The sequence below is a fragment of the Lissotriton helveticus genome, chromosome 2_2 (assembly GCF_964261635.1).
Source record: "Lissotriton helveticus chromosome 2_2, aLisHel1.1, whole genome shotgun sequence".
NCBI classification, from domain to species: Eukaryota; Metazoa; Chordata; class Amphibia; order Caudata; family Salamandridae; genus Lissotriton; species Lissotriton helveticus.
In genome coordinates, this window is record NC_136060.1 from 463,371,781 (window position 1) to 463,660,138 (window position 288,358).

The 288,358-nt window shown below is 44.9% G+C and overlaps 1 protein-coding gene across 1 annotated transcript; it reads right to left on the minus strand.

Moving 5' to 3' along the window:
- Window positions 1-102,287: 102,287 nt before the first annotated feature.
- On the minus strand, window positions 102,288-242,457 carry DDRGK1 (DDRGK domain containing 1). Its single transcript, XM_078678711.1, has 9 exons — window positions 242,298-242,457; window positions 216,969-217,118; window positions 185,857-185,963; window positions 184,500-184,601; window positions 126,676-126,798; window positions 120,523-120,561; window positions 106,453-106,509; window positions 104,718-104,766; window positions 102,288-102,644 (listed from the first exon to the last, which is right to left on the minus strand). Exons 1-9 carry the CDS (start codon window positions 242,383-242,385, stop codon window positions 102,472-102,474), a joined length of 888 nt encoding a protein of 295 aa, XP_078534837.1. The 5' UTR covers window positions 242,386-242,457; the 3' UTR covers window positions 102,288-102,471.
- Window positions 242,458-288,358: the final 45,901 nt, after the last annotated feature.

Below are 288,358 nucleotides of genomic sequence, written 5' to 3' on the forward strand. Positions count from 1 at the left end.
TAGGGCTTCCCAAAACGTATGACCGTTTTTTATTAACAAGATTTTGTTTTGATTTATTCCACCTTCTCCTCACCAACCCACGAGGGAGTAGAAAAGGTGAGATCCTGTTGCCATGTGGGTGTGATGGCAAATCCCCTCAGGATAAGACTCATTTTTTAATGTTTTGTAGTAACTATAAGGTGCAGAGGAAAATGTTTGTAATCCCTGTCTTAAAACAAGCAAACTTTACACGAGTGCGCCCTGCTGTTATCTTTTTAGCCATGCTTTCAGGGTCCACTTTATGGCATGTTCTTAGTTTTTTAAGGGTTGCAGTTAGGCTCAGATCTAGCTGCGACTAAATTTCATTTATAATGTAGCCCTGTAAGTGTGATCATTCAAGCTTTATATATATTCTGTGGATTTGTTTTAGGGCTTTTGGTTTTTGTACCTTATAATGAATTGTATCCATTGATTATTGATAATTATGGATAAGATTCTTCCGCTAATATGTAACCTGGACTTATATGGTGTTTATATAAAAGCACAATAAAGTATTTTGAAATGAATGAATGACTAATATTGGTGAACATTCTGTTCCTTATTTTTTAGAGAAGACGCTTTACTTACAATTGTAGGTCAAAGTATGTTTAATATTTATTATTTGTAGCAACACATGGTGTTTTTAAAGCAATCCAAATATGGTGCTTGCGATCGTGACCAAGGCTACGTATTAGCCGAAACGAGCTGAGCTCTATCATGGTGTGCAGTGAATAAATAATATTTTGCACTAAACGGGAGAGTGCCGACGACTCTTTTTCACACACATAAAAGAGGCTAGGAGAGAATACTCTTTACCTTGTACCCATCCTGGAGTCAAGTAAAGTATACAGTATTTTACAAGGTAGATGCATTCAGAAGAAACACAGAGGTAGAAGCAATCCATGTGATGGACACTGATCTTTGGAACTGATTCTGTCTAGATCTAAATATACTTTTCATTCTAGCTATGTGAAAACAAGTATATTCAAAGAGGTTTTCCAACTTTCCATGACACTCCTAGACCCAAATTACACGCCCGATAAGTAAATAATGACTACCAAAACAGGTCTTAAGTGAGTAACCAACCTCTGCTGCGGAATGGATAGGGTTTAGGAAGAATTTCTTTCCTTGAGTTAATAATTGTTTTCCTTCAAAAAGCCAGTGCTGAACAAAACAGTTTAAAAAGGGGAAACAACCGTTACAACGCAGTCATTATAACACACTACCTTTACAACATGGCTGTTACAACGTGACTGCATTTACACTGCATGCCATTACAACACAGACATTACAACTCATGTCACTACAATGCATGCCACTACAACGCATGCCATTACAATGCATTATAAGGTAAGTAATGAAGTTTTCTATTAGTTTTAGGGAGGGTATGGGTTTGGGGGTACATGGGAATAGTCATTTTTCCCCCTACACTATCCAACACTTACCCCACTGTTACCCTAAAAGTATTATGCGTTGTAATGGTATGCGTTGTAATGGTATGTGTTGGGATGAAATGTGTTGTAAAGGTAGTTTCTAAAAATTTCTTGTAATTGCATGCGTTGTAAAATCATGCATTGTAAAGGTAGCTGTGATGTAAAGTTATTGTTGGGATACAGAACCCATCAAAGTGTATGATGTCCAGCACACAACTCTCTCCCTGGAGTCCTCAGATGCAACCCCTCCTTCTCCTGTTTCAAAAGGGACCTGAAACTCCATCTCCTAAACAAATACTATCAGGACCAACGCCAACTTGCCTAGACTACTATATCCGAGTTGTCTCCTCTCCCCCTGGACATTCAAGGATAGTGGGGGAACAGACTCTGTCATTCTCACCTGTTTCTTTTTATTGCTCTCTCCCCCTCCGCTGCACTGCATATTTATTTCCCATGCTGTATTTTTTCTTTTTCTTTGGTTTGCTTCCTTACTGCCGGCCTACGATGTAATGTAATGTCCTTCTGCTGTTTACTGTGTGTTTGTAAAGTGCTCTGATAGCTAGCGCTATATAAAACTAAAAAAATAAAAATGTTGGCGCATTCATTCATCTTGTGGGATGAAAGATAGCACTCATCCGAAAGTAGGCAACTACACAGTAGGGTGGTAACATGAATGGACACAAGGCAAGGCATTGCATGCATCTACCATAATGTCCTTCCACACAGCAGAATTGAAAATGCATTTGAGTTATTAACCCCTTGGCCACGGCGGTAATTCCGCCGCGGCGCTGGGGGGAGGGGGGTCCGCGCGGCGCCGCCATGCTCATGACGGAACCACTCCATCACGAGCCACGGCCGCGCTGTGCTTGTGACGGAGTGGTTCAGTCACTGCCCCGCCCGCTCAATAGAACGCTCAGCACAGGTGCGGAATTTATGCCGCGCAGGCGCAGCGGCCGGGCCGTGACGGAACCACTCTGTCATTAGCACAGCACGTCCGTGGCTGGTGATGGAGTGGTTCCCTCACCAGCACGCAAAGGGTTAAAATCTAGATCCTGTTGCCTTGACGTAGTGCACCCATGTGCTCCCCAGAGAGGGCGCTGCAAATGGTGTTGGTTTCGTGGCTTTTGTACAACCTGGCCACAAGGTGACGTACATCCTTTCCCAATCAATAACAGGAATGCCCATACAGCTACCATAACGATAAGCCCGCTTAGCCACCTGACTGCCACAACAATGTTAAAAAACACAGGTGACTATAGGAACATTGCTTTTCTACCTTCATTTTTAACTATATTGTATTTATCAGTTTTAATAAATAAATGCATTCAGATGTCACCTTGTCTGTAACATCAATATCACATTTAAATTAACGAAAATACCTCCTAAATAATCAGGATAATGACTAACAATCTCTAATTAACTGTCAGACGGCCATTTTCTGCCAAAAAGCGGTGACAATTTTATCGCCCTATTAGCAAGTTGTCACTAACAGCAGTTGTGGCCCGCTTTGCATGTCAGCGATATTTATCGCTAATGACATGCCAAGTGGGTGTACCCAACCTGTTAGCGAGTGAAAGCAGTCGCTAATATCACTATCGCCTATTATCAACGCAGGCGAAGCGATAAAAAAATGTGCGCTAAGAGCGAATATCGCCAAAACCTAACGCCTGCTCAGACCACTTCTTAGCCTGTATATCCAATAGGAGGTGGATATTCAGGTTAAGACCCTATTAGCAATAATGCCTGAATATCGCTGGATTTCCAGCTATATTCACGCATTTCGCCGCTATTGCCGGATATTTTATCGCTTTGGAGATAAACGTTGCTAATAGCATGTTATCTCTGCGATAAAATCCGGCGATGCGTGGCGATAAAAAAAATATCGCTAAGCTCATTTAGAGATAAATATCGCTACTTGTTGATAATATGCCCCAGTGTTCTAGTGTGTGCCAGTGGTTCAGGCTGGTCAACTCGGACAGTGCTGCCAATACACCCGCTCAATAGGCGAATGGGGGGGGACATGCATTTAACATACGTGTAAGGTCTGCTCCTACATCGAGGGCACGCTGAGGAAGCCATGTGGAACATTTTGTTAATTCTATGTGGTGTGAGATATGCTCTATGTAGTATGTAGAATTGGGTATATTTAAATGTCGAGTTGCGCAAGTTCTTCTTGGGATACTCCCGTAAAAAGTTATATACCCTTTCCAATATCTCTCGGGTGAGTTCAGCCTCCCATTTAGTTTTTAAGGAAGTGAGGGGGATCATGAGTTGTGCAAGGATTCCCCAATAGAGCCAGTGGATTAGGTGTCCATTGCCTAGCCTTCACGCTCTCAGTATGCCTGAAGATGTAGGACCACCACATAAGGGGATATTCGGTGCATATGGTGCCGGGGAAGTTGTGTAGAGTACATTCTAAGCTCATATCTCAATAGTTCTCACTATCTAGCCTTCATCCTAGGGTGAGCTTTTGGTCTCCAACCCCGCAATATACTTTTTTTTAGCCACCATCAGAGCCCTCCAAATCCAAATCTGGTGACCACATCCTAGTTCCATATATGAAGGTAAAAGGCAGAATAACTAACTGCTAACTTTTAACTTCTTTAATTGTGCAGCAATCACTTTTTTTCAATACATACACCTGCCCTCAGTCCTTCCACACCCATGAAGCAATCACCTTTATCATATCCCCTCACAAACAGCACCACATGCTTCAAACAACATCCTGCAGGCTAATCCATCGATACATCAACACACCCATGAAACAATTATCTTCTTCCTACCGGCTCCTATCCTCTCACTATCACAACACACAGGTGAAGCAATCTGCTGCCTCTATCAGATCCTCCTAACCCCATGAAACAATCACAGCACAGTAAACACATATGTGTGCATGTAATGTGGTTTTGTTACATGGGGATAATTGGGGGTGGGAGGGTCACCAAAAGATCTAGGGGCATATGTATGAAACAGATTTTTAGTCGCAAATGCTGAGAATCGCAAAAAAGCAGCGTTTGCGACTAAAAGTTTGCAAAACGCGATTTATAAGGAAAATCGCATCACAATATTAAGGAATCGCAAAATTTGCAATTCCTTAATTTTGCTTACGCTTTTAAGGAATCGCAAATTGCGATTCCTTAAATGCTATGCAACAAGCACCCAAGTTGTGCCATTTCCCCTTAAAAAATCGCAACTTCATGTTGGTGATAATTTGCGATTTCTCTCAAAAAATGCACTTTTTGGCATTTTTCAAGGTGCAATGTGGCGCACATACATGCCCTTATGACACCCTTGCCCTCTTTGATGCAAGGTAGAGCAGCAACTTTGGCTGCTGCACTGTGTTGCGTCACATATTAGTAAATCTGGCCCGCAGAGTGTAAGTTGCAGAAACTGACCTCATAAGCTGGCCACCATGCCATGATTTGTGACCGCAAGAGTGGTTGCAAAGCATTTGTGCCTTGCACCGCGAAAACCAATGAGAGCGATAGAATCCATTGCAACCCCATTTCCCCTTCAGATTCGAAATGATTCACAGGGTGTGCACTTTAATTCACAATGGCACCCAGTAGCGGTCGGCAGTAGGAGTTACTGCGGGCGTGGAGTGGGAATAGTAATGTTTACCCCTACGCTATCCAACGCTTTCCCTACTGTTGCACTCACTCACATTTAATTAAATAAAACAAATTTTATTGCGCGCACTGCATCACCAAATGTGATGCAGTGCGCGCAACGAAATTCATTTTATTTATTTAAATGTTTACTTACCTGTAAAACTTTGTAATCAATACATTACTACCCCCATCCCTGCCCCTCCCCCTGCCCACATCACCGCCCTGCAGTAACTCCTACTGCCAACCGCTACTGATGGCACCTGTGATTTGCTAAGCACTTATGCGCATTTGGAAGGCTTTGCAAATTGTAAGGAACCTTTGTGAATCCTTCTTGCCTTTCACAGGATATGGGAAATTCAGGTGATTAGCTGTATTCCTGTGTGGGAACTGCTAGACAGACAGAAGCAGGCACACGCACCCACACACGCACACGACTTCTCTCTTATTCCTATCTATAGTGCAGCAGGTGCAATGACACCGAGTCCTGGGGGCAGAGGGCCCAATTTGCTCCAATGAGTATCTGTTTTTTTCTGCCACATTCAGGGGCCGGGGCCCATCTTATCTTCTTTGTTTGCACTAAGGCCCGTGGTAAACTTTGTTACGCACTTCTCTGTTTCATTTATTCCAGTTTTGTTTCCGGAAGTGTGGCGCGAGACCAGGTGCAGTCATATTTGGAATGGGAAGGCCGCAGCTGTTACGGGTTTTACGGCCCGCGCGGTGCTTTACTACCGGCTCCATTCAGCAGGAAGCTGCCACGGAGACCGAGGCGGCTGAGGAGGTTTCCATGGAGACGGCCCTCGCTGCTCCATCACCGTGAGATACACCACGTTTTATGAGCAATTGGCGCGAAGAAATAAAAAGTGGATTTTTAAGAATTATAGCTTTCTAGAATGCACGCAATCCTGCTTGTGATGAGAAAATGTCTGCTGTGAGAGAGTCTCCCGCGTGCACGACCAGCACTTCAGAGTGAGGGGCACAGGGCTTGTGGTAGGCTGATCCGCTGCTTTATTATCCATGGTGAACTCAGGGTCAAAGGTCTCGCTGCTAGTTAACCGTTTTGAGATAAATGATTGGAATGGTAATAATAACATGGATCAGGGTGCTCCAAAGTCGGTCCTGGAGGTCCGGATCCATGCCAGATTTTTAAGATAGCTACATTGATCTAAATGGGGATATGATAAAAATCTGGCGTGGATCCGGCCCTCCAGGATCGACTTTAAAGAACCCTGACATAGAGCACGGCAAGTATCCTCACCATCATCCCTCTCTGTCATCGATAATGCTGATTTAGGTAGACACTCTTTGGGGCAGATTTACAAGCCCCCTGCGCCTCGTTTACACCGCTGTTGCATCACTTTTGTGACACAGCGGCGGTGCAAAAGATGCGCCATGGTGCGGGGTATTTACAATGCAACGCATCTCCCAGATGCGTCACGTTGTAAAGCCCTGCGTCAGAAGGAGGCGTTCTAGCACCGGGGGTGGGGGGGGGGGGGGGGGGGGGGGGGGGGGGGGGGGGAGTTGTTCTGGCGCAGGAACGCCTCCCAAAAGTGGCTGAGTGAAATCTACAAGATTTCACTCAGTCACTTTTGGGCCCATGCTGCGTCAAAACCCTGCGCCTGCTTGAAGCAGGCGTAAGGATTGACGCAGCATTGTGGAGATAGAGCCCCCCAGAGCATTGCTGGAGCTGCGTTGCGCTTGTGACACAACTCCAGCAATGCGCCGCTTTTACGGCACAGATGCTCAACAATCTAAAGTCCGATGGCACACATATTATATTGAAAATATTGAAAATATCTAGTTTACGCTCTCCCTTATTCCAGATGCTGTAAGGTGTTCGCGTAAACTATCACACCAGATACTAACAGCTGGAACTGACATGAGGGGTTATAGCTCTTAATGATTTGGCTCACCTCATGGAAACAGCGGCTCACTGAGAAATATACAATGAGCTTGGTGGTTGACAATTAATATGTTATAATCAAGGGACATTATGTTTACACCCACACTGTGTACAGCCATAACCTACTAATGTTAAGCAGTACCGTTCCAAGATGGCGCCCGCTTTATTCAATGGAATGCCCGTCACGTGTTGTACATGCCCCTTGTCGTTAGGAGCACGTTTGATTTTAATCATGCCCCTTCCGACATAGAAAACGCAACCATTGATGGCCTGTAAATTAAATGTAAATAGAATACGAAGTGTAAATATGAGTAGAAGTCCGCACTCGATGGCTAGAATAGCCATGTGATTTTTGGGACCAATCAGAAGTGAGCTGCACACATGACAGTCCGGCCCAATCAGAGCCAACCAGGATTGACGCCGGTAAAGGTAAATAGACCGCGCGTCATTCACTCGGCGCTCCGGTGCTGAGAAGACGCAGAATGAAGTCCCTCCACTGGTAAACGCGCTGTTCCCGGACAATAGAACTTTGATACGGTGAGATTAGAATGGCTGACTCTAACGTGCGCCCGTATGGCGCCCTCCCCTCTCTTCATTTCATTCATTTTTTTCCGTTAGATGAAAATAGAAGGGAGGCAAGACCATACTTACCGTTTGGAAGTGGGTCCAGGATTTTATATAGCCATATTGGTAACGGTATGAAAGCTAAAGGTCCCTCCCAGGTAATCAGCATTATTGTCTATTACTAGGTGCAATGCATGGATACAATGTAGTGTTAACTTCGCAGTAAAGCTACCGGCAGTCTTTTACATATATATATATATATATGTTTATTTTTGATTTACAGCATTTAAAGCACAGTATCGCTGGCAGTGGCACCCTAATTTTCGTTTGCCCTGAAGAGATTGCCTGATAAAATACCTAAGGCAATGAAACACGTGGGCTGTGAGCTGAGTACGAATCGATAGGTAGTATTCGTACCCCTCCTTTTAATATTACATGTTTACTGTAAGCAACAAGAAAATATGAGTAAAAAGGTTGTTGTATCTTGTTGTGCAGTATTTTGTGTGTTATATGTTGAACGTTGTTAGTCCTTGTCACATATAAGTTTTGCGTACACTGCAGCATTCACTGTCTTCCTCTTTCATTTGGGTTTTTGGACACGTTTACGTTAAGCTATTTGACACCGATGATGAGAACAGGGCCATCCTGGTGAGTAACAACCAGGGGTCCCATTGGTGGTGCGCCCGTGAGGTGTCATCTAGCTATTCACACTTTTTTCAAATGTTGTCCTTCTAGTGGATGTCTGTACTGTGTTGTCTGGTTATTTGTTTATCAGAGACGGGCTACCTTTTATTTATGGCAATAGACTGAAACAGAGTAATAATCTCTATAATTAGAGGTATGATTAGAACGATCATTTGACAATCTATAGCTGTTTACAGTTCTATATTAATTATTTGCCTTTAGGACTGGGCCAATTTGTGATTAGTACAGATGCGTGACGCATCTGTGCCGTTTTTGCCCCATGGTGCGCCGCATTATAAATGCGGCGCATCCAGGGTGGCGGAGCCGTTGCGCACAATAACTGGCCCATCCCTGCTGATATGCAGGGATGCGCCCGTTATTGTAAATCTGCCCCTTAGTTCGCTCAAATCAATATTAAGAGGCCACGAATATGATTGGCTGAGAGCTTTAAATGAGCGGTCTGGGCTATGGTGGACCAGGTGGAAGCACAAACATATGATGGGGAAGCTGCCACAGGCAGATGAAGACCCTTTGGAGCAGTCTGGTGTCTGGGCCTGACAGAGAGATCACATGAGTTCTGCTGAAGAACTCTACTTTGCAGAATGTTGAGAAGCCACTGTGGGTCACTAAACTGCTTGCAGGGGCCTTACTTGAAGGGGGGGTGGAGGGTGTTTAGAGTGTTACAACCCGTTAATAATTGTGGGGAATATTATCAAGGCGGGTGATATCAATCAATCAATCAATCAATCATAACACTTGTATAGCGCACTACTCACCCGGAAGGGTCTCAAGGCGCTTGGGGGAAGGGGTTTGCTACTGCTCGAACAGCCAGGTCTTGAGTTGTCTCCTGAAGGCGAGATGGTCCTGGGTCAGCTGAAGGTGGATGGGGAGGGAGTTCCATGTCTTGGCCGCCAGGTAGGAGAAGGATCTTCCTCCGGCGGTGGCTCTTCGGATGCGTGGTACGGCGGCGAGGGCGAGGCTGGTGGACCGTAGCTGGCGGGTGGGTGTGTAGAAGGTCAGGCGGTCGTTGAGGTACTTGGGGCCCAGGTCGTGGAGAGACTTGTGTGCGTGGGTGAGGAGCCGGAACGTGATTCTCTTGTTGACGGGGAGCCAGAGCAGGTCTTTCAGGTGGCCGGAGATGTGGCTGCGTCGGGGGATGTCCAGGATGAGTCGGGCGGAGGCGTTCTGGATGCGTTGGAGTTTTTTCTGTAGCTTGGCTGTGGTTCCGGCGTAGAGGGTGTTTCCGTAGTCCAGTCGGCTGGTGACGAGTGCTTGGGTGACCGTCTTCCTGGTTTCGGTCGGGATCCATCGGAAGATCTTTCGGAGCATACGCAGGGTGTTGAAGCACGAAGAGGAGACGGCGTTGACTTGTCGGGTCATCGAGAGGGAAGAGTCCAGGATGAAGCCCAGGTTGTGTGCGTGGTCGGTTGGCTTGGGTGCGGTGCCCAGGGCGGGGGGCCACCAGGAGTCGTCCCAGGCGGAGGGCGATGGTCCCAGGATGAGGACTTCCGTCTTGTCTGAGTTCAGTTTCAGGCGGCTGTTCTTCATCCACTCGGTGACGTCTTTCATCCCTTCGTGTAGGCAGGTTCTGGCGGTGTCGGGGTCTCTGGTGAGGGAGAGGATCAGCTGGGTGTCGTCGGCATAGGAGATGATGTTGAGGTTGTGTTGGCGTGCGATGGCTGCAAGATGTCTCATGTAGATGATGAAGAGGGTGGGGCTGAGTGAAGATCCTTGCGGAACGCCGCAGATGACTTTGGTGGCCTCGGATCGAAACGGGGGGGAGGCGGACTCTCTGTGTTCTTCCGGCGAGGAACGAGGTGATCCACTCCAGTGCCTTCTCTTGGATGCCGATTTTGCTGAGGCGTTGAACTAGGGTGCGGTGGCAGGCCCTGTCGAACGCTGCAGAGAGGTCCAGGAGGATGAGTGCCGCTGTTTCCCCGTTGTCGAGCAGGGCTCGGATGTCGTCGGTGGCTGCGATGAGGGCGGTCTCGGTGCTGTGGTTGGCTCTGAAACCGGACTGCGAGGGGTCGAGGGATCCGTTCGTCTCGAGGAAGGCGGCAAGCTGTCTTTTGACGATCTTCTCGATGACTTTAGCAGGAAAAGGGAGGAGCGAGATGGGGCGGAAGTTTTTGAGGTCGGTGGGGTCCGCTGTTGGTTTCTTCAGTAGGGCGCTGAGCTCAGCGTGCTTCCAGCTCTCCGGGAAGGTGGCGGTGTTGAAGGAGGTGTTGATGATGTTCCGGAGTTGGGGTGCGATGGTGGAGTCAGCCTTGTTGAAGACGTGGTGTGGGCAGGGGTCGGTCGGTGATCCGGAGTGGATGGTGTTCATTGTGCGGGCTGTGTCCTCGGTGGTCACCGTGGTCCACGTGCGGAGGGTGGTGGTGGGGGGCGTTGGTTTGACGGTGGGGTGCGTGGATGGTGCGCTGAAGCTGTTGTGGATGTCGGCGATCTTGCGGTGGAAGAACGAGGCGAGGGAGTCGCAGAGGTCTTGTGACGAAGGGACGTCGTTGTTGCCGGTGCTGGGGTTGGAGAACTCCTTGACGATGCTGAAGAGCTCCTTGCTGTCGTGGGCATTGTTGTCTAGTCGTTCCTTCAGAGATTTCTTCTTGGTGGTGCGGATAAGCTGGTGGTGCTTGCGGGTGGCGTGTTTGAGGGCGGTCATGTTGTCGGTGGTCTGGTCGAGGAGCCAGGCTTTCTCGAGGGTGCGGCAGGTCTTCTTGGAGTCCTTGAGTTCGTCGGTGAACCAGGATGCCTTCTTGCTTCTGGGTCTGCTGGGAGGGTTCTTCAGTGGTGCGAGGTCGTCGGCGCAGGCGGTCAGCCACTGCGTGAAGTTGCGGGCTGCTTCGTTGGGGTCCGTTGCGCTGGCGGGTGGGTTCTGGCTGAGGGAGGTGGTGAGCTGGTCGGTGGTGATCTTACTCCAGCTTCTGTGGGGAGCCTGAAGCGGGTGGTGGTGGGTCGTGGTTCTTCTGAAGCTGAAGTGGACGCAGCTGTGGTTGGTCCAGTGGAGTCCGGTGGAGTGGCTGAAGGTGATGTGCTTGCTGGATGAGAAGACGGGGTCAAGCGTGTGGCCGGTGTAGTGGGTGGGGGTGTTGACCGGTTGCTTGAGTCCGAGGCTGGCGAGGTAGTCCAGCAGGGCGGCGGTGTTGCGGTCCTTGTTGTTCTCCACGTGGAAGTTGAGGTCTCCAAGGAGGATGTGCGGACTGATGAAGTCTGTGAAGTCTTCGCTGAATTGTGTGCGTGGTCCCGGGGGTCTGTAGACGAGGGTGCCTCTGAGGGTCGTCTTTGGGTCGGTGTGAATCTGGAAGTGGAGGTGCTCGGCAGCGGCGAAGGTGTCGTTGGAGTCGGTCGTGATGCGGATGGTGTTCCTGTGGACGATGGCGATGCCTCCTCCGGTCTGGTTGACGCGGTCCCTCCTGATGATCTTGTACCCGTCCGGGATGGCGATGGCGATGTCGGGGGCTGAGGAGACGTTCATCCAGGTTTCCGTGAGGAAGGCGACGTCTGGTGATGTTGCGTCGAGGAGGTTCCAGAGTTCCACGGCGTGTCTGTGGATGGAGCGGGTGTTGAGCAGGATGCACTTGAGGTGGTTGTTGCTGGTGCCTGGTCTTTTGGGTGTGGTGCATGTTCGGAGACAGGTGAACTTGCAGGCTTTGCAGGTGAAGGGTCCGTGGATGCGTCTCGGGGTGGCTCTGCAGCAGGCGGGGTTCCGGCCGGCATTGAGTGCATTGAGGGCAGCGGCGTCTTAGGTCTGTCGGGTCGTCTTGCATCGGAGGGGGCCAGGGGTCCTGGCGCTAGGCGCGGGCCGGGCACGGGCCAGGCGCGGACGGGCGCAGACGGGCTTGCCTTTGGCGCGCCTTCGGCGCACAATCGGCGCGCCCGCTGCGCGTGACTGCTATGAGATTATCGCCCCTTTAGCGGCCGTAAAGCTGCGATAATTTTGTCGCTCTATTTGCAAGCTGTCGCTAACAGCAGTTAGCGACAGCTTGTAGGTGATAGCGAGCGGTTTGGGGCCCGCTTTGCATGTCAGCGATATTTATCGCTAATGACATGCAAAGTCGGCGCATCAAACATGTTAGCGACTGAAAGCAGTTGATATTCAGGCTAAGTCCCTATTAGCGATAATGCCCAAATATCGCTGGATTTCCAGCGATATTCACGCATTTCGCCGCTATCGCCGGATATTTTATCGCTTTGGAGATAAACGTTGCTAATAGCACGTTATCTCTGCGATTAAATCCGCCGATGCGTGGCAATGAAAAATATGTTGCTAAGCTTATTTAGCGATAAATATTGCTAGTTGTTGATAATATGCCCCCGTATTATTTATTAGATAGTTGGGTACAAGAGCTTTTAGCCAGGTATGATAAGGTGTCTATTAGATTTACCCTGGAATTTTTTAATACTTTGTCAAATAAAAACTGACACACATACACTCTCGTCTCTGTCTGGAAAGCCTTAAAACAAGGTTATGTTACAAAATACTGTGTTTTAGGCAGTGGCGGCTCCTCCGCTAAGGCAGAGAAGCGTTGCCCCACTGCTCTTGGAGCATTGTAAAAGAAAAAAGAAAATGATAATAACAGAAGTTATCATTTTATTTTTCATATCATCAGGGGCAGGGCGGGCTGGGCTTGACTCCCCTGACCTCAGAGAGGAAGAGTGGTTGCTGCACTCAAAAGTGCTCATGCCGCTTTGGTCAGCTGTCGTGGGACGGCGAAAGCATGCTGCGCACTTTGCATGTTCTCCTCCCAGGCTGCGTTACAGCCTAGGAGGAGAACATGCCCAGGCGCTCAGCCCATGTCTGAGCGCCAAACCACGGGACTCAGAACAATCTTAGCGCTGCATTGCAGCGATGTGATTGGCTAAGGGGAGCCTGGGTGCTTACCAATAAAAACGCTACATTTTAGCATTGTGATTGGATGTGGGGAGCACAGAGTTTACCCACCGCAGGCGATGCAAGCTCTACACCCTAGGGAAAAGGTAGGTTTTACGTTTTTTTCCTAAACTGTAATATGATAATGAACTTTGGTTAAAAGAGGAGACACTGTGGAGGAGATGATTGGAACTGTGAGAAGAGTTGAACACATGTTGAAGTGAGTGGATGAGTTAAGTAAGAAAAGGGATGTGAAGGATTTGTGTGGGGGATGTTTCAAAATTCAATTTGTTTTGTAAAGAAGAGGAAAATGTCACAGGTGGGTAATCACGTTATTGATGTGGGAATCAAAGGTATAAGGCAAATGCAAAGGCATGTCCAGCGATGATTATGACATGTAAATTGTATTTCAAATAGTAGGAGTGGAGAATAACCATTAGAAGCATTATGAATTGATTGAGAGGAAATTTGCATGATGGTTGACTCCCATGATTATTTCAAAAGCATGTTTGATGAGAAATATAATTCTCATTGGAGGTTGTGTAAGATGAAGGTCAACTCATTGGAGTGCTTGGCTATTTCATGCTTGTGTTGGGATGAGGTGGGGAAGATGCGTCTGGCAAATTACATGTTGCGATAAATTGTGGTATCTCTTGGCATAATTCTTCTTTTTATATGCATTGTTTTGCTGGATGTTTCTGATCCTTGGTATAATCATTTTGCCACATTTTTTTTTTAAATCACAAAATCATTACTCCAACTATCATATGCGTGAAGTGGTAAAGTACCCCAGCACTTGGTACTTACTTCTAGTTTGAAACCTTTGTGTTGGACTGCCCTACAGCAATACCAACTGTCTCCACACACTGAAATGCTCAAATTATGTTTATTTTCAACTTCATGCTAAAATAGTGGTTTGTGCTGCGCACACCTACTTAATCTATATTGATACTGTATCTAATATAATCTAATGCTTAGTTTGGGCGTGCCGGGAGGGAAGGAGGTAGCTGACCTCCACACAAAGACAAACTAATACCTCAAGTGTCAACGATCACTTGACCCTACCCGCACAGCGTACTGCAAACAGTGGTTTGCTCAAAATTAACACACAACCTGCTGTTGACTTTTGTGCATTCTACGTTTTGAAGCATGATTGTGGTCGATGGATGGCAGCTGTGGTTATTTGAACTGTTTCATTCGATCTTCCCACATTTCAATTTTCATTTTGTCAATCTAACGGACGGGTCCAGTACGGCTAGGTTGTTATTGGAAGACAGTGTCGGTAAGTGGCAGCCTTTTTGGAATATGGTTGTGTACACACCAAACACAGGGTGCACTTTTTTTCCTTTCTTTTTTTTGTTTTGGTGCAGGGTCCATGACATATTACCAGTCAACAGTGTTGACAACCCCCTTTTCATGTGTCTTTTGATTGATCAACAGATGTGATCTCATTCACCATTGTTGTGCTTAAAAACAGTTTTTGTTTATACAGTGTTTTTCCTCTTATTTACAGTTCCCCTGAAGAAGGGATCTAGAATCCCAAAATGCATTGGGATCTAGAATCCCAAAATGCATTGAGATTAATGACAACATGAACTTCAAGAATAAATGTGGTCATTTATTGTTTGTATAGGTTTTTTTTGCTCATGTAAACTATTGTATCAATAATTTGAACACTGTTTTAAGTTCATAAATTTTGTGTGGGAAGTTTTTCCTTACATGTCTTTTCATGAATTGGTGGATGCATAAAAAAGTTGTAAAATGCACAAAAGTCAACAGAAGGTTGTGGGTTAATTTTGAGCAAACGACAGTTTGGAGTAGGCTGAGCGGGTAAGGTCAAGTGATTATTGACACTTGAGGTATTAGTTTATTTTCAACTTCATGCCATTACTAAATCAACTTTATCATGTTTAGTTTCACTTGTGGTAATCACTTTTTACTAATTTGGTGATTTATTTTATATTCATGATCTATATATATATAAAAACGAATGTATGTCTATCTGTCTGTCTGTCTGTCTGTTTGTCCTTTATGCATTACTACACCATTCATCGGATCGCCATGAAACTTTGGGAAGTTGTTGAGTACACTCCCGCAAAGGTTTCTGGCATAAAAAATGTTTAAATATCGAAGCAAGATTAGAATCTGTTCGAATACAAACTGATCAAGCTCGTTCTTCTCAAACGAACGACCATCGAGAATCGCTCCGAAGGTGAATTCCTTAATGTAACCCGGCCCTCCTCGAGCGCAGCTACGCGCGTTGAGGGGGCAGAAGAAGCTGCCCAAACATGTCGAATCAGTCTTCGTTGTGCCGAGACGAAGTGTTGGCGAGATGGTGCTGTATCGGGAATTAACCCGAGTCGTGATGGGGGCGCAAGGTATGAGCGTGTAAGCGCTGTGCTCTCGCGCTCGCATTCAAAAGTATACCAAATGTGATGAGGCCTAATCTGGTTCGAAATAGAACCGGAGGGTAAGTACTCTAGGGTGAAAGACACAGGGGCCAATATCGAGTGCGAGACACAAGTATCATTAGAAAGCGTGCACAAACCAGAGAAAAAAGTTACAATTTCACCTTAAAAGGCCATTCTGAGGTATTCAGAAGATATAGGACAATCCCAGAAAACCTAGGAAACTGAGATAATTATCTGTCTGAGCAGCAGCAACATTCCTTTCTTCTGAGATCTCAGCAACGCGCGACGGGTAAGCTATAATAATATAACTCATTTTGAAGAAATTGAAAACTCTCATTCTCAGTGAATACTTACTAATAAAAAAAAAACTTGCCACAGAAGCTGAAATATGAAAAGACATCTTTATTAATTTTAATAAGTGAGGCCACGTCACACAGAAGCCGTAGCAACTGAATGAGGTAGTATGAGGAATACAGAGGACAGAGGCCTTTTATATGTTTTAGGGTTATATGACTCAGCACAAAAGTAAGGGGCAGTCCTAGCTTTTGCAAGCATGCAAAAAAACCAATATGCATTTTTACACAAGCTGAACAAACCCATAATAAAAACGGGCACATCCCCATCGTAAACAGGCCATAAAGAAAGGAGCAGAGACAGGTGTGAGTAAAATAAGACATAGTTGTATGCAATAAAGGTTTATGATGTCCTGTGCCTTGATGCTTAATCTTGATCAGCTACTGGGAAAAGAACTGGCCTAACAGGTTTTGGCTTCAGGCAGGAGGGTCCCTTCGCTCGGGTCATTCAGAAGTCAGCTAAAGTGTACGTGTGCTAAAAGACTTGTTCGGCCGTGGTCACCGGCCTATGTGAGGGCAACCACAAAATGGCTGCCATACACAAAATGGAACCCGAGGGTTCAGAACGAATCCCTAAATACTTAGTGAATCCATCGATTTAATGTGACGAAAACACTCATACTTGTCGTACTAGCTGGTTACGGTTCGCTAATATCAAATTCGTAACGAAACCATGACCTTTATGAACGGGTTCAGGATTCACGGAACCTCAGACCCTCCTTTTGCCCTTACATAGGCAATAACCTACACTCACGTCAATCTGAGTCCAGGTCTATATTCATCAAATCATCAAGATGTTGCTGAAGCATAATCCTATTACTTAGCAACTCTCTCGGGACAGGTCTCCTTACACATGTAGTAGCACAAAGGCCATATATGGCAGGACCAAATAGGGAATACCTCTATCTGTAGTATGTGGTATAAGACCACACACCCAACAATTAGTGATGTTCACTACTAACCGGTGTTGATGCAGAAACTGTACAAAAGGAATTATCAGTAAACTCTGACCTCCTAACTAGTCCATGTTCAGGTAAAATATGGAAAGAATGCAAAGAAGTAGTAGTAGGAAGAGACATAGGTTGGGAGGTGGGTACAGATGTCAATTGAGTAGAAAAAAACAATCCCACCCATAAAAAAGACAACGGCATGTTTAAAAAAACACTAGAAAACACGTTATTAAGAACATATAGACAACAGGAGAAAGTAGTGACCACTATTACAAACGAAATTATAATTTTTCACAACCCTAAGCAAAAAAAAAGCAAACCCTAAAGTTATCTAGTAACATTTTTAGGACTTCCTATGCATTTCAGTAATTTATTGTATGTTCAAGTGAAACAGTGGTGACCCTCATTAATGCTCTGAGCTGAAAAGGGGATACTCTTCCACAGAGAATGGACTTTATTCTGCTTTTACTAAACAGAATAGTACTTTAAAACAATGCCAGGAAACAATCAGCCTCCTAACACCTATTATATGCAATCGCACGAAAACCACTTGTGAAACCAACTATGCCCAGAGTCCGTTCAAAAAGCCTCTCTGGCAAGCTTCTATTGTCCATCAAATCTTCTTTTGTTGTTGCATAGGCCTCTTCATTCAGGTCTTTAATGTAAATGGTGCTTCTCAGTATCCGTTGGAGTGCCCTCCTGGCAAACACTCAATGCTCATTCAAAAGTCTCAATGTCTCAAGGCAGTGCACCAGTATCTCTCCTCTGCGTCAGACACTACAGATATTGTGCTCTTCATTGGTCATGGGCACAGATCATCTCGTGCAGACCCGGGACCATTCTCAGGCTCCAACACTCATTATTCAGTGTCAGAGGACGCTCAGGCTGCTCTTTCATGGGCACCAGAATGTAGTGCCTTTTGCCAATCTTGGATCCTCCGGTGCACTGCACTTCCGTTGGAGCAAAGGAAAAAGGGGGGTGCGTGGCCAAAACTGAGGCCAAGGGGCTCAAGGGACTGCACGCTGTCAGAGGTTAACCAGCACTTGACAGGCGCTCTTTTGCACTGAAATTCTGGTTCTGTGGCAAAACCAGCTCCTCCTTTTTTTTTGATGTTGAACGCCTTCTGATGAAGCAAGTGCGATGCTTTAAACAGTTCATTGTATAACAAAAGGACTGAAAACAGGTGGCCTCCAATCTTCAAAGGAGTGGCCATACGCCATGGGATAATTCTGCGTTGAAATACACTGTCATTCTCAAAGGCAATATAAAAAAAAAGGCAGTAGGCAAAACAGTGCCTCTAGGCTCTTCAATTGGGTTTCCTTGTGAGAGCATATCCTTCACCATATAAGGGTAGATAGCGACATGGGAATTCTATCTGAATGGATGTCCTCACACATAGTGGCATCGTCTAATGGGGTAAACACATTTTATCTCAATGATTACATATAGGTGTTCCTAAATTCCTCATCTAGAACATCTCAAAAGAGAGATCACATAATACATATTATCAGGGACATGTAGATACCTTCCTTTAATAATTGTGCATCTGGTGGACTATGCAATACAAAAGCTAATGATCAAGATGAGGAAACAAAAGACAAGAACTAGAAAGTCCTGGTATTTCTATTATTTAAAATACATCTGGTCCATCAAAAATTAAAGCAGCAGAAAAAGGAACTAAAAACCAAATTAGAATAGGCATTGAATTTGTCATATAAAAAAAAACGTAAGGTGTCCCCTATTGAGGTGGAAAGCTTATCTTACTATAGTATTGAGTCAGTTAATCAGTCCATCACTACCCTAACAGTCAGACTGGAAAAACATCAGAATAGGCCTAAAGAAAATTCTTAGAAACCAGTCTAGTTATGCAAAAGGGGATTATACATAAGATGGGGGTCCATGGTACATTACTGCAATCTGAAAGTGTGAACCTGAACAATACACTAATAATAAAAAAAGCTGACTGGTGATAGGAATATGGAAAAGAGAAATGGGACTAGGACACAGCCAAAATCCCCAATAATTAGGCACGATGCGCTTGGGTGATAGTCAGGCATGTGACACAATACCAAGAGTATGGGTGATACACAAAAAAAAATCACAATAGTTTACAAATTTAACTCTACCGCTGGCCGCTACACCATATACGGTAATCTCAGCTAATGTTCCAGTTCCTTCTTCAGGGAAAAATGAAACCTGGTTTATTTTATGGTACAAAGCCATATACTACTTAGGAAGCAGAATAAAACTGACTAATGTAATATAGAAATTAGGTAACCATGTACAAGAGTCACAGATCTATAATTTATCCTTACGTCCAATCAGGATATATACATTTAGGGCTGCCTGTCCCTTACAGTAAAGGGGGCAGTAATGTGACTGTAGGTGAAACCTTGTTTCCTGTATATCTTTTTTATTTTCCTTCAAATACCATTAAAGCCAAATTTGACATACACTGATGAAGTGTTGTCTGTCTTTCTGTGAAATTTAGTGTCAAAGCAAATCTACCCAGCTGTTTGCAGGATACACATCGTCATGTATATCCCTTTACTTTACAACACAGGTAAACTTGTAATAGTATCATAAGCATCAACATGAAACATAAAACATGCAAAAAACGTACAGAACGCACATGTCAAGCCATCAGATATACTTACTGTATATCAAGAACGTCCTGTACTTTATGCACTGTGAACCTGCAGCCCAAAACAGAATATTCAGGCCTGCTTAATTTGTCAGGCTTAAAATCCTCACCCTCCTTTTGACAGTAGATCACCAGTTAGTGGATATCTGCTGTCAAATACAACTTTCTAACATACAGGACCAGCAAGAACAATTCATGATAGGACCAAATACACAAACATTAAAAAAAACATGAACATTTCTTTCCGAAGTAGTTACGCAAAAACACATCTCTTTTTAATCAACCAAACTCATGTGTCTTGTCTGCTTTAAATCACCCAGAACAATCCATGAATGGTCTGTAGGCAGAAGCAAAAAAAAACACACACAACACACAAGAGAGAGACATTTCTGATAACAAACGAATATCAATTATAACTTTTAATCAGAAGACAAAACATGATACACATTAAGAAACACAAAAATAAATTTCCATTACTTAACTGTTACCATCTTGTCAGTCACCTTGCAACATAAAGCCCTTTTAACTTTCCAAAAGTAAAATCCTTTCCCTGACACTCTATGTTAGCCTTGTGCCACAGTCTCCACGATAAAAAATAATTCTTAATTGGCAAATCGTTCTTACTTATTCATGTAGGCTTCAAAATTTTAGTAAACGGCTGCATCTTATTTTTTTGTCTAAGACTTAATGCAACACTTAGTTTTCTGTGAAATAAAAGCGACTAGCAGACATTAGTTTTTTAGAGCAGAAATACAAATGTCATGATGTTGGGACTTTTAAAGAAACCTTTTTTATATTTCCCTTTGGAATTAAGTTCTTTAATTTTATTGATGTTCTTATGGAGAAACCAGAAATTCCACCTTTCAGAGGCCTGTTTAGCAAGGTTATTCTGCATTTCACAGAGACAAGGCTCGAATTTAAAAGGTCACAAATGTCAACATGACAGCCTCCTCCATTGTTTACAGGAAAACTAAAGATAGCATCTTAGCGCAACTTGAGCAGCCTGTTCTCCTAGCCCACAGTTTCTGCTCATTCTGAGGCTGACAAAGACAGAAGGCCTACTACATTTACTGTGAATGATTCACAGAACCTAATAACACGCATACCAGTTTTTAGAACAAATGCTTGTTGCAATGGTACTCATTTCAGCAACTTTGATTGGATCTCACTGGGCCATTTAAAAGTAAACACAAATGGGGACAACCTGCAAATTTGTATTATACCTAAATGTATGCATTTACTGAAGCCTAAAGCACTTTAAAGCTATTGTAAATGGCAAGAATGCTGTTTTAAATGGTCTATTTTACCCAAATTCGACTATAATATTAGGGGCACTTAAAAATAAATATCCTATAATTGTTTTACATATTAATCATCCTCAGAATGTTCTTTACACATTACAGATATTAGACATTAGTCATATCTCATGTAAATCCTTGGAAAAATGAGTTTTTTTTAAGCCTGCGCTAAGTGAAATTTCATATGCTAATGTACTCATTATGCGGTATAGCACAACTTAAATTAAATTTCTTTTTTTTCAGAACAAAATTTTATTTGTGCTGGTGAAGAGTTACATAAGACATACAGCGTCCCGATCCCGGAGAGGCTGTGAGCATGAAAGCAATAACCACATAGAAAACAATTCAAGCAGTCATTTTAAATGTATCCTAAGTTCCCCTTCCCATCACCCTCCTAATATACCCACCCGGAACCACCCTTTCCCCCCACTCCCTGTACAGCGTCGAAACAGTCTATATGTATAAACATCGCAAGGTATATAAAGTGTGTAGTCCTCCTCACACGGACTCAGTGTCCAAATGTCTTTCATCCGGTTCATCACGTGCCAGCGGCTCTAGCCATAGCCCCCTGTACTCCGCCCACCTCTTCCAAATTTTGAAATGTTTCCGGGGCAACCCCTGGCCTCAAAAATCGGGCGTTCCAGGCCCATATAAAAGTCAAGTCCCCTTTTTCACACACCCAACAGGGGGCTCTGGGGTCTTTCCAGGCACGGGCCACGTCCCTCTTGGCCACCACAAGACCCAACAATAATAAATGGCGTTTATAGACATTACCTCCCACCTGTTCCAAGACATGAAGGAGGCCTAACTGTGGCGTACGGGGGAGGTCCCAGCGCAGCACCTCCGGCAAGCAGTTCCACACTCCCGTCCAGAACCTCTGTAGACCATCACACGCCCAAACTGTATGCAAGAATGTGCCCGTCGCACTGCCGCACCTCAGACACTCAGGGGACGCAATCAAGCCTGCCTTCCATACCCGTTCCCTTGTATAGTAGGCCCTGTGCAAGTATTTGAACTGAATAAAGCGCAGTCGTACTGCAATGGCCACCCCTCTGGGAGCTTCAAGTGCCTCTCTCCAGTCTTCTTCCTCAAATGCACCCAGGTCATGTTCCCACTTGGCCTGCAGCGTGTCTAGGGAAGTTGAGCAGTGTGTAACTAGTGTTTGATAAATGGATGATATCTGTTTGCTCTCTAAATTCCCCCATGAATACCTTCACCTCCAGGGGGCTAAACTCGGGCAGCGAGTCAAGGCCCTCCAGGGCAGGGGATTTAGCGTGGCGGAACTGCAGGTATTTAAAGAATTGGGTCTGGGGCATGTCATATTCTTCTTGTAGCTCCTGGAACGACTTGAGGGTCGTGCCCCTGACCACATGACCCACGGCCGAGATGCCGATCGCGTCCCAGCCACGGAAGCCCTGCAGGGACAGCAACTCCGGCAGCTGCCCATTCTGCCACAACGGGGTCTCCCTCGTCATCCTATTCCACCATCCCATTCTACGGAGTGCGCCGCGCCATATTCGGAATACGGTTTGAGTGACCTCTGGAAGCCTCTTCTTCTTAACAGGCGAATATAGTATATTGTGGAGCGTGTCGGGATCCATCAGGAATCGCTCTAGGGCGTAGGCAGGGTCGCCTCGATACCCATACCACCATTCATTCAGTATTAACAGGTGGGAAGCCTTGTAATAAGACAGGATATCCGCCGTTACCAGGCCGCCACAGAATGTGGACAGAAAGCACGTGCGGAGCGCCACTCTCGCCACTCCCCCAGCCCTAAGGAACCTACTAAGTGCCGAGTTCACCAGCTTGAACCACCGCGGTGGGATAGGGTATGGGTGATTTTTTAGTTGGTATATGAGGCGCGGGAGGGCCACCATCTTAAAAATGGCCGAGCGGCCATAGACGTTCAGGGGCATGCGGGACCACGTAGTCATATCTGAGCGGATACGCTCCCATACAGGCACCACATTGCGCTTCCAGGAGACTCCACGAATGTCTGTCAGAAATATCCCCAAGTATTTAAGTCCTCCTATCGCTTCCTGCAGCGCCTCGGCCCAGGACCCTAAGTCCCGACGCTCCCCTAGCACCCACAGTATTGACTTGCGCAGGTTTAGGTGAAGGCCCGATGCCTCTCCAAAAATGTGCATAATATCAAGGACCCGAGGCCCGGATCTATGCAAGTCCGTGAGGAAGAAGAGGACATCATCCGCATATAGTGCAATTCTGTCGGAGGGTCCCGCAGTCCACTCAATGCCCCGCATCTGTGCATCTATTCGGACCCACGCCGCCAGTGGTTCCATGGCCAGGGCGAATAAATATGGTGAGAGGGGGCATCCCTGTCTGGTGCCTCTACCTATAGGAAAGGGAGCAGACACCGCCCCAGCCACTCTCACTGATGCCGTGAGATCCGTGTACAGTAGTTGTAAATAGGATAAGAAGCGGGCCCCAGGTTTAATCGGGAAAGAAGCGCACGAAGGTAGACCCAGCTTACCGAGTCGAAGGCCCTGTCTATGTCGGCCAATAGAAGGGCCGCAGGAATCCCTGCTGCTCGGGCTGCCTCTATCGCCACCTGCGCACGCCGAATATTATGCCTCGTTGCCCTGTGGGGCATAAACCCGGCCTGGTCTGGATGTACGAGATCTGTGATGTACGGGAGAAGGCGATTGGCTAGTGCCTTTGCCAAGATTTTAGCTTCAGTATTTAATAACGATATCGGCCTATATGACTCAAGTTGGTCTGGAGGTCTCCCTGGTTTGCAGAAGACCACAATCTCGGCGTGTCGCCAGTCCCTCGGAAGTCCGCCACATTCTCTGGCTGCCTCTAACGCTCTGCCATAGTATGGACCCAATTGGAGGTGAAACTTCTTAAAGAATTCACAAGGCAATCCGTTGGGCCCAGGGGCTTTGCCTGTATTTAGTTCCCCGAGGGCCGTACCCAGTTCCTCTGCTGACAAGGGAAGATCAAGTTTAGCCCACGCTTTGTCCGAAACCGGTCGTGGCGGAAGATCAGCCAGAAACGTATCCACATCGCGTGGCGAGAGGAGCTCCCGAGGGGCATACAGAGCCTCATAATATCGTGCAAATGTGGCCGCTAGGTCTGTCGGGGCCGTCATGGGCTCTCCTGACTCGTCTCGAAGGCATGGTAGGGACTGCGCATGGAAAGTGCTCTGACATAGTCTATATAGCATCGAGCTGGACTTATCGCCCCATTGGTAGATCCTACTCTGAGTCTGTAACCACAACTGTCAAGCCTCGTCTAGCTGCAAGGAAGCATATGACTGTTGCATCAGCAGAAGACGTCTCACCTCCTCCTCATCCCCGTCAGCACTGCATCTATTTTCCTGATCTCTAACCTGGTCTGCCGCCTGAATCAGGTCTTCCCTACGCCTCCTGCGGGCGGCCGTGCACCAAGCAATGTCTACCCCGCAAAGCGTGGGCTTCAGAGCCTCCCAAAGGGTTGTGGCATCCACGTCAGGGTGATCGTTATCGTTCCAGTAGTGAGCAATAGCCTCCCTCATGTGGGACTGATAGGGTTCTTGCTGTAAGTGCCATGTGGAAAGGCGCCACCTGAACGGCTGCCTTCTCCTGTCTAGAAGGAGGTCTAGCACAACCGGGGAGTGATCTGACAGGCCCCGGGGTAGTATCTCTGTGGCATCCACCCTCCTGACCCAGGCGTGGGGAACAAAGAGGTAATCAATTCTAGAAAAGGACTTGTACACTGGTGAGACGTATGTGTATTCGCGGTGTTGGGTATGTTGGTGTCGCCATGCATCTACCCACCCCATGCCTCTCGCCATGCCATTCAGTTTAGTAGGCGTGTCCGACAGCGCCTCACCCCCCAGCCTGTGCCGGTCCATCCGTGCATTCATCACATCATTCCAGTCCCCGCCGATGACTGCCATAACATTGGGGATCTCAGCCCATACGCCAAACAACTTTTCTATAAGGGCACCCTGCAGTGGGGGCGGAGCATAAACACTCACAAAGACAATCTGCTCCGTTCCTATTTTGCCCTGGATGAACACGTATCTGCCCTGTGTATCAACCCACTGAGTTTCATGTGTGTAGGACAGCCTGCGATGTACCAGGATGGCTACCCCCCTGGAACCTCTCACAAACCCCGCATGAAACACTTGCTGATAGCCATATCGCTGTAGGCTAAGGGTCTTGGAACCCATGAGGTGGGTCTCCTGCAATAGCAGCACGTCAGCCCGGTCTCTCTTTCCTTGTCGCAGGACTGCTCCTCGTTTGATCCTATCTAGCATCCCCCGCACATTCCAGCTCATAACGCGCATCGACGCCCTTTGCAGGCCCGATTCAGAATGCTCAACCGCCATCTATGGATAGGAAATCGAACAGGCAGTGCGGTAGAGGCCACACACACTCATCTTGCATTAATAAGACCCAAAAAGACACTGTGCTGTAAAACGCAATCCCCCTCCCTACACCCCCTGGTAACACCCACCCAACTACCCCTTCGTCCCACGCCCCACCCACAACACTCCCACCCCACCCGCATCTCCCACACTGCCCACAGCTCTTCCCCCACACCCCCTCCCTATACCTCAGTAACATTGAAGTACCTGTTGCGGTATAGATGGTCACCAGCCCCCAACGGGAGGCCAATGACCCACTATGCCAATGGATCCCAACCAACAGTCCACCCAATCCCAACTATCCCTTAACCCAACTAACTACTCTGCTTTTCGGGGTGATGTCCGCCCTCTCACGGGCATCCCCCAACCTGCGTCCTGCCCCCGTGTTGTGGGCATAAGTCATACAGCTTGACGGTAAGCCACAAGGCCGTGTGGCGCGCCTGGCAGGGTCCGGAGTCGTTCGTATCCATCCAGGAATACACACATAAAGGATCCAGGGCGGCGTATATCTTCATGGCTTCGGCGCCGGAGCCTCATCTGCAACACCGTCTCCCGATGCCCCATCCTTAGGTGGTCGGTTTCTCTGCGAGCGTGCCCTCCAATTACTTCTGCTTCGTGATCTCCTGGGGGTCCGCGGGGGACCGGTCGCCGAGGAGGAATCAGAGTCTCTGCCCGGGGGGGTATGTACCTTGACCCTCACTGTCTCATCTGTCCATTCAAAGACCTCGTCCGGGGTGTTGAAGAACTGTGTCTTAGATTGGAACACCAACCGCAGGCGGGCCGGATAGAGCAGGGCATATTGGATTTTAAGGTCTCTCAAACGTGCCTTCGCCGCGGTGAAGGACTGGCGCTGTTGCTGTACCAGTTTAGTGTAATCTGGGAAGATCAGTATTTTGTGATTGTCATACATTATGGGTTCCTTGGCCCTCGCCTGTCGCAGAATAGTGTCACAGTCGTGATAGTTAAGGAGTTTGGCTATGACCGGACGGGGGCGAGCTCCAACCGGCGGCTTTGGAAGAAGTGCACGATGTGCCTGTTCAATTATAAAGCATCGTGACAGAGAGTCCGGGGGAAGCCACCCCTCCAGCCACTGTGTTAGGAATGCCTCCATGTTGCCCTCCTCACAGTCCTCCGGTAAGCCCACAAATCGCAGGTTGTTTCTCCGGGCCCGTCCTTCAGCGTTCTCGGCTCGGCGTGCCAGGCCCTTCTGTATTCCCTCCTTTCCTCTTTAGGATCACCATATCGTCCTCCACCTCCGTGATTCTAGCTTCAGTTTCCGGTATGCGGGCCACTGCATTGCGTAGATCTTGACGGAGCAGCGTGACATCTGCCCCAACTGCCCCAATTTTTGCGTCCAGGGCGCCTCTTAACTGCGTTATAGCCGCCAATAAGGCCGCGTTGTCCGGGTTCATCCCCGGTCCCGACTGGCTTCTAGATGCCCCTGCCCCACCACTCGGCCCTGTAAATTTATCTATGGGTCCTTGTTTGGTCGCGCCTCCACTGTTGCCACCCCGCGTCATCTCGAATGAGGGTCTGTGACACAAGGGCACCACGACCGCCGATAGGCGCCCGTATTCTTCCGGTGTGGGACCCCCGGGAGGATCTGTCGGGCACAGGGGGGATGCAGAAGGGACTCCCAGGACAGCGGTAGGGCCAAGCAGTGCGCTGTACTCCCTCAGGTCACCAAGCACAACAACAAGTCCCCAGTGCGCACCACTGGTCGGAGGTTCCGATTAGCGAAAAGGGCCCCCACCACGAAGTCACCAAGGCCCACTCACTCCCCCGGGATGCTGACGTAGCTGCACTCCGGTCTCCGTTAAGAACTGCAGCACAATTCAGGTCCGGGCGCCGGGAATATCACCCTCCAGCCCCAATGGGCTCGCCTTCAGGTGCTCCCTTCAAGGAGCAGTCACGTAATGGCCGGAGATGGGGGGGTGGGGGTTCGGCTTGAACGGCGCCTTCAGCAGGGGGGGGGGCGTCGTCTGTGCCCCTCAGGTCCCCCAGGGCTCTGGGCTCCCGCGGTCCGATCCGGCCGCCGAGCAGGTGCACCTCGCCGTCGATGGTATCCCCCCCCCTTTAATGCCGTCCGGCTCCCATCAGTCACTCACCCCTCCGACTCCGGTCATCTAGCTCTGGGCCACTCCAGGATATCTCCGCAGCCCCCGGTTTCTCCCTCAGTCTAGGATCAGCAGTCGACCCAGGCACCGTCGCACTTCCGGCCGGACCCCACGAAACTCGGGGTCCTGGCTCCGGCGCGCAGCGTAGGCCTCACTGTGTCAGGGCCCGCTCTGTTGAAGTGCACGTCCTGCGTGCTCACAAGTCTGCTGCCGGAGAACTCCCTCCGCCGTCAATGACAAGGTATGCGGTCGGGGAGCCCGCGCCTCAGGAGGCCCCAGACCCCGGCCTGATCGAGTATCCGTCTGCCACCTCCGGCGTCACTCCCGGTCCCGGAGAGCCGGCTCAGGTCTTGCAGCTGCTCCCAGTGCCGTCGCACTTCTGGCCGGACCTCACGCAACTCGAGGTCCCGGCTCCGGTGCGCGGCGTAGGCCTCACCGCTTCAGGATAAGTACTGCCGGAATATCCGCTCGGAGTGCGATCAAGATGTCACCGGAGCACACTCCCCACTGCAGGCGAAGCAGGGCTCGGTCAGGGAGTCCGCAGGTCGGGGCGATGCAGGAGATTATGCCAGGATATTGTGCCGGCGGGACAGAGCTCACTTAAGCCGCGTCCGCCATGCTTGCCGCCTTGGCCACGCCCCCAACTTAAATTAAATTTTAATGCTAGGATGTCATAGTATGAGCATTAAGCTTCATGAATAGTAAAAAACGAATTTTGTAGCACTTATTTTTAATAATTATTTTTCATAATTAATTACAAAAATTAATAAACCCAATTATTTTTGATCATTCCACATATAAGAGCAAGCTGCATCCCTTGCCTATCATTTTAGACGCACTCATTTACAAGCCTAAGCACAGACGCCTAACTTGAAACATGACAAAATGTTTGCGCCACTTTTTATCTTTTTTTTTATTTTTAAAAAGGACAATTTTATTTAGCAACAGACCCCAGAATATGCTTACAAAAATGCTTAAAGAGAGAAAACCCTTAATTGGAATGCCTTAACCTTAGTTTTGGAACCTTTTGATTCTGAAATGCAAGTATTCACCTGTGTCTAAATAAATACTCCTGTTTATTTAGCTTGTCTCTCAGCATTGTAACATGAGCACAAATGGCAGTCTTTTTCAAACGAAAACACATAAATGCATGTTCTATAATATACTTCTGAGTTCAGCAAGACTTTACTTCAGCTGAAGAGTGTTTGCCTGTTAATATCTGATGCAATATTTGTAAGCAAAAAAAAAAATACTGTAAGCTTGTTTTCCTACAAAACACACCATTTTCGTTTTTGAGGCTTCTTTATTCCTAGTGTATGTGAATTTTTAATTTTATTACTTTAAACATTTAGACATTTTGCGCGCCATGCATTTCGTGAATAGCGCCATCGCTATTCACTTAAAAAAGTTGCACTAATGAGAAAACCACATAGACATTTAAACACACATTTAACCCACATATCAATACTCAGGACAGAAATAAAGGACAGCCCACAGACTGTACTTAAACCAAACCATTTGCAAATACTAGTTGTAAGTCATATTTACAAGAAACGCTTCTCAATTGTGTTTGAAAAGACTGCAAAAACAGCCCAACAGACTGATGTATGTCCAAGAAGCGAAAATACACTAAATTCACTAGCTTTGGCTAGCAGAACACCAAACAAAATCGTTCTGCATATCTTCATTCATAAAACTGCGCAGAACAAAGGATCCTTGTTTTGTATTTATGTCATATTTTAATTCCCTGGGGATACAAAATCACCAAGGAAGAAATATGTTTTTAAATCTAAACCTATTTAGATATTCCCTTTAGGGGAAGCCGGCTAATCCAAACGTATACAAAGTTGGCCAACACAAAGCTCCAGATTTGCTAAGATCAGGCATCTTATAGCTCACTAATCTAGCTTCAAACTTCAAGGGGGCTATCTCTATCGATACACTCGTAAATATACAAGACCCTCGGTTTTTGAAAATTGCAATCTTCAAATAAAAACTAAGGACAAAACAAACTAAGAACCAACCTAAGGACCAAGGAACAAAGGACTGGGAGCGACCCACTTATACTTAACTCTTACTTTTACTAATCAAAAGGTTATCCAAATTCTAACTGTTAAGTTCTACATGACCTAACGGTCTTTTTAAGAATACTCACGCCAAAAAGGTTCTCAGTCAGGAGTGACATCATGTGGAGGATAAAAATCAGGAAGATCAGAAATATACTGGGCTGCAGAATCAAAGAATCTCCAGAATCCCTGTGCACAGAGTACCTTCTTAGTAGAATCCTGTTCTGTCCTCCTCAGTAGATTTCAGTCTCCTGACAAGATCACTCCCACAGAAAGCCACTTCTCTGATGAGCCCCGCCATATGAAGAAATTGAAAATTCTCATTCTCAGGGAATACTTACTAATAAAAAAAAAAACTTGGCACAGAAGCTGAAATATGAAAAGATATCTTTATTCATTTTAATAAGTGAGGCCACGTCACACAGAAGCCGTAGCAACTGAATGAGGTAGTCTGAGGAATACAGAGGACAGAGGCCTTTTATATGTTTTAGGGTTACATGACTCAGCACAAAAGTAAGGGGCAGTCCTAGCTTTTGCAAGCATGCAAAAAACCCAACATTCCTTCTTACACAAGCTGAACAAACCCATAATAAAAACGGGCACATCCCCATCATAAACAGGCCATAAAGAAAGGAGCAGAGACAGGTGTGAGTAAGATAAGACATAGTTGTATGCAATAAAGGTTTATGATGTCCTGTGCCTTGATGCTTAATCTTGATCAGCTACTGGGAAAAGAACTGGCCTAACAGGATTTGTCTTCAGGCAGGAGGGTCCTTTCGCTCGGGTCATTCAGAAGTCAGCTAAAGTGTACGTGTGTTAAAAGACTTGTTCGGCCGTTGTCATCGGCCTATGTGAGGGCAACCACAAAATGGCTGCCATACACAAAATGGAACCCGAGGGTTCAGAACGAATCCCTAAATACGTAGTGAATCCATCGGTGTAATGTGACGAAAACACTCATACTTGTCGTACTAGCTGGTTACGGTTCGCTAATATCAAATTCGTAACGAAACCATGACCTTTATGAAACGGGTTCAGGATTCACGGAACCTCAATTTGTGCAAACTCTAATGTAATGTATCATTTTCTTCTTAATATTCAACAACATTCTGATAACAATTAGTTGTTGACTTCATTGTGTTCTACAACTATTTTAATTATTGTCTTCACTGCCTCGAATCTAAGAGCATCTCATGAGCCTGTATTGCTCGACGGTAAAGCCCCCATTTGAGCTGAGTACAGGAGCAACTCCATGTATAAAGGTACGTCCAGGCTGGATGTTTTGGAACAAATGGGTGCGTGGTTATGGTGTGACACACCAGAGAAGAACCCTTACAGGCAAAGTAATAAGATAAGCTTGGTCAGTAGAAATGTGTGAGAGTTACAGAGATCAAGTTGGGTGATATGGTCAAGATCAAAGCTACTGTAGGTTGTTCTGAGAGGTCAAAATGTCCTGGCGTATGAAAAAGTTGTAAAACCATATAAAGAATTTAGTCAAAATGGATGAGACAGGGTTTACACTCTTAGTAGAGTGGCTGTAGTTTGCATATGGATAAAAGGTGTTGGGACAAGATCTTGGAGAGCACGTTACGTGTTCCTTTCAGAATGTTCTGGTCCACTGGGAGCTGATGGTTGCAGGAGCATTAGGAGGGTGGTTCAGAAACTGTCGTATCTTAATGACTTCATAATAGTTTGCTGGAATTACTATTAGAAATGGGGTTTCTAGTTGGCCAGGGTATGCACCTAAGCCAGGGGGAACCCACCACACTAGTCAGGGTAAGGGAGTTGCACACCCAAGATAACCCTTGCTCACCCCTGTGGTAGCTTGGCAGAGCAGCCAGGCTTAACCCAGAAGCAATGTGTAAAGCGTTTGCTAAACATACACACACCAGTGACACACTGCACACACCACAAAAAAGACTCCACACAAGGTTATATAAAAATACCTCAGATATTGTATATAAAACCTATAGACCACAATCACATAAATCACTTTGCAAACTAGGCATTTGTCATAACTCCTTCAGTGCAATATGGTAAATACTCATACGTTTGCAAATGTCAGAACAAAACATCATAAAAACAACATTATCACACATAATATGCAGTTCCCTGAAAAAGATACTTGTTATCCTATCATTGCCAGGTGTAAAACGACACAACTCATAGCATCAGCACATATGAGGTAGCAGTTAATTTCAGATAAATCACCAGATATTATAGTGCACAAATCACCAAATCCATATCACCCCGATCAAATGGGGTAAATCCCCTACAGTCACAAAGAACCCATAGGGACAGCACCCTTGTGCTTCTACTGGGATTGTTATGCTTATCTGTCTCCCACATGTCGGTTACTGGGCCACCTACTCACCTTCCATGGGTAATATGGTAATTTCATGGTTCTCCGTTCCAACAACAACAATGACCTCAACAGGCAGTGGCAGCTGCCGTAACTGTACTCAGGCGAAGTGAGCATCCGGGAAATTTCCCAGGAACCTCATTCACTGCATCTATCACTCGAATGAGTGTAAACCATAAATATACATACAATGAATTAATGTTTTTACGAAAACATAAACATAGTTATACAACAGTAAACAGTCTATTAAACATTCAATAGGATATCACAGGCGTCGACATCATAGGTTGGTTGCTCAATAGTAATTTATTGAGTATCTTCTCTGAGATCGTTGAACATTCACAAAATCAAAAATTGAAGAAACATGTTCAATTATACATCCCAATGCATTTCGGGCTGAACAAACTGCCCTTCGTCAGGGGTATTGCAATAACGGGGAGACGCACAAATGCCCATTGGTAGATATGCGAGGCTCGAATCACACTCTAAATGAATGGTCATGCGAACGGGAACCACTTCCTCAACTCGGGTTAGAGTACTCGGTAATGGATAGATTTGACGTCCCTAAGGGAAAAGCACATCGGTAACCGGGTAGCCGACAGTGTTTTGCAAGTGAGTCGCTTGCAAAACACTGTCGGCTACCCGGTTACCGATGTGCTTTTCCCTTAGGGACGTCAACCTTTCACTTGCCAGGGCTGCGTTGGGAGATGCCGATGCGACTTCTCTCCACGGCTTCTCTGCCCTGAGCAGGCACATGCGCTGGATGCTAGGGAGGGGGGAGAGCACTTCCACGCTTAAGCTCTCCCCTACATCAGCTGAAAAACCTGTGGGGCAACTTGCAGCACATACCACGCTTCTCGTGCTGCAACCCGGTGGCAATAAATTGCTCCACACACCCTTATTGTTGTTAAGGGGATTGTCCAATAAGGCATTCACCACATGCTTTCTGGCACACTGGGCAGCTTCCTTCTACTCCAGATGAGGACTACTGTGCTCACCATGTGCTGTTTTGCAATTTTGAACAGTCCGGTTCTTTCTCCTGCTCCAGGCAGGAGCAGCAACTGCAGGCTGGCTCACCCCACACACAGCAGGGGCAGCGCTCCTCACACAGCTCTTCAGCTCTCCTGCAAGGATCTTTTCCAATGTAGTCTTTAATTTCCCTGAGACTGAGCACACACTCCCTTGGAGATTTTCTTCACAAGCAGGTTACCCACGAAGGGCAAAAAAGAGTCAGTCCTTTTCCTCCACCACCCCTCACTCAGAAAGACAGCACTCCTCTTCAGCTGTTCTTCTTGGCAGGGTCCTTTTGTTTCCTGAAACAATCTACAGTCCTGGGCTTTAAGGTCCAATACTTATACCACATTTGGTCATTGTTCCTTTTGCTTCAGAGTCTGAGCTCAGTGTAAACCAGTTCTATCCTCCCTGGTCCAGCATGTCCACAGGGGGTGGAGACAACATTGTGTAAAGGAGACACAGCCTATTCAAGTGCTAGTGAAACTCCTACCTCTACTCTAAATACAGACCAGGCCGATTCAGCCCGGGATGAGTCACCCAGGCAAGGCAGGACACACCTCAACCCCCCCTTGTGATTGTCTAGAGTGAATGCACATCCCCAGCGCCTGTCACTCCAAAACCAGACTCTGAATACACAAACAGTCAAAGGTACACAGAATGGTAAAGCAAGAAAATGCCCACTTTCTAAATGTGGCTTTTCAAACACACATTTAAAAAAAACGCCTTTACTAAAAAGTGTGTTATTTAATTCTGAGTTTAGAGATACTAAACTCTGTTACTCCATCTTTTTCCAATTGAAAGTTACACATGTAAAATGTTACAGTGCTGTCCCAATGATAGCATATGGGACAGACACCTTTCAACAGTGAAAAACGAAATTCACCACATTTCACTATCAGGAGGACATGTCACACACACCAGTACATGTTTTACCTTTAACATACACTGCACCGGCCCATGGGGATACCTTGGGTCTACCTTAGGGGTGCCTTACATATAAAACAAGCATTTGCAATGCAATAGGTCTCGCATTAGGAAAGTTTGAGCCATTGGTATTGTAAATTACATTTTTTTTATTTATGTGTTGGTTGTGAAAATAGCTAAAGTAATAGCTTTGTCATTTACAATGCCAATAGTTTTAACTTTCACAAATGTGACACCTATAGCATTTGTAATGCAATATGTGTTGTATTTTCACGAAACTCCAAGAACAGAAGTGAAATATTAACATTTTTTTGTGACATTTATAAGACAGACGTCATTGTTGTTCGAGTACTTTACGCTGGCACACCTCTTAAAATTATGCAGAGTACGCATGATCTGTATTAGCCGCAGTAAGATTGTTTTTAATGAAAAGTGAAATCGAACTATTGTAAATAGCAGCTTTTGAAACTGAATAAAATTGTTAAATACATAATGGTTGGACAAGACCCTCTGCAGCGTTTCAAATCATATTTACTAACATAGAACTGGAAGATGCTGCCAGAAAGAGCATTTGAAACCAACACCTACAAATTATAATGTAACCTGAATGTATTGCCTTAAATCATTCAAGTAATGTGACTTGGAAGAGTAAGTGCAGATTCTGTTGTTCACAATAGAAGTTGTGAGGGCAATCTGCAGCAGCAAGGATGCATGTGAAAGCAGCAAGGCTATAAAATAGTGCTTAAGGCGCAATCCCCAAAAAGTTCTCAGAGAATGTGATATCATTAAAGCTGTGTTTTTGAGCCGTGATAAGTATTATAATGGGATGGGGAAATGAGCTACTGTGAATAAAATACTTCCGGGCTGTGTATGTGTGTGAGCGTGCATGTGTGCGTGTGTCTTGGAGTCTGTGTTTATGCGTGTGTAACTGTGGGGGAGGAGGAGGAGGGGGTTGCCTGTCTGGGTGCCTGCGTGTCTGTGTAAGTGTAAGTGCGAGTGCGCGCGCGTGTGTGTGTGTGTGTGTGGGTGTGTCTGTCTGTGTGCATGCATGCATGCGCGTTAGGCTGGGAGTATGGGAGGGCGGCGCAGGACGGAACGTGCGTGTTCGCGCACACGAATCCAGCCTGAAAAAGCTCGTGCACCCTCTTGTCCTCCTTCCCCCGTAACAGATAACTATTGGTCTTCAGCTGGACAAATGCATCCTTGCGGATGCATTGCCAGCGAGACCTAATAAAGGGCTGATTGGGTGTGTCCAACGAGGGGCTAGAATTATGGGAGAAGTTGAGTCAGAGGAAGAGTGACGATGTTGAGCAGTTGGGATGGGTCTGTGATGGAATGGGCTGCCGGTTAGGAGTCGAGGTACACCCGTGATTGGACCATGAGTAGCTGCTGCAAGGATGCATGGTATAGATCTGCCCACATCATCTTCTGGTATGACGTAGAGAACAAGCTGAATACACGCTAATGTGAAAATAAAGCGAGTGGTGAGATGTAAGTTACTGGTGCAATGCACAGGGCGTATGTGAGTGCATGTAAACTATCGGGACAATGCATGGGACAGACATGATCACGGAAGCTGCTTTAAAAACTGGGTGCGTCCTTCCCTCGAGACAGCTAACTATACGTCTCCAACCCTGGACGCATCCTTTGGATGCTAATTCCAGGGCGAGACCTAAAAATCACCATTCCGTAACGTGTGAGCAGGTGCTCGCAAGTATGATAACTACAGATTTGAACCCTTATTTCGATATTTGCAAATGGTAGAGCACTGCTCCAATTTAGATTATTTGAACATAAGTATTTAACAGTAAGAAACATGAACTTGCATGTAAATAGCTTGACAACTTACCATTCACGGCAGACTCATGTATGTATTTTATAAATTTTGGGGTTGGACCCATGTAGTCAGTGGGACCTGGGTAATTGCTCGGTATATAAGAAGAGGGGGTCCCAGACAGAACACAACAAATTACTAAATTCACAGTATTTAGGTTGGATTAATTCAAAAAAATCGAATCAAGGTGCAGGGTGTTTTTATTTTCAGCGCACCTGTCCTAAACATTCATTAGATCATTAATCAGAACATAAATATATACACAATACACACAAATTCAATACGCCCACAGGGGAGAGGGGAAGGTGCAGGGAAAATGATATACATTTCTTGATAGTTCAACATCACTAGTCAAAAAATTCTTCAATTGTATATGTCCGCATTTTAAGATCACAGAAAAAATTAAATAGATCCCCATACGTGGGGTCAAATACAGTGTACAAACATTAGAAGGAATTTTAACAGTAGGAAACATGAACTTGCATGTAAATAGCTTGACAACTTACCGTTCACGGCAGACTCATGTATGTAGGCAGTGGACCCGTCTGTGAGAGTTACGGCATGCAGCCCCACGGTCTCCATGGCCAAACGCCCCTTTTGACATCAGCCCGGAACACACAGTCAGCACAGCAGGTAGTCCAAGCCAGCAATACAATTGTTAGGATGCCACGGTTTGACAGTTTTTGAGTTTCGGCATAAAAACGAACACTCTGCTCTCAGTATTTGACGAGGGATTTAAAGTCTAGTGTGCCGGTCCCTACTTTTCTTAGGAGGTTCACCCCGAACTACGTAGGCATCTAAACTCCATGTGTCCTAGGTTCTCTATGGGGTCATGTTACTACATCTAGGACGCCTGTATAGCCCAGACTATGTACGTGTCCCTGGGCTTCGGGAGTTTTTTTTTAAAAGTAGGAATTGTGTCCCCCGATGCCCGTGTCCACGATCACCGGGGTAAGGGTGGGGGGATGATCCTGGGCCCCTTGGAATCTATGTGGCAGAGCAAGTGACGCTGCTTACGGAGAGGGGGCACTGGGTGACAGAGACACCAAGTGAGAACTATGGCCCTGGATCATTTGGGGAAAGGGAACTTTCTCTATGTACACCCTGGGGGAAGAGATATTGGTCTTTGGATCTAAGGAGTGGCCGTGCACCTGTGAAACGAACGGACCTTTAATTCTACGGGGTCAGTGTCCTTTGAAGCATGGGAGTGGGAGTGTTATCCGTTGACTCCAAGGAAGGGGTCAAGACATCATGATCACGTGCTGTCATACACAAAGAGGTCTGTGTCCCCGTGTGCAGGGATCCTAGAACGCCCGCAGTTCTAGTTCGCCAGTATATGATGTGTATCCCTGCTGTCTGGGTCCACCTGAGGTGGTCTCTACTCACTGAATGCCATCTGAGTTTATCTGATCTTCAGTTACGGTTTCTGGATTTCCTGTGGGCGTAACTGTCACCTACGGTGGGTGTTTCGAGATATCGGGAGACCTTAAAATCCCCACGCGGGACTTCCCTTGCTCCTATCTGTCCACTGGAGCTGCAACTAATACCGGGTATGCTGAACTCCCAGCTTCCGGGGCACTGAGGGTGACGGAATCTGTAGCTAATCAGAAGAGCGGACATATTTGTTGTCCACGTTAGCAATATGTAAACAGGCTTTTGATTGAACATAAAAAATCATGTGAAAGTCTATTCTCTTCTCTCATTGGTCTATTTTCCTATGGGCGGGATATACAGCGTTAATTTACAGGTATCGTTGAGGGACAAATGTTTCTGACGTACAATGAAATGAGGATTGACAGTTCAATTTTACACCTCTAATCTGAAGAGTGCGCTTTGTATAAAGATGGGAATTAAACAGGAATAGCACGGTGTTACTGATTGCAGATTTAACTAGCTTTCACTGTGAAGGAAAGTCTGTGTGCATGCAAGGACGTAGAGACGAGCAATGCGTGTATCTCCTCTGTTGCACGCGAGACCTAAAAATCACCATTCCGTAACGTGTGAGCAGGTGCTCGCAAGTATGATAAATACAGATTTGAACCCCGTAACTGTCGTAAAAGTCCGCCCTATATAAAAATGCTTAAATACATAAATAAATAAATAGCGCCTTCGGGTAAAGTCCGCGCTATATAAAAATGCATAACTAACTAAAAATATAAATAACGCAAATCACCGCCGTCACTTTGCCGGCCTGCGACCAGGAAGTCAGGCAGGCCGGCGCGACAACCGGAAACAGGAAGTAGGAGGGCGGGAGCCTACCCCGCCTCCCACGGAAGAGCCGGAAGAGCCGCGATTGGTTGCAGCACCGGAGCAGGCAGGAGCCTACCCTGCGCCCCGGTGCCGAAGAATGGAGGAAGAGTCCTGCTGCCGGTGAGTGGGGCTTCGCTTTGTGGCTGGCCTGCGAGGGCGGGAGGGGGGCATGTGTGGGCGCGCGCGCGGCGGCGGCCTGTGTATGTGTGTGAGCGTGCGTGTGTCTTGGAGTCTGTGTGTATGCGTGTGTGACTGTGGGGGAGGAGGAGGAGGGGGTTGCCTGTCTGGGTGCCTGCGTGTCTGTGTAAGTGTAAGTGCGAGTGCGCGCGCGTGTGTGTGTCTGTGTCTGTCTGTGTGCATGCATGCATGCGCGGTAGGCTGGGAGTATGGGAGGGCGGCGCAGGACGGAACGTGCACGTTCGCGCACACCAATCCAGCCTGGACAAACTCGTGCACCTTCTCGTCCGTCCTTCCCTCGAGACAGCTAACTATACGTCTCCAACCCTGGAAGCATCCTTTGGATGCTAATTCCAGGGCGAGACCTAAAAAGGGAAAGTTAGGGCCTGTCAAGTGGGTGCACTTGCGTGGTCAACATGGCAGTTTAAAACTGCATGCACTGACACTACAGTGGCAGGTCTGAGTCTCATTTACAGGGTTACGCAAATGGGTGGCACAACCAGTGCTGCAGGCCCACTAGTAAAATATCTAGCATCCGTATTTCTCAATATTTTCAAAAGTAAAAGAACCAATGCCCATAATGCATTAGCCCTTGTGATTTATTTCACTTTTCTTTATCTTTTTTCAGAAAAAGGTTTGTTGTATTTAGAACATGTCAACACAAAGGGCAACTCTTATTCTGTACAAACATACATAGACCACCTTTGCATTTACATAAATAACATGCACAAACTTACTGACATATTTTTAATATGCCCCTGGGAAAAGACCTTCACAGCATTAGGGGCTGGGAGAGATTTAGAATTGTAACAACTCCCCATTTGACAAAAACTCAAGATAGCGTCCCCAGGGCGATACACAATGGCAGGATATATTATATGCTTTGAAAATGATTCTTCCGCCAAGTGTTTTATGTATCAGTAAAGGACTGGTCAAATATGTCTTGTTAAAAATATGTCAGTAAGTTTGTATATGTTATTTATGTAAACACAACGGTGGTCTATATATGTTTGTACTAAGTGTTTCCACAGATTAAGTGTTGCCCTTCATGTTGACATGTTCTAAATGCAACAAACATTTTTTCTGAAAAAGCTAAAGAAAAGTGAAATAAATCACAAGGGCTAATGAATTATGGGCATTGGATTTTTTACTTTTGAAAATATTGAGAAATATGGAAGCTAGATATTGTGTTAGTATATACTTTAGAAGTGGTCTAATCTAGCTCACACAAGGACCCAAGCCTCCCTCTAGTAACAAGCAGGCCCACTGGCAGCATTTGATTTACAGGCCCTGGCACACACAGTGCAATTTACTAGAAATGTATCAGTAAATCAAATACGCAAATCATGGATAACCAATCATATTCATAATTTACACAGAGATCATATGCACTTTAGCACTGATCAGCAGTGATAAAGTGCCCAGAATCATATAGCCAACAAACACAGGGTCAGAAAAACAGGAGGCAAAAGGTTTGAGGATAAACCTGCAAAAAGGGCCAGGTCTAATAATTATATTTCTGTGGATTGTGAGTCTGTCATTCAGTACCACATTATAAAAAAACTACCTTTATGCATTTTGTAAGTCACCTCACAGGGCTAGCATAGAAACATTATTCTAAATTGTTTTTAGCTTTTGTCAAAAATCGAATTCACCAGTCAAAGTAGAGTTGTGTTGTGGAAATATAGGGGCATATTACCAAGCAATAGCGATAATTATCGCTATTGCTTGGTTAGAGACAAAAATGTACCGCTGAGCTGCGGCGATTTTTATCGCAGATAAACCTTGGTATTACCAAGGTTTATCGCAAATGCGATAAAAAACGGCCGCAATGCATGAATATCGCTGAAAAGTCAGCGATATTCATGCATTACCGAGCTAATGCTCTTAGCCATGTTATCCACCTCCCATTGGATAACATGGCTAAGAACTGCTCAGGGCAGGTATTAGCTTTTGGAGATATTCGCGCTTAGCGCGAATATCTCCTAAAGTTGGTAATAGGAGATAGCGATGTTAGCGACTGTTTCCAGTCGCTAACATCTTGGCACGCCCACTTTGCATGTCATTAGTGATAAATATCACTGACATGCAAAGTGGGGCCCAAGATGGTCGCTATCTCCTACTAGCTGTCGCTAACTGGTGTTAGCGACAGCTAGGTAATAGGGAGATAATTTTATCTCCGCTTTCTTGGCTTTTAAAGCCAAAAAAGCGGAGATAAACCCCCTTGATAATATGCCCGATAGCTTTTAAAATATTTATTTGTGTGACCCGAAAGCAAACTAGAAATAGAATTGAAACCAATTTGCCTGGCCACCTCTACTGTAGTGGCTACCCATGCTCCAGTAGCTGGCGTAAACTATTGGCCTTGTAGAGGACAATGCAGCTACTCCTGGAAGCAAAAGGGCTGAAGCGGTTCAAATACTGATCACTTAGCAGGGATGAGTCAACGGGTGGGTAGCTAAACAGGTGGCAACAGAAGTACTGCCATAGGAGTTTCCTTTTTTACATGGTAAATCCACATGGTGGATCCAGGTGATAGAGGTAATTCAACCTCAGAGCACTTTAAGTAGACATGTAAGTGTTTACTAGTTTCCTTCAAGTCGAAGAAGGTTAGGGTCATCTTGAACGATGCACTCAGACAAGGTTTATAGTAATTTAAAAGGGAAGTGCTGAATAAGAGGGTCAGTTTTCCATGGAAAATGACCCAAAAATGGGTGTAGGAAATTGTAGAATTCCTGGCTTGTAAACAGAATAAGAATGGCACCTCACCACCACTTCCTCTGAACATTCCTAGACAGACCCAGGAAAACATCTGAAAGAGAAAGAATATTCTGCCTGACTGCTGCACATGACTCATGGACTCCTGAACTTCAATGGCACCTAAGGATTCCAACTTCCCTCAAAGGGTCATCCGGCTGGTCTCCTGTTGCTTCTACATGGACATAAAAGGCAGACTTCCTGCTCCTATGAAGATCCCGCTGCCAGTTAAGTGTGAGCTGCAGTAGACCTTGAGGGAGAGCCCTAGCCTGCGCTGAGGACCATGGGGTTGTGGAGAGACCAAAAGTGATTTTCCCAGCACCAAGACACTTTTGGGATTTTCTTTTTTTTTTTAACCTCCAAAGGATAATAACAAGGTGTTGAGGGAGAGTGTTCTCTTGATGGACATAATTTACCAGTTAAGCCTGCTAGGATATTTCTGCTGTTAGGAAAATGGTTTCACCAGATCCTTGCACCTTTTGGTGAAGATATCCCCATGGAACCCAGATGGAGGATTTGGAGATCTAAAAAAGGGACAAAGGGCCTTATTTAGAGCTTGAAAGACTGTACAAACATGAGAAGATGTCCTTTCCTCTCTATTACAAATGCATGATGGTGTGTGGCACCTGTAATAAGGCAGACAGGTATAGTCCGCACATTTTGACATAATGTCCTACCCTCCAAACTCTAAAGAAGGCCCTAAGTCTGAAGGTAAAATTTAGGACTGGGGTTAGGGGACAAAGTTACCCTAGCAGTGATGCACCTTATGCGGCTGCAAAAGTCAATTTTACCCTGCTCAGTGAATTTGGGACCAAACCTAAAGGCTTCAGCATGCTCACAATGATAACATAGCTTTGACCCACTGAAGGATTATAAGAACCAGAAAAGTTCCATTGTAAAAATTTGAAATGGTGTGTCTCAATAAACATACGTGCACCTGGGACCACCACTGTCAGCCTGAAATCGTGCGTAAGTCCCTGTTTATTCAGAACTTTAAAAAACATATCTTGGGTTCCTCTTATCTGATTTTAACCCTTTTGCGTCTTTTTTTCTCATTCAATATCTCTTGATTTTTCTTAATTGTTTCAGGAATTTTATTGTTTTGAGTGTTTATCTTTAATCTTGTTCGGTATTGCTTAAACCATGAACACATATCTTTGGGTAATAGCCTGCTGTTTCTGTCATTCTTACTAGGAGTTATGTAGAGATTCACTTACAGCTGCATTTTAACAAAACAAGATTGTGTTTATTAAATTGATTCGGGTAACCCCTCAAAAAATTGTAACCAAGTTACTGACAAGCTACATTTTAAAAGTCACTTTGTGTTTTGCATTGCAGTGGGCATGTTCCCGCACCAGTGGCTGCCAACGTTCTCAGCATTTTCAATGGGCAAGGATGGATGGTGGACAAATGTATTCTGCATATAGATACAATTCTAATCGGATTATTAAAATTGTGTCTAAAGGAAGCATTCCAGGAATTGGGGCCATCAGTAAGAAATTCTCCGGCTCTTCCACCCAATGACCCTCCCAGTTACCTTGCTAGTGCACAAGTTCAATACTATCACTCCACACGATACACCACCAGCCTTAGTTTTGAGACGGGATTCGAGCCAGGACCGTGTACTACTGTTTCAGCCAACAAAAATAATAATTCGCTCAAGAAATGTTTGAAACCTGACCTGAAGAGACCCGTTTGAAAATATGTATCATTCTTCATGATGCACATCTATATCATACTTGGAGCCTTGAAAAAGCCCAGGTCGAATTAACCAAAAGGGCGAAACACGTGTCGGCTGACATCTTTTGCTTCTATTACAGTTTTTTAATCATTTGGATTCTCCAAAGAAGATGCATAGAAAATAAACACAATAAACTGTCTCAAAAAAGGATTTGAATTTTCTTCCTATTTCTTGCCCTTTTTGAATAAATATGGAGGAGTACTTACTTAAAGAACTGTTTATACAAGCTACACCACCACTACCTGCAGCCTACCTCTTACTGTTACCTAGTTTCCTGATCTCGGGTGAGATCCCTAATATTAGACGTGTGTGCTGTAACATAGTTCCCCTGTGGGCCTGTTCTTGCATTTTTCCTTGAGCGCGCATTTATCTTTCCTTCTTTGCTTTCTCTTGTCATTCCTGGACACAAAAACCCAGAATTCAGAAACCTGATGCAAAAAACAAAAAAACGACAATTGTGTACTCATGCAGCGCAGGCCAGCACAAAAAATGTCTTTGTAAAGTCAATAGATCTGGGTTTAATGTGCTAGCACATGCAACATTCGCACATTAGAGCAGGGCATATAGAAGTGAGCCAGCAGGAGTGATGGAGCAAGGATTCAAATAAAAACGAAACTTGTTTGGAGGAATCCTTCATTAACTTTTACTAACTGTTAAAACTGTAGATAAAACTAAACTAATATGCATCAAACACCGACACATGGGAAGAAGGCTTTACGCATACTTAATTAATGTGGAATAATGTGCAACGCGACTAATATTGCTTTAAAATTGTAACAATGCTTTTGCGCATGGGAAAACTAGAATTACGTGGATATAACGTGACTAACTCGCTTTTGGGGGGGACACTTTATGCATGCGCAAGCGGGGCTAACATGTGGGCTTGCGGAACCCCATGCCCAACATCTGCTTGCCTGAATAGAAAGAAAAGCTGCTGAATGACGATGAGTTGCGCATGCTCAATATTTTCGTAACATGACCTAATAACCGAAAGAGTGGACTGCTGCCAAATATCAAGGACAGAAGACATGGGAAAATGAAGACGTGTATGCCTTGTCTATGGAGCCTGCATAGAAATTGTTATTAAAAGTTTTTACAATATATGTATGTGGAAGGAAATGAATAATCTAAAGGGGAAGGGTTAGCAAAACAATGGTACCGTAATAAAAATAAATATGTCAGCATAGCGTGATGAAGACACCCCTAGCCCTGTCCAATCATTCTGTATTTTACTAATATTTGCAACTGTTGAGGGTTGGACATGTAGAAATAAATACTATAATTAGAGTGACTTTAGAATTTTGAAGAGAGCTCAGTGTCAAGATTCGAGAGAGAGAGAGAGAGAGACAAGAAGGGTCAAGATTTGAGGAGATCAAGAAGATTCGCGAAAACGAGGTTGGAGAGAGAAGAAATATTATTCTGACTCATAAGTTGCATATACTTTGTAAATGTATTTTGCCTTGAACATCTTGTCTCTTCATCTATCCACTCCTTTTGCACTGATTTATTGAATGAGTTTGTGTCATTTGTTGTTTCTGCTAAATTATATTTCTCTCTCATGTGAAAGTGATGGTGTTTGCATTGTGAATTTGTATTGAAGAGCGTTCACCCTTATGATTGAAATTTTAGATAAAACTTAGGAATCTGACCCAGAGCCTGTGGTTGTTTCACTAAGATCTATGAATTAGTTAGATAACTGTTAATATTACCATCAACTAACTTAACTAATTGTCCATCGACCAGAGGAAAGAGTGTTGATCCGTGAAAGATTTGTTAGGTAACAAATATTGTTCCAAATCTTTGAGAATAACTAATCAGCATCTAAGTGAATCATAAAACTTGACCCCCAGCGGTTACCAAGGAAATTTGGGTGAATGTGTATGGCCTAACAGTAGTTTTAAATCAATACTGCTGATTTGCATTGCTTTTTAACCTTGTCAGGTAGAGCACGAGAATAAATCCAAGGTTGTGCATCTATCCTAGATAGTTTTAAACTTCTTCACATTTTTGGTATATATTTTTCTTTCTTCTTTTTGCGCTGCACCCTTACTATCACCTATAACTCACATATGGGATTTAGTATCCATCCTTCAAAATTAAAACATCTCTTAGCTCTTTCATCACAGCAAAGAAGTCGTAGCTCCCAGTAGTGACTAGGTTTTCACTACTGGTAAGGAGGAACCCATATGATGAAGCATGTCACCCTTGGCTGAGTGAGGGTTCTAATCCTTAAGGGATGAATTCCCCTTAATGTTCTCTTTAATTTTTTGTTGATTAGTATTTATTTGATCTTTGATGAGAGAGTCAGAAAATAGGCTGGACTAATAAGCCTACCGGCTAATAGTGCATTGATAAGACCCGAGCTGATATTGTGTGTTTCATGATATTTCAAAGGGGAGATTTTGCCTCTGAGGTCTATAAACTTTTTCCCTAGGACCCTAAACCCACCGTTGTTGTTATATTAAATGTGTATGGGCCTTATTGTATATTTTGGAGTGTTTATCCCTGTCCTCTCGCTGGATCAGGAGCAGAGAGAAGGCTATCCTAGTATAATAGTCCCTCATACAGTTCAAAGCAAGCAGTCAAATGGAGTTGGATGGATACGGCTCAGCTGCCAATGGCAGTAGGTGATGGAAAAATACTTCACTGGGCTGACCAAGACATGACTGATTACGTTTCAAGCCAATATTTCAAAGAGGATAGTCAGAGAAAGTATTTGAAGGGATGAACCTAAATCTCACTCTATGTATATTGTTCGCATTAGGTCGGATTGATTGCCTATCTGTTAAAACCATGAATACAACAGGAGTGCCCTCTGAAAACCAGGGGACACAGAAACCTGACTAGGAAAGAATAAGGACATATCAAATCTGTGTCTTTTTCAGCCAGTGCTTGTAGCAGGTGTAAGGAGTGACGCAGCACAGCAAGTATCGGCCGCCCCTGAGCAGTGCTGGAGTTGGGACGCGCTTGCAACACGACTCCAACACTGCGTCACCTTTACGCCGACAGATGCGTCATGCATCTGTCTATCCGTGCGCCACGGTGCAATTGTAAATGCGTCGCAACCATGGTGTCACCAGGGTTTTTTTTACGTCACACAAAATAACTGGTGCATCCCTGCTAATATATAGGGTTGCACTAGTTATTGTAAATATGCCCCAAAGTTCTGACCAATAGCTCTGTGCACCGGTGTGGCCTCTGCCCAAAGTATGAAAGCATTGACGCTATTGAACACTGGAACCACATGTAACTATACATAGCTGCTGTTGTTTGAATGCGTGGATGGGGCATCTGCAGAGAATACTGACTCATGTCAATAGGACAATGTAGAAAACATGCACCAAAATGACCCTAAAAGAGACTAATAATGACAGCTTGTTGTGCACTTTATTGACATTTTTTCCAGTACTACAATATTTTTGACATTGTACAAAGCTCAGATATTAAAACCATGTTCCCGATAATTACAACTTTTTTTTTTACATACTCACAAATCTTGCTATTAAAGGTTATAAATGAAGAGGCAAAAAGGACTAGGGGCCATATGTATCATCATACCGTTTAGCGATTCCTAAATAGCGATTTTTAAGGAATCGCTATTTAGAAATCGCAAAACGGTATGTATGTAGGAAATCGCTTCTTTTTAGCGATTCCTTATCATTCCTAAATTGCGATTAGCAAATTGCTAATCGCAATTTTCCCATTCATTTCTATGGTCCAGGAGGCCCATAGGAATGAAGGGGTTATTTGCGATTAGCAATTTGCTAATCGCAAATTGCGATCATTTTCAAGGCTGCAGGGGTGTCACAAGAACACCCTGCTGCACCCCTGAAAAAGACATGTGTGGGCATATGGCACACATACATGCCCTAAGGGCATGTATGAGCGTCATATGGCACCTTTGGAATTTAAATAAATTGCTTTTTTAAAAGAATTCGCAATTTACCACCAACTAGAAGTTGGTGGTAATCTGCGAATCCTTATTGGCATTTTTGCATAAATATTTCTTTGATACATTGCATTTAAGGAATCGCAAATTTTGCGATTCCTTAAGTGCAATCGCAAAATAAGGAATCGCAAAATGTGCGATTCCTTATTTTGCTGCGAAAATGTTACATATATACAATTTAGCTAATTAGCATTCGCAAAGGCCTTTGCGAATGCTAATTAGCTTGATACATATGGCCCTAGTTGCATAATGCATCACAAATATCTAAAACTGTTCTGTATATGGCGTGTCAATGCACAGAGGGCCATATGTATCATCAACCTGATTTGCGATTCTCAAATAGCGATTTTTAAGAAATCGCTATTTGAGAATCGCAAATAGGTATATCAGAATCGCATATTTTTTGCGATTTCTTAAAATTCCTTAATTGCGATTAGCAAATTGCAAATCGCAATTAAGGAATACTTTCCCATTCATTTCTATGGCCAGGAGGCCCATAGGAATGAATGAGAAGTTATTCTCAATTTGCGATTCGCAATTTGCTAATCGTAAATTGAGAATAATTTCAAGGGTGCAGGGGTGTCCAAGGGACACCCTGTTGCACCCGTGAAATATGCATGGGTGCACATGTGGCGCACATACATGCCCTAAGGGCATGTATGTTCGTCACATGGCACTTTGAAAAATGCAAAAATTTGCATTTTTCAAGGAATTCGCAACTTACCACCAATTTGCGATTCTTTAAGGGCATTTTGCTAATTCTTTTTGCTACATACATTGCATTTAAGGAATCGCAAAATTTGTGATTCCTTAAATGCAATTGCAAAATAAGGAATTGCAAATTTTGTGATTCCTTATTTTCCACCAGATTTTGCTTTATACATACCATTTAGCAAATTTGCATTCGCAAAGGCCGAAATTCTGCGCATTTCGGCCTTTGCGAATTTGCTTGATACATATGGCCCAGAATTCCATAAAGGGCGCTGCACAGGTGGGTATGCCAAAAGTTTCATATCCACACGACAAGCCTGCGATCAGCCATGCTCGTGTTCTGCAGGGCTTGGTGGGAGCATGTGAAACCAGCAGAGGACAGAAAGCGAAAGCAGTGACAATTGATTGGTCACCCTCTATTAAAACCATTTATTAATTGCCTTGTCACGTAATCGTGGCTAGTCGCAACAAGACTAAAGCCTGTTTAGCCAGCATTAATAAATTCCCCACTAAATAATGCATGTTTATTGCTCAGGAACGTGTCTCGCTTGCATGTTTGGGTGCACTTATCTGGGGGGGATGGTGGGGAGAGGCTCTGTTGCATCTGTGAGCTACATCTGCCCTCACCTCTCCCGCGGATCTTGTGGTTCCCACATGGATTTAAAGAACTCTGGGGCTTATTTACAATCCCTTTGCGCCGCCGGTGGGTCACTTTTAACCCCTTCGGTGCTGATGACGGCTCCCGGCCGTCATGAGTCACGGTGGGCGTGTGCTGATGACAGCACCAGCGCGGAATTCCAGCGGCGGCCAAGGTGTCAATATGGGAAGAAGAGACGTACCGGTAGCGCACGGGGCTTTTAAATAAGCCCCTCAGTACTTGCATCCAGCTAACCTCCTGGTCATCTGGCGCAATGTTGTTTAACCAGTAGTTTTTAACCTTTTGACTTTTGTGTATCCCCACTGAATCATTAATGGAATCCGCTAACATGTCTCTCCCCTCCAAACGCCTGTCTAAACAATTTCTCTGATTTTAACCTCAAAACAATACACAAAAATACAGAAACATATACATATCACACAAATACAGGAATTATGATTTTTTTTTTAATTCACAATTATAGAATTTTTTTATTTTTTTATTTTAATGCGAAGATTGGAACCTGTCTAAATTTGGTTTCTAATTCTAAAAGCCAAAGCAAAATGCCAAATTGTAGCATATCTCTTTGTCTTTTTTTCTCCAAATCCATGCTCTCTTTTTATTGGTGCTTCAATTGAGGCCAGCATTCATACATGCTAGTCTCTTCGCTGTCCTTGCGCTGCTCCACCAGATAGAGCTTTGGATACCAACGTAACTTTTTGACCTCCGATTTGAAATTCCTTCACAATTACAAAAGGTTTTAAAATTTCCAGTTTTACAGTTTGCTTCTTTATACATACTTTATTAATCTGCTAATATTACCTGGGGCCATATTATCAAGAAAGGGCGATATATTATCGCCGCTTTTATCGTCAGTAAACTGCCGCTAAAGCGGCGATAATGGGCTTGATAGTATGCCCTTGTGAATTCCCATAGAAGCCCAGGTTAACACCAGAACCTGGGCTTCTATGGGAATTCACAAGGGCATATTATCAAGCCCATTATCGCCGCTTTAGCGGCAGTTTCCTGCCGATAAAAGCGGTGATAATGTATCGCCCTTTCTTGATAATATGGCCCTTAGTTTTTCAATTGGTCAGGGAACCCCCAAGGAGGTGACACAAACCCCTGGCGGTTCACGACCCACCAAAAGTACTGGTTTAGAGACTGATGACATAAACCAATCTTTGTATCTCTCCCTTGATGTTGCCCCATTCCCCAAATTCGAATAAAGCAGGGAGGAGTCACGTGCTTAATTTGTCAAAGGAAGAGTGCCGGTGCCGAAGCTCTGCCCAGAAGCCCTCGGCCGATGCTATTACTTGTCAGCACGCCGAATACCAAGGCTGCATAGGTTAGAATTCTCCTCACGCCTCTATAATTCCCTGCAAGGCACTCCCTGCCCCTGCATCTCACTCCTGCAAGTTCCTGCTTTCCTCCTTTCTGACGGTTTTTCCGTCTTTTCCTACTTTCCTCCTGGTACATTTTTCCCTCTTTCTCAGGAAATGTCAGATGAGAAAAAAATAAGTGCTGGTCCCCAAAAATAAGTGCCGGTGAGCCCCAAAGCGCAAATTAAGCACTGGAGTTACCCACAGGTCAGACCACACACCTGTGTGGATCTCATCTCATCATAGATGATGGGATTCAGTCACCTTCCTTGTTAGCTCTCTGGCCAGGTAACAATAGGATCTAAACCTAGTCAAGAAGAAGCCCCTATCCATAGTAAGTCACACAAGGAACCCCATTGACCACCTATCTGAGTCACAGTGAGACTTCCACTGGTTACCTATAGAAAAGCAAATGCATTTTAAAACTTCATATTACTTTTTCATAAAAAGTCCCCATGATTTGTCAGACTCTATTTGACAGATATCCCAGCAGGGGACCCCTCACTCAGATCCACCTATTGCTCATTCCGAGAGCTTCTAAGAGCAGGACAGGAGGGAGTGTCCTGTGTTTTCCAGGTCCACCTGTGTGGAATTTTCTTCCAGTTTCTATCCCATTACAAAAATATTTTATAAAGATTTGGAAATAATATTTCTCTCCTTTTTCTAAGGATATGCCAATTTTTAATCTGCTAGCGCAGTGGAGCTCCAGGACTTGCATCTGCGCTTTATAAATATTTATTCTTTTTTGCCCCGACAGGGAAAGGACACAGATAAGTCGTGGCCTCCATGTTGGTGGGATGGAGGTGTGCGGCCCTGCTGCTCTTCTGTAGCTCTGAAGACCTTACCTGGTTCTGCTGTATTTGAAGTTCAAAGGCTGCTGGCCCGTGCCTACGTTGAGACATCCCCTCACTGTGTGCAATCACGTTCATTACATTTTTTATGATAATATGAAAAGTGCAAAAAGCTACTAGAAAGCAGCAAACCGCGCACTTTAGCCCCTTCGTTCATGTTGTCATCTTGAGTATGTTATGTTATGTTATAAAATGCTTATAAAGCGCTCGAATGCCGAGGTGTCTTGTCGCTGAAGTTTGTAAGTGAGGCAGGGCAGGAAGATAGGCAAACAGCTACCCGGCATTAAACAGCCGGGATTTTAAGTTTTTCCTGAACGATAAAAAGTTCGGCTGAAGTCTCAGGGCCACCGCCGCACAGCAAGAAAATAGACAGGCCCCCCACCTGGCTCGTCTATACCTAGTATAATTTGACAAGATCCAACTTGGGGTCTATAAATAACCTATTGCTTTTAGCTCTCAAGGGTCATATAGACATGGGGCCTCATTTATGAGGCTGTGCGTCACTTTTTGTGACGCACCAGTGGCGTAAAAAATGTGCCTTGTTGCGCCATATTTACAAAGTGACGCATCTAGGTAGATGCGTCACTTTGTAAACCCTTGTGTCACATTATATCTGCGCCAGTGAAAACTCATAGATTTCACTGCGCCACTTCTAGGACTCAAATGCGTCAAAATCTTACGCCTGCCTCACAGCAGGCGTAAGACTGACGCAGGCCCTTTCACATGGGGCTTGCCCCATGTGAAAGGACACATTGCTGGTGTTGCGTCACTTTTGTGACACACTCCAGCAATGCGTCACTTTGGTGCCTACAGATACGTCAGAAATACTGACGTACCTGTAACTCCTTGCGACATGATGTGTCATACTGTAAATATGACGCATCATTGGTGTCGCAAGGAGGCCGCAATAAAAAGTGACGCATCGCTGTTTTCACGTCACTTTTCATAAATGAGGCCCATGCTTTTTATTCATAATTGTGCCTCTATGTATGATTCAATTTTTACTACTGTCTTTTTTGTACGTATAATTGTAAAGAATAGGACTCCTTAGAATATGTGAATAAAAAGTCACACCAATTTGATATTGAAAGCCGATCCTCACCTTCATTCAGACTCCGCTTGGCATGCGACTCAGACGATAACAGCGCAATCGACTACAGGCACCTTCCGCAGTTTGTGAGTTTCAGCAGGCACTGTCAGCAGTCTGTGACTTTCAGTAACCAGTGAGTTTCTTTCCTTTTTCACTCATCGCCATTGTAAAGAATAGGACTCCTTAGAATATGTGATTAGATAGTATTTATTGGAGTTGAGCTACCTCTTTACAGCTGTATCTAACTCCAACCATAAAACTGATTATTGTCCCTTGAAAACCCTCCTCATTCCAATCCAGAACCCCGCACCCTTACAATTCCAGATGACATCATATCATAACTAATCATCACATTATCACAGTAATGATTTGGGTAATTTTTGTATATGTACCCTTGGAATATAAGCTCTAAGGGATCATATAAATATGGAGGTATATGTACAAAAAACTGGTGGAACGCAGTGTTATGCCAAAATTGTAATGCCGCGGTCCAACGGTTTTAAAACACAGGGATGCACCGTATTTACAAGAATGAGGCACATCCCTGCATTACACCTAGAGCTGGTGCTAAAAAAGCTGCCTAGCGCCACAGCAGGTATCCCATCGTCATTTTGCTAGGGGTACTGCAATGCAGGAGCAATTGTTTATGTGCAGGAAGGGACACCCACTGCAACACCCATTGCACGTCCCTTTCACGCTAAGTGCTGCATGAATAGGGGGATTTTGTACAAGGCAGCACTAAGCCACGTAATGTGGCTTAAAGCCGCCTTGTAAATAAGGTGAAGGAGTTAACGCCACAAGAACGTCGGAAAAAGTGAAATTTTGGTGGCGTTAACTCCTTGTAAATATGCCTCATGGTTTTTATCAATAGGTCTACCTATATGTATGCTCACTTTTTAGTGCATTTTGTAGTATGTAAGACGGTATCTGGATAACTTTATGCATATGTGCCTAGGGAACTTACTACCGGAAGTTGTAGAGGTTGTCCAATTAGTCAAATTTGGATTTTTCTTCCATGCTTACATACCTGGTTGTACGCAGACGGAAATCCTGGACCTTTCCCTACTCCTATGGAAAACTGGGTTCATTTGTTTAAGTCTACAATTTCTATCTGCACAAGAACTTTGGTTACTTCAGGATATAAGCTATAGCTGCTACCTTATCCTCATGGAGTGGTTATGCTTTTTATAGTCCTATATTTCTTCTTTGCATGTTCTTGTAATTAATTGATTAATTCAGCGTACATACTTTCAAATTTCTTTCAGGAAGACAAATATTACTCTTTATTAGACACTTTTGATGACTGAACTTATAATGTTTCAATTATATATGAGTCTTATGTTATTATTGCTTATTACTCAATTTATAAGATGCTTACATGAGTTTTTAAATATTTGTGTATATTGGAAGATTTCTATGAACTAAACAATAAAAATGTTATTCATTCATTCAATCGGTGCAACAGAGAGCACCCTCCCCAAAGGCAGCATGTGCAGTGGTGTGGACTAAAAAAGGCTGCATCACCTCTCGATTATCAGAAACTTTTCTTATTTTCCTGTTCCTGTTCTCAGCAGGAGGACCCAGAACATTCTCTGAAAGGCCATCTACACTGGGTGGGATCCGTAAACCTTTGCGACTGCACCCACAACATTCTTCCTTTCCACCTTTTCTTCGGCAGCCTTCCCATTTTTTCCATCTCTGGCTCCTTACCTTCCTAATCCCTGCTGCCACCATTCATCAGGACATGTTGTTTCACCATTAACAGTAACTGTGAAGCCATGTCCCATCTGACTCCTGACACAGGTAGGACAGGCAACTCCCCAGCCTTGATTCAGGCTTCCAGGCACCCTCATCCTTGGCCAAGGGCTCCAAGTGTGCAGCAAAAGGCTACACCTTGAAGTATTGTTTATGTAATAATTTCAATTCCTCAATAAACTTTTATTTGAACTTAAAAAAGGCTACACCTTGGACTGAGAGTGCACTGAGTACTGCTTGGGTTTCTTACATTTTCTTTCTTCCCTTAGAAGTAGGGCATAAAAAGTGCCTATTTTTGCCCCTGGTTTCTAATGTGCAAACCAAAGCATCTTAAGTGCTGTTTACGTTATGTAGTGTTGCATACATTGCTGTCAGCTCTCTCTCTTGCAGATGGTCTGGCTGTCAGGTGGGTGACTGGTGCATACAGAAGTCATATGTATTCATGTATGTATGTGTGTATGTATGCATGTATGTATGCTTGTATGTATGCTTGTATGCATGTACACATAAGTATGTGTGAACCTAGCCAGAACATAATCAAATGCTGATCCTTGGCAGGAGTACTGAGTTAACAATCAGGATTATTAAGAATGAAGGAGATGTTCATGGGTACCAAGGGGCATATTTACAAGAACGGAATTAAAATTATCTCCGCTTTAGCGGCAGGAAACTGACGCTAAAGCGGCGATAATGGGCTTGATAATAGGCTCTTGAGAATTCCAGAGAATTCCAATAGAAGCCCATGTTCTGGTGTAAACTTGGGCTTTTATGGGAGCCTATAAACAACGTTGATCACTTGTTGTTTTAGACTCTCAGGAATATATATTTGTGTATCTCGCAGAATGAAGTCTTCTTGAGTCACTGAAACGTCACCTCTAACATTTTTGAACTTCAAGTACTCACCGTCGTTAATGAAAAACCTAGCATGCTGGTTCCACGATTGATGAGCAATAATGTCTTTTAACTTTAAATTGTCACTATCTTGGCTTGTGGCACCGACAATTGTTCTAAACACTTGGGAGCTGGTGTGCTTGATTTCACAATAAAATTGATACAACCCTCCACTTTCTTAGATGGGGTATCAGGGCACTGTAATGGCAGTCTTGAAAAATAAGCAGCAGGATTCTGATCTTTCCCTGGACAATGAAGAATTGTAGAGTTGTATTTTTTTAACCTCAAACTCCAAACTTCAATTTGAGTAGGCTTTTTGGCTTTGGGATTGCCAAATATTGTCAACAGTGCTTGATGATAAGTCACTACTGTGAAAGGCTTTCCCTACAAGAATACATGGAAATATTCACAAGCCCAAACCACTGCTAAAAAAGAGCACAAGACGTGGCAACAGACTAATTTGCATATAGCCAGGTTCTGAGCTGGGATGGTGCAATGAGCTAAAAAACAGGTGATGGATTAAAACCATGATCTCTTGACTTGGTAAGAGTATTCTGCATCATTCAGAAACTCTGTCCAGCACCACCCCCTTTTCCAAAATCGATTTTATCCACACTATGTGTGGGGGGGTATACTCAGACGTGAGTCCCTTGCTCATTGCACCATCAGGATTCAAGCAAGCCGGGCCGACGAAGGCTGTGATGCCAGAAACCGGTCCCCGGAAGCTTGTTTCCTTCCCAGTATAAGAATTGGCTTGGTAGTTTGGTTTGCCCTGTTCCCATCATGCACTGGGACAGGAACAGACTAATTTGCATATAGCCAGGTTCTGAGCTGGAATGGTGCAATGAGCTAAAAAACAGGTGATGGATTAAAACAATGATCTCTTGACTTGGTAAGAGTATTCTGCATCATTCAGAAACTCTGTCCATCACCACCCCCTTTTCCAAAATCGATTTTATCCACACCATGTGTGGGAGGGTATACTCAGACGTGAGTCCCTTGCTCATTGCACCATCAGGATTCAAGCAAGCCGGGCCGACGAAGGCTGTGATGCCAGAAACCGGTCCCTGGAAGCTTGTTTCCTTCCCAGTATAAGAATTGGCTTGGTAGTTTGGTTTGCCCTGTTTCCATCATGCACTGGGACAGGAACAGACTAATTTGCATATAGCCAGGTTCTGAGCTGGGATGGTGCAATGAGCTAAAAAACAGGTGATGGATTAAAACCATGATCTCTTGACTTGGTAAGAGTATTCTGCATCATTCAGAAACTCTGTCCATCACCACCCCCTTTTCCAAAATCGATTTTATCCACACTATGTGTGGGAGGGTATACTCAGACGTGAGTCCCTTGCTCATTGCACCATCAGGATTCAAGCAAGCCGGGCCGACGAAGGCTGTGATGCCAGAAACTGGTCCCCGGAAGCTTGTTTCCTTCCCAGTATAAGAATTGGCTTGGTAGTTTGGTTTGCCCTGTTTCCATCATGCACTGGGACAGGAACAGACTAATTTGCATATAGCCAGGTTCTGAGCTGGGATGGTGCAATGAGCTAAAAAACAGGTGATGGATTAAAACCATGATCTCTTGACTTGGTAAGAGTATTCTGCATCATTCAGAAACTCTGTCCATCACCACCCCCTTTTCCAAAATCTACAGTAAATTGCTCCAGGGAACAGGGGTAGACGGCCACTGATGTCCCCTATCCTCCTCTGTGAAAACACAAAGAATACCAGAAAAAAGACTTATTGTCCCCGAGCATAGTGTAACAAATTAAATCATTAGAGAAAAGAGAGACCAAATCATGTTCTTTTCCATATCAATTATATCTGTTCCTTTTATTTTATTTTCTTTTCTCTTCACAAACTTGAAATTTCCATAAAGCGGTCAATCTTCATACAATGTTCGTACCACTGCTAAACTTTCTTTTTCAGGTTGCAAATAAGCGTGTTCCATTTGTGACAGGCTTTTACTGGCGTATGCCATAAAATGGTTTGGGCATTTGTCTGTCCGTTGTGCTGTGCAAGGGTTGCGCTTAATCTGACATGGCTAGCTTCAACTACAACCTCTGTATGAAGTTTGGGACCAAAGTAGGCCATTTGAGCAGCACTCTCAATAGCTTGCTTGATTTTTTTGGAAGCTCTTACATTCATGTGACTAATTAAAAGACACATTCTTTTTCATTAGTTCTTGTAACGGTGAACCAACAGTAGCTAAGTGTTGCATGTATCTAGACAAGTAACTGGCCATTTAAAAAAACGATCGTAACATAGAAAGGTCTTGTGGTGAATTTGCATTAGACAATGCTTGCACTTTAGCTGGATCAGGTTTCATGCTCCCTTCAGAAAAAACATGGCCAAAGAAATTCAAGTTTTTCTTGTGGAATCCACATTTTTCAGCAGTTAAGCCTGCAATATTCAGCAACCGACATACTTGCATGAGAGCTTTATCATGCTCTTTCTGTGTGGCTCCAAAAACCAGTGTGTCATCACAATAGTTAAATGCATTTACTACAGGCTGTATAATACTTTGAATGATGGCTTGGAAATGTTCTGCAGCAGAGGATACAGCAAAACGTATTCTCTTATAGCGAAACAGACCAATATGCGTGGAAAAGGTTGTAATGTACCTGGATTTTTCTTTAACCCCTACCATGCTTATGATGAGCCCAGCTCATCAAGAGGCACAGTGGAGCTGTGCTCATGACGAGCTGGGCTCGTCATAACGGTCGCGGTCCACCCACGCTCAATTGACTCCCCGCCTGTGCGGGAGAATCAATCAGTAAGCAGAGTCGTGATGAGCCCAGCTCGTCATGAGCACAGCTCCACTGTGCCTCATGACGAGCTGGGCTCGTCACGAGCAACGCGGCGCCACGGCCCTCCCACATCCCCCCCGCGCCTTGGGGGAATTACATCCGCAGTGAAAGGGTTAAGTTCCTATTGGTGGTATCCTTTATTTAAATTGAGTCGAGAGAAAAACTGCACAATCCAATTGAGTTATCATATCATCAATGTGTGGACCTGGATCTCTCTCTCGCTCAGTTACCTTGTTTACTTGACGCATATACGTACAGCTCCTTCACTGTCTCTTTTAGGCAATACTACAGTGGGAGAAACCCATAGCAGTAGACCAGTGGAGCGTTCAATGATGTCATGTTTAAGCAATTAATTAAGTTCCTTTTAAGCAGCTTCTTACAAGTGAAACGCAGTTTGTCTGTATCTATGAGCAACAGGATGAACAATCATTTATATTTTAACTTTATTTTCATTGTTTTGAGTTTTCATAACCCATGAAATAATGAAGGAAGTTGACCTTCAGTTTCATGATGAGCATTCATATTGTAGTTCACCGATATCAGTCCCATATCAGCAACAGTGTTGAAAATCAGCAGACAGGCCCTTGAAGCTGTTCCTGGTAGTACATGAATAGGTGCTGGTACCACAGTTTTCTTACGTTTCATCATGGCTACAAAGGAACCTTGACTCTTTACGCGCATTGAAGCAGCCCATTTGTATACTTTAGTTTTTGACTTTGTAAGTTGTGGTAACTGAGAAAGTTCTTGATACGTCTCCTGAGGCATGATATTTATCGCCACACCACTGTCAATTATGATTTTTGGTGTTTGGGCCCTTACATCAGGTGAGGGCCATTAACCCGAGTTATTGAGTGATTTTGCAATCAGTAATGCTACAGGAGCATAGCATTTCACGAGGATGGAATATAGCCATATGAGGAAGAGAGACTGATCATTCTCTTTACTTTTTTAAAGTTAGATTTTCCAGTACATCTATTGCGATGAATATTTGTTTAGAAATTATTTTTCAAATCACACATTAAAATATGTTTGATCTTCGTGTGACATCACACGGAACTAAGAGAAAATACAGTTGCCTGCAAAATATTGACATCCCTTTGTAAATAGCAGAGCAAGACCCTGATAGCTATATGTAGGATTGAGGAGGTTCAAAGGAGCAGATGCTGCTTACATGCCATTAATTGTGGGGTTTCTAAGAGTAAAAGGTATGACAACAAACTACCAACATTTCACATATCTAGCTTTCTTTTCTATAACCTTGTCTTTGTCCTTCGCATTTTTCTCCAAGTTATTCATTCAATGTTGCTATAGAAACAAGTTTTGTGTGGGAAATCGTATTGAACGACTTTGCTGCCATCCAGTGGACAGAAAGTATGATAGCTAAATGTTTAGTTCTGAGGTTTGGTAAGCATAAAGTCCCTCGATTTAAATCAAGACAGCTGTTTCCTGTCCCACACAATAACAAGCATTTGAGTTAGAGCTATTGGAATTGTAAATGACAATGCCTTTTATTTATGTGTTTTAAAAACCTGCAAGCGGACAGAGGGGATTACTCTGGAGTACCTGAATGCAAATCTGTGTCCAATAGGTACATAAAGAACTGCAGCAGGTGCTCTAACCTGCGGATCTGTTCTGCAGTGAATGGCTTGTATAATTTGCAAGTTACTCGTATTCCTGAAACATGCTCTTTACGCCACTGATCCAACCATGATTTACAGCGGTGGTATGCAATTTGCACACCAGATTTTAGTGTTTGTATATTTATAAAGCACCCAAAGACCTCTAGGCGTTGGAGCTCTTTATAGTAAGAACTTTATTTACCTACATCTTCTTAGTTGGTTTGAAAAATGTAGACTCATAGTTTCACAGTAATTGCTGCAAAATAAGCCTTTAAGTATCACTGGGATTTGAAGCTATAATCTGTAAATTATTTTCAACTTTCTAAAGAGAGTACTTTATTCCACTGATCGTAATTGGCATTAGAACCTGTATCACACTCTTTAGTAGATGTTTGCAATTTGAAATATTGAGTAGGGAATAGCTCTCTACCTTAATAGTGTAGCCAACATGTAGAAAACGAAAACATCGAATAGTTATTGCATATAGGGAGATAAAGATTTTCTTCAAAGATATATATGTGTGTGTATATATATATATACGTGTATATATATATATATATATATATATATATATATATATATATATATATATATCCATAAAACTGCACTCCTTCTGAACAGATAGCACCCATGGGTGGTGGCACACATGGCAGCGGAGCAAGCTGGCAAAGTCCATAAGAAAAAGTCACCAAGTACGTGTGCTCTCAGATAAAAGTAAACACCATCAAAGTCGATTTGCAATTAGGTTTATTCCACCACAACACGTTTCAACTGCATCCGCAGCCTTGGTCACGTGAATCAAGTGCACAAACATAAGACGCCATCTTATAACATCAGGAAATGAATCACCAGTATCAAACATAGAAGTAGGACAATACCAGCAAATGCGGCCGCCATGTTGAAGTGTGAAAAGTAAATGCATATTACATGTTACATAGATGTTCCCTTGACTCAAGTGAGTGTCTCTTAGTGACAAAATGAACATAAATGTGAGTTGAAACAAAAGTTATCATTGAGACAAAAGGAAACATAAGGTAATGGCAGGGACTGTAAATTCCGTATCCAATCGATTGAATCTAAGTGCTCTCTTTCGTACGCTCTTAAATGGCCATGACAAATGTATCAATCGGCCTGTGACAGGGTTGTCTTGGAAAAAGCAGCATTCCCCATGGGTATTGTCCAGTGAAATGAGCTGTCACTGCTCATAAAGTGCTTCTAAGTTTGCCTACTATGTAAACCACGCAGTGGTGTGCAAGTGATAGAAGGCTAGGAGTCGCGTTACTAAGTGATTAGCATAGTGCCCCATCGTGATCGAAGGTATGCAGAGGACTGTAAGACTGCACATCCCCTATCAATAAATCGCAAGGTGCTTAATCCGGGGGGTGCCCTCTGCACATAGAACACTACAGCACTGACTTGTTAAAGTGCAAATGGATGCGTAATTGGCATGGTGCCCAAATCCTAGATCACAATGAACCAAAGGCATACCCGGTTGTCCATGGGAACACTGATTTCCAACCTGGCTAGGCCCAATGTCTCTGTCCAAGATAAAAGTTATCAAGATCCGATGTGAAAATTACATAAGAAGTGACTCCCAAAAGTGATAATCGAAGAAAAGGTTGGGCCACCCATGTAAGTGGATGGGTGCCTTCCTGCCCTCCTGCAAAAGAAACAGAAATGCAGACTTAAAACAAAAATAGAAATTTAAAAAATTCAATTAAAAATTGAAAATTAAAAAAGGTACCAAATGTACCTCCACAAATGTATAGTTTCTTATGCACACATATCTAGAGGAGGAAGCTCTACTAGATCTCAGTGTAATCTAGTAACCAGAATCCTCAAACAGAAAACAGCAGTACTCCCTTGACTACTCTTTTTTCAGATGGATTGAACGCTCCTCGTCCTGATTCAGGCCAAAAGGTGCTCTCGTTTGGAAGCCTACAATATACCTAGATTCCCTCTGTCTTAGTTTCAGAACCCTAATTGCCACTCCTATGATCCAGCCGGATCCGTTCCAGAATAAAGTATTTAAGCAGAGAGAACTCTGAAAAGTGTTTTTCTAGATAGTGTCGTACTACCGGGTATTTAGGATCTTTGTTCGTGATAGCTCGTTTGTGTTCTAGAATTCTTTTCTTGACCATGTGGGTGGTGCTTCCTATGTAGTTTAACTGGCAGGGACATTCAATCACATATACCACAGAAGTGGTGCTACAAGTTAAAAAGTGAGTGATTTTCTTAGTACTCGAGCCATGTGAGAATTCCTTACGGAAACTGCTGTTGGAACATGTTTTACAGTGCCCGTAAGGAAAAAATCCTTTGAGGTTATGGTCACTACTTTCCCCCTCTTGAGTGATGTCACTATGCATCAGCATGTCCCTGAAGCTCCTCCCTCGTCTGTAGGTGATGCTAGGCCGTTCCTTAATGGTGTGGCCTTCTTCAGTGTCACCCAATTACGAGACAGGATGTGTCTGATGTTATCTGACGCAGTACTGAAAGTCATGATCATCCTCGTGTCTTGGTCTTCTTCACTACCTGCACTCTGTGTTCTTTCCTTGAGTGTGTCGCTTCGCAATTTGGGTAACCTCTGAGCTTTAATCTTTCAATCATGAGATCACTTTCTCTGTCATATGCCTCAGTACTGCTGCAATTCCTTTTTGCCCTCAGCAGTTCTCCATAAAGAATGCTCCATTTGAGTCTCTCAGGGTGACTGCTGAGGGCATGAAGGATGCTGTTGCCAGCAGTGATCATACAGAACAGGGAGGTGTGTATCTGGTTCTGTTTGATTTCCACCTTGACATCAATGTACTCCACGTTGCTACTGCTGATGTTGCCAGTGAGCTGTATGTTGCGATCATTCTCGTCGAGTTCCTCAATTAACTTATGGGCCTCTGTGTCACTGCCTTTCCAGATAATAAATAAATCATCAATATACCCGAGCCACAGTTGGACCTTGCCCAGGTTATTGATGATCGTTTTGCCAGAGAAGATTTCCTCTTCCCATAGGCCCATAAACAAATTCACAAAAGAAGGAGCAAAACAGGAACCCATCGTGGGTCCAACCTCTTGCCTGTACAAAATGCCATCAAAGACAAAGATGTTATTAGTAAGACAATATTCCGTCATTTCGATAATCATGATGTTATGAGATGGCGGCTTATGTTTGTGCACTTGATTCACATGACCAAGGCTGCGGATGCAGTTGAAACACGTTGTGGTGGAGTAAACCTAATTGCAAATCGATTTGGATGGTGTTTACTTTTATCTGAGAAGTTATCGTCCTAGGACCCACTGCATCAGCCGGGAAGACTCATGGTGGCCAGCTGCTCTGTGCATCCCCCACCCCGACGCACCACCCACGCAACCTTGGTATCTACTGGTCTCTTTGCTCACAATGGACCCCCAAATCAACGCAGTTTCCTCAGCCAGCTTCCACACACACTGCCTGCTCTGAAAAACTTTCCGATGGATCCCCACAAACGCCAGGGTCACCCATGCACACATCACCAGCTGACTCGGCAAAGCAGTCTATGCCGGTGTCACCCAGAAACAGCTCAGGAAACTACAGTACGTCCAAAACGCCGCCGCAAGACTGGTCTTCGATATCCCCTACCGCAGCCACATCATGCACTATTTTGTGTTGCTATTGCCACTGATTTTAATAGTGTCCTTTGGTAACCCTGCCAGACCCCGGTCCGCCGCGGCATATGCCGTTTGATGCGGAGGGTCACTCGGCAGTATACTCACTTCCGGTTTCGCTGATGGAAGCAGAGGTTAGCGCACTAGTGCACCCGGCCCCCTTCCCTACTTAACAGCAAGGGAGGCGCGCGCGCCGGAGGCAAGCCCGTCTGCGCCCGTCCGCGCCAGAACGCTGCCAGCTGCCCGGACGCTGCCCTCTGCTTACACCGGATTTTATATTTTCCCCTGTTTTTGAAAAATGGCTACAAGCACTTCAACCCTCAGCAGGTACGCACGACATGATTTGTTGGCTTTTAATTGCTCCCCTTCTGTAATATCAGAAAAATTAAAAACAGATCTTCTAAGCGCTCCCAGTGACTGCATTAAGACGGTTGATGTCCAAACCAAACCTAGTTCCCCACTGGGAAAATACACTGCTATATATTTTAATGCCAGATCTATTCCAAGACATGCCCTGGAGATATGGAGTCTCCTTAATTTTGAAGAACCAGAACTGTGCTTTATAACGGAAACATGAACATGCGACTCCTGATCTCCAGATAGCCTTCCCTCCGCAATACTCCATAATCAGACACGATCGGATAGGAGGAAAAGGTGGTGGAGTACTTAAAGCAGCTAAAGAGAATATTAATGTTCAAATTATAGATAGCCTTGCGGTAAAGGATTTAGAAATTCTAATTTTTAAAGTAAATGAGCCAGAAAAAGAAGATATATGGAAAGGGGCTCTATTATATCGCCCTCCAGGAAACAAAGGAGATTTTGCCAACACTCTATTAGAAATGATTGCTCCGTATGTACTGACGTCAGACTATTTTTTTATTATTAGGTGATTTTAACTATCACGTGGACGATCAGTTCAACATTGACACGGGAAAATTGATCTCTGCAATGAACACCCTGAACCTGATACAAAAGGTCACCGGCCCCACCCATCAAGCAGGCCACACGCTTGATCTTTTATTTACAAATTCGCCGAATGTCAAACTAATGACTCCCATTCCATTACTATGGACCAACCATTTTCTTGTGAAATTCTCTATAAACAGCCACAGATCTAAAATTATAATAAATAAAAAACAAAAAACATGTAGAAACATGAAAAAAATTACTTTGGCCGCCTTTTCTGAGAACTTCATGACAGAGCATATAAACTTTAAGGAAAATTAACATCTTGGAGCTATTCATCTGGAGTCCGCTGTCCATAAGACACTGGACAAGTTAGCTCCTATTCGAAAGGTGTATTGTAGGGCAAAAACCTCATCGTGGTTCATAGACCAACTAAAACACCTTAAAACTCAAACAAGAAATGCTGAAAAAACTTGGCGCAAAAATAAAGACCCTAAAAATCGTCAAATCTACCAAACCCTACACACCAAATATATGAGGGAAATTAAAGTAGCAAAAAGAACTCATATAGCTGAACGAATAAACAAAGCTGAAAACTCGCCCAAAGAGCTCCATCACATTCTAAAAGAATTTACTTCCTTAAAAAGTTCGCAAGAAATTCCAAAAGCAAATGAATGGACGGACCTTTCTATGTTCTTAGACGAAAAAATTATAAAAATATGTCAACCTTTTAAAACAGAAAATATATCTCTCCAACACTTGGAACAGGAATTACACATGAATCAAGACATACATATAAATGTCTCTTCCTCGAACTGGTCTACCTTTGAGTTGTTGGACAACGAAAATATCATGCGTCTAGGATGGAAAATTAAATCAGGTTCTCCTTGCGATCAGCTAACCTCTAAATTATTTTCCACTCTCGCTCCAGTGTTGGTTTATCCCCTCTCCTGCCTTCTAAACACATCTCTGATAGAAGCGGAATTCCCTAAAATCTGGAAAGCGGCAAGAGTAAAACCTCTATTAAAAAAGCCCGGTGCGGACGTAAACACTCTCTCAAACTACCGCCCCATTTCCTTGTTACCCTTCTCAGGGAAAGTATTGGAGGCATTTGTCAATGAACAGCTGATAGGCTATCTCGAGAGGAACAATCTACTTGACTCGTCTCAGTCAGGTTTCCGTGCTGCTCACAGCACGGAGACAGCCTTGATCGAGGTCACTGACAATATCAGATTTGCCCTTGACAAACGTCAATCGTGCATTCTGGTACTTTTAGACCTATCGGCTGCCTTTGACACCATCTCCCATCACATCTTGGTCAGAAGGTTGTGGGAGTGTGGTGTCAAAGGGCAGGTTTTAAGATGGTTTATCAGCTATCTGTCAAATCGAACAACCACACTGCAAGCAGATGAAACCTTAGCCAGCACACGGCCAGTTACAAGGGGTGTGCCTCAGGGCTCTATCCTCAGCCCTTCGCTTTTTAATGTTTATATGTCCCCTTTAGCCAACCTCATCAGGGCATATGGATTTGACGTGTTATCATATGCTGATGACACGCAAATATTAGTCACCCTTGGCCATGACATAAATGATACCAAAAAGCGTTTCAAGAAATGCCTGGTGGAGGTAAAAAATTGAATGAGTCTGAATCATCTACAATTGAATGGTGCTAAATCTGAAATAATGACATTTGGCCAAGCCAGTGTACATTGGACCCAGGATTGGTGGCCCTCGGAAATGGGGGAATGCCCTGTCCCAAAAGAATCCGTCCGCAACCTTGGAATCCACATGGATAATAAATTATCCATGAAGGACCATGTAAACCACACCGTTGGGACCTGCTTTGGAATCATGTGAAGTTTACGCAGAGTTTTCAAATGGATACCAAAGGAAGCACGCAGAATCCTAGTTCAGGGCCTTATAATAAATAGATTAGACTATGGCAACTCTCTTTTGCTTGCCATAAATGAGTGCCACATCAAGAAATTACAAGTTGTTCAAACACTGCTGCTCGTCTGATTCTGGGACTACCAAAACGATCCCCTTCCCTGCCATGCCTAAAAAGTCTACACTGGCTCCCTGTAAAAAAAAGAGCCATCTTTAAAACCATGTGCTTGGTTCATAAACATATGTACGGCACAGGACCAAAATACTGGAACCGAAAATTGACATGGTACCAGCCTGGTCGAGAACTGAGATCTAGCTCTAAGTTCCAACTCACGCCATTTAGAGTTCAAACAGCTAGAAATGGTGGACGTGCTTTCTCCCATATGGCACCACTTCTATGGAATAAACTTCCTTTAAACATCCGTACAACTATCAAACACATGAGTTTCCGAAAGTTGCTGAAAACATGGCTCTTTCATTAGGGCTTCACTTTTAGGATCACTCACTATTCTTTTCGGGGATTGTCCGCATGCGCCATGAGACTCCCTTCGGGATGTGATATGTTTGCGCAATACAAATATCCAGACTAGACGACTATAGACTATGCAACACCTCTGACAACTCGACTGGCTCCCAGTCAACAAGAGAGTCACTTTCACGCTCCTCACTCATGCATGCAAGCACTGCACAACAAAGGACCAGCATACCTGAACTACTGCCTCACATTCCACGTACCAACCAGACAACTCAGATCCTCTCAACTCGCCCCCGCCTCCATCTCCAGGATTCACCAGACCAGAATCGGAGGAAGATTGTTCTCTTACCTCGCCGCCAAGACATGGAACTAACTGTCCCTGCAACTCAGGCAATCAGCATCACTGACCCAATTCAGGAAGGACCTCAAGACCTAGCTCTTCGAATGATCCTCCACCCAGTCCAACCAGCAGTCCTTCCTCTCCCCCACTTCCAGCGCCTTGTGACCCTCTCTTATGAGTAGCCATGCTTTACAATTTAACATATATTAATATGTTTCTATTCATTCTTTTATGTAAATTGTTGATTGTGGTGTACTTTTGTGGCTTTGGTTAGCTGAATAAAGTGGTTTGAACAGAGTAGCCATGCTTTACAAGCCCCGGATTGATTGAAAGGCCTAGGGCCGTATTACAGAAAGTGCCCTAGGGGTGACATGGGCCTGTGTGCCCGCTTTGTGCACATCCTGGACACACGGATATTACAGAAGAGGCCGCAGGCGATTGTGCGGCCCCTTCTGTAATACAGATCAAGCTGGCTAACATGTAGCGCTAGCGTGATCTCAGGGGGGGTTCCCTCATTTGCATGGGGTCGTGGAAGGAATCTCTTTGCCTCTGTGCCTGCACCATCTTATGAACGCGGGCGCAAAGGCAAAGAAGCTGTTAGGAGGCGCACTAAAAGAGCACCACAAAAAGGTGGTGCACTGTCAGTGCAACCCTGAAGGCAGTTCTCTGGAGGGGGGAAGGGAGTCCCATGGACCCCCCCCAGAATTCCCGCTGCAGGTGGGTGCAGTCACTGCACCCGCTTACAAACGATCTTTGATCCCACATTAAAGTGAAAACAGGTTCTTACCTGCACAGTGATACACGGAGTGGCTTTGAAGCAGCAGCTCTGTATTTCACTTGAATGCGCTGTCCCCAGGGCAGCAGGAGTTCACGGCTGCCCTGGGGGCAGTAAATTCTCTGTAATAGGGTGCACCTTTCCTGTTTGCGCATGGCACACCTATTGAAAGGAGCACTGTGGTGCAAACAGGGAATAGGCGCCATCTATGTAATAAGGCCTCAGATGTACAAGGCAATTTTGTGGTTGCAAGTGCTCACAGTTTGTGACTGGAAAATGTTTTTTTGCAATTTACTAAACCCATTTTGCTAATCAGTAACAGGCTACTAAATCGCAAAATGGGTTTAGAAAGGCATAACGAATCCATATTTGGAAGGGGGATGTTTAGGGCATCCATTCCAAATAGTGATTCGTTATGGGATTGTATCAATGCTTTGCAATAGAAATCCAGTCGCAAAAAAATTGACATTTCACCAACTTTCAACATGGAGTGGTAAATCATTCACAAACTGTGAAAATACTTTGTGGGGCAGTAAGCAGAGGTCCAGGGTTCCACTTCCTACTCTCAAACGACATACCCAGTAAAGGTTATGCCCATTCCAGTACTTGTCTTTATAAAAAAGAAAGTACTTAATCAAATGGTTGTGTGGACATCTACACTCTCCAATAGTCATAAACTCAGTTATTATATATGGGGTGTAATTCCCAAGGGAACTACACCCACCTGCTCCTCCCTTCTCTCTCCCAGGGTTCGCACCAGGTATTGGGTCCGCTTTGCTTTAAGTGTGATCAGGGGTAGAGTAAATTCAGCTCGGGTGTGTAGGAGAGTAGGGTCTGCAATCCTATGATCACCCAGATTTTTGCTTTTTGCTTCACTGGTTTACGACTTTCCCTGGCTGTGGGCCTGCTAATCAGACCCACAGCCTAGCTGTTCTCTCTATTCCAAATTGTACCCAGGTACTGAATTGGCACTGGGCCCTCTCCAAGTCCCTGTACCCAGGGCTGAGGTGCACCCAGAAGTCTCCCAGGGGCTGCAGCATGTATTATGCCACCCCTGGACTGACTAACTAAATCTGACACAACTGGCTGCACGACAGCTGGGGCAAGGTGGTGTAATCACCCTTTGCTTTAGATATAGTATTCCTATATCTAAACCTAAACTGGACACCTATATTCCTATCAGTCACTCCTATGGCAGGCCTTAACAATCCTGAAGGCAGAGTGCGTGGAATAAGGTGAAATGGTGCTCTGGCATGAGCTGAGCCTGTTTGCAGCTTGCGGAACCAAGTCCTAATAGCTGTTCCATGATAACGCATACCATATACTCTTAAGTGCATTATAATCCTCACGGTTATATGCCAACTCTGGTATCGCTTTATCAAAACATGTTGAGTAAGGTGTCATACGAATTGGAATACTAACCCCTCGCCAATTCTGGCGACGGGGTTAGAGGCCTTCTAGAGGGACACGACATGTATGTAACCTATAACCCCGGTTAAAGTCAGACATAGCCTCAGCTCCACAAAATGGATGCTGCCACCGAGACACAAGTCTGCCCTCCTGCTGCTGGGAGTCCTCCCAGCCCAGGAGGCAAGGACAAAGGGTTTCCTGCCAGGGGCGGAGCCAACACCGTCCCAGACAGGATTTTGTGTATCCTAGGTAGGCAGGGCTTTAGAGGAAGGTGACTGCAAGTGGCACCCCGGTGCTCACTGTGCATAGGCCGGCTGGAACCAGTTCCAGGGGCACTCCAGCCCTTGATCTGGGGAAAGCCCGCCAAAGGAGAGGGGTGTAACCACCCCCTCCTAGTCCCACCCATAGGGCAGGACTTAGTCGCGTGCCAGCCCCTTTTCGCAGGATAAAGGTAGGAACTGGCCCCCTTCCAAATCAGATCATCTTTGAATCCTGAAACTACTTTCCACGAAAGGAACTCAAGACTTCTTCCCAAGATTCTCCCTTGTGACTAAGGAGTAGTCACCCTGCAGCAGCAGGCACCAACCAAGCATTGCGGTTTGTTGCCAGTCTCTCCTCCGGATCAAGACTGCTCCAGCACGACGAGAACCGGCTTCCCTGGCACCTCTGACCTCAACCTACGTCATCAGCCCAGCTGTGATCCGTGGGTGCGACGAGACCTCGAGGGACCGGCCATCTTCAGAACTGCACGACGCTTGTCCAGCACGACCACCGAGTGACCCTCGACCGAGTGCTTTGGGGTAAGAGAAGCCCCGACCCTGAGCAGCTCCAGCACCGAAGCTCAGCCCCCCTGCATCCACGAGATCTGCGTGGGGCCCTTCTGCTCTTTGCTGCTAACCGCGTTGTCCAGGTCGCTTGCCCGTTGGCTAGTGGCCCTCTCACGACGCTCCACGACGACAACCACTGCTGGTCTGGTTGCTCCAGACTAGCCCTTGCTCCCCTACAAAAGAGGAGCACCCTGGGCCCTCCTGGTCCACTCAAGACGCCATTTTAGGTCCACCGCGTGGGCCTTGCATTTGCCAAGACTTGTTGCCCAATCCTGGGTCCAGCGACGTCGACAGCAAGAACCTTCGTGGGACAGCTCGCACCTCCATCCTGGTCGCCGACAACGCTTCCTGGTCCGAGAGACTGCAGAGCCCAGCAGCGCCCACTCACCTGGCTGAGGTGACTTCGTCCGGTGCCATCCTGGTGCCCACTCAAATCACTGGCTAGTGATTCAGAACTTGGTCCCCTCTGCTTACAGGTTTCTTCTTCCCTGATCCAGGCTTGGATCACCACGAACTTCCTCACTGGTCGCCTGCCAGCAACTTCTTTCTTCAGGCTCCTGGATCTTCAACGAGGGTTTCCGACGCAACTTGAACCCTATGCAGCCGCAGCCCATGGGCTAGGTAAACCAAGTACTCCGGTGCTTCAGCATAGTCCAACACTCTAAGTGTTCGGATCCACTCTTGTTTTCGACCCACCTAGTCGGGTTCGCCCGAGAACAGTAACTTTGTCTTTGCTAGCCTCTATAGACTTTTTCCCGCCTTACGCGTGAGAGTTCCCACTCTGCACACGACGTCCACAGGCCTCCTGCTACTAATCTAAGGGTTTAGTATTGTAGGCCTAGCGTTTCTAAAGTCTATGAGAATAGTTACTTACCTGCTAGTAATTTGCATTCCACTTCTTGTGTATATGGTTTTTCGTGCCCCTCGGGCATTTGTGTAAATTGTGCGACTTTCAGTAATTCTTTAAGAGTTTTGTTGTGTGCTTAGCTCCCTGTCTCATAAAGAGCCAGGGTAGTCTTGTTATAAATAAATACACTTTATTTTTGATAACAACTTGTGTGGTGTCCTTTCACTTGGTGTTCAAGGGGTAATGTGATGGTAAAACAGCTGGCTTAACACGCCCTCTCGAGTATTAGCCTTAGACTGCTCGTATCCATGCTACTAGGATAGCTGGTCTAGAAGGTTGACTTACAACCAATCATCAATAAGGGTTGTTTGGACTGATACAGAGTGCTCACTAGAATAGTGAACATTATATATCAGGCCAACTTCTCACAGGGTGCTGTCTCAATAACATACAGTTCACAAGATAGACTCAAGTCTGTTTCTCTAACCTCTCCACTGCCACGGTGGCCTGAATCGTTGGGATCCCAGTCGCAGCAGGTGTAGTCCAGAGCTCAGCGATCAGCAGTCCTTAAGCGGTACAGTCCCGACCAGACCATAGTCCCAGGGATACACCTTAATCTGCAGTTGTGGCACCTGTCCAGGCCACATTGCTCCTCAGACTGTGCCATCAGTAATGCTCTGGTATTCAATAACTCAGATAAGGGCCGAGGCTATGGATACACTCTCAGGTCAGTTACTGGGCTGTGGGATCCTCAAATCAGCCCTCAGACTAGGCTCCAACATTACCTGTCGCGTCATAGAGAAACGGACAAATTGGGCCTGGAGATGCAAGGGATGTAGACAACTAAATTGACAAACTTTTGTACACCATCATGCTCCTCTGAGAGGCTAGGGCAAATTGCACCCAACACTGAGCTACTTAGCCTCCTCTGCAAAGGAAAAAATTTAATGATAACGAACGTTATTGTCATTTTATTTTTGGGATTACAGTTGCCGCCAGATTAGGGCGGGGCTGGGCTTCCCCCTTCACAGGGAGGAAGACTGGCTGCTGCTGTACCAAAAGTGTGCATGACTATCTGGCCAGCCGACTCAGGCCGGCCAAACAGTCATGCGCACTTTGCATGTTCTCCACCCAGGCTGTATTACAACCTGGGTGGAGAACATGCCCAGGCTTCCAGTCCCTCTCTGCGCGCCGAGCCACGGCGCTCAGATCAAACGCAGCGTTGATATCAGAAGCGTTGTGATTGACTAGGGGAGTCTGTAAGCACGGGTGCTTCCTGTTCCTGCGGAGGAAAGGCGGGGGCTGGCGACAGCAACCAGCAGATATGTTTAACCCCTTGGAACTTTTTCAAAGAAAACTTGGGTAAGTGTCCATAAGGCCGGTTAGAAGTACTTGGGGCAAGCAACTCCAGCAGGGAGCTAGTCAGGGGGATCAGCACAGTCCTCCAGAACAGTTACCTTCGAAGGGAAGAAGTCTTTCAACAGCTCCAGGCACTTTATCCAAAATCCCAATGGAATCATATAGAGTACTCCTGATGTAAGGGGTGAAGGATACTTTAGATGTTCTAAGGATGCTGTAGATGCGATGCAGATGGTTTGATCCACAAAGGAGGTGAGGGGGTCCTGGTTGCAGTGTCAATGTCCCACAAAGTCCTCCCCGGTCTGGCTGAAGTCCAGTCACCAACAAACTACCAGCTGCCCACTTTTGTCACGGTCACAGGCCAATCCTTCCTGGGTTGATAACTCGCCTTCTGAGGGCTCCAGCAACTCTCCAACAGCACTCCCAGGTTCAGTCAACTCGGATGCAATTCTGTGCATCTGTTCTTGGTACTAAGTGCTGCATGGCGGGTGGGGGGGGTGGCCCTGGTAGCGGCTTGAAGATGTTGGGCAACCAACTTGCCCCAACAGGCTTCTTCAGCTGTTGTGTTCCTGTGCTGCGAACGTGCAATCAGTTAGCTAGCCATTAGAATACTTTTAGCTTGACTGGACTTTGGAGACTGCGTCTTCTTGAGCAGGACACGGCAGACACAGTCCCTCTCTTCGCTAGCCACCAAGTGCAGCAGGTGGAGCCTCTCTTTGCTGGTCCCTCGGTGCAGCAGGGCAGTCCTTTTTTGGTCCTCCTTCCAAGTCGGTCGAGATCTGAAATTGGGGTGCCAGGTGAGCCCCCTTCATGCTTGGAAAGTGCCTTCAGTGCAGGATGTGGTTGGTAGCCAGTGGGCTACCAGGTTCCCTCTACGTGGTGACCACTTCCTGTGGAGTGTGTCATCTGGCTTTCCCAGGATGCACCATTCTGCATACTCCAAAGATGGCGAGATTCCTTTCTATGTGTTCAGACCTCATTAGCCCACCCCGAGGCTACGAGCCCCTTGGTAAACCCATTTGGCAACTTGTTTCCCCTCTCCGCTTCCCGTGCCAGCCTGTCAACCTCAACAGTGGGGCAGCTCTTCTCCCTAGCGTTACTCATCGTCCCTTCAAAGGTAGACATCCCTGGCCTGCAATCCCTCATTGCTGTCCTTTCTGAGAGTCATTGGCATGTCTCTTCAGGAGGGCAGAAAGCGGCCTTGTGGAGCAGGCTCTACATATGCTCAGGAAGGCACAAGGCGTTTTAAAGGCAACAAAGAGGCAGCTTTGCTAAAGCTGCAGACTTCAACAAGTCACATCAATTTCGACTTGAGATACAAGTCGAGCTTAATGTAATGAGTAGTTTGATACCTTGGAGTGCACACTTTGGTTGCAACGTTCAGTAGTTAGCACAGCTGAGTGATCAGTGTGTAACCCTGTACTCGCTAATTGAGCGACCAAACCTTTCCACAGAATAAAAAAGGTTGTTTTGCATGCTTCTGTCGAGACCGGTAACGTACATGTCCTGCACCCTGCATTTAGGGCTCGGTAGACCTGCCAGAGGGGTGACTGACACACATGTCCTTGGGAAGTGGTCCCTTTGCCATTGCTTTCATTGACAAAGTTGGGCTAGCAGTGCACGCCTGCTCTACCAGTCTGCAGTGGACTGGAAGACTTGTTTTACTTGGGGGACCTCCAGGGTGGCACAATCAGTGCTGATTGCCCTGGGGTATCCTTTTAACTTGCTCGCCCTGGTTACCAGGGTGCCATTTATTAGGGACCGGTAGTAATAACAGGGGAAACCCAATCAACCATAGGGCATCTGGGTGATTCAAAACTAACAAAATACAGGTGATGCCAAAGGTAATTCAAATTGAAACATAATTATTTGGGACACAGATACAGTCAATTGTCTGTCTCCAACATATATATTTTTTATACAGATTCAATCCAATCTTACATTTTCATGTTCATCTTATGGAAAGCTTAGAAATAAAGAAGAGATTAGAATAAGGAAAGAAAAGAAAAACCAAACACATAAATGGTATATCGTCTTTATGTATTAATCCATAAAGAACCGTTTTCAAATCTTCAATATTTAGATCATACAAATCAGAAATAAACACACAATATATTCATTAATTTTCAACAGGACATATATATATATACAAACTAATAATCAATCAAGTTCCACAATCCTTAACCCTTGTTCCATGGGTTATGTCTGCAGCCCAAAAGTTAATAGAGGAAGGAAATTTTGGTAATTTCTTTTGGCAACCTTAATTCCTTTTTCGAACACCATAAAGTTATGTGTAGGATTCAGTAAAGTACCACTAAACGTTTTTTGTGTGGCTCCCAAAGTCACTCTGAACTCCTGAGGAATATATCCGTTACTGTTTTTCAATCAAACAAAAGGTGTCGAAATCAATAACAAACTGTCGACGCGTTTCGGCCTGTCAAGCAGTTTCAGGCCTCATCAGGACAAAGGGCAAACAAAAACACGAAATATTTACCTACAACAAAAAATCAAAAAAATACAATAAATATTCATTATAAAAATCACAATATCATGTTAACTGAATTCATGGACACAGGCACCCAAGGGTGCCCCTACCAATCTCGAGAGTGAGATTCCTAAAGGTTGGGGTCTCTTAATCATTACCACACCTAAAGAGAAAGTGAGTATAGTAGTAGCCACCACCAAGAAAACACCTAAATTGAATAAATCACTAAATTGATATAACACCTACAGGTACCATATTCTCCAATCACCAAATTATTTTCACACCTGAATAACCTGAGTGCAAGTTCAATATATTACCTACCGCATATCTCAATGCTGGAAGACCCAAACTAGTATCACGATCGTATGTACAGCTATGTGGTACACCAAAGGTAATTAACGGCCATTTTCCAATTAGGCGGTATAACCTGCAATGCAATGCATATATCAATAGGGCCATCTCTAACTGTTATGCAATTCCAACTCAAAAATATCATCTCAAGAATACATTCCACTATGGTATTAGGTTCCATTAATTCCTACTTTAACCTTGTCCGTGGCAAATGACTCACCACATATGCCCTAGGCAATAGATAAATCCGAAAGAGCTCCTGATTATCTCTAAAATGTACTCATAATCCAGACTCTATTTATACACAAGCTCCGCTATTAATTAACTAGAGGTGTCCAAGTGTGATATTTAAAAATGAGGATTACTCCATTGAATTGCATACACTACACCGCATGTCACACTGCCATCTACAATTCTATATTACCTTATATCTAAATATGAGCGCGATCTCTCCAAGTCACATCAGCCACCAAAGGATCACTTCTCGGCCGAAGCGCCAACCATTCACGGCAAATCCCACTCGGTAACCCTGAGTTCTACCGGAAACAGCGTCCCGAAGCAACAAGATGCCTCGGATATCCGCATCTATTTCAACTCACCAAAGATAGTGGAAGGACTAACTCAAACGGTGCGCCTTAACCAACAGTAGATACTGCACTCAGGTTGAACGAAGAAGAACTGAAGGCCATTGAGGAATTGGAAAAAGAAATCTTAGGAGACAGTACCATTAAAGATGCCACAAAAGTGTTAGAAACAGCTGGAAAGACAATCGCAGAATTCGAAATTCACAACACTAACCTGAAAATCTCTAAGGTAGCGAGAGACATAAGCAATTTCAAGATAGAAGAAATATACCCTTATTTAAAGGACGATTACTTTACCACTAACAATCCCAATTCTGTGAATTTGCCATATCGGGGTAGGTCTAGAAATAAATTTATAACCTGGTCTGATACGTCGTCAGACTCCAGCCAAGGGTCAAATAGTGGTTATTATCCCTACCCACAATACCCTAGATCAAGACCTCCTTTTTTCAACAGAGGAAGGTTCAGACCTTGGAGAGGGGTACCAATATGGCGGGGGTACAGTTACCCAGGGGAGGTCTATCGACCACAGGTGGCCTTCCAACCAGTAGATCAATATCAAACTCAAGAAACAGAACCGTTTCGAACCAGGAAGAAGACTTACAGGCGATAGCTTTGCACACCCAAGAGGAGATATTAAGAGATGTGATTCCAATCTATAATCTTTCCAATCATGCTCTGTCACAACATGAGATTTCCATCCTTTCTAAAGGGTTGACGTTTGTCCCTACACGATTACAAAACCCCATTGACACCAAGACTGAGGTTTTGGCTTTCTTAAGAAAGGTAAGCTTGAAAGCCTTCTTTTTAGAACAAGAGAGCCAACAAATACTTAACATTAGTGGACTTAAAAACAAATCAAAATTTATACCGGAAAGTGTCCTACTACCCCCAGAAATTCTAGTACTTGAGACTCATGTACTTAGAGATTTGGATGCACTCCAAAATAAAAAATGTTTCTATAAATCTAACTGCAGTAAACTTGAAATGCTTGCACTCAAAGACCTGGCGCAAAATATGAATATAATTGTGAAACCTGCAGATAAGGGGGGTGGGATTGTGTTGTGGGACACTGAGAAATATGAACAAGAGATTAATAACCAACTGTCTAATCGGTTGTTCTACAGACAATTAGATGTCAACCCCACCTTACGACTGAAAGAACAAATTAGAAACATCACTCAGGAGGGCTTGGACTCCGGTTGGTTATGTAAGAATGAGTTTGAATTTTTGAATAGTGAACAGTACAAGATTCCCAACATATATGTTTTGCCAAAAATGCATAAATCTCTTACGGTTCCACCAGGGAGACCCATTGTGGCAGCGTGTGGCTCCCTGTTGGAACCATTGGCAAAATATGTTGATGTATTTCTGTTTCCACTGGTCAGGGAAACACCAGCATATATTAGAGACACAATGGATTTGATATCGAGGGTGGAGGGGTTGGACTTCGATCCTAATAAACAGTTACTCTCCACCTTCGATATCGAATCACTCTATACAAATATACCGCAGGAAGATGCCCTGAGTGTGTGTGAGTTTGCCTTGGATTCTAGACAACGTCCCCATCAAGTGCCGACTGAATTTATTGTCAAATTAGCTAGGATCTGTTTAAAAAACAACTTTTTTAACTTTAAAGATAAGTTATATCTTCAGATCTCGGGAGTCGCCATGGGGTGCAGCTTTTCGCCAGAAATTGCGAATTTAGTCATGGATCAATTTGAAAAGAGATGGATATACAGCGACACCAACCCATTTAAACATCTATGTGGGCTCTGGTGTCGCTATATAGATGATATCTTTATGATTTGGAATGGGGACTCAGTACAATTAAATGAGTTCCACATGTGGTTGAATAACAGGACCAAAGAATCTAATTTCACGGTCTCCAGTGATCCTTTGAAGATCAACTTTTTGGATGTGTACGTAGAACATGAGGAAGGGAAATTGATTGTCAGTTTATATACGAAACCAACGGATCGTAATACCCTACTGCATTTCACTAGTGTACACCCTAGGTCACTTAAAGAAAATTTGCCCTATGGGCAGTTTCTTCGTATTCGAAGAAATTGCAGTAATAGGGATCAATACTTGTTTCATGCCAACCACCTGAGAGACAAATTGATTGCAAGAGGATACCCTAAGAGATTGACTAAAGTGGCACTCAAAAGAGCATGGTTTACGCCCCGTGAGACCCTGCTGACACCAAAAGCTAAAGAAGAAAATGAAACTCCTCTTACGTGCGTGTTGACTTACGACCCGAGAGCAAATAAGGTAAAGAAGATCATTCAAAACAACTGGAAATTACTTGGGGATGTCGAAATACCCAAACCATTGTTTGCTTTTAAAAAAGGCTCGAATGTACGCAACCAATTGGTAAGGGCTAAAAGCAATCCCACTAAAATTATATCCACTACTACCAGGGATTTACTTCAATTACCCCCACTTGTGGGTCATTACAGATGCCACAATTGCGTGGCCTGTGAAATGACACATGATTCCAAAGAGGTTAAGATCAATGGACACTCACACATTCAGAAGCATTTTTCTAATTGCAATACAAAAAAAATCTTATTTATTGCATCATGTGCCCATGTAATCGCTTTTACATAGGACAGACAACACAGGCTGTTAAAGCAAGAATTTTGCAGCATAAATCGAGAATTAAATGCTGGACCTTAGGGGCTCCTTTGGTCAATCATTATCAGACCCATAATCACTCATTTAAGGAGATACAATGGTCTGTTTTATGTGTGGTGACAAACAGAAACAGACCAGACACTGAAGCAAAACTTAACCAATTGGAGGCAAGACTTATTGAGAAATATCAGACATCTAAAACTGGACTGAATGACAGAGATGAAATATGGTCCCTAATAGGTTGAATGCTTTATAGGGATCTCACTTATTTCTTTTACTAATGTAGGTGGAATAGTACTTTGAGATGTTGCTGGGTATAGCTTTAATTATACAAAGATAATGCTGATTGATTGTAATTTGTATGTTATGTACAGTTTTATGGATATGACAGAGCGAATTATTTGCTGGTGTCATCATTTAAAATGTAGAATGTAAGAGGGGCAAGGTCTCACACGGGTGATTAGTGTTTTCCTCCCTTTTTCTTTAATTATTTTATTTCTAGCTTATTTTTATTTCATAATTTTGATTTGGGTTTATTAAATACGATTTTGAGTGGTTTAAAGTTATAACCTTCGGACTACTGCCTCGGATTAGTCCCGGGTGTTGATAGAATTTCGATATACTTCCTATGGGGACACGGAGCTATTCTGTTCATACACGCAAAGTGAGGCTGAACGGCAGCCATGTTGGTTAAGGCGCACCGTTTGAGTTAGTCCTTCCACTATCTTTGGTGAGTTGAAATAGATGCGGATATCCGAGGCATCTTGTTGCTTCGGGACGCTGTTTCCGGTAAAACTCAGGGTTACCGAGTGGGATTTGGCGTGAATGGTTGGTGCTTCGGCCGAGAAGTGATCCTTTGGTGGCTGATGTGACTTGGAGAGATCGCGCTCATATTTAGATATAAGGTAATATAGAATTGTAGATGGCAGTGTGACATGCGGTGTAGTGTATGCAATTCAATGGAGTAATCCCCATTTTTAAATATCACACTTGGACACCTCTAGTTAATTAATAGCGGAGCTTGTGTATAAATAGAGTCTGGATTATGAGTACATTTTAGAGATAATTAGGAGCTCTTTCGGATTTATCTATTGCCTAGGGCATATGTGGTGAGTCATTTGCCACGGACAAGGTTAAAGTAGGAATTAATGGAACCTAATACCATAGTGGAATGTATTCTTGAGATGATATTTTTGAGTTGGAATTGCATAACAGTTAGAGATGGCCCTATTGATATATGCATTGCATTGCAGGTTATACCGCCTAATTGGAAAATGGCCGTTAATTACCTTTGGTGTACCACATAGCTGTACATACGATCGTGATACTAGTTTGGGTCTTCCAGCTGTTAAAGTTCAATTCAAAAATGGTCAGGCGATTTCAGTAGATGTTTCCTAAGTTAAATTTGCCCGGCGTAAAAATGCCTCTAATACCATACGAAGTTATTCAATAAAGAGGCAGGCGCTGGAGACAGGAAGACAGGAAACAAGTTTTATTCCGACGGAGTAGAACACATCAGATCAGACAACAAGGTATCGTCTCGAGGTGCTCTCTAGCTTCTTTGAGACCTGGTCTTTTATACACTGGTTTAAGACATGTGAACGTTCTTTATTACAACAAGGACATTGTGAAGTATGAGAACGACATCCCCGGCACCCCCCAGTTCCGGGCCCTTCCAACACATGACAACAGTAGAGGCCCTTTCCCCTCATATGATTGGGAGGGGCTATCACGCAGCTGAGTGTTCTGCCGATTCCTTTGGAATGTGTGCGCCTGATCGAATCTCAGGGGGTGGTGAGGTCATGATCAATAGTGGCTCCTTTCAGGAAAAGCGAGTGCATACAGTAGTGGGCAATAAACTGTATCTTCGGGCTAAAGGATGACCAGCGGTTCGTACAGGCAGTCGGGCTCAGAGGAAGGGGTCATCAAAGGAGGGGTATTCATGGACGGAAAGGAGGTGTTGGTCAGGCGCGGGGTGTGATTCCCTGAGACAGAGTCATGGGAGGGGAGGGTTCATGACTTGTGCATGTGAGTGCGGGGGCAGCCAGGGTGCGCGGGGAAGGTTTGCAAGGTTCAGGGAAGTGTGCTGACGGGCGATCGTGAACAGGGAGACCATGGTACCTAAAATGGCTGTCGTGTATGCCCATACGTGAGTCTGCAAGATGGCGTAGATGATGTTCCGTACACGAACTAAAATTCCACAGTCCTCCCTTTAACATGTCTCGCCAGCTTGTCAGTTCGGATCAATCCCCATGAGACCACGCACCTCTATCTCGTATAGGGGTGCTCAGTTTTAAAGTTCAAAGTCTTTGGGCACATACAGTTGGAAATGAGTGCACATAAAGGTGGTAAACATTGAATACCTAAGCAACACCCACACAGTATCATGATTGGTATCAATAAAAACATGAACAATCTTCATCCCCAGTTCTTCAAAGTGTCCCAGAACCAGCCTCCAAGCGACCATCCCTCCTGCTCCTGGTGAACCTCCGAGGACAGTCTGTGGAGGTGTTCGATTGGTTTGTAGACTGAAGGTGAGTTATCTGGCACGTAGGTGCAACAGCTGGAGCCGATGATGCGGCATGCACCTCCACGGTCGGCCAGAACCACATCTAGAACAAGGCGGTTTTGAAGAGCCACCAGGCGGACTGCCTGAAGCTCAGCTGTGTTGTTAGCAAGGATGCCAGCGGTGATGTTAATGGTTGTTTCTACTGCCTGAGTCAGGTGTCGAATAGCGCGGCTATTTGCCATTGGTCCCCACAGAGGAACAAGTCCCTTTGCTGCATCCAGGAACTGTGCTCCGGTGGAGTCGGCTTGTTCAACATCTCCGGCACGCTTTTGCCGGTGGTGGTAGGCTGAAGCCACATACGTGGGAGGAAGAATGAAGGCGATGTAGCACGTACCCCTCCAGCCTTTTTGGGAGCCAAGTGTAAGCTTTGGTGCCACAAACAAAGTACATATTCGGGGAAGCAACAAAGGAGGGGGGTCAGCTGAGACCAATGTTTTGGTGATGCAACAAGAACTGTGACCCACCAGCTGCGTTCCTTGTCCTTCGAGGCATACGAGTCCTGTGACATTGATGACAGACAGGGCCACGGTCAAGGTGGCAGCCGTTTGTTTCCGCAGGTGGGAGAAGGTGGGTCTGGCTGGATTGTGGAGCACTTGCATTTCGACCCTTTCTTTGGCAGGGATGTGCGTAAGGAAGGTTGAACCTGAAATTGCAGGACAAAAGGGAGCAGACGTCTTTCCTGTTTTGTTCAGCCAGAACCCATAGTAGAAGTGTGACACTGTTTGACCAGAAGCGGCGTTGTCCTTGTGGCTTTCCTGCATGAGGATCAACCAGGCGAGGCAGGAGCCGTGAACTGAGAAAGGAGAAGGGATGAAGGGGATGGAGTGTCCGGTAGCATGTGGGAGCAACCCACAGATCCAGCAGTTCGTGGCATTTGCAGCAAGGTTGTGCTGGTGCAACAGTTGTATGAAGGAATTGTTCCAGAACTCCTTACGCCTTTCTCGGAGCTGAGGTGAAAGGGTGATCAGGTGGTGCTCTTTCATGGTGGTTGGCTGGACAGTGGTTGGCAACATCTGGTGAGCGGGTGTGCTTTCCTCCAAGATCCAGAAGGAAGTCATGAGGAGGAGGCAAAAGAGGAAGACAATGAAGAAAGCGATTGTCTTTGATTTGTGCAAATTATCAGTCTTTGGGTTCCTGTAGCGGGTATTTCCTGTTGCTTCCGACGTCTTCTTATCTGGCGCTTCCATCATCTTCTTATCTGGCGCTTCCATCATCTTCATCTTCAAGGTGCTCGGTAGTGGGCAGAACCACAGACTTTGTTTAGCTTCTCTCCGGGTAACCCTTGGTTGCTTTGGGTCACCGTTCTGAGATTTTTAACTTAGTCAGTGGCCTACTTAGCCGAAGCTCCCTCCTTTCGACGCAGGAAATACCCTTCTCGGGAAGGCACAGTGGGATCAGAGTGTTTTGCAAGTTCAAGTGCCTCGGTATCAGGATAGCAGTTCAGTGATGGTCGGTCTTTGTTCAGGAGCTCTTCTTGGGTGCTGACGTCTGTCGTGGCCAGGGTCGAGGAAACCTTCTTGCAGTGGTGTGCATGCAGCCAGTTCTTCTTCCCCTCCACTCGAAGAGCCGTCCGAGTGGTGATCAGTACTTGCCAGGGGCCCGTCCACCGGGGTTCCAGACTCTTCGCTCGTTGAAAGTTCCTGACTAGGACGTAGTCCCCCGGTTAGATATCGTGACCGGGACCCCTGGAAGCATCGGGGATGGCCTGCTGCACCTGTTGATGAATGACAGACAACGTTTTAGTTAATTTGTATAAATAATCTGACAGCAGGACGTCGGGGACGTCGTGAATGGAGGTCGGTTTGGGGGCAGTCCAGAGGTTCATAGGCCGTCCAAACACAACTTCGTAGGGGGTCAAGTGGTGCTTAGTGGGAGTGGAGCGCATCGATAGCAATGCCAGTGGAAGGGCATCTGGCCACTTAAGTCCTGTGGTGGCCACTATTTTTGACAGTTTCAGTTTCAGTGTAGCGTTGTGTCGTTCAACCAGGCCAGCAGATTGGGGGTGGAAGACTGCGTGGAACCTCTGTTTTACCCCCAACCCCTTCAGGATTAGTTGGATAACTTCCGCTATGAAGTGGGGGCCATTGTCGCTCCATAAAATTCGACAAAGGCCGTAGCGAGGGAAAAATTCTTTCAGTAGTACTTTGGCAGTAGTCATGGCAGTGTTATAACGGGCCGGATAGGCTTCCACCCATTTGCTGAAGGCACATACAATGACCAATACGTACTTCAAGCCTTGGCACCTCTCCAGTTGGATGTAATCCATCTGGAGGACCTCAAAGGGGTGGTCGGGGATCCCAAACCCTCCTCGGGGTACCACAGTTCCTTTCCCGGGGTTGTGTTGTAGGCAGATAAGGCACTGCTGGACTAGGCGTTTGGCCGAGTCGGGGATCTTGTTATTGTGCCAGACTTTGGAAATGAGTTCAATCATGGGGGCAGAGCCTATGTGTGCAGGGGAGTGTGCCATTGTCAGTATGGGGATCAAATATGCATCAGGCAGCAACCATTTGTTCGTGTCTTTTGTCCGCCAGCAGCCGTCATCGTCCCTTAGACCCACCCGCGCCCACTCAGTCAATTCGTGTGGTGTGCTGGCCGATTGGATGTCCCTGATCGTTTCCCTAGCGTCGGTCCATTTTTCTGCTTGTGACCTGGTCACATACATGCGTGTCGTTGTCCTATTCTCAGCTGTGGTTCGGGCAGTGATGTCGGCTAGTGCGTTTCCCTGTCCAACTAAATCTGTCACCTTCTTGTGTGCCTGGCATTTGATCACTGCTAATTGTTTGGGGAGAAGAACTGCTTCAATTAGGGCGGAGACTAAATCTCCGTGAAGGATGGGCGTACCGTGGGACGTCAGGAATCCCCTTTCCCTCCACAGGAGCCCAAAATGATGAACCACCCCGAAGGCGTACTGGCTGTCCGTGTAAATGTTTGCCGTGGTTCCTGCTGCTATGATACATGCTCGTGTGAGGGCAATTAGTTCTGCTGCCTGTGCGGATCGTTGTGTGATGCGAGCTGTTTCAACTACTGTTCGAGCTGTCGTCACCGCATAGGCAGCAGGAGTGGTGCCGTCTGGGAGTTTGATACAAGAGCCATCTACCCATAGTTCTCCATCAGGATCTGTAAAGGCAATGTCTCGGAGGTCAATTCTACTCCTAGTCTGTTCGTCCGTGAGGGTCACACAGTCGTGTATAGGGGGCACATCGGGGTCATTTTCGGGCAAGGGTAACAGTGTAGCAGGATTCAATGTCGTGCATCTCTTCAGGGTGATGTGGGGTGCAAGTAGAGTCAATTCGTACCCTGTCAGTCGTGCACTAGTCAGGTGTTGAGTCTTGGTCTGGTTCAAAAGGGTGTCAACTGCATGGGGCACTAATACCGTGAGAGAGTTCAAAAGCACAATTCCCTCACTCTGGCGGATAGAGACAGCAGCAGCGGCTACTGCTCGAAGGCAGGCAGGTAGAGCTCTGGCGACTGGATCAAGAGTGGCAGGGAAGTAGGCACACGGGCGTTGTTTGACGCCGATGGGCTGAGTTAGAACAGACAATGCGCATCCCTCCCTTTCGTGAGTGAAGAGGGAGAAGGGCTTGGAGTAATCTGGTGTTCCTAGAACGGGTGCCGAGCAAAGGGCATCCCGCAACTCCTTAAAGGATGCTTGGCATTCGGGAGTCCAAGGGAGTGGGAACGGAACATCTTTGGCCAACAGGGAAAGTAGGGGTTTTATAATGAGACTGAAATTTGGTAACCATTGTCGGCAGAAAGAAGTAAGGCCCACTAATGAACGGACTTGCTTCTGTGTTTTTGGAATGGGGGTGTCTAGGATGGTTTGGATTCGGTCAGGCGTAAGTTTCCTCCCTTCTTTGGACAGGAGATGGCCTAGGTATGTTACTTGGGGCTGGCAGAACTGCAGTTTCTTTTTGGAGACTTTGTGGCCATTCTCCGCAAGAAAGTGCAAGAGTTGGATAGTGGCTGTGATTGCAAGTGGAGTGGTGTCGGCCGCCAAAAGGATATCATCGACATATTGGATGAACACCACTCCATCTGGTAGCTGGACGGCGTCCAGCTGTCTTTTGAGGGCCTGGCTGTAAATGCTGGGACTTTCAGTGTAGCCCTGGGGAGCTCTACAAAATCGGTATGAACGGTTTTTTAAAGTGAAGCCGAAGAGATAACGGCTGTCTGGATGGATGGGGATAGAGAAAAATGCATTTTTAAGATCAATAACGGTGAAGGTGGTGGCAGTGGACGGGATGAGAGTCAGAATGGTGGCGATGTCTGAGACTACGGGGTACTGTGGTACCACCACTTTGTTGACTTCTCGCAGGTCGATGATGAAGCGGTACGCTTTCTCATCTCCCTCACCTTGCTTCTTAACAATGGGTAGGATAGGGCTATTGCAGACATTACTAACCACTTCCTCTACCACTCCTGCATCTACCAAGGACTGAATAATCGCTACCAATGCCTTCTCGCCTTCGGGCGATATCCGGTACTGTGGGAGTTTCGGGAGTATTGCATCTGGTCGAACAGTTATGTGTACAGGATCGATCATCATTCGTCCTACATCCGAGTCGTTTCTGGCCCATAGGTACAGGGGTAGGGTATCGAGCAAGGATAGGTCAGCATCTGCTATGGTGTACATATGTCGTGCGGGGTAAGGTCTGGACATGCTCGGGTTGTCGTACAGGATGACTCGGACTCCATCCGGGGAACACCTAATAGTAGCGCGGAAATGTTTCAGCAAATCAATACCCATAATGGCGTCAGGGGAGTTGGAGGAGAGCAGAAACGTGGTGTCAGTGGGATTGTTTCCTAGGTCAAAGGAGATAGGTACAGACAGGGGATTAGTGGAGGGCGTTCCATTGAAACCTATCGAGGTAATGTGTGAGCCAGACAAGGGTGCCCTTGGAATCAGTCGTTTTGATAATACACTACGTGTCGCTCCAGTGTCTACCAAAAATGGAGACTTTGTACCCAGGACCTTAGCAGTGACGTAAGGACCTTGCTGGTCAACACAGAGCTCGACTGGATCCCTCCCTTGCCCCTGGAAGTCCTATAGCTATAATAGCGAGAGAACATTTCAAAGTCCGTTGCTCGCCAATTCCTACCAACTCATGCGAAGCTATGCTTTTTGACATAAAACTGTCCCCCACCTATAACTTTAAGGGAACACTGATTTATAGACCCCCGGGGACAAGATCTGCGTTCCTGGCAAATCTTAGCAATATCACTGAGTCTATTGCTTCAGAAGACTCTACCACGATGATGGGAGACTTCAATTTTTACTTAGAGCTTCTCAATGATAGGGACACAACAACCCTCGTATCTGACCTAGATATAATGGGCCTCAGACAACTGGTAACAACACCCACCCATCAGGCAGGCCATACGCTGGATGGTATTTTTACAAATGTGGAAGGACTGTGTGTTACCTCAGTCCTTCCTATGACCTGGACATACCACTCAGTCATTTTTAGCAGACTAACCATCAAAAGTCCACACAGACTTAAAGCGGCCCCTGTGGAAAAGGGCACGTTTAAAGCATGGAAGGACATTAATCCCTATGACCTAACGTTGCTTCTCAATACTACTACTCCAGAATTATCCACTGACCCTACCATCGCAACCAACCAATTCCAAAAATGGTTGGGTGAAGCTACGAATCAGCTGGCCCCCACCAAAACAATATCTAAAAATAGAAATATGCCCACTGCTCAGTGGTACACGGCAGAACTAAAAATTCAAAAACAATGAACCAGAAATAGGGAAAGACACTGGCGAAGAACTTATAACAGTGAAAACAAGGAAAAATATAAGAAAGCTTTGGCTACCTATAAAACCATGATAATAGCCGCAAAAAAAGATTTTTTCACACGCCACATAGAAACTGCGAGAAATTCTAGCAAACAGCTATATCACATTGCCAAAACCCTCGCTGGCAATGCCCCGGATCTTAACCCACCCCCATCGCAAAAACTATGTGACGCTCTATCGGAGTTCTTTTTTGCAAAAGTCAACGACATCTACCAAGTCTTTAACTTAGACCAGGCTAGTAGTAGTGTCTCCACCCCCATGATTACTCTTAAAACCTCTATGACCTGCTTCAGCCCCCTTACCACTGACCAAATCAAGGGCATAGTAACAACGATTAAAGCTGGATCAGCCCTGGATCCATGCCCGACCTCTGTACTTGCCATGGTACCAGATACAGTAATTCCTATTATTACCATGGTCTGTAACATAATTCTGGCATCTGGATCTTACCCTAATGCACTAAAAAACACTCTGATCAAGCCTCTGCTTAAGAAGCCTGGTTTAGATAAAGGGGATCTAAAAAACTATCGCCCTATAGCAAGTCTCCCTTTTTTAGCCAAGGTCATAGAAAAGGCTATGAACCAGCAGCTTTCAGCCTACATTGAAAACAACAACCTGCTAGATGACACGCAGTTCGGTTTCCGCAAACATCATGGAACAGAAACTGCTCTCATCAAAGCAGCCGATGACATAAGAGTCATCCGCGATCAGGGAGGAACTGCTTTGCTGGTTCTCCTAGACTTGTCAGCTGCTTTCGACACGGTTGACCATAAGATTTTGGTCGACCGTGTCGAGAAGATGGGCATTACGCTCACGGCTAGGGATTTAATTGCTTCCTTCCTGACTAACAGAACTCAGGCGGTCACAGTGGGCCCTTTCCAGTCAGCTGATTTGTCGCTACCGTGTGGGGTACCTCAAGGCTCATCCCTAAGTCCGACACTGTTTAATATATATGTGTCGGACCTTGCTAGTGTCATCAAAGCACATGGGATGGGCCTAACCTCATACGCTGACGACACTCAGTTGGTGCTGGCTATAAAGGGCGATGGACAGAAGGTGGCAGAGAGATTCCAAAGTGGGATGATGGCTATCGGTGAGTGGATGGCAAAGAATTGCCTGAAGCTTAACTCCGATAAAACGGAGGTGGTCATCTTTGGTAATCTCTCTCCAGCTTGGTCGGCAATTTGGTGGCCATCGGCCTTGGGCACACCTCCCAGCCCTACGGTCAAAGTCAGAAACCTAGGGGTCACTTTCGACGACCAGCTTAACTTTATGGCCCACGCAAACAAGGTAGCAGCTAACGCCCATTTCAAGCTGAGAATGGTAAGAAAAATTACACCTTATCTACCAGACTCAGCAGCAAAAACCTTAGTCACCTCCCTAGTGCTTTCAGCGTTAGACTACTGTAACGGTCTGCTGCTCAATGCTCAGAGCAGAGTTACCAAGAAACTACAGACCGTGCAGAATGCGGCCGCTCGCGTTCTGTCAAAAAAACCTACGTTTGCACCTATCTCGGACACGCTCAAAAGCTACCATTGGTTGTCCATTCACAACAGGGTTAAATTTAAAGCTCTGTGCACAGTCTATAGGTCTCTACAGGATCAAGGACCTCGATTCCTCAAAAACCAACTGATTCCTTATAACCCATCCAGAACTCTTAGATCCACATCTCTCAACCAATTAGTGGTCCAACGAAGTCGAACAGTGTCCTGGGGCGACCGCTGTTTTTCAATCGCGGCCCCTAGACTTTGGAACAAGCCCCACACTTCTTCAGTTCAGAAAAAACCTGAAAACATGGTTATTCAATCAGTGATTCTTTTTTCCGCACTTTCTGTTCATGGTGAGACATTGATGCACTTTTTAGCGCCGAGACGCCCAAGGGTAATTGTACGCGCTCTATAAATAGAATAGAATTGAATAGAATAGAAGCCATTTATAAAGCGCCTGGTTACTCAGGAACAGAGTGTCCCCGCGCTGAAAACCGCAAAGAGCCAAGAGGACTGAACACCGGAAAACGGACAAGGCAGGCGAAATGGGAAAATCAGATGCGGGGAAAGAGGAAGGTTTTTAATTTTCCTCGAAATCTCATTTCAGAGGGTTCCATCCGCATCTCAAGAGGGAGTTCATTCCAGCCCTTGGCAGCCAAGTATCTGAAAGAGGAGCCACCCATCTTCGCTCTAGTTATCTTAGGGATGTTGAACACCATCGAACCGGCAGATCTAAGGTTCCTGGTCGGGCGATGTATAGTAAGTAATCCTTGCAGATATCCTGGGCCGGTGCCGTGGGCTATGCGGTGGGCGAAGCATAGGGCTTTGAATTTAATTCGCTCCTTGATGGGGCGCCAATGGAGTCTGGACAAGGCCAGTCTCCCTGAGGCTCTACGAGGAAGCTTAAGCACAAGGCGCGCTGCGGCATTTTGAGCGGACTGGAGTTGGTAGGTGCCCTTTTTGCTCAGTCCCAGTAGCAAGGCGTTTCCATAGTCCAGATGAGGGGTGACTAAGGCATGAACTATGGTCTTTCTTGAGTCCAAGGGGAGAAGGTCTAAAACCTTTCGAAGGACTCTCAGTATGCTGAAGCATCTTGCTGCGACCTTGTTCACATGAGGATTATAGGACAGGTTAGAATCCAATATTATGCCCAGGTTCCGCACCGATGCCACGGGGCAGGGCAGGCTGCCCAGTTCCGCAGGCCACCACATGTGGGACCAAGCGGAAGAAGACTTGCCTACCACCAACAGCTCAGTTTTGTCGCCATTGAGGCGAAGACAGCTGTTATTCATCCAAGCTGCCACGGAAGAGAGGCAGTTGGAGAAATTGGTGGCGTCTTCTCTGTGATCAGGCGTAAGTTTGAACACCAAATAAATGCCATTAATAAATAAATAAATAAATATGCAGAGTCGTGAGCATTGTTGCAGTCGGACTGTTGGCACTGATTCTGTCGGGGGCGGTCAAATTCGTTTGGTCTGCCAGGTCGGTCATTGGTGGTGTCGCGGGTCTGCCCTCGTCCCTGCCCTCCAGTTTTTGGGCCAGTTGTCATGTCCCTTGTCTCTTTATTTTTAATCATTTCCCGAAGGGCCAGGCATTGAGACTTCCAATGTCCAAATTCTTTGCAAAATGCACACTGGTTCTCATCGAGGTCGGTTCGTGGAGCGCCAGGTGTGGGGTTGCGGCCTCTAGGGGGCGAATTCCTAGGGGCATTCGACTGGTAGTTTCCCCTATACAGTTCCCTTCCTGTAGTCACTTCATGTAATGGAGCAATCATCACTCGTTCCTTTAAGTCCTTTTTCTTTTTCTCATTCGCCCTCTCGTTCTTTTGGTGTTCATAATACTGAGCCATCTGAAGGATAGCTGCAGGTTTGGAGGCTCCCCAACTACTCTCACTCGTCTGTAACTTTTGGGAGACCTCTTGCGATAGCCCCTTTACGTAGTTTTGCACGAATAGGTGTTGTCCGGTTGCGGTGGTCATGTCTTGGCCACTGTAGTCGGAGAAAACCGTCTCAAATCGGGAGAAGTATTCTGATACGTCCTCCTGAGGTTTCTGGCGGCAAGCCGTGACTACCGACCAGTCTACCTTCTTTTCTGGGATCAACGTTTTTAGCTTCTGCACTATTTTGTCGGGGAGTTCCAGTATGTCTTTTACAGGTTTCTTTCCGGGCTCTCGTTGCCCATCTAGTTCAGTGAGTTGTTTCCAGGTTTGTCCGAACAGATCTGTGTGGTCGGCTTTCCGGATTTGCTTCCACACATCAGCCGGCAGACACAACCCGAAAAACAAATCAATGTCCGATAGAGTCATTATGGTTGAGCCCAAGGCTGTGCCTAGTTCGGTATAAAATGCTGTAGGGTTCTTTCTTAAATCGGGCAGGGTTTGCCTAAAAGTTAAAATATCTTGCCGATCCCATGGTTGGTAAACCCAGTTGTACACAACCCTCCCTTTTGCATCTGCCTGGTTGATATCATCGTTTGTTCCCTGACCTCTTGGGGGAACCCAGTAGGGGGCGGCTTCTCTGATAGGCATCATAGTGTTGGCTGCTTCTAATGAGGGCTCAATCGTCTCAGGGACTGTGATCTTGACCTCTGGTTTCTGTTCCGCGAGGTGGCGGAAGACCTCAGGCGTTTGCATGAAGAGGTCCGTCACATCGCTCTCAGTCCCATCTCCAACATCGACCCTTCTATATAGAGTCGTCAGTTTTTCAGGACCCTTATTCTGGTACCTATCCTCATATGCGTTCAGGGTGTGGTAGCTGAACCGTAAAATGAAATGCCGTCTGTGACTACCGGCATGTGAATTATGCATATTCATCGTATATTCTTCGCTCTCCTTCCGTTCTACCAGGGTCTTTGCTATCTGGTCGATTCCATCCCGCTCATCTTTGCTCAACCTATTTGGTCTGGCTGTTAGCTGTTTGCCAGTCTCGAGTTCATCTGGTGTTGTTACCAATGCGGCTGGTGCGAAGGCCGTAAGAGTCGGGGCACTAGCGCTAGGGTTACCCACGCCTGCACTTTGAACTGGTGAGTGTTGTGCTAGAGGTTGGCAGGGAGCATATGGAGGAGGCATGTAGATAATTGGAGGACCGAGCAGTAACTCGTCATTTGCCCGCTGTTTGGAGGGCATCTCCGGGTAGAGCGTAGGGGTGGTCCCGACAGGGCATTGGCCTGCCAGTCCTGATTCTTGTGTTTGTTTAACTTCCTCTCTTCTTCTTATTTCTTCATCTAGTTCTTTTGCGGCCAGATGGGCTGCTTTTCGTAATTCTTTCACTATTTTTGCTTCTTCTCTTTTCCTTCGCTGTTCTGCTTCTTTGCGCCACATGCCAATACTATCGAGCATAGTGGGCGTTGCCTTGTTTATTTTTACAGCTGCTTCTAGTGTTTTTATTTTATTTTCATCAAAAGAACCTATCGGTGGCCACTGACTTTCAGGATCCTTTTTTGTATATTTATGCCATAACTTACTATAAGCTATAGCGACTAGTCCTTGCTTAGTAAACATGTCCTTATTAGGGGTGCCTTCCAGTGGAGCTGGATGGTTCATCTCTAATAAGCGGTCCGGGTTGACCCAACTACTAACCAATGGGGAGAAGATAGGCATGACGGGTTACAATGGGGGGGCAAAAGCCTGCACTACCTATCTTTTCACTGCTTGCAAAACTGGACAGAATATTCTATTCTACGCTGTTTGCAAACAGAGAATACCTCCAAAAGGAACCAATTCCCAAACAGTCAATGTTCGGGCAAACAATCAATCAATGAGGAACGAAATAGGCACGACGTGTTAAAGGTTTGCGTTACCTACCCTTCACTATCGGCAAAGGGAGAGAGAATATTCCTATTCTTCCCCGTTTGCAGGCAGAGAAGATCCTTAAGAGAACCAACTTCGAACAATTCAATGCTCGATTCAAACAATCAATCAATGGGGAGAAAAATAGGCACGGCAGATTACAATGGGGGACAAAAGTCCGCGTTACCTATCCTTCACTATCTGCAAAGACTAAACAGAGTATGGCGATTCTGTGCTTGTTTGCAAATAGAGAATCTCTCAGAAACAGTCAATAAGTAATACTAGTATTTTCAAACAATCAATCAATCAATTTCGCAATTTGTCGTGTGTCACGACCTTACCCGGACCGCATGGACAGTTTCTCGTCTTCCGCTTCCAGTGCCCGATCGTCCTCTACTCTCTGTTGCTATCGCGGCACTCCTGGTGGTTCCCAGTCAGGACCGTAGATCACTCGGGAGAGGTCTGCTCGGAATCAGTGAAGTTCAGATGATCGGCTGTCAGACGAGGGTCTATCGGACAGGAGCTCTCTCCGATCGTTGCAGTCGTTCACTCCGTCGTCGGGACCTCTCCCAGTGGATCCACGTGCCGCTGATGGGCCCCGCGTTTGGGACGCCAATTGTTAAAGATCAATTCAAAAATGGTCAGGCGATTTCAGTAGATGTTTCCTAAGTTAAATTTGCCCGGCGTAAAAACGCCTCTAATACCATACGAAGTTATTCAATAAAGAGGCAGGCGCTGGAGACAGGAAGACAGGAAACAAGTTTTATTCCGACGGAGTAGAACACATCAGATCAGACAACAAGGTATCGTCTCGAGGTGCTCTCTAGCTTCTTTGAGACCTGGTCTTTTATACACTGGTTTAAGACATGTGAACGTTCTTTATTACAACAAGGACATTGTGAAGTATGAGAACGACATCCCCGGCACCCCCCAGTTCCGGGCCCTTCCAACACATGACAATAGTAGAGGCCCTTTCCCCTCATATGATTGGGAGGGGCTATCACGCAGCTGAGTGTTCTGCCGATTCCTTTGGAATGTGTGCGCCTGATCGAATCTCATGGGGTGGGGAGGTCATGATCAATAGTGGCTCCTTTCAGGAAAAGCGAGTGCATACAGTAGTGGGCAATAAACTGTATCCTCGGGCTAAAGGATGACCAGCGGTTCGTACAGGCAGTCGGGCTCAGAGGAAGGGGTCATCAAAGGAGGGGTATTCATGGACGGAAAGGAGGTGTTGGTCAGGCGCGGGGTGTGATTCCCTGAGACAGAGTCATGGGAGGGGAGGGTTCATGACTTGTGCATGTGAGTGCGGGGGCAGCCAGGGTGCGCGGGGAAGGCTTGCAAGGTTCAGGGAAGGGTGCTGACGGGCGATCGTGAACAGGGAGACCATGGTACCTAAAATGGCTGTCGTGTATGCCCATACGTGAGTCTGCAAGATGGCGTAGATGATGTTCAGTACACGAACTAAAATTCCACACAGCATTGAGATATGCGGTAGGTAATATATTGAACTTGCACTCAGGTTATTCAGGTGTGAAAATAATTTGGTGATTGGAGAATATGGTACCTGTAGGTGTTATATCAATTTAGTGATTTATTCAATTTAGGTGTTTTCTTGGTGGTGGCTACTACTATACTCACTTTCTCTTTAGGTGTGGTAATGATTAAGAGACCCCAACCTTTAGGAATCTCACTCTCGAGATTGGTTGGGGCACCCTTGGGTGCCTGTGTCCATGAATTCAGTTAACATGATATTGTGATTTTTATAATGAATATTTATTGTATTTTTTTGATTTTTTGTTGTAGGTAAATATTTCGTGTTTTTGTTTGCCCTTTGTCCTGATGAGGCCTGAAACTGCTTGACAGGCCGAAACGCGTCGACAGTTTGTTATTGATTTCGACACCTTTTGTTTGATTGAAAAACAGTAACGGATATATTCCTCAGGAGTTCAGAGTGACTTTGGGAGCCACACAAAAAACGTTTAGTGGTACTTTACTGAATCCTACACATAACTTTATGGTGTTCGAAAAAGGAATTAAGGTTGCCAAAAGAAATTACCAAAATTTCCTTCCTCTATTAACTTTTGGGCTGCAGACATAACCCATGGAACAAGGGTTAAGGATTGTGGAACTTGATTGATTATTAGTTTGTGTATATATATATATATATATATATATATATACTGTATATATATATATATATATATATATATATATATATATATATATATATATATATACACATATACATATGTCCTGTTGAAAATTAATGAATATATTGTGTGTTTATTTCTGATTTGTATGATCTAAATATTGAAGATTTGAAAACGGTTCTTTATGGATTAATACATAAAGACGATATACCATTTATGTGTTTGGTTTTTCTTTTCTTTCCTTATTCTAATCTCTTCTTTATTTCTAAGCTTTCCATAAGATGAACATGAAAATGTAAGATTGGATTGAATCTGTATAAAAAATATATATGTTGGAGACAGACAATTGACTGTATCTGTGTCCCAAATAATTATGTTTCAATTTGAATTACTTTTGGCATCACCTGTATTTTGTTAATTTATTAGGGACCTACAGGTAAGTTAGCCATTTTCAATTGGGTACTTTCAATTCAACAAACTTTAGGGTCAGGCCACTGCTACCAAGGTCTGGTTAGCAGGCATCAATGCAATCTCCAGAGTCAGAAACCAGAGGCATCAGTTGAAAAACTTGGGGGTGACCTTACAAAAAGAGGCATTTCCTTACAAATAGTAACTAACCTTGGGGAAACCACCTCGAGATTAGAGTGCATCATGGCCTTGGGACAGTCATGACTCCCACCATGTACATTTCATACAATGCAGCCCTAACTCTGCTTTATGATCATACGAAGTGTTGCAAAATTATTACTCCTTGCAAGGATATTAAGAATGACTATTGTTAGAAGATGGTTCAGACCATCTGAGCCGGCTGGATTTTTCGCTTTTTGAACACCTATTTGTTGAGCTTTTACTGTGGGAGAGCCTCATAAGTTGGGACTCACCCACAGTGAACTCATGATGAAAGGGACTGCATGTGTATTTTACCGATGTCCCCCTGGCGCAAGTAGGCCGCTGCGCTGCAGCCAGAGTAAGGGGCACTGGGCTGGTTACATGCAGACATGTTTGTACATGCGTGTGCACAAGTGTAAGGACTGCACAGGGGAGATTCCGGGCATGCGCAGCCCAGGAGCAGCCACACATTGAATGGTGTGGCAGGACTTATGCAGAACTGGGTGGTGACATGGAATAGGCTTTCTACAACGGGAAGAAACATTTGAGGGAAAGTCAGTGTGCTTTACTGTTTTCACTTCACTACTCTTCTATGAGGATGGGGGGCACATGGGCTAATTTCGCTTTCCTAGGGCCTACAAATTCAGACACGGACTAAAGTCCACTGTAACTTATGTGAGAAGAAGTATTCTGCAGTCCAAAGTCATATTTGTACTGCTTTTGGGTCATCCAGAAATGTCATATTTCTCTGAGTCAGCTCATAACCAGGGTCTGGCCGGGGATGACCCTGCCAGGCTGAATTAATGACCTTACTCCCCAAACTGTAGCATCAGAGGCCTAACCCTGCACAACAAGCATTCCAAGGGCGAAGGCCTCCACTCCAAGAAGAGAAGATGGGTGGAGCTACAGGTTCATCCATCAGCAGCTGACACCTGGTGCCAGGCACCAAGCTGCTCTGGAGAGAAGACAGCGAGGGGGGAAGAGGCTCTCAGAGACCATGTGGCATGAGACCCCTGGACGACGCCATTTTGAACAAAACCAAAAGCCTGGGCAGGAAGGAGGGAGCAGGGGCAGAGAAGTGATGTGCCTCTGTTTGATAGGGCAAACAGAGACTTCCTGCCAGCCCACTCCCAATTCTTTAAAAAGAGTGTGCACAGGAAGAGGAGCTCTCTCTCTGGGGTGTGGTATGCGGAGGACGACTGGGGCTGGAGCCTGGCACCATGGGCAGCTGATTGGAAGAACCCCCAGACTGGCCCAGGACCCTGACTTGCGCCACGAGCGGAGACCGGGACAAGTGACCAGGAGCCTGGGCCTCTACTCAAGGAGAAGAGAGGACCAGGAAGAGAGCCAGGCGACAGGCTGGCGTAGGGAGCCAGTGAAGCGCCCTGCTGCATTCACCCTCTTGGAGATCAAGAGGGCGAAGGGAAGTGCTCCCAGTGGGTGGGGAGCGCCACCAGCAGCAAGAAGAGGCCAGAATGGAGCCAATTGGGTGCCTGGGAGCCGAGATATGCCCCCCAGAAGGTAGGTGACCTTTGACCTCTGCCAGGACCGACGAGGCAGTGCGTGGGGCTCCGCCGCCAGTCCAAGATGAGCCCCTGGGATGAGTCAGGTTCCGGGGGCTGCCACACAAGAAGATAAGCCGAGAAGCACCGTCGCGCTCCCCTTGAAACTGCCCACAAGAGGCTCCTGGCACCCGACAAGACTGGAGGGAGCGGAGCACCGTCGCGCCCACCTCTAAGGAGAAAACAGGCTGGGGTGTGCCATTGCGCTCCCAGCGAAGAATTACCCTGAGGCCCGGGATCCCAACTCAGGGCCTGTCGCCCCGAAGATAAGCCGGGGAGTGCCATTGCGCTCCCTGTGAAGACTGCCCCTGGGGCCTGGAAGCCCAACTCTGCGCCCAAGGACTGACGCCGGGGAGCGCAACAAGAACTCCATGGGGGAGGGGCCAGAGATCCCTACTCCGGGGCCCGGTGTGTGTCCTACGTAGGTGTGGTAGAGCGCCGTACTCCCCCGTGGCTGGAGGAAGGTGGGGGGAGTGCCGTTGCACTCCAACCGAGGTCCAGCCGGACCAGCGGGAATCTCTGTGTCTGGCAGACCAGAAGAGGAGTGCCTGCCCCAGCGGCAGCATGTGAGGGTGCTGGGCGGGCAGGGAGCCGGCGAGAGTCACCGGGATGGGCTCCTCGAGTGTCTCTCCAGCGAACCTGCAGTGTGGGGTTCCCAGGCGGGACTGGGACCCCAAGGGGTAAAGGAGATGCCAGGGGCCCGGGTGGGACTGGGCCCCCGAACATAAGCCGGAGCAGCCGGGGGTGGGCTCCGCGAGTTGTATCGCTCACATGGGGGTTCTGGGTGGGATTGGACCATCCAACGAAGCAAAGACGCAGCCGGGGGTGGGCTCCCCGAGCTGCATTTACAGCTGGGTGTCCGGGCGGGACCGGGCCCCACTATCGAGGGCTGAAGATGCGACGGGGCCACCAGCAGTGCGTTGTGGCCCCCCCGGAGCAGCGGCGGAGCCGTTGCTATAATATGCGCTGGCAGGAGCCACTCGCCCCATAAGGCCTTGCAGGTCTGGACCAGCCTGAAAGGGAAAACAGCCTTTTCTCGACTTGTGGTGGTCTCAGGAGGATGGGGTCACTGCGACATGGGTGCCAAGGTGCAGGGGGAGCTGCAGGAGCAACGCAGTCTCCCTAGCACAAAGATGAAAGTCCCCCCCCCCCTAAATCTCTTGGAGACTGGCAAGAAATAACCCCTCAGGCTCCGACAGCATCCTGTGGCTGGAACGTTTGTTCTTCAGCTGTGGGTGCCTTAGGGACTGTGCCAAGGTGTGAAGGGCTGAGTTGGGGATGTCTGGAGTAGGGCATCCCCTGGAGGTGAAGAGGTGTAATTGCACCAAAAATGCATTTACTTATGTTATTTCTTTTAGTGGGACTGAAAGTCACGTTATGTGAAGTACCTGTGTATGGTGGAGTCATAAGCAAAGTGGGGTTCTGTTGCCAGACACTCCTACTAGGGTGTCTGGCTGTATATGCTTAATCCTGTGATTCAACTGTGATGCCTCTTAGGGGCTTTAATTGCAATGCATTACAACTGTTATCAGCTATGATAAGAACCTCATTTAAAGTGATGCCCAAACATGTATTCTTGCTACTGCGTTAGGGGAAGAACAACCCAGACTGTTAGCTACTAAGATGTAGAGGTGTATACTGTAGGGTAAGTATAAGATGCTCACTCAGGGTTATGTGTCCCCAGGGCAGGTGTACCTATTTTTAATTCTTGTTGAGATGATGGGGTGGGTCGCCACTGGAATGGTGCCAGTTGGTAAGGCCCTCGCTGGTGGTACTAGACCCCACTCTCCCTGCGAGAGGGGTGGAGATGTTATGCAATGTCACAGAATAATTACAACAGCTTATGTATATTTGTAAATTGGTGGATTATATTAAGTAGTGTGTGTGTTTAATAAATGTACTCTTACTTTTATAATGCAAAGTACAGACTGGACAATCAATTATTGAGTGTAATTCCTGCGCACCTGTAATGGCGATTACTAGCCCACACCACCTCCCTTGAGTAAGCCTTAGACTGCTCTGCATCGCTACCTTCTGTGAGTCAAGCGCTACAATAGGGTGTTTGGTTCCCAGTGAAGGACAAATGTGACATGCTATTTGTGCAGGCCTCACAGATGCTGCCTCGTTTTCCAACAACTGTACAGATGAATATTGATACTGCATATTCAGTTCGCCTGCACAATGGTGACCAAGCCATAGAAAGGCAGGCAGGAGAAGTACGGTGGAACAGAACTGTTTCTTGATGCCTCAACACATGCTCTTGGCACTGCTCAATGCAGTATTTTTATATTATTTTCGCAGTTACAAACTTTTTGATTTACCTGCATATGTCCAACTCCGACTGAACTTCAGGAGTACCACTGTACAGTATTTTATCAGACAAATCGAAAACAATCAAGAGGTGCAGGTACAGACAGTGGCGGACACAATGACCGCACTTTCCTGCTGTGTTCCCTTTACATGAAGATTCTCAAAGATCATTAGGGTTGGGTGTGCATAAGTAACTCCAGCACCTGCCGTTGTTTGGTGCTAACTGCAAAGCAGAGAAATGCTGAACCCAGAGATTGGAGTAGTGCACCACCCTTTTGTGTAAAAAAGTTCTTGTACAATAAGTCTTGCAGTCTCAGTTAGGTTGTTTTTGACAGTCTTTTATTGCAAAGCAACTCCAAATTAAAGGAAATTTTGGCTGAAAATTTCCTTTAATTTGGATTTGCTTTGCAATAAAAGACTGTCAAAAACAACCTAACTGAGACTACAAGACTTATTGTACAAGAACTTTTTTACACAGAAGGGTGGTGCACTAATCCAATCTCTGGGTTCAGCAAATCGAAAACAATAACAGTAACCAGAACACACAAGGTTGTGCTATGAAAAGTTATGTTATGTTATGTTAGGTTAGGGGCATTTATAAAGCGCATGGCTGCCCCAGCAACAGGGCGTCCCAGCGTTAGTGGACGGGTGAAAAGTGGTGTCAATGGTTGATACAGGGCATGGATAATTGGATTTTGATATTTTAGTGTATCATGGACATTTGGAGCCTCACAAACTACCACTTAAGCACGTTTGTGGCACTGCTCAATTTTTACTGGCAAACGAGAAGTCCTGCTTTGGGGTATTTGTGGAAGGTGCCCAGTCTGCCATCCTATTCAGGCCTTGCACTAGTCTGTCTAACCCATGTTTCAAGTGCTGCAGGGTTTCCAGCATTTTGGCACATTCGACTCTCACTACCAGTGGTGTGGATAGCACCTCTTGTTTATGAACCCACACCATTGATCCTAAAGCCCTCAATAACTTTGGCACTGGTGCCCCTTCCCTTGCCATGACTACACTTTGCGCATGAGGTGTGTGGGAAATCTTGGGAGAGGAACTGAGTGTAGTTGAGGCATAATAAAACATGTGTTTGTAGCACGCTCACCTCTTCGGGCATCTTGGAACCTGATGACAGATGTTTATTGCTACCCAACTGAATGGTTCTCATTTTATTGACCTCTGGATGGTGAATAGCTTAGTGGGCCAGTCAAGATTTGAACCTGTGACAGTGAATCCAAATACAGATCCCAGGAGTGGATTAATTAGTCCACTGAGCCACCAGACCCAGCATCTCCAGCTGTTTTGAGTCTTACTGGGGCAGCTAGAGCGATGGCCTTTATGTTGGGGTGACTTACTTCACCATCGGAGTGGTGTGGCTCACTGGTTAGAGGCGGCAGACCCGGAAGCAGAGAACGGCCCGGGACCAGGGTTCAATTCCCGACGCGGCAGGGTCGTGGACCAGGGTCAGCGGACTCGATAATTCTCGCCTCGGTGCCTACTCTAACCAGGGATCACACTCGGCAACTCTGGGCATTAAGCTTGCCTCATCTCTACAACGGCCCCCCACATTCGCCGGGGATGCCTGGTTTCACCTTGGAGATACCCAGTAGGGACCATCTCACAGGGATAGCCAGGACGGGTTCCCCAGCGGTCTACAGCGCAACGACGCCTCAGGGCAGCAGTGCGCTTTACAAGACACATACATACATCCTATGGTGTTAGCATATCAGCTATTTTGTCAGTATGAGCAAGGATGACCGTGCGGATTCAGGTGAATGACACATTGTGACACATATTGTACATGCACCTTCAACATTGATGACTTGGGGTGATGCAAGTCATATGACTTGATTAACAAACAGACTACTTTCAGCTCACTCCGACCACTATACGTACCAGCATGAACTGCATGGATTACACAGACACATGGAGCGTATTGTAGACGAATGACAGGAGGACATACGGTGTTAGACAGATGCATGCTAGAAGCCCAAATGATAAAGTCTAGGTGTCAGTAACCAGTAAAAAGGTGGCATGCTCATTGTGTGCGCTGAATGAACGGCCGGGCTAGGACAGAAAATAGGTACTAAAATAAAAGTGGCCCGATTAGTGAATTACAAAGCTAAAAAGGTGGCCCATGCTTGCAAACTGAGGAAGTTTTGAACTTGTAAATACAAACTGTATGTTTTCCAAGCTGTGAATACAGCATGGATTCCAATTTACTGCAAACAATGTTTGTTTTAAGATCATGAAAATCAACAGTAAAAACATGCCCAGCAGACCATAAAACAGACTTGCAAACACCCATAAACCCGGCCCACACAGTACCCTGCAAGAACAGCCAGTCGGGCACTGTGTGATTGCCCCAATGGCCAGTCTGAATCTGGTTGGCTGGCTGTGCAACTGATTGCTTTGAAGAAGTGTTCACCTTTCCTACTCTACGCATTCATTACTGCACCGACCAGTGAGCTACTCACCAGTCGCTGAGGATGGATGAGACTCTTGTGAAATGACCCTTCATCTCTGCACTTCCTTCATGCACATTGCTGGCTCGCTCTTCCTTAGTGTGATGTTCCCGCCATACCACCTATTCTGTACTACATCATACACGTGCACACTTGTGAGGCCTAATGCTCTCACCGGTCTTGTTTTTTTCTCCAGAGGATTTTCCTCTAGTATGTTTTTCCAAAAGTCCTGCGGTTCAGGCGGGTGGTGCCGTCTTGTAGTTACACATTCATCAAAGAGCCAGGAACCGCGGGACTACCTTGATCATTCCGCTCCGACTGCTGCCGAATCGCATGATCGTGCGTGCACAAGACAACACAGGGATACACAAAACAAAGCCCTGACGAAGGCCCCAGACCCTATTGGGCTCCTAGAGAGGGTCGAAACATGTTGGCACGGAAACAAGGGTATAATTGATTTCAATAGAATCCTGAAAAGTCATGTTTTTATCTATATCCCAAGTACCCTCCCAAAAAAGTAAAAGTCTTTGGTCATAACTTGAGGTATTTTTAAAGTATTTATTAATAGAGTTTTATAAAGCGCGAACAAGACCCTGAAGGATATCAGAGGGCTTTACACACTCTTCTGGCTCCCTGCTTGTCCAGTTTTGCTTTATCTTACAACTCTCATTCCATCTATGACTGAGTCCAACTGGGTAGTACCATCTTACACGGGTGTGGATAGGCGCAGATGATGAAGCTTGTCACAACAAGTGAGTGAGGCGTCTACTCCAATATCTTTGGATATCCCAAACTTGTTGGACAGAGCAGAGGCAAAATCTAATATCCTGACAAAACAGGAGAACTGAAGTCTTCTTGATAGAAGTTGAATTTCATCAGTTGCCTGTGTGTGTAAGCATCGACAGCGGGACAGTGCAAATGATCTGACTTTCTCACGCTCTCCATAGTGAGAACACAAACATTATTTCCCTTACCATGATTCAAAATCGTAACCTCCAGATCACAGCAGATGCCAGTGCTGAGAATTTAACTCAGAGCCATCTTGCCAGCCGTGTACTCCAATGACAAATCTGAGCAGACCTTCTTTAAAACCCGGCACCCAGCACAGACAATTTACGATCAGATGACATTTATAATTAGGGGTGAGCGGAATTTGCGGAATCGCGTTACGCAAATCTCCGCGAAATAGTAAAAAATTTCCGCAAACACGCAGAAAATCGGCGAACACGTGGAATTGCTTGTTTGCGATGCTCTTTTACTGTTCGCAATCGCTGTTTGCGTGCTCAGGGGCAATATCTTGTGAACACGCATTTTGTGAACGCGAACAAGCAAAAACATTTGCGAAGTAGCAGAACGCAGAATTTTGGGCAATTTCGCGTTCTCCGTGGAACGCGAAATTACCCAAATTCTGCAAATTCCGTGAGTGGAACGGAATTTACAGCCCAGGCCTATTTATGCAGTGAATGTTTTGTATAAATTTGTCATGCTTTGAAAGTTAATCCTACATTTAGCTCCAGGGTTCAGTCCATGTGTGGAATGTAGAATGATAAAAGCACCACGTTCGACTAAAAACTAACCAATAGCACAGTGTGGTTACTAAACATGTAATATGTGACTCTGCCACTCGGGGCACTATAGACACAACAAATGTATATAAAATCTGTCTTCAAAATTATCACTGGACTGTTGAGAAAATGAACGCAAACTCTATAATGCAAACTTTAAATGATAAACGTAGATAAAATTAAGCAACAGAACTGTGACACAAATCCGATATTCTGTGTATCCAACTGAACAGATCATGTGTGCATAAAACCTATTTGTCACATTTAAGCATTAGACTAAGTGGTGGAACAGTTGAACCGATACTTTATTTTATGAAAAAGCATGAATTGCAGTGTAAATGTATTAAAGAACGTATTTCCAGTCTGCGGCAAAGCAAAAAGAGGAAGAAAAAGATGCAGTAGGGATTTAAAAATATGAATTGTCATCCTATAATATAAAGTTGTGAATAAAGTAACTAGTAGGTAAAAGGTGGTAGGTAAATTTTGGTGAGATATTACAGGAGACAAATTTCCCCTCTAACATTTTTTGTACTCTGTTAATTGATTTTAGTTAACAACATTTGTGCTGCAGTTTTAGTTGTCTCTTGAAGATCGTGAGGGAGGGATTCGTCCTGATGTGGGTAGGGAGAGAGTTCCAGATTTTTAGGGCATTCCCAGAGAAAGAGCGGAGAGGGCTTTTTGTTTATGTCTTTTTGGGGGGTGGGAGGGATTAAGAAAAGCGAGTTGGAGCTTTTTAGGTTTCTTGATTGCCCAGCTTTTGTGAGTTGTACTTGGAGAGCTGGATAGGCAGGGTGGATGAAACTTGAAGGGAGGAGAAGTACAGAGGGTAGAAAGAAAGAAAAAAAAAGTCGCTTCCGAATGTAAGCCAGGTCAGCAATGGAAGGATGCTGGTCAAACAATCAGAACAATAAGGCTAAAAAGCTCCTGGACAGGCCAAGTACATGAATAGGGAAGGAAGTCACCCAATCATGATGAAGAGGTTTACCCAAAACCCCTTATATGCACGCGGAAAACAACAGGTCTGGCCAATAGAGGGCTAAAACTGCCTGTAACTGCGACCTAAAAAGGTTGGCAAATTGTTTGTTAGCAATTATATTCATGGTGCATGAGGGTAAGGAAGTACATGAGAATAACAACATTTAAGGGAGAAGTCAAACACAAGAACTTGGGTCTCCCGCTTCCATAGTACTCCCCTCGCCTCCAACACTAGGTAGAAGGATAATGTGATCTTTTATGCTCCATGTTTCTCCATTGTTGTGAAGTTCTATCATGTTGATGGCTGCTACATAGAAGGCTAGGACAGCCTGCTGAGAGGGGGATGGTAAAATCCAAGTAACATGAATAACATTTTCTATTGTGATAGTTAATGTATGTGATTCACTAGCTAAAAGAAACTGGGAAATTGTGCACATTTTGGGTCCAACCAATTTATTATGTTTCCTTCCAGTCTTATTTATAAATATAGTACGTAAAGAAGCACCTTTTAAGGGAATGCGTCAATGATGCACAGATTGGAAGCTGAAGGTTTCTGCCAATAAAGACATATTGAGTTGCATGGATTTGCCCGCTATGCGTCTGAGTGGACCAGTCCATGCTCATGCCACCGGCTGCGTCTCCGCTCGGATATCAGGCTTGAGGTTGATCAGGCTGTTGCTTGCTTGGGCCAGCTCGGTGATGGAGACACGGCCTCTCTGCCGGATGAACTGAGCCACTGCAGTCAGCTCCTCGGGTGTGATGTAGATGAACTTCCCCCGGTCATCAATGACGCCTGCAAAGACATGGGTCAGTGAGCCAAACACGTAACAATTTAGACACTATCAAAGATATGTAAAATCTGAGTGTCTTCAAAATTATCACTGGACTGTTGAGAAAATAAACGCAAACTCTATACCTCCTGATATGCAAGACAAGTTCAATTCAAAATCTCGTTAGCGTTTAGATATTTCATATTACATTATTTAAATATCTGGAAACCAGTCTGTTGCATGTAAGGTGGACTGTCTCCTTGAATCTGATGGCTAAATTTGCACCGGCGATGCCTCTCGCCTGCATGGTAAGACCCACAGCGGATTAAACAACCTCAGACCCCAGCCCTCATGAAAGCGCTTCTCATGTCTCAAACCCTCCTGCGGCTCCATTCCCATGATTCACACTCCTGCACCAACGAGTCAAATCTCGTGCCTTCACCCCCTTCATGACACCAAGCCCTTGGCCCTCAGCTGTCCTACCTCACAGCACGGACCCCTTCTCTCGGTCCAGAGCTGTGACTACAGCTAGCACCTGTGACCCTAACCCATGAGTCGGCTGCCTGGTGAGCTGGCCCTTGCCACTTCTCATACAAAATTAAACACCTCATGGCGGGTCAACAGTAGTAGATCAACTGAAACACCCTCCTGCCCTGCTTGAGATTTTCAATCAAAAAGAGAAACTAAAAAACAACATAGGCATGATTGCCCCCCTGGTAAAGCTGTTCCCTCCCAAAGATTGCAGTCTCACGGGGCCCGATTCACAGAATGCACTTACTCATTTTGGTTTTCACATAAGTTAGGAGCCCTAACTTTAAGACTCCTAAATGCCTTCTGTGAATACCAAAAGTCTTAAAGTTAGGATTTTTCTCAGTTTAGGAGCCCTCAAGTCAGGAGTCCTAACTTTACTACTCCTAAACTGAGAAAAATCCTAACTTTAAGACTTTCGGTATTCACAGAAGGCATTTAGGAGTCTTAAAGTTAGGGCTCCTAACTTATGTGAATACCAAAATGAGTAAGTGCCTTCTGTGAATTCAAAATGGTAGTTAGTTTAGGATTTTGTCTTAAGTTAGTTCTGTGAATCGGGCCTATGGTGTTTTGTCTTGTCCGCTCACTCCTCAACATATCATATAATGTTGCGGGCCTCACCTGCTCTAACATTTGAGCAGTATTCTATGTCAGAAGCTATACCAAACAATCACTGCCCTACAATACAGACTTTAAAAATTATTGTAATATCACACATGCTATTTCCAATGGCTATTCCACTCTTTCCATCGTTCTCCATTATCTCTAGTGGCTCTCAATCCATAAACCTAGCTATCCACAGGTGCTTGCCTTTATTGTTTGAAGTGTCCAGGATTCTCCTGCCATGCACGTCATCCCTGACATTTAACAAGGCACAAACACAGTTACCACTACCTGGATGAGGACTCTCAAACTTCCCATTTTCTTCTCAACAACTTTTCACTTCCCATCTAGAACACGAGATCTGGTACACTCACAAATAACGTTAAATACCACATCCTCTAACGTGAAAGCATCACAGTGAACCCGGCCTTACCCTGAACATCAATGGCACACAGTATAATGTTTTGTGCTTTTTTACTTGACGTTATTTGAAACACACTCTGTCTTGTTACCACCCGTGAACTTTGTGATGTAAGAAAGGTGTGGGATGCAGCAGTAAACAAACGAAGGCATACATTCTGCACCTTTCTGCTGTACTATGCGCGCTGTTGAATCTTTCATGATCCTACTGATCATGTCACCATCCTAATCACCTCGGTGGGATCCCTGACCGGTCATTGTCAGATTCTAGGCCATCATCTGTGGATATCCCTTGGGCTTTCCATTCTAATGGTATATATAATAAATATATATATATATATATAATATATATATTTGCGTATTTATATAGCGCGAACTCGACCCGAAGGTATTGGAGCGCTTTACATGAGCACCGTATTTACATTACTCTTTCAGGCACGGGGAGATTAAGTGAATTGCCCAGAATCACAGGATGTGGACGCGACCCGAGGCTCGAACACTGGTCTCCAGCACCAAAGTCGGCAGTCTAGTTATACTTAACATACCTGTTAATGTACCATCAGCGAGCAGGTCCTGTATCCTGTTAATAGCGTCCTGTTGAATCAAGAAGATTAAAAATGATAATGTAACTTATTAACCAATGCAGGACACTCAAAAGCATGCACAAACAAAACATATAATATACATTTGCAATGCACACCTGCTTTCTGGTACGGCACCCACTCTCTAACACCCCCACCACTCCTGTTGTAAACAGTAACTATAAACAAACACTTCTGTTCCTAATGATCTTGATTAGGTTGCTAAAGGTACTTCAAACTAGAGGTGCCTGGATGGGGGTGAATCGATGGTGCTAAGAAGAGAGGCGTCTCCACCAATTTTAAGAGCCTAGCAAGTCTCATACTACTAGATCAACTCTACTGCGCTAGGCAACTTTCCAAAGTAACAACACACTCTTTGTAGCCTGAACTCTCCAAAATACAACTGGCACTATTGAACCCAAGAGCTACATACAGAACCCCATAGAATCTTACTCTTAAACGTCTTTAAAATAAAATTATTTCCCCAACAGCTGGAAAACAAGATAGAGAAAGTCATCTCTGGGGACAGAAAACTTTGCAAAAGACAGAGTCCTCAATGACTATGGTCCTCTCACCGCCTGCTTCATTGTTGTCGTAGGCCATCAACAGCTACAATGCAACTCAACTGTCTAAGCTCATCATGAAAACAATCACTTTGGGAAATAGTCCTCTGGCTTCATCACCAAAACATTTCCATATAGTGAAAATAAAGGCTCTCAGAGGTATGTTAGCAAAGTTCACCATCAAAGTTTACAGCAAAATATCAGATGAACAAATTCACAGGATTTTTTTTTTAATTGACACTATCACTTCAAATTTATTTCACAAAAAAACTAAGACTTTGCTTCTAGCACCAACGGCCTCTCAATCAGAAGTATAATATCTCCCGATGGATGGCAGTCATTACACAGCTCGAGGGCCTCCCTCTGGCAAACCAGGATTCAACCACATTACTGGAGCTTAAACAGAGCAACACTGGCTTTTTTTTTTGCAACCCTTCTCTTCTATTCTTCAAAGAGCATCATCCTCCATAATTTACAAAATATCTCAATGACCTGAAGCTCTAAAAGATACCTCACTCATGGCATATAACTTGGCCAATATACTGACCCAACACTTCAGCCATGTTCTTATCAATGCTCACACTCCATGCCATGCAGCCTCTCTGCACAGGCCATTCCATGGGCACTACTAACAAGAGGGCCATATTAACCTCCGCACAGTAAGTTAGAAACCTCAACTCCAGAGAGTAATGCATATGGACTACCACCAGCTCCCCCTATTGTTACGAGGGTTCCATTACATCTAAAACAAGAAAGAAGTAAGTAGGTGAAGTGCAATCGTGGAATAAATTAATACATACAAAATAAACGTGAGTGCAGGAGAAGAAAAACATAGAACGTGTAGTGCGAATAAGGCGTGCAGAATTGTGGGGAAAGGAAATCTTTTAGAGCAAAACTAATCGTTTGTAAGCATGTAAACATTAAAATGAAAAGTGAAATCAAAGGTCAAAACAGAGGCAAGGGGACAAAATAAAAGAGCGGGGGAAGGAGTATCAGGGGCAGTCTCAAACCTCCGCAGAAGGACAGGAAGAAGGTGATTGGAAGGAAATCAAAGAGTCCGTAAAAACAATCAGCAAATAAATGTTAAAAAACTGCATCACCCAGAGTTTTGTTTGGCCTAAACTTTACAGGTTTACCTGTGCCCTTAATCCGAAATGTGAACCCAAGTCCTCCAGAAGCACGACCTTTGTGTTCTAAAAAAAAAACCAAATAAACAAATGAATACATGTCCGGCCATAAAATATAAGCTTTGCAAAAACGTCACATAGGGCCATATGTAGGAGGGCTAATACCGGTCGGTAAAGTCTAAAAATCGGTAAATTTCCCGTTACCGACCAGTATTTAGCCCTTTGCGATGTAGGAGGCTGGATTTAAGGATTAGGTAATTTACCGATTCGTTATTTTAAGGAATCGGAACAATACCAATTCCTTAATTTAAGGAATCGGGACAGTACCGAATCCTTAAATCCTATGTAGGGAGCACTCAAAGTGAGTGCATTTTGGTTTAAGGAATCGTTATTTACCACCAACTACAAGTTGATGGTAAATACCGAATACCTTTTAAATAGCAATTTTGTGCTTTTTTAAAAGTGCCATGTGGCAGATGTGCGCCATATGTGCACACATGCACAATTCAGGGGTGCAACAGAGTGAATATGCTCCCCCTATTACCGATTCGGTATTTACCGAATGGCTTCCCATTCATTCCTATTGGCCTTCAGGCCCATAGGAATGAATTTTAAGGTATTCCAACCAGCGTCGCCACCGACAACCTGGATTCTCACGGTGGGCATGCGGACACCTGCTGTGGCTGGACTGTGGCCGGGAGAACTAGCCAGTCTCGCCCAAGAGCCGTCTCTGCCATCTTCATACCCACCTTCCCCATTCACAAACCTGGAGACAAGCAATAATGAATATTAAAAGGAAGACATGAATAGAGAGTGAACAATACAGAGGTAAGGTTGGAAAGGAGATAAGGCAGAAGAGTTTCAGAGGTAATTAAGAGACCTCAAAGACATGTATAAGGAAGAAAGAAAGAAAACAAAGACGAAGGACCGCAGAGACACAAATAAGAAAGAGAAAAACGAGAATGGAGGAGAGACCACTAAGACACAGATATGAGATAAAGTGATATAAGAGAGCTGGAAGACAGGTCTCAAATATGTATCAGCGACAGAAGCAGAGACAAAAGAGATGTCAGGGACATATATGAGAGAATGAGAGGAAACACATGAGAGACAAATAGAGAAAAGAGTGGAGAGAATGAAAAACATAAAAGAGACATCAAAGACACATGTTATTGTTATTGTTATCTGAGGTTTGTATAGCGCCAAATCACCGTCAGGTCTCTAGGCGCTCATGACAGAAGCAGTAACAACAACTGAGTAGGTAAACAAGAGGTACAGATATACTCAAATGGAGCAGAAAGCTTCCCTAAACAAGAGTTTATGAAAGTGTATGAAAGAAAGCGACAAAACAGAGATCCAAGAAAGACTGCTAAGATATTCAAATTATGAGAAAGAGAGAGAGTATGATCAGGGCGAAAGGAGACATGATAACCTGAACAATGGCTTGAGCTTACACCTTCTAGTAAGGAATCCAAGGTAACACCCTGAAGAAGAGCTAGACCACAGACCCAGATGCCACACAATCCCCTTGTGAATTCCTGGCAGGCAGAAAAATTACATCTATGACCGAATTCATCTTTGCGAATATGCCCCATATATTTCAAATTAATAGCAATGCAGGATAAACGCCCCACCGCGCTCCCCTTCCGCCACCCCACAAAGTATTCTTCAAGACTATTCCAGAGATATGGGCAAAATAATTAGAAAATCAACACTGAAAAGTACTTCTACTTTTGTAATTGTTTATTTAAGAGTTTTACAAAGTGATGCAGGCCTCTTTTAGTCACCTCATACCATTAGTTAATAGGCTTTGGAGTTGGAAATTTTGAACACTGTGTAGTGTTCACCAATCATGAAAAATTCGGAGTTTTCTGGTTAGATAAAGCAACCAACCTATTTAGGACAACTTTACAAACCAAGCAGCCAGTTTTGAACTACCACCACACCCTGGCAAAGGAAGTGAGTGAAGCTTGCACACGGTGGGATAAATATGATGATTCTTTTCATGTGCCCTTGTAAATGTGCTACAGTGGGACATGCTGCTCCCAGAAGGCACCAGAAAGTTTAAGGAAGAAAAAACCAGAAAAGCAGGAAATTCTCAAAATTAGACAGCACCAATGAGTAAATTACATTGTTGAACTCCGATAGAGGGGTCAAATTATTCTGCACTTTTGTGGTAATCTCTAAAGGTCCTTAAAAAAAGTAGCCAAAAAGTGTCAGATTCGTGCATAAGTTAACCGCATGCGTGCAGCGGCTATTTTTGCGCTGCGCGGCTTTTTTCAAAAAGCCGCGTTACATGACGAGCTGAGCTCGTCATCAGCGTGCGAGCGGCACAACTCGCCGAAGGGGTTAAAACAGTTTGCAACTGAAACAGAAGCCCTGTTCTTGGCCCCTAAAAACTCACCTGTATTGAAATCACTATTGGGGAGGACCAATGGGTGACCCACTTTTCCAGACTATACTGTAGTAATGTAGACATCCATTATGGTGAGAATCTGAGAACAGGCTCCTCAAGTTACCTCCCAATCGGTATCGACTTCAACGTGGATGAAGTGATTCTAGTCATTAATGCGAGTATGGGAGGAAAAGCCCCGGGACCCGACAGCATACCAGTGGACTTGTATAAATCCTGCCCTTTGCTGTGGGGTCCACTTTTAACCTTGGTTTTCCGGGCCTGTTGTACACAAGGATCCACTCCGACCTGGACGGAGTCCATACTTGTTCCCATTTTTAAGTAAGGTGATCGTAACGACCCAGTCTGCTGTAGACCTATATCACTTTTGGATTCCCTTGTGAAAGTGGCTGCGCGCATTATTCTAAATAGATTGCAGTTGAGGGCAGAGGACACAGGTGTAATCTCGGAGTTACAGTATGGATTCCGTCAAGGATTAGGTATAGTGGAACAGAGCTTAAACTGAAGTCTTTTACTGGGAATATATACACAGGCTAAACGGGGGAGCCTTTATCTGTGCTTCGTTGATCTGAGCTCAGCCTTCGATTGTGTTAATCACCAGAAGTTGTGTAGTATTCTAGAGTCCATGGGGGTGGAAACGCCACTTCTTTACTTTCTAAAACAGTCCTTTATAGGTGCTCAGGTAAGCGTCCGCAACGGGAGGAGAGGTGAACTTTTTCACAATTTCCCTGTCAGGAAGGGGGTAAGGCAGGGGTGCGTGTTAGCTCCCCTACTTTTTACCCTCTATATAAACAGCATGAGCACTACCTTATGAAGGGAATGTCAGGATCTACCTAGTATTGGCAAACAGCCAATTGGAGCATTGTTATACACTGAGGATGCTGTTCTTTTAGCCCGTACACCAATCGGACTGCAGAAAATTGTCTCGCGCTTTGCATCCTATATGCTAAGTCTAGACCTTAATGTAAACATCACAAAAAACATTTTCTGTGAACTGTAGTAAGCCCAATGTTAAGTGTCGTGACATCTTCATAAACAATAAAAAACTTGAATTTGCTAACTACTTCTCATATTTGGGAATCGTTTTTGAAAGACGGAGATCAGAAATTGCTATTTGCCAGAGCCATAGGAGCCATGATACATTTCACCAGGAAGCTAGGAAAGCGTCCTATTAATGATTTGCTGACACTCTACGAAGCCAAATGTACCTCAATTGCTATGTATGGAGCTGGTATTTGGGGTCATGCAAATGTAGAGTCCCTACAGCAAGTTGAGAACAGGTTCCTAAAATACCTCAGCCATTCCGAATAGTACAGCCATGTATATTTGTCACGCCGAATTGGGACTGTCATACCTGTCCGACCTAATTAAAATCCAGCCGATCCTATTATGGCATAAGGTCTGGACTGGTATTGCAACTGGTCTCAATCGGGACGTGATAAACGACTGTTTGAACTTGCAAAGGGCACATTGTATTCCTTGCCTTGCATATGTCAAAAACTTTATGAATTACTTAGGTTGTCCCGAGTATTTTATTAATTCAGACAGTCTGACACTTGTCACAAGGAAGGAATTAAAGCTATTATGCATCAACCACCTGGAGATGATCAGATTGTCCTCCAATATCATGAAAACATCTGTTAGAGCAAATCAACTGCGCCTGACCCAACCGGGGATGCAGCCCTATTTAATAACAACTATGACATGCTGCTATTGACCTGCCTGCGCTTTATACAATTTTCATAATATGGTCACCTTCCCTAAGATGAATGACTGGTCACGCTCTCCATGACCTTGCGATGATATGTCTGCACAGTCTACAATTCATATTATTATTTTTTTTAAGTTTTAAATTTTAATCAGGAAAATATGAATTCTGCCTTTTCTAAAAGCGCAAGGCCTGAGACAACGTCGACCTGCCTTCAACAAGTTACAATTTTTAGATGATGAAATTTTGTCTGATCATATAGCTAAATATCTGAAAGGGGTGGTTAGATACATGAAAACCCTGGAAGGGCCCTCTTTTTCTTAACTGTTTATTAATTTTATGTATGATGTGCACGCAAATGAGTTTGTAGTCCTGTTTCTTCTAATTTTAATTGATGTTATTTTTAACATATTGCTAAAGTCACATATATGAATTGATGTATTCTTGTTTTTAATGTATTGTGCTTTCATGATTTAACATTTTTAAATCGAACAAAGCGTATTTTGATTTGATTCAGAAGTCACTAGTTCAATAAATGCATCTTATTACGTATCTAAGGTTATGTAATAAGCTTTTAGCTCATGTAGAAAGAAAACACCACCATAGTGACTCCTGCATTGGTAGTTCTCATTTCTTCTTTTTCCAGATCAGTGGGATGTCTAAGCTAGCAGGCCATGTCACAGAGATACTTCTGGCCTGCACAAAATTGAATTAAGACCACTGAACCCCAAGCGCGCACACATAGCTTCATCACACCCAGGCCTTGGCTCCCCTGGGCGTCAGCAGGTTTCAGATCCTCAGTCCACGTGCTCTATTCTTATGGGAGGGTGAAGTGAGTGGGTGAAATTTAAAGACAACCAGTAGGAACATTAGTACGGCGAGCGGCTGGAGCCCATGTGAAACTCCACTCTCCTTTTCCAGACTCATGGAATAAATATCTCCAACTGACCAGGGAAGAAGAAAAGTAATCATACACTCTCCGACCGGCTGCTGCATGTAAAACACAACCACATCCACGCTTCAGTAGTGTCAATACTATTGGTAATCCAGTAAAACAATGTGGAATTGAGATCAGGATAGGGATTTCATACTGCAGGCGAAACCTCTGACTCTGAGCCCAATCAGTCCCGCCTGAGATAGCCAACAGTCGAACTCAAAGGAGAGGTGCTACTTGTTACCAGGGAAGAGAGCAGCGAAGTGTGAATTCCAGAGTGCATTGAGGAGGAAGGACTTCAGGGGGGAGTGCTAGAGGTGAGGGGTTGCACCAGAATTAGATCCCCAAAAGAAAAAGCTTCTGTTCCAGGAAGTAGAGAAGCCTGACCAAGTACAAGGAGAAATAAAACCCCTCCTCCCAGGCTGACAAGCGGGGATTCACATCGTGGAACAGATTCAATCCTTCAGGAGGTGTGCCAAGACCCAAGTCAAAGATGGTAAAACACATGATGCCCAGGGGGGACCGGAGTACTGAGGGTCTTGTTCAGAGACTTTAGCCATTTTTTGTGATGAGCAGAACATCAGTACTCACTATCTGCCTGACAGGACATCATATAAGTATTGGCGAAGGGAGCTGCATAAACCAGTGTGTGATGCTTTGTTTTATGATATTGTTACTAAATGGCAAATTTTGATAAATCAATGTTGTGCACGGTGCCAGAAAAGGGGCAAGAGACATCAATTAGCTGATACTGGTTTCGGTTTGTAAGTAGCCCTGACAAGTTCTGGGTTGGGAATGTGTCTTGAAAGCCTATCCAGGAAGGTGGTTTAGTCTGGGATTACATCCATTGCCAATTTGTTACCTGTAGATTTGGACACCTCACTTGCCTTGCAGGTCTCAAAGGACTCGGGGGAGGTCTAAAAGATGGATGGGTGGAGCTTATAGTTCTCTACGCCTGCCACCCCCTCATTCACAGAGTTAATGAACTTCATAATTTGAGTCAGAATGTTTACTTCTGAGGCTCAACTAAATGTGATTCCTTCAAACCTGCTCAATTTGTACTAAACACTTAAAAACGTTTGTTTTAAATTAACCTTCCTTAACTCTTGCACACAAACAACGGTGATAAAGTATCAAATCATGTACAGTTTTTACATTGCAAGTGGATACATCAGATAAAGATTGTGGACAATAAATATGTGATACAGAGAAATTACGATAGCAAAAGAATGAAATAAATAACACCTTACAGGAAAAAAACAAATTATTAACATGCGATTAAACAACAAAAATAAATGTTATATTTGAGTGCATATTTTTGCAACATTTCACTTTCTGTGGATTCTCAGAAATTATAGTTTTTAGATTAAAATCAAGAAAACTTTAGCTGTTCAGTAGATTATCTTGTTGCCACAAAGTTTTTACCAACCAACAACCACATCTGCATTTAGATTAAACGTTCTACCCACATACTGACTATGCGACTTCTGCAGAGAACATACGTCCATTATATAGGATTCTGTGTTGACATATACCACAGTTTATTTTAGAATAGCCTTTCTTTTTATATTAAACCTCTTGACACAGTTCAGCTGGAGAAATAATCTAACTATCTCATTCATATTATTTAAATTTTATGAATACACTTTATACTAAAAAGATGAACAAGTATCATAATTTCTCACTTGGGACTGAGAACACCCACATCACTCCTCAGTATGACAAGATCTACATTACTAATGACCTTTGAGATAAAAAGGCTCTTAATAAGGAGGAAGGAATTACAGAATTCGTCCGTACGATCTGAGAAAGGCTTTGAAGTGGTCATGCATTCACACCAATAGTGGTAACAAGCGCTCAAATCTCCGGGCCAATCGTGTTGACAAGCGAGTGAGACTGAATCCGCCACCGAAGCTGGGAGAGACATCGATGCTTGGTCAGTGAGGACTTGCTGGTTGTGCCGGTGGAAGCAGCCAAGCTGGAGAACTGACAACTATGGACCGAAGACCTGAGGAAAAACCAGTCCATGGAATTCAGTTCTCTGAGCTGGGAAATGCTACAGATCGGATCCACTTTGGAACGTGCAGTGAACTAGGTTTGGGAACCCTTGAACTGTGGTCTTCAACGTGATGGGAAAATACTTCCGTTAAAGCCATGTTCGTCAGCAAATCATGTGCGGGTTGTCCTTTGTTTGGTTTGAACTGGAAGACTGGGAATGGTCCAGTTTGATACATACCAATTGAATCCCTTCCCCTAAATTGACAAACATAAGGCATAGCTTCTTATTCAGGCTTAACCCCTTCCATGCTGGGCCGATTCTGCTCCTGTGCTGAAGATTTCAGCGCGGGTGCGGTCATGACGGCCCCCAGCCGTCATCAGCACACGAGCACTGTAGTGCATGACGGCTGGGGGCCGTCATCAGCATGCAAAGGGTTAAGCATCAGTTAGCCTAGCGTCAATGCCACACCTTAACCAATCGATTCCTTCAACCAGATCATAAGGTGGCAGTAAATCCCAAAACTCATCAGGTACCATGAATTGAGAGAATACTTTTATCATGTATCCCATTTACACCAGCTGCCCTGATATAATTAGCTGTTGCTTAGCTGTCTAATCCTTGACAAATTTTCACTCTTTCAACCATAATATCAACAAAACTGAAAGTTTCTGCCTCGTTTATGGGAATACCTTGTTAGTGTTACCAAAGCAAAGGAATACATTCTTTCTTTTCAACATGATACGCCTAGCTCCCCCAAGGCCTATGATGTACCGCCATTGTTCTGAGAGTAATGCATATGATAGACCAGAGATTTCCCTTAACAAATGTGTGATAATAAGAGAAAAACGATCAATACAATACTTTATATACAAATAATGACAAACGTGTGTTAGGCATCATGTTCTGGAAAACGACAAAATGCAACTTTTGTTCAGATACTGCATCGTAAAAGCATACAGACTGCCAGAATAAGCTTATGTTATATTGTGTTTATTTTAATACATGTGAATTATTAGCAATGTTAATAATATTGATTTTATGATCTGATAATGTGATATTAATAATAACAAAGAAATTCTACATGCAAAAATTTAAGTTTCATGTGTTAGAAATGAATAATTATTTCAGGTTGTAACATGTACACTAGAAATGACAAAAGAAAAGTAGGTGCTACACAGGTTTTAGTTAAAGTTGTTTTTGTGAAACTTTCCCCTACTGTAGCTTTTAAGAATGTGCCCCTTGAAACATATATGCAAAGTAGATTTATATGTACTCATCCTATATATGTATAAGAGATATCTGAGAAAAAGAAATGTATGAGTACCTTATAAGTACATGAATAAATTAGGACTTGATTGATGTATATACTTACACATTTATTAGTGAAATTAATAATTTTGCTATTCAAAGCCAAATTAATGTTTTCGCATAATTCATCGTGAATGAGCTGAATTTCATGTAGGCCTCAAATCTTGCTTTCTTTGTCAAGTGTGAACTCATGAACTGAATAGTCTGCAAGTCTGTAGGAACTTTTAGTAAAGTTGCCACTTGTATTCTAATTCTTCCAGAGTGTATTCTTTTTCACATTACATCCTCCTCATCCTGTTGAAGACCACCAATAGGACAGAGTGGCCTGACATTCCTGATAATGTCAAGGGGTGTCACCCCGGAAGGATTTGGAGTATAATTGTCCAGATCTGGAAACTGTTATGGCGTGCGCGTCTAAAGCACTTTTACAGCGGTGAGACTGATGGTTTAGACATCTGAAGACCAACACAAACTGTGACGTAATACTGCAATCTGCTGCCGACCAGTATGCTAGCACAGTGGAACCTTTACGGCTGAATTCACATCATGTTGCTGTGACTTTGGTGTTGCAGTGATGGACAGACAGATTACGGTCTTTAATGAACTGAAACTGGTCATTTGGAACTTACTAAACTTTTCTAAGGGTTTGTATGAGGCTCAACTGATTTCGTATTGATCCATACAGACTTTCAAAATCTCCCTCGGCTGAGGAAGATCTTTTTCCCCGTCATCCTTGGATCTCGCAGAGTTTGATATTACTTTTTAAAATCCAATAACTCATTGTTATTATCATTTTATTTTTCCGTTGTTGCTCATCTAGGTTGGGGCGGAGCTGGGCTCTGACAAAAGAGCAGGAGGAGAAGTGGTTTGCCCTCTTAGGTGCACACGAAGGTTTGGCCGGCCATCTCGGGCTGCTCAAACCGTCATGCGCACTTTGCATGTTCTCCACCCAGACTGCATTACAGCCTGGGTGAAGAACATGCCCAGACTCCCTGTGCCAGTCTGAGCGTCGAACCATAGCGCTCAGGCCAATGACAAAGCTGCATTGCAGCGTTGTGATTGGCTTACGGTAGCCTGGTACATGTTTAATTATTTTTCATTCCCTCCCCCCCTTTTGCCCCCCACACCCTCCAGCGATAAATAGCACCCACCACTGCTCTTCTGGTATTACAAAACAATCTGGGATATCTCTTTGCTGACCATCTTGAACCCATAGTACTCTAGTGGGATTATTGTCCTGTGGTGCACAGGGATAACAGGGTCGACCCAACGTGTTTGAGATGCAAGCAAGGACTTAAGGGAACATCCAGACACCACTGAATTTCTGGGCAAATGTCACTAAAGAGGGAGAGCGTTGGGTCCCTTGTCTCAAATTCTCTCACATTTTCCAGATGGAGTGTTACACTGTAGCTAAAAAGGTAGAGAGGTGAAGGAGAAATTGCAGTCATGCATGTTGAGGATTATCAAGAGAATATGCACCAGGTCTCCCTTTGAAAAGGTAAGCACCTCTTAAATTCACTAGGGCCTCTGAAGGCGGGCAACAGATCCTGCCACACTGTGCGCCTAGAGGGTCAGGTAAGAGAAAAGTAAACGACTGAGTGGCCAGAAAAAGAAATGCAAGAAAGTCCCACTGGCAAGAAAAAACTCATGCGAGATATGGTATGGAGGGAGTAAGACATTCCCTTAGGGATAAAGGAAGGCATGCCGAGCTTGAGACACAGGTAGCGGGAAAGCAGTGAGGGACTCAAGCCCAGAGACAAGGATGGAAGAGATTGTGAAAAACAGTATAAGGTGGAGTGGGAAATCTGGGGAGAGAGAGAGAGAGAGAATAGAGAGAGAGAGAAGAGAGAATCTTTTCAGGGATTCGAAATAAATTCAGGAATACTCATGGAGCAACATTTGTGCATGTAGACTTTTCACTACTTTTGATGCTAAGCTCACCCAAAAGTGGTCCCAAAACGTTTCCTTCTACTAATGTGTAAATTTTGAAATTCTTTCAAAATGGCAGAATTTCTCTATTTGAGAAAGTGGTCTGCACACATTCAATTCCATCAGAGTTGTTTCGGTTATACATGAAGTTGACACTAAACAAGGAAAGTAAAAATTCAGTGCATCTATCTATGTTAAATTTAGGTGGACACAATTTGTGGGACTCAGGGGCCCTATGATTATATATCAATTTAGTTTCCCGAAATGCCATTAAAATTATATGTTTTTGAAAGCGGATGTTCTGGTGCTTTTATGCTAAATGTGGTTGTTTAGTAGTCATGGCAAAAAGTACTGTACTTGGAAGAGAAGCGCACTTGGAAGAGAAGCGCACAGGAGAGTCACACATTCTGTACTCAATACACACTACGGTACGTGGGATGCAGCACCGGAGGTTTCAGTAACCTATTGCACATACTGTTCCATCCTCCCACCAAACTCACTGAATAACGGTCTAGCCTCCTTGTGATTACTGATAACAGGAGTTGTAATGGAAGTTCAAAGCACAAGAATTACTTGTCGATATAAGGAATATGCGTAGGTGTTTTAAATGTTGACATTTAGCTAAACGTCTACTTTGAGCGTCTTTATTAATGTATACATATCACTCATTACTATACTGCAATGTTAACCATCAGAGGAGGATATAGTGTCCAAGCTGACAATAAAATATAACGTATATGTTATATAATATTGTGTCCTGAAGAAGGTGGGGTTACCCAATCCAAGTTCCACCGAAACGCTGCGTCAATAGTATTTTTCTTGATCAAATGTTGTGATAGTACTTTTTTTTAACCAAATGTTTTTTATGAACTGTTTTTTGATGAATAATTCTAAATTATTTGTTTTAATTGTTGGACAAGAAGAGATGTAATGACTTGTGGGAATATAAAAGGTTTTTACAAGAAATGTATTATTCGTGGTGAAAATGTATTTTTAAATACTTATGTATGATTTGTATAAAATTTGATTATATAAAATAAAAGTTGAAATTTCTCTGGACACAGCAAGAAAATGTTCTGTTTTTTAAACAATATTTAGACAACGTTCTTCGAATGAACACATTAGTAACTAATGCATCTTCATAGCCTCTTGATTAGCAAATGTATACTCCAGTTGAGTAACCCTGAGGGAACCCTCTCCTCAGCTTTGTATCTACCCTGTCTCTGTTGGCGGTTAAAGGTAACTCCTTGTTTCATGGAGTTAAAAACAGTAACCCACTTACCTAGCTATATAAAATAAAAATCTGTCATCTGCATGTTAAATGATGTGCTTCCCAGGAAGGACTTTAACTCTCTATGCTACTTTGATTCAAAACTGGGACCAGACAAAAACAAATCTCTCCACTAAATGCATTAACATACAGTGTTTATCTTACCATTATTATTGTTCCGTGGGATTAACTGGGCACACAAAGCTCTTTACAGCAGGTGCCTTAACCCCATGAGATATTTTAAAGTGCAGACTTTGAAACCAAATCAAGCAGAACACATTTACTGCCACGTTTCTCCTTAATGACAATTTCTTCATGGCAGAGTTTTAAAAACAAATGTACACAAAGGCCCAGATTTTGCATCTGGTCTGAATCAATTTTTGGCACAACACTGCACCAAAAACTCATTTGTAACATCTCATAATGCACTCAAATGTACTCATTATAGACCTGTTAAACATATGTGTGAGGTGTTAAGATCCAATGTCACTTGTTGTGATGTCACTTTATGTGAGGTCATGGGTTGTGAAGCCACTTTCTGTGATGTCACTTACTGTGATGCCCTGCTGTGATGTCACACACGATGTCACTTGCATACCGCCTAACTTGGTTATTCCCCCTCACTACTTCTGTTAGGTCTTGTGCCTCGACAGCCGATGAGTACATCACATGTTCATAAACTTAGCGGCTAATTTCATACGGATGTGTACTTTACGCTGCTAATCAGTCTACAAATTAGAGGAAACAAGGATCAAAAACATCACACTGGACTTAACCTCTTGAGTGCTGCCAACGTTCAACGGACGTTGCGTGCACTACCTCTGTAGTGCTGCGCACTTCCGTTTAACGTCGCGGCCCCGCCAGCGCAATAGAACGTTCTGCACCAGCGCGGAACGTTCAGCGCAGCGGAGGGGTTAAACCTGGGTGGAATCATTTATTAAAACAAAATTTTAGGTGAACAATCACGTACGCTAGACCTAGACAAAAGAACATCATTTCCCATAAAATACAGAAGAGGAACACCAGGGACACACGTGCAGTGGTCATTTTCCGTTGAGAGTTGTTGACAATAATATTTAAAAGGATTTCAGGAGTCAGACTGGTCCAGCAGCTGAACACTATGCTTGTGTCCTACCTCAAAAAGACTAAATTGCATGCAGGATTCAACACATTTTGTAAGTGGTACTAATGTGAGCAAAGCAGATCACTACGACTCTCAGAGACCAGGAGTGGTGTACTTACACAATGTAAAGGTTTAACTATAAATGTAGAAACTCCACTTACCTGGAGCACTGGCCACATATGCTAGCTTAAGCTTAGGGATGAGACTTTTTTGTTTCTCCTGACGTACAGCAACACCCTCTAACACACAAGTGTGAGGGTATACAGATACTTATTGCATGTGAAAACCCCTGCCAAATTCCTCCTCTAAAAGGCTAATGAATTGATTACTCAAAGTGCGAAAGTGAAGGACACCCCCTTACATGTGGTTGCAGGGGAACGAGTTGCTTTCTTCATGAGAAATAAAATGTGTGCATAATGTATGGATCAATATGCATGAGGAATCCCCCACTTGGTGGAAATTCTGCATGTGTGCAAATGGTACTCCATGAATATTCCAGGGTATCTACAATGGTCGTAGATTTACAGGTGTAAGTTGAAACTCTGCTCCAAACATTTTGCTTTGCGAAAGCTTGTTTTTGTAATCCTTTCCATATCTTGCCATATCTTAAAAAAGATATGTCATGTGTTTTTTAAGTGTTAGTACACAATATTGGCATCCATGTAAAAATAGGCTATATGGGCGCTACCGCTCAGATAAAGTTAGTGCCAGCTATTGTCCACTTAGACTATATTCTAAGCCGTCGACTATACTTATGTTTATTGACATCAGGGTGTGAAATATTTACTCTTAAAAATAAGCCCCCACCTCCCAAAGAGGCTTCCCCCTTTTTTCCCGCCATCTTCCTGCTGTTGAACGCAAGGACCAATGGAGGGAATTATCTTAATATCTTCTATATGGTGGGTGCAGCAGGCCGCTTTCTTCGGATGTTCCTTGCAGGCTGAGGCTCTAAGAACCATATTTTTCCAAAAATAAAGTAGACCTACTCAGAGCATGTCCTGAAGGTTTTTTAATGGGGGACAAGAGAAGGGCCCTAACCTCCACTTTTTCCACTGTGAAGTAGATTAGATAAAGTCCTCATCCAGTTCTCTTTGGGCCTGTAGGGAAGGTGGCTTCCCTCTTAGCCCCTGTGGGGATGACAGTCCATGGCGTTTTGGTATTCAACCCTTGCTGTTTGGCATGATGCAGCAGGACATTTTTGGTTGCAACAGATAAGGTCTATGGGAAATGATTCTTTCAAAATATAAAACCCTCACAATTCAATCTTTGGAGGAAAACACTGACTTTCCATTGGGCTAAGCAATTATAACGCTTACAATGACTTAATATGAAACGAAATTAAGCAATTAGAATTCCTTAAGAAAGATATATTTTTTTAAATGTGAAATCTCTTACCTTTATATAATTGATAAATTCTGTAAGGAAGCTTCGGGACTAGAGAAGGTAGATGAAAATAAAGGAAAACTATCAACACATATCAAAAAATAGGTTACCAATTAAAAGTGATACACTGTTTCAGTGCAGTTTTAAAATACCCTACATGGGTGGAACATCAACCAGATTCGATATTTGATCTAAGCATAACAGACCCTTCTCAAGTTTCAACTCTTGTAAATACTTTACATCAATTAATTTTAAGGCTTTAGCAGTGAGGTAATACACATTAACAATGCAGGACTGGACACAAATAGCTGTAACGGATTTCAATGCTGGTTCTGGGTTGTACTCTAGTCACACCTATAAGTGATTACAGTACCCATTGGCTACTGCTTTTATAGGTTAACGTTATGAAATACTGCCCTCTGCTTAGGGCATTAACAGTGAATGAAGTCATCTGAGGTTAATTTCCCAAAGCAGAAGCCAAGAAGGGGGCACATAATAGGAGTAAAGGTAGATCATAGTTTAACCTGACAGCATGTGGGCATAAGCTATTCATCACTATGCCCCTACCTCTTGCAATATTAGCCAATAAAAACACTGCCTGCTTGAGGGCCATGCCACTGGACCTGATATGCAGGCCCACAAGCAGCTAGTTGCTGCTTTCTAAGCCACCTGATTGACCTGAACCTAAAATTAATCAAATGTGCCTATTATTTTTACATATCTATCTATCTATATATATCTATATACACACACACACACATTACACAGAAAAGAGGGCTTCACAGTGTAATATTTGTAATAGTTTCCGTAATTGATACGGCTCATTTCATTTGCAGGAAAATTCACCTTTCCTAAACAAATAAAGAAATTAAATGGATGGTAACACAGCATTTCTTTCTTCAATTCAGTGCTGGTAACAAAACAAAAAAAAAAAAAAAAAACAACAACAAAAAAAAATCAAAAAACTTCAGAAGGACAGCGATGCTCTTTGAACAACAGCAATATTCTGCACAAATTACTGGCTCGCCATAGCAGGTCCATCCTTGATGCAAGAATGAATCAGTGAACCACTCCCAGCGTGTTTAAACTAATGCTGTAAAATCAGAACCCAGCGAGCAAGAGTTAGATTTACCAGAGGCTCGTAACCTATGGTACGCAGACCCCTAGGTGTCCACTGCGACAACTAAAAAAGAACACCACTGCTTAGAAAATGAGATAATACCAAAAATCAAGAATCAAATGTTAAAAGTGAAGAAATTTGAAATTAGAGGCTAAAAATCAAGTTGGTAACCTCAGATTGAGTCACGGGAGCAGTTTATCAAACTAAACATAGCATGGACGATGAGTTGCATCTACTAAATTTAGAAAAGCCCCAACCTTCTCATGAAAATTTCGATTTTTTTAATAATGGCTTGTGAACAAATAAAATGTGTGTATTTGTTTGATAAATGCTTGGTCCAGTGTTTTGTGTGTATTTTTTTGAGGTTCAAATCCTCAAAATTGCTTAGGCTGTGGTCCACGGCTTGCAGTAGTGAATCAGTGGGGGTCCCCAGTTTCCAATAATAATTCAGTGGGGTGCCCGGATTCCTGTTATGAATAAGTGGAGGTCCACCGAAGTTAAAAGGTTAAGAATCGCTTACACTGTGCCAGACTGCACTATATTTTCTCATTTTCAGAGTTGCTAAACGTACACTTTTTGTATCTATGTACTACAAAAGAAACGCACATTTTATGTTATGCTTTTAGTTCCTTAACAATGCATTCCATTTAAAATTTGACTAGTAGCACTACACATTGTTGCATGGAACCATTTCAAATATTATCAAAATGATGTATTCACCAACAAAAACACACATTTCACAAAACATGCACAGGCATGCCTGCAATCTAAGGCAAGCAATGTATAATAAAAATGAAATGGAGGTTGGCACCCAAATTCCACAAATGTTTCAGTAGAGCCTGGACAGTTCTAAAATAATGTAATAAATCATGTAATTAAAGATACATGCATAACAAGTAACATATATGATATGGTCCTATGTTGCCTTATCAGGTTCAAGCAAAAAATGTAAACCACTCGGCCTTTGGCCTTCTGGTTTATGATGTCACCAGAGCCACTGAATGAGCGAATAAATCAACTATTACACAGTTAGCCGTTATGTGTCATGGCTTTATTGGCAGATGTGCAGAGTGTAACAGTATGTATCACCATTGTTGAATGTGAGGAGGGCAGAGGCAAAGCCACGCCCCTCCCTCTACAATGGTGATAAATAGCATGTTATCACCTGCATAGATGGTTTATGCTACGGCATTTTTACTGCATTTTGTTTTAACAAAAGGTACCTAACTAAAACCATGATTTAAGGAGTTACATTTGTGTCGTGAGATGAAAAGCACATTGTGACTGTTAGCAAAGCTGGTTCCATAGGCACACTAATTGTTAATGCAATCTGTGAAGCAATAAACAGTGTTTTTCTAACGTCAGTTTTGCTTTAGTGTGCACTGTAGTAATACATACATAAATATAAGTTTGTCAGTACAGTATAAATGAATTATACTATACACTGCTACCATAGTTACGGTGAGGATTTTTCAATACAAATCATTTTTTCGGTTTGTACCATTTGATATTTTTGCATGAACTTTCGGTTCAAAGTGTGTAAATCTCCTGGTTTCTGCCTGCTGAATTTTATGCAGATCCATCCCAAGGAAAGGGAACACAGAAAGTGGGTGGGGAATAATTGGGAGGTGTTTCAAAATGTTTATTTTTCAAAGTTACTATCCTCTGAGGATCCAGATCTACAAATGACCAGGGAAGATGTACAAGTCTTCTTCAGATTAACCCTTTAAATCTCTCGGACATCTTTTTTTTTAATATATATTTTTATTGGTATTTTCACGATACAGAAATATAAAAGACACCGTCACGTTTATTTCTCAAAAATTCCTGAACGATTGCACTCCTCTAGGCAAAGTTAGAGTTTTTTCTGCCGAATTTTGGTTAATTCCATTCAGTGCTTTTTGTTGTAGCAAAGAGAACTAAGTTTCGACGGAAATGAACAGTGAAAATACAAAAATGCTGATCCATCCTGACCCCTCCACCTCAGATGAACTGCACAAATCCAGGCCTGCTGAAAATGTGTTCATTCTAAACACTGAATAGTTTCAGTACCAAAGTTATAAGGAAACTAAAATACGGATTTCATGTGAGCAGAATAGTCTAGCCATAACTATACAGCGGCTGTTGTCACGAAACCTATAAAACTACTATAACAACTAAAAATAAAAACACTCAAATGTGGTTTACACACTTTGAAATACCACCATTTATTAATGTTATTGGGATTCACGAAATCTATGGATTAAAGTGCAAATGCTCATTTATTTCGGGAAATAACTTTCCATATGGAGATTTTCCTTATTACATGTTGCTGAAGGTTTCACAAATACTTGGCATATGAGCACACTTACTCGAGCATTTTTTGCCACTAAGGCCCTCATTTAGGAATATGTTGGAAGGGTAAATATTTGTAAAATATGTGCGGGAAGTACATTTCTGTGCTTTTATCTTGTTTCCTATTTAGCGTTAAGTGGTATTATTGCATCAAAAATGTCGTATTATCACTTCACTCCATGGGAAATCTGTCCTCGAGAATTCCTGCAAAAATCTGTGGCTAACTTCTCGCTTTAAATATGGAATAACCTGAAAGCAACGTGTTATAGCAACGTGTTATGGCAACGGTTCTGGCCAACTATAAATGTAAGCCTACAAGTACGAGCGAAAATTGTGCGTGAAAAAAATAGGGACTATTTTTAAAAAACGGAAACATTTTGTCTTCCACTCAAATGAAGGTTCACTCTTTCTCTCATACGTGGGAGAACCACTTCTCATAGACCCATCTCTAAAAGTAAGACCACAGAAAATCCATACACTAGCGGATATGTCGCGGGTGTACATTCCATCTGTGGACCTAAATATCCACAGATTCCACATTTACACTGCCATTCACCTGTCAAGCACGACTTCTCCTAAGCCTAGGCTAAGAAAGACAAAGGATTCAACCACAGCAATATTTTTCTCATATTGAGTAAATATTTGCCAGTTCTGAAATTACTCAAGGCCCTGATACACCCTCCTAGCCACGCACATAACTCAAATAGGACCAACTTACCTGAATTTGGGGCAAAAATGATGCAAATCATTTTGCAGCACTTTCCACACAAGTTAATGCAGCAACCTTATTTTGCGGCAGTACATAATACATTATGATTTTTGCACTATTTGAAAGAACAGCAAACTGGATTTGTCTTATTTTAAGTTATGGAAACCACAGCAGTAGTGCAAAATAACTTTAATCTAATTACTTGCCCAATGCAAAACTTTCTCTTTGGAGCAAAACCATCAAGCATATACCAAAAGCCTATAAAATACATTTGCTTTGATTTTGCACAAGTACAAAATGTTACCCGATTCACTGTGAGAACTCTAGAGCACTAGTTACAAAAGGTTTCTAGCAGATGATGAATGCTGGCACATGGGCCTTTGGTCATGAAGCAAACTGCTATTGAGAAAATTATGGGTCCTTCGTGCAGCAAAATCACTGGAGCAAACTGTGCATCAAGTAATCTTAGCACACAAAAATGCCAACGTCTAAAAGGGGCATTTCTAAAATATTTATAATAAATCTGCGCACACCATTGCGCAACATTTATTATCACTATTCCAAATATACCAAACTTGACCACGCTGCACCGCTCATATCAGAAATTACCACTGAAACACACTGATCAGGGAATCCCCAATGCATTCCTATGGGAGGGCAGGCCAAACTTACTAAATGTGCACAGAGAGAGCAGGCACTTTACACTGGAGCTCACTGCTAAAGTGCCCAATGTGCTAAAACCACCAACACCATATCAGATAAAAAGGCAAAAAGTTGCCCAATGCAAAACTTTCTGTTTGGAGCGAAACCATCAAGCATACATCAAAAGCCTAAAAAATGCATTTGCTTTGATTTTGCACTAGTACAAAACGTTACCCGATTCACCAGGAAAACTCTAGATGACCAGTTGCGAAAGGTTTCTAGCAGATAATGATGCTGGCACATGAACCTTTGGTCATGAAGCAAACTGCTACGGAGAAAATGATGGGGCCTTCGTTGCAACAAAATCACCGGAGCAAACTGTGCACCAAGTAATCTGTAGGGTACGAGGATTAGCGGTTGCACAATCTACGCGTGACTGAGAGATTTGCTCATCTCTCCCTGTTCATTTGTAATATGCGCTACATGCGTGCAAGTTTTTTTTTTTAACTAGATTTATCATTGTAAAATCTTGTGGGCAAATAGTGTGGGGAAGCAAGTTTGAATCCTGCTTCGACTCAGCATCCTGGGAATCCCGGGAAATCCCCCTGTGCAGGAAAAAAAGTTGCTACGTAGTCGGTTGAAGTGCCCATATGTCCCTGGGCAAGGTCTGTGATGCGTAAAACTACCAAATATAAAATGCGTATTCTGCCTGTCATCCACGGTGTAATCTCACCCTCCAAGATTTAAAAACAAAGCATTCAACTTTGATGTTAAAAAGAGATACCCACCTAGCAGCTGAACTGCCCAGTGTGACTTTGAAAATCTGGGCTTAATCTGTGCTACCCTGCTTGATCAAACTGTGTGATCCTTGGCAAATTACCTCCATTTTGTTCATTATGACATATAAGAGCATCTTCCAATACTAGAGTTCAGGATTCGCACTGTACAAAAGCCTCTCTTGTGATTCATGTATTTTAGCCTCTAATGTTGCTTCATCTATAAAAATAACCCAGGCCACACATGACAAGACTTTTGCCTCAGAGTTGACTAATAGCATATGTCATCAGAAATGTTTCTCTGTAATGTTTAAAAACTGCACCGAGGCGTGCCTATTAAAAGTGACAGAGTAATAATCTCATGTTCTAAGGTGAAATGTGTTAAAGAAATTCACTTTTTTTTATTTTGACGACTCCTTATATTGTAATATATATTTGTTGCATTCTTTACATGCCAACATTTTTTAAAAATCGGCTGGTGCAAGACCGCTTCTCCCTGTTAATGCATTGCTCCCCACCCATCAGAAACAGACAGGCAGACAGCGCACATCTGGCCGCGCGCGGCGGCAGCTGGCCGGGCCTACCTCCTCCTCGGTGGGGCCCTCGTCCAGGCCCTCCTCCTCCACCACGAATCCCTCCTTCAGCTTCAGGTACTCCTCGTGCTCGCGCTGCGCCGCCTCCTCGCGCGCCCTCTGCTCGTCCTCCTCCTGCAGAAGCAAAGACAGCTGTCATTACTGCCGAAACCGGTTGAAACACATACATTCAAGCACGGCCGGGATTCTAAATGAGGAGAAAAAACAGACAACGTTAGGAGAGCATATTCTGCAAGCTGCCGGTGAGACTGCTGCACCACGGATAGAGTGCACCTCAGAGACTGACTGCAGCCCGCACAGAGAGGGACCTGCAGCCCCGCGGGTAGAGAGTACATCGGTGACTGACTGCAGCCCCAGGGGTAGAGTGCACCTCAGAGACTGACTGCAGCCCGCACAGAGAGGGAGCGCCTTATATAGGAAGCTGCAGCCCCGGCCTGACCACAGACCCGCGCATCGAAAGTAGCGCTCAGGGCTTCAAGGACACTTCTGACAACAAGTCCGCAGACTTCAAAACATGGCCCGGCGCACGTGCTGTGCGCAGTTGTACACGGATACGTTAAAAAACACCCAACCCACCAGACACTAAAACCTATTAAAAAACCCAACCTGCAGCAGTGCCAGTTAGTGTCGCGCAATCGGATTCACCCGCCAAACCGGCTTGTAAAGAAGTCACCAGGTCAAATGGTTTCACCTTGTCATGGCCCACGCACAAAGATGCGTAAATAACACAAATGAAGTAACGTACACCCTTCCCACAAGGACATACAGTGCAACACACACGCACACTGCACCAAGTTTAGAGACACAACACATACAGAGCACCATGCATGCTGTCACCCAGGCGCAGACACACAACACGCCTACGGACAGAGCTACGGACTGAACAACATGCAAACTAGTGCACACACAACATCACCCTTACACCCATACACATACAGAGCACCATGCATGCAATCACCCACGAGTAGACACACAACAGGCCTACGGACGGCAGATAGAAGATGTAAACTCAGTGCACACGCAGCATCACACTTACAAACCCCAATACACATACAGAGCACCATGCATGCAATCACCCACGCGTAGACACACAACAGGCCAACGGGCAGACCTGCAGATGGCAGACATAAGATGTATGATCAATGCACACACAGCATCACACTTACAAACATCTATATATACATAGAGCACCATGCATGCAATCACCCACGCATAGACACACAACAGGCCTACGAGCAGAGGACGAGGTACAGATGGCAGACATCAGATTCAGGCTCAAAGTAGAGACACACAACATTACACTTGGAGACAAAGACATACAGAGCACCATGTTTACAGTCACCCACTCAAAGACACACAACAGAACAGCAGGCAGAGCTACAGATGACAGACAGAAGATGCAAGCTCAGTGCAGACACTGCATCCCACTTACATACACCTTCACATACAAAGCATTATAGGCGCAATCACCCAGGCATACATGCACAGCAGACAAGCAGGCAGAGTTCCAGACTCCAGCATCACACTTGGATACACCAACGCAAACAGAGTACTATACACGCAGTCACCCATAGTGACACTGGGAACTGTAACTCCAAACTTCAGACAGAAATCTGACACCTTACCAATTAGGCCACAAGTCACTGTGTGTTGTCTTGCACATGTGAGTACTCTGGGAATATGTGTGTGTTGCAGGATCCCAGGAGTGGACTGGAATTTTCAATAGTCAATTTTACACAATTGTAGGTGTAAGACTATGAGGCTTATTCACAAATTAAACTTTACAATGTGTTTAGTACTACTACAATAATATTTCAGAACTTACTGCAAAATGCTATTCACTAACCTACATGCCTCTCCTGTTTTTGGTATGCTGAGATCTCTGTCCCGAGCAATGGAGGTCTCCGCCGATGTAGGTGTACATTTTAGCAATAAATGTAGGAGGCACAGGATGAGTGGCTGCTTGGAGTCAAGTCCAGCACCACAAATGGCCTCTCACAAGCAATCCAACACATTACCATAGAAAATAATCGGGACCGGAAAAATAACACTCCGTAGAATGTACGGTTAAAAAAAAAAAAAAAGAAAACAAATTTTAAATTACACATTAATATTTTTTATTGTAAAAAATGTAATCACTTTGAAATTGTTTTTAAATTAAATAAATATACAATTTGTTTTAAATGTATTAAAATAAACTTTTAGACTTCAAAAATAAAATGTATTTAATTAGAATTAAAGAAATGTTTTAATAAAATTTGCTACATGAAAGAAAAAAAATAGTTTTTAACCCGTTAACCGTGGCGGTAATTCCGCCGCGGTTCGGGCGTTTCCGTGCGCGGGTGGGGCCGCGTCGGCCATTGGCCGACGGCAGCACTGGGGAGGTAGTGTTGCCGTCGGCCAATGGCCGATGGCAGCAATTAAGGGGTTAAATTAATATTATCCATAATTGTTATAAATTAAATGAATGTATTGTATTCATTTAATTATTTACTAAACAATTTGAAAGGTTAATGTGCTGAACATTTTTTTTTCCATTCTAGGTAAATAATTATTTTAAGATAACTTATAATTTTAATCTACATTGAAACCTTTTGAATAATTTTATAATTACATTCTATTATTTTTTCATTGTACCTTACCGTAGGGAAATCTTTCCACCAGTGGCGGAGAACTCCGCCTAAGTATGAAAAGTTACTTGTATCAACTTTAAACTTTAAACTTGTATTTCCTGTTCTAGTAGGATCCACGCCCAGTGTTGAGCGAATGGAAACATGTAAATCTGCAGACAAGAACATAGCTACCCCTTATTTTTAGGTCTGGGAGAAAAGGGGAAAACGGATATTTATATATATATATCCTGGGGTTTCCGTTCAAACAAATGCCGGTAGCACACTCAAAGGACGGACACGGACCACAATTTCGTGCTTACTGGTGTTTATTCAGTGCTTGGACGCCATGACGCGTTTCGGCCCCTCCCTCGGGCCTTGATCACATGACACAGTGTCCAGGTAGGCATTGGTTTAAATACATTTCATCAGTGCATGCCATTCCGTGTCTTAAGGTTAAAATTATAGACCTAGAAGAATTACCTCATCACTTTTCATGTTAACATACAGGCATATAAATTAACATATCCTATTGTTTTAAACCATCATTCTCCATCCTAGATTTAGATGAAAAACCAATGACTAAATTTCAAAGAAATGTTTAAGTGACAAAAGTGCTATATGCATAATTACCCTACTTAGTTTATAATAAAATAGCTCAAAATAGGCTAATACATCACTATGGGGATACTATTATACAACAGCAGATCAACCCATACATTTATATGTGTATGAGTGAATGCTGTTTAATCCACATTCTTTTATATAATGTTAACCCATATTGTAGATAACTGTGAAAATACATTTTCAATCAATATTAGAGACATTTTAGTTCCTGCAAGATTACTGGAGCCCCAGTAATTCAGTTACATTGAGGTAGAGTTAGTCCTAACTTAAAATGCCAAGTGCCCATACCAATTGCATGAAAGGCCATCCAAGAAATGTATAAAATGGTTAATATCAGTATAAATACCCGACTCGCCAATGACACAATTATAAAGAGGTTATTAGGTAGCAAAGGATAGAATATTTGCTTCTATTCAAGATAGCATAGACTGATATGAGTGTATGTAAATTGGTTTAAAAGACAAAAATCGTTCTGTCTTTAGAGGCAATACATATATTATAATTTAAATACAACCAATTAAATATTAGAATTCAATTTATATCTGAGTAGATAAAATTTGATTCATAATACAGTTGCATAAAAACCATTTGTATAAAATATACATCAAAATATATAAATTGCTAAATAAATATACAAAAATATATATATATATATTTCATATATAGTCTAAAATCTTTTGTTTGTAATAAAACCTCATATTTTTAGGGATGTTTCATGGGATAGCATATGATCAGAAAGTTAAAGGCAAGTGGACAAATCCTCAGACATATTCAAACCAGACGTTTGTTTCGTATTGAGCTCTAGGATATATCTTGTTTCTAATTGACGTAATTTTTCTTCTCTGTTGCCTCCCCTTCTACTTGCTACAACAGAGTCAATTACATAGAATCTTAGCTCACGACTGTTGGATTTGTGTTTACTTTTAAAATGCCTTGCTACTGGATAAGTATTATCCTGAATATTTATGGCCCGTAAGTGCTGTAAAATTCTTTTATGTACTTGGAGTTTTGTACTCCCCACGTACAATAAATTACAGGGGCAGGATAAAACAAACAGCAAATTCTGTTTTACAGGTCAGTAGCTTTTTGATTTTGTGTTCTTTCTGATCAAAGGGTGAAATGTATGATGTTGTATTTACACCTTGTTGACATGCCTTACAGACTTTACAGTTGTAGAACCCACTGTGTGTTTGTAGCCAGTTAGCTGACTCAATTACCTCTGGACTAGTCTTTATAAGTTCATCTCTCATTGAGCGACCTCTGCTATAGGTCATAGATGGCTTTTTTGGAAGGTCAGAACCTATTACAGGGTCACTAAGTACTAGTGGCCAGTTTTTCTTAATTATGGATTCTATTTTCCTGTGTTGCTGGCTATATTGAACCACCAGCCTAAATGTTTTGTCTTTCTTGGCATATTTTTCTGTACTTCTTTTAGTGGTATTTTTATCTCCATTGCAATTTTGGTTACTTTTGCCCGTTACTAGCAAGTCTAATCTCTCTTTTTTCATCGACTTGTCAATGGCAATATTGATTAATTTTTCATTGTAACCACGCTCTATGAATCTAGATTTACTGTCCAGTTGGGCTTTTAGCAGGTCAGTTTCCTTACTATGTATTCGCCTCAACCTCAGCATCTCCCCGTAGGGGATGCTGGTAATCAAATGTTGGACATGCAAGCTTTTTGCGTGGAGTGTAGAGTTACCTGCTGTGGCTTTTCGGTGGAGTTTAGTCTCTATTTTATCATTCTCTACATATATTTCAGTGTCAAGGAAGCTTACTGATGTGGTGTTTATGCTTGCTGTGAAGTATAGATTTAGTATGTTGTTATTAATAACCTGCACAAATTCATTAGCAGTGTCCATATCACCGTCCCATATAACAAATAAATCATCAATAAACCTAAGCCATGGTTTCACATGGGTAGTCATAGCTTCCTGATGTTCCACCATGAGGACCAGCTCCCCCCACCAGCCCATGTGTAGGCAGTCATAACTGGGGGAGAAGCTGGCCCCCATGGCCACACCCCTTGATTGTCTGTAGAGAAGATTATTAAACAAAGATATTGTTATAGAGACAACATTCAACCATCTCTAGTAACATTGTTTTATGCTTTTTCATATTGCCCAAGGAGCTCTCCAAATAGTGTTCCAAAGCTCTTAAGCCATCAGTGTGAATGATGCTCGTGTATAAAGAGCTCACGTCAAACGCCATCAATAGATACCTGGTTTCCCACTTCAGGTCCTTAATTTTACGTAAAAAGTCACTGGTGTCACTTACGTATGATGGTAAGTTCTTGACGTGATTTTGTAGAAAATAATCCACATATTGAGAGACATGTTCCAAACATCCTTTTCTCGCCAAAATAATCGGCCGTCCCGGTGGATTGTTTGGGTACTTATGGAGTTTGGGTAAAAAATAGATGGTTGGTACCACTGGATAGTAATTTTTCAGAAACTTGAATTCCTGGCTTGTTATTAGGCCTTCAGATTTCCAATTTGAAAGTTTTTTATTAAATAAGGTGTACATTTGTTTTAAGTCACTCGCATTGCATCTCATGTAGCAGTCTCTATCGTTTAGTTGGTTGTATGCCTCCTTTGTATACATTTCTTTAGACATTAACACGATATTGCCTCCTTTATCTAATGGCCTGATGATAACTTTATTGTTCTTTTTGAGTTTGGACATTAAGGCAAAGTATTCTCTCCGTTCTTTATTATATCTTTTTTTGCCTCTTCGAGTTTTTATGTTCAAATCCTTTAATTGAGCAGTAACCTGATCATGGAATAGATCAATGGAGTCCTTGAGCATTATGGGATTAAAAGTTGATTTGGGTCGAAATTTCGTTAGTGGATCAGCAGTTCTAATACATCCTATATTTGAGGTATCTATGATAGGTTCCTGCATGTTAGACTCTGTCCCAGACGATCTGTCATTCCGTAATTCTTGTATCTCTTGTTGTAACATTTCCACTGTTTGAGTTTTACTTTGGGAGATTTAAACATTATCAACTTCCATTGAAGGGTTACTTATGTTGTTTTTTCTGTTTAGAAGATGATATTTCTGTAGTTTCAGTTTTCTCGTACCTTTAAATAGATCGAGTCTTGTTTTCACATAGCTAAAGTCATTAGCAGGGCAGTACGTCAAACCCAGACTAAGTATATTATTTTCTTTGTCACTTAGTTGCATTTGCGATAAGTTTACAATTGTCCTTTTCTCACATCGGGATGCAATAGTAGTTACTTTCCCTTCTTCCAGCCTCCTCTTTTCCTGTAGTTTGTGTTTGTTTCCTTTGGCCTTGCGTCGTCGTTTGCGCTTCCAGTTTTTGATGGATTGTAATTTGTTCGTTGTATGCGGGCCGGAGTGTTTGTTTCCGAGCCTCGCATAAAAAAGCAAGTTCTTCATCCAGGGTGCGCGTAGGGCCCTTAGCACTGGTATTACCGTCTCTTTCCGTTTCGCTGTCGGGAACTGAGCTGAGGCTTGTTAAAGAGGTACTTGATGAACCTGCATCCATTTTTCCGGGATTTGTACTTGCCTGGTTGCTGTTTTTGACTTTTTTGCTCCTTAGTGCTTCATATTTTCGTGAGAAGGTAAAGATTTGACATGTCTCATAATCTGTTTTGTCTCGGAAGAATTTATAGGTCTTGCGTTCTTTTATTTTATCTTCTTCTTTTTTGAGCTTTATGATCATGTCCTGTCGCAATTTAGTTTCATCTTCCAATTGGTTAAGGGCTTCTATTTCCTCGTTTATTTTAGCAATATCTTCAAGCAGTGTGGCTCGGTCAATTTCCGCGTATTTTATTAAAATTCCCATTAGATGCTTGGACGAGTCGAGGTTGCACTCTGCCCATTTCCGCATCATTAGCGGATTGGGTTCCTCGTAGCTTGGCGCCAATAGTATTCTGAGCCCCCGAGGGACTCTGTCCACGTCTAAATACATTTTAAGTGACCTAGCTTCCCAACACTTGCTTTGTTCACTGGGCTCTTTTTCTCAAGCAGTCTAAACTTTTCTTTCAAGTTTGTGTTTATTTCAGGGTTTGTCGCTGTTGTGTTGCCCCTTTGTTTTGCGCTGTTGAATCATCTTTAAACATCGCTAATGCAGCCTGTTCTCGCTCCCTCACTGTGTCAGACGCCATTGCACTTTCGTTTTGTCAATCAGGTTACTTACGAGTTCATGGAGGTGGTCAATACCCTCCAATCTTCGTACGTTGCACACCTCTCACCCCTTGCTCCGCTGCAGTTCGTACCTGGGTGTACTTTGGAAGCTCCCGACTCCTCCGAATCTGGTCACTCCCACTTCGCCCACTGTCCGTTGCTGTTCCGCGGTTTCACGGGGGTGTATATACATATACATACACAGGTACCTCCCACACAATCAACCTGAGTTATACACTGGCTACATTGAGCTCCATTGGACTATCCCTTTAATTTATCAAAGAAACCTAAAAAAACATCAGTTCATTTTCATTTATTATTTTTCTTATAAAGTTTTTCAATTGCATTTTTTTTAAAGTGGTCATAAAACACCATAGGTTATTTCTGTGTCAATATACACTATACAAATCATAAATAGTGCAACAATAATGTAGTTTCTGTTGGTAAACCAGTTCAACAAAATGATGCAATAAATACATAGTGATAATCTTAAATTTGTCCCCATACCATTATCAAATTTACACACACCTCACATACAGTCGTTACATACCACACATACTCATACATACATCACATTCATTATTTTCCAGCTATAAAATGGCTTGCAACAGAAAACTCATGGTGAGAGTTTTTTTATTAGTATCCATTGTTGTGCTGCCAGTGGAAAAAGATCAGGCCGAGGCACGTTTCAGTGGATACATATAATTCAATCCACCTTCATCAGGACCGCTTATTTTCTTTCATTTAACCCCTTCGCCGCGGGGCTAACTCCCCCGCGGCGACGCGGTACTCATGACGAGCCTGGCTCGTCATGACTCCGCCCACTCAATGGAACGCCCCGCACAGGAGGGGAATTAGCCCCGTGTGGGCGTTCCACGGCCGTTATGACGAGCCTCGAAGAGGTTAATGCAGCGGAGGTTGTAAAGGGGATCAATTAATCTGTATCTGGCTATTTTTCTTTATCCAATGGTACCCCCATAAGTGCTTCAAATGTTCCCCATTGGTATTTGGCTGTCCTTTGATTACAAGTGCTCCAACATTGAGTGGTCACTATGCGGGATCCATTTTTATACCTCAGCTCTCATTTTTTAAATGTATGCTTTTCTATGTAGCGTATGACGCTATCCGAGCTCCCGGCTGCCACAAACCCGTTTGCCAGAAGCAGCTAATGTGACACCAAATAACACAAAGGACATTAAAGAAAATATATGTATCCACTGAAACGTGCGGTGGCCTGATCTTTTTCCAGCTGGCGGCATAACCATGGATACTAATGAAGAACTCTCACCATGAGTTTTCTGTTGCAAGCCATTTTATAGCTGGAAAATAATGAATGTGATGTATGTATGTGTGGTATGTAATGACTGTATGTGAGATGAGTGTAAATATGATAATGGTATGGGGACAAATTTAAGATTACCACTATGTATGTATATATTGCATCATTTTGTTGAACCTGTTTACCAACAGAAACTACATTATTATTGCACTATTTATGATTTGTATTGTATATATTGACACAGAAATGACCAATTAAAAAAAAATACAATTGAAAAATGAAGATTGAAAAACTTGATTAGAAAAATAATAAATGATAATGAACTGAAGTTTTTGTAGATTTCTTTGATAATTCAAATTAAAGTGATAGCCCAATGGAGCTCAATGTAGCCAGTGTATTACTCAGGTTGGTCGTGTGGGAGGAACCTGTATATATAAACATGTAAATCTGCACCTAGTCAGCAATGGCGAATAGCGAAAAACCAAAAAGTACAAAGTTACTAGCAAGTGCAGTAGTACGTTCACACGTGGAAATTTAAGCTAGTGAATAGACCTCCATATATAAAAGTTTTGGCCATTCAACCCAGCTGTTTTCTGAATTGGGTTCACAGAGTATAATTGGAAAAACCTTCTACTGCCGCAAAGTTTGGAGTGATTCCAGGTACTTACAAAGTAAAAGCCAGCTGGACTAGTGTGAGAAATTGGGCTGTTGGTTAAAAAAGGCCCTTCGCGAGCACTATTATGTTAAGAAATGTGAGAAATTGGGTTGCTGATGGACTGGGGTGTGAGCCCTTCTCAAGCAACAGCCACAATCCTTGTCAGGGTGAACCATAACCTTAATTAAATTCACCTGTGCTTAACCCTCCGGTAGCCTGGCACAAAAGCAGTCAAGCTTAAGCTACAGGCAATGTCTGAAGGATTTATGCAGCACACGAACCGTAATTAAGTAAAAAAAAAAAAATAGCACAAGAAAAATACCCCACTAATTTAGAAAAATAAGAGTAAAATGCAATAAATTATCTGACACCAAAACAACAAAAATCCAATCAGTAAAACTACCTCTGGATCAGCGAATAGCAACGATAATTACAATTCCCAAGCCGGGTAAACCACCGGATGAATGTACGTCATATCGTCCGATATCTCTACTTAATGCTGAAGCAAAAATTTTGGCCAAAATGATAGCAAATAGATTGACCCCTCACCTCGAGGCACTGATACACCCGGACCAATCGGGGTTCATGCCTAACAGAAGCACGGCTCTCAATTTGCGCCTGATTCATGCAGTTTTGGCGTAGATGCCGAGTCTCCCAGAGCCGGCAGTTATTTTGTCCTTGGATGCGCGGATGGCCTTTGATATGGTGGAATGGCTATATTTGTTCGCAGTTCTCCGACACCTCGGGTTTGGACCTAGATTTTGTGCATGGGTGAAACTCCTCTATGCTGAGCCACTGGCGCACGTAGTGGCAAATGGTCATATCTCCAGAAACTTTCCACTTAGCCGTGGAACGCGTCAGGGATGCCCGTTGTCTCCCTTGCTCTTCGCTTTGGTGTTGGAGCCCTTGGCTGCCTGGGTCCGGTGGGACCCTATGGTGAGCAGCCTTAATTGGATGGCCACGTGGGAGGACCGCATATCGTTGTATGCGGACGATATTCTTCTCTATTTGACCCTTCCACGACGTTCCATTATAATGCTTCTTAATATTTTTGAGATTTTCGGGCGGGTCTCCAGATACAATATTAACTGGTCCAAGTCGGTTTTGTTTGTTCTCAAGGGTCCTCCGCCTCAGCTCCCTGCAGATTGCCCCCTTAGGATTACTGAGGAACCCTTTAAGTATTTAGGGATCTGGATCACACCTGATTACGATGCTTTTTATCGTTTTAATTTGGAACCCCCACTCGTTCGATTTCGGGCTGATGTTAAACATTGGTGTTCTCTGCCTTTGACGCTCCTGGGTAAAGCGGCTCTGTATAAAATGATGACTCTGCCCAGGTTGCTGTATGTTCTTGAAAATACCCCTTATCTCATCGCCCGAAGTATTTCAAGTCCATAGAGGCATTGCTCTCGGGCCTTCTCTGGCGCAATAAACCGTACCGTATATCGCCTCAGAAACTGGTCAGAAGCTGGTATGACGGGGGGATCGCCCTCCGGATATTCAATTATACTATTGGGCAGCCCAGCTGAAGATTATAAATCATTGTTTACATGCCCCTCAGGAGGAACCAGCATTCAAGGCGGATAGATACGACCTGGGTGGAGTGGGGTGGGTGGGGGGGCTGAGGGTGCTTGGCGCACTGTATGACAAAAGAGTCGCCTCAACCCTGATCGGCCCAACGGCACATACAGTCAAGTTGTGGTATGTCGCTCAAGCACGTTTGAAATGTCCAGACAAACGTACTCTCATGACGCCACTTTGGCTGTCTCGGAAGTTGGGCAGTCTGAGGCACACTAAAGGCTTTGAGGCGTGGGACCTGATAGGGATCTCGACTGTAGGTGATTTATGGAAACAGGGCACCATTCTGACATTTGAACAACTTCAGGCACAATATGACTTAGCCCCAACGGAGCGATTTCGCTATTTGCAGGTGCGTCACGCCCTAGGCTCGATCGTCCGCCCGGGTGACGCAGTGCCCGAGTCCACTCCGCTGGAAGACAGGCTCCTCACGGAACACATGCCCAAAAAAGCGACGTCCTTTGTATATCGCAAACTCATTAATAACTTACCTGACCCTACCCTGAAACTTAGGGACTCGTGGGCTAGTGAGGTGGGAGAGCTTGATGAAGCAGACTGGCAGACAGCGCTCTCTTCTCCTAGAGAAGTGGCTATACCGTCCAGACTTCGGCTCGTACAATTGAAGATAGTACACCGAGTCTATTATACTAGAACCACTTTATACGCGATTGGTAGGGCCACGCATACATTTTGTTTAAGGGGATGTGGGAGGAGGGTTCCTTTTATCACACTATTTGGGACTGTCCTTTAGTGGCTCCTTATTGGGCAAAAGTTATGAGGACCATGCCACAGGTGGTAAAGGTGTCAGTGACTCCGGACCCTAGGTGCTGCTTATTGAACGTTTGGGAACCCAACGACTTAACGCAAGATTGGATGACATTGGGCTGCAGGTACGCAAAGAGGAACATAGCCAAGTTTTGGGGGTCCCTGGTGTTACCGACGACGCTCAGAGATTGGTGCAAGGATTTAGACTCTGTAATGTTGGCGGAACGAGCTGTATATCTGAACCGGAAATGCCCTCGGAAATGGACCCGAATATGGGGGGCATGGAATGAATACCGGGGTGATTTGTGTGAACCGCCGGTGTTGGGCAGTGAGGATGACTCAGAGTGAGTGAGGGTGACTGGAATTAGTGTCCTTTTATTGAGGTGTTGGAGGCTCCGGTCCCTCTACATTGTTTATAGGCTTGTCAATTGCATTCTCGATTTCCATGTCTTACTCGCTATTTGATACAGCTCTATTGTATGATTTTGGTATGCCCTATGCTTTTTTTCCTTTTTTTGATGTAAAAATAATAAAAATATAAAAAAAAAAAAAATCCAATCAGTAGATCCAGAAATACGCAATTTTAAAGGTTTGGAAGAAAAGTAGTGCTTAGAAGCAAGAAGCACTAATAGCATTTATCTGGTAGCACTGAACCAGGTCCAAGTAACAAGTTCAGGTTAAATGAGAAGAAGTGTGAGGCAGATACAAGAATGAGTTCAGCCCACTGTCAAAAGTTCCTTTTGTACTAGGTGTCGAGATGTGAAGTCATGAGTTGGCCTGCGCTATGTTGGTGTTGAGAAGCCATTGAAGGGAGCTGCAGTGCGAGGTCAGACCTCGAGATGCGTCGCGTTGAGTCGGTGACACCACCGAACAAGACCTCTGATGTCAGATTCGATATGCGTCGCACAGCATCGAGGTTGATGAAGCGGCTGGGGCTGCGAGGACCTGTGTTGGCGTGCATAGAGCGGGGCCAGTTGCCACAGTCTGGATGAGTCATGCTGTGTCAGTGCTTGCGAAGCCACCAAACGGATGCTTTGATGCGCGGTCCGGCGTCGATATCTTTTGAGAGGTTTAGAGCTGGGCCAGTTGTCAGTGTCGAGATGCATCAAGCTGGGTCGGTGCTTGCGGAGATGACGGACAGAAGCTGCGATGCACCATCCTGTATCAAGTTGCACTGGAGCCTGCTGTGTCCCTGTAAGGTCAAAACAGGAGGTCAACATACTGACCCTTGGAGACACTCTGGAGGTTCTGGGTCCAAACTGGCAGGCTGACCTCAGCAGGGTAGTCCACGGCTGTAGAAGAGGCCTTGAGCAGCAAAGCAGACCTTAGGCAGCATAGCAGTCCTTGGTAAGCAAGGCAGACTTCACACAGCTGGGCAGTCCTTCTGTGGAGTTCTCAGACAAAGAAGTGGTATGAAGAGTGGGTCTGATGATCCCTCGCTTGTACCGGGTGCCCACTTTAAAGTAGGAGATGCTTCTGGAGTTTCCCCCTACAAATGTGTTTGGAGTTTTCAGCCTCCCTGCCCTGGTAACAGTCTGGCGGCACAATAGACCAGTGTGGAGTCCTTTGCGCGTGAGCTGAGCCAGTGCCTTTGTGGTAGGTGACAGCCCCCTCCCCATCCTGCCAGAGATGGCCCTTACAGGCACACCTAGTCCGTATATTGCAACACGGTCTAGGAAAAATACACAAGAATACACAATAGGCAACTGCCAATCACACCTAGTCATATGACCCAGGGACAAGCCATAGGCACCAAAATACTAGGACAAGAAAATGCCAACGTTCTAAATGCAAAGTAAACAAAAATGTGAAGGATGGAATGCTTGAATTAATCTCAACCACTGGTAATTACTCAGGGCAGCATCCAAACCCATCATTATTTTGCACACCATGTCACCTCAGTTTGAACCCAGCTATATGTAAATTAGTCTTGACTCTGCTCTATTCAGAACAGTCCAGCTGAATCTGGAATTCCCTGACCGGAACACAAGCAACCCAGGACCGGTTTCGCCCTTGTTTGCAAACAGCTGGGTCCAAATTGAAGTTGTATAGTGTGCAAAATAATGATGGATTGGCATGTGGACTGAGTGATTACCAGTGTCTGAGATTAATTCACGCATTACATCTACCACTGTTTTGTATCCTTATGGTGTTACCCTAAGAGGTAACGGTATGCCCAGATGTGGGTCCCGTACAGACTCTGTCACTGGAACCAAACTGATGATACCATACCTAGGACAAAACCGGTCCTGGGTTGCTTGTGTTCCAGTTCAGGGAGGATCTGGCTTGGCAGTGCAGGATGACTGTTCCTACTGGAGCAGGGCTGAGACTGATTTGCATATAGCTGGGTCCAAACTGAGGTGGTATGGTGTGCAAAATAACGATGCACACAAAGGCTGCAAAAGTAGGCCTGCAACATGCTTAAGGGGCACTTAAGTGGGTAGCACAATCAATGCCGCAGGCCCATTAGTATTTAACTTACAGGCCCTGGGTGCATGTAGTACCACTTTACCCAGGTCTTACAAGTACATTAAATGGGCCAATTGGGTGCAAGACATTTGCACCATGTTTAAAGGCAAGAGCACAAGCACTTTAGCACTCGTTGACGGTGGTAAAGTACACAGAGTCCTAACGCCAAAAAAATCAGAAAAAAGCAAAATTAGGAGTAGTAAGGCAAAACGTTTGTGGAAAGACCACCCTAAGGTTGACCGGTCTAACAACCAGTGTTTAAGGTCATCAACTGCACAGCTTGTTTGCAGGGAGTACTTTATTCTGCACAACCTAAAATCGAATGTGCTCTATCTTCAACATGATCCTCTCATTTTAAATTTCTTAAATATGACTTTCAGTGATTCATGTTTATTTTTTGTGTTTCTGTTTTTAAGTCTGGAGTTAGCTTAGATATTTTACCTTTTAAGGAAAGTATAGAGTATACGTACTGACACAGGTTTTCAGTCCGCGCTCTTCGTGCATTGGTCGGTTGTGATGTTAATCACATTTTCCGTACGCTCAAAACAGCGTACAGCTTGAGATACAGGGTCAGTCCACTTCAGCCATTGACTTACCTGACTGTGAGTGACAGAGTTCTGCTCTTGCACAGCATACACATGCGACTATAAGAATCTCCCTTCAGTTCAGGGACTAATGGTGCAATGTAAGCTTTTACATAAAAATAACAGCTATAACTTGGCTCTTAAACAATATTTGTTTTCATACAGTGCATTCATACAACAAAAAAACACTGCCATCTGTTAAATTGCTGGTTTTAATTGGCTGTATATTTAAATTTTGCATCCTGCTTCAATAGTACTCAAATTAAACAGTTGTTTCAGTGCTTCTGGGTTAATTCACTTGCATGCAGCAGTCCACAGTAGTGCTATGCAAACGTTTAAGCAATGTGGTATAGAACAATCATTGATAACAAAAGTAACCGGTTTTAGCACAATATGAAATGATCCAAAGCTCTTAGAAATCGGTGTCATTGTTACACGTTCAAAAGAACTCATATTAGGAGCCTACAAAGGCTGGCTCGTAATTTAAGCTCATTGGTGTGAGCGATTTAGGAGATATCCTTGCAGCTTTTAGGATGGAGGCTTTCTTCTGAAGGTTGTGCAAAGCTGGACAGAACAAATAATATTTATAATTTTTTTGCAAACATTACCTGCAATAATTGAATGTGTTGTAGGAAAGAACGTTAGAATGTTTCATAAGAAAAATAATCACTTAATTTTAAGGATCCCCATCAAGCAGGAATGTGAAACATTATTCATTTCTGCTGGCAACACCATTGCCCTATTGGCAAGTGTCCTACAGAGGAAAATAAATAAATAAATATATATAACAGGGACGCACTGCAATATTTTGGAATAGACCATGTTCCCGAACACGTGAGAGGCGGGGATAGAAAAATGAGACTAAGAAGCCTGGAATCTAGATTCATTATTGATCTCCAAACTAAGGCCCCTTTGGGCCTGAACAGCGGTGAAGAACTTGCCGTACATCTGGGGAAATAATCTGTAACCAAAATGTACTAATCATTTCTGTTTTCTTCTTTTACCATCATGTATATCATTTTCTTACATTCCCTGCGGCTGACTGATAAATTTTGTACATAGTGTTAATATGGGACTCGCATACCACGAATTGAGAAAACACCAGGCGGCTCTTTATTGGGCCGCCTATGCCGATCCACGGCTAGATTTTTGTAAATGCTTGCGAAGGTGCCTATAAGGTGAAGCTATTGTCTATTTAGATGATGAGTCTTCCCTTAATTACCACGTAATAGATGTGGTGTTCTGTTAGAACTCGTGATGATCAATTAATTCTGTCATTATTTGTTTTATTTACAGGTTGATCAGAGTACTTGTAAATATGTAAATAGGTGCACATTGCAAGATGGCGCTCGCAAAATGAAGGCTAAAGTGAGTAGTCCTTTTTCCTTTTTTCCCATTCTAATCACGTGTCGCTTCTCCAATGTATTAATGCTACAGTGTTGCACAAATGAACTGACATTGACAAAGGGGCTCTCCCGAAACGCGTCTGTGCGAATGACATTAAAAGTGAATTCCGATTACATACCTCCCCGTGAGTGCTGCTTTCCTTCCTTCCCGGCTGGGAGAGGGGGGTTTTGGAGCTGCATATGTTACACGGAGCATCACCGTGAATACGGCACCCGCCATTAGTGCTCCGCTGGTTTTTGATGTGCAAGGAGTGTGAAACGTGGTTGACGTTTTCTCAGCGAAGCACCGCCGAAATTTCCGAGGAAATCGTCCGGTCAAGATGAGTAGCGGCTGCATTGGAGCTTGACTCCCGGGGAAGCGACCAAACATTGGAAAAGGTCTCCATGAAAACCGGGTAAGCAGCGCGCTTCTTGAAGACTTATTTAAAAGGGGACGTTGCACGGATTGATCAAAGGCGAGGCGTCGAGGGGAGGTCTGATCGGCTGGAAATTCACACGGATACCGGGCTCGGTACCTAAATATAAACACTGTGAAAATGTTTAGTGAGGAGGCGCGTGAAGAAGCTGCTGCAGGGATGTTTAAGAAGAAACGAAATGATAATGTTACAACTGAATCTGGTACTAAAAAGACTCCAGGGGCCTTACTTGTTAAATATCAGAAACTTGAGAGGTTACACGAGAGAGAAATTAGGAAGTGGTGGGAGGCGACCTCTCTCCAAAATTATATCGAAGTGGAGAGGGTCCCCCGTGGGCTGCGCGTGTATACCATCCCCGCCTATGAGAACCCAGACCCACAGCTTCTAGAAGAATGGAAGGTCCACACTGCATCTTTTTGTGAAGGGAGCTTGAGGCTACTGGTCAAATTCGCTTGGAGCGATAGAGATAAATTGCTTCAAGAAATCAAAGCACTGGATGAAGAGCTGGCTAACAACCCTGACAAAAAAGAGCATGAGGAAATCAGGAAAGAAATGCAAAAAAGACTGCAAAAATATGAACTAAAAATTCGGCAGAGAAAGGAAGAAAAATTCGATAGGGACGAGAGAGACTATGCTATGGGACGCACTCTGACCTTTGCCAGAAAATTCGACGCGCCTCGTAAAGAAATGATCCGCAAGAAATCGAATCCCTTACAGCCTTCTGAAACAGTAGAAACTTCAGAGTCAGACATAACAGCATCTGAGCATTCAGGGGATGAAACAGCTGGACCATCCAGACCTCTTAAGAAGACTCCTTTTCACGAGGAGTTCGACCTGATAAGAGCTACGTGGCTGCGAGGAGGCAAGACCAAACCCCCAGAACAAACCACAGAAGAACTAGGAGGGGGGGTAGGAAGAGGAAAGGGCAAAGGCAGAGGAGCAGCGCCAAACCAATCAACCCTGAAAAAGAAGAAGAGAGGGGGAAGATGGTAAAAGCGGTTAACAATCTAACAATAGTTAATCTGACAGACAGAGTCCTGACTACAGATGAAGAGTCTGTTCTAAAACTAGGATTCTCATTCTGCCCACCTGCCAACCTTGAATTTACACAAACGAGGATTGACCTCTTCAAATTCGTGCGCAAATTAAAACTGCACAAGTACTACAAATTGAAACCCACTGCAAAAGAAACCAGATTCCTACGAAATACGATAAGGGACACAGACATCATACAATTGGATGATTTAACAACACTGGAAGCCCTGGAAGAACTCAGAACCGAAACTTGCAATGAGACCAGAGAATCCGATACTTGGACACAGAGGAGTAGAACCTTGGGGATAGGACAGGAGGCACCACAAACTGACTTTAAACCTGTTTCCCAGTTTCTTCCCCAAACACCACAAGATGCCATTGACACCTTCAGTGATGCAGTCTTGAAAGACCTTAATGAATTCCGCGGCAAAACCACACGCAAATGGAAAAGAAATCCACTGACTAAAGGACAAACGTTGGCCTTGAAGAAATTACAGGAGGAACCAAACATAATCTTCAAACCCTCCGACAAGGGCGGCAACGTTGTTCTATTAACCAGGGACCAATATGTTGGTGAAGCCATGAGGCAACTGAACAACAATGATCATTACGAAAGGACGACGCAGAGAAAATATCAAGAAAGCATTGAACAATATGACAAGCTAATTTTGAAGTGGCATAACAAACAGATGCTGGACACTGATGAATATCTCTTTTTAAGGTCCAGCCACCCCGTCATCCCGACGTTTTATCAGCTGCCTAAAATTCATAAGGACATCAAGATACCACCTGGGCGACCCATAGTATCTTCTATGGGCAGCTTAACTGAAAATCTCTCCATCTTCATTGATCATTTCCTTTTTGAATCAGTATTGACTCTCAGCTCCTACATAAGGGACACCAAGGACTTTATTGTCAAGTTGGAAAAACTCAAATGGGCCAAAGAGTACACTCTCATAGTCATGGACATCACAAGCCTATATACCTGCATTGATCATATGTTAGGTTTGAGAGCGGTGGAGTATTTTTTGAAAAAAAGACCACTAAAATATGCAGGACACAGTGCCATGCTCCTTGAAATGACAGAGTTTTGTCTTTTGAATAACATCTTCCTATTTGAGCGTAACATGTACAGACAGGTCTCCGGGACCGCCATGGGCACCTGCTTCGCTCCCAGCTACGCAAATCTTTTCGTGGGCTGGTGGGAGGAGCAGGTGGCCTGGTCCGACGGTAACCAATTCTGGTCGAATCACATAGTCACCTGGCACAGATATATTGACGACCTGTTTATCGTCTGGGAAGGGTCAGAAGACAGTGCCAGGGAATATATCAGGCTTTTGAATGACAACAACCTGAATCTCCACTTTTCGGGCGAGGTAAGCTCAGTGGCAGTGAGCTACCTCGACTTGAAGGTGGAAATTAAAGACAACCAAGCCATCACATATCTGTACAGAAAACCCACGGCAGGGAACAGCATTTTACATGCTGAAAGTGGACACCCAACTGCTCTAAAGAGGTGTGTCCCCTATGGGGAGCTTTTACGTCTTAGGCGCAACTGCTCTCAGGATGAAGACTTTCTAAGATCAGCTAATGAGTGTATTGAGAGGTTAAAACTGAGAGGATATGGGAGCTCTCTCCTAACTAAAACCCTCAATAAAGTTTCCAGAATCCCACGCCACCCATTACTGGCAGACACAAAGGTCACTAAGACAGGTACCAAGGGGATAGGCAAATTTCTCCTCATCACATCTTTTTCTGAGGATGCCGATTTCTTAAAAACCACTTTAAAGAAAAATTGGCACATTCTAAAAACAGATCCAATAATCGGATCGGATATCCCTCAGGGCCCACTGGTCACCTTTAAGAAAAATAGATCTATTAAAGACCTATTAGTACAGAGTCATTTAGACATCCCTAAAAAACAGGATAACACTCTGAAAAGCATGCAAGGCTTCTTCCCATGTGGGAAATGTAAAGCCTGTACATACAGCAAAAGGTTGTTGGGGTACGAGGTCCCAGGAATGCAGGAGCGCAAAAAGATAACCAAATTCATCACCGGTCAAACTGCTTTTGTAGTTTATTGCTTGGTTTGCCCGTGCAATCTGAAGTACATCGGGAGCACGGTGAACAATGTCAAATTGAGGATTTTGGAGCATATGCGAGCCATATGTAACAAAGACATGAAATCTCCTGTGGCAAGACATTATGCCATCAAACATAATAGCAACAGGGACGCACTGCAATATTTTGGAATAGACCATGTTCCCGAACACGTGAGAGGCGGGGATAGAAAAATGAGACTAAGACGCCTGGAATCTAGATTCATTATTGATCTCCAAACTAAGGCCCCTTTGGGCCTGAACAGCGGTGAAGAACTTGCCGTACATCTGGGGAAATAATCTGTAACCAAAATGTACTAATCATTTCTGTTTTCTTCTTTTACCATCATGTATATCATTTTCTTACATTCCCTGCGGCTGACTGATAAATTTTGTACGTAGTGTAAATATGGGACTCACATACCACGAATTGAGAAAACACCAGGCGGCTCTTTATTGGGCCGCCTCTGCCGATCCACGGCTAGATTTTTGTAAATGCTTGCGAAGGTGCCTATAAGGTGAAGCTATTGTCTATTTAGATGATGAGTCTTCCCATAATTACCACGTAATAGATGTGGTGTTCTGTTAGAACTCGTGATGATGAATTAATTCTGTCATTATTTGTTTTATTTACAGGTTGATCAGAGTACTTGTAAATATGTAAATAGGTGCACATTGCAAGATGGCGCTCGCAAAATGAAGGCTAAAGCAAGTAGTCCTTTTTCCTTTTTTCCCATTCTAATCACGTGACGCTTCTCCAATGTATTAATGCTACAGTGTTGCACAAATGAACTGACATTGACAAAGGGGCTCTCCCGAAACGCGTCTGTGCGAAAGACATTAAAAGTGAATTCCGATTACATACCTCCCCGTGAGTGCAGTTTTCCTTCCTTCCCGGCTGGGAGAGGGGGGTTTTGGAGCTGCATATATATATATATATATTTCCGCACTTGTACTCCCGCATAGACGCCACGCCATCAATCCTCGGCTGACAAAAACAAGAGCACGGAAGACCCAGAGTGCTGGTGAGTTTTTTATTAACAGCACACCATGGCAGGATAACGTTTCGCCCTACACAGAGGGCTTGGTCATATATATATATCTTTTTTTTTTCAAACACATCAGCACCTCCGTACCCGAGACTCGTCTCAAAGGAGAGCACTCGTAGTCACTTTTGCGTGGTTAGCCATTTTATTCATAGCTCTGCAGCATAACAAGGATTACAAACGCGTTTCGGCGTTGCCGCCTGCGTCAGTGTATATATATATATATATACACACATACACACATATATATATCTCCCTTCGGAATCACAGCACACACATGCCCCTTCTGGGTTCCACACCGGTGGTATGGTCTCAATCAACGGGCAAGTATTATAAGAAGGAACTGTTGACGCAGGCAGACGGGGGATCTTATAAGCTGGGATCTCTGTAGGTCTCAGGTGAATACTTCATGGTCTCCAAAACAAAATATACATCACTATAGTGGTGACGTGGACTAAAGGTGTAAGACGGAACAACTTCCTTTGCCTACTCCACACAGCTCCACCCTCGCAACGCTTCTATTTAGCTGGGAACCAAATAGAAAGCGACTGATTGTGAATTTTGAGGCTTCACAAACTGTAGAAAGAATGTCGTGCTATATTAGGAGGACGTCTTGCATGTTTCTGTCCAGTCATTTCAGAACCAGTGGCAGAACTAGTCAGTAGTGCCTTTAGTCACTACCAGCTGAGCAATGCTTAAAATAAATCCACTTTTTACCATAACAGGACAGCAGCTCAAAAACAGAGGTGTGAAGATCTGTCATTCCTTCCATTGAGATTTCTTCACACTGAATGAACACATTAAAAACAAGGTCTCCTAATGAAGGAGCACAAAGATAACTTCACAAAGGTTGAGTAACGCAACAGACATTGATTTCTGTCCCCACTGCCCTATGTGGGCAGCCACATCATACCGCTGCTACCAATAAAACCACAGTTTCAGACTCATCCACTGAATACTTGAGTAACATGTGCCCAACCCCCAAGAGCTAAGTTTGAGCCTAAACAAAACCATGCAAAAAAATTGAAAAAGACACAGGAAGTTACATCGTTTGCCCCATTAGAGGCTCATGTATGGCCAGACCAATGACCAGGTATACCATCTCATTACCTCAGACAAGCGGGTGGAATGGTGGACGCCAGCACGATCTATGAAGATCTTGGCACACGAGCAGGATGTTAAATGTCCTTCAAGAAAGAAACGAGTTTGAGCCTAGCCCTACAGCAGATTCCTTTTTAAGGACCAACAACTAACTTTTTAACTAGCTACATCACGTTATGAGAACGTCTTACAAGTCACTCAAGTGTTCCTTAGACACGCAAGTGTGTGTAGTCCTAAAAGAGTATTGCTAAAAAAAATTATCAGGGCAGGAAATAGAACAGAAGTGGACTACACCCAATAAAGGCAGGCAGGTATTTATTTGGTGCAACATTGTGGCACAAAAGGACAAAAAAAAAAGTGTGCATAAAATTCTACTATAACAAAAAAAAATAAACCTACCTAATTCACGTGGAATTAAAATAACAATGGACCAGTGGCTATAAGGTCACTTTTCTTAATGATCTCCACCACTGACAATTCTTCCACATTCATTTAACAACAAAAAAACACATAATGGTGCTCAATGAATGCCCTTGACGTTTGATGTTCATGTATGTTGCCCTTGAAGAAATGATGCTGTTTGGTACCAATTAGACATGCACTGTTGACCCAAGGCCGGCCAGTGAACCAACTACACGTCTGGTCAGAGCTCCATCGAGGCAGATTGAAAACATAGCAGAAACAAGCTTAAATTGTAGTTCATCTTAAGATATGGTTGTACATTAATAATTATATGCTATCATTACCAATTCACAAAGCCATTTGGACCTGAAAGTCCACTTATTTATTTACCAGCACAAAGTAGGCACAAAAGGCGATCTTGCAATCGTGAGCCCATTTATTGATGCGGATAATTACCCCATACTGGTGTAATATTGCACATGAGTAAATCCTGAGCAATAGGTGGAGAAGCGGTTTTCCAGAGCTTAGATTTCCTGGAAAGTTTGAGAGCTCCCACATATTCAACAGTATGTTGGGGATACACAGTAATTCTTCAACTCATTGCCAACCGAGATATTTATTGCCAATGGCAAAGGGAATGAAACATCCTCAAAATTGGTGCCGGTATAGGGGGAACAGTTTTGTTCATGGGAAAAAATATTGTCTCCATTTGTGTAAAAGTTCAGTGGAACACAATGGAGGGCATTTCTTAATGTGCAATACTACGCAATGTACAATGACACACAAACATGCCTCCACATGGTCCAAAGTTGGGACTGACAAATGTTTTAGGGCAGTACACTTGGATACCTGCAGTCGACAAAGAGAAAATGTTGAAAGGTTTTAAATTAATGCATCCTGGTGTCTTAGCTCCAACAGATGTTGGCGACTAATCTGAGAACATAGGATGTGCAAATTGTAACTTTTTGCTTCCACTGAGATGTTCAGAAGATGTTCACTAAAACTTCAGAAAATTAGAATTTTGTTTCTTTAATTATTAGTGATAAGGAGCAGGAACAGCATTTGTCCATCTCTAAAGCTTCTGTGGCTAATAATAGTTTTAACAAGGGGGAATATTTTCTATTAAGAGTGTCACCAAAAGGTAACAAAATGCTTCTAGCATGGTTGGTTAGGGGTGACATACCTGGGAACCCCACAAGATACTGTAATACCTACCCTTCAACCACAGATTATGTTTCAGCGCAGTTGAAATTATTCGCAAAATGTTGAGGATTGGTTAAAAAAAAAAATCATATAGTGATAGATGCTTTTTTCACCACAATACTGGATTTGTGGGCCTCCCTGCCAAGAATCTGAGAGTAGCAGAAGGGTTCATGTAGTTTGTAATGAGTTGAGTGGTAAACAGTAGCAGCATGTATGACAAGGGGTAGTTTAGAAATAGAAGAAAAGCTGATACAGTATGTGAACGATGACTATAGAGGCGCGTTTTGTGACCTTCCGGGACGTATTATGTCGGTAGACACAGAAAGTAGGACTTCCATATGGTTAAGCTTGGGCAAACTTCAAATCAACTCAGAGATGGCAATTGTTTTCCAATGCTACTACATGGCATGGGACACAGTCCAAACGAGTGCTTCAAAGGTCACCTCAAATGACACGTCCTGGACTTACCAGCGTGATCTATATTTGCCTGAACAGCAAGAGTATTCATATCTTTCAAAGCAGGAAAGCTCTGGACGTAGTAACATTTTAGAAGTGTGGCTCAATGGTTAGAGCGGCAGACCCTGATGCAGAGGTCTAGCCCGGGACCAGGGTTCAATTCCCCGCCTCGGCGGGTCTTGGGCTCAAAAATTCCACGGACCTGATAATTCACGCCTCGGTGCCTATTCCAATCATGGAGTCCCACTCTGCAACTCTGGGCAATAGCTTGCTTAATCTCCACAATGGCACCCACAACGCTAAGGATGCCTGGCCTCCACCTTGGGGGTGCCCAGGAGTGGACACCTCACAGGGAAAGCCAGGATGGGTTCCACAGCGGTATTCGTACAAGCGCCTTGAGACCCTTGCGGGTGAGTAGGGCGCTATACAAGTATCAATTTACATTTACATTTACTGTTATCCAACAAACAACAGAGGCAGTAGAAATCCTATTTTATAGAGGACATACAAAGCACCCCACAACTATCATCACAATAGTGACTTGACTTGCTGTACTCCAGAGTTTTGAGTTCTCTAAACATTCAATTATGGTTGTTATTACAATTTGTGAAAAAAATGGTTCTTAAAAAAGACCCGGAGAGAATTTACCTGATTGATAGTAAAAGTTAACAACTTTTAGAAGATAAAAAGGGTGAGTCCAAAGGATTATATCATGCTCTTGATACACAAGTCTGATCCTGGCAGAAGACGGTAACCCCCGTTGTTGTACATGTCTGTGACCCCTCTATGCCAGAGAGGGGCAACTGTGACTGCTGGTATCATTGCCTGGATGATCCATTGGGACCGTTGCCTGTGACCACCAGATGCCAGGAGGGGGCTACTAGGGCAGTTGGGGCCCTTGCCTATATCGGGGGAGTCCCTTTGATCAGCGGTGGGACTCAGGAGCAAGACCTGAAGTTGCCCTGCAGCATCACCCGTGCTTCACCACCTTACGTTAAGTTTGCAAGCGTGAGTGAGATTTGGCGTTTCTTAGCACGTTTGACTATCGCTAAGAGGACATCCAGTGCGATTTTTCTAACGCGGGCAGTTGCGACTGTTCGCAGTCAGAAAAGCTGCTGCTCGATTCGAAAATCTACTTGAGCGACAGCAAAATCAACTCGAGTAGCCATCAATTCTGGCGCACAGCGTGGTGCAGTGTGCGCTGATTATTCAGCGCGAAGCGCGCCCCTGGTGCTAAATCATGGTGCAAGCAGCGTAACATGCCTATTTCTGCCCGTTCATGGAACACCATTGAATCTCGCAGAGTTTTATGTAAAATTCTCCAAGGTATGCCCACACCTATGGTACCTAGCGAATTCCTCAGGGCCTACAGTAAGACAAGCCACGGGACAAGAGGGGTAAAACCCCCACAACCCCAAAGGTTGGGCCCAGTAACCCCTGCTTGCCTCATGGCCGTCCAAAAGGGGTCGTCACAATGCTATTTACAAAAAATATTGTGTGCTTTCTATTTGCATTGGATACCATTTTTCATGCAAGATCTCTCCTTTATCCACACTACCTGAGAAAATGGGAACTTCACTGGACTTTTCATACAGATATTGAATAGCTTACACATCTTTTAAGTGTAGTTTCAGAAGTGCTGATAAGTACAGAAAAGGCATAGCATTTCCTGAGCACCACCAAACACTCCATTAGAACAGCCACAACTACACGATTCGGTGCCGCTAAAGTTGCTAAATATTAGTTTGTAAACTCTTAAAAACAACGTGAAAGCCTTGCCATATCAGCCAGCCCAAGGAGGAGAGAGGTAAACATAATTTATCAGTTAACTTCCTCATAGTGGTAGCTTGCTCGTCTTGCAATATTTATACATTAATGGATCACAAATGCCTTCTACACCTCAGCCTAGTTCCCTGTAGTTCTGTTGTTCGCAAACAACTCTGTTTAGAACATTTAGATGCTGTCTTCAGATCACCTCTCAGGAGTAGCAACAGCATTCAGGTCACTCTTTGCCATGGAAGAGTGCAGATTTGAGATTGCATTAACAATACTAGAAGCTGGGAATGCCCCAAGGTCTCCGTATACTGGCGGAAGGTTACGGAACTCATGTCAGAAGTGGTGGGCGTGCCCGTCCCATTAGACCCAAAATAGCTTCTTCTGATGATTAGAGGTGAGACAGACTGGACCAGATATGTGGGCATATGGCAGGCAATGTCAGCGGGCTGGCGAAGCGCAACATTGCCAGAAATTGGGGGGCTCTGGCACCTCCCATGCTTGAGGATTGGAAACGCGACCTCGATTGGTGTCAAAGGGCGGAGGAAACAGTGTATAAGAGTAGGGTGTGTGTTAAGAAATGGGAAAGGGTGTGGATTCTGTGGAGTAGGTACAGAGGGCTGTGGGGGCCAGAAAAAGGGGCCTACTCAACCCGAGAATGTTTTAACTATGATTTCCTGTATATGGCAACTACTGTCCTCATGCTATTGTCTCTGTATGATGTGGTCTCTCAAGCTTTTGTTAATAAAAAGGTTTTTAAAAAAAACAAGACTAGAAGCAATGACAGAGGTCTGCTTGATATATAATGTCCCCAACAAAAATAATCGATAGCACGAAATACTGTGAAAGACTATGCAATATTCGACAAGGCTATTGGAATATGAATAATTAGTTGATAACAGGAATATTGTGACTGGCATTAAGCCTTTCCATAGGCCCCAATATATCCAATACAATTAGGCAACTCAAGAATTCTGAATCTGGACAAATAATGTCTTTGCCAAATAGCTTCCACCAGAAATATTGTGTATAAAAGAATAATGCAATCATGGAGTCAGTGACATAAAAAAGAATGCTCACACTGATAGAGCAAGGTGCATATTGGACAGAATGCTTGTGTGTGTAGAGAGAGAGAGAGAGAGAGAGAGAGAGAGAGAGAGAGCGAGAGAGAGAGAGAGAGAGAGCGCGAGAGAGAGAGAGAGAGAGAGAGAGAGAGCGAGAGAGAGAGAGAGCGAGAGAGAGATAGAAAGAGAGAAGAGACATTGTCACAGGAAAGGAGGAGAGGTAGGCGTGTTAACAGGGCAGAGCAGCTTTAGCCCAAGTGGACATTGAGACTGAGATGAGACGCTTGAGCAGTAGTTCTGTTAGTCCTCTTTTTAAAGCTGCACTAGAAGTTGGCAAGGAGATGTGGGAGCACACAATGAGAAGGAGCGAGACAGAGTTTAGTCTTTCTTAGGATCCTCGGGTTTCTAGATGCAGAACCTCAGAACAGCCACCCATCCTTCTCCAAACTATGATAGCACATCTGGTGGCAGAAGAATTGGTTCTTCCACTGTTGGCAAAATCTAATTTGCTCACCTACCTTGCCATGCTGTGTAGTAGCACAGGTGCTAAACGCTCCTATGCTGCTGCCCAAGCCCCAGTGCAGCTGGCGAACACCTGCAACCGTACCCATTCTAGCATGTCCTCCTTCCATTGCTATCCTAGCCTGCCATAGGTATTCTGTAGCCCACACCCGCTGCTGCTCTGAGGTAGACTGCAAGAAACGACGAGTCGGAAGGACTAAACTACATATCATATACTCACTTCCTACTAAAATCCCTGTGTATTCATGAATAGAAATAAGCATTTTAAGAGAGTAAAGCCTGCTTCAGTTACTCACCCACATAATGCTGCATGGTTACGCTGAGCGATTACTTGGCACATTTCAGCCACATACCCTCTGTGATTAGTATCCACCCTTCACTCATTTACAGTTTCACGAGAGAACTAAAAACCCTCCTGTCAAAACAACACATTCTTTCCACAATTGTGATGCATTATTTCTCTACACTTACTCTCACTACTCTCATTTTAGTATTTCAATTGTTCCCTCTCCCCTTCCCTATACACGTTTGAATTATTTGAAAAAAATTGTTTTTTTTGTAAATATTGTAAAGCCTCCCTTTATTCTTTGGATGAGGAAACCTTCGACTTTGCTACGCACTTTTAAGGTATGGCCTTTGAAACCATTTTAGCTCTGTAACCAGATTCATGTTTATTAAAAATATATACACATAAATGTACACGTAGATATGTATATATATATAGTAAGGCGCAGGGTCAGAGGCCTTCATCGATTCCCTGTTAAATTGTCATTTATATTTAGCTTCCATCCGCCACAGCATGGCCAATGGGTGAGCCAAATTTCACACTGACTCCCCTCACTGAGAGGGGCTGCAGTGTGCTTGTGCACATCTGCCTTCAAAGCAGTCCCCATTAGTTTACACATAGAAAATGGGAGCTGGCCATCTTGAAATGGTAAAACAATGATAAAGTATGATAAAAACCATTCAAAGATGGCAACATATGCAAAAGCATGCCCAGGCAGCCATCTTTCAACATTTTCTTTAAAATGCATTGTTCTTTACTGTTTCAAGATGGGCAAAACATTGCTTTTAACAAGTTGCCAATTGTACATTAATAACAAAGTAAGGCCACAAAACCCATTCTAAGAAGGCTACCTGTGCACCTGCATGCACAGGTGGCCATCTTTGAACATTTGCTGCATACTCAATTCATCTTTAACACACTAAGATGATTGACACGTTGCTTCCAAATCAGCCAGGCATCATGAAAAGTGAAATTATAATAAAATATGGCTAAAACATTCCAAGATGGCCACCTGAGGGTGTGCGCACACCGGGGTGTTTGGCATCCTGGAATGGTTGTTGCCATATTTTTTTTTATTTCATTACCGATCCAAGAACCCGACAGGCATCTTGGAAGGGTAAACTAATAACATAGTATGTCAAGTAAAACAAGCATTGGTAAAGCGGATAAGTCTGTGACAGGCCACTGAAGGACAGACCTATTGTCTTTAGTTCTGATTCTTACAGAATCAATTGGGTAATTTTCATCTTTACCTCAATCCAAGCTTACACCTTTTTTTTTTTAATGAGTTTTTTGCAAATGAGTTAAGCGATGCTATGTTTGTTTTAATCTACGAACATTGACTCCTGGCACAATTTTAAGTGGTACAGAAACATACATAAAATCGTCTTCACATCCATACTGATGTTAAAGTTACATTTGGTAAGTCTGTCAATCTGCGGTCAGGTTCTAAATAGTGTGATATAGTTTGACACTTCCTCTCAGAAGAGCTGAAGATGGGATGGACCGGTTAAAAAAATTAAAAACCTTAGCGCTGCACTTTCTGATTGGCTGGTGTCCTCTGCATGGCAATGCTCTGGGGATTTCCCTTTTGCTTTAGGAGTTTTCTGATGGGGAAATGGTTCACCAACTGACACATTATCAGTGAGAGAGAACTTCCTCTCGCATTGCAAAATAGAGAGCCTAACAAGGTTGCATGCAGGCCTGCTGAATGAAGTATACATAGGTCTTCTGCACAGTGCCTTGACATTATTTCGAGGTCACATTCGTGTTGATTTTCTTCCATTTTCCACACAAGTATTCTATAGCTGGAGTAGTTTGATATTTCTGCCTGCAGACAATTCGTTCTAGCATACAACTGCTTTAGAAATGCCCTTTATCACATGCACATGGACATGTTGTCAGGTGAACCAGGAGACAGACTAAAAAGATAAATTGTATAAATGCGTTCAGAATAACGAATTTGATGATTATTTAATACAAAATGTAAACCAAATCCTTCTTGGCACACTATATAAAAATATACAAAGTAAAAAGAGATCAACAAAGAACTTCCCTTTGCGCCTGAATTTCCAACATCTCATACAAGTCTTCTGGTCTCTGTAGGAACCTTATCAGATGACCTCCAAGAGGAAGTAAAACTGAACTGTAAGCACCAGATTTTGTATAACGTTTTAAAGTTAAATTATCTTGCTAGGTAATGTGTTAGGAGTGGATGAAAATGAGGTCTGTTGGGGTCTGGCAAACATAACAAAACTTGATGAAACTAAAAGTACAAGATATTTCAATTTAAAAGTTTAAGAAGTATTCTATTCTATTTTAGCTCATATATGGTATGTTAAAACACATTCAGTAACTTAAACGGTACATATGTATGTGCAGCCGTCTTACAAAAAGAAACACCATGGTTAACAGAATTGAGATCTATGAAACTGCGGTTCCACCGACTCCTGAACATGAATCCAAATGTCTGACTAATAGATTTCACTGAAAATACATAGACGCAGTTAATCAGGAATTCTACTAAGCTGATTTTGCAATTTCAGCTTGAATATAACGTTGAGAGATGAGATAATTATGAAGCAACAGAATATATAGAGTAACCCCCAGATTCATCAATGTCCCGATTTGCGAGTCCTTAATAGCGATTATTAAGGAATCGCTATTAAAGACTCGCAAAACGGGATTCATGTAGAAATCACACAATTAAATGCGATTTCTACTGCTTCCTTATTTGCGATTCGCTAATTGCTAATCGCAAATAAGGAATGACTCCCCATTGCTAATCGCAAATAAGGAATGACTCCCCATTGCTAATCGCAAATAAGGAATGACTCCCCATTCATTCCTATGGGCCGAAGGCCCATAGGAATGAATGGGGAGTCATTCCTTATTTGTCCTTATCATGTCCTTATTTGCGATTCGCAATTAGCGAATCGCAAATAAGGAAGCGATTTCAAGGGTGCCAGGGTGTCCAAAGGACACCCTGTAGCACCCCTGAAATGCATATGTACACAGGTGTTGCGCACACACATGTCCAAAGGACATGTGTGTGTGTAACATACAACTTAGAAAAATGCACTAAAGTGCATAAGTTTTCGCTATTTACCAGGAAGTTACACTTCGCGGTAAATAGCGGCCCCATATTGCGAATTCGCAATTTTATAAAGGTTCATGAATAGCATTTAAGGAATCTCTAATTGAGATTCCTTAAATGCGATTCTTCGCAATTAAGCGATTTCTGTAATTGCGATTTTTGCATTTGGGATGATGAATCCCAAATGCAAAAATTGTGCCCTTTGCGAGCCGATTTTACATTGATGAATCTGGCCGATAATGTTCTATAATATTTTGGAAATGTTTCTGTATTTTGAAGGTTGATTGGTTAATAAAACAAAGGATGCTAGTGATCATTTTAATTCCAGACCTAACAAGTTCTATCTTTAGATAATTTACCTATGTAACCATGCATTTCATTTTAGAAGCAATGATGTGGGCAGATTTATTCCACAGCAAAAAAAAAAAAAAGCAAGTATTATCCATCCAATGTAATACCTTCTTGCTGGATCAAGCCTACTTCTACATGTAGAATTCAGGTAAAGTAGATGGAAATTAGGAATTTGAAGAGAAACGATCTTGAAAAGGTACGTTGGGGTTTTCTGGATGTATACGAAAAAAAACATCAGATGATGGAAAAGGAACAGAGGCAGAATCTAAATCGGACAGGGTGGGATGGTAAAGCAGCAGGACCGCCAATTAAATAATGTATTATGTAGGGAGCTGAATTTGGTCAGGGAATTGATGTGGGACTAGTAGATAATCCAAGAGGTTGAGCTGGTGAACGAAGCGTGAAAAGGTGGGCTTCTGTGCTGCAGCCGTGAACGCTCTATGCGCAATAGGATACGCTCTACTCACTTGCGGCCCGGATTCTGGAGGAGAACCTGCATGTCACGTCATTCCCTGCCTTTATAGAAATCAAGAGATCTAATTAGTTTGCCACTTCTTATCATCCTTGCAAATGCTTAGGGTAAATTTGATACCAATCAGCATCCTACCTTAGATATATTAGCACGCACTCTAGCAATAGGCTCTTCTAGGCAGTTTAGGCATTTGGCTTTCCTTCCCAGGCACTGTATTCCCTTAAGGCTTCTGTACACTGCTCCTCCACTAGCGGTATGCTCTCTGCTTGGGAACATCTTCATCACTGGGAACACAGCTTCAAATCGGTTTTCTTCATGGAATCCCGCGCCTGAATTTGAGTGCATTACTGAGTTCGATATTACTCTGGAGCAAATGTTATAACTGGCATAAGACTATTTATGGAAAACATATGTTAGATATTCCTGAAGAAGACTCAAAGCCTCTGACAAGCCTTTTAAGTCTTTGCTACAGTCCACAGGTGGCATTTCATTTTTCCATGTCATCTGGAATGGCATGGTGAGCAAAAAAACGATGGATTTAGGCCCAGATCTCTGTACTGGGGTGAATGTATGACACTGTTCTACATTCTGGCCATCAATTTTCTTGACGGGTATGCCCAGATGTGAGTCCCGTGCTCTCCATGCCACTGGAGTACAGCTATCCTGGCTGATGAGAGCTGAAAGCTCGAAACCGGTCCTAGGATGCCTGTTTCCAGTCGAGGGAGGACCTGGCCTGGCAGTTCGGGCTGGACTGTTCCCAGTGGGCGCGGAGTCAAGACTGATTTGCATATGGCTGGGTCCAAACTGAAATGGCATGGTGAGCAAAAAAACGATGGATTTAGCCCCAGATCTCTGTACTGGGGTGAATGTATGACATTGTCCTGCATTCTGTCCCTCAATTTTCTTTTTGCATCTGTGTATTCCCAGCACAATATACTATGAAATTACTAGGAGGCTAAATATGTTAATTGCGGAAGCAGGATACAAAAGATTTGCCCATTCATTCTTTCATGATGGACATGCTTTTGAAGGAATGGAAGAATCCTGACAACATTATGATGCCTCGCTTCATGTCAAAACCTTACCCCTTGCGAGACATGGAGGATCCCATTCTGGAGTCTGTTCATGATGACCCCATTGTGGCCAGTCTTGGGGGACGTCCAACCATGGCTGAAGATAATGTCCTGAAGGATGGTGCGAATAAGAAGATTGATTCTTCTCTGAAGAAGGCCTATGCTGGATGGCATCTTGCCATCTGTTCTGGAGTGTATGGTGCATATATCACCCAATCTTTGCTATCCGACTCCAAGACTTTGTTCTCCAATATTCAGGAAGGTGGTCAATGTCCTGAATTGTTGGAATCCATGGAACCTCAGGCTGAGTTCCTCTTTGACATTGCACTTGACGCTGTTCGTGCTTCGACTCGGTCCTGTGGTGTGTCCATTGCTGCCAGGCGAAATGTATTGCTGACGGGTTGGAACACTGATGCGGCCCAACGAGCCATGGCTTTGCGATTACCGTTTACTGGTCCACATCTTTTTGGTAAAGACCTTGAGGAGAAGTTGCACAGGATGTTCAAGGAAAGGAAGCATTCCTGGTCTTTATCATCAGCAACGCCTTAAGGAGTCGTTCTTTCTATGGCAAAGTCTTTTTGGCAGCCTTCTTGTCTTCAGAGGAATCTATTCAGGAACCAGAAGAGCCCAGGGAAGGTTTTCCAGCAGACGTTTCAGAAGAAACCTCCTCCCAAAGTGGGTTCTGGGCATCACCGTTCCTGTTTACACTGCTCCCAGCTTGGTCCTGCTGGGGTGATGCCAGAGGTTGGGGGGAGGTTACACCATTTCCGGGCGGCATGACGTCTCTCGACGATGGACCAGTGAGGCCTGGATATCCTGGAACGGAGTTAACAGATTAAGTTCATTTCCCCTCCCCTTGCATCAGGCAGGGTGCAGACTCCGCTTCTGAAGGAGATGTAGCGACGGCGTGCCCTGTTGGATGGGGTTCAGCTGGTATTATGGAAGAAGGCCTGCTACTCGGGCGAAGTGGGGTCGGGGGAATTATTCGATCATCTTTTAAGTGCCGAAGGTTACAGGTGGCTTCTGGATTGTGATCAATCTAAAGCTCCTGAAAAAGTTTGTCAAAAAAATTCCCTTCAAGATCGAGACCCTGCACCATGTGATCTCATTGATTCAGGCCGGGTGGGTGAGGTCTACCTTTGATCTTCAGGATGCGTATCTGCATGTTCCTGTGGCCTTGGGGTTCCAGCGGTTTTAGCCGAGGGGTCATCATTGGCAGTTTTGTGTCCTTCCTTTTGGCCTCTGTTCCTCTCCCAGGGCCTTTACCAAGGTGGTGACTACCCCTTCTGGCTCACCTTCACCTATTGAAGGTGTCTGTGTATTCCCTACCTGAATGACTGGCTTCTGCAGGCCCACTCTGCCCTGGTGATGCTGAGCATCTGGATTTGACCCTTGTATACTAGAAAGCCACGGTTTTCTCCTAAATTTGACAAAATGCCATCTTCATCCTGCAACCCACAGGTCTTTTATAGGGGCAGAATTCGATTCTGTTCTGGGCAAGGTGTTCCTGCCTCCATCAAGGATCCTGCGTCAACAGCCGTAGTTGGGGAGGCTGTTATCTCACACTTCGGCTCCCCTGCTTCAGTGGTTGGAAGTGTAGGGTCACATGGCAGCCTCGGTGTTCACTGTCCCGTGGGCAAGGTTGCATCTTTGCTCCTTGTTGTAGCATCTTCACTGCTTTGTTCCTTTCCCTGTTCAGGATTTCTCCTTGGAAGTTCCTGTGCGCCCGAGGTGGTGCACAGTCTGCTGTGTTGGATGGGCTCTTCAAATCTCTCCCACGGTGTGTGGTTGCATCCCACTCAGCCTGTGGTGCAGACGACGGATGCCAGTGCGTTGGGTTGGGGTGCAACTCTGGGTCAGAGGTCCGTACAGGCTCGTTGGCAGGGCTCGGAGTCCCACCAGTCCTCCAATTGGAAACAACGGTCTGCTGTGAAGTGGGCCCTTCGGTACTTCCAGGGTCATCTGTTGGGTTGCAATGTTTTTCTGGTGAGGTCCAAGAACACAGTGAATGTCGCTTACATAAATCATCAGGGCAGTACTCGCAGTCAGTCTTTGAATCCGATGGCCTGTGCTATTGGAGGTTGGGTGGAGCTTCATCTCCAGGCCATTTCGGCTCAGCACATCTGTGGCTTGGACAATGTGATGTTGGATGCACTGAGTCGGAGGTTTCCGTCCTCTCTGACTGTGTGCCCATCTCCCAGAGTATTCTGGTTGATTTGTCGGAGGTTCATGACTCCCGTGATGGATTGGTTTGCTTCCAGGACCAATGCTCTCCTGCCCCTCTTTTGTTCCCAGACTTAGGAGCGGGGGTATGGAGGCCTTGTCCCTCACATGGCCCCCTTGGTTTCTGTATGCTTTCCCTCCTTTTCTCCTCATCCCTGCATTTCTGTTGAAGGTTCAGAGGGCGGGGACTGTGTTGCCTGACTGGCCAAGGAGGGCTTGGTTCCCGCTGTTGCGGAGTCTGGGGGTGGGTCCTCCATGGATCCTGCCACGGTGTCAGTCTCACCTGAGATCTTCCACTCCTCCCCTGCTGGTCCCACTCACCTTAGCGGTCTGGAGGTTGAACAGCAGTCTTGAGGTGGCCGGGGTTTGCTTGACCACATTATTTCTGTGCTGGCCTAACATAGGAGGCCTACTTTGTCCTCTTATTCTAAACATTGGTCTTCTGGTCATGTGCTGTCCTCTACTTCTTGTTCTGTCTCTGAGATTCTGCAGATCCTTTTGGATGGGTTCCATACGGGTTATGCTTTGTCTTCCCTGAAGGGCCAGTGGGCGGCAGTCCGGGCTTTCCGAAATCCGGGTTCCTTGTCCTCTTCAGATGGACTGTTGGCGTACCGGTTGTTTCGGAGCTTTTCGCTCTCCTCTTGTTCGTTCTTCGGTGCCTGTGTGGGATCTTTCTCTGGTCCCGCATGCTCTGCAGTCCTCTCCATTTGAGCCTTTATTATTCTGTTGATCTCAAATTCTTGTTTTTTAAGGTGGCTTTTCTGGTCGCCATCACCTCAGCTCGGAGGAGCTTTCTGCTTTATGTGGTTCTCCCCCTTTTTTGAGGTTTGTGGACAATACTGTGATTTTACGTTTGGATCCTGGTTTTCTGCCAAAAGTGCGTTCAAAATGTCATGCTTCTGAGGAGTTGGTCTTCTTTCTATCCTTCCCTTTCTTCTCCTGATGATCAGTTGTTGCACACTCTGGATGTTAAGCGCTTTGCCGTGTACGTGGACAGGTCGGCTGCTTTTCACTCTTCTGATAGTCTGTTAGTGACTTTTGGGCTGGCTGGTTGTGGGAAGGTTGCCTCTCGGCTTATCCTGGGTCATTGGATCAAGTCCGTTATCGCCTTGGCATATCAGGGCTCTGGTTTTTCTGGTCTTTCGGTGTGCAGTTCTGTTGCACGAGAGGGGTTGCCTTTCATGGGGTGTCTTAGGAGGAGATCTGTCATGCAGGGACTTGGGCTTCTGAGTCTACCTTTATTAAGCATTACAGGTTGAATTGTGCTCGGACTGACAGTTTGAATTTTGGGTGTGGTGTTTTGCGTGCTTTGGAGCCTGTTGCTCCTCGTTGATTCTGTTATACCATTAAACATTTCACTGCAGTGCGCTTCTTTCCTGTGTGCGTTCTGGTTTGTTTTTCTACCAGTGTTCCAAAGGCCTTCACTTGGGAGTTTGCTTTGGTATGCCAAATATGTAATGATAGGGTCGAGGATGAGGGACGTAGAGGTAATGTTATGATTACTTACCGGTAATCCTCATTACTCTTAATCCTTCTCGTCCTCGACACAGTCATATTTCCCACCCACCCTCCCTGTGTCAGGCCATTGTTGTGCTTGGTATGTGAGGAAATGCTTTGTGCTTGCTTTGGTATTATAGCCCCTGGCAGGATGGTGGGTGGAGCAATAAAGCGTTTCCTGTTTTGTTTCCTGTGACGCGGAATATAACCTTATGTGTAATTACTGGGTCAAGGACGAGTAGTACTAAGAGTAATGAGGATTACCAGTAAGTAATCATAACAGTACATAACAGTATTCAGCACTCAGGCTAAATGGGAGTATATTGATGGACTCAGTGGCTAAAACCAAGAAAGGCCTGCCACGGAGTGTGCTTTTGAGGATTTAGGGAAATCCAAGAGAAACAGATAAGTGGCGCACAGATGACGTTCAGGTGTATGCCATGCAAAATGAATTGCAATAAAATTAGATATGGCTGATGCTTTAAAGAACACACTATGAATCACAGTATGCATATGGAGTGCACTCATAAAGAGGCAGCAATGGAAAGTCTGTGAGCAGCCAAGCTGCTGCATTCTGTGCCACTCAGCAGCGGCGGTGGTTCCTCTTCAGGAGCGGTTGAGCCTCCCCCTGCAAACTGAAGTCTGCGACAGTCACAGTAAAACATGAGCAATAAATGCCCCATATTTACTATAGGCCGAGTCTGTGGTGAAACTTTGTTGTCCTGTAGTGCAGGAAGAGTAGCCCTCCTCCTCGCACGGCTCAGTGAGCGAGTGCATGTCAGGCTGGGCAAATATTTAGGCACGGCCAAAAACACATGCACACTTTGAAATCTTTGAACTGGGGCTGTACAGGTAGACTGTCATGGCAGGCCCCATTCTCCGATAGAGTGCTGAGGAGCCCTGCCCAGCCAATCCCAAGACTGTTCTCATACACTGTTGAAAGACCTCTTGCTCTTTATTTTAAAGAACAGCATCAGGATTGGCTGGCCAGGTCGAAAACAAAAGCTGCAGGACTGTGCTCAAAAAGAATGAAGAACAACAGAGCTTGTGTGCAACATAAACACATAGTTTGAAAAAACAGCGCAAGGGTCACCACAGTATTCATATTTTCTCCTAATAGGTAGGTGAGACAAAAGTCTTTAATGTTCAGTAGAATGATGTGTCATTATGTCTACTTTGTAACTAGGAAACCAGGGTCGAGTTCCAGGATTGGTTGAACATCCTTTGATGCAGGGCAAATCACATAGGGCCTTACCATTTTTTTGGCGTTGGAGGAGCATGAAACCACAACAGTGCCCCACTTCTGCAGTGCCAAAGCCATAATTAGACCGCCCGCAGGATTCCGACTGGCATCCAGGTCGGGCGGTCCTGTGGCGGCCGGCCCAGAGCAATGCCTGTTTAAAGGCTCATAAGGGAGCCGTAACAGGCACCGCAATGGGAACGCCATTGCATGTTCCTGCAGGGCATGGCGTTATTAGGTCCATGTTTTGCAAGAACTGGGGGTGCATACAGACAGGGAGACACACCATGTTGCCCCCTGCAAGCATCCCCAGGCGCAGAGGCAACAAGGTGCGCTGTAGGGCCCCATTTGTTACCTCTCTGCCATCCTTTTCATGGCAGGCTCACCGCCACGGACAGGAAACTCTAAATGTGCTTGGCATATTGCGGCCTCAAGACTGCTGCAACATATGCAGTCTGACCTCTCACGTCGCAATGGGGAGGTTGCACCGTCGGTGCGGCGGTGCCCACACTGCACAGTGGTTGCGGCGGAGTCATAATTAGGCCCTTAATCTCCTCCTCCTCCACCTGCAACAGGTGCTCATGTCAAGTGCTCCAGTCCAATGTCCTTGGGCCAAATTTACACAATATATTGAAAAAAATAGCCATAATTGCTTGCTCCTTGAACTGTGGAACAGTCATCGACGCCCTGCCACTTTTAACTCCTTCTATGCGCACGGCGGCCGGGAGCCGTCGTGCGCAACGGTGCTCTTTTGCGCACGGCGGCTCCTGGCCGTCATGACACATGGCCCCGGAAACCCCTCTGGTGCAGGCACCAGAGGGATTTCTATTTCTCCCCTGTAGCCTCGGGAGCTGGGGAAGAGCATTCCCAACTCCCGAGGGCACCCACCCCGTTTCAGTGAAATGACGATCAGTGCGCACGTCGCGCTGACGTCATTTCATCCTGGATTCCCCTGGTTGTCTAGTTTTCAAAAATGTATAGGTTTGCTAGGTTTCCCTAAGTGCCGCCAGAGCGAAGGTTAAAAAACTACAGCTAGGCACTTTGCAAAAAAAAAAAAAAAAAACCTTGTCATTTTTCACTGTGAAATTGTGGTGTGTCCACGTTGGTTTTGCGCCGTTTCCTGTCGCGGGCACTAGGCCTACCTACACAAGCGAAGTACCATTTTTCTCGGAAGACTTTGGGGAACGCGGGGTGGGTGAAAATGTGTGGATCAATGCAGGTTCTAGAACTTTCCACCACAGAAGTGTGAGGAAAAAGTGTTTTTTTTTTGGTACAATGTTTTAGGTTTGCAAGGGATTCTGGGTAACAGAACCTGGTGAGAGCCAGTCAAGTCACATCTTCCTGGGTTTCCCTGGGTGTCTAGTTTTCATAAATGTATAGGTTTGCTAGGTTTCCCTAGGTGCCGGCAGAGCTAGGGTTCAAAAACTACAGCTAGGCACTTTGCAAAAATAGGGTCATTTTTCACTGTGAAATTGTGGTGTGTCCACGTTGTGTTCTGCACCGTTTTCTGTCGCGGGCACTAGGCCTACCCACACAAGTGAGGTACCATTTTTCCTGGGAGACTTAGGGCAACACAGATTTGTAGAGCAACTGTTATTACCTATTGACATTCGATGCATTTCTGCCTTCCAAAGGAAAGACAATGTGTAAAAAAGAAGTCATTTTGAAAAATGACCTATAATGGGTTAGTTGGTGAACCTACAAGTCCTATATATCCCCACAACTAGTAAAGTCCAGGGGATGTAACGGCATATTGCTTTCAAACAGCTGTCATAATTAGAAGAAGTTACAGGTGAAAACAATGACACAAATGGCTTTTATTTTAACACATTTTCAATTTTCACTATATTTAACTGTTAGTTTCTATAGTGAAACCTTGAAGGATCTACACAAATGACCCCTTGCTAAATTCAGAATATTGTCCATTGTTTTTAAATGTATAGCTTTCCAGGATCCATTATTGCTTTCATACCATTAACTGGAAGGAAGTTGGAAGGACAAAAATAGCAAGAATAAGCTATGTCCCAGAAAAATGCCAAATCTGTGAATCTGTGTAAAAGATTTTGGTTTTCTGACAAAAGTCTGACCCTAAAATCTGGGAAAATGGTGATTTCAGCCCTACAAACCTTTTTTGATACCATTTGCAGGAAAAAAATAGATGCTTTCATTTGCAGCACTTTTTCCCCCCATTTTTCACAAAAAAACAAAATGTAGCTATATTTTGGCTAACTTCTGGGTCCCCTCCAGGGGAATCCACAAAACCCTCGGTACCTTTAGAATCCCCATGATGTTGGAAAAAAGGGCACAAATTTGGCGTGGATACCTTATGTGGTCAAAAAGTTACAGGGACCTAAGTTTGAACTACACCAAATAGCCAAAAAAAAGACTTAGCACGGGGGAAAGGCCTAGCAGCGAAGGGGTTGAGTCTCACCAGCCACCACTGCCAGTCAGTTTACTATTTAGGGAATCAGAGTTGCCATAGTCTAGCCTGGCGTTAAGAAGCCAAATGCTCCTCATATACGAAGCGGATATTCATGGCTTACAATAAACACAGAGATTTTCCAAAATATAAATGACTTAACTACTCCAGTTTAATGATTCTCAGAGTGGCGCCTGTCCTCCTGACGGTGCCTCCGAACAAACTCTGCTTCATTTTGTCTATTTTACATCACATTCCCCTCAAAGAGAGGCAGCAGCCAAGGTGAAAGGTAGGTCGAGCATAATTACACAGCTGTGGTTAAAACACAGCAATGAAAACTGGCTTTTTGTTTTACTGGTCTGTTTTTCTTATATTAACGCTTGGCGGCAGAAATGAGATATTCGTGGCAACACGTATATTTTTCCCATGCTATAGGTGATTTCCAGAAAGATATTCTGTGAATGCTTCTACACATTCTGGCCTACAGCTTATTTAAACCGACTTGCAAAATATTACATTTTTACATATTTTTAGAGGAGATTGTTTTCTAAAAACAAACGCTGCTTAATACCTGTATGATTGAATTTAAATGTCATGTGTTTTAAATAATTTGCACTTAGGGTAGACAGATTTCAAATAAATGTTGGTAAACACTGCCAATCAACTGAATTGCACTATACTGTGTTTTTACCTTACCTGCACTTTGGCACTCTCGCCAATCTGCACACGGGGAATTTACACGCTTTGTTGGTAGAGTAGCGCTTGCTTGGGGGGATTAGCCCACTAGAAAACGCCATCTTGGTCGGCGCTCTAGTTGCTCAAAGGCTCCTGATCACTTCACTTTATATGAAGAAGCCCGGACACAGTCGCTCGGGTAACATGACAGGCTGCCACCATGCACTTCATGCAGTTTGCATTAAGGGAAACTGGTTTTTGAGAATAACATCGCTAAATACTTGCACCATTGTATATGGGTAACTTTTGCCCCTACTACTAAGAAAGCAACATCCCTGTACCTATAAAGAAGGTTTTAGATACCTGTACTCATTGGCCTCTACTGACATCTGTACTGGGGTTGTGAACTTTATTAGGGGCAGGGGGCTCTTATGGGCAAGATTTTTAGAGAGTGTCAAGCACAGAAGCCATAATATTAAGTGTGTTAAAGCATTTTAAAAGGGAGGAATTGTTATAAAATGCTAGCAATGCCTTTTAGAGCTGCATTCCCTTTTATATTGCTGTGTACATTAATTGTTTTAAGATTGAATCAAATTTTGTTATGATTATCTGAATTGTTCGAAGATTTAACCAAACCATTGCCATTACGATCTGAATTGCTGGGAGATATGCAATCCATTTAGGTCTTATTAGTTTTAAAATCATACAATGTTTAATATTGTAAGTGCACAACTGGTTTAGCCATTCCAGGGAGTTGTAGAGCTGCCCTTAACCGAAAATAATACAGATAATCCGGGTGACAACGCAGACCCTTTAGGAACACTTTTTCAAGTTTTCTCTAGTGGAGGTTTTTGTCTCTCTGGTTTGGATCTTAGTTTTGGGGCACCATTTTGTTAATCGTTGTATTATGACTGGAATTCTTTTTTTTATAATTACACTACTATTTGGATGGGATTTATATTTATGAATGTTTTACATATTTATTATGTCTTTGCACTGTGCACTTTTATCGTACTTTGAACCGAAATAAAGTTAATATGAGATGAGAAGATGAGACTTGCACCATCTGAAATGTAGTTTTTACTTATTTTTACAGGAGACTGCTTTTTAAAAACAAACGCTGCTAAATACCTGTATGATTGAATCTGAATTGCACTATGTTTTAAATATTTTGCACTAAGTGGAGACTGATTTTAAATAAACACTGGTTAACACTGCCAATCAATTACCTGTACTTTGGCCATGTCACCGATCTGCACATGGTGACCTTGCGTGCTCTGTTGGTGGAGTGAAACCTGCTCAGGGGGACTAAGCCACTAGAAGACGCCATTTTGGTCAGCGTTCTAGTTGCTCAAAGGCTTCCAATCACTTCACTCTATATAATGAAGGTCGGAGCGCAGTTGTGATGCTTGCCCGCCAAAGGCAAGTCTGCCTGCACCCGAACAAGGCCAGGAACCCTGTCCCCCCTGCCCCCAAACCGTAAGTACTTTGATTTATTAATCCCTATAATTGTAGGCTCTAAGGAGAACTATCAAGGAAAAGTGCCTTCCCTCGATCGATCTCAATAACAAAGGAATAGCAATGTAGGACCAGCTCCCTCTCCTCCCTTCACTCCCCTCATACTAAGATCACCAGTAGTGTCACGAACACCTGCACATAATCAACTACGGATTCCTACCCGCTCACAAATTTGAATTCCTTTCCTTCCTGGAGGAAGATAAACCCAATATAAGTTTCATAACCGAAGCCTGGCTCCATGCAGAAGCCGGACCAGATATTATCAGAGTTTTGACTTCAGGCTATCACATATGCCGAAGGGACAGACCAGAAAGAAAGGGCAGGGTTGCTATTATTTTTTAAGATGTTTTAAAATACTTCTACAAACCTATAACCCCTCCCTGATAGTGAAGGTGTGGCATTTGCCACCCCCTTGACCCCCACATACACTTTCTCTGGAATTCTCCTCTATAGGCCCTCTGGCCCATGTAGCCACATTACCCAGGCCATCCTGGACATAATTGTCCGGCAGGCACTCAACAAGCAACATTTTACGGTACTGACCGATTTCAACATTCATTTGGAGGACTCAGCTGGCCCACAAGCTACACGGATTCTGAGTGATCCATCTTCCTTACAAATGTCCCAAAAAGTGCCTGGGATCATACATTAGAAAGAGCATCTACTTGACCCCATTTATTCCACTGACCCTCACCTAGATGTCCTGAACCCACAACCGATAGTGTGATCAAATCATTATCTGAACCCCTCATGGTGAACACCCAGAGTGGCAGCCCACCTCTAAGTCCAATCATTTGGAGAGACCGCAGCCGGTCAAAAGCTCAACTGCGAAAAGTGGAGACCTACCTTTAGGGGATCCAGACCTGACCTAGGTGAGGACCCTCAGATTGCGAATGAAAAGGTCACCGATTGGATAAAAAAAAAAACTCAATGGACAATATCATCGCTATAAAAAAGCTCCAATAGCACACCAAGAACAAAACTGCTTCTTGGTATACCCCTCAACTCCTGACACTGAAATAGGCATAACAAAGGCTAAAAGGAAATGGAGAAGAGGCTACGGAGAATCCACTAAATCAGAATACAGAGAAGTCATGAGGACTTACCACTCCTAAATCAAAAGGGCCCAGGCAGCATACTATGAGGAAAGGATCATCCTCGCTTCCAATGCCCGCACAAAATATTTCAGATTGTAAAAACAGTGATGGAACCCACATGCTAGAGTGCCACCTCTGATCCCTCTCCAGCACGTTGTGATGACCTCACAAGTTTTTACTTTAAACAAAATCACGGATATCTAACTCACGTTTCCCGAACCAATCAATAACAATTTAACTATGGAGAAAAATGTCCTATTGGACGTTCCCATTTTTACCCCCTGATAGCTTCACACTTACGTTTCACAAAGTCAGATCAAGATCTCAACTTGATCGAGCACCTCCGCACACTCTCTTAAGCAGCTGTACTCACCTTCCCAGTGATGTTTAGCAACAGGAATAGTGCCCCCCACATGGAAAGATGCCATGGTCAACACACTGCTAAAAAAAACACACACACAACCTGGACTCTCTCTGCCCAGGCAATTACAAATCCATCTCTTTTCTATCTGGTCTGAGCAAAGTGGTAGAGAAACACGTAAACAAGCATCTCTCATATTTTCATGAAACAAATAATATCATGTGCCCCACGCAGACTGGGTTTCACCTTAAGCACCACAAAGACGGCTCTTCTGGCGGTAGTAGAGGAGTCAAAAATGGTGATGAACCGAGGAGGTACGGTAGCCATCCTCCTCCTGGATCTCAGCACAGCATTCGACATGGTGAACCATGTTATTCTCATTATTAGCACTCACAGTGCAGGTGTTATGGGGCCGGCACTATACCGTCTCACCTACTTTTTGAAAGATAGGACCTTCCAAGTCATTGATAGATCCTGTTCTTAGGACATCTTTCTTCTGAGGTGCGGAGTTCCGCAGGGCTCGTCCCTGAGCCCGATGCTTTTGAACTTGTATATGTGTTCATTGGCAGACATAGTACAGTCATTTGGGATATCCCTGGCTTCATACGCAGATGACACCCAACTGGTGTTCTCTGTAACTCTGGGATGTGATTCCCATTCTACCACACTAGGACCTTGTCTGGAGAGAGTAGCTAGCCGGATGGCAGATTCCTGCCTTAAACTAAACGGGGAGAAAACAAAGTTGATGATACTGTGTAATAACCTCAATACCCACCACAACTTGGGTTAGCCTGACTGCTTAGGCACTCCCTCTGGCCCCAAGGTGGTTATTAAAAGCCAGGAGGTATGTCTGGACAAATCATTAGGCATGGAGGCCCAGGACACAAAACACTCACGATGCTGCTACTGCATTCTCAGAATGCTCTGTAAAAAACTGAACCTACTCCCCCCTCCACTCCAGAAGGCTCGTAGTACAGGCACTTATCTTCTCCCACCTGGACTATGGGAATTAATCTCTACCTGGGAGCACCAAAACCGGTCAGCAAAAAAGGTTGTGAAGAATGCATCAGCTCGAGCTAAGCTCAATATTCCTAAACACAACTCTGCCCAGCAGGCCCTGACCACCCTGCACTGGATACTGGTTGACAAATGGTAAAATTCAAAGCCCTATGCGTAGCTCACAGGTCACTCCAAACAAAAGGCCATGCTATCCTCAGAGCTCTGGTAACCCATTGTACGGCTAATAGAGCCCTCTGCTCCATCAACGCCCACCTGCTCACCCAACCATGTATAAAAAGAGGGAGAAGTTGAGGGTGGTCCTTTGGATACACGGTGGCCAAATTATGGCACACCCTTGCCCTTACAATGAGACTTACTAACAATGAACTCAATTTCCAGAAACTTCTAAAAATGTGGCTATTTGATAACTAATCTGCCCCGTGCACTTTGGTGGACTCTGTATCCTGCTGCCAGAGTTGGGACGCCTATGGGTCACTATGCGCTCTACAAATGGGCATAGAATAGAATATACTGATTGTAATATTTTTTTTGCAAAAACTACTAATTGCTTTTCAGTGTATTTAATTTCCCAATATACATTCGACCTTTATTCTTCTGAAACGGACATGAAAGATCAAAACACCAAAGACTTAAGCAGTCTGTGGGAAGGGTGATGGTATGATTATGTAATATATGGAAATAAATGCTCTCTGCTGTACATTACAATGATACTGCAGATAACTTGGAGTCCCATGATATCTTTAAAGAACTTGGCCTTTGGCCTTGTTCCCATACATGGTCATGGAACTCCTCTAACTTGCAATATCCTTATAATATAAGGCAGGGGCACTTTATCGCATATATTAAATTGTCTTGCTGTTTTTCACAAATGGATGAATACCCACAGGCTCAAGTAATTGGAGATGATATGATGAGCAAAACCAAAGCGATGGGCTGGAATGCTTCCATGAGGGATTCCCAGTGGGTAGACAGATTGCAAACATATCTCCTATCAAATTTTGTGTATTTGTTGTCAAGACCTACCTTTAGGGGATCCAGACCTGACCTAGGTGAGGACCCTCAGATTGCGAATGAAAAGGTCACCGATTGGCTAAAAAAAACTCAATGGACAATATCATCCCTATAACAAAGCTCCAATAGCACACCAAGAACAAAACTGCTTCTTGGTATACCCCTCAACTCCTGACACTGAAAAAGGCATAACAAAGGCTAAAACGAAATGGAGAAGAGGCTATGGAGAATCCACTAAATCAGAATACAGAGAAGTCATGAGGACTTACCACTCCTAAATCAAAAGGGCCCAGGCAGCATACGATGAGGAAAGGATAATCCTCGCTTCCAATGCCCCGCACAAAATATTTCAGATTGTAAATACAGTGATGGAATCCAGATCCTACAGCACCACCCCTGAACCCTCTCCAGCACGTTGTGATGACCTCGCAAGTTTTTTCTTTAAACAAAATCACGGATATCTAACTCACGTTTCCTGAACCAATCAATAACAATTTAACTATGAAGAAAAATGTCCTATTGGACCTTCCCAATTTTACCCCCTGATAGCTTCACACTTACGTTTAACAATGTCAGATCAAGGTCTCCACTTGATCGAGCACCTCCGCACACTCCCTCTAAAGCAGCTCTACTCACCTTCCCAGTGATGGTGGAACCTATGTTTAGCAACAGGAATAGTGCCCTCCACATGGAAAGATGCCATTGTCAACGGACTGCTGAAAAAACACAACCTGGACTCTGCCCAGGCAATTACAAATCCATCTGTTTTCTATCTGGTCTGAGCAAAGGAGTAGAGAAACACGTAAACAAGCTTCTCTCATATTTTCCTGAAACAAACAATATCATGTACCACACGCAGACTAGGTTTCACCTTAAGCACCACAAAGATCGCTCTTCTGGCAGTAGTAGAGGAGTCAAAAATGCTGATGGACCGAGGAGGTAAGGCAGCCATCATCCTCCTGGATCTCCGCACAGCATTCGACCTGGTGAACCATGTTATTCTCATTAATAGAACTCACAGTGCAGGTGTTATGGGGCCGGCACTATACCGTCTCACCTCCTTCTTGAAAGAAAGGACCTTCCAAGTCATTGATAGATCCTGTTCTTGGGACATCTTTCCTCTGAGGTGCGGAAATCCGCAAGGCTCATCCCCGAGCCCGATGCTTTTCAACTTATATATGTGTTCATTAGCAGACATAGTACAGTCAATTGGGATATCCCTGGCTTCATACGCAGATGACACCCAACTGGTGTTCTCTGTAACTCTGGGAGGTGATTCCCAATTCTACCACACTAGGACCTTGTCTGGAGAGAGTAGCTAGCTGGATGGCATATTCCTGCCTCAAACTAAATGGGGAGAAAACAAAGTTGATGGTACTGTGTAATAACCTCAATACCCACCACAACTTGGGTTAGCCTGATTGCTTAGGCACTCCCTCTGGCTCCAGGGCGGTTATTAAAAGCCAGGAGGTATGTCTGGACAAATCATTAGGCATGGAGGCCCAGGACACAAAACACTCACGATGCTGCTACTGCATTCTCAGAATGCTCTGTAAAAAAACTGCACCTACTCCCCCCTCTACTCCAGAAGGCTCTTAGTACAGGCACTTATCTTCTCCCACCTGGACTATGGGAATTAATCTCTACCTGGGAGCACCAAAACCGGTCAGCAAAAAAGGTGGTGAAGAATGCATCAGCTTGAGCTCTGCTGAATATTCCTAAACACAACTCTGCCCAGCAGGCCCTGACCACCCTGCACTGGATACTGGTCGAGCAAAGGGTAAAATTCAAAGCCCTATGCGTAGCTCACAGGTCACTCCAAACAAAAGGCCATGCTATCCTCAGAGCTCTGGTAACCCATTGTACGGCTAATAGAGGCCTCTGCTCCATCAATGCCCGCCTGCTCACCCAACCATGTATAAAAAGAGGGAGAAGTTGAGGGTGGTCCTTTGGATACACGGTGGTCAAATTATGGCACACCCTTGCCCTTACAATGAGACTTACTAACAATGAACTCAATTTCCAGAAACTTCTAAAAATGTGGTTATTTGATAACTAATCTGCCCCGTGCACTTTGGTGGACTCTGTATCCTGCTGCCAGAGTTGGGACGCCTACGGGTCACTATGCTCTCTACAAATGGGCATAGAATAGACTATACTGATTCTAATATTTTTTTTGCAAAAACTACTAATTGCTTTTCAGTGTATTTAATTTCACAATACACATTCTACCTTTATTCTTCTGCAACGGACATGAAAGATCAAAACACCAAAGACTTAAGCAGTCTGTGGGAAGGGTGATGGTATGATTATGTAATATATGAAAATAAATGCTCTCTGCTGTACATTAAAATGACACTGTAGGCAACTTGGAGTCCCATGATATCTTTAAAGAACTTGGCCTTTGGCTTTGTTCCTATACAGGGTCATGGAATTCCTCTAACTTGCAATATCCTTATAATATAAGGCAGGGGCACTTTGCCGCATATATTAAATTGTCTTGCTGCTTTTCACAAATGGATGAATACCCACAGGCTGAAGTAATTGGAGATGGCATGATGAGCAAAACAAAAGCGATGGGTTGGAATGCTACCATGAGGGATTCCCAGTGGGTAGACAGATTGCAAACATTTCTCCTATCAACGTTTGCGTATTTGATGTAAAGTTCTAAGTGGCTATGGTTATACCCAGACGGGGTATAGCCTTAGTCAGGAGTCCCGTGATCCCACGCCCTCAGAACCCAAGCCTCGACCACCTGAAAAGGCCCAAGTAGACTGAAACCGGTCATGGGTTGCTTGTGTTTTTGTTCACGCAGGACCTGGCTTGGCTGCTAGGGGTGGACTGTTTCTACTCGAGTAGCACCATGGGCGATTTGCACATATCATGATGGGCAAAAAAAAAAAAAGAGGTGGGTTGGGAAGCTACCTGAGCAATTGCCAGTGGTTAGAAAAATTACAAACACTCCTCCCATCACCTTTTGTGTGTTTGAGGTTGACCACCGACAAGGCTGAGATACGCAAGAGGCAACCAGGCTACTGATCAAATTCCCTTCCCACCACCGGGCTCTGGATCGTGTCCTCCTGTGACAACTCACATTTACATTCTTGCCAGACATCTCTGCTCATCGGATTCCATCTCGCTTATCAATCCTAATTTTTTCTGCAGTCGTTTTGGAGGATTTGCTTTTTATGTTCAAGCTCCTCGCCTAGGAAATCTCCTCCATTGGATCCAATGTTTGTCCAAATCTATAACTTTAAGGAAAGCTATTAGGACAGGGTTGTATTTTTATCCTGCAGTTCTATGTCTCCTGGCTTATTGTTGGGGAGAAGTGGCCTAATGAGGAGGAAATGTGGCGTAATGGCTAGAGCAGCTGACCTTGGAACAGGGGCGCTGGGCTCAATTTCTACCCGTGCTCCCCAAAGACAAGAAGAAAAAAACTTAATGTAATCTGGTGCTTGTATAAAGTACTCTAATGCCCTTGGGTCAAGCTCCTGCTATATAGAACTATAAAGAAGTTTCAATCCTAGCGCTGAGAGACCTACTGGTGGTAGTGCACTCCAAGAAATCTAATCTGCACCATCACCTAACAGTGTAGTAATTCTGGTAAACTCAGCAGGTAAGCAGTCAGACATAACTTCTATAAATGGTGGGTTAAGCTGAATTAGGCCAGGAATGAAAACAATCTGATATCACTGATACGTACTGAAATTCCTAAATAAATCCATAAATATATTTTTTAATATTGCTGAACAGAGAAATGCAATTTGCTTCTTATCACAAACATTCATGGCTTCAACTCCACCACCACTAAAGATGCAAAAGGGCATCTTGAAATATAATTATTTTGGGACAGTCTGACAGTTTGAAAAGCAAACCATGAGTCACTTTTTAATTTTAGGAGGCTTTGCATAAATAGGTTCCTAAGAGTCATGTGTAAGGATTAATCATCACTTGCAATTTCAAAGGGCTCAGAGTAGACCAGAGATGACATTTTGGTTAAGCACACTAAAACACAAGATCGCAGGCTGTGGAGGTGGGACAAAACCACAAAAGTGGTCTACTCAGAAGGAGTGGGCAGGAAAGCTACAGAGACACTGCAGTAACAGCATGCGTTGGTGGCATGTCTGATGACATATAGCAGGTGAGGCTTGGTTGTTTCGTGGGCACTGTACAATTAAATGGGGCTCATGTACAGAAATTAATCACTGCTGGCATGTTCGCAGTACCGACTAATTGCCAAGTATGTTAATGGTTTCCAGATCATCCTGTGTATACCCGAGGATTGCAAAGGAATGTAATCAAGCTCAGATGATGCACAGGGTATAGGTCTCAATTATGTCCAGTGGTCAGGATTTTGCTTGGTATACCCTTATGCTCCCATTTCCTCCTACTAATGATGGGCCTGCCTTGTTTTCCTTGCTCTTTGACATTAGGTCTTGCCTGTGAGAGCTCAAGGGGCTTGAAATCCGCCCATTGTTTACCATTTGTGGGCTTCATTGTCACTTTCATTTGCTGCCTCCTAATTTGTCAGAGTTTACCAGCTTCACTTACTCTTCTTATGTCTGGAGCATGGACCAAGTACTGATGGCTTCATCTTGATTTTGTCCTCCCTGTTATCCTTGTTGCTTCTTCACTCCTGTCCCTTAAGCCACCTTGTCAGTGTTGCTCCTTCCCTTCAACTCCCACCCCCGTTGCCCGTGTTGCCTCTTTACTTCCACCCTCACCCTACCGTTATTTGTGGTGCTTCTTCCCACCCTCCCTACCAGTGTCTGTGTTGCCCCCCCTTCCTTCCCACCTCCCCACCCTTTCTCACATAAGGCGAGACCTAGGACTTTGCAAATACTTTTTGATGCCGCAGCACTTCAGAGGTTGGTGGATTTTCACCAGGAAGCACTATTGAGTCTGCGAATAGATATGGAAAATGTGGGTACATGTGTCACTTGTACTGGAAATAGGAAGGACTTGGGGAACCGTTGTTCTAGTTATATTGGAAAAATACCCATCTTAAATATTTTTACGGTGCACTTTGCATATAACGGCAAGTCACAATTTCTGCTTCTACAATGATGCCATCTTTAGATTTAGTGCGTTTTGCTTGTATGTTACACAGCACGGAGCACAGAGACAGTCTCTCATTACACCCTAGATTATCAATGTTTGCATTGAAGGACTGAACAATGCAGCTGGCATGCCCAATTGTGCAAAAAGATGGTTTAGGTTTAAATTCCTCCTACGAAATAGACAGGACTCAATTTTAACTGAAGTCTGTCCTCGCAGTTAACATTTCTTCTGCTGGGTTACAAAGATATCTGGAATCACTTAGCTGATTCTCAATTTACATCTATTCTTTCACAACATCTTAATTTTACTGATGACTGGCTTTACTACACTGCTACCTGGCACTTAGACAACATTTTTAAAATGAGGGCCTCAGTCAACACGGTTATCCAAGCAGTCATTTCAACTTTATTCATTCATCATTATTAGTAAAGCTGCTATTAGAACTAAGAATACACTCATGCTGCTACTAAACAGGATTCAGAAATACCACAAAGATTACTAGAGCACTCCCTTCGTCAGATAATGTACGTGTCAGAAGTGTCTAGAAGTGTCCACTCATGGTCTGACTTTGGCCATTCCAAAAACGTCCAGGTCGCCGTGGACCACCACGAATGCACGCTACTTGGCAGCATGCATGAATGCGGTTGGAAGAATGTCTCTATGGGATGAGCCAGGCACAGCATAGCTAAGCGAACTGCAGCGCCATGCTGCTACCACCTCTGGCAGCGAAGCTAAGGTATAACATTCGCTACTAAATACCTGTCTGATTGAATCTGAATTGTAGGAGCTTCCTACACAGTAAGGTCCAACATGCACCGTGGAGCCCAACCCCACCTTTCTAGCTCATGGTGGATAACTCTGTGGTGATGACTAACAGTCGTGCCTGGCCACCCGATGCCCCATGAAGGTACCCGCTGTAGAAGCCAAATGGGTGCCTGCTTTCACAAGACTCCTGATCCAATTGTGAATACAATAGAGGGGAGAGGTAGGAATGCATCACCATCGCCTCTACCAACGGAACAGGTCTGAATGTGAAGGTACTGTTCTTCAGGCTCAGTTGTAGGGCAGTACCTCAGAAGATAATGTTTTGAGGAGCTACGACAAGGCAACTTAAATTATAGTGAGAGGTGGTGCTCCATTCCGCAGGTCTCCCACTACTTACCGCTCTCTGCAAACCTCCCACACTACCTAGAAGGATATCTGCCTGGAAATCTTGTCCTGACTGCCCTACTGGGTGTTTAAGTTCAGACCCAGTACCCCCAAATAAGTAACATTTCAGACAGGTGTGGGGAAGAATGACAAAAGGTCCCGGGCATAAAAGAACAAGTGCTCCAGCATTTGGTTCCACCCGAAAGGAGTGCTAAAGTTCTCGGCTTTGCAGAATGTTATGGCTTTTCTTACACCTGTAGTCACAGAGATGTTCTTTTTGGATTTTGAACTGTTCAAATCTGCTTTTTAAGTACCTGGCCTGCTTCTCCCTTAGCAATTCTATGGCTAGACATAGCCTTCTACTCGTCCCATTTGCCACTCTTAGGCATATGTCCTACCCACCCACCCTAAGCCAATGAACCCACCTTTCAACCCATGCATTAATAACTCATACCTGAACCCGTGCTACCCCTCTATCCCTGAGCTTGGGTGCCACTGGCCCCCGGCTAAGCATTAGCAGTCCGCCTCGCTGAGTGCTAACATCTCACCACCGATGCCACCTTGAGTCTTTGTCTATCTGGCTGTTCAGGAGGCAGGGTGCTACTTGTTCATCCCCATGGGCTACTTGGTCACCTTATACCATTGAAATATTTTGTTTCATTAGGTTACCCATTCCTGGCCCATTGCCCGCCAGCATTTGCACTCATGATCCATGTAATCCCATTGCAATACATTTTAACTGTTGTATCTATTCTGTTGGTGAAAAAACCTTCACTTGCTCCTCTTCCATCCACAAATCAAACCCAGAGAGTGCACTGAACCCCTCTTAAGAACATTCTGAAAATAAAGTCCTATCAATTTACAGTCCTATAAAATAGGATGCCCGTGTCCAAAATCCAAAAGCCCACATCTGGAAGCAAATTAGCGCCCCTTCTAGGCCTGATAAAATGGAAGTCTTGCTCTCTGTATGTTATGGGTAAAGACAGCCCAACTTTAAGAAAACACTTTAAACCATTCGGTGTGAAAACCTCATCCATTCATATTAAATTTTTGTACAGACTTACAATGTTGGGCCATACGCTTAAGTGCTTTGATGCTCAAGGATTTAGTAGAACTTTAGAAATGACAGATCTATACATTCGCATACTTTTTAGGTACAAACTTTTCATACAACAGTTCCTTAAGGGCAAACATGGTGCCCTTGTGCTAAGCCCTAAATAAGGGGTGTACATTTGCAGGGTATGAAAGCAAACAAAGATATAACACTGTCTGGACGGATACGTTTTTTTCCCTGCTTTCCGCGCATTAAACAACAATGGGGCAGTGAAAATGGGTGTTCTATGGTCTTTACCATCTATAGAAAGGCTGGAAGAGACAGGCTGCCCACTGCGTCTCTGGGCAGGTTATTCAGATAGATACGTATGTTATGTTATGTTAGGTTGTCTTGTAAAGCGCATGGCTACCCCAGCAATGGGGCGTCCCAGCGCTGTAGACCACTGGGGAACCCGTCCTGCCTTTCCCAGTGAGAGGATCCCTGCTGGGTATCTCCAAGGTGAAACCAGGCATCCCCGGTGTATGTGGGGGGGCCGTTGTGGAGATGAGGCAAGCTGATGCCCAGAGTTGCCGAGTGTGATCCCTGGTTAGAGTAGGCACCGAAGCGAGAATTATCGAGTCCGCTGACCCTGGTCCACGACCCTGCCACGTCGGGAATTGAACCATGGTCCCGGGCCGTCCTCTGCTTCCGGGTCTGCCGCCTCTAACCAGTGAGCCACACCACTCCACGTATACTGAACACTGAAATAAATCTGACTTTTCTGCATGGTCATCCCTAATTTCTTATCTTTTTCTGGAACTTATATTTGCTTGTATTAAAATTGTATATACGGTTACACTCCTATTGATTGCCAGAGTGTGTGCCTGTTCTGGACCTAAATTAGTGCCTGTAAAATTGGTTTCAGCCAATTGGTCTATTTAACATTACTGTAAGGTCACATAAGATGTGGCAAAAATGTACCAGTGACATAGTAGATAAATGTCATAAGTGGGCCGCAATATGAATTTACATCATCCACATACACAACAAAAATATATGTCTGTCAAGTTGGACTGCAGTTTAACCCGTTTTCTTCTTAGAACGTTCCGCGACAGTGCGAACGTTCTAATAAGCGGGAGGGGCCGCGTCGGCCAACGGACGTGCGCAGCACTACCGAGGTAGTGCTTGCGATGGCCGTTGGCCGACGGCACAGCAAACGGGTTAATGGCACTGCTGTAACACATGGACTTAGTCATTTAGGAAAACAATTTTTATACATTAATAAGTTACTCCTAAAGTGTACCTTGTCAGCCCACAAAGAATGGTGCCTAGTATATGAAAAAGTGGAACACCATATACTTAAGTCTACCCTCACAGTGACTAAAGACCTGAAAGTTATTTTACTGTGTTGGTCCGGCAACATTTTTTGCAAGAACTGGCCTAGATGTGAATACAATATTTTATTTCATATATCTGCCAATAGAAAAATGCTAGCAAAGTCCTTCAAAGTTATTTCTTAGTTTCCAAAACTGATTTTATGGTGAAATCAGATGTTTGACAACCTTAGTAGGAACATTAAGCAGAACTGTCTTAGAACCAGTTCTGGAAATCATCACACCTCCAGAGTTCTGTGCCTGGGAGAGAGAACGACTTTGGCTCAAAAGACAACGTATGCCTCCGAGCAGCTGAGGAAGGACAGGGAGGTGCCAAGTGCAGACCAGTTAGCAGGGATTAGCTGTTTAGGAGTGGACAGGAACAGTTTGAAGTACAAAAGGGCAGACTAGCTCTTCTGACTTGACGTTGCCAAGGAGGGTTTCTCCTTCTCATTCAAAGGAACCTCTTAAACAGCCAGTTACAGTGTAGGAGGGTGCCCTTCAAACCCTGTCAGAGGGAGAAGAGCTAATCTAAATAGAGGAGTGCCAAACAGCTGAAGATAGGGCTGCCTATCAGAAAGGTTCTTCTATATTGAAACAGAGGCTCCTAGGAACTTTTCCACTGAGGCAAATAGGAAGTGCTTCAAAGGGAGGTGGGGGGACTCTGGAGAAATTCCACGACCCGGTTCTAACTATTTTCTCAATCACCCACTAGTGAACAGGATAAATCTAGCACCTCAGCCACCACCTTCTCAGAACTTTCTTGGACTTGGGAAGACTCCTCCTGAAAACAAAAGGCCCCGATGGAAGAAGAATCCGCTGAAAGAAGAGGATGCACTAAAGAATCCAAGGACTCCGATTGGCACCCAAGGCCTGGAACTGCTCTCCAAGCATCAAGTAGTTGGCCTCCTGTTTGTCTGCTACAGCAACATAAAGAGCAAAAGGACTCCTGAATTCAAAAGAGAGCTGCTGACCGCAAGAACTGGACCCTGCATGAGATCTGCCCACAGAGAGACCTGGTGCCTAGAAGCACCAGAAGCATACCTAAGGATCTGACCAGAAGGACATTCCCCAGTCCCACCTTTGTAAGACTGGGACAAGGGGTAGAGGTTTGCCCAGCAAAGTAGCACCCTTGACAGGCAAAAAACAAGGTTGTTCATGCTTTTTGCAGCACTGAAAAGACATTCAGAAGGTCCTCATGGTAACAAGCATCTAGCCATGAATGGATTCTGGTCTGCTACACCTTCCAGCCTTGATCCACTGCCAGACTTTGACTTTCAAAAAGTGTCTATATTTGAATGGAACACCTTGGACTGGGTTGAGGCAGCACATCTGTCTGACCCATGAAGTCCTTTTGTCGGCTATGAAATCCAGCTTCATGCTAAAACCAAGAGCTTCAGTGGGAGCCTGACCATGACATATCTATCGGACTTTGAGGGACCATCCTCAGACATAGCTTTGGACATTGCCCTACTGGAAGATTATGAGGGATTACGTCTGAAGGTAAAAACTCTGATCAGGATGACTTGCTTCGATTATCCAACCTCTGCTTCATTGTGGTCAGCCTGTAATCGTGCAATGAATGGTTCCACTCAAGCACAAATTGTGTTTTCAATGGTGCTTTACTTTCTTTAGAAGCTTTTGCCATAAAATGAACTTTAACATGAATCTCTAACTCCCCTTAACCTAGTTTAATGACCTGGGCATCGTTTTGCAGATTTTCTGCTGTTCTATATTAGTTTGGGAATTTAATTAAACAGTATCCCCTTACACTAACAGTGTTAGTGCTGATTGAATGAAGCAGACGCTCTCTGAAGACTGCGATAGCTACCAAGGGTTGCGCAGAGATGCCCTCGGAGTTATCGGACCTAACCAGAATGTTTAATAAGTTGGTTGAGGTCACCATTACCAAATTAATAACTCCATTTCTGTCAAGCATGAGAAAAACGTCTTCTAATATGGCAAGTTTAATTCCTTCTCCAGTTACAAACTACTCTAGATGGTTTCTCGCGTGCTGCCATAAACACCTACATGCCTCATCTTTTAAAATTCTGCAAATGTTCACATTTAAATGCCTTTTCTTCTAATCTTCTTGTTTAAGGCGGACCACATTAAATCTCTTTTGCGAAATCAGTTATTCACATTCAGCCTTATTCATCAACGGGCCGTTTTGCGAGGCCCTAATAGCGATTCATAGCGAATCGCTATTAAGGACTCGCAAAACGGTATTCATGTAGGAATTGCTAAATAAATAGCGATTCCTACACAATCCTTATTTGCGAGTAGCAAATTGCTAATCGCAAATAAGGAATAACTCATAGGCCCATGGGAATGCATGGGGAGTTATTCCTTATTTGCGATTAGCAATTTGCTACTCGCAAATAAGATAGCGATTTAAAGGGTGCCAGGGGTGTCCAAAGGACACCCTGTAGCACCCCTTAAATGCAAATTGAAACAGATGTTGCGCGCACACATGTCCAAAGGACATGTGTGTGTGTAACATGCAACTTAGAAAATGCATTTTTCTAAGTTTTTGCTATTTACCGAGAGGTCTGACCTCTCGGTAAATAGCGGCCCAAAATTGCAATTTCGCAATTTTAAAATGCTTCATGAATTGCATTTAAGGAATCTCAAATAGAGATTCCTTAAATTCAATTCTTCGCAAATGTGCGAATTCTTAAATACCGATTTTTGCATTTGGGATGATGAATCCCAAATGCAAAAATTGCACTCGCAAAAGGCAAAGATTCTGAGAATCTTGCCTTTTGCGAGTGCAATTTAGCTTGATGAATCAGGCGGATTGTTTTTAATCTGTTGCTACTTGATATGCTGCAGTAAACAAATAATAAATTAAACAGGTCTTTAAAGCGCAACTGATAGACACAGGAGGCTCTGACACCAACTGTAGAGCATCCTTTTGCCAAACAAACATCATCCCTGGTATCTTAAAAATAAAATAACATTAGCTGCTCTGTTCCTGATGCCTTTTTAAATCATCAGTGCTTTTAGTCTCCACTTTCAAAATCCAGCCTTATTTACATGTCTAACCTTTTTTGTCTCTAGTTCAAAGCAATACATTTCTTTATTTTGGGCGTGCTCATTTTTTACGAGTTTCTTGTATCTGGTGAATGAGTTTTGGGAGTTGTTGCAGCGGCATCACCTCCTACATGCATGAAAATACAAACCGGTTACTTGAGCCCCCCAGTCCTTTCAAGACGTTAACTTAAACAGGGTGACTAATTGCTGGTTGCATAACCTTTAACAGCTCTGCTTTTCAATCTTCTCATGGCCTGTGTAGGAGTGCAGGAACTTGATGTGCTCCAACCACAAGGTTTCGGGTTAGCCTAAGATATTATAAATACAAATACTCTTCGAAATAAAATCAGGCTGAAAGAAAGAGGGCGAGAAAATGATATTTTTCACCAAACTTTAAAAAAATAAAAAAATTAAAAAGTTGTTGGCGCGTGTTGAATTCCAGGGTGGGTGGTGGCTGTGTTTAAGCAGTTTTTGCTGGCCACCAGATTATCAGCACCTGCCAAAGGTGAAACTTTCAATATTGGAAAAAATCTAATCTACTGGTCCAGGAAAATCCTACAAGATGCTGGAATTGAAGAATACCTGCTTCGCTTCCTCCAGGCGTTCCTGCTCCTCCTCCTTGCGCCTTTCCTCCTGCCTTTTGGACTCAAGCTTTTTCCGTTCTTCTCGCTCTGCTTCTTCAGCCTGAAATAATACAAACTGATTCACTCAAAGAAACAGAATACTTTTTAACTCGTGTGGTATAGGGCATGTGAATATATGCTATAATCATTGCACTGGAACAGCAGAACACAGCTAACTGGCCAGTGTGGGACACTCACAGAGCGGCTGGCCTAGATTCAGTCCATGTTCTTTTCTAGAGATTTACTCTGTACTGTTTTGTAAAAACTTCTTCTAATAAAAACTTTTGAAATAAAAAAAAAAAAGTGACAACACACTCTGTTAAGCAGCACCGCTTTCCAAAACGTAAAATACCAAGAACAACCGAATACATAGTCCTCTTGGTTAAAATAACAATTTAACACACAAAGATAGTTAGTTATCCTTTGAGCTAAGTGAGTGTTTCTACAAATAAAGGCAGATTATATATATATATATATATATATATATATATATTACACACACACTTATTTTTGTTACCCCTTATTTGACAGCCGTATTCACTAGTTGGCACAAACACAAATTTCCTACTTTGTACATATAATGAGTCAACATTGTCGTTTCTGAGAAACGTGTGCATCGCATAAACAGATACACATATAATTCATATATTACAAATATAATTATTATTAACATAGGCAAAAGTTGTCAGAGAAATACCTATCCCACAATTTAAGAAAGGGTGATAGGTGTCACCCAAATATCAAATCCATAAGGCATATTGAATCCTAAAATATCTGAATAATGCCACATATTGAATATGGTTGTCAAATAAGAGGTGCTAAACTCGGGATATCCTACAATTAGGTACAAAGAAATTCATAAAAATCTGCAAAACCAAATATGTGCCTTTGGCCTGTTCATCTAGGTTTGAGATATAAAAGCGCCACGTCTGCTTCCTGTAGAAGCCAGTTACTCAAGCCGCTGTATGACACATATCATTGCATCAAACCACGCCAGCTCACTTATCGCATGACTGTCTGCGGAAATGACATGCGATCTTGCTGACCAAGGCCGGGCTGTTAACTTTTATCAGAAACTTACATATATCATAGATAAGCATTTAATGTGCATACAGCCTTCTTAGCCACAAGTCTCTACTCTTTAGTTTATTTATTTACAGTTAACACCTTAAAGGTTTCATTGTCCGTGTGCTATTTTCTTACACTATTTTAATGGGCTTCAAAGGTTCCAAAAATGTGGTCTTCGAATGCTTAAGGTTCATCTCTTGAACGAAAATGCTTTGAAATAATGCTTGGAATAAATACAATGATCTTACCTCTCTTTGGGCTTTTCTCGCCTGTTTTTCCTCTAGTTTCTTCTGCTTTTTAGCTCCAATTTTTCCAGATGCCTGTGTCTCTGTGGCATCATCTTTTTCTTCAAGCTCTACAATATGTGATATATGAGAGGGACAATTTAACTTCATGCATCCTCTATTATTATTATTAAAACCTTTATATTAATTTAACTGAATCATGTTAATGTTATTATAATTGAACATTTCAGTAAAAAACACATCTTTTTATAAATAAAACATGAAGGAACGCCTTGACCGAATAAACTGATAGCGAACATAATTAGGTCATGCACCGCTTGCAGAGCGTAATTTTTTTTATTTTTATGAGCAGGAGGTTGTGTTCTATGTCATCTAATAAAAGTGTCACCTGCCCTAGTAGCTATACACACTCACTTAATAATGCCCCCTTGGGTTTCTTCTTTATTGGCTGCATTCTGGCTGATAGGAAAAACCTATTTCCCTTGGTTGATCACAAAATAATTTTCTTCTTGGACCTCACAATTTGAAGGGATAATGAATTTACACTTCCTCTGCAACAAACATGCTGGACATGTGTCACATGCACAGAATACAGAGGCCTTGTTTACACGTGGCCTGGAAAAATTCCTGTTATTACACCGCCCTGGAGTTACTGTTACCTGGGGTAAGATAATTGTGGAGGGGGGGAAATAACGGGAATTACACGTTTCTGGAAAACAAAAGAAAGAAATTGGTGTTTCTGTAACAATTGCTTTTTTTTCACACCGTCCTTCAAACCGAGATTTCAGATGCATTCAGAAGCTGAAATCTTGAGTGAAAAACACGTCCCAGGCGCAGTAGAATTTGGGGGCCACTTGTAAATCAGCCCAGAGGCATGGCACTATTTGCACATACAAAAAAAGTATTTATAGTTGTCCCTTTCATAGAGTTAAGGCTAATATGACATGCCATCTCTAAGAGTACTTAAAACTTTTGTAATTGCATCTGCCACTTCTAGGTGGAAGTCAACGGCACTGAATCTGGTGTGAGTTCTGGATTATGGTTCTAACTAGAACTAGGGGTTTTCTGTTTTCAATCTCAACCATAACTACACTTTAAACATGGATAGTTCAGTGAATTTAGAAGATTTTTTTTAAACACGTTAATAATGTGTCATAACCAAAGCTAACCTGAACTTCATTTTAAACTTTGTTTTTACAGTGAATTTTGGGTTTTTTCGATCTTGTACCACATGCAACTGTTCCCTTCACCCAACCAACTACAGGCAGCCAGCTGCTGCTGCTGTGCACTGCCTTTGGCCGTGCAAAGTGGGGGTTGGACACAGAGACTGGTCTGTGGCCTGACCCTGTGCACAACACTCCGTGTGGGATCCAACTCCCTGCACATTACCCTTGGCCTTGCATAGCGGAGGTGGGCTGCAACGCTTGGCCTTCAGCAAGACCCATTGCACAACCTTCCATGGCATGTTAAACACCTCTATACACCAACTTTTGCGGTTGTTCTTTCTTTTTTCCCCAGGATTCACAAACATGTGCAGATTGATAGACTGAGATCTTATCTATTCAAGATGCAGCTAGTCCCTGTACCCAACCCCCTCAGACACACTTTATAGTGTCAGGCTGACAGTCCTGTTTTTAGGTTTCGCCTGGCGAACAGCTGCGCAGCAGCGTTTCGCGCAGACGAAATCTTATGTTGTTACAGTATGTGGCTTATTCCCGCCTCTGTCTTCCATTGGCTAGCTCCATAAATGGAGGCTAGCCATTGGAAGAGAGAGGCGTCCGTCATTATGTGAGGCGATTCGTGGGCGTTCCGGCGATTTTTTCCCTCTCTGCCCCTTTGTTGCCGTCATTGCGGCGGTGGGCGGTTGCTTTTTTTTCCCTGCAATGCGTGTTTTTGTCATTCCGCCGAAGATGGCGCCGGGGCTCGTCGACTTCTCGTTGCTCTGCGCGTTTCTGCATCTTCTTTCGTTTATTGCCCGCAGCCCCTGGCCTTGCTGGAGGAGGTCAAATCATGCCCAGATCTCTTGTAGATTCGGGGCTCTTACTATGCTGGGAGGTCGCTACACTTGACCAGGGGAAGTGCTATCTGTACTCTGCTTTATGCGTCTATCAACGTTAGACCTAGAGCGCAGGGTCAACCCGCTTTCTATAAATTGGCTGGGTTCTGTTTTACGTAATTGCAGTACCGGCACAATGGCAGCGTTGGGGACCATGGGTATTGTACTTTGCAGCTGAGATGTGATGATTGCATTAGATATCGCTGCAATGTCAGCCCTGACGGCACCCAGTGAGCTTAGGCTGCACACATACGGCTTATATGCTTTAGCCAGGGGGTGCACGCAAATACGCCATTACCGTACATTAGGGGCGGTACATGAGTGTCAAGCCGAATTTACAGCATTATGGCGATCTATTTCGTGCACAGATAGAATACACACTTCATTTTAGTGAGTTGGATATAACGTGCAGTGGGCCGTTGCCTCGTATACCTAATTGCCGGCAGAGCGGCTACACATTTCTGACATCCTTTTGCATTCTTTTGTCTCTAACAGAACCGTAATGGTCCTTGTGGCTGCAGTTTAGATCTAGACGCAGTCCAAGGTTAGTGTTATATGTGAGTGGGAGCCATTTTGTTTGCTACGTCATTATTCGGATCTTTCCAGCTTTGGAGCTATCTCGGGTGGCGGTGACATACTAAACGAGTGTTGCACCTCCAACTCAGAGCTGCCTTCACTATGACTGTGTTATATTCGGGCTTATTTCTGTATGTGCCTGTTTACATCACAATATAGAACACTCTTAGGAGTCATGACACTGCCATGGCATATGCGGTGCAGAAGTAATCATTATGGGACCCTTCTTTCCCCTACAGCATCTGTTCCCATAAAGGAGGTAACACATGTAACATAGAGGCTCCACTGCGCACGCATTGACTTTGGGAATCACGGAAGTGCTGGATAAGATACTGGGGGCTTGTTGTGTTTTTTCCTGTGTGATATTTTTGTTTGGCCTTTACTGTCGTGTGGCATTAAGTATTTTCTTCCAAATAGTAGGTGATATATATTCTTTGGAGGTCGCTTCTCACTTCGTGTCCAACAGACCACACTTGTTCCAGGTAACGCACTGCTATATTCCTATCGTTATGAACCATCGATCGGTCCCTTTTTTGGTTTCAGACACCTGGCCAATTAAATAGTTACAACCTGGACGTCGTAGCATTTTATTGAGATTGCACAGCTGTCCGGCTGGTTTGCATTGCTCACCTGATATTGGCCTCGATCATAATATTATAATGTGGCCTGTGTATTAACTAATTAAACATTTTACTTAAACACTTCTGCATTTAGACTGCGGTTACATAAACAATGTCATCCTGTCATTTATTTTATGGGTTCTGATGTTTTCCTTACTTTGCAAATGTGGTTGCAGTGCTTCTTACTCTCCTGTTTGTGGATTGGGTATTCCCTCCATGATCACGCCCATCGTTGCCAGATCTCTGATTTATTCTTATCAAGTAGAGCTGCTTCCCTGCCTCCTCGGTTTTGTGTGTGCCTCTGTTGCCTGCTTGCGACCCGGTTTTGTGTGTGCCTCTGTTGCCTGCTTCTGACCCGGTTTAGTGTGTGCCTCTTTTGCCTGCTTGTGACCCGGTTTTGTGTGTGCCTCTGTTCCCTTCTTGTGATCCGGTTTAGTGTGTGTGTGTGTGGGTGCAAATGCAATAGGTGTCACATTTGCGAGAGATTAGGCTATTGGCTTTGTAAATGACAATGCCATTTATTTAGGTTTTCAAAGCCAACACATACATAAAAATGTTGTCATTTACAATGCCAATAGCTCTAACTTTTCCAAAGGCGAAACCGTTGCATTGTAAATGCTTGTTTCTTTTTTGTTTATGCAGCACTGCATAAAACTGGTGAATCAGATGCAGACATGATTTGCCAGTCTCTGGCACCACAGAATGTTTGCTGATTCTAGCCCTCGATATGGCCGAATTTCGCTGGCGAGACAGAAATCTTTTTTTTACTTTCGTTGGCCAACAATTTTCCACAACTCTGGTTAACTCTGAGAACTCCCAAAAAGCCACTCACCTTTGATGTTGCCACCAATGTTTATCAAAATTGTTTGTTCACTGTGCAAAACTTGTGAGTGTCTAACAAATTTCGTTCAAGTCAATTAATGGGATGAAAAGTTATCGGCAAATCAAAAAGTGCCTTTTTAATGGAAAGTGAGATATAAGCATATAGTGACCATCACGCAAATTACTTTCATATTTCACTATACTAATTCAACACTAATCCTTATGGGTTTCAGAGTATCGTGCTACTTGCCAAAAAAGAGCTTCAAAACCCAATCAGGGGTAGCAAGCGCTATATAAATACAAACCTCTTTCCCTCTTCTATCCTGCCGCCTACCCTTCTCTATCTAAATAACTGAATAACATATCCACCACTCAAATAACTTCATATTTCACTATACTCATTTTCAACACTAATACTTTATGGGTTCCGGAGTAGCGTGCTACTCGCCAGAAAAGCGCTTCAACACCCATCAGCGGTAACAGGTGCTATATGAATGCACACCTTTTTCCCTCCAAATCTAAATAACTGACTAACCTATCCACCACTTAAATTACTTTCATATTTCACTATACTAATTCAACACTAATCCTTTATGGGTCCGGGAGTAGCATGCTACTCGCCGAAAAAGCGCTTTGACGCCTCGTCAGGGGTATAAAGCGCTATATTTATTATGCAACAAACAAGTCATACTTCTCATGACTTCCCCAGTGGAGCACAATAAAACAGCTTTGATTTTTGTTGCATCGTGACTGATGTGTTAGATTGTGAATTGTGGTAATTATTATATATATCCTTTGTTTGATTAATTAAAATCTTACAATAAAACAAAATTCATTCCATAGTCCATTATATACATTTTGAATAGTAACAATGCTTAAAATTAGATATGTCTCATTAAATTATTATTAATATAAAAAGAGAATGTTAAAATAAGGTGAAAAAATGCAAATCAGTGAAAAAAATTTAGGAGGAAAATACAATAATTATTCATTATCTGTTTCCTTAAGTTCTAATTTTTTCCACACTTTCATTAGAAATTTTACTAGTGCAGAGTTCATAAGTATATCATCAGGGCAGAGACATCAAATCAGTGCATGTCTACAGGTTCTTACCCCTCTTATATTAAATAATCTTTTTAGTACAGTTACCCTTTATTGTTTCAGTTCAGGGCAAAGACATAATAGATGGATAATGTTCTCCTCGCCAGATTGTGGTACTTGCAATCACCGAAACAAGGCGAGGCTCCGGTTATAGATTGGTGATGATTTTGGAGAGTCTGTGTCTGCCTTTGAGCAGGCCTTGAAATGCCTTTATCACGTCATATTTACTGCGCGTTCCGTGGTCAAAAACGTTAAGTTACGTCATCTGCAAATTGGTTCTTTTTCGGAAAATTGGTATTTACTTTATTTCTCTGTCTGCAAAGTGAGAGGATTTTATAAAAGTGATCTTGGTGGAAATCTTGCTGGGGTACAGGAAGTGGAAGGAAAGGCTGGAGGGTGCCAGTTTTTTTTCAAAAACCACAATATTAAAATACCTGTAAATTATCTATGCACATATTTCAAAGTATCAGCTATTAGGAAAGCATAAATAAAGCACATATTGGGGTAATTCTGGAATGTGATGGAAACAAAGATTTGTATAGGCTCAAAACAAATAAAGACACTGTACTTGGTGATGCACAAATGATAATTATTTGCTGAAACCCGATTTTCACACATCATCCTGTGCGCTGTATAGTTCTAAGAATAAAACTGCACGTCTGTGCACACTGCGTGCCACGTGAACTGAAAATGTGCTGTCTACAAACGATAGGGTGCTTCCCTCCAAAACACACCAGCTCTGCACACCACAACCCCACCACTGCCCTGCTGAAAGGAAAGCCTCATTTGCTACACTTGTTCTCTGTGTGACACTTTGATGTTACACAAACTTTATGCCTTCAGTGAAGTAATACTGATGGCAGCACCCCCACTCTGAAAACTGTTCAGCACCACTGGTTGTGGGGGCGACCTGTCCAATCTGAAATATTTTCACTGGGCAGTATTTGATGGAACACATTCTTGTACTTTAAAACTAGGTAGGATTGGTCGAAAACCATGCAGCAGAACAGCAACCGCTGATGTCAACTGAATTAATTATATAATTTATCACATTAAAGGAGGAAAACTGTGACTTTTGAAAATTCGTTTTTTACAGTACACATTCAAGCTCAGTTAAATGCGATTTGTTTTTAGCAAGGATATGTGAGTGTTTGCAGGATGCCATTGTCAAAGGAGCACAGAAACCCATTCTGTGGACATGTCATATTACATCTGATAGAGCGGTAATTTCTTCTGGTAATTTCTCAATGCAAAACCCCCATGCTACCTCTATTTACCGCTGAAAAAGGTGTTGGGCCCTTGACACCATGTATTACCTTCAGGAGGTTTTTACGCGCGACAGGCGGGGACATCTATTTTGAAAGACAGTTTATAATGATATAGGTATTCCATTACGTAAAAGACCACACTGTGACCTGACCCGCGCTCTTCTCTTACATCAGGTTTCCAATTATTTAAAGGCAACCCCCCGCCGTGCGGTCTGGGTCATGTTCTCCAAGTGTTCATGGCTGCTGTATTTTGCTGAGTGGTGTATTTAGATTCGACAAAGCTCTCATCATCCTCGCATTTATCATCGTGTGCATTAAGAGAGGACTGCTAACAGAAGAAGGCAAAACTTCAACTAATTAACCTGCTTGACTGTCGGCCTGGCAATGGGCAATATGATTTTTTTCATTTTTATAGTAGGAATCTGGGCCAAGTGCATTAGGCCGCTTGACAACAGAACCAGACTATTTTACACGTGTTTTTTCCGGCAAAAAGAGATTAAATAATTTACCTCAGATCACACAATGTTACAATGCGAGCTGGGACAGGGATTCGAACCCCGTTGTCCAGGTTCCAAAGCTGGTCTTTCTAGGCACTAGGCCATACCAGCCACACCACCTCCCCGTTACCACTCACGAGATCCTTTCATTGAGAGTCTCATCCGCACTCCACCCCCGCTACCCCTTCAGTCGGGGGTCCCTGTGAAACAACAGCCTCTCTCCAAAGCCAAGAGTTGCACGAGTTTCCTTTTCTAAACCGAACAACTTTGGTGAAAGAAACCACACAACCCAAGGCGCCTACACACTGTCTGGGTTTCTGTGCCTGACCACATTTTCACTGGTGAATTGAGTTGTTCTGAGCAGTAAACACGTTCTCCTTCGGCACGGATATTGAAATATGCCCTATATTTCAACCCATTTTTAACAAAATGATGCGCGACGCAGTTTCAAAGTACAACAATAAATAGCCATGTTCCCCACCCCAAGCTTTCCATGTTTAACGCAAAGGGACAATGACTCGGTACAGAAAACAACGCTAAGGGACAATGACTCGGTACAGAAAACAAGAGCGCACATATGTACACCTTAGTAGAGTAAAAACATATCATATATGTATATAATATATATATATATATATATATATATATATATATATATATATATATACACACACATATATACATATATATATGCATATATGTATATACGTATATATATGTATATATACACATAGCATATATGTATATCATATATGTATAAACCGACGTGTAACCAGATTCAAGAGGCTCGGCCAATGATTTACCTCAAATACCTGGGGTTGAAATAGAGATCTGAGTTTCCAAGTCGTAGATCAAAATGGAACCTATTTTTTTGTGAAGATTTTTTTTTTCTTATAAAATTCTTTTTATTGTTGCATCAGGGGTATCACAACTACAATAAAACGTGCAGACGGCAGGGCTTCAACATTCCGCCCTGGTCGTCAGTCACGCAACTTTTCCTGTTAATTACTGTGTGTCATACCTTGCAGTATAAGACTTTGCTTTTAAACAAGCAATAAAGAGAAAAAATATAAGAAACTAACAGAATCCTTGAAACAGCAACCCGCCAAACCCACCTCCCGCCTCCCCCTTCCTGGTCTCCTCCCTCCCCCGGTGTGGCTCACCCGTCCATCTCGCACACAAGAACGGGCATGAAAGTATTCGTATTTTACTTATGGGTCCCCAACAGGCATCCCAAACCGCCCAATATCTCCTTAACCACATTTTACTAGTCCACAGAGTCTCATTCTAGTCCATGGTATTGTCTCCACTTAGCCCAGACTCTCCTGAATTTTTTGGGGCAGCCCCTTGCTCGATAAGTAACTCTCTCTGCCGCCATGTACAAATCTAACCCTCTCCGCCATTCCTCCATATCCGGTTTTTCGGGCGCCCCCCAGCGTCTTGCGACATCCCTTTTCGCCACTACTAAGGCCAGTACTAGAAAGATAGTCAAGGGGCGGGGCAGGTCCACTTCTGTGATCATACCCAACAATGCCAATCTAGGGTCTCGTGGTAAGTCCACCTCCAGTACATTCTCCAGTTCTAGGAACACATCCTCCCAATATTCCTGAATTATTTCACATCCCCAGATTGTATGGAAAAAATCGCCAATGTGTCGACGACATCTAAGGCATGTCGCGTCTGTTATCTTACCCATTTTAAAGAGTCTCACCCTGTCAAAGTAGGATCTGTGGAGTATTTTGAATTGTATGAGGTGGAGTCGTGACTTAATTGCCACCTCACGGGGGTGCATGAGGGCGAGTTCCCAATCCAGATCCTCCATGCCTCCCACATCCGCCTCCCACCTGTCTCGTAAGGTTTGTAGGTCACCTAGCATATTGTTGGTCAAAGTCTTGTATGTTAGGGATATTGCCCCTCCCTGCATCTGTTCCTGTAGCAATCTACCCTCCAGTGGTGCATAATCTGGGATATCTGTAAGTGTAATGTTTTGTGCTCTCCATGCGTGTTTCAGTTGTAAGTATTTGTAATACTGGGTGGTGTGTAGGCCAAATTCTGCTCGGAGCGCCTGAAAGGTTTTCAATTCCCCCCCCCCGTGCTATCACGTCTCCTACAGTGGAGATGCCTATGTCATCCCATCGTTTAAAGCCTCTCAGTTTGTTAAGCTCCTCTAGCCACTTACAGCACCACAGTGGTGTCTGTCGGGTAATCCTCTTGTCCCAACCCATTCTTTTTGTCGCTCTATGCCACGCCGTTAACGTAATCCTGGTGGCGGGAAGGAACTGCTGACCTACCGTCTCCCCATAGAGGTAGTGTATCATAGACTTGCGTGACCATTTAGATCTCTCTAGTGCATAGGTGGGGTGATCGGCTGCCGCGTGCAGCCACTCGTTAATTGGGGCGAGGTGTTCCGCCCAGTAGTATGCCTCCAGGTTGGGAAGCGCGATTCCCCCGCTATATTGGTGTCGCTGTAGTGTTGAGAGGGCTACACAAGGCTGTTTCCCCAGCCACAGGAAGGTGCGCAGGTCCGCATGTATTTTATATAAAGTCGCGGACGGCAGGGGATAATACTCGTTCTGGAGTGCATAGAGAAACTTGGGCAATAGGACCATTTTATACAGTGCAGCGCGACCCAACAGGGTGAGTGGGAGCTGCCTCCACCTGTCCATCTCCGTCGTTGCTTCTACCATTATTCGGGCTATGTTCGCAGTGAAGGAGCGTTCCTTGTCTAGTGTTATATAGATGCCAAGGTATTGGAAGCCGTCTGTAGTGTGGATAAGCAGCTCTGGTAGGCACTCCCTCCGCTCCTTGCCTTGCGGGTCGTAAAGGACCGATTTGTGCCAATTGATCGTGTGTCCCGCCCTCGCCCCAAACTCGCTTAGCTCTCCGAATAGCGCTGGGATTGTCCTGTCCGGATCTGTCACGAACAATAGTACGTCATCGGCATACAAAGATATCTTTTCCTGCGTTTCGTCTGAGATGCCCCACCTGAAGCCTCTGATATCCTGATTCTGCCTAATCCGCACCGCTAAGATTTCAATTGTAAGGGTAAACAGGAGGGGGGACAATGGGCAGCCCTGGCGTGTACCTCTACCAATGGGGAATTCACGGGACAACCTTCCATTGACCCGCACTCGCGCTCTCGGGGCGGAGTACAGGAGCCGAACCCATTGCAGGTATTTGGGCCCAATCCCGAATCGCCGGAGGGTCTCCATCAGAAAATGCCAGTGGACCGCGTCGAACGCCTTCTCCGCCTCCAGGGAGAGAAACCAGTGGGGTTCACCTCTCTCGCGGACCTCCTGTAACCAATTGTGGGTACGACGGAGATTTAATTTGGTCGCCCTATCTGGAAGAAAGCCGGATTGGTCCATATGTACTAAGTCCGTAATTACCTGCCTTAGCCGCCGAGCCAGGATAGTGCCCAGAATTTTCGTCTCCGTATTTAGGAGGGAGATTGGGCGGTAGGAGGAGCAGTCGTCTCTGGGTTTTCCCACCTTGTAGATTGGGATAATAGTGGCCAAGGCTAAATCTGTTGGGAGACTCCCCGCCTGGTACGAGTCTGTGAATAAGGTCATCATGTGTCGCTGCAACAGATCTGCCGTTCGTTTAAAAAATTCCGCCGGGAAGCCATTGGGCCCGGGAGTCTTCCCCGGTTTCAGCGCCGTTACAGCTTCAGAGATTTCCTCCAACGTCAAATCCGCCTCCAGGGCTGCATTAGCCTCTACGGACAATGTCGGCACCTCCATATCACGTAGGTAGCGTTGGGCGTCCTCACGGTCGCCCAGGTCCCTGGCCCTATAGAAGTCTTCATAGTAGGCCGCGAAGGCCTCCGCTATGTCTCCATCTGTGTTCACCCGACTGTTCCCTGTTAACGCGATCTGATCCACCCAGCGCGCCGCTCTCTCCCTCTTGCTCAGCCAAGCTAAAAGTTTGCCCGACTTATCACCTACATCGTATAACCTGTGTAATGTTGCCAATGCTTGAGTGCGCGCCTCACCCGTGACTAGTTCCCTGTATTGTCTTTGTGCGTGTAGCAGTTTCCTGAGGCGTGCCTCTCCCTTCTGCTGGTGATACTCCGCTTCTAAATTCAAGATGGATACCTCTTCACTCGCTATCTGACCCTGTCGAGTCCGCCCAGCGCCCCCCAGCCTACTCTGAATGCGGTCTCTCAGGACTGGTTTCATTGCCTCACAGAGGGTAACTCCGGAGTCCACCGATTCCTCGTTTTCGGCCATGTAGACCCGTATGTCCGCACGCATGCCCTTAAGTATTTCCGGCGATTGGATGTCCCACGCTGCTAGTCGCCACTGCGTCTGCCTCCCCCCTTTCCCTCTCCCCAGCTGTACATATAGCGGGGAGTGATCGGAGATCCCCCGTGCCTTATATTCTGCTAGATCTCCGACCGCGATTTCCTGTCTGGATACAAAAATATAATCTAACCTGGAGAAGGCTTTGTGTGCCCCCGAGTAAAAGGAGTATGCTTCTTGTGTTGGGTGGAGCCATCTCCAAACATCAGTGAGGCCGATGTTAGTTATCTGCCGGGCTAGGGCTGTTGTGGACCCTACTGTGTGAGGGGTCCCCGACCTATCCTGTGAGGTGCACATGACATCGTTAAAATCCCCCCCACTATTTGAGTTGTGTCGGCTGTGTCTAGGAGGATAGCAGCGACAGCCTTCAGTGTGCGAGACTGCAGCTTGGGTGGAGCGTATACTGATAGTATTGTGAACCTACGTCTCCTCCACATCCCCTGGACTCCCGCATATGTGCCCTGTGGTTCTAGCCAAGTGCGTGTAATTGTGAACGGCGTCGATTTTTTTAAAAGGATCGCAACCCCCCTGGAGTCCTTCGTGTATCCTGCGTGTGCTAGGACAGCATATCGTCCTCGCGCAATAAATGCGCACTGATTCCCTCTAAGGTGTGTTTCCTGGAGGAGGACGATGTCAGGTGCCTGTCGTTTGAGGTATTCACTAACTAAACCTCTCTTAATTTTCGACCCCAGGCCGTTCACATTCCATGTTAGCACCGTGACCCCCGCGTCACCCATGCGTGGGGCATCTAATGTACTTGCCATTGTGCTGCTCTATGTCTGTCCCGGGTGGGACTTTGAAGTAGGGACGTCACCAACTGAGGGATGGCATGGCTCTGCTGTTTCTCAACGGATTCCCCTCTCCCCCCCCTAACCCTTGTACACCCCAACAGGAGGCAATACAAGAACCAACTCCCCCCCGCACCCCCCTCCCCACCTCCCTCCCCTTCCAGTTGCATCCCAACCTGGGCCGGAACTATCCAAGGGAGAAGGCCTGTCGCTCTCCCACTCATCCCTCCCCACGCTAAACAAGAACCAACACTAAGAACTTAAAGAACGATAGGGGGTGTGTCAACTTGCGTGCTCCGTTTCGCCGAGCCGCTATCTTCTATGATCCCTATACAGCCATGTTCACGAATGTGAGTCCTGTGTGTCCATATTCATCCCTTGGCCTGAGGAGTCTTGTTCCAATTGCTGAATTTCTGTGACCAGCGGATGTACTGAGTTGTCCATTATTTCATCTTCCTCTCCTCCGGACATGCGGTCCTCCGAGTCCTCCACCTCATCACCTTCTGAGCGGGTACCATTCCTCAAGCAGCTGAATCTCGAGCCCGCCACAGAGTCATTACCCGGGGACGCCGATCTGTTTCCTCCCTCGCCCTCCTTGTCTCGCGTCCTGTATGGTGTAGCCGGGGCTTTCTTCTGCGTCCTCCGTGCACCTCGTCGCTGTGGTTTCGGCACCTCCCAGAGCGGCCTCTCCCTTACCGTCTTGTCCAGCGCTGCTCGACCTGCTGCCTCTCTACTATTCAGAATAGGTCTCTCTTCGAGCCACTGCCACACATCCTCCGGGTGAGCAAAAAAGATGGATTTGTCCTTATAGATTACCCTGAGTTTGGCAGGGAAAAGGAGCATGTAAGTAATATTCAAAGACCTCAGCTTTGCCTTCCCGAAGTCAAACGAGCGGCGTTGCTTCGAGACCTCCTGACTGTAATCCGGAAAGATCATGATGGTGGTATTCTCCAGGCAGATCTCCCCCATTTTCCTGGCTTCCCGTAGGATCAGGTCTCTGTCCGCATAGTTCAAGAAGCGCGCTATAACTGGTCTCGGCCGTGCACCCTCCGGAGGTTTGGCTAGGAGCGCCCTGTGCGCCCTTTCGATGATGAAGCACTGGGAAAATTGCGCTGTTGGGAAGGTGGTTTTCAGCCATGCGAGGAGGAAGGCGGACATGTTCCTTCCCTCAATCCCTTCTCTAAAACCCACAAAGCGAAGGTTGTTGCGCCTTGACCTATTTTCTGCATCGTCTACCTTCCACATCAGTTGACGGTGAGAGGCCTGTAGTTCCGCCATGTCCTTCTTGAGTGTCGCGATCGATTCCCCATTTTCAGTCAATCTAGATTCGGTCACCGTGACCCTTTCCGTCAGGTTTCGAAAGTCCTGCCGCAGTAGCGTCACCTCAGACCCTACCTCTCCGATTTTCGTCTCCAGGGCCGTCCGGGATGCCTGTATGTCGGTCCTGGACGCTTGGATGGCCTCCATTAACATAGCCGTGTCGGTGCGCGCTTCGGGCTGTAGAGGCTGCTGTGCCGCCCCGGACCGCGTCGCCGTGAAGTCGTCCATGGGGCCTCGCCTCGTGGATCTGTGCGCCGGGTCACCTTTCCCCATGTCGATACCGTCCGTAGGCCGGGGGGCTCCCTCTGTAGGTCTCCGGCCTCTGTGGTGCTGATGCGCCCAGCCACGTGCAGCGAATAACAGTAAGACCTCTCTGGATGCCCCTGTCCGCAGTGGCGCGCCAGCGGTCTCCCTGGCACTCCTCCTGCCGCAGCTCTGAGTTCCCCCCGGCGTCTCACTGTGGTCTGATGATCGGAGTCCTTTGCCGCATGCAGGGGTTCGTGTGTCCGGTTCTCACCCACAGCTCCCAGCAGACTACGTTCCCACAGGGGGCCGGGCCTTCGCTCCCCTCGCGGGTCTCGGCCCTCCGCCACGTCTCCTTTGCTAGCGTCCGTTAGTCTGTGAGTCTTCGCAGCCCGGCCGCCATGTTGGTAAAGGCGGGCTCGGAGCGTGGGTCAGTCTCTGCCCCCCGATGTTTGTGGGGTCGGTCCCCGGCTCTCATGTCCTGGGCTCACCTCCGCTCCGCCCCGTCTGTGTTGCTCGGGCCTGCCAAGACCCGGGAAGGGCAGCAATGGGGGGCTCCGTCTTCACCGGCCGCCCTACACACCGCCGGCCGCCATCTTGGTGTAGGCGGCCGGTCGTCCACGTTCGCCTTGGTGCACCTTCTTCCCTCTGGCGGCGATATCCAGGTCACTCCTGGCGGCCAGGGGGGTCGCGGAGTCCCTGTCAGCTGGGTACCGTGTGGCAGGACCAAAGGTGGGGTACTAGGAGCGCCGCGTTCCACAGAGCGCCGCGGTCGTCACCATGGCCGCCGGGGAGTCGCCGGGGTCGCAGTAGTCCGGGTCTCGGCGGAGGCAGCTCCACACCGCCACTGAGGTACTCCTGCAGGTATTAGGATGTCGTTCCTTCCTCTTGGTGCCGTTTCGGGATCACGGGGGATAAGTAAAATCGGATGATTGTGCAGCTCGGCCGGAGCTCCGGCAAGGCACGTCTAGTAGGCCATGCCCCCCCCTTTTTTGTGAAGATTTTAATTCACATAATGAACGTTCCAGTATAAGAAAGAGAAAGACAGCGCCTTACTCAGTGTGCATTAAAGTGCATTAAAATGTATCCTTCCGCATAACTCTCCTGAGCATCCGCACCTGATCACCTATATTTTGCAGCACATTCCGCTTGCGTGTCTCAGGCTTGCCCACATGCTCCATTGAAGATTTTTCAGTCAATTCACAGTGTTCACACTTGACGGCAAGATCTCGTCACCTTTTTAGGTTACCCCCCTGCTTTTGTGCACCAATCTCTGCAGTTAGGAGCTAGACAATGTCTATGCACCAGGACGATAAGTAATTGACACAATTAGAGAGAAATCCAACACCAATTTATAAAAACAAAGCAGATTTTCATATAAATGTAGACACCAAAATGAAGTCAATCAAATAAGTATAACTGGAGTTATAGATTTTAGAAGCAAAATTATATCAGTGCAAAATAGACGAACTTTATCACTGTGGTCAATGGAAAATCCTACTAGTGACATTCGGTCACGTGCAAATCGAGTTGAGTGAACCCAAGGAGGGTTAAGGTGATGCGGATCCCTGGACCAGGCCACAACAGTCAGTTTGATTTTACCTGGCTCGAGAAGCCTGGGTTCAGAGTTGTCCTGGATGTTCAAGGTGCGGAATGGGGTCCCCAGGGAGAGCTGGTTTTTACCACTTATACTGTGTTGGTGACAGTGAAGCAGCTGCTGATGCCGGATGAAGGTTTTACGGGGGCTCTCTCGAGATGTAGTGTTGAGTAAAGGTGGTAGTTGCAGGACTGGCGACCATTAAGCCTTGGTAGCGGTAAACAGCAGAAAGTTGTTTTGACATCCGGAGGACCGGGAGAACGCGGTTGCCACCTGAAACTGGTCTGGGTTACATTTTCCACAATGCACTGGACCATCTACTTTTGGGCGATCCCTCGGAGGGCCTGATGGCCAGCAATTCTTTGGTGCCAATGCACTGCTTTTACCTGCTGTTGCAGGGGACGAGGGGCACTATTCAAGGGGAGTCTAGAGATTCCTTTGGTTCTCGCAGTCGTGACTCAGAGTATCATGCCTTTGATTTGTGCAGATCCTATTGTCGCAGATACGGGTATCTTCTTTGCCCTCTTGCTGGTCAGATTACAACTGAGGTTCTGGCGTCAGGGGCGGCCCTTAAATCCTAGAAGTAGAGGTGTTAAGGATGTGGGTGTAAGTGCCCAATGGGCTACTAGTCCCAGCGGCTAAACCGCCCCTGAAGTGACCACATCTGGGGTGGGTGTCACCTTTTCTACCCAGAACCCTCTATTCTACCACTTTTAAAAATGACAGAAGTCTTACTCAGCTGTACAGACCAAGTAGCCTACTCTAGAGGTGGGGCTAGACTTTGAGATGTACACCTCTTGAATATGTAATTTTCCTGCCTGACCGGGTGGAAATGTGCCTGGGGCAGGGGGGCTGGCTGTTCCTTCCTTTGGGAGGCAGCCTGAATGCATATCAGAGGCAGTGAAAGCCTTGAAGCTTACCGCCTTGATGTGCCACCTCAATAGCCATCCTGTCAGGGAGGGAGGTGTGAACTCCTTCCCACCCAGGTCATTGTTTTTGACTCCAGGGAGAGTTCACACCGCCTGGGAGTGGGTCAGATTCCAGTCTTGGTGGCAGCAGCTGCGGGCTGCCAGCCACAGCACAGGAAAGGCTAGGGAAACCAGGTGGGCAACCTCTAAGATAGCCACCTGGGTGCATGCCACATTAGCCTCAATATGAGATTTGTGTCAGGGGTGAAGACGCACGTAGTTGCATACCAAAATGGACATATTTATGCGGTACCATAATGGAGCGGTCAACCTCTGGATTGCCCGGGTGCCAGTCCATCTTATCCTATGGACCGCCTATCACTTTGTGTCCTTTAACGGAAATGGGCACTATAGGGATGTACAAGCTTGCATTTATAGGTCCTCACCCTTAATATAATGCACCCTGCCGCTGGGGCCGAGGGGGCCTTCCTTAGGGGCGAGTGACCTATATTAAAGACAGTGCTTTGACCTTGCCACACATGGTGAGGGCAGAGTCAAATTCAAGCAGTTTGCACTGCTTCTGCTGTCTGCAATTGCTGGCCTGTTATTAGTAGTTCACTTGGGTCACTCAAGTTGGCACTAACAGGGCTGCAGGCAGGGGTGATCCCATTAACACCCATGCCCTGGGTACCACTGATACCATATACTAGGGATGGGACTTATAAAGGGGTGTAAGTCCTTGCCACCTGCAATTCATACATATCAGTTTTAGGGAGAGAGCATGGCCACTGGGGCCTGTTTAGCAGCCTTCACTGCACTCCCGGAGTTGAAAACTAGCATCTAGTATTCCAAAGGGAGGGGGGGGGGGCAAAAAGTTGGGGTACATTTGGAAAAGGTCTGTTTTCTTAAACAACTCCCCCAACCAACACGTCCAGGAAACTCAGCCCAATCCAGGCAGTTTTATCTACTTGACACAGAGGAAGAATGTAAGGAAAACTGGCTGAATTATTGCAGGGCATACTCTACCTCACATTTATTTATTTATTTATTTGTTCTTCTGTAACAGTTGACCAATCTTATCTGGACCTTAACTACAGTTGTTTTTACCTTCCTCCCCTTTTACTTTGGATAGTGAGGTGCTCACCTCTTCTAACCCTATCTTAACTAGAGCAACACCTAGATGTCACCCAACACTTGAGCAACCCCACCATGACCAGCAGAGTCAGGGCCTAACTTATTTTTGGCCATGTCAAGTACAGTGCTGCCATGAAGGCTAGCACCCAACAGAGGTAACTGACAGCTGTCAGTGTCCAGAAGCACATCCCAAGCGCTCCACTGAGAGATGGATGAGCTAGCTTATGGGCATCTGTGGATTCTTGGAACCTCCCTAGCTGTTTAGCATTGGGGCGTCCACCTCCTGTGACTGGCACCCTTCTTCTACTTCTCCTGTCAGTTCAGGGGAGACAGCCTGATTCTGAACATTTGCCTGACTTTTCAGGACTTCTTGGGGGTCAGGAGAGGCCTCACCAGTGCCGACTTTGGGGTTCTTCCTTACTGGGGTAGAATGCACTTGGCTAACTGAATCTCTAGCTAAGACTGACTTCCCTTTCCTTGTCTTACTCTTTTTCCCTTTCTGTTGAGGCCTAAGTCTCCTAACCTTAGGGACAGGATCTTCAGGGTGCTTGGGCTGGGCAGCGCCCTGGCCTGCCACCCATTCTGGGATCAGACCAACCTCTGGGAGGTCATTTCCTAAGATATAATCTATGGATAGTCCAGGACTGACTATCATCCTATGCCAGTGTTAGTAATGGGATTTCTGCTTGGCTAGGGCATGCGCCTAAGCCAGGCAGAAACCACCACTCTAGTCAGGGCAAGGGAGTTACACACTGAAGATAACTCCTGTTCACCCCCCTGGTAGCTTGGCAGAGCAGGCAGGCTTATCCCAAAGGTAATGTGTAAAGCGGTTGCGCAACACACTCACACAGCAGCGATACACTAGTCACACCACAAAAGAAACTCCACACAAGGTAATATTAGCGTAAACTCACATTAGAACATAGCACATATATACACAGTGCCACCTGGCACTTGGTATGACTATACAGGGATTATATACACTACAGGGTCAATCGGTCCACTGTCACCACCATCATAATTCACAGTTAGTGAAAACAACCAGTAACTTCTGGTAAGAGTACACTTAGCACAAACACATTATGCATAAACCATCAGTAGCAGTGCACATATTGTAGTCACAAATATCACAGTTGTCCCCATCCAGTACCCACTGGTGGGAGTATATTTAGTATAGCATTTTATGCATACTTCCTAATTGGCAACAGTGCACCACAGTAACACCTACCATGGTGCACATCTCATTAGCCCTTCTCAAGCGTAAATATAATTGCTCATGTGCAACATCATCTCAGAGAGCCCACTGGCCCCCAATCAGTAGTCCCAGCACCTCTGCGCTTACCCCCTGGACTGCGTGGTAGTCCAGAGTAGTTCATTCTTCCTTGGGGACTCCTAAGCTACTCCTCTTCCTTAGTAGGGAGTGGGGGGGCCTCTGCCGAGATTATTCCGAATCGTCACAATCCTCAACAAGGCCTCTGCCCCAAAAGTAGAGCTGAGGGGCAAAGGGTCACTCCGGCAGCTGTCCACTACCACCCAGTACAAAAGGGGGTGGTGATGGAAGGAGCATCTGAACCAATCAAACACTCACACCCAGTCAACAGATCTGGGTTTAATCCATCACCGTTCTTTAGCCCACTTTGCCACTCCAGTTCAGACATGGCCATATGCAAATCAGTCTGACCCTGTGCCTCATGGGAACAGTCCAGCCCGAACTGCCAAGCCATGCCTTCCCTGGACCGGAATCAAGCTTCCTAGGACCGGTTTCTGGCATTTCAGCCATCTTCTGCCAGGCTTGCTTGAATCCAGTGGCAAAGTGAGCAAGGGACTCAACGTCTGAGCATACCCTGCCAACTTATGGCGAACAAAGCGGTACAAAAGGGGGTGGTGATGGAAGGAGCATCTGAACCAATCAAACACTCACACCCAGTCAACAGATCTGGGTTTAATCCATCACCGTTCTTTAGCCCACTTTGCCAACCCAGTTCAGACATGGCCATATGCAAATCAGTCTGACCCTGTGTCTCATGGGAACAGTCCAGCCCAAACTGCCAAGCCATGCCTACCACCCGGGGCAGCTGCTGCCTGGCCCCGTATGGTGACGCTAACAAGGCTCCTCACCTGCTTTTTCTTCCCTTACGGTCAAGGGGGGAGGGCTGCTTACCCCAGTGCGGAGCAATAAATGGACTCCTGTCCCAACGATGCAGCAAATCCAGGATCCTTCAGCCGCAAGGAAAGCATGCTGAACACCTCGCCCACAACCAGGCAACTGCCTGACTTCCTGTGAAGGGCACGTCTTGCCCTCAGCATCCGGTTCTACTTTTGCGGGGCCCTCCCATAGTGAGGCTGAGCCTCTGGTTGACTTTGGCCCTCTGGTAACTACAAAGCGAGGTCTCTGTCGGCTTTTTCTTAACGGCGCAACTTCTCTCTCTGCGCCTGTCGAGCAATCATGCCACACAAGCCCAAGTCAGAGCTCCAAACACCCAGGGCACTGAAATCCTGGAACGCTCACCAGGCGCTGGGTTTAGAGGGCAGATCAGAAGAAAAATACAGCGCTCAGCATGTCTCCCACCCGGAGCCACCAACAGGGAGCAGGCAGTGCTTCCTTGCTAGACCTCCACAATGGCATAGCTGGGCACAGGCAAGCCAGGACGCACGGCCTCCCAGCAGAGGGCAGCCCCTCAGGCAGCAACTGGGTCCAACAGCGGTTACTCCTGGCCTTCCAGCAGCCCACCGGCCACAAGTCCCAAGTAAGCACCCCAATTGGGGTCACAGCCCCAATATTTATTTGTCTCAAGTCTTGTTCATCCCTGGCACAGGGCCTTGGACCCAGTCCAAACCAGTTCTGGGGAGCACAACATTCCCCATTGTTAGTGTAAGCTCTTGCCCCAGACACACCACACGTGGGCGGAATCAGCATTGTGGAAGGCAGGCACAGTCCTATTCAGGGTCAGGTGCTACTCCTCCCAAACTCCAAATGCAGATCAGGCCTATTCAGCCTAGCGGTGACTCACCCAGTCCCTCTGGAGCCACTGCACCTCCCCAGCCCCTGTCATTCAGAGCTAGACATGCAATACACAACAGTCAGGCACAATGAGACATAGCACACAGAAATGCCCACTTCCAAAATCGGAATTTCTAAAATAGTGATAACTAATCTGCAAACACCATTACGCAGCATTTATCCCCACTATTCCAAACATACCAAACTTGATCACGCCACCTCTCTCATATCAGGAATTACCACTGAAACACATATCAGGGAATCCCCAATGCCTTCCTATGAGAGGGCAACCTCACAGCAGTGAGAAACCAAATAGACTGGTTGTCACTACCAGGACATGCCACAAAGTTAAGGCACATGTCCTACCTATTACCTACACCGCACCCTGCCCATAGGGCTAGCTAGGGCCTGCCTTAGGGGTAACTGATATGTAGTAAAAGGGGAGTCACAGACGTGGCAACCACTTTATGTGCCAAGTCACAGCAGCAGTAAACTGCAGGCCCTGCAATGACAGAGGCCTGAGACAGGTTTGAAAGGCTACTTTGGTGGGTGGCGCAAGCAGCCCTGCAAGCCCACCAGTAGCATTTAATTTATGGGCCCTGGGTATATGAGATACCACTTTACAAGGGACTGATGTGTAAATTAAATACAGGTTTAGACCAATCTTGCCAAGTTTACTATAGAGAGCACATGCACTTTAACACTGGACAACAGTGATAAAGTGCCCAGAGTCCTAAAACCACCAACACCAGGTCAGAAAAAAATACAGGAGGAAGGCAAAAAGTTCTGGGATGACCCTGCAAAAAGGGCCAAGTCTAACACAACCCCATTCCAGCCTAAAGCCAGGGTAGACCAATCAATACCTTTATGGGCTTCCCTGCTTGGGGCGATAGAACACAGACACGGGACCGTAACTATAGGGGCACACTTCAGTTCTACGCCAATCTGAACCCATGTGGTTCCCTCTGTCAAAGCTCCCAGGACCAACTAAGTAACCCCACTGTGACTCCTTAAGTGTCCACGGCCAGGACCAGGCCTTAGGCCATCCAGAGGTCTCTGGTCCTTGCCATCTCACAGAGGGGGGGGCAGTAGCCCCAGGTATATATTATCAATTCTCCACTCAGTGCAGTCCTATACTGCCACTAATCCCTCAACCCAGGGTCTGCACCCTGAGGCCGACCAGGAGTCACGGGTGAGGATCTTCTCCCCCTACCCCTCCTTTTGGATTTCTGCATTCTCCTCCTAGGAGAGGCGCCCTCAGAACCAAAAACTGTCAGAACGCTGGAATCAGCCCTCCCACACAATTCTCCCACCAGTTCAGGACCTCAACCCTGCCAATGGCCTCCCAACCTAGGGACCAAACCCTCCGGTTGAACCGGGGTCAGAGGCGAGGTCTCCCTCCCTCTGCACCCCCTTCCAGAGTTTTGCACCCTCCTACATGGAGTGGTACCCCCAGAAGACAAAACGGTAGGGACACTGCTTACAGATGTCCTTCCCTTCAGGTCAGGCATAACCCCCTGAACCTGGACTCCCAACACAGGGACTACATCCTGCAGCTGAGCACTTGCCTGGCACACCGGGACTTCATGGGGAGCACGCATGCCCTCCTCCCAAGGGTTACACATAACTCACGTGTTGCGTGACAGTCTGCCTGGCGTGGATCTCCTGACTTCTGTCCATCTGACAGTGCATGAAGACCCCCCCCAGGACAGAAGTGGTGTCACCATGGTCATTCCTAGAAGGCTCAGCCGTTATGGCTGGCCCCTGACCCACTGGTTACCCCACTGGGGACTCTCTCCGCCTCTCACCCCTCCATCTGGACTCCTGCACCCTTCACTCAGGAGTGGCACCGCCAGACACCAGAACTCTTGGAGCTCTGCTTACAGATGCTCCAAGTTCTCCTTACACTAGGAGATCCCCCTCAATGGATGGCCTACCAGTACCGTCTAGGCTCCCCACCTGGTGTTCCCTTCGGGAACCCTCCAGGCCCTGAGACTGGGTTTCGGGCACCTTGGGACACATCCCATTCTCTCACTCCTTCTCCGCAGAGACAGGACGTGAGGCCCTACACCCCTCCCACTAAACCAGGACCTATCTGGGCTACTAAGTACCTTTCCCACCACCCTTGGATGGGAAATACCTGAGCCACTCCCCTTAGGGTCACTCCCAAATGCCTTCTCAGACCCTCTGGCACTCACCCAGAGGTCGGCCTCCCATGCAAGCTCCCTGAGATCAGAGAACTCACACTCCAACAGGTGTTGGCGTAACCCTTGAAAACAACAACGGAACAGGTGCTTTCTGACAATCAGATTGAACAGCCCTTCAAAATTGTTTGCTGTGCTACCCATCACCCAACCTTCCAGTGCATCACAATACTCATCCTCAAACTCTCCCCAAGACTGGTGAGACAGTTTCCTACTGCCCCTGAACCTCAACCTAAACCCTTCCGGTGTGACAACCTCTTTCTGGGAACTAGGAGTGGATCTACCTACACTGGACTCTCTACTGATGCCACCACTGGACCCCACCCTCACTGCTGAATCCAGACCACTAAAACTACACTCAGGGGACATATCCTAAAGAGTTAGCTTTTCTCTGGTGAAAGCCCTCTCTGCCTCCGCCATCCTCTCCTGAACTAAGGCTCTCTCAACCTCAGCCTTTTTCTCCTCCACACCCAGCTGCGCTATCTCCTTGGAATGCTCCAATCTGAGCCTCTCCAAAGCCAATTGATGCTCCCTTTCTTCCCTCCGATCCACCCACTCCTCTGCGGACAGGGAAAGGGATGGGGCACTGCCCCCAGCACTGGACTCAGCAAGGGACTCCCTCTCTACTGGGTCCTCACCATCTACTGCCCCTGGCATTTTCTCCCTCCTCTTCAGGCCCTCCCTCAAAACCACCACTTAGGTATGCAGAGGTGTAATCTGTAAGATCCCTCCAGGCCTCTAAGACTACTTCCCTGTGGGCTGCTTCAAAGAGGAACAGTTTTCTGCAGAAGTTGCCTTCTATTGGTATCCCCCTCTCTCTGCAGAAACTCTTTACCTCCTCCTCAGTGTACTCCCAAAGGTCATCCTCATTATAGGTTAACCCATCCTGGCAAGATACACAACCTACAAAGCAAAACTAGAGACCTAGGCATCTGAGCTGAAGCAGGAGTACACAATTAAACAAGCATTTGCAATGTAATAGGTCTTGCATTTACACAAGTTTGAGCTATTGCCATTCTAAATGACATTGCCTTTTATTTGTATAAATAAAAGGAATTGTTATTTACAATGCCAATAGCTTAAACTCTCGCAAATGCGAGACCTATTGCATTGGAAATGCTTGTTTCATTATCGGCTTAGTAAACGCGAAGTCTTGATGAAGTGGTTTGTGACGGGTCTCGTGGCTTCCACAGAGGTAGAGTTGTGCGTGTAGTTACAAAAAAGTCCCCACCCCTTGTTCTGCGTATGGCTAGCTCTGATGATAAAAAGTTTCCCTTAGCTGGCAACGTCAATTATACAGGGCTGACTCCTACCACTGTAATGATATCGACGATTTATTAAGGGCACTTAAAATACTCAATGTTCTCATTGTACATGAAGCAAACACTTTTCATTACTGAAGTCAATGGCACATATTTTTTTTCATTTGAGAGGATAAAAGCCTATGCCAGCACTGTCTAAATTTGGAGACCTTTATGGTGTATAGTCACTGTAGTGGGCCATGTTTTACCCAGCTTCCAATATTCAATTGCAGCTTTTCAATTAATTATGTTTTGGGAGAAATATAATCGGTTACATTATGTAGTGCTTCATACTACACTGCCGGGTCCAAGCATTATACATTTCCGGTTTACATTCTCTAATTTAATAATATTTGGTTTATCGCCCTCGCAAGCATGAAAAGCGGTCTTGACTTTGCTGGGTTTCAAGCTCAGTCCTGTATTGCGACTTTACCGAGCTATCTTACAGGCCATAAACAAGACCTTTTCAAGTATTAACAAGCCTCTCCAGAGACTCCGTGCCGGGCGGCAGTTGATGATCAAGCCCCGCTGCCCTGGCACCGACGGCCAGGTGTGCATCCACACAGCGGACTTTAAATATGCTTTTAATGACTAGAATGTGTCCCGGGATAGTGCATTTCTCTCGGGGCACAACGGCATCACAACAGCCCTCGTGCAATGTGTGCCCTTCCTCCCTCCCTTGCACGCACATATATTCACACAAAGGCGGACTGGTAGGTTCTCACGAAGATAACTCTTCTTTCCTTTGGGCTTCCCTGGTTGCTCCAGACTTGCCCTCTCTCCCTACTGAGTGCTGAGTCCCGCAGACCTTGCTGGTCTGCACCGAAGCCAATCTCAGCTTTCTGAGTGGGTTGCTGTTGCCAAGGCTTGTTGGGTCATATCCGGAAACCGAAACGGCAGCACTCGACATCCTTCGTGGGACAGCTCGAATCCAGCTCCTGGTCGTCGTCGACGCCTCCTGGTATTCGTGGCTGAAGAGTCAAGCTTCACCTTCAAATGAAATCGCCTGACATCGGTGGGCATCCGCTCATCGCCTTCCTGGTCACAGCCAAGTTACCCAGACTCTGTACCCTCTGCTTTCAGGTTCTTCACATCTCTAATCCACCGGACACTTTCGACTTGGTCGCCAGCAGCACTTTGCAGAAGATCATCATTGAAATGGACGACAAAACCCGACACGAAAAGACACCTATGCACTCGGTTTCCCTGGGTGAGGTAACTAGAGTACTCCGGTGCTCCCGTGGGTGTCGACTCTAGAACCTCTTAGTTCTAAAGGGGTTTGCTTCAAGTCCTCTTCTAAGTGTCATTAATCTTTAAAATTCCAACCGCGACGTTCCCCATAGAAGTCAATGGTGATTCGCGGCAGTGTTTAGACACTGCACGCGTCCCCCGTGGGTCCCTTGTGCCACTAACTTGGGTGGTTCCTGGTGGCCCCAGCGGTTCTAAAGGCTCTAGGCCTTGTCTCTATGTCAGTCGTGGTTCTTATACCACTTTCTTTATATATGGTTTAGCACGCCCCTAGGGCTCAACGTATATTGTGCTAATTTACTGTGTGCTAATTAAGTTTACTGAATGTACTTTTGCCTCTAGTCTCATAAGGAGAGTAGAGGGATGTGTTTAGAATAAATAAATATATTTTATATATTTATTTAGCCTGGTGTGGTTCTCCTTTCACTTGGTCATTCACGAGATTATAGACTGGTAAAACAAGCTGCTTTAAATTCCTTCAAGACTTAGCCTGGAGGCTGCTCTCCACAGCTACCACTAGGAAAGCTTTGTATATAGGTTGTCTTTAGATCTACCATCAATAAGGGTCGTTTGGACTGGTGCAAGGTGCTCACTAGAATAGTGGACAGCATATGCCAGGCCAACTTCTCACAGCAGGCACAAAATGTATGGCTTGCAAAACACTTTTTTTTTACAGTTGTAGAGTTTTTTAAGCAGCGAGGCACGCTGCCCCTTATGTTCTAGAATGGCGGGCGAGGGCATTCCCCGACCGCATTGCACGTGTATAATTGGTAGTATTTGTTTAAAAAACGCATTAGGAGGGTGCCTGCTCCGTGACAATGTGATGCGGTCTTTAAGGGCTTCTACGACTGCTTGAAGAAACTGTGCAACAAAATGGCCAGCTCAACACAGGACCTGGACAATAACCAGAATGTAAAACCATCAGTTGTAGTACAGCTTTCTTTTAAGCAATGATCCCTCTTGCTCCACTCCCTTGTATCCGTGCATCCTCAGTCCACATGGCTGCTGTATACCACCCTGGAATGCATAGGAAGAGTTGGCTGGGTGGTGTGTGGGGTCCATGGATACTGTGGCATTTCAATGCTTCCAATGAAGGATTAAGTTCATGGGTAAAATTAACACACCAGTGATATTTCAATGGATGCATATTGTATTTTGGAGCATTACCTTCGGTTTCTTGTTTTCATATATTCCATCTTGTTTTCATTTTTCTCTTTGTACATTGTTCCCTTCCCTCACTTGGGGCCAGATGTAGGTAATCTCAATTTACCTATTCTTAATTACCGAATTTTACCGATTCCGTGTTTATGAATAGGTAAATGGGATGTAGATAATTTTTAGGAAAAAAAATACAGAATCGGTAATTAAGAATCGGTATTTACCGAATCGGTAAATACAGATTCAGTAATTCCCATTCATTCCTATGGGCCTCGAGGCCCATAGGAATGAATGGGAATTTCCGATTCGGTATTTACCGAATCGGTAAATACCGAATCGGTAATAGGGGGAACCCTTTCAAGGGTGGCAGGGTGTCACATTGACAACTAATAGTTGGTGGTAAATAATGAATCCTTAAATGTAAGAAGCACTCATTTGAGTGCTCCCTACATTACGGATTCGGTAATTTACCGAATCGGTATTTTAAGAATTCGGTAATTTACCGATTTCTTATATTACCGATTCGGTAAATTACCGAATCCCGACATGTGGCCTCCTACATCTGAAGAGTCTAATACCGGTTGGTAACGGCCGAAATTCGGTAATTTCGGCTGTTACCGCCGGTATTAGGCTTCCTACATCTGGCCCTAAGTCGCCACACCACTTCCCTTCTTTCCCACAACCCAGGATATAAGTTGAAGCCTGCGGGATCTTACCACTTAAGCAAGGGAAGGCCATGTAGATAAAAGAGACTGAGGCTCACAGATAAGCCGGCAGCACCCCCTTATTAATGGCCATGTTACAGGAGTTGAAGAACTCCAGCTGAATGGTTGGAGTTCGGTCACTCAGGAGGTTTTCAAGCCAACCAAGGGCTTTTCCACCAACCTCAACAAGTCTTTACATCAAGACCGAATGTGAGGTGGGGTCGAATGCGGCGGTAGATTGAGTAGTACCAGCACAGCTAGGTGGCCTTCGTCCAGGTATAGTCCGATGGTGCCTCGTACCGCCACGAGCGCTGTTTCATGGCTGTACAAAGCACGAAAACCTAACTGGGAGGGATCCCGCAAGGAGTGGCTTTCCAGGAAAGACACGAGTTGCTTGTTAATAATAATGTAAGCTACATTTGTAAAGCACGAACAATCACCCGTATGGGTCTCTAGGCGCTGGGGGCCGTCGGGAAGATTAAGCAAGCTATTGCCCAGAGTCACATGGTGCTGGGCTAACCTGCCGTCGGAGCTGGGGATCGAACTGTGATCCCGAGATTCCAGCATCAGTCGCCCTGGCCGTGGCGCCATACCTCTGTCTAAATTATTTTGCTAAGAAAAGGGAGCAACGATATGGCTATTAGTTGGCTAGCTCTAAAGAATCCGCCGTTGGTTTCTTTAGGATAGGTATGACCTGGGCTGCTTTCCATTTAGCAGGAAGAGTTTCGGTGCTCAGGGACTGTTATCAAAACACCCAGAATCATGGGGAGAAGTGCTGGGGCAAGGGTCGCCATGATGTGGGGAGGAATGAGGTCCTCTGGTGAACCTAAGTTAATCATATTGATCAAGAAGAAGACTTGCTTGGAGGTGAGAGGATCAAAATGTTCCATGTGGGTCTGGTGGTTAGTGACGGAGGAGGCAAGTGAGTAATATTCTACCTGTGTGTGGCCGTTTGAGAGAGTATGGTAGATTTTAGTAATTTTTTCCACAAAATGGTCGCGAGGTTGTCGCATAGCGACTGGGATGCTGGGATGGGAGAGGCGCAAGCAGCGGGTTTAGGGAATTCATTTAGAATCTTATATCATTCTTTAGCTACGTTTCCAGCATTGTTAATATGATACAATAATTCCATACCTTGCAAAACACTTGTATACCATGTCTTCACAAGTTCATAATTGCCCCAACTTGCAAACATGGGCTACTTTCTTAGCTATCTAGGTCACTAATTTGTATGCTGGGCACCTGCTCTTTCTCTCTCACCTCTGCCTGGTCTTTGAGGATCCTTCTCTCTTACAATGCACGTGTGTTCTGCAGGGAGTTCTGCAAACCTTTATTTCCTTAGCGTTTACCTTCATATTATGCAGATCTGTAGTTGCTTTCTCGCTTTCACGGTCTTTTCACCTTTTTCCTTCTTGCTGATTCAGTGACTCGTTTTGATGCAAAGTGAATATATGGTGTTTGGGACTATGCTACATTGTCATCTCAATTCCCTGGATGATGCAAGCTGCACCAATATGGTTCTTTCTATGATTAACTCGCATCACCGATGCCAACCTCGTGTCTGGTAATAGGTGAGCGCGCCCCGGGATCCACCCAAATTGCGCCCCCCCCCTCCCCCCCGTACAGAAAAACTGAAATAAATAAATAAATAACTGCTAGGCGGGGTGGGGGGGGGGGAAGAGTATTCCAAATTGTTGAACACTACCCTGAAAATAATCAACCCTTCCACTCTTGCTTTTTAGGTTCAACGTTCACGGTGCGTGAGCCACAAAACACACATCATCATTTTTAAAATATCTAAATGAATACTTGAAATACATTCTTCAGGTACAACTAAAAAGATAATAATGGCCCTGCGCTCCCGACGCACATTTTCCTTTTTTGTTAATTACTAATCTTGCATTTAGAGACCGTAGGTGGAACGAAAGCTATAGAATTTGTAACTGCAAGAAACTGGTAGCCCCAGCTTTCGTACCCACATAACAGGAATTGTATTAGAGCAGCAACGTCTGCCCATTTTATGAGCAGAGATGTTTTTGTTCAGTGATTAACTCTGGATAAAGGGCCAGATGTACGACCATGACAATTTGCGCTCGATTGCGAGTCGCAAAATGATATGTACAACAGTGTCCGAGACACTGTTTGCGATTTCCAATGGTAGTCGCAAATTGCATGCCTCATCAATATTCATAAGGCACACGCAATTTGCGACCCCATTGGGAATGGCAGTCCATTGCCTTGGACTGCTTTTAAATAAGGCAGTTTTTTTTAATGCAGCCTATTTTCCTTAAAGGAAAATCGGATGCATTTAGAAAAAGAAAATGGAACATTTTAGTTTCATTTTTTTATGGGTGGGTCATGGTCCCTGGGACCACTGCCTGCCCCTAAAAAATATTTTACCATGCATTTGCAAAGGGGAAGAGTTCCCTTGGGGCACCCTTCCCATTTGCGAGTGCAATACCACTCTCTTGAAGAGGGCGGTAAATTGTAAGTGTTTTGCGACCGCAATTGCGATTGCAAAACATTCATAGAGGTAGAGGTGTCGCTATTAGGAAGGTACGCCCTTGAAACACCCCTTCCTGATAGCATGTCGCAATTCCTATTTAGCGAGTCGCAAACAAATTGCGACTCGCTAAATAGGAATTGTACATGGCCCTATTCGTTTTTTGCATGGGCAAACGGGTCGCTAACTCGTTTGCACATGCAAAAATGGGTCATACATCTGGCCCAAAATGCTTAACTCTGTGGGAATGGAGGCACTTGAACCCTGCCAATTGATTGTGATTATAGGTTTACACTTTAATGGGGGTTTGGCAAAGACTGGTGTTCGCAAAAATCTGATGTTTGCAAAATACAATATTATAACCTTGCATCTATCTGAATGATAATTATTGATCTTATCAGCCTAACTGCTTTTCAATATTATCAGTATTTATTGAAAAAAATGTATTAACTATTTATGGAGTATTTACTTACTTACTCTTGTATTTAGCCTTCAAATACTGTAAGATTAAAATATATTGCTACTCACTAAAAAAAAAGCATTGACCTGTTTCAATCTGGCTCTTCATGAGGCACCTTCAGCTGGCGCGTTTTTTGCTAGAGTTTGGTAATACAAAAAAATGATCATTCAAAAATAATATTTATGAAAGAAAAAAGTTAAGCATACATTAGTGGGAACAAACTGGACAGTCAATTATGGGAAAGCAACTTTTTTTTAGTAATCGACCCCAGCACCGCAAACCAGGCGCAGTAGTAACAAGCTCGCAGTCAGTGGAAGATGGTGGGTGACTAACTCGCTGTAATTACTGCCTTATCACACGCCCCAGAGAAAAATAGGTATTCGACTACTAATCCAGAAAACAGGAGATGATGCAAAACGTCGGTCCAAAGAGTGCACCAGATACACAAAAAAAACCTAAACGAGGCGTGGGCCCCATGGTTGCACAAGCCTGGTAGGGCTCAGATGATGCACATAATATAGGCATGCGTCTTCCTGCATGTGGCCTGGTATTTTTAGGTACTGTCCCCGAGGTACCGGTTATCGCCTTCTTCGTTATTAGAGGTACATTATTTATGGGTAGCTGTTCTCTCAAATCTTACACTAAAAAGCACGGGTAAAATCTTCCCGTTGTGTGCCACAAGGTGTTAAACACCCCGGCACTGGCCTGGCTACGCGTCAGTAACCCATCACATACATTCCTATTAAAATGTGCGAATAACTCATCCACGTTTTATTTACAAAAGCGGCTGTTTTCCACACCTGCGTATCTTGCTTGCATGGGTTGAATTCCGTCAACGCGTTTTTTTAGCTTTAACCCGCAGACAGAATCTGTACTTGACCGCCATCTAGTGTTCATAAAACGAAGCAACATTTCCTTGAATGCCAAATGGAGGAGAGTGAGTGCGCGCATAAGTACAGCGGGCGTGGTGGAATGATACATAACATGCATACGAGAACAGTGCATTGCATTTTAATTAAATACACATTTTATTCTGTCGACCGTGGCATATGTTTCAGTAAAAGAAATGGAAACACTGTGGTAAAAAACATTATACTGATTCGTGCTGTGAGAAAACACAATTAATCAATTATACAAGGCAGTAGGAACATCCGGACCAGTGAACTTCCAATGAAATCATTAGTATGTTTGTTCATTTATTAATAACTAACGGCTGGATCTGACGTCCTATCTGAAGCGTACAGCATGCAATAGGAGAGAGGTCTCAGTAGATTTCTTTTTTAACCGTACAGATATACACACCTTCGTCGTCTTCCTCCACCTGCTGAGCCCGTCTCCGGGCGATGACGCGGTTCATGTTCCGGCGCCTGGGCATCCCTTCTCCGCGTTCTTCGACTTGCGGCCGAGGCCTCGCCACAGGTGCAGCCGCATTCTGCGGACGTTCCGGCTCATCTAAAGTAGAGCATAAAGCCATTTACTGAACGCAGATTCAATCACAGATCAAAAGCACAGAATCCACAGGGTGCCGACAAGGGTACCATTCCCCATTCTTAGTAACCCTAGGCGTAGTAGCGCTGGGCGTAGCTACGCAAAGTGAACTTCGCAATACGCGAGCTACGCGAACTGCGTAGTGCACTGTGCAAAATGCGGTTCGCACTGATTGGACAGTTCCGGATGCTTGTCAGCACTGTGCAATCAGTGCTTACCGCATCTTGCACAGTGCAAGCAGTCATTTTCTGCCGTTCTAGTAGATTTCCACTCAAGTTGCAGCTTTCTCAACGTGGACTGGTAGTTTCTCATCGCGAGCATACGCGACCACTCGCAATGAGAAAACGGACCTCCCCGTGTTGAGATTCTCGCTGGGAGGTTTATTTTCCACGCTAGCGATCGGCAACTTGATGTTGATGATCGCGAATGAGGAAAAAGTCTAGCCGGGATGTCATTTTGCTCGCTCGCGGTCGCCAACTTGACGTTGAGGACCGCGAGCAAGCAAAAAATTACCTCTACGTGTGTTTGCACTGTGCTAAGTGCAATTTGCATAGTGCGAAGTAGCGCAAACTTCGCAAACTACGCGAGCGTAGCGTAGTACTTCGCCCAGGGTTAATCCTTAGCCTACAGTGGCGGCGGGTAGATTTGAAAAGTGGTAGGGCGCAAATTTTAGATCGGACTTGTACGCATCGGCTAAACCTGGAAGCAAGGGGAGGAGACCGGGCTAGGATTACTAGAAAATACACAAGAAACTAGACACAAGATATTTCAGGGTAATGGTGTGTTTTCAAACTGCGTCAGAGCGTGAGCACATACTGGCATACTCAAACACAACTGACCTGTTAAATGTACTGCATCGCAGAAGCTTTACCGCATCAATCATCAAGGAGAGACGCTGGGTCAATGTAGAAGCAAAACCAAAACTGAGAGGCTAAAGATAGATGAATTCATAACTCCCTTCTGTCATTGTGAGGAGTCTTGGGAGAATGGATTTCAGAGTCTGTTTTTTTCCAAATTCGAACTTGTGTTCTCCAGATCCTTGCAAAGGTCAGAGTCATGTGTTACTCGCTGAGCCATCTTGCTTATTTGGCTTGAATGACTCTGCACTTCGTCATTTAATCTTTATTCGGTTTAAAAAACCCATAAAGATGCAAATTTGTACAATTCATACATATGCAATACAATAATAAAAAATGCCCACATCTCTCCAGTGACAATCATGTACACATCACTTGTTTTAAAATACATCACAAAAGCATAGATTCTAAGTAAAATACATGAATTCTGGTTCTATTGCAGTTACATAATGCTCGGTTAGGGACGGAATACTATTTCCAAGCAAAAGATGATAAAGTGCAAATGCAATAAAGTCCTTGTATATACTGGTGCAATATATCATATTAAAACATATAGTATTTAAGATTTAATCCGACACCTGGTAACTAAAATAACATGCCTTTTCCCTTACGTACAAAAAAAACCAGCTAATAAATATCTACTAATACTAAAACCAATTTTCTGAGTTGCATCTGTATTAAAAATTCTGAGTGTGACCTGATTCCCAAAGTTCGACAGATGGGTTTAATCAATGTTTTCCTTGGGATGGCGTATGCTGGGCAAAAGAATAATATATGGGGGTTATTTTCTACTGCATTGAGTGGGCACAGGTTACAATAGGCCTCTCTATCATCACTGTTGTTAAGTTGCCATTTAGCTGTGTTGCAATTGACCTGTAAGACATCAAAGCGAAACTTCATATATAGTGACTTGGCCAGTTGCGGTCGAACTTCATCTAAATATTGTTCAAAAAGAGGAAGCGGTTTTACCAATAGTAACTGAGATGTTAGTCTACCGACTTCGGAGCAGATATGGATACTATTATGTATGTATGCCAAGTATGTATTTTTCAAAAGCTTTTTTGAGAGTGTTGTTAACCCCTCCGCTGTGCTGAACGTTCCGCGCTGGTCCGGAACGTTCTATTGAGTGGGCGGGGCTGGAACGTTCAGCAGACGTGCGCAGCACTACCGAGGTAGTGCACGCGAGGTCCACTGAACGTGGTCAGCAATGAAGGGGTTAATGTACTGGGAGCTTCCCAAAAGTAGTTAAGACCTAGCTTGAAAAACCATGTTGGTACATGTCTGACCCATTGAAGTGTTGCATGGTGATCGAGTTCCAGGATCTCAATTAGTCCCTCTTTATAGTTTTTAAGTTCTTCTATGGTCCACCAACGGACCCAGAATAACAGGGGCCTCAATGTGGCTTCTTGATATATACGCTTTACATTGAGGTGCTGGATAATAGGTATCATGGGTGTGCGTACAGGCCAGCGTAGTAGCCTTCTTAAGAACTTGTTTTCCTCCCCGGTGAGCATGTTATGCCAAGTGGCCCCAAAGAGCTCTGCACCATAAAGAGTTGCGGATTGTACCCTGTACTTGTAAACCTCCAAGGCGAGGGACACTGCCTTGGATACTCTTTCCTGATGCCTTTTCGATATTGGCATGGGATTTTGAAGCACAGTAGCCTTGCATTTGTGTAGGTGTGGATTCCATGTCAATTTTGTGTCTAGTGTATTACCAAGGTAGTTAAAATTGGATACATATTGTAGCTTTTGTTTTTGAACTATAATATTTTTCTTAAAAGCTTTATGAGGTTTTACTACCATGTATTTCGTTTTGTTAGAGTTTATTTCAAGATCCTTTTGAGACGTAATATTCACTGAAGGAGTTCAGCAGGTTTTGTAATCCCTTTGGAGTTTGTGATAGGAAAATAGAATCATCAGTGGATTGTAGAGCTGGTACTGCACCCCTCCTAGCTTTGGCGAGTCATATTTACACACTTGTAGATGTTTCACATCATTTACATATACTGAGAAAAGAGTGGGTGCCAGTACACATCCCTGCCTTACTCCTCTTTTCATAGGAATCGCCTCCAATAGTTTGCCCCTGGGTCCCCATCTGACTTTTGCATAATTATCTTCATGCAGCCTGATTATCTGTACGAGAAGATCTTCAGGGACTCGCTCAATTTCAAGGTCATTCCAGAGGGAGTCCCTGGGGATAAGGTCGAAGGCGGACTTCATGTCTATAAATGCTATGTACAGATGTCCTCCCGTTAAATTTGTATATTTCCAGCCTATGCATAAAAGTCTAAAGACCTGATCTATTGTGGTTGTTCTCACTCTGAACCACCTGGCTTGATACTGTGATAGAATGTTATTTTCTTCTATTCAGTTGAGCTTAAATAGAATCTGTTTGCATATACCTTTTGTAAGGTATCTATTAGACTTATAGGCCTATAATTGGCTGGAGCTTGTCGATAGCCCTTTTAAAAAATTGGGATTATTTCTGCCCTTTTTCAAGACTCCGATATAGGGGCTCCTGCAGCCACAGCACTACATAAGAGATTTATGTATGGTGCTCATACTGTTTTATCATGTTTTAGTAGGTCATCGGGTATCTTATCGGGACCAGGGGCTTTTCCTATTTTGACTCCATCTACAGCTGCCATTGTATCATCCAAACTAAAATAAACAGCAATATTTAACCGACTGTGTATTTTTTAGAGGGCAGTTTCCCTTCATTAAATCGCCATGTGTTGAGGCACTGGAGTTGTTCGCTGCTGCGAGGACGTGATTAATCGAACAACCAGGTCTTCAGCTCTCTTCTGAATTGCTGGAGTGACGGTGCGGCCCTGAGGTGCAGGAGGAGGTTGTGCCAAGCTATGGCTGCCAAGTGCGAGAATGAGCGTCCTCAGATGTTGGCTCACCAGATACGTGGGGTGTCTGCGATGGAGAGGGAGACTGAGTGGAGGAGTCTGGACAATTGGTGGAAGGTTAGGCATTTTGTTGATGTATGCTGACTCTTGGTTGTGCTGTTGTGAATCTATCTAGGACCCTAATCAAGATATCCCCGCTTCATGCCCTTATATGGTTATAACAAAACATATCCTTATAAAGGCATATGAATCATGTCCATATCTAGTCATAGCCCATGCAGTCCAAATACGGCAAGGCTACTCCCATAGACTCCTAGAAAGTACAACGCGTTCTTTAAACAAACCAAGCCTCCAGCAGCCCGGGAAATCCCCCTGCTTTTGTTTTGATTTGAACAAGAACTCCTGGAGTCCAGAAAGAACTTTTAGTTCTTAGTGACGTCTTATGTCCAACCTTACGTCAAACTCGGCATCTTCCAGGTATAAATATACCAACGTTGCCTTAAGCAAACACACGGTGGTTTGGAGCAGAGAGGCTATCTACTTGCCCGAAGCCCAGCTGATGCAAGAGCCGAAGGAAGCCGACCCTCCCATTTGACGCACAGAGAGGCGCTGTCTTTTCTCCTGCCGAGAAATTCCAGTTCCGGTGTTTCCAGTCACCCTTGCGGGTTGCTGTGAGATCGAGTCCTGAGAGAGAAATACAAGACCTCCTACATTCTATTACCAAGGTACGGAGCTGACTAAATCCTTAAGAGAATTCTTGATTCAGATTCTTGGCAAAAACCAACTTAACTTAAACTGCAACTTACTTACTCCTTCCCACGTATTAGGCTTAGGTCAGGTATACCGGGGTAGGTGTATCTTAGAAGCACCAGTTGAGTACGTTAGTCAATGTTTTTATGTATGTATATATTTTATCCATTTTAAAGTATCATATGGCTAAGAAACCATATCAATGCTTTAACAGTATTACTTCAGAATACTCCTTTTACTGTACGCACTTTACTTCATGATAAGTATTGCAATTTTGGCAACTCACTTCTCTTGCATGAGAAAGAAGACTGCTCAATAAATAACACCTTTTATTGAAAACGCCCGTCTCTCTATTTCTCTGCACTCTGATGAAACTAAGTATGCACGATTGACTGAGTGAAATAGCTGTCTATTGTTTTCACACGACTCTAGAGATATACTCTTTATTCTGAGGGAGCAAAGTGGTCATGTTTATGCGGTTGTCAGAAACTAATCCCTTCTTGTCTAAATCAGGAAAGTTAACTCCTTCTTGAACATTCGAGAAAGTTTCTAGTGACCTCTGAGCTAGCTGGCAAAACTAATTAAGTCTAATATAGTCAGTAGAGACCTAGATGACCTCAGTCCTACGTCTACACTACTGTTTATATTATTCCAATGCGCAGAGCCTATTGGGAATATAGGAACTACACTACAGTGCCGGGCCTTGTTGGCGTAGATCAGCATCTTGAATCTGCAGCTCTTCTGAGTCAGTAGCCAGTGTAGTTTCTTGAGATGGGGTGTGCTATGGGTTCTTCTGGGGAGGTCGAGAATGAGCCTTGCCGCTGAGTTCTGTATTGTTTGGAGTCTCTTCAGGAGGCATGCAGTGATTCCTATGTAGACTGTCTGCTGGTGATGAGGGCCTGCGTCACAGTCCTTCTGGTGTTGACTGGGAGCCACCTGAAGATCTTGCGGAGCATGAGAAGGATGTGAAAGCAGGAAGAAGAGACTGTGTTGACTTGTTTCTGCAAGGATAGCTTGTTGTCTAGGATGATGCTGAGGTTGATGGTGTGGTCTGTTGGGTTGGGGGATGTAGCGATCTCCGCAGGCCACCATGAGTCGTTCCACAGCAAGGCCTTTTTCACAAAGATAAGGACTTCCATTTTTTTCCAGAGTTGAGTTTGAGACAGTTATTCTTCATTCAATCCTTGACATTCCTCATGCATCTATGGAAGTTAGCTTTTGTGGTGGAGAGATCTTCGGACAGAGAGAGGGAATGTTGACTCCGTGTGCTCCTACGGTGTCGGCCAGGAGGGTTATGTAGGTGTTGAAGAGGGTCGTGTGGTTCTGAAAAATCTGGATTCATATTCTAGTACTGGACTCGAGAATTTGGTATCAAAAGACCGAGAATGACGAGTACATCAAGTACATGTATTTTCGGCATATTCGAGTGACGATTTCACCTCGAAATCGTCATTTACCTTCTAAACCCTTAGCTGCATGTTGCCCTTTACATAGGCCTTAATCCAGTTGAATTTGATTCCACAAGGACACATACTCCTTAATCGACTTCTCCCTGACCCCAGTACAAGTTAGAACCATTGCCCCAGGCCGAACTCGTTAGGTCAGTTCCCTCCCAGTGGCCGAGCAAGATAGCATCTAAGCTCAACCAGCCATAAAACCATTTCAGCGCGCACACCTGCCATATCTCGCTCACATCTTTCTCCACTCCTTTTCTTCACTTACTTTATGATGGGGAGGTGACCATTTTTATTGGGGGTCCAGCGATATCTGATGAAATGTTGGGCCTTGCCGGATGATTTGTTATGGGCAGCACGACGTGAAATATGTACATGTCATCATGACTCTGCTTTTCTTTTGTAATCAGTAACCATAAATGAAATACCACGAATCCAAGGAATGTTTTGCCCAAGGCTGAATATTATGTATAAGAAGAGAAGCCTAACTTCGTGAAAGTGTGCAGCCTCCTGAATATACTCGTATCGTACTTCTAGGACCCTGTCACCTTGGTTGCAGCCAATAAACTAATCTTTGACTTCACCTGGAAGACTCCGAGTTTCTGTAGGTCTGACTCAGGAGAACCCGAGGTCTCTGGGTGTTGATCCCCTGGCACCGCTGGGTTACCGGTTCGGTGCCGGTTCTTAAAAACCCAGTACCTCAGTCGGGCTGAGGGACGAACCTTTGGGTACTCCACAGACTATCTTCTTGGGATCCCAGGTGAATGGTGGGAGATGGATCATTTGTGGTCTGCCGGTGAGGTACGAGGCGATCCGTTTGAGGGTGTTTCCTTGAATTCCGAGGTGGTGGAGTCTGTTGATCAGGATGTGGTGGGAGACTGTGTCAAGCACGGCGGATAGGTCCAGGAGGATGAGTGCTACTATTTACCTGAGCTGTGATATCGTCTGTGGCAGCGTTCAAGGCTGTCTCGGTGCTGTGGTTAGCTCAAAATCCAGATTGGGAGGGGTCCAGGAGGTTGCGGTCTTCCAGGTGTTGGGGGAGTTGCCGATTTAATGTTTTCTCCAGGACTTTTGCTAGGTAGGCGAGCAGTGACATGGGGCAGTAGTTCTTTAAATCTGTAGGGTCGGCAGATGTTTTTTTGTAAAGGGTCCTCAGTTCAGCGTGTTTCCAGTACTTGTGGAAAGGGGGCCATGGAGATGGAGGTGTTCAAGACCTTCCTGAGCTCAATGCAGATTGTCTTGCTTCGGAGGTTGAAGATGTGGTGGGGGCATGGATCTGTTGGTGACCCAAAGTACATGGAGTTCATGGTGGAAATAGTGTCTTCCATGGTGAGGGGTTCCCAGTGGATGAAAAGGTGTTCAGCATTTGGGGTCATGGGTTGGAGCTGGTTGATGCGGTCTGTGGCGCAGGGTTGGCGATTGAAGTTTTCGTATATGGCCATAATCTTGTTGTGGAAGAAGTCAGTGAGGACTTTGCACAGTTTCTGGGAGGGAATGATGTTCTTGGTTGCAGCGGGAATGGTGAACTCCTTCATAATGGCAAGGAGCACTTTTCTGTGGTTTGCGCTGGCTTTGATGCGGTCTACTAGGGCATTCTTATTGGTTTCTTTCAGGACGAAGTGGTACTGGCTGAGAGCAGTTCTGTAGGAGGTGGGATCTTCTGTTTTCTTGCTGATGTGCAACTTCTTTCCAAGTTGCCGGCAGGTGCATTTGGTGGAATGCAGTTCCTTGAAGAACCAGCTTGCTCTTTTGCTTTGTTTTTTGGCCTTGGTTGTCTTGACGGACGTGATGGCATCGGCGCACTTTGTGATACACTGGGTGAGGTTCTTTGCTGCTTGTTCTCTTAAAACGTTGAACATCTAGTGCTCGAAATACAAAGCTACTGACCAAGTAGCACTTTTAAGAGTGTGTGAATTAACCTCAGATTCAGAGTGTCAACTGGCACTCGTAAATAGACTTGCTCACCTTTAAAATAAATCCATGTGAGGAAATCCCATTGGGCATTTCTTTGGTGCTCAATGATGGAGAAACTTTCCAAAGCAGGAAAATGCCCACAAACTCGAGATCTGTGGTGATCACAAGGAATTTGCAGGAAGTTTTCAACTCTAAAAATGGATTTAATTTTACTCCTGTCAGAAGCATGAGTAAATCTGTTTTCAAGATGGAGCTAGGGGTGGTAGCGACCCAAAACTGGTAGTGGTAGGAGAAGGAGTTTTTCTAGGGTGGCTCCTTCAGGCATCTTATTCCTTCCTTCCAACCCATAGGCAAAACAAAGTATAGGTAAAGTGGATTCTTCTTGGTGACTGGTGTCAAATGGCTTACTTCTAAATGTACCTCAATCACACCCAAAAAGAGTATAAGCAAGAGAACAACAAAGAAATACAGACGTTTGGACCATGTTTTTCACAAGATTAAGGACAGTTCTTCTAAGGCAGGATACATTTCTGCCTGATCCGAAGAAGTCTGTCTAGTGTTCCTGCAGCTGGATCTACTGGGTGCGGGAACACTTGGACCACATTTGCCAGACTGGAAAAGCAGATCAGTCAAATCAAGTACATATTTGGCAAGGGCTGCGGGAACGAAGCCAGGCCCCCAGCTGACACCCCTTCTAACGTCACAGTGAGAATATGGAAAGCTGCCCTGCTCCACACCCAATCCGAAGTGATCTCACTGTTTCCATTTACTACCTGCAAGTGGTAAAGAGTAGCCAAAGAGAGCCTGTCATTCCACAAAGAATGGGGGAGAGAAGGCCATCATGTGGATTTTTATCGCAAAACGGCCTCTGCATGTTATTCTCTGTTCTAAAACAAATAACTTATAACTGGACCAGAAGCATCGATTATGTGTAGTCTTGCCATCCCCCCCCCCCCACCACCACCACCACTCCCCATAACCCGTTGCACCATTCAATTCTCAATCAGGATCCATGTGTTTGAGCTGAGTTCCAGATGGCAGAGTATTGTGAGTGAATAGTGCCACTGAAAAGCAACCATACAATCTCAGTGAGCCCTGACTGTGTGTCAGCTGAATGGGACTGTGGATTTCATGCCTCTAGTACGTGCTGCTGTCTTGGCAATGTTACATTTTAAAAACACTACAAATGGAATCAAGTATGTTAAGTATTGCATTCCTTTCATTACATTACATTCAAATGATATTGTATGAGTGACCCTTACTGTCGCAGTGGTAGCATACGAATGTGCTTATGTGCTCAGTTGTACCGCAGTGTTAAGGTTTGAGAGTTACCAAATCACAGTAATTTCATTAATTTTCATTTTAAAAAAAAATCAAACATTATGAATACTCAGCTGCCTCGAGATATTATGGTGTATTGTATTAAACTTGTACCACCCCTTTCATGTAAGAAAAGGTCAACCAGTCCCAGGCATGGATGAGTTTAGTGTTATGGATGGGACGCCTGATGCAGGTCTACATATCCGGATGGATGATACAGGTGTACAGAACAGATTCATGCGATACCCACCGCTCTCTCTACTGGCTGCCAGTGACACAAGGAATTCATTTCAATGCACTTTGCCTCATTAATAGAGTCTTCTAAAATTATTTGGGGAACGTGAATACCCACCTAAATGATTAATCATAACACTGGTCAAGGTAAACCCTCGAAGTCACTAAATACATCGGTGCTGAACCCCCTTTTAGCAATGGTACGGAGCAGACAAGCTTAACATAGGGCAATGTGTAAAGTATTTATGCTGTTACAAAACAGAAATTAGGTCCTAATGAAACACAACAAAACTATAAAAATCCTTAAGTAGAGTAACATGTAATAAACAAAACACCACCAAAGTGACAATCATCTAATAAGATGAACCAGAGATATGGAGTTTTAAAGTTTTACGTTTGAATAGTGCCAAGACGCACAAAGTCCGAGTGACATCAAAAGTCGTCGTGGTTAGACCGGTTAGCCTTAGGGTGGTTACGTCACAAACATTTTGCTTTCACCTACCTATTTTTCAAAATTTGTTTTTGCTGGCCTTAGAACTCTGTGCACTTTACCACTGCTAACCAATGCTAAAGCGCTTGTGCTCTTCCTAACACGTGACTGGCATATTTAATTTACTTATAACTCCCTAGGTAAGTGATATACTATATAAACAGGGCCTGTAAACTAAAAGCTTCAAGTGGGCCTGTAGCACTTATTAGGTAGCCCCATAAAACATTTTCCATTGTAGCCTTAATTCAATTTTAAACTGTCAAATCCACTTGGCAAAATAACCCTCTTGCCAAGATTCAAAAACCTCTTTTACTGCATTCACATCACCCCTAAGGTAGACCCTTGGTAGCCCATAGGGAAGGGTGCACGGTCATTAAAAGGTTGGACATGGACTTTGAAGTTTTACATGTACTGGTAGTGAAAAGCTCACAATTTCGTTTTTCACTACTATGAGGGCTACCTCTCCCATAGTATAACATTGGGATGCCATGTTCCTCTTCATAAGTGCTAACTTTTAATTGGGAACAGGCAGAAACCTCGAACCGAAGAGGTCAAAATGAGTCTACTTTTTACCACTCCGAGGGAGTCTAAGAAATCATAAGTTAAACCTGCAATCTGAGGCAACCAATAACTAAGCTTGGCACATTTCTTGATAAATTAAGCAGTGAGCACCACCCCTTTTGTAATGTGGGCATTCATGAGTCTTATCTAAGAAGTAACACGAAGTACAGACTCTTTCTTGTAAAGTTCAAAACTGGTTTATTTTAAAATCATTAGTTTATTCCAAACTCTTGTTGAATATGTATTGCATGACAATATATGTCGAGTTAATGTTTTTTGTACAATGTGAAACTTTTGTGAAAGTATAACTGTTATTGTGTTTTGAACAAAGCCCAAGCGGGCATATACACGCTTCGATGCATGTGATCTAAAAGTGTTTGACATGATGAAAAAAAGTGATAAAAAACTGTAAAATAAAAGCTAAAAGGTATCAGGAAATCATTAACCTGAAAAGAAAATAGTGTGGCGAGTAATTCCAGCCTAGGCATATTCAAGTTTGTACACTTTTAGTAAGTTGGCATTTTCCTGCCCTAGCTATTTTGTGGCTTCAGCCTATGCCTGGGTAACATGACGAGAGTAGTTGGCAGTTGAGCTTTGTTGACTTCTCCCAGACAGAAATAAAATAGAAAGTTTAGGTGTTGCTGGATGGGCCATCACTGGCAGGAAGGGGGTGGCGGTGGGGGGCGGGGGGGGCAGGTAGGTCCTGTCGCACTTACAAGTCAATAGGTGGGCACTGTCGCACTTACAAGTCAATAGGCTGTGCCTAGCCTTCATAAAAAGGACTTCACACTATTTCATTGTTCATGCAGTCAGATTGGAGCCAGGGCAGGGTAGCCAGGAAACTCCAAGCGTATCAAAGGAAATTCTCAAAAAACGTCTCCAACTTTAAAGTAGGGACATGGTCTACAAATAGGTCCCTCAGCCTCACTCTTCAGTTCACTTTCTGGGTTTACGAAAGGACTCTCGGAGGGCTGCTGCTGCAGTGGCCCGCTGTGTACTTCAGAAGACTGCTTTGCTGCACCTGGAAAGACCCTCAGAGACCTGCCCTCCTGCTTGAGGCCTGTTCCACTGATCAGAGCCTTGAAACAGAAAAGGATCCAACTATCTTCAACCCATACTTGGACCCGGGTTGAGTGAGTCCCAAACCTCCAAGTGGTGCTTCTCCAGCCCATGACCCTTTCAGGAGGGGCTAAAGGTGCCCAGATAGCCAAAATTAAAGACTTGGTACTCAACTTTGACCAAGAGAAGACTGGGACTGTGCTGCCGATCGAGCCACCCAAGATGAATTGCTGGTCAGCCTAACTTTGCTGCAGCTCCCGCAATGTTCTTCTCCACAGCAGCAAATCCTCATCAGCGGTCCTTCGCAAAAGAGTTATTTGGCCTTGTGGCGCCCCAGTCGGCTACAGCTTGCAGCTTCGTCCCGCTGGATGTTTTCGATTTCCAATAAAGAGACTTAGAGGCTCATTACGATGTCAGTTGGACGAGCGTCTGACCGACATCGCAGTGGGAGTGGAGCCACCCTGACTAGTAGTCAGCGGCTCCACCCCCGTATTTCAATGCAACCGCCAGCATGACGGTCGGAAATCTGCCTTTTACAATTGCAGCTTGTGCTGCGGCCCAGAAAAGGGCCGCAGCACAAGCTGCAATTGAAAACTGCATATTTTCAAACATCTATGCATGTGGTGCCTAGCACATGGTGCCTGGATGTTTTGGGGTGGCACTACATGGGACCTCCAGGCGCCATAGCGGAGGCTCAGGGGGACGGGGGTCCTGCTAGGGCCACCCAAAGACCCTTCCCGTCTGCCATTTCATGGTGGTTGGACCGCCATGAAAAGGTAGAGGAAAACTGAGCAGGCACTGCCCCTATTGTAGGGATTACTGTCCAACTTGTGTCCTGACTGCTCTAGGAGCCCGTCGGAAAAGGAGCGTGTGGTCCCTTTGCCAAATGCTTCCGACTGCTGGAGCAGAATCCGGGGGTCGGACCGCTTCTGTAGATGTCGATGGGCCTGCCAACGATGGCCTGTCGGTGGCAGGCCCACCAACATCAAAATAAGGCCCTACGATCGAACATGGAAATCTTCGGCACGACTTCCCCATGCAGCTCCTACAAAACACCTCCTCCTCAGACACTGACTGCAGCCTTGCCCCTCTAAACTCTACATTCACAGACGATTTTGACTTCTAAGTCTGAAGATAAGTGCTGACTGGGTCCAATCCACTTCTTGTATCCGACCTGTGCTCCATCACGGTCGGCCATCTTTTCAATGTTGACACTGTTTTGCGCAGCTAGATATCTGCAGTTGGCGGTCTGATCTTTTAGGTTCCAGTTTTCATCTTAAACTTTAAAAATCAGATACCCCTACCAGGTTCGTCCTTAGCTAAGATATCCAATCAGCACCACAGACCTAAATAGTGTGAAAGTCTTCAACTGAAGCCGGGGAGGCTTGCTTGGAGCATACCGCCAGTCACAGTAGACAAGCCAAAGGCAGAGAGTGCTATACTACTATGTGCTGCTGGAACAAGGCAACTGAGCCTGTGAAGTTGTAAGTGACACAAAGCTACTCAGGCGGCCTACCATGCATCTTCTTCCATTCGCCAGCAATTCATTATCTAATGTAAATAAGATAATGTTACAGCTGGTTATCTGAACACTGCGTTTTCACCCAATGTATACACAAATGTATGAACATGAATTTGACCCTCATGTGTTTTTTACAAGTCTATTTAATGTTAGATGGAAACTAATTAACCATGTGGGAGTATAGACTATTAATATAGATTGGTGTACCACTTTGGAGATACAACCTTTCGTTAAAGCTTAAATGATAATTTAGGAAACCATTGTGTGCGGTGTGGAGTAGGGGGCATGTGGTTGGTGGAAAATATTAATAAACAAGCATTGGCATTGCCAATAGGTCTCGCCTTTTGGCCCTTGTAAGTGTGTTGCTACACTAATATATTGGCACTTAAGCAAATGTTGGCAATGTTGCACGCTCTGAATGGTTGTAACCTACAATCCACATATTTCAAAATGCAGGGGAGGAAGAAAAAAAAAAAAAAAAAAAGCTCTGTCCTAATAAGCAATAATGCCCCATATATACACGAGACTGAAAGCACATTGAGCACCAATACAAATGACTGCACGTAACTACATGAATATTTCATCAATACCGTGTCTTAACACCAAGGGCTGCAGAAAGGTCAAAGGCTAAGTCAAAGAAAGTCTGCTTCGATACATTGTGACCAATCTTTGATAGAACAATAATTCTAGGCGTGCTCCACCCAAACCAAGCGGTCTGTGCAATATCTTGTGTATTAATGCGGACTATAACAAATATTTTAAAAACAGTGAGCAGAACCAAATCTGTGTGATCTAATGTTGTGTTGTCAATAAGTCAATAACAGACAAAGATTATGCAGAGTATAGGCAGTAGTGCAGTGCTGATAGCAATGAGACATGCACCCATGTGAGATCTATTATTAGCCTTCACTGAGTGGCCGATAGTGTAAACGTGATCATAATGGCTACCAAAAGTGTTCGACTAGAACAAGAGACGGCCTGGCGCCGTCAAAGTGAAAGTACGGCTGGCCGTCGGCAGCGAATAAATTAGGGAGGAGAAATGCCTGAGAGTGCGAAATGATCTCTTTGAAGTGAAGCTGCTGGCGGCAGATGGCTGTCTTTCCTGTGCACGCGCTTTTCTATGTCAATGCGCTTGCGCATTGAGCTCCTTTTCACATGCACTGCATAGAATCGCCAGTGGAATCGCCAGTTCGGTAAACTCTCGATAAGCCCCTATATAGCTCACTCCCGCTCAATGCGCATGCGCATTGAGATAGGTCGCTCGACCTAAAAAGCGTTTCTGGGAACAAACAAATGCACTTACCTCCTGACACAGTATTCCTATGGCCTGAACGCAGAGTCTAGACAGTGAAGTGAGTGTAGAGACAGGATTCCTTTTTAGAAAGTCAACAAGGGCCTTGTTATGGAGGGGCTGTTTTTCCGGAGTCCTGCAGGTTGGTAGATGGTAAGGGGCGGGGGGCTCTACCTTCTATTGCTCAGGTGAGGAAGTTGCTAGGCAGTGTCTTCCCCTTGTGTGTCTGATTTCTGCAACAGGAAGGCTGAATGGCAGTTAAATGCAAGAGCCCATATTTTATTGTGCTTGTGTTGTAGGTGCTTTAGCCGGAGACAGCCCAGTGTTACCTGCCATGTGAAGCATTACTTTACACAAATTCATTAAAACAGACTATTAGCCTTCAACCCACCCTGATCATAAGAAGGAAAGGGGGAAGAGCATCATAAGCACAAACATTGAAAGTACACATACCTATATTCCTATCATCCGATTTATGGGAAAAGGAAACCACATACATTTTAAATGTATTTAACTTCAGGTGATGGTGGTGTGTGCATGCGCTAGTCTTTTAATGGCCTACATAAGACTGCACGCATGCAAATAATATGGTTATATTCTACAGTTTTGTAGGCAACCTCAAGAAGCCTCCACAATATTTTTTAAAACCCCTGCATGAAATCTTACTATGACTAAAAACTTCTGATTGTCGACTCTTCTTTTTCTTTTGATTGGCTGTTTCCTTTGTTTTCAGTCTCTGCATGCCTCCAACCTCTGAGCACAGCCAACTCCTAGTCACAAGCATGTTTGCCTAAATACCTATTATTGTATCTCTATACATTTCACACACCTCATTTCAAACATCACAACCTCTCCTTTCAGAGTCATATACCAAGCAACCTAAACATACCTAATGGCCTGTAGCTCATCTATTAAATACTGCCAACCAAGGCATGAATTCACACATCGCCCTTTTCCACTAAAGATCACGCCCAACTCCTATTCATTTAATCTACAACATAGAAACTGGAGTAAATTACATGGCATGATTTCCTTAGGAGTGCAAGACTAATCTCAATAACCAAAAACAAAATAACAAAATAATCTCACTAAGCCTGGATTCCGGAGCTGCGTGCTGCCCGACAAAGTGCTCCAATACTTTTTCAGGGCTTGTAAGTGCAAAATAAATACCATTAAAATACAATACAATACAATATTTAACACACTTACACTAAGACTCAGTGGTTGGACAGTCAACTATACAGACTGTATAATCACTTCCTTATGTTGCTTGACAGTTTCAAGATAACATGAGACATAACTGCAAAGGGGCATGTCCATCACCCAGTACTATACCAGTCCACAGTAATAAACCACCCATAAAAACTGAACAGTCATGGAATGTCAGAAGAGATTTGTCACATGCTGCTGGCCAACAGAGATCTTCAATTTTGTTCACCACTGCAGGTCCCAACTAGATACATATAACCATTGTTTGCAATCTCACAATGGCAATCAGATATGGAATTATAGTAACATTGTACATTGCAGCAGATCTCTGATCCACGTCTTCCTCCAACCTGTACAAGATCATACATTTTAAATAAAATATCTCAAAATGCACAACTTAGTGCAGTAACCAGACTATGAAAATAAAAAAATACCATACAGGGACCTGCAGAGCTGCTCAAAGCTGCCAGCCGACTAAAAACCATAATCTGCATGCCTATCTCTCACACTACCACATACATCACACTACTTAGTGCTGTTTCCCATCAGAGCGGCACTTAATCCAATTGCGCCCTGTAGGGGAAAGAAATGTGCTGCCCTCACTTCTGGTGATTAAAATGCCCTTATGATAGGGCATTCATTCCTCTATAATTTCTTTAACAACCAGTACTTACGTACTTTCTGACACCTCATTTTAGATCCCCCTAGACCAGGACCGAACTACCCTGGTAAATGATGACGACTTTGCAAGCCTATACAATCCTAGGACAGGTAATTTTGAGACAATTGAGATTTTCTCTAATCCCATTCACTAAATACCCTTTCCCACTCCATTTTTTTTCCAGGCATTTTGACTGAGGGCTTGTGTAATTTGAATCTATAGGTGTGGCTGAATTCAGCCAATCGGTTCCTTTAGCAATGTTTGATTAGTGCCCAGTGAGTATTCTCTCATTGTAGACATTGGAATCCCGTACAGTGGCCTTCTATACTCTTAACACTATATATTCTGTGCTCTCTTACACTTCTCTATTTTTCTCAGGTTCATGTATTCTTAAGAGTCCTGATAATGATACTTCTAGCTGTCTAAAGCATAGGAACGTCGACTAGCTCTATGGACCCAATATGACTGTACATAGGAATAAAATGGGATGTGTTGTTCTTACTTGATAAACGCCCTTGATTACGTATTGTCACACGTGTGTATCACTTGTATGAGAGCACAAGCATGTTTCTCAACCCACACCCAATGTTTCGTCACACTCTTATTTATATACAACTGAATAAACAGATCATCTGATGTATTTGTACACTGTTTGTGACATCTATGGTCTTGGGACCACTGCCCTTTAAATACAGGTGAATAAAATGATGCAGCAGCGAACCCCTCTTCATAGGTGAGTCCCTGGCTATATATATCAAAGCAGAGACTGGACTCTAAACACACATCTATGTGCCTCCCCCAGCTCACCTGAATCACCTTAACTCTGCAGTCCTGCCAAGTATCAGGCATCAGGCATGACACTACCGCATTCCTGTGTGGTGTGCCGCATCACCGCACTGAAATGCATTGTCACGTTGTTAGAAGGTGGTTCTGACACTAGGGGCCGCACGTTTTTTTTCACTTTTTGAGCACCTAATTGTTTAGCTTTTACTGTGGGGGAGCCTCATAATCTGGGACTCACCTACAGTGAACTCATAATGAAGGAGAGTGCATGGAGATTTTACTGGTGTACCACTGGCTTGACTAGGCCGCTGCGCAGCAGCTGGAGTATGGGGCACCATGCTGGTTACATGCAGATACGGGTGTACATGTGTGTGCACACGTGTAGGGGCTGCGCAGGGGAGATTCCTAGCGTGTGCAGTCCAGGAGCAGCTACAGAGTGAATGGTGTGGCAGGACTTATGCAGAATTGGGTGGTGACATGGAAGAGGCTTTATGCACTGGAAAGAAACATGCCAGGGAAAGTCAGTGTGTTTTTCTGTGTTTTCACTTCAATATTCCCCTAGTGGGATGTGGGGCCTATGGCTAAAATGACTTCAACGAGACCTACAGATTTCAGACACGCACTAAAGGCTAGTGTAGCAGATGTGAAAATAAGTATACTGCAGAGTTCAAAGTCATATTTGTACTGCTTTTGGGTCGTCCAGAAATGTCCTATTTCTCCGGGTCCCTGGCTGGGGTCTGGCCATGGCAGGTTAGATTAATGACCTTTTTTTCCCCAAGCGAAGATCTTCCCCCCCAAGGAGAAAAGATAGGTCGAGCTACCAGCCAATCCATCAACTGCTGTCGCTGGCTGCCAGGACCCAAGCTGAACCAAGGCAGTATGGGGGGGGAAGGAGTTGGGTTTCAGAAGCCATGTGGCCAGAGACACTGGACGACGCTATGTTTGAAAAACCCAGGGGCTGGATAAGAAAGAGGGAGCAGGGGCAGGGAAGTGATGTGTCACTGTTTGATAGGACACACAGAGACTTCCTGCCAGCCCCCTACTCAACTTTTAAAAAGTACTTGCACAGGAAGAGAAGCTCTCTTTAGGGTGTGGTCTGCGGAGGCAAAAAGTGCTGGAGCCTGGCAATGGGCAGTTGGAAGGAGGTACCCCCTGATTGCCCCCCAGGGCCCTAACAGCGCCATAAGAAGATCTCAGGACCGGTGCGCAGAAGCAGTGGCCTCTGCGCAAGGAGAAGAGAGGCCCAGGAGGCAAGCCAGGCGAAAGGCTGGCTCAGGGCGCCAGAGAAGACCGCTCCTTGCAAAATACACCCCCTTGGAGACGGGGAAAGCGAAGGAGAGTGCTCCCAGTGGCTGGCGGACGCCACCAGGAGCGAGAAGACGCGGGAATGGGGCAGATCGGACCCCCGGGGGCTGAGATAGGGCCCCTGGAAGGTAGGGGACCTTTGACCCCTAAGAAGACCGACAACGAAGCGCGTGGGGCTCCGCTGCCGGTCTCAGAGATGTCCCCGGGTGGGTCAGGTCCCGGGGGCTGCCCTAGGAGGAAGCAAAGCGGGGGGCGCCGTCACATCCCCGTGAAGATGCCAGAAGGGGGCCAAGAGCCCACCCTGGCCCCAGGTGATGTGAAGGAGGGGGGCGGGAGAGTGCAGTCGCGCCGCCCCTGTGAAGTCCACCCTGGCCCCCCGCCGAGACGGGATGCGGGGGAGCGCCGTCGCGTCCCCTCGAAGATGTCAAGGGGCCCGGGACCCCATCCCCCGGGCCCCGAAGTCATGGAGGGGGCCCGGGACCCCATCCCTGGGCCCTGAAGTGAGGCCGAGGTGGGGGACTGCCGCCGCACTCCCCCGAAGATGTAGAGAGGCTTGGGACCCCATCCCTGGGGCCCGACACGGAGGACAATGCTGGGGGAGTGCAGCCGCACTTCCCCCGAGGGCCGGAGAAGCCTCGGGAGTTTGCCCGTCAAAGCGGGCAGACCAGTACTGAGTGGCCAGCTCCCGCGGCAGCACGCGAGGGTGCTGGCCGGGCGGGGAGCCGGTGGGGGCAGCCGGGGGTGGGCTCCTTATGCTGCCCTTCAACGATTGGGCATGCAAGGGTCCCTTAGGGGACCGGGCCCCCCTCCCCCGCCCCCAAGAGGAGCGAGAGAGGTGCCAGAGGCCCGGGCGGGACCGGGCCCCAGAAAATCAGCGGATCGGCCGGGGGTGGGCTCCCCGAGCCGAATGACTGACCTGAGAGTCCGGGTGGGGCCGGACCCTCCCACCAAAATCCGCAGCAGCGTGGGGCACACATCGAGGCACAGCGGGAGAGCCGCTCATTTAATATGTGGGGAGATCGGCATGGAGCGCCCCAGAATGCCTTGCAAGGCATTAGGAACTCTGCTGTCTTGGATACTGGTGACCCCCGGAAAAGGGAGGTTACCCTCAATGGTAAAAAGGGTGCTGGGGGAGCTGCTAGAAAAGCGCAGTCTCTCCCCTGCACGAAGAGAAAAGTCCCACCCCAAGTGTCTTGGGGATTTAAAGGAATCAACCCCTCCAAGGCCCAACCTGCATTTAACACCTTCTGGGCTGGAACTTTTGTTCTTCAGCTGAGGGTGTTTTGCTAATTGTATCAAGGAGTGAAGGGCTGAGTTGGGGGTGTCTGGAGAAGGGCATCCCCTGGAGGTGAAGAGGTGTAATTGCATTGAAATGCATTTACTAATAGTTATTTCGTTTAGAGAGACTGAATTTATTTCACCTGTTAAATGTGAAGTGCTGGTGCAAGGTGATGTCATAAGCAAAGTGGATTTAAGTGGCTAAAAATTCTTGCTAAGGGTGTCTAACTGTAATTACTTAAACCTGTAATTTTATCTGTGATGCCTTTAGGGGCAGTAATAGCAATGCATTTTAATGATATTCTAATGTGCTGAGTACTGTCATTCCAAAGTGTGCGTAAATATTCTTGCTGCTGCGCTTAGGTGAAGACCCCAGACTATTAGCCCTTAAGATGTAGAGGTGCATACTGTATGGTCAGTAGGAGATGGTGCCAGTGCGCAGGGCCCTTGCTCCAGGTTAAGACCAATTCAGTGCATTGGGGGCAAGATGATGTGCATACATGGGAGTGGTGGTACTAGACCCCAACCCCCTGCCGGAGGATGCAATGTCACAAAGTAATTCCGTCAGCTTATGTATATTTATAAATTGGTGTATAGTATTGAGTGGTGTGTGTGTTTAATAAATGTACTCTTACTTTTATAAAGCAAAGTACAGACGGGACAATCAATTATTGAGTGTTATGTTTGCGCACCTGCAAATGACGATTACTAGCTCACGTAAACAACAAGAGAGAAAGGGTCAGAAGGCCACTCTTATACCCCTTTAAATTGCTAAATCAGAATCAAAAAAAGAGTGACAACAAAGACTCAAGTACAGAAGAAAAGGCAGTAAAGTAGTTCAATTACTACCACCAAAGTACAAAGAAAAGAAAAGACAGAAATCCGGTAGGTTTTGGATGCACTGTGTGGAAAAACAACCCTCAGGCAACAACTGAAAGTCGGTTGCCAGTTGTCTTCATTGGGTTCTTATGGAATGCGTGATATAGTATCCAACAGTGATGAAAAAGTGAATTAAAAGGAGTATGGACTACTCCCCATATCAGAGAAATTCTTTTAATGAAGGGATAGTTCTAACTCCATTAAAAACATTAGTGAAAAACGGACATACAGATGGTTGTGTTAGTTTGAACCAAGAAGCCCTATACAAGAAAAAACAACAAAGGTCGACATGTTTCTGCTATAAGGAGCTACTATTCAGCTCAGCATTCATCAGGACCAAACCAGTCCTCGCCTCGTGGCTGGTGCACACTAAGGCACCAAAACCAACTGGGGCGGGGCAAAAAAACGGATTACAAACTTGAATGTAACCGATGCACAGGTACTTCCTAGTGCGTCCTCTCCAAAGAGTGAGGGATGGAATATCTGTAATGTATCAATAAACAAGAAAAAGAAGAAGAGGTAAACTACTAAACATTTCCCAATCTGACTGTCATTGACAAAAAACAATTATTGCCAAGAAAGTATAAAAAGCAGAACCCACCGAATAGTCAGAAAAAGTGGTAACATCGTGATATTCAATATATACCACCCAATAATGTTAATTAGCTAATTCCACCCAATAATATTCACAAAAACCATGTGCCTACAATAACATCTGCATCAACTTCGCAGCGTTTCTGGCGTTATATCCATCTTAGGGATATCGACCTCATCAAGGCACACATTATCTGTTATGATAAATGAGCCAAGAGGGACTCCCATGAAAATAATTGAACAAGTGCCCGTTTGTGAAATAAATACATTAAAATACACCTTCAGACAAAAAAGATCGGTAAGAAGAAAGGCCTTTGGGCATGACACTCACTCGTGTGTCTCAGGAGCGGTGCCCCATAGGCTCGTGGCAGGGGGAATTCTTCACGTCCAGACTGCTCTGCAAAGCTACCCTCTGAGAGTCAGGCGCTGCCCGAGTGTGTTTGATTCCCAGTGAAGGACAAATGTGTTATGTTATTTGTGCAGGCCTCAAAGATGCTGCCTCGTTTTCCAACACACGCATTTTAATGCCACTGACTCTCTGCTATAATCAGCACTGAGAGAAACTGGCAACGCCAGGCTGCTAGGGCGCGCACCTGTGGCATGCGCCAGCTCTGCTGCTCCCCGCAGACTTTCAGGCCGGGGCGCTGCCACCAGCACATTCTTGTGCACTGCTGCTACAATGTATCTTTTTAGCCTGCTGCATTGAAATTCCCGCCCGGCGCGGCTGAGTCACTCACTGATTACAGCTAGGTCAGGCCTGATGTCACCCTGACAAGTTAGTGCTGTGCCAAATTATACAGAGACACCTGGGCTGGGCCTGCCCCAGTGGTTGTGTGATAACTGGCTGTGGTGCCGCGAGGGCGATGTGACCTCACCTCCTGGAAGGAAGCGAGGATTCAGGAAGCGGGACTGGGGAGGCATGTATGACCGACGGCTGACTGCACCACAGCCGACTGCCTTACTGCCGCAGTGTGGTTCCTAGCTTCCTTGAACACACCTGCCTGTCTGAGGCAGCCTGTATCATGCCCGGTGGCCGGCATTGCTGTGGGCGAGGTACGAGTCGGCTTGCTGTGGCTGGAGGACACCACTAGCTGGCTCCTGCCGACCCTCTTGACTCAGAAAAAAAGTAAGTGCCCAGTCTAGCCCTGGTGACACAAAGGCAAGCAGATTAGACTGGCATGCACGCCTTCACTTGTTTATTAATGTGTTTAAGTTTGTTTTGGTTAGCGCGGTCAGCCACAAGTGGGGGGCAATTCCTGAGATCAGGCCCCTGACCTCCGCAACCCGTGTATCCTGTGTCTTCACCAAGCACGCCCGTCGGAACTATCAGGTAGTCTGAACTGGCATCTTGTTGTTTATGGGGTAACGAGCAAGGGCTTGCCTGGTCGTAGCTGGTTTCCCAGCTGGTTAGCACCTGGCCAACTCGTGTCCGCTCACATAAGTTGGAGCTGTAGGCCTCGCAGGCGGGCCTGTGTAGCAAAGCAGACATGGTGCAGTATCTAAATGGTTTTGTTTTTGCTGTGGCATGAACAACGGGGAAGTCAGGCGAGAGTTTATCTTTAACATGGCTCTCGTGCTCCTGACCACACCCGCCCCTCCGACAACATAATGACTATCTGTTCTCTGACACTGTTTGCTGCTCTTCTATTATGTTCTAGCTCACACCCAAGGAGCCGGCTTGCCCCATACATACTGCTTACATATTTCTTTTAAGGCTAAAACTTTGGTTAAACTTTGCCCGCCCTCTGTACGTGATCAGAAGCAAAAGAGAGCACTGCTGCAGCTCTGGGAACATCGGCCATCCTGGGACCGTAAAAATGAAAAGGTCTGTAAAAAAAAATTATGTCCTATTAAGAGCAGCACTGTGCATTTGTTTTGAGGTATATTTTTCGCCCTTTGACCAAATATTTACCTCTAATGATATTATCCGAATTGAGTTACATTATTGGTCTTAATGAGTGGCACTGGTTTAAATTGGTAACTACTTCTGCAGCCATCAAGAATGTTTCAACATTTTGAGTCTGTAAAGAAAAAGGAATATTGGTGAAACCGATTGTCAAAAGCGTTCTCACTTTGCACTGCAGTCTGTATGAGAAAGGCTGAATACAGGAATAAGTTCTGAAAAAATGAAACTTGCATGAAAAAAGATATTAGGAGCGGTCTTTAATCCAGATTATCCAGGCAGAGAAAGGCACAACAGAGTTATCACAGGGCTCTCTCTGTCACTGCTAAACAACATCCTGTTGCTTCCTCCAGTGGCAATTGCTCCGACCAACCCCAATCAACCCGGTGTACTCTATATCAATATCACACAGTCTGCATGGTGCAGCTAAGATAGTTTTCTGAGGACCTGCAGTGCCTGCCTGCCCTCCGTTACCGAGGACTGCAGTCATGCATTCTGTCTCCCATTAGTGTCCTTCCATGTTTGGTGCTTTGCAGCAGTTTAAAGATATTATTAGAGTTTTTCATTGCTCAGTGGGAAGTCATTTTGAATATTTGTATGTTTCCTTCGTCTTCATTGCTTGATTTTACTTGCGAGAAAGTGTCACTCATAGTCATTGAAGTGTCACTTATAATTACACTGAAACCCAATAAATCGCCAACGGACCTGGTTGCAATGCGATAATAAAATAGATGGTCCGTGACTGCTTTGGAGCAGAAATAAATTATAATTTATCATACGTGTGTAGCTTAGCAAGTCAAACACTGGTACTGAATACCAAATTAAATGCAACAACCCCCTGAACGCAACTCGTCCTTGAACGTGGCAGAAGGCTTCTCACGAGGCGTGTGGTGCCTGGCATCGGCAATTAACAAGGTCTGGACAGATTCATTCGGATGTCCGACCAATCTAATTTCATCCACGGTTTTAATTATCCCTGAGAACTTCACATGGTGGGCCCTCAGAAGTGGATTTCACTCACCGCTCTTAGAACACTCTGACTGGGCTACTACTCACGCAAAAGTGCATTACCTGGGATGCCCTTCTGGCACCAGTATTAGGTTGACTCGCAGCAGAGGTTCAAATTACCATCTAAGCACAAGCCGAGTCGAAACGTCGAAACACCCCACCCAGATAGGACCTGTCCCTCTGTCCATTACCTTTACTTAATGTTGCATTTTTCAAAATATATATATAAAAAATGCAATAAATAAATTGTTTAGGACAGGTCTGCTGTACTGGTCTTTTTATCAGTCCATTGCCAATGTATAAAAATGTATACCTCCTGAATATCTGTGACTACTCATCCCTTCTACCCTTTTCACCAGCACTTCTAAATTTCCCTCCCTTCCTTGAGCAACCTATGTATCTAATTAATTTTTATATGTTTCAAGTATAACAATATCTGGTGTTCTTTTGGCTGACACTGACTGTATGTTTTTTTTAACTATGCTATCTTGGTTAGCAAGGTATGTTGTTGCATTTAATTTGGTATTCAGTACCAGTGTTTGACTTGCTAAGCTACACACGTATGATAAATTGTAATTCATTTCTGCTCCAAAGCACTAGGAACCAAAAACAGCAACTGCAGCACTTTAAAAACAATTAGAAACACTTTAAACTGAATCACTGGAGCCAAGGAAGTGGGGCGTTGGTGTTTGCAGGAATTTCACACAGAAAGTTATTTTTGCCCCTCGGAAGACTGGTAGCCTCCGCCTGGGACCAGCTCCCCCATGCCTAGAGTCGACCCTTCGTCCCGTAATGAGATAACCCCCTCTCTAAGTGGTCCTCACAGACGACAAGGAATCAGTTCCCACATAGGACCAAAACAAATATCCTTCTAACCACACACCCTGCACACCCATGCAGGCAAGTGCTTTAGTGCCCCAGATAGGGGGAGTAAACTTTATATAAACTCTGCATTATTATAATACAAAAGCTAGATGTTCCAAATGTTTTTAGAAACTATTACCTCACTAAAAACAACTACTCCAATATGGCCACCACGCTTACTATAAACAGTAGAGGGAAAGCTAGTCCTACGTCGGTTTCCGAGTTCCTACTGCTTCAAAGTACACGACTATTGCAAGAGAAAAACAGCAGACGCCTGCCCTAGTGCTCTCAGCGGGTTACGTGCGTGCTTTAGAGGTAAAAAAGCAGATACTGCTGCTTCGGCCTCTCACCTGCCTGCCCCTGGCCACGGCTGCGGGTAACGAAGAAGAGGAGCGCGGCCAGAACCAGCGCTGCTATGACATACAACACCGGCTCCATGCCTGCAGCACACGTCACCGCTGTCAGTGCTACGGGTGCTCAAACGGACGGGACGGGATTGGCCCTGTACGTCAATAGACTGAGGCAGAACCCAGATCAATGGACACAAAAGAAGGACAAGAAGTTCAGTGAGGCGTGTTACGTCGGTGGCCATCTTGTTACGTAGCTAGTTAACAGCTGTCTGAGGCATAGCACCACACAGCTTATTTTAAAGAAGCTTTTGGAAGACAAGAGCTGCAAATTAGATGCCTAATAAATAGTTATTAGACAATAAACGAGCTTTCTGCCACGGAGAGCACTTTTTAGAGCGCTCTACGGACTGACTGTGAGAGTTGTACTTTTAAATTCTTTCTACAGAGGGGATATTTAAGAATGGAAAACGTTAGTTTTAAAAATCAACTTGAATCTTAAGTGAAACATAATTTCCATTCCATTAAGTGGGAAGAATGTTCTCAAGTTTCTTGCTTTGCCTGTCACTTATTTTGGTGAACTGGAAAAACATAGTTGGCAAGTTTTCAACGTGCTAATGTGTGACATTTCCGTGTTTACACTTTACAGTGTTCTTATGTGTGTATTTTGTGTGACACCTTGAGTGACACTGTATCGAATGTAGCTGAACACGAAAATACTGAAATCCCTTCTAAATTTTTACTTTACTCCGGGTGCTCATAAATCTGTCTTTAATTCAAATAGCAAACTAAAAGTACCCAAATAAACCAGAACAATCGTTAGCGAAACCAGTAGGGCTCGCCTATGAGACCAGAGCTTTTGGCTTTATCATTGAGTTATTAGCTATATTGAACAGCACCATCACTGAAAGTAAAAAAAAAAAAAGTAAAAGGGCAAGCAACAAGGACGAGGGATGGCAGGAGGAACTGGGGTGGGGGAGAAATCAGTGGCGGCTCCTCCACTAAGGCGGAGGAGCGTTGCCCACTGCTCTCTGAGCAGTGTAAAAAAGGAAAAATAAGATGATAATATCACAACGTTATTATTGTTTTATTTTTATTACGATCTTCTGGCCAGGTTAGAACAGGACGGGACTGGGGTCACAGGGAGGAGGAGTGGTTTGTGCACCATAAGTGCGCATGACTGTTTTTGCGGGCCACCTTGGGCCGGCCAAAGACACGCACACTTAGCATTTCTCCACCTTGATGTGTTACACAACTGGGTGCAGATCTGTCTCAGGCTTCCAGGCACTACCTGAACATCCAAACATGACGCTCAGACCAACCACGACACTGCTGTCATGCGGGTGACAGCAGCATTGTGATTGGCTTAGGAGAGTCTGGGAGCCTGCCGGAAGTCAGAAAGAGAAGAGGACGAAGGAGAGGCGGCAACTGTTAACAGGCAAGTGCTATTTGTTTATTTTTTCAACCCGCTCATCCCACCCGTCTTGTAGCTGCCGCCACTGGGAGAAATACACAAGGGAGCCAGCTGAGAAAGTCACAATCTTGGCGAGTGCTTAAGCAAAAAGTAGCTCCTAAAGTAACTGCCCGATTGCTTATCAGTGATGTTCACTTTGCTTAGTACTTCTCATCCTCGTCCCACTCATGTTATATGTTATATGTTATATGGGTATTTATTACGCGCACGACTACTCTTGAGTATCCTGGCGCGGAGCAGAACCACAAAGAAATCACAGAAAAGAATCACAGCATTATTTTAGTAAGCTTGATTGAAGAGGTGAGTTTTAAGAAGCTTTTTAAAGCAGCTAAGGTCTCTGGTATCCCTGAGATGGAACGGAAGGGCATTCCAGAGGGTAGCCGCTTTGACTGAGAATGATTGACCGCCCAGTCTGGTTCGCCTAAAGCGGGGTGTTACCAGCCGGCGTTGGGAAGCCGACCTGAGGTGTCGACTAGGCACGTGGAACGTCACTCTTTCTCTGAGATAAACTGGGCCAGTATCGTGTAGGGCTCGATGAGTGAGAACCAGCGCCTTAAATTGAACTCTTTGGGCCACCGGCAACCAGTGGAGTGTGGCCAATTGCGATCTTATGCTGATGCGTCTGGGGATGCCCAGCAGAAGTCTCGCGGCCGCATTTTGGATGAGCTGCAACTTGTTTAGCAAAAAGGAGGGGGAGCCCAGATAGAGAGCGTTAGCGTAATCTAGGCGGGACAATATGAGGGCTCTAGCGACCATTTCTTTGGCCGGCTGGGGCAGTAGAGGGAAGAATCTGCCCAGGGACTTAAGGGTCCCAAAGCAGGCACCCGTCAGTCTTTTAATCTGCTCTGAGAACCTTAAATCCTGATTGAACCAGATGCCCAGATTCTTGGCAGGGCCCCCTTCAGAGAGGGGACGGGGGAAATCGGGAGGCCAAACCAATTCAGTAAATTGGTTTGGGAATTGGCCATATAGTATGATCTCCGATTTTCCCTCGTTGCATTTAAGCTTGGCCTGTGCCAACCAAGTAAATACGGCCGCCAGGCACTTTTGTGCTGCCTCCGTTTCTAATTGTGAGTTACCCCAGGTGAACAGGAGCTGGGTGTCATCGGCGTAGGCCATAATTTTTGCACCCAGCTTCTCGGCCAGGTATATCAGCGGGGTCATATAAATGTTGAAAAGAAGTGGGCTCAATGTTGAGCCCTGTGGGACCCAAGTCTGAACTAGCCTGGCCGAGGAGGAGTACGGGGGCATCCAGACTTGCTGGTACCGGGAGTCCAGGAAGGACTCCAGCCATGACCATGCAGCCCCAGTGAGGCCGATGTCAGTGAGGCGAGCCAGGAGGAGTTGATGGGGGACCGTATCGAAAGCGGCAGAGAGGTCCAATAAAATTAGCGCCGCTCTGCCACCCTTGTCCGTACACTCCCTGATGGCTTCCACCACCTTGACCAATGCTGTCTCCGTGCTGATGGAGGACCTGAAGCCCGACTGGGCTGGGTGAAGTGCCCCCAACTCATCCACAAAGGCGTTCAACTGCCGAAAGACCACCTTTTCGCAGACTTTAGCCAATGCCGGGAGCAAAGAGATGGGGCGGTAATTTGCTGCGACAAGGGGGTCTGCTGAAGGCTTCTTTAGGAGAGGCAGAAGTTTAGCTTGCTTCCACTGCCTAGGTACCGTTGCAGATTGCAGTGACCAGTTTACCATAGCTGTAACTTCTGTCCATACACAATCTGCTACTCCAGCCAAAACTCTTGCCGGGCAAGGGTCCGCGGGGGAGCCCGATTTAGGAGATTTCAGCAGAGCAAGAATGTCCGATTGATCAACCATAGTAAATTTGGCAAGGCTATTGCTAGAAGGAGTACCGGACGTCTCCACCAACGGAAGTGAGGCAGCATCACTCAAGGCAAATCCCTCTTCAATAAGCTTGATCTTGTTAATAAAAAAGGAGGAGAGCTCCTCACACCAGTCTGCGGAAAGCGGAATCTTTTTTTGCTCCGCTAGAGGCGACAGAAAACTTTGGACTATAGCGAAGATCTCCTTGTCATTATTATCCACCTTTAAGATTCTAGTCGCAAAGTAGGCGCCTTTTGCAGTCTTAACTGCGGTATAGTATTCTCTTTGGACTAGGCGGAGGTTGGCTTTGGCTTGTGGAGAGTATGCAGCCCTCCAGAGCCGCTCAGATTTCTTACATGACCTTTTTAGCTCTTTAAGCGCTGGCGTATACCAAGGTTGAGAGGGCAGTACGCGTCGGTGGATTTGCGAGGCAGGTTTGGAAGTGGCCTCTACTCCTAGACTGACCCAGGCATTAAAGAGGTCCACTTGGCCCTCTAGATTGCTAGCGAGAGCCATCTGGGAGTGCGTGAGGGCTTCAGCCAGCCCAGGGATGTTAATTTTCCGTACTAGGGGGCCTGCCAGAGGAGAAGAGTGGCGAGATGCTAGTGCCACGGCCCAGGAGAAGTTGATTACAGCATGGTCGGACCAGGTAACCGGCTGGGGATCTTTAAGGGCCAGTGTAAAGTTGGAACATACCAGGTCCAACACATGTCCACGGGAGTGCGATGGTTTGGAGACCCACTGTGTTAAGTGCGTTATACCTAGAAGGTCTTGAAGAGCCAGCGCGTCTGGGGAACCGGGGGAGTCCCAGTGTATGTTAAAATCTCCAAGAAGGAGAAATTTCGGAAAGCGTAACACGCGTTCCGCTAGTGCGTCTCCTAAGGAGCTTAGAAAGGAACCAATCAGCCCCGGCGGTCTATAAATCAAAGTCCCTCCTAAGGTAAAATGAGGGGAAAGAATAAAGGAGAAGTCGAATGCTTCTCCCTCCAACACACACAAAGATTTATCACAGGAGAAGGTCCATGCTTCCCTGAATACTACAGCAGTGCCGCCCCCTCTACCTAAGATGCGATCGGCCCTAGCCAAGCGGTAGCCCCGTGGGACAGCCAGTTCTACCACTGGGGCACAGGAATCGCTAAGCCACGTTTCCGTGACGAACAGAATGTCCAGATTATTGTCCCCTATGAGCTCAAAGATGTTATCGGCATGTTTCACCATAGAACGGGCATTGATGAGAGCTGCCTTAATTCAAAGCTCGTTCTGGGCTTTAGGTGCCGAATGTGTTAGGAGGGGGGGAGGTGGAAGTTACAATCCTTGCATTCCCATCCCCTATCGGGGCACGGAGGACACCTTTGCAAACCTACATGCGAGCCTAGGTTGAAAGAGAGCAGGGTTTCACGACTATAGGTGAGTGGGCTTGAGATGTCTTGGACTAAAGGGGCAGCCGGACCGGCCTTGGGCACAGGCCAGGCGCGGACGGGCGCAGACGGGCTTACCTTAGGCGCACCTTCGGCACGCCGCCGTCGCGCCCGCTGCGCCCGTCCGCTGCGCCCCTGCCAACACATGATGATAAATAAGGGGGTAGCAGGAGGCGCGGGCTCCTGTCTCCGCCCTCCGGCTTGCTGGTATGTCCCTGATTGGTCCGCCTACCTCCCCATGAGCTCTCCACTCAATCGGCATCCAGCCGTGGTGGAACGAAGCTCGGGATTCGGCGACCAAAGAGCTAGTGCAACAGAGGAGCAGCCTGACTCGCTGACGTCCTCGTAGATGTATCAAATGAGCCAAGCGTGTGACAAGGTACACAATAACAATCTTAAAAAAGGAGGAACAGCCTAACTCGCTGTTGTCCTCAGTGCAAAGGATACGATTGTGCAAAATAAGCAATAGCTGATTAAAATTCTTGTCACAATACAAACATAGACATCAGGTTTCTAAAAGCACTCTGAAAAATGCTAGCGCTCGCACAGTGGCAGCAGCGACTTCAAAGTGGTAGGCTGCGCGCTCACCGATGCCGGCTTGAAATAGCGGGAGGCGCGGGCTCCTGTCTCCGCCCTCCGGCTTGCTGGTATGTCCCTGATTGGTCCGCCTACCTCCCCATGAGCTCTCCACTCAATCGGCACGCAGCCGTGGTGGAACGAAGCTCGGGATTCGGCGACCAAAGAGCTAGTGCAACAGAGGAGCAGCCTGACTCGCTGACGTCCTCGTAGATGTATCAAATGAGCCAAGCGTGTGACAAGGTACACAATAACAATCTTAAAAAAGGAGGAACAGCCTAACTCGCTGTCGTCCTCAGTGCAAAGGATACGATTGTGCAAAATAAGCAATAGCTGATTAAAATTCTTGTCACAATACAAACATAGACATCAGGTTTCTAAAAGCACTCTGAAAAATGCTAGCGCTCGCACAGTGGCAGCAGCGACTTCAATGTGGTAGGCTGCGCGCTCACCGATGCCGGCTTGAAATAGCGGGAGGCGCGGGCTCCTGTCTCCGCCCTCCGGCTTGCTGGTATGTCCCTGATTGGTCCGCCTACCTCCCCATGAGCTCTCCACTCAATCGGCACGCAGCCGTGGTGGAACGAAGCTCGGGATTCGGCGACCAAAGAGCTAGTGCAACAGAGGATCAGCCTGACTCGCTGACGTCCTCGTAGATGTATCAAATGAGCCAAGCGTGTGACAAGGTACACAATAACAATCTTAAAAAAGGAGGAACAGCCTAACTCGCTGTCGTCCTCAGTGCAAAGGATACGATTGTGCAAAATAAGCAATAGCTGATTAGAATTCTTGTCACAATACAAACATAGACATCAGGTTTCTAAAAGCACTCTAAAAAATGCTAGCGCTCGCACAGTGGCAGCAGTGACTTCAAAGTGGTAGCATCACTCAATGAAGTTTGCTCCAACCTCAGGACAGGAAACAAAAACAAGAAAAGCTGGCCATAGCTACACCCACCCCAGCTGGGAGCTAAAAAAAGCTTTTCTCACACACAAGAAGGGAGGAGAGGCAAAACACAACCACTATTCCAGCTTCCCCAGTCACAACTGTAAAATACACAGAGAGTAGTAGTGTGTATGATACTCTTAGAGAGAGGTGGCTTGTGCTTAGTGAAAACACTCACAAAATTGTGACATGCTTCATCATCGGGCTTGCTTCAATACTCCCCTGCGCAGACCAACGCCTGGGGTGGAGCAAAAGGGAGGGGAAGACAATACAAACATATAAAATAATATAGGTAATGGATCCTGCGATCATCGGAAAAAAAAGTGCAGTGAAGGTTAAAACTAGTTCAGTGATATCTCTGTAGTAAACAATTTATTCCTAGATCCACTGACTAAGATTAAAAACGTGAAGGATGGTGGTGTCAGGAAAGTATTAGGAGTTCCTTCACCCTTCCTTACTGCCAGGTTGTCAACATGTTTATGCTGCTTGACATGTACCTACAATTACAGTCACAGCAGCATTCATCAGGACCTTTCAGATCCCGAGTTTGGAGTCCCCAGAACCAAGTTTTTTGCAGTTAGAGGAACCCACTCAGTAACTCACTCAATTTGTCTGTGGGAAGAGAAAATGGAAAAAGAGTGGAGTCAATCATACCTGTAGTGGGTAATGGTTGTAAAGTACAACCTGTATCACTCCATGCAACCGATCAGCACTCTTTTTTAGAATGTATATAGTTAGTACATCCACGTATGCATGTACCACCTCTATACCCAGAAAAAAGGGTATACACGTACTTTGCTCTATCTCATGGTGTCCCTAGTAGGACCTATCACACACAGTCGTCCATATAATATGATCAAAATAAACCGTACTTTACTTGGGTAAATGCCACTCACGCTCTTGTTTCGCTCCTCCATCCAAGGAAGTGAAAGACTCAACTCACCAAGTTTACATTAGCCATGCTTAAACTGGCGAGTAAGAGAAGGAGACTCCCTGTAGTCACAATCTGGGGTAGGATAAAAACATGAAGGAGACAAAGTTGAAAGATTTTTTAGCAGTGCACTCTCTAATATGTCTAAGCTGTCCACACTCCCATATTCCCATATACCCATATGCATTTATTTTGCACTGGTTTCCGGTTCGGTGCACTCTAATGCCCATGTTTTTATTGGAAATCAGAACAAATCCTCGTTGTGGCCCTCTGCCTAAGAACGTTAAAGATCCCAATTTTTGGGATCTTGGTTGTTCATAATGTGCCGAGATCCCAGAGCCAGGTTTCACTATGCTAATCTTAAAAACCCACATCCCCCTTAGTACCTCGCCGCCTGGTAATAACCAGTATACGGAGTGATTGCGCGTAAGGAAAAATTACCCTTTGTTAAATGTGGCCCACCTCACGCTTAGTGCCCGCTGCTCCTTACTACTCCAAGGGTGGTGCTCCGCCTAGACTTCTTGTCCCGTGCTTGCTGTGTATAGATACCGGCAACCGAGCGAGGCGTCTCTATGTGCAGCATGGTGTGCGGTCACGTGATGACGTCTCCCTGCGTCCTTACGTCACATGACCTTGTCGCCACGACGCTCTTACTCGTAACCATGGGAACTGCAGCGTGCTACGCTTGTAGTTCCCACTGTTGTTTTTTTTCACAATTTGTTCCTTACTTTATTCAAAAAGGCCAAAAGCGGTATTGTATGACACTCTTATCTTTATGGGCCCAGCGTCGAATCCCTAAAGTGTATATCAGCAAAATACATCTTGGCATGAAACGGTAACCCGTGACTTACATCCCTCATTTTTTTTATATGTATGTCATTATATACAGGGTGCACTGAAAAGTTGTAATTCAGTGATTGTAGGATTCAAAATTAGTGAGTATTCAGCTTAATTTATTAAAACCAACGTTGTCCATACTAGCTTTATTTTTATTTCTAGCAACACTATATGCTTCATGAAAAGCAAATTGGAACATGAGAGGTGTCAAGTAGAAGGCTATTTGGAAAAAACCCTAGGTCGATTATATGCATTTACAAATCTCATGGCATTATAGTTTATAGATATCCATATACATATATAGCCTGATTGCCGCTTTTCATTGTATGTCCTAGGTGACTCCCCTTACCCTGTTGGGAAGAACTCTGAGGATCGTATCTTGATTCTCTTGCTTAAAAACACTCTGAGCGGTGGCATCTCTGCTGCCAAATACAAAGCTACCCCTCAACGGACACATCCCCACAGACTTGTTCAATTTGAAATCATGGTCATACAATCCCAACCCTTGGTGACAATTGATTGTTGTGGATGAGAATAGTGTAGTTCTAACCGCTTGTCTCTGAGTCCTTCATATGTGATACCCATAATGTCAACGATTCATAGTATTCCATGGAATATCATCATTCAGCCCCCTTATATGGTTCTTTATACACCCATTTCTGGTCCCTGAGTAGGGGTGACTTCTTTTTGTCCCCCGAGTTAGAGTAGAATCTCGGTTTATCCAAAATGGTCCACGTTAGGTCGTTCTTGTGAGCATTTTCCAAAAAGTGTCTTGTCAGTTTAGTATTTGGATTGTTTTTGCACCTAACGGTGCTTCTATGTTCCGTAATGCGTGTTCTCACCTTACGCTTGGTCATACCAATATATTACTTCTGACAGGGGCAGGTGATGAGATAGATGAAGTGATCAGAATTACAGTTAGTATGTATCCTCTGCTCCCAGGGTGACTGTAAACCCACCTCCACCTTCTTGGTGTTCTTGGTCAGGTGGCACACATCGCATGAGCCACATCTGGTGTATCCTGTGACCGGTGGTAGGGTGCCTTGAGGCAATGTATCCGCTGTTTTTTTGGCAGTCGGTCTTGTGTGGATTAACATATCTTTTAAATTTGCACTCCTTTTAAACAATGGTTTCTCCTTGCTCAAACCGTTTGAATTTAGTATCCGCCTGTTTTTCAGGATGAGTTTCTTGAAATGGTGTGAGGCTGTGTTAAACGTTGTCATGCAAACTGTTATTTCCATGTTCTGTTTCTCCACCTTCTCCAAAAGGTTGTCCCTGTTGGTGTTGACAGCTCTCTTCCTTGCTATCTTCACGTACATTAAAAAACCTCCAATATATGTACAATCAATCTCATGAAACTGTGCTTATGGTACAAGTTACACTCTGCTAAATGTAACATCTTATACCCTCTGTAATGTTCTAAACCAGTTGATTCTTTTCATTAATCAGTATTACTTCACTCTTCCTATTAGTACGTTACTCCCACTCACTTGATCAATGACTCCCCTCCACTAACCCCATCACCCAAATCAAGCATGCTTATTATTAGTTTCTAGAAGTCAGATTAATACTGAAATTTTTTAGACGTACAATCGATTTTAATTGTTCATATTTACAAGTGGTAGTGGTACGGGTTCGTAACAAAAGTTGCACGGAGCAATATGTGTATCTGTATATTCAATTGCTTAATAGGGTAATGTTTTGAGCACGTAGTTTGAATGCATTATGGGAGCTGTAGTGCTTTAGGCAGGTGTTGACGATGACTATTGGTTTGGGTGTAAAATGTCACGTGGTAGAAGGGGGAGGGGAGAATGATCGAATTTAAATGTTGAGAGGCGTGTAACGCAAAGTTAAATCCTTTTGGTGCAGGAAGTGAGGAGGATGAACACTTAAAAGCAGGTACGCGAGAAGCAAATAAGACAGACTGTTTGTAACGCGAGAGGGGTGATTGAGAGAGTACTGTTAGGGCGGAGGAGTAAGATACCTTTACCAAGTGTGTTAACTAACAAGTACAAGTAAAAAGGAAGATAGCGGGGTAGAAAGTAGATATGAACGAGGGTTGTTAAGCAAGGGGAAGCAGGAGGAGGAGATGAGTGAAGCGCGAACTGGAAGGGTCTTGCACCATTAAAATGGAAGCATGGGGGGATAGAGATGGGGGTTGATTTGGGTGATGGGGTTAGTGGAGGAGAGTCATTGATCAAGTGAGTGGGAGTAACGTACTATTAGGAAGAGTGAAGTAATACTGATTAATGAAAAGAATCAACTGGTTTAGAACATTACAGAGGGCATCAGATGTTACATTTAGCGGAGCACAGTTTCATGAGATTGATTGTACATATATTGGAGGTTTTTTAATGTACGTTGTATTGTCATTTTCAGTTACCCCCTGACGAAGGGCCCCCAGAGGCCCGAAATGCATTGGGTGTTAATAAACAGCTTTTGATGAATTTCGCCTTGGTACGTGTTTTTTGGAGAAGAGGTTCGGATGACCCACTTAAACATGAGAAACTCAGAAAATTGCATTTCCTTGCATGTGGATTTGAATGGTTTATTGTGAAAATGAAAAAGAAGAGGAAACATGGAATTTAAAGAAGCATAAACGTTGAAGAAATTGGAACATTTGCAAATGCAACATTGGCTGTGCCACTGGTTTTGGGGTTAAAAGATAGCGCCATGTTGATGATGGTTACTGCTGTTCAGCCATTCTACAAATTCCTTAACTGAATCCTCATCACCCCTGCAGATCAAAATTACATCATTTATAAATCTCCTCCACTGTTTGATGTTGTTAGCCCAAGGGTTGTCATCTTTAAAGATGTTAATATTCTCCAATGTTCCCACATACAGTCCTGCCAAACTGGAAGCAAAGGTGCTCCCCATTGATGTTCCATGGGTCTGGAGGTACAAGGTGCCCTCAAATGCAAAGAAATTCCTTGTTAGGGCTAATTCCGCCAGGATCAGTATAAAGCTCTGGGAGTTTGATAAGGCCACTCTTCCTCAAACAAAATATCTTCCACAACTCTCAGTGTCTCCTGTTGGGGGATTTTGGGGTAAAGTGCCTCAATATCCAAACCCAGCAGGAAATCCTTGTCCGGGTCAAAAGGTACCTCTTTGGGGAGGTTCAACACGTCTCGTGTATCCTGTAGATAAGCTCATAGCTTCTGGACCAAAGGGTTGAAAAAGAAATCGCTAAATTGCAATAAGGGTTTCAATACGGAACCAATCCCTGACACAATGGGTCTACCAGGTAGGGGGCGTGTTGGGTTGTGGATTTTGGGAAGAGCGTAAACATATGGTGTAACAAGTGCTTCGTTCACAAGTAAATCGGCTTCCCGTTTCGAAATCCAATCGTTTTTCAGACCTTCTTTAATAAGAGACACTATGTCCTTGGCAATGTCACTAATGAGGTCTCTGTTTAGGACTCTGTCATTTCTTTCATCTGAGAACAGATGTAGGCACTCATTTGTGTTGGCTGCTTTATCCCGTAGGACAATCGCGCCCCCTTTGTCTGCTGATTTTATGATAATGGAGTAATTCTCCCTCAGTTGTTGTAATGCTTCCTTCTCAGGATTGGAGAGATTCATAAAAGGGCGTCCTTCTGGTATTTGCAAGGATTCAAAATCATGGATGACAGCTTGTTCAAAAGCTGCCACCTCTAATGGTAATGCTGCAAAAGGAGGTGTGAAAGATGATTTCAGACATAACAGTGTGTCGCCCGTTTGATCACTCCTATCTTCCTTGCCCTCAAAAAAGACCTTGCGTCGAATGTTCCTGAAGAAGGCCGCTAGTTCCTGCCTGTTCTTAAAATGATTCAGCATGTTAGTAGGGACAAAGCCTAGCCCTCTATCCAGGAGTCTTTCTTGTGACGGAGTTAGTGGTACACTTGAAAGGTTGACAATTAGGAAATTTCCCTGCTTGTTCCTGGTGTCAGTTGCTGTGCCATACTCCTCGTGACGCGTTGGTCCAGATCCTCCAATGTGACCCCCTGTTGTCCTTGCTTCTTCCCTCTGCCCTTGCCCCTGCCCATAAAAGGGGGGAGTGGTTGTTGTAATTGCAGCTGTGGGAACTGGGGGTTCTGGTATTCTAGTTGTTGGGGGAAACCCATGTTGGGCCAGCCATAGCTCTTTTTCTGGAAGCCCTGGAAAGGAACTGGAAAAAATGGATGGGGGCCTCTCTGTGTTCCCAGGTGTCTCCCTCTCCTCTATTGTGGAAGCTCATAGTCACTTCTGTCACTGCTGCTACTTAGCTTGTACGTATCTCTCCTGCTGGACTGTGACCCTCTCTTCATCCCTGCCTGCTTCTACTGGATGTACTCATCATTTATATAAGAATATACCTTTTCCTTTGAAAAGCGTTTGGGGTCTTTCTGCAGCGTAGTTATTTTTGATTGCATGTGGTACTCCTTATATTCCCCCAGCTCAGTATTTACTTCCTCAAGTTTCCTCTTGTATGTAGCTAGGATTACATTGGTTTTTATCCCTGTTCACTGGCCTGTATTCAGATGACCAGTGTTTCTGCTAGTCTCTTAGCTATACTTATGATTAAGACCAGCCAGTCTCTGGTACATTTCCAGGCTATCAATGCCCAATCCCTTCAAAAGGCTGCGTCTTCTAAGAAAATCTGGGGTTTGTTTGTCACCCATAGACCTTGTGGGACAGCATTTCCTCTGAGGTATTCGGTGAGGATAGTCTCATGCAAAATAGTCTTAACATGTTTTTTTCAGTTCCAAATGTGTGTCCCAGCCCTCGCCCTGAGTGAGGATCTGGTTAATTGTGGTGTCCCCTAGTAGTGACGGGCCAGCTAAGATCTCTGCAACTGCTGCTTCTCCGAAGGACAGACCTTGTTCTGCCCCATGTGTCTGTCTAGGTGGTGACCTACTCTTGATAAACCGGAGAATCGTGATTCTTTATTCAGAAAATGTTAAAGAGAAAGGGCAAAATTAAAACGTGAAACATACAGTTCCGAGTTTTTTTATATATGTGTTTATATTTTATTTTACGCTCATGGCGCCCCTAAGGCATACCCCTGCTGCCGCTCAGTTTCTCACACACAAGAAGGGAGGAGAGACAAAACACAACCACTACTCCAGCCTCCCAAATCACAAATGTAACTCACATAGAGAGGAGTAGTGTGTATGATTCTCTTACAGAGAGGTGGCACGTGCTAAGTGAAAAAATACTGCCCTCACTCACAAAATTGTGACATTCTTCATCAGCGGGCTTGCTTCAATACACCCCTGCGCAGACCAACGCCTGGGGTGGAGCAAAAGGGAGGCGAAGACAGTATAAACATATAAAATAATATAGGTAATGGATACTGGGATCACCGCAAGAAAAAGTGCAGTGAATGTTTGTTAGAATGTGGTTCTGAGCCGCCCAGATTTTTCGCTTTTTGGGTACCTATTTGTTGAGCTTTTACTGTGGGAGAGCCTCATAAGTTGGGACTCACCCACAGTGAACTCATGATGAAAGAGACTGCATGTGGATTTTACTGGTGTCCCCCTAGCTTGACTAGGCCGCTGCGCAGCAGCTGGAGTATGGAGCACCGGGCTGGTTACATGCAGACACGTGTACATGCGTGTGCACATGTGTGCAGGCTGCGTAGGGGAGAATTCTGACGCGGTACTCCAGGAGCAGCTACAAAGTGAATGGTGTGGCAGGACTTTTGCAGAATTGGGTGGTGACATGGAATAGGCTAGTAGTTTTTGATTTTACAGGACCTCGGCACACACAGTGCACTGTACTGGGGACTTAGTAGTAAGTCAAATATGCCAATCGGGGAAAACCAATCATAACGCAATTTACAGTAGGAGCACTTGCACTTTAGCACTGAATAGCAGTGAAAGTGCCCAGAGACACTAATGCAGCAAAAACAAAGTCCAGCATACCATCAAAAACAGAAGGTCAGTAAGCAAAAAGACTGGGGAAACACACCAAATGATGCCAAGTCTAACACATGTCCCCTCCAGCTGAAAGTAGGTAGAACTACCTACCCACCTGGGAGTTCTCTTCCCTAAGGTGGAAGAACCTGGACAGACCATCAGCGTTGGCGTGTTCTGTTCCAGGGCGGTATTCCACCGTAAAGTCATTTCCCTGTAGGAAGATGGACCACCTCAACAGTTTTGGGTTCTCACCCCTCATCTGCATTAACTATCTGAGGGTCCTGGGTCTGTCTGAACTTAAAAGTGAGTCCCAAGCACACCAAGACCAGAGCAAAAGCTTCTCGCTCAATTGCACTCCACCTCTGTTCCGTGGGGAAGAGTCTCATGCTAAGGACGGCTACAAGCTGGAACTGGTAGTGCCCCTCTGGCATTGAGAATGCAGACCTCTCCTTAGCCCCATCAGTCAAGGCTATTTGCCAGTACACAGACATTAAGTCAAGGTCAAGCCAAGGTCAAGAAAAGCTGATGCATCTCTGTACAAATACTGTAAGAAACGGGTGACATTGACGTCCACTCCTAGGGCTTCTAGATGTTAAGTCAAATGTGCTGAGGAACGTTGAAACTCCCATCTGATCTATATGATCATCTGCTCTGGGGTGGGTTTGCATCAGTCCTGGTGACGGCATTGAGCCGCGGTAGTCCATGCAGAACTGAAGTTCAGGATTGGCACTGGGTTCAGCAACCTTTAGGACCAATACCACTGGGCTGGCCCAAGGAGTGTTGGAGGGCTCTATCACCCCTAACCCCAACATCTTAGCAAATTCTTCCTTGATGCTAGCTTTGACCCTGTCAGTCTGCCTGTAACTTTTGTGCTTCACAGGAGGACTGTCCCCGGTTTCCACATCATGGGTACACCAGTAGGTGACACTTGGGGTATTCGACTGCATCTTTTTACAATCATAAAAGCATACAATGTTCATAAAAAGAATACAAACCATTACAATTCTCTCGTCTATACATATACCTAAGTACTCAGTCAATTATAATTCATCATAAGTTTAAAATATTAAAAAAAGGAATCATCACATAAAATTCATCACAATTTAAAAATCTTCACATATCATGCTTTTTCTAAAGTGCAGTGCTTTCTTCAGGAACCTTACTATGCGCCAAGCTACATGTTCATTCTCCAGAAATTGGAGTCTAACCATAGCTGGACGACATTGTCTTAGCCCCTGCTGCTTTAAAAGTGGTAATATCCACGCTTTCCTTAACACTGTGTAGTATATACAAAACAGAACTAAGTGTGTTGTAGACTGTTCAGCCTGCATGTCACATGGACACAATTGCAGTGTCTTTGATCAGTCGTTCTTATTTGGAAAGGTTACTAATCTGAACCATGTTAAAAGCCGTCTGTCAAAGTTGCCGGGTACAAATTTTAGATACATTTGCATTTCAAAAGAAGTAAAAATTAGCTGATGGTGTTTTACAGTAAATTTTGCGCACTCTCCCAACAGCCTTAACATACCCAAATGGTGAAGACCCTCCTTTCGTAATTTCTTTCTAGAGATTTCATACATGCTATTGGGATTTGTAAAATATTCTATGTGCCCTAGGTCACTCATAAAATGTCGAACATACCTGACCCAGGGAATTTTTAGCGCCCCCTCATGTTTAAGGCAATCTTGCAGTATCTCTCTATTCAACTTAGTTTCCACCTCTGTCCATATTCTGTGCCACAAGAGGATGGGTTCCAATATTATGAGATCTGAAATATACGGAAGACCTAATTCCTCCTGGCAGATAAAGGAGGAGGTATTAGCTGGGACAGATAGGAGATACCTTAAAAATGAGTTTACCACTACTTAAATTGGTTGAGCTGTAGTGAAGCCCCATACTCCCGCCCCGTACATTACAGTTGAGGTACATTTCGCCTTATACATTTGGACAAGTTCTGATGGGGTTTCCTACCCAATTTTTTAGAGAAGGAGGAAAGGACAGCTGTTGTCTTTGCAAAAGCCATCTTCTTTGTTTGTATTGCTTGTGCCCATGAGTCGCTTTGATTGAACATAATACCTAAATAAGAGAAGTTATTGGTTGTGACTAACTTCTGTCCTCCCACATACATGCTCCTTGGTCTGTTTTTTTCCCACCACAGTTCATGATATAGGTCTTTGACTTATTATTGTAAGACCTAATTTCTCCATAAATTCTGTATACCTGTCTAGGGCCCTCTGCAGCCCAATTTGGGTTCTAGACATCAGTACTGCGTCATCAGCATAGGGAAGTGCAGGTATTGATCGACCTCCTACTATGGGGAAATTCTTGTTATTGTCAAGGAGTGCTCGTTCCAACCTGTTAGTATACAAATTAAAAAGAAAAGGGGCCAGTACGCAGCCTTGCCTTACACCCCTTTTGATTGCAAAAGGGGCTGTGCGATCACCCCCAAGACCAAAGTGCACAGTAGCTGATGCATCTCTGTACAAATACTGTAAGAAACAGGTGATATGGCCGTCCACTTCTAGGGCTTCTAGACGTTAAGTCAAATGTGCTGAGGAACGTTGAAGCTCCCATCTGATCTATATGCTCATCTGCTCTGGGGTGGGTTTGCATCAGTCCTGGTGATGGCATTGAGCCACGCTAGTCCATGCAGAACAAGTTCAGGATTGGCACTGGGTGCAGCAGCCTTTAGGACCAATACCACTGGGCTGGCCCAAGGAGTGTTGAGGGCTCTATCACCCCTAACCACAACATCTTAGCAAACTCTTCCTTGATGCTAGCTTTGACCCTGTCAGTCTGCCTGTAAATTTTGTGCTTCACAGGAGGACTGTCCCCAGTTTCCACATCATGGGTACACCAGTGGGTGACACTTGGGGTCAGGGAGAACAGCGTGACAAACTTTTCCAACAGCTGGCGACAGATACTCTGCTGTTCTGGGGTCAGTATAGGAGAGAGGTTCACACCTTCCACTGATTCATCGTGCTCCTTGGCAGACAGGAGGTCAGGAGAGGTTCACTCTGCCCTTCCACCCCATCATCTGTTGCCAAAAATCAGGCTTACTTCAGACCTCTTAAAGTGAGGTTTGAGGCAGTTCACATGTAGGGCCCTCAAAGGGTTCCTGTGGGTCTGCAAGTTCACCAAGTAGGTGATGTCACTCTTGTGCTCCACCACCTCAAAAGGTCCAGTCCACTTGTCCTGAAGAGCGCAAGGCTCTACTGGGGCCAAGACCCACACTTTCTGGCCAGGTTTAAACTCTACCGGAGTGGCATTCTGGTTGTACCAACATTTCATCTCTTCCTGGCTGGCTTCTAGGTTCACCTGAGCGAGTCTCTTGAAGTTTACAGTTTAGTTTCTAAAGGCCAGCATGTAGCAAAATACATCCTGTGGCGGTTTCCTGGGAGCTGTCTCCCAACCCTCTTTCACCAGACTGAGAGGTTGTCAGATGCCCCACAAGTCTTACCTTTGCTTGTGACGCAATTCCGCAGAGACGACAAGAGCACCCGTCCCTGTACCCACCTGACCCTCGTGGAAGGCAATACCCAGCAGGGATAAGATGGGCGCAGGGATGGGAGCCAGGGTGTAGGGTTAGAGGATAGCGTGGAGCTGGCGGGGCGTCCAGGTGTCAACTGGAAACCAAAGAAGATAGATCAGAAACTGAGTCAGACCCGAAAACGAACCACCCCCCACATACACACACAGACCGTGTCACTCTCTGAGGACTCACCAATGCTTCCGGGAAGAAAGATCCCCAGATGAGAACAGCTCCGGATGTAAATAGCGACGGTAAGGCGCTCCTGCGCGTTACAGCCAAGTCCAAACTAAAAGAAAGCGCTCCTGGCGTTTCACCCAAGCTAAAACAAAAAGAAAGCGCTCCTGCGCGTGTAGCAGTAAATGGTCGGCAGTCACTCCACCTGTGGTAACCCGGATAAGGAACTTATAATCTGTGGGCTGCGTTGTTTCCCTTTGGCGCTCCTGCGCGGTGGGAATCTGAAGTACAAACCCCAAAACGTGGCTACTGGTCCACTAAACACCCTCAAGGCGCTCCTGCGCATCAAGGGTTAAGGAAAACAATAAACAGGCACATTCCTGGAACCCCCAGGAGAAGGAATGAACAAGCGCCTCTGAGTGGCGCAGACGTGAGGCAGGGTCGCGCTCCAGCACGGGTTGCCTCCTCGAAAATAGACAAGTGAAAGGAAACGCTCCCAAGTGTGGCTGACGTGACAGCCGAACAGCGCTCCAACGTGGCTCATCTCAGGACTGCGTAGGCAGGTCTCAGCAGCGGGATCCGAGCAAGGAATCCGAAGCACCGAGCCGGCGGGAAATGCGCTGTTTAACCCCTTCAGCGCTAATGACAAGGGTAACTCGTCATGGAGTTTCCATTGATTTCAATGGAAAGTCAATGGAGGTCCATGAACACCCTTAGCATCGAAGTGGTTAAGCGTTTCCCCCGGAAGTGCTTCTGTGCTCCCAGGTCGCTGCCCGGGACTAGACCGGGAACTCGACTTCCGGCCGGAAGTGAGTATCCCGGCTTCCATGTGTGTAATGCGGGGAATGGCCGGCCACGGCAAACGCCGCGAACCGTGACAGCACCCCCCCCTAGAACACACACCCCCCCCAAACACCCCCGGAAATCAGAAAAGAGAGACAGGGCGAGGGCTCAGGGGTTGACTCAGATGGAAAGCACGAACCAGAACAGGAGCGTGGCGCACATGGGACAAGGGTTCCCAGGACCGCTCATCAGGACCGTACCCCTTCCAGTCCACAAGGTAGAAGAGCTTGCCCCTTGTACGACGGGATCCCAGGATAGCCCTGACCTCATACTCAACATGGCCCTCCACCACCACCGGAGAAGGGGGAGATGGAATAGAGCCGCCAGGCTGGACCACACCCAGAAGGGAGACATGGAAGACCGGATGGATTTTCATGTGCGGAGGGAGCGACAGTCTCACGGCCACAGGGTTGACCACCTTCTCGATAACAAAGGGACCCACAAAATGAGGCAGCAGTTTCTTGGGCCCATGCACGTTCAAGTGCCGAATGGACAGCCACACCCTATCACCCACGCGATAAGTGGGTTCCTGTTGTCGGTGAGCGTCAGCGTGCTCCTTGTAGGTGTCCTTCGCCTTGGCCAACTCGAACCGTGCCTGTTGCCAGATGTCGCGAAGTGTCTCATGGTAAGACCGCACAGTGGGCAGTAGGCTATCTAGAGGCTCTTCCCAGGCAGTAGTGCAAGGGTGACGTCCTTGGAGGCAAAAGAAAGGGGACATGCCGATGGCTGAATGCTTGCTGTTATTGTACGCGTACTCCGCCATCCATAGCACTTCGGACCATTCCTTCTCAACCGTAAGCAGCAAACAGCGGAGATACTGCTCCATGGTGTGGTTTGTTCGTTCTGCCTGGCCGTCGGTCTGGGGGTGGTACGCTGAGGAGAGGCGTACGTCCATCTCGAGAATCCTGCATACCTCCCTCCAGAAGCGGGACACGAATTGCGATCCACGATCCGTTATGACTACAGACCGAATGCCATGTAGGCGAACAACCTCCTGTACGAAGATCAAGGCCAGCTCGGCCGTCATGGGTAAGTTCGTCAGGGGTACGGAATGTGCCATCTTAGAGAGGTGGTCCACTATGGTGAGTACTGTGGTGTGACCAGTCTTGGTGAGCTGGAGCTCAACCACGAAATCCATGGAGATGGTATGCCATGGAAAAGGCGGTACCGGGATAGAACGCAACAAGCCAACCGATGGTTCGGATCTGTTCTTGCCGAGCAGGCAAACAGCGCAGTTCATCACATGGTTCCTTGTATCGGTCACCATCGTGGGCCACCAAAACCGCCTTTGCACGAGTTCGAACGTTTTGTGGTAACCAGGATGGCCGGAGAGGACATGAACGTGACACGAGAAAAGGGCCCTCTTCTGTTCAGGTACCCCTGGAAGGTGTTTTTGGTCTCCTGTCGGGACCACGGGTTCGGACCGTGTCCTGTCTGGTTTTGCCTGGCAGACGTAATCCATAGAAGCGACTATGCCCTGGAAGTGTTTCTCTGGTATGATGGAGACAGGCTCGTGGTCTTCGGCGTCTTCATCGGATTCGGCCAGCCACGATAGTGCATCTGCCTTGGCGTTGTCTTTCCCTGGCCGGAACGTGATCACGAAGTTGTACTCGTTAAAGAATAGGGTCCTTCGAAGCTGGCGGGCTGTGAGGGCACGTGCTGATCGGAGGAACTGTAAGTTTCTGTGGTCTGTGTAGATGGTTGCCGTGTGTTTCGAGTCCTTCAGGAAGTGGCGCCATTCTTCGAACGCGGTCTTGATGGCTAAGAGTTCCCGATCAGACACGGTGTAATTGGGTTCAGCGGGTTGGAGCTTCTTGGAGTAGAAGGCCACAGGATGCAGTTGTCCCGTATCGATGTTTCGTTGGGATAGCACTCCGCCTATGGCGTCCCTAGAGGCGTCTGCCTCCACTATGAAGGGTTGCTCGGTGTCGGGGTGCACCAAGACCGGGGCTACGGTAAACCGTTTCTTTAGTTCCTGGAAGGCGTTGTCTGCTTTTTGGTCCCAACCAAACCGTACCCCCTGGCGCAACAAGCGCGTGATGGGGGCCACCATCTCGGAGAATCCGGTGATGAAACGTCGGTAATAGTTGGAAAAACCGAGGAACCTTTGGACCCCTTTCACAGACTCCGGGGTAGGCCAAGACAGGATGGCTTCTACTTTTTTGTTGTCCATTTGGATGCCCGCCGGAGTGATGATGTGCCCCAGGAACTCAACAGACGTGACGTGAAACACACTCTTCTCCAACTTCACGTACAGACGGTGTTTTTCCAACTGTTGCAGGACAGAACGCACGTGTTGAACGTGCTCTCTGGTGGTCTGAGAGTAGATCAAGATGTCGTCTATGTAGACGATACAAAAGACGTCGATGAAGTCCCTCAACACTTCATCGATGAAGAACTGGAACGCGGCGGGGGCGTTGCAGAGTCCGAAAGGCATGACCTGGTATTCGAACAGGCCGAACTTCGTCCGGAAAGCGGTCTTCCATTCGTCACCCTTCCGTACTCTGACAAGGTGGTAAGCACCCCGTAGGTCTAGTTTCGTGTAGATGGAGGCGTTCTTGACCTGGTCCAAGAGATTGGAGATCAACGGGAGCGGGTACCGGTTTTTTACGGTGATGGTGTTCATTGCGCGAAAGTCTATGCAGGTCCTCAGATCCCCTTCCTTCTTCGACACGAAGAAAAGAGGAGAGGAAACCGGTGATCTGGAGTGACGAATAAACCCGCTGTCCAGGTATTCGTCCAGATACGAGCAAAGGTGGATGTTTTCCTTTTCCGTGAGTGAGTAAATCCTACTGCATGGCAACGTGGAGCCGGGAATCAGGTCAATGCGGCAGTCGAACGACCGGTGTGGTGGAAGAGTGTTGGCACCCTTCTTGTCGAACACTCCCGCTAGGTCCAGATATTCCTTCGGTATGGTTCCTTGGGTAACCGTTCCCATGCCTACTACAGGCAACGAGTGTGCCTGTATGAAACGAGGGCCTGGCAGATCGTCCTTTGCGTAACAGGTGCTGCAGCAGTGTTCCGACTCAAGGTGGATGGTTCTGGTCACCCAATCAATGCGGGGATTGTGCTTCACCAACCATGGCAAACCCAAGATCACCTTAAATTGAGGGGCGTCAATAACGTTGAAACTAATGGACTCGGTGTGGTTGTTTGTGAAGGACATCGTCATGTTCTCTGTTCGGTGTCTGATAGGGCCGGAAGTTAGGTCCGTTCCATCAACAGCCTTAACGGGTTCTGGTTGGGCCTTCGTCACTGTGTCAATGCCCAAGGCGTGGGAAAACGCTGTATCTATGAAACAGCCTGTCGCCCCGGAATCCAACATGGCGGTCACCACCCAGGTTCTGCCTGCCAGATTCCGTAAGGACACGTCCATGCCGACGTGATGACTACCGTCGTATACCACAGGGATCGCTGATGTACAAGACGAAGAACCCAGAGGACGGATCCCCATGTCTACTGGGTTGTCTCGTTTCCCGTCTTGTCACCCTTGCTGATGGGCAACGCGTACGGCCTTCTGCCTCGTGGTTTGGAGGGATTAGCAGGACATTCCCTCACAAAGTGTCCGCTTTTTCCGCAATAAAGGCACTGGTTCTGCTTCCTCCTTTTCTCCCGTTCTTGACTGGTCAAGGGTCCTCTTATGCCTCAGATCTGCATGGGCTCGGAAGCATCTCCCTGGGGAGTGGAGTCCTCTTTGGCTTTCTCGAAGCCCTTTTCCCCAATGGGCAAGAGACGGTTGTCGTTGCCTTTTCCCCTGTCGGTCTTTCTTTCTTGTAGACGGAAGTTCATTTTCACCACCATGTCGATGAAAGGGCATTTAGCTTCGGGCGGATCGGGATACTGCGAGATAAGGTCCTTCAGGTCATCCCGTAACCCCCGATAGAACACAGATACCTTCTTATCCTCTGGCCAGTGGGCCTCGATGACAAGCCTGTTGAACATGGTGATGTAATGGAGCAAGTCCTGGTTACCTTGTTTGAGGCTGAGCAACTCGTTGTCTGCGGCCTGCACGAAGGTATGGCGAGCGAACATACGCCGCAAGGCTTCCTTAAACTTTGGCAGTTGGTTAAGCATGGGATCGTCGTTCTCTACCAAGGAAATGGACCACTGAGCGGCATCCCCGCCCATGTAAGATAGTATGTAGGCGACCTTGGAAGCATCATCCGGAAAGGCCTCGATCCTAGCCATGAAATGCAGTTGACATTGATGAATGAATATTCCTTACTTAGTGCTATCACCATAGAAGCGTTCTGGTGGTGCCAACTGCACAGGATGGGGAGTGACGACCTGGATGGCTGTGTCTTGGTTGGTAGTGGCGGAGGGCCCCCCAAAGGTGAACGTTGGTTGTCTCAACAGGCCGTCTTGTCTGACTCTAGGGCTGGGAGTAGTACCCCAAGGACTGGTGACCCCAGCTGCCATTTGACCCTGTAGGGCCGTTATGTCATGGCGTAAAGCAAGGTTCTCTGTCTGCATGGCAGCCAGCATGACTGCGATGTCTTGCAGAGTGACCTCCGGGTCGCCCATGTCGTCTGGGCGGAATAGTTACCGTGGGCTTCGGATTCTGTCAGATGCCCCACAAGTCTTACCTTTGCTTGTGACGCAATTCCGCAGAGACGACAAGAGCACCCGTCCCTGTACCCACCTGACCCTCGTGGAAGGCAATACCCAGCAGGGATGAGATGGACGCAGGGATGGGAGCCAGGGTGTAGGGTTAGAGGATAGCGTGGAGCTGGCGGGGCGTCCGGGTGTCAACTGGAAACCAAAGAAGATAGATCAGAAACTGAGTCAGACCCGAAAAGGAACCACCCCCCACATACACACACAGACCGTGTCACTCTCTGAGGACTCACCAATGCTTCCGGGAAGAAAGATCCCCAGATGAGAACAGCTCCGGATGTAAATAGCGACGGTAAGGCGCTCCTGCGCGTTACAGCCAAGTCCAAACTAAAAGAAAGCGCTCCTGCGCGTTTCACCCAAGCTAAAACAAAAAGAAAGCGCTCCTGCGCGTGTAGCAGTAAATGGTCAGCAGTCACTCCACCTGTGATAACCCGGATAAGGAACTTATAATCTGTGGGCTGCGTTGTTTCCCTTTGGCGCTCCTGCGCGGTGGGAATCTGAAGTACAAACTCCAAAACTTGGCTACTGGTCCACTAAACACCCTCAAGGCGCTCCTGGGCATCAAGGGTTAAGGAAAACAATAAACAGGCACATTCCTGGAACCCCCAGGAGAAGGAATGAACAAGCGCCTCTGAGTGGCGCAGACTTGAGGCAGGGTCGCGCTCCAGCGCGGGTTGCCTCCTCGAAAATAGACGAGTGAAAGGAAACGCTCCCAAGTGTGGCTGACGTGACAGCCGAACAGCGCTCCAACGTGGCTCATCTCAGGACTGCGTAGGCAGGTCTCAGCAGCGGGATCCCAGCAAGGAATCCGAAGCACCGAGCCGGCGGGAAACGCGCTGTTTAAGCGTTTCCCCCGGAAGTGCTTCTGTGCTCCCAGGTCGCTGCCCGGGACTAGACCGGGAACTCGACTTCCGGCCGGAAGCGAGTATCCCGGCTTCCATGTGTGTAATGCGGGGAATGGCCGGCCGCGAACCGTGACAGCGGTCCTCTCACAGGGTGCCCATACAGTAACTCAAAGGGACTGAACCCTACTGACTTCTGCGATGCCTCCCTTTAAGCAAAGAGAAGAATTGGTAAGAAGACGTCCCACTTATACCTCATGGGATTGGTCAGACCACTGATCATGCCCTTCAGGGTTTAGTTGAATCTCTCCACAAAAAACATTCCCTGGGGGATGGTAAGGAGTGATGAACTTGTAGGATTCACTGCACTCCTTCCACACGGATGTCATATACTTGTATATGAAATTGGTACCCCGGTCACATACCACCCCTCTGGGGAACCCCATGGGTAAAAGATCCTCAATAACGCCCGGCCCACCACAGGTGCTGTCATTGTCATGCGAGGGATAGCCTCTGAGTACCGGTTGTCATGGTCCACCAAGACCAGGATGACCTTCTTGCCCATGGATGTCTTGGGGTCCAGAGGCCCAAACATATCCATCCCCACCCTCTTGAAAGAGGTGCCTACAGCCAGAATATGTTGGAGAAGAGCCTTACACTTCCTCCCACTCTTACAACTTCCTTAGCAAGTTTGGCAGGACCTACAATGTGCATCAGACTGCCTTTGCATTTTGGGCAAAAAGAAGTGGGTGACAATCCTGTCAAAGGTTTTGTCCTCTTGCCTGGCACCTGGGCCACTGTTTCAGGCTCCAGGTCTTTCTGATCACACTTTCTGGTTGCCATGGACGAGTGGTCACATGCCCACTCTGGCCACCCAAGCATCACCAAGTGAGACCTGAGCTCCACATCCTTTCAGGTTGTTACGTAGCAGACAATGTACAGGCATGATGGGGCTCACAAGCACCCTCAAGGGACCTGGGGACCCCATTACTCAAAGGGAACCTGTGCCCCTTGCATTGGTGCTCTGAGTTGTCTACAGCAACTACTTGGTGGACTACACCAGGGGCTACTTGCTCCTCAGATTCAAGGTGACACCGAACTGAGGCCACCCTGTCTCCTGTATCTCTGAGAGCCTCTACTCTTTGCCCATTGATGGTCACACAGGCACTGTACTTCTTAGTGTTTGCAGACACCTAGGCCCAGATGTAGGTAAAAAATATTTACCGATTCTTAATTACCGAATTTTACCGATTCGGTAATTAAGAATCGGTAAATATGAAGGGTGGACATGTAGGTCCATCCAGATGTGCATTTTACCGATTCGGTAAAAATCGGTATTTACCGAATCGGTAAATACCGACCGGTAATGCTCCATTCATTCCTATGGGCTTTGAAGCCCATAGGAATGAACGGGGCATTACCGGTCGGTATTTACCGAATCGGTAAATACCGATTTTGACAAGGGTGCAGGGGGTGTCACTTTGACACCCTCTAGCACCCCCAAAAAAGGGTCGGGGGCCATATGGCAGGCATACCTGCCCTAAGGGCAGGTCTGCCTGTCATATGGCACAGGTGTGCATGCACACATGTGCATGCACACCTGAATCGGTATTTCACCATCAAATTGAATTTGATGGTAAAATACCGATTTCTTAGGCCTTGTGGGACTCATAAGAGTCCCACCTACATATCAATTTTAACGAATCTGTAAAAATACCGGTCGGTAAATATACCGACCGGTATATTTACAGAATCGGTAAAATTACCGATCGGTAAATTTACCGAATGGTAAATTTACCGATTCTGCCCCCTACATCTCAAAATCCTTTTACCGGTCGGTAACGGCCGAATTCGGCCGTTACCGACCGGTAAAACCCTACCTACATCTGGCCCCTAGCTTCCCTAGACCATCTCACTGTACCCTAGTGAGACAAGGGTCATTTCTGTGGGACCCCCACTCTCACCTGAGACCATCTCCTCCCTGAACACTACACTAGCCAATACCTTGGACTGTCTACCGGTGGGTGGCTGTGCCAACGTAAGGGATTTTGGACCCCCCTTGATGTGGCCCACTTGGTCACATGCAAAGCACTTATGGGGTCCCATCTCTGCATTCTTTCCTGAAGAGACCCATGACTTCTTATATCCTGGGGTCGGGAATCTTTACCCTGGTGTAGGAAAGTAGCATCTGCTTTAATGGTTACCCCCACTTTTTGGTTTGTGTCAGTATGTTTTGAGTTAGTCTGACTGGGATCCTGCTAATCAGGACCCTAGTCATTGTGCTTTCTCCCTAATTTGACAATGTTAAGTACTTGTGTGCATCTGTAATTGGCTACTGGTGTACCTTTGTTATTCCCTGTTATGTGGTACTAAGGTACCCAGGGCATAGGTACACAAGGGGTATCCTATGGGCCTCAGCATGTATTGTACCACCCATGGGAGCCCACTTAAACTGTGACTATAGGCCTGCCATTGCAGCCTGTGTGAGTTGGTGCTTGCAACTCTCATAACAGATATGTGTTTCCTTATATCTGAGGTCTCTGCACTTTAAACCTATGTCACCCCTATGGCAGGCTTTTCAGTCCCAAGGGCAGGGTGCTTAGTTATAATAAGTGTGAGGGTGTCCCTGCATAAGCAGGCCACCCCTACAAAACCAGGAATTGAAAACCTCAAGCTTTTTTTAAGTGTGGTCAACTATTTTAATACATATAGTGGACATCAGTCATCATGAGATGTCTAACTATATAGTGGCTCCAACAACTCTGGCCATGTTTGGTATCAAACTTGTTGGAATCATACCCTAGCACCAATTCCAGTGTTGGAAGTATTATCCCATGTACTTGGGAGCCACCTTGGGGTACCCTCCTATAATACTGGTAACAGCCTTTCAGGGTCTGACAGCAAGCTAGTGCTGCTACCGATCACAGACACGATTCTACCTTCCTGCTGCTGAGCTGAGCTCGAGCAGGGGTAGGTAGAACAATAGGTTTTCTGGCCACCTCCCAGACAGGACCAAGTGTTTTGGGCTGGGGTGGGTGTGCTTGCCAGCACCACCAGACTGCTTTGAAGGGCACATTTGGTGCTCTCCTTGCATACTCCAGTTTGAGCCAGTTCAGGGAGCCCTTGGCTCTCACTCTGGCACGAAACTGGGCAAAGGTCATGGGAGTATCCTCCCCCCTGTCTAGCCCCTCCTCTGGGAGGGGCTTTAGGGTTGTTCCAGCCCTTTCCTTAGGGTTCTTAAGGGCTTACCTGTGGGTGGTTCCTTAGATTCATCGTGGGACAAGACTCAAGACTGAAACCACGTCCCTCTACGACCATCTGGACACTTGGACTTCGCCGGGAATCAAGACTGCACCAAGGAAGACTCCTACTGCTCCTGGTAATGCTGTTATGCAAGTCTTCTACGTTGTCTGTGCTTCTTCCAGGTTTTTCAACAGACCTGTGGGCATCAAGGACACCCAAAGTAATCTCCCTTGGAGTGAAGGAGTCACTCCCCTGCATCTGCAGGCACCGCAACAAAGCTGACCGGTCTGCTGCTCCTATCGTCCTACAGACTTCCAGAGGCACAGCAACACAAGTGGTGGTTCTGCAACTCTCTTGAGGCCTGAGCTGTCCTCTCTGCAATTGTGAAGCCAGTATCCCTCGTCGGAACCGCTGGGACTGTGTTGACTTGCATTTGCCAAGGCTTGTTGGCTCTGCACTCCAGAGATCTTCGGGCTACAAGAAGCTCCAGCATCTATTTCTTCCAAGCTCAGCGTCCTCAGCTGAGCTTCTCCAGGTCCTCTTGTGACTCCTGTGCCTATGGCCAGTGGGTCCTCCTGAGGGTCTTCTACTGCTTCAGTGGGCTCCCCTGCTTGCACAGGGCTGGCTCTGACTCTCCTTGTTTTGCTGAGTCCCTTGGACCTTGCTGGTCCAAACATTGTGGCTACCAAGGCTTGTTGGTGCTCCCGCCAGACACTGACCACCTAGACACCGACATTCGATGTGGGCCAGCTCGTGAACAGCTCCTTGTCTTCCTTAACGTCGCCTGGTCCTAACAGCCACAGCAACAATGTCATCGTCGACTCATCTGAACTTTCCAACATCAGTGGGCATTGCTCTTCCATGCCTCCTGGTCACTCCGGAGTGGCATAGACTATCTCCCATCTGCTTGCAGGCTCTTCACTTCCAGAATCCATCCTTGGATTCCATCTGAGTTCTTCACCAATGGCAATTTCATCCAAGTTTTCCATTGTCATCTACCGAGGTTTCCATCTTCTCTTCACCCCTTTGCACCTGGCTTCCCTGGTGTAGGTAATCGGGTTCCCAGGGTATCCACGGTGGGGTGGCTCACCAACCTTCTGTCCTCCAAGGGAATTCTTTGGGGTCCTCTGGGTAGGGTCCTTCTTCTGCAAAATGGTAACCCCAACTTCTCCATTGACTTCCATTGGTCATGCGGCGGTGTTCCCACTCTACACACAGCCTCTGTGGGGTTCCTGGGTACTTACCTTGGGCGGTTCCTTGTGTGCCCGGCTCTTCTGGGTCTTTTGGTCCAAGTCCCGTACTCTTCTGCAATTCACATTCCACTTTCTAAGTATATGGTTTGATCTCCCCCTGGAGACCACTGTATTTTGTGCTACTTACCCTTTTGTATTTGGAGTATTGTGTATTCTGTTGATATCATTGGGTAGGAGATATACCAATGTGTTAGTGAGTGTTGTGTAATAAATAGAAGTATTTTTATATAAAAACTGTGTTGTTCATTTTCATTTAACTACACTATAAGATTAACTGGTAAAAATAGCTGATTAACACTCCACCATAAGCCTGAAGGCTGCTCTCCACAGCTACCTCTTTAAGTGCTTTCTATGGTTATCAAAGACAACTAAAATTCCCATAAGGGTTGCCTGGTTTAGTGCAAGGTGCACTACTTAAATAAGTGTGCACCATATACTAACCAACGTCCTATAGTACTCTTAGATCTCTCAACCAGTCATTTGGCCTGAGGCCACAAAGGAGCGCTCTATTGATGCTTTATATTCAGATCCTCTATAAAGTCTTTGAATTCCAACTAATAAAAGGTGGGCCTTTCTCAGATTTTAGGATGGCTGAAACACCCCATGTCACAAAGATGCCATCCGGTCTCTCAATGACTCGTTCTTGAGTGGTGGATGAGAGATCCTCAATTAATGGAAATCGCAAGTATTCATCCTTAATCACCATCAGGTGATGCCCGCTGGTGACTGGACTGAAAAAGTCAATGGCTTTTCTCTCCCAGGCATGATTCAGTAGTTCTGACATGTTTAGGGTGTGTTGAATAACTTTTGCATATAGGCAGTTGCATAGATGACAAGCTTTGATTCCTTCTCAACTCACTCGCTAAGATATTGAACCCAGACTCAGTCTCTGAGAGCTCATTTTGTGACAACGATTCCACTATATCCTTCGTGGGCTACATAAATCATTTTCTGTTTCAGACCCTCCAGAATCAAGATTCTCGATCCTCGCACTATAACTCCCTCTTGAGTATTGGACAGTTCATCTTTGACATTTCTGTATTTTTTATATTCACCCTCACTGTTGAGAGGTCGAGTGTGCTGATTCCAAGACTGGTGTGTAATTATATCTTTCAGCTCTAGCATGTCACTATTGTTTCTCGTGGCAGTGATAATGTGGGCTAAATAATTGGCAGTTGGTATGTTTGATTTTACAATGAAGTTGATATAAGCTTAAGCTGACTTTGAATGGAGAGCCATGACCTTTAATGGCCTGATCCTTTCCTGGACGATGCGAAATATGTTATTATTGTACTTTTGTAGTTATAGTCCCTAATGTTTAATACAAAGAGGCATCTTGGCCTTTGGATTGCCAAATGTTGTTAGTAATGCTTGATGATCAGTCAACAGCGTAAAAGGCTGTCCATGCAGGAATACATGTAAGTGTTCACACGCTCATACAATGGCTAAACTTTATTCCTCAGATTGTGAGTAAGCTCGTTCGAATTGGGACAAACTCCTACATGCATACAGCAGAATATGCCTTCTAGCTTTCGGGTGTCCGCTGTGCTGATCAAGAATAGTACCTAACCCAACTGAACAAACTCCTATCTGAAATTTCGGAATGAAATAAGCCATAGCAGTAGGCGTATCAATGGCTTGTTGGATTTTCTTAAAACTGTTCTCACACTTAATTGACCAGTCAAATGAAACATTCTTTTTTATCAACTCTCTCTATGGAGCACTTCCAGTGGCAAATTTCTCGTATATATCTAGAACAGTAGCTGGCCATGCCAAGAAATTAACGCACTATTGAAACATCTTGTGGGGGATCAGCATTTGCTAGCGCTCTCACTTTAGCAGGATCAGGTGTCATACCCCCATCAGAAAAGATATGGCTAAAGATTTTTAACTTTGTCTTATGGAACTTACATTTAAAGTCAAACCTCCATCAGCCAGTAAACAGCATGCTTATATACTATAATTAAATGCATTCATGGCAGGCTGTATGATATGCCGAATGATGTCTTTAAAAAGTTCTGCAGTGTTGACACACCAATGTTTAGCCTTTTGTATCAAAACAAATCCAATATTTGTAAAAAAAATAGTAATGTACCTGCAGTTTTCTTCCTCTTCATCAAGGCGAGAGAAAATCTTTTCACCATTTAATTGTATTATCATATCATCAATGTGTGGACCTGGGTGCCATTCTCGTTCAATAACCTTGTTTTCCTGACCCATGTCAACGCATATGCATACAGCTCCTTTACTGTCCTCTTTGGGCACTACCATGATGGGAGAAACACATGGCTTTGGACCAGTAGAACACTCAATAATATCATGCTTAAATAATGATTCAATTTCTTTTTCAACAGTATCTTGTAAATGAAAAGCAATTCTCCTATGTCTTTGAGGAACAGGACGGAGAAGTGTGGCTCAATGGTGTGGAGAAGTGTGGCTCAATGGTTAGAGCGGCAGACCCTGATGCAGAGGTCTAGCCCGGGACCACGGTTCAATTCCCTGCCTCGGCGGGTCTTGGGCTCAAAAATTCCACGGACCTGATAATTCTCGCCTCGGTGCCTATTCCAATCATGGAGTCCCACTCTGGGCAATAGCTTGCTTAATCTCCACAACGGCCCCCACAACGCTAAGGATGCCTGGCCTCCACCTTGGGGGTGCCCAGGAGTGGACACCTCACAGGGAAAGCCAGGATGGGTTCCACAGCGGTATTCGTACAAGTGCCTTGAGACCCTTGCGGGTGAGTAGTGCGCTATACAAGTATCAATTTACAATTTACATTACGGACACCCTCATTAATATGCAACTTTACTTTCATAGTCTTAAGCTTTCCCAAAGGATGAAACAATGAAGGGAACGGATTTACTATTTCATGGTGAGCATTCATGTTGTAGTTCACGGAAATCCATCCTATATCAGCAGCTGTGCTGAGGCTGAGTAGACAGGCACTTGACATTGTCCCTTTAAGCACATGGATGGGTGCTTGCACCTTCTTTTTTTTGTGCATCATCGTCGCTACAAATGAACCTTGACCTTTGAAGGGTGTCGATCCAGCCATGTATACACTTGGGTTTTTGATGTCATAAGTTGTAGTAAGGATTGCAAATCATTATATTTTTTCTCAGGCATAGTGTTAATTGACGCACCACTGTTGATGAAGAAAGATATCGAACAGCCATTTATTTTCAGCATCATTTTCGGACAGTCTTTGACTGACATTTTTCTTCACATGCACCCAGTTCAACATGTGCACGCTCTTGTGAAGTAGACCTGGCTCAACCATCTTCTTCACTTTCACTTGATACTGATATGGAGGAACTATTTGATGAGGATTTAGATGACAATCAACTTAGTTCAGTGTCGATTTGTTGTTCCTGGCATCTCCGCTGGGCCTAGTGGGTGCACATCAAACGTTGCTTCTGGAATGACGGGCAACCATTTTGTCTTTACGCCATGACACACTTGTTTTCCCCTTTGCTTTGCACACCGTCATGAAATGGTTCTGTTTCCCATAGCCCTTTCATATCTGTCCAATGGCGGGACATTTGTCATCATGTGGAAACTAAAATCTACATGTAAAACATAACTTCTTTTTACATGTAGACATCACCTTGTGTCTTTCACTCTTTTGCTTTGGCTTGCTTTTTGCACTCATGACTGATTCCTTCTGGGCACTTTCGGCCCCATGTCATGAGATTTTTGATTACCATGCTCTTCATCTCTAGAATCCATTAACACTCATTCCAGACTCAGAGTGTCTGTCAGCATTCGCCATCTGAATGAATCATACAAGCATCATCAATGACCCTGAGACGTATGGCTTCTTCATTTTTAAATTAATTGAACTTACAGTGTTTGATGAGTGTGTCAAAAAGATGTGGTATTAAATTGTGAGTTCAGGCACACTAAATGTCACCTCTTCATCTTAAGCCTATGGGAAGATAGGCTGGAAACGTATTACACAGCCTCCCCATTCTGTCCTATGGACAAGATGGCCTTGCAACAGTGAAAAACAAAATGGAGAGTATTTCAAGTCTTTCTACAAATTCATCTATGGTTTTGCCAACTTTCTGTCATTCTTGACTGAAAATATATTTTTCATCGTCAACATTTGCCATTGGTGTGAACTTGAGATTCAAGGTTTCTTTAATATGACGGTATATGATTTCTTCATCAGTTCATGGCATTTTCTTTATGCCAACACCAGCAAGATTTGTGAGGTATTTGATAAGCTTTTTGTTATCAGTCTCTTCAAGTGCATCAATTAAATCTTCAAGTGTTTGTGTCCACCTAGTCCATCGATTGCTAATATTTTTATCGAATGATGATGGTGATGTCAAGAAAGTGGCAGCGTTATAACCGTTTGTGAGAGTGTCTGACATTGAGGGTGGAGTTCTCTCTTAAACTGTCTGCCGTCTGCTAGGACCCAGGTCATCCGTATCATCTCTGAAGCCCGGTTATGTGCTGGCCTCTGAGTCATCATGGACAGTCGTTGGAATGGTGACCTCTCTCTTGGTCTCCATCGGAGTCTTTCACTTTCTCTGAGACCTCCGGTGTTGTTCTGAGCTGCCACCCAGCAGCTTTGATGGTGTGCCACTACAGGTATTGGACAGCTCAGAAAGCACAACCCTGTGCTTCTTCTTGGGTCTTTTTGCCTGCTGCTGAGGTCGTAGAACTCTTCCTTTGGTAAGTACATTGACAGTATGTGATTGTCTGCCTCCAACCACTGCTTTCTTGTGCACTTGTTTGTACTTTTCTTGGCACCTAGTTGATATCTACCTAGCAGCACTTGTAATCGCAGTATTAATCACTCCGTACTATGTATGGCTTGATATTGTGTAGTGGTGTGGCACCCTTATGTAAGGCCTGACCAACAGGTTCTCGACCAACAACGTGTAGATTTTCTTTAAATGTTTTCATTTTCAACTGTTTTACAGTAGCTGGAACAGCGCTTTGACTCCAAATGCATTATACGCCAATACTGTACCTCAACTATGGCACATTGTGGGATGCACAAGCAGTTTGCCTGTACCACGGCAAACTCTCTGAGAGAGCACTGTCAATCTTCAGGTTACTTATCCCCTATCTCTTCGCCATTTATAGTGTCTTTCCAGCCAGGACACCCATAAATGAATATGCCACACATAGAGCTTGGTATCACAAGTCTTTATTCGTCTGCGTGCAACTGCAAACAACTGTTCCCTCTATAGAGTGCGCGCCTGGGCGGCCACACACATTTTCAGTTATCCCCGTGCAGAGTGGCCTCTAGCGCATTACAAAGGTTTCTTCTTCTTATCAGTTTGACAGCTCTTTACAGGCATCCGAGAATCAACATGCATCTGTAAAAAAAGCAAAGACACGGATACCAGCAATAAGAAGAACAGGGCCGGGGTGTAACTGGATCCCTATTGTTAAATCACAGCAAAACGAATCACATTTAACTTTCAGAGGCAGTTTACTGTGGGGTGCAACTGTTGTGTTACAGAATCGAATAAGGAGACCACTGCAAATCTAAAGTATATATGCATTACAGAGAGGGACATTTATTTATTTTTCAGACTATATTTTGTTTCTACCTTTTTACATACATTCCTTTAATGTTAGTGCTAGGCTAATGTTTTCCAAACCTTTGATTTAAAGTGGTATGTCCAAGCTATAAATAACAAGCATTGGCATAGCCAATAGGTCTCGCCTTTGGGACCTGAGCACGAGGGAAAAAGTGATGAGAAAACTGTCACAGCTGCTTGTTTCAGGAGACCGCAGTGCACAAGGGAATAACTAATGCCACTGTCTTAAAATGCATCCATGTAACAAATAATGTGTGACAATAGATAGTCTTGGAAAAGCGTGAATAATAGTTTAGCGATTTGAGCAAGACATACACTTTAAGTTCTATGTTATGACTACACAGCACTCTAATGAGACCGCTCGAGAGGCTCCTAGTCTACTGTGTAGATTTTTACAACCTGCAGGCCAAAGAGGAGGAGAGAGGAGGAGCGAATATGAGAGAGAAAGAATGGAAGAAGGAATGGCAGATGGAGCTCAAGTGGGAGAGTGAGTGAGAGAGAAGAGAGAGCTAGAGGAGAGAGAATGAAGGGGAGAGAGAGAGAGAGAGAAGGGGAGAGAGAGTGAATGAAGGAAGGAGAAAGCGAAAGAGAGAATGAAGGGGGAAGAGAGAATGAAGGAGAGAATTAGAGAGGGGGAGAGGGTGAGAGAGAGAGAGAGAAAGAGAATGGGGGAGAGAGAGAGGGAAGAAGTGATGCGAAAAAAGTAACAGCCAATGTTGCCTTGTTCTGTGTGAGATAAAAAAAAGCATGAGACAGTGCGAGCAAAGTAGAGTTAATAAGGCATTGAAAAGAAAGAATAAGAAATATAAGACAAATAGTGAGAAAAGGTAATATAAGACAAATAGCGAGAAAAGGTAAAAGCAAAACACAGAGTGAATAATAAAAAAAAGAAAGGCATTAGAGCACGAGGGAAGAAGTGATGAAAAAACTGTCACAGTAAAAGCTAAGAATACCTAACAAGAGCGGCCGGGAAACTGAAAGTACGGCCGGCCACCAGCCAGCCATGAATAATTAGGGGAGGAGAAGCCGCACAGCACACGCTGGGAGAAGCCCTTTGATGTGCTGTGCTGCCGCGATGCGCGCTCTGTGCTGGGGGAGGGGGGAAGGGCCATTAGCCTGCAAGATCAAAGGAAGGGTGGGAGGGACATTGGGGAACAGATGGCCATGAAAGTTTATGGGCCAAAAGCGCGTGCCTGTGGCCACGTGAACTCGAAGAAAACCGCACGAAAAAAGCGGTGGTTTCACGAGGATTTTGAGCACTTTAATTCTCGCCATTTCCCATTCCTTCGGAATGGAAAAGACGAGACCTAAAAATGACTTGGTAAATTCTGTTTTTACCTTGCAATGTCTGCTGTGCTTCAATCACATAGGTCAAAAGTCAGACTATGTCTTCCTCAGGCTTATGTTTTTTTTTTTTACACAACTGGTGTTTATAAACGCCTCTGTTTGCAGTTGGGGAAAGAAAAGTAAAGTTAATGATGGGCCAGTCTTGCTGAGGTACATGAAGTGTGAAAATAGAAAAGGCTGTAGGATGTCATTTGTTTCATAGCACACCACAAAATGTGAATACCTCTAAATAAACTGTATACATTCTGCAGTTAGAAAAGCAGAAATAAAACACTTTTCTGTATAATTCTGATGAGTGATTTAAAAAAAGTTGTTAATAGGGTAAGAACAAATCAAGACCATTTACTCTGTGTTGCACAAATAAGAAATATTGACTGAAACCCGATTTTCACACAGTATCATTTGTATGCAATATAGTTTAAAACTGTATGTCTGTGTACATTTAGTGATCATTTAAATGGAAATATGCTCTCTGTAAATGACAATGAGCTAACACACCATGCTTTAGTTACATTAAAAAATCACCCGCCTCATGTTCATTAAAGCTAGGTGAGCTGCAAAAGTTGGTTGTACTAAAAAGTGGGTAATTGTTCAACAACGTTTGGGAACACTGTGTTAGGCACAATGGATGGCAGCAAAATGACACCAAAAAGTAATTTTACTAAAGATCTTGGTCCAGATGTATGAAACTCCAATAGCAAAATACTGGTTACACATTGCGACCAATATTTATGCAATCAATTGCATAACAAAAGGCAATATTTAAGGGTGTAAACAGCCCAATATTGCAAATCAGACCATTTGTGAACATAAAATGCCTTTGCATATCCGACCCTTGTCCTTGTTAGCCCTTTCAATGACCACCAGTTTCAATTCTTGTGGATCCCTTTAATATGTTGAAAGCTGGATTTGCATTAAACAGCCCTGTACTATCTAGGATTTATGGTCTTGGTTTACATGGGTTGATCCATTTGAGCTAACACACCTAGAAACAATTTCCTTTTGCCAATTTTTATAGAGCAAACCTGGCCAGAGGGCCTTGGCGTGCTTTATATGCACACCAGAAAATGTTACTCTTTTTTTAGGTCTTGCCTAAGACAGCAAACGTAAGATCTTTTGTTTTAATACAGTGGGCTTGAAGCCAACCTATTATTTACCATTGGTTGGCTTCATTGTCACTCTAATTTGGTTGCTTCTTATTGGTCAGCTGGCTTAGGTTTCCTGCCTCTTCATGTGTTTGTCTCACCCCTAGAGTATTGATGCATTGTTTGTGTCTTTCTACTGCTAATTTTATTTGGTGCTATTTTTTTATTTAAGTTTAAGAAATCTACCAGAAAGCGTATTTTCCATCTGGCTCCCTCATGTACTTCTCCTCCCTCCTGCTGTCTGTGTTGTAGCTTGCACCATCCTGCCCATTGTCCGTGTTGTAGCTTGCCCTCTCCCACCTTCCTTTCGCTGTCTAAGTGGTTACTTGCTCCCTCCCACTCTGTGCTGTTACTTGCCCCCTCCTGCCCTCTTCTAGATGTCTGTGTTGTAGCTTGCCTCAACTACTGTCCGTTTTCATGCTTGCTCACTCGCGCTCTCCTCTCGCTGTCCATGTTGCCCCGTTCACCTGCAACAACAAATACAAAGGAGATATGATGCTGCCAATGATGGTTGCATCATAGCACATATTTGAAAATACATTCAGCCATGCACCCTTCCTCCCATTTTGTCCAAAAATGACAGAGGTGTTGTCTTACACCCTTTTTAGAGGCGGCACAATACGCTCACTCACATAGAGACTCCTGATCTGACTCTATTGCGCACACAGCTCGGAAAAGTGTGCACACCACACAGACACTACACAGCCTCACAGCAAAAAAAATAAATTAGAGGGAACATTGCTGTGAACCCAACATACTAAAGCAACCTTCACTACACTACACTCTATCTGTTACATCATAGCTCTACGAAGTTCATCGGGAGCCAAAAGGCTTCTGTCATTGTTATCTCGCAAACACTCAAACCCTAAAATACCTTTACCACCATGTACTTCTACCAACCCCTAAAGGCACAAAATATCCGTACAACACTTCATGGTTGGACCTGCATCTGGATCCCAGGACGACCATATTGACTTCAAGGGCCAGTTTACATTCCTCCTGATCAGAACATCAGGGGCAGAAAAGGCTCCGACGACGTTGAACCCAGTTTCGGGACTCAGTCTGTTGTGAGTCTTGCCCCCCCAAGTACTGCCACCCCAGTCCTGAACCCTTGGAAGTGGGCCTAAAGGTGCTCTACCAGCCCAGATGTGGTCCTGTGAGCAGAACCGATACAGCACAATGCATATCCTTGCAGCCACTTCGAAACTGCCGCTGCATAACTCGTCCTTGGCACAGGCCTTTGCCTTGCAAGCCCTCGTTGATGGAATTCTCAACGACACAGGACTCTGCATCGCAGCCCCGTAGCTTCCTCAAAAGCACCGGTCCAGTGTGTGATGCATCTTTGACGCAGGACTTCGCATCGCAAGCCCCTCATAAACGGCATCTATGACAACGATCGTGGGCGACGCATCTGCAAAGCTTGATCTCTGAACACTCTGAAAACCAGGATTTAAGGTATTTTGCTCAACAGGCCTAAATTGGTTCCTGTATCTTACCCATTCTCCATCACGGGCGGCCTGAATGTGTGACTTTCTCCCGGCCTCTGCGACCAGATGACCACAGTTAGTGCCTTGTTCTTTTAGGCACTGTTTTCACTTAAATCTTTAAAATTGCATATCTCACTTTCCACTGATTGGATTTTTGTCTTTTTTATCTCAAAATAATATATTATATTTTACTATATTTTTCCAAATTGATGTGGGGTTTTTCTTGTGTTGTATTTTCCTTTTATTATTGTTTTCAAGTGTTACATAAATATTTTACACATTTCCTCTAAGTTAGGCCTGACTGCTTGTGCCAAGCTATAGAGGGTTAATCACAAGTTAATTTGGGGTTTGGTTGTGACTTCACCTTGTGATTGTGTTTACTGCTTGAGTAGGGGTTCGCAAATGACTTTGGCTCTTCATGCATTCATGTTACCTTTCTTTTTATATGACCAGTCGCCCTAAGGTAACACATAACTTTTATTTAGTTCCTCCTTCCATAAAATCTAAAGTTGCTCTTGAGAAAGTTTACTTTTCCTCCCCATTATTACATAAGAAAAAGGAAAAGCAGTAGGCAATCCATCCTTAATCTGTTTTATTTTTAATGTTCCAAACTCCGCTGTAATAACCTTTCCTAATGAAGATGCCCTTTGCACCGCATGGAGTGTTCAGCTAGAGACACAGTTTTCTCTGTGGAGGACCAGTCTGGGCAAAAAACACACACTCAAATCACAGCGCCATAAATTAATGCAGGAAATTAGACACCACAATCAAATGCATACAATCAGGGATATTGATTAAGAAGGCAATTAAAGGCCCACATTAATGAGTTCATTGGAGCAGACCAACAGGAAGCCATTTAATGGAGATAATTGGAATGGATGCAAAACAGTCTTGATGAATGTATTAGCTCCTGTACACTTAACTTCAAAACTTCAACTTTGTTGTTGGAAACTTCTACGGCTCTGAGGATTGGCACTGCAGTGAGGCCTGAAGCAAAAAGGTAGCTCTTAAAAATCTGAAAGAATTTGCATATGGTTAGTTCATTAAATATCCATGTCAGAACTGGCTATAACATTTGTCTAATGTGATTAGAATATACCAAGCATCAGCTGTGTATTATAGTACATAGCACTTCTGTACCTTTAGCTCTGCCAGATGAACCAGAGTGAAAGGACTAGTGCTTGGATCAATTTTTGGTTGTGTCACGGCCCACTGAACTAAAAAATGGCACACACACTCAGCCTTTCAAGCTGGGCCTATGGCAGAGCCAGACATGGAAGATAGAACACCCGGGGAAAAATCATGATGGAAAAATGTAGATAAGAAAATGAATCTCAGTAGAAAAGGAAAGAATGAAAAAGAAATGCAGAAAAGAAGAATGGAAAAAATAAAACAAGCTTGAAGGAAAGCAAACAAAATAAAGAAAAGATAGAAGAAGAAAGTAAACCGAAGAAAAACACATAGAAAAAAAAGAAAAAATGAATGAAGGAAAGATTGAGAAATGAAGAAGAGAACGATCAAAATAAAGTGGAGCGGAAAGAAAAATAAATCAACTAGACACAGGTGCAAGCAAGGGCATGGAAAGACTGGACTGGGCCAGGATTGTCAAGATGAGGAGACAAAGGCAAATGGGAAATAAAAGATAAAAAATGACAGAAGTAAACTGCAAGAGAAGAGCATTCACAAGTGGTACAAATAATGTGGGTAGGAAGTAATACAGAAACAGCTGTTTGGAAACACTATGAGGGAAACGAGAGAAACAGATAGAGTTTGAGAGACAGAATTAGGGCCCGATTCACAGAACTAACTTAAGACAAAATCCTAAACTTACTACTTTTGGTATTCACAGAAGGCATTTAGTAGTAGTAAAGTTAGGATTTTGTCTTAAGTCTGTCTTAAGTCTGTCCTACATGTGTCTTAAGTCTGTCTTAAGTCTGTTCTACTACTTTTGGTATTCACAGAAGGCATTTAGTAGTAGTAAAGTTAGGATTTTGTCTTAAGTTTGACTTTATCCAGACTTAAGACAGTCTTAAGACAGACTTAAGACAGACTTAAGACAAACTTAAGACAAACTTAGGACAGACTTAAGACAGACTTAAGATAGACTTAAGACAAACTTAAGACAAACTTAGGACAGACTTAAGACAGACTTAAGATAGACTTAAAACAGAATCCTAACTTTACTACTACTAAATGCCTTCTGTGAATACCAAAAGTAGTAAGTTTAGGATTTTGTCTTAAGTTAGTTCTGTGAATCGGGCCCTTAGAGTTTAGGGTAAGAGAGAATGGGAAAAAATGGATGCGAGAGAAATGGAGGTGATCAGTCAGAGGGAAACTGGGAGTCTGAAGTAGCAGTGACAATGACGGAGACTGAATGCATAATTTAGGCATTTTGATGACCCTAGAATAAGGTGGTCATACTTAGAACTTTTTGAGTAAGCTAGCCATTATGACAACCTCCTTGGCATACTGTGGGCATTCTACGACTTATAGCTTACGATCTTGGCTTCGTGTGGCTCTCCTTGGCATATTGTGAGCTTGCAAGTTCCCACGCTGGCTTTTCTTAACATATTGTATGTGTGTTCTTGGCTTTATTTACATTTACATTACATTTACATTACATTTACATTTACACATTTACATTTACATTTATGGTGGCCCTGGTATAAGGTATAGGGCATGCATTCTAAACCTTATGGCTGCCACCCACTGCATAACGTTGGCCCAGTCTCAATGTGACCTGTTGTACCTCTACTAAAACAATAAAATGTGTTTATTAAAAAAAAGGTGGTCCTGTTATAATGTGGTCATCCATATTGTAAGCATCTTTTCACTTTTGTGGACATGCTTGGTATAGCTGTGGCTAAACATGGCATCCATTGCCTCTGGTGGTCAGTCTACCATTAGACCTTTGCTGAGTCCCTGTAGTAAAGGATGGCGTTTCCTGGCATGTGATTGTGACAGGTAAGCATATTGGGCAGACTCTGTCCATGTGGGGCAGTTAGACATGTGACACTTAATGGCTTATTTTATCAAATATGTACAAGCTTTTGTTTAAACGCACTGAGCGTATTTGGCTGTTGAAATGGGACATAGAACAACAAGTGTCTGGAATAAAAATGTGTGTTTGGAGATAAACACATTACATTATATTTTAAGGCTGATAATTGAATGTTATTGCTAATTCTATTTCCTTGGCAAAAGATAGCACTTACCGCTATGCTGAATGTTTTTATCATTGAATTATTTATTAGTTAAAGGTTTTGTGATACTATTATCTGTACTTCTGTCTCAGCACAGATCCAGTAAAGTGGTGTAAATGTATAGCTTTGTTAACTGTCACACCATGTAAGATCTCAGCAACTTGACCAATAGACTCTAGTGTCAGGGCTTGTGAGATCTGTTTAACCCGAGGGATAGGCTGATGTGCACATACTTGTTTATTTGCTGAGTAAAACCCTGTACTCTTGGGGTGTACCAAACTTGTCTGGCACTCCTTGAATATGCTGAAATATTTTATGAGTGCTATAGCAAATCAGCCCCCCATATTTTTCACCATTTAAGTGTGCTATTTTTAATGATGCAATGGCTGTGAACTGTAACACTTCCTTTTAGTGCCACAGTGTGTGTGTGTGCTCTCCCTCTAAATCTGTACTGTAATATTGGTCTCACTAAACAAATGAATTCAGCTTTCCAGTAAGACCACTGTAGTTTGGTGCAGAATTGCATGAAGAGTGTGGAAGTTGATTGTCCTATGTGGACTGCAGCATGCATTTACAACACCCCCATATTTGACAAAAATATATAGTTACAGAGAACACCTATATGTTCTGACTCAGTTGTGATTTTCAAATACGACCGAGAGGCACGTCAAGGGTAAATTTCTTTGCCTTGTAGGAAAACCTGTTTTATATATTTCTATTTATTTCTATTAACTACATCACTCCCTAAAATGTGCCTTTTAAGACCACTGGGCTGGATGCGAATGCAGCATAGTACACATTGGGAATAGTATGTCATCACAATGAACAGTCAATCACCCAAAAGCTGTATTCAATGGGCAGGTAAAGCTGCATTTTCCCAAACAGGCCTGGCCATCACTAAAATCATTGGAAGGCCAGCGCAGGGTCTAAATAGAACAGGACGTTGGCGCTCAAACAGATGTATGAATGGTTGATCGGTAAGTGATAGGATTCTACAGATTCTCACGGGGCCGTCAGTGTTGAAGAATACCCTAAACCTCACAAAGAGCCAAGCATGAGGATCTTTGACCCTAGACAAACATATAACAAGTACTGGGCACACGTGTAAGATAAACAGTATAAATACTGAGAGATTGACACACAAATATTCGATCGACACCAGTGGTATAAAAGGCACTTCGTTTATGTAGGTTTCTTTTTTTCAGAAAATACAACGCTAGCCGACACGTTTCGTCAACAGGAGGAATACCTGTGACTCTTCAGGGCTTGAATGGGCGTGATGTACAAATCTAAAAACCGGTGATAATTCCAACCCGGTCGACGGGTGAACATGGGGCCGTTGGTATGGTCACGCAAGGGTGGAGGAGTAGACACAGGCGGGTACGTCTGTTTTGGCCAGACCTAATGGTCTAGGGTCCGGCAGTGCTCGTCTCGTCAGTGATATGGAGAGAAAAAATCATTATCTATATATGACAATTATAGAGTGCTGATTGTTATCTTTCACTTAGATTAAAAAAGCTAGTTCAATAATTGTAGAGTTATTGGAAAAATAACCTTCATAAAAGTGCACTTCGTGCTGCCTGAGAGTAAACCAGTCTAGAAATGGTTTGCTTTTCAGCCCTGCTCCATAGCCTCACCCTTGGGTGGATTCCTAACACCCCTCCAAGAAGGCAATAGTTTGACCTCTGGGTGCAGGAAGGCAGGGGTCTTGTCAGCAACTGGTCACTTACCATGGATTAGCAATCTGGAAGGGGAACAGGCCAGATGGAAGAGCATAGGGCATCTTTCACAGCTCTTTCTTTTACTTGAACATTCCAACTGAGGCTGATCCATTGATTCACAGAACCACCAAAGACTTTCAAGAGGAAACACTGAATCCGAAAATGACAGAGGGGAGGGACCTTCATTTTCATGTGGGATTGGCTAGGGGACAGATGACTGGGGTAATTTTAGTTGATGGACTCTGGGAAGGTTTACATTAAACCTATAGAAAGAAAGAGCTGATCAGTTAGGTATGAATTCTGTAAAAAAGTACTCTGGATTTGGTACAGGACCTGGACAGAAATACCTGGAAGGAAAGAAGATTTTGCTGGATTTTTCGGTATAGACGTCTGGATATCCCCTGACTCCTGCTGACACCCAGGGACTAGAACTGCACTGCAAGAGTCAAGTGGTTGACCTTCTATTGCTGCTACAGGGACACAAAACCAAAAGGGTTTGTTGTTCTAAAGAACAAGGTAATCACTTTAGACTGGACACTGGGAGAGTCTTATCTGGGATGTGTTTGCTGCCTGGAAGCCTTCCAGAGGACCAGAGGCGGCCAGAGAGAACCCATGAGTGACTTTACCCACATGAAGAACTATTTTTGGACTCTTATCTGTAGTAGGAAGCAGGGACAAAGATGCTTTTCTCCTCCATGGAGTTGTGACTAGAGCCTATTTTTCTAAATTGGTTTGGGAATTTTATGGTTTTGTTTTCTTGACTTCAAAGTAGCAGTACTACTTAAACTTAAACACATTTTCTGTGGGCAATCGACTTCTGCTTGTGTCACAGATACTAGGGTTAGAGCATGGTTTCTCTTAGAAATGTGCGGTCACCTATCCAGGTACTGTGGAGTGTAGCTATCATCACTTTGTTTGCTCAGTTGATGTCATTCGTATTGTGGTTCACATTGGGAAGCAGTTTGTTTTGTGGCTCCTATATTAATTGTAAATCCTGGATTCCTGGAGGAAATCCACCAATATATTAAAGATATTTAAAAAATTGGTACATCTCTCCTCAAATTGTGGACCAAAGATCTGTGTCTTGAAGTGAGGACAGCCTCGCTTGGCATTCTATCTATCTATAAATAAGAATGTCCTCTTCGGTGAAACTTATCAGCTAGGATGACTCTGTGGCTTACTAGCACACTATTGCTCTTGGTTGTCTGATCGCGGTCAAGATAACCCTTGTAGTCAGTTTCAAAAACACTAAAGTAGATTAGGCAGCAATTGATAGCATCTTAAGTCTTGGCTGGTGTCTTACAATGTATTCTACGTGAAATCACTACTAAGTCCTGTAATGTGGGTTAGAGATGATAGGATCCTTTTGGTTCCTGATGGACTCCGTTGAACAGTGACGTAAGTGCGTGGGTGTGTGTGATAGAATTCTTAACGTAGAATGTTCAGTTAATGGTTACACGCTGATGAAGAAACATGTGTAATACCCGTGAGTGGCATGATTAATCTCATGTAACCGGGCTGGGGTAGGACGCTACAAGTCCTAGGAAGAGCTTCAAGCTCTGAGCCCCTATTTTTCAAACAGCTGCAGCTGCATAACTCTAACAAGGTCTAGCTTCTCGGCGCTGGCTGTAATCTACCTACACAGCTTTCATGTCGTCATAATTCTTAGAAGTGTGCACGTGTTATCATATTTGATGACTTTCCAGGTCCTCGTGTCAAACAACCTTTGTAATTGTAATTTGTAATTTATATTTATATAGCGCTTTATCACCAACGGTCTCTAAGCGCTTGAGAGAGGCAGCTTTGAGTAATTGATTGGGAGACAGTACTTACTGTGAGGCCCAAGCTTCCTTATAAAGTAGGGTCTTTAGTTGTTTCCTAAATGGGAACAGGGCACGTTCCTTTCGGATGCCAACTGGGAGCCTGTTCCAGATCCGTGGAACACTGATGGAGAATGCTCTGCCACCAAGGGAAACCAGGCGGGAGCGGGGGCAGACTAAGAGCCTGGCCTCCAAGGATCGAAGTGCTCTGTTTGGGACATAGTTGGCTAGGCTATCTTTGATATATTTTGGTGCCTGGCCAAAGATGGCTTTGTGTGCGATACAAAGTCCTTTGAATTTTATACGTTGCCTGATCGGCAGCCAGTGGAGTTGACGCAAAAGGGGGGAGGCATGGGTGCAGCGGGGGACCTTGAACACCAGGCGAGCCGCATCGTTCATAATAGTCTGGAGTCTGGCCAATTGGTAGTCTGGTAGCCCTAAATAGACTGAATTACCATAATCCAGCCTGGATATGATGAGTGCTACTACCACTCGTTTAAGAGTATCCGAGGTAAGAAGGGGGGCCAGTTTCCGCAGTTGCCTTAGCAGGTTTGAGCAGACACCCACAGTAGTCGAGACTTGCAGCGCCATAGTTAATTTGTCATCGATCTTAATGCCTAGGCTTTTTACTGCCGAGGCTGGCTCGGGGTATTTGCCCAATTCTTGTGGCCAAAAGAGGCTGCTCCAATGTATTTAAGAATATTCTGAACTCTAGTATGGGCTAATGGGGAGTTATCGATCTGGATAATAATTTGGGTGTCGTCCGCGTAATTATATAGTTGACACTCCATCTGATTCAGTGCCAGTAGCAGTGGTTGAAGGTATGCATTGAACAGGAAGGGTGACAACGCGGATCCCTGTGGGACTCCGCATGGAAGTGTGCCCGGCCTAGATACCGCATCTCCCAGCTGCACTCTCTGGGAGCACTCTTCCAGAAAGGAGGTGAGCCATGTCAGAGCTAAGCCCTGAACCCCAAAATCATACATCCGCGATAGAAGAAGCTCGTGGTTTATGGTATCAAAAGCCGCGGATAAGTCTAAGAGGATCAGGGCACAGGGAACCTTAGAGTCGGCCTTAAGTCTCAGTCCATCTAGTACTGATAGCATGACAAGTTCTGTACTATGATGCACTCGAAAGCCTGACTGGTTGAATTGTAGAAGGTCGTTGGCCTCCAAATGGTATGTGAGTGAGGCGAGCACATGCTGTTCGAGGACTTTGGAGAGAAAAGGGAGCTGGGAAATTTGCAGAAAATTCTTTAGATTCGTGATGTTAGCCCCAGGTTTTTTCAAGAGGGGGATCACGCGCGCCTCCTTGAAGTCTCTCGGGACTGCCCCAGTTTCGAGGGAGGAGTTCAGTAATGATAGAATCTCGTCTTTAATCCCTG

What these genes read in the sequence shown, in the direction of transcription:
- DDRGK1 (XM_078678711.1), bottom strand. Translation starts at nt 242,385, where the DNA reads ATGGAGCCGGTGTTGTATGTCATAGCAGCGCTGGTTCTGGCCGCGCTC. An exon ending in AGGGCCCCACCGAGGAGGAG is followed by an intron (nt 120,562 to 126,675) that starts GTAGGCCCGGCC and finishes TACCTTCTCTAG; the next exon opens with TCCCGAAGCTTCCTTACAGA. An exon ending in CGCTGATGGTACATTAACAG is followed by an intron (nt 102,645 to 104,717) that starts GTATGTTAAGTA and finishes ATGTCTTTGCAG; the next exon opens with GCGTCATTGATGACCGGGGG.